Raw genomic sequence first — 281,634 nt, 5'->3', positions numbered from 1 at the left:
TGACAGTTGTGTGTGGGAACTGTAAAGCACCGGCCATCTATTGAACAAAAGAAGCTGTGCAAGTTGCTTCTTCTTGCTCTGCCCACCCTCCGATAACATCTCATAATTCGGGTTTTAGGCCCCCATGCTGCCCTGCCAATACATCTTAATTCCGTGCTGCCATTCTAGCCTCCCCTGAATCAATCATTCCAAAATAGGTAGTGGTTGCACCATGTACATGTATCCACTAGGGGCTTGATTGAGGCCATTGTCTTTATCCCCTTTAGACGTTATTTTAACCCAGCTTGGCTCTCTCATCAGAAAGGCTTCTGCACTGGCAGTTTTATCCTTGATTTCATTTTTGACTCTGCAAAAGATTACAGAGATAAAACCATAGTGAACTGAGACAGAAAGTCAGCTGTAGTCTGGGGTTTCCATTAATAGGATTGTGTGAAAGGTGAAATTGTTTCACCTTTCCATGTGGCTGTTCAGCAATTGGTCAAGGTGGCCTTTCTCTCTTAGAAATTCTAGTGATGGGCTAGGCATTTCCCCAACCTTGTCAGGCTATGGATGGAAGGGAGGCAACAGCCTGGAGAGTAGAATTGCAGAGTAATATAAAGCCATTAGATGATTCCAGGTGGAAGGCACAAGCCATTTCATCTTTAAAACTGGCTTGTGAAAGCTGCAATCATCTGATGGATAATTGAGTAGAGCATGCGTAGACAAGACCTCTCCGACTGAAATGATTCTTCAGCCCTTTGATTACCAGGGGGACAGGTGTGTGTTAAAGTTCCTTTGGAAACATAGCAACTGCCTTTAGATTTTTGGAACTGACAGCACATGAAATGTTTAATTGGTGCACTAAAACTCTGATTGTATCTTAGCAATGCCTTGGAGATTTGAAACACACTATGACATGGGCCAGAAATATTTTATAGTCACAACTCCTTGAAATTAGTGTGAGTCATTACTGGCTTGGAATATTTGTGAGATCCTAATGAGACACACTGGCTTCTGTACTCCGTGATTCTCCAAGACTCTACATCAGTATCCTAGGACAGTGGTTCCCAAATTTGTTCCGCCGCTTGTGCGGGGAAAGCCCCTGGCGGGCCGGGCCGGTTTGTTTACCTGCCACGTCCGCAGGTTCGGCCGATTGCGGCTCCCAGTGGCTGCGGTTCGCTGCTCCAGGCCAATGGGAGCTGCTGGAAGCGGTGGCCAGTACGTCCCTTGGCCCGCGCCGCTTCCAGCAGATCCCATTGGCCTGGAGCAGCGAACTGCGGCCACTGGGAGCCACGATCGGCCGAACCTGCGGACGCAGCAGGTAAACAAACTGGCCCAGCCCGCCAGGGGCTTTTCCCCGCACAAGCGGCGGAACAAGTTTGGGACCCACTGTCCTAGAGGTTCCACAAAATTCATGTGACACAATCCTGTCTTGGCTTCCCAAACCTCTCTACTGGAGTTTGGTGGTCTTCAAGGAGGTATATATATGGCCACCCCGAATGATGCTCTAACAGTGCAACATCTCAAATGGTCCATTGAAGCAAGTATCCCATGACAAAAACCTGGGGTCTTCCAAAGTCCAGCTAATAAGTTGTCCTCTGAACCTACTGATCCAAAGTGTTTAATTGGCCCTCGGACCAAGATTCTGATCCTCACCATATGAGCAGGGTCTTGTGGTTAAAGGACAGGACTAGGAGTCAAGCAATCTGCTTTCTAATCCAGTTCTGAGCTCCCTTCCCGCTCCTAGATGTGGTCTCTTTTGCTCAGGCTTGAAGCACATTGGCTGGACAGAGGGGAAACTTCCACTTCTGCTGGTTCCCATGATGCTGGTATATAGAAGACTTCATGCTATCATTACAGCACCCCTCACCAGCACTTCATTCAGTTAGTTTTAATTAACATTTAGCCTAGGGAAGATTATGAGATGTATTGAATGCATCAGGTCATTTGAACCAGCCAGTAAAAAAGCACAACCCCCGGAAAAACACAACCCACGTGCTATATGGCAGACCTTTAACCAGTATGCTCTTGGATAACGACCTCCTGCAACTGTCATTACTGCATGTTAATAGCGGTGAAGTCCGAGCTAGATGTTCATAGAATGGAGGAAAATCTATCAGGGAGTGGTGGCCCAGGTAGCAAAATGGCGGGTTGGCAGGGAAAAGAATAGGAAGACAAAGAACCTAGCTCTTCAAATATGTGATGAGTAAAGTTCTGTTCATAATCCTGTTTGAAATGTCTTGGGATGCTTGAGTGATAGTGATTGCTTGCATGGGTTACAGGCAGCACAGTGTGGAGTACTGGCAGGTGCAGTTATTTTGTACTTATATGAATTCATAATTCATACTAATGTACTTATAGATTTCAGTTCTCTCTTTCCTTAGTGGTTAATAGGTGAGGTGCTTCTACTACCCCTTGGAGCAGAGCCAGCCCTTACTACCCTCCCACAGGAAACCAATCTACTGCTACCACCCTCCCAGCTCCTTTGGAATGGGACTATCAGGCCTTTCCCTGGTAGTCACCAGGGACAATGTGTATTTGAGCTGGCATACTGAGGAAAATCTAAATGCTTTTGCTCACCGCTCCAGAGGTCATGCAGCTTCTCACCTGGGAGACAGACATCCGGAGTAGTTGGGAATCAAGCTACTGTCAGCCTCATCCAGAAGATGCCATCCAGGGAATCTAGCTGCTGTCTGCCTCTCCCCGACGATACTTGGTACTAGATAAATGTACACAAATAAATAAGTTACTAAACCATGAGCCTGTTGCCTTACAGCCATTCTAATGGCAGTGGAGCTGGTTACGCCAACCAGCCCTAAAAAGCATCTTCAGACCCTGTATTGCAACTCGTAATCCCAGTCTTGAGACCACTAGTGGTAGCTACAGTTGCAGGCAGGAAATGAAAGGATGTCATGGTTGAGACAGAGGAAGCATAGCGTAGGTACTGTTTAAAGCACTGAAGTAGGATCTGAGTGTCCAGCCTTGCCTCTGCCACAGACTCCTTGTGTGGTCCTCCAGCATCAGTGCCTCAGTTTACCTATGTCTAATGTAGGAATAATGAAACATTCCTCCAAAGGGGACTGTGAGGCTTTAATGAATTAATGTTTAATGTGCTTTGAGATCCTCAGATGGAAGGGACTGGAAAAGCTGCTCCTGTTGTCATAAATAAGATAATCCAATCAAATTAGGTTGTGTTGCAGCCCCCAAACCAGACTGCAGTTACCTTAACACACAGTTTATCCACTAATATTTTTGTTTTCATCCTGACCATGATGGGCCTTTTCCTCTGCTCACACCCAGTCCTGCCTTCAGTGTCGCAGAGCAAAGAGACTGCTATTCCCAGCCAGGCCGACTCTAGGATTATTTTAACAGTGGCAGTTGGCTAGTTCACATGTAAATTACCTTATCAGCTACTGGTTGATTTCTAGCTGCTCAAACAGGATGTGTAGCTAGAGTACAGCCATGTAATAACTAGTCAGAAAGGAAACATCCCTTAATCCCAATGTTCTTGGAACACTGAATACAATGCAATTGGTTTAGGGTACACATTGTAATCATTGGGCATATAGAAGAACCTTTCTGCCTATAGTCCGGACCAGAACCTCCTGGCCGTTAGACTTTCCAATAGAGCTGTCAAAACATTGTCCCGGTTTTTCATTGAAAAAGTTCAAAATTTGAGAATTTTTTTGAACATTCTCCCCTTTTTGGACCAGCTCCACTTTCCAATAATTCTAGGAAAGGCATCAACTATGTAGCCAGTTCACTTAAGATACTCAGCTCAGCAGCAGCTGGTCAGCTGAACAAGGTAAATTCTATCATCCATCTCTTGGCTCGGGCTTCGTCAGAACCCAGTGGGCTGAGCAAAGTGAGCTCCTACACTTAACTCAGTGGCATTTTTGGTTGTCTGCCCAGTATCCCCCACCCCAGTTCTAAGCCTCCATCAGCCAGCACTGAGCCCAAAAGCGCTCTCTCTCTAGACTTTTCTTAGGGTCTTGCTCAGCAGTGCTGCTTCCAGCTGTGGCTGGAGTTTCCTTGTTGCCTTCTCAGTAGTCTCTGCTTCTGTTTCCTGCTTATTCACATCATCTCCCCCCTCCCCCCCCCCCCACTACTACTACTATTACCACCAAAACAATACCTAGCCGCACCCCTCTCTTACATAGTTCACATTCCTGAGTGGTCTCACATGCCCCTTTGTTTTGGGCAGTGGCATGTGCTTGCTTCACTGGGGTGAAGAATGCTCTTGTTTCATAAAGGAGCTCCAGGATTCCTTACAGCTATCTTAAATGATGGGTGGTGGTTCCAGCTGTAATGATGTTTCACCCAACCCACAACCCCAACAATACTTGAAATGTGGTTGGAAAAGCGACCCTTCGAAAACTTGCCCCTTCTTTCTCCACAGATCTGGAACTTTCACCAAAGTGCTGGCAACCCCCTCCCCCATGCCCCAAAAAAAAAAAAAACAGTTTTTGCGGCTTTTAACGGCTCCGGTGCCCCCACCGTTCTGGCGCAATGAACTGGATGGAATCTGTGCTTGCCCATTGCATCAGCAAAGTGATTCGCTTAGTTCCAGTCGCAAGGCTAACTTCTACCCTCAAACCGGAGAGGGGAAACAGTGGTGCTTGCACAGGTGTATTGCTGAGCGAGGCCTACAGAAAGAACTGAACTCTCCTTACCCTGCCTACAAGAAGTATAAAACAGGTTGGCCTTAAAGGGAGGGAGACACTTGAACTGTTTGCCAGACGCTGGGAATAGGCGATGGGGTGGATCACTTGGTGATCACCTGTTCTGTTCATTCCCTCTGGCATTGGCCACTGTCAGAAGACAGGACATGGGGCTAGATGGACCTTTGGTCTGACCCAGTCTGGCGGGTCTAAGGAGGCCTTGGCAGTTTCCAGCAGCACTTGACTGGTTTCAGGGGATTGAGAAGAGGCGTTTTCTCAGCGGGGGAAATATGTGCCGCCCAAGGGCTCTTGCCCTGAAGAGACCGGGATGAGGGCTGGAGGTGGGAGAGGGGCTGAACACAACCTTACCCGGCCCCCCTCCTCCCTGCCCGATCTGCCAGGACGCATCCCCCGCCCCCCAGTTTGCTGTGGGCGTGTGTCCGAGACACCCCCCGGGAAAGCCACCAGCCGCTTCCATGCAGCCCCCGCGGAGCTAAGGGAAGAGGCAGCCCCAATGAGGGAGCAGAGCCCAGGGGTGAAGGGGGGAGCAGAGGGACCCTCCCCGCCGCTCCTGCCGCTGGCGAGGTGACTCAGGAAGGTGGTACCAGACAGGGATATGCAAATCGCCCTCGCCCCCCCTCTCCGGCTCGCCCGGCTGCTGCCTTCCTCAGGCTCGCGTGGTGCGGGAGCGGGTCCGGCTGCGGCTGCGGGGCTGGAGGCGGTGGCTGAGCGGCGGTAAGTTTCTCCTTCCCCAGCCCCCGGGCTGCCCTCCCCGGCCGTCCTGGGAACTTTCTCCGGCCAGATCCCTCCCGAAATCCCCGCTCCAGTCTCTGGCTCCTCCGGGCAGGGTAGGAGGGCGGGGGTGCAGCGCTCACACCCAGGAAATCAAGGCAGAGCCGGCTCCCAGCTTGGCCCCTCTGATGGGAGACGCTGTCACGGCCCCGGGGTTGGATTCTGTTCCAGAGCGCAGACCCGTCGGGGTCAGAGCCCGGGCGTCCAGCCTGTCTTTTCCGCGCAACGAGCTGGGCAGGCGGCATTTTCAACGCTGCGCTGGGCGCAGGCAGGGTGGCGGTAGCGGGTAGAGGAACTTGCCATTGGCTGCGCCTGGGAACGCGATTCCCTTGCTGCTCCGGAGCCCCCGGGGGCCTTTCCCCGCTGTCAGTCACCGCCACGTTGTTTGGGGTCCATTTGTCTCTCTCTACCGGACCAGGGCAATAAGCGTGTAAAAGTTTCAGGGGCTGACTAAATGCATTCCAGGCTGGGGCTGCCACCAGACAGGAGCTTTACAACAAAATCCAAACCCTCCAAGCCCCTTCCTGCTGGGGCTTGTAAAAACCTTGATGCAGGAAGATCTACATCCACCTGTCTTCTGCACGTCTGTTCCGCCCTGGCTACAGCAGCATTGTTCTGCAAGGGGGCTGGGGGCCCGATCAAGCCCCATTGTGCTAGGCGCTGTACAGACACAGATCAGTAGTTCTCAAACTTGTGTACTGGTGACCCCTTTCACATAGCAAGCCTCTGAGTGCGACCCCCCCCCATACATTAAAAACACTTTTTAATATATTTAACCCCATTATAAATGCTGGAGGCAAAGCGGGGTTTGGGGTGGAGGCTGACAGCTTGCGACCCCCCATGTCATAACCTCACGACCCCCTGAGGAGTCCCCACCCCCAGTTTGAGAACCCCTGCAATAGATGCTCACTGCCCCAAAGAGCTTCCAATCTAAGCACAGGGTAACAGACGGAGTGGGGCAGCTCGAGGTAACTGCGAGATTGTCTCTTGCCGTAGCGGGCACAGGCCCCTCTGCCTGTGAAACAGGAATTCCCGCACTATTCTGATATTTAGTCACATTCCTGTTAAGGTGGGTGAGGTCAGATCTTTGATTGGATCAGCTTCTGTTGGTGAAAGAGACGAGCTTCCAAGCCACAGGGAGTAAAGCTATTACCTCACCCGCCGGGTCTCTCTAATACCCTGGGACTGACATGGCTACAGCACTGCAAACGCTAGTGGGAAGGGGCATTTTGGCTACACGGGAAATGCGCAGCCACAGATTCTGATACACTTATTCGCCCTGAGTAGTGTCGCACTGAGCGCGTAGCTCCATTGATTTCAAAGGGCCTGAGGACCTACCTACCTAAGGCTGTGTCTATACGTGGGAGCCGACGTCACCATAACCCCCTTGCGTAGATGCAGCGTGTACCGACAGAAGCAGTATTTTGCCAGGGGGAGGGACGCATCCTGGGAAGAACTCTTTTGCCCACTTAGCTGCGTCTACACTGGGGGAGGGGGGTTGTTGGCATAGCGATGTCAGCTGGGGGCGGGGTTTGTTCACAGCCGTGTCCCCGATGTGGCTATCCTAGTGTAAGTCGGAAGTGTATAGAGCAGGGGTGGCCAAACTGCGGCTCACAAGCCACATGTGTCTCTTTTACGGTTAAAGTGCAGCTCGCCAAGCCCCCCACGCCCCTCCCATTCTCCACCTGCCAGACTGGGGACGGGGGAGCTCAGGGCTTCTGCCCCGTGGCAGGGTGCCGGGGCTCGGGGCTTCAGGAGGAGCAGGGCTGAAGCCACGAGCCCTGGCGGGCGCGCTTGGCTCTCTAACTTCTGAAGATTATCATATGCTGATAGGAGCCTGAGCTGGAGTCCCACTAGGATCAGAGAGGGGAGTGTGGCTGGCGGGCAGGCTCCATCGGGTCCCCAGACCTTTGGAACTCCCTTCCTCCTTAGGTCTGAACCAGCCCTTTAAAGAGGCAGCGTGGTCTAGTGGTTACAGAGCTTGGGTGGGACTCAGGAGACCCAGCTTCAATCTCTTGCTCTGAGGGCTTGTCTACACTTACAGCGCTGCAGCTGCACAGCCATAGCGCTTAGTAAAGACGCTACCGACATGTAGTGAATCCACGGCGAGGGGAGAAGCCCTCCCGCCGACCTAGCGCTGCCTACACTGGGCGTTCGGTCGGTCCACACCCCTAAGTGACGACATAAGTGTGGAGTGTAGACCGGGGCTAAGTCCTTTAGTCTCTCCATATCCCAGTTCCCCAGGTGTAAATTGTGGACAACAGCCCTGGCCTGCCTCCAGGCCTGATCCGGAGGTGCTCCGATGCTCTGGGGATGGGGGCTGTATAAATAAGTACCTTTAACTGCTTAGCCTGAGTTAACCTTCACAGCCGGCCTCTCCCCAATTGCCAGTGAGGAGATGGGTGATGGGCAGAGGTAGCCCGTCCTGCGGGATTGCATTACATCTTTTGCTGGGCTGTTTGATTTGATCTGGGGTAACCAGGGCTTAAATTCTCATAGAGTATTTCCCAGAGCCGCCCCTCATCCCATGCCCTCCCCCATTCGGGGCTCTGGACTTCAGCAGTGGGGCACCAGAGCTCGGGCCTTCAGCCCCGTGGGGTGGGGGGCGCCGGGGCTCGGGGCTCCTACCCTGTGGGTTTGAAAATATTTCCTGGAGCTCTGCTCCGGACAGCTGCGGCTGAATTTAAGTTCTGGAGGTAACAGAGAGATTGATTGATGTGTTTTTAAAAGAGAGTCAAGGGCAGGCAGAGTGCTGGATGGGGGTGTCTCTGTTGCAGAGGAGCAGAAATCCGGTGACACACATACGCAGTGTAAGTATCTGGCATTTGGGTAACCCAAAACGAACTGCACGCTTCCTCTGCTGAGGGAAGAAATGTTTCACTGGACGTGCCAGGGCAGAATCACAACTGACTCAGTACTTTCCAATCTCGCCGTATCCAGCCTCCAGTCTAGCACAGGTCTTGTTGCCAGACAGCTCTCTCCCAATTAGCAAGCCACAAACTGGTTTATCAGTGACGTGAATCCTAACAAGACTAGGACAACATGGGGCTTGGGTTGGCGGGATCTCTGGCTTTGAAAGGTTAGAGGGAACAAGCGATGCACAGTCTGTCCCAGCAGCTGGAGGGAGATGGAAGACAAGATGGTGTAAATGGGAATAACGCCACTGAGGTTACTTCCATTTACAACAGCTGAGGCTTTTGCCCCATCACTTCCAATCTTATCCTATGAGCCCTAAGACTTGGTCTCCACTTAAAACTGACACCGACACAGCTGTTTTAGTTAGGAGTGTGATTGCTTTTTATTGATATAGCTATGCCAGTACAAGCTCTAGTGTAGACACACTTATACCAGCATATGGGGGCTTTTCCCAGCATAGCTTATGTCCCTTGGGGAACAGGTATGAGCGGTGCCAACAGAAGCACTTTTATGCCTGTATAAACTGCGTCTCCACTGGGAGGGTTTGCAGGTGTAGCTATGCCAGCAAAACTTTTTGAGTGTAGACAAAATCAAAGAGAGCAGCAAATAAATATTTCAATAATATGCAGTTGGGAATACGCCTCGCAAATACAAAATGGAGTGTATTTCAACCTTGTGTTGGCATAAAGCAATACACTTCCTAGCATTTCTTGCCACCTTCTGTCCTAATTCGTTGTGTGGTGCTACTTTACACTGGGAAACAGCTGCCATATTCCCCCCAGAGCTGGCTGCATTTCAGTGTTGAACAATTTCTGTTTAAGTGCTTTGACAGCTCTTGTGATGAAAGGCATTATAGAAAAACATGAGACTTGTACTGTTAATGCATCATCCCATCACATAATGTCGATAAATACACAGACAAGCTGTTTAGAAGGGGCCAGTGCCATATCTTAGCAAGAACATCCGTCTCCTAGCAAGAAAAAAAATCCAGACTTGTTTAGCAAGATGTTACTGAAGGGTCACACATTTCATAGTTTCTGTAGGCTGAACGCATTGCACACACCAGGGGCTTCTTGTCTTCTTTAAACCCCCCCCCCCCCCCCCAGCAGCTTTCTCGCTCTCACATCCTCCTGTGTTTCAGGAACTCCCTGCAACCCTCCTACTGCCTTCCTCATTCCTGGCACTCTGGGTGCCCCTTTTCCCCACTGCCAAGGGCTCTGTGTTTCCCCTGCCACGCAGTCCTCACTCCACCACATGGCAGGGGCTCCGTGTGTCTCCCATTCCCCCTGCTCCTGTTTTAACCTACCTATGTCTAGAGGGTCACACACTTCATTGCTTCTGTTGGCCAAGCTTGAATCCCCCCATGTGTGCCCTGCCCAACGCACACACTTTGTAATTTAAGTTGTTTCTTTTCTGTCTGTCTCAGAGATGTCCAGGGGTCCCCATTTCAAGTGCCATTGGGAGGATGGGCAGAGCCTAGATGGGGATGTTGCCACACTGGAGGGTGTTAATAACTCCCATCAAAGAGGTCTTTGATCTATAGACAATTCCAGCTGATGGGTGTGCTAACCAGATGCCATAGGGCTCGGTGCGTCCCCTGCTCCCCACTTCCGCCTTTATGATTTTCCCCAAAATCAATAGAATTCTGCCCACTGATGCCTGGAACATTCCTGGACATTTTGAAATTGATCGGATGCGGCATTCAAAAGTTACCATTGGAGAAATGCCCTCACGTCGAGCGTAGCACTTGCTTCACTAAGGCCTGGTCTACACTTAAATTAAGTGTAACCACCTAGCTACATCCCTCGGGGCTGTGAAAATGTTTTGCCCTGAGCATTGTAGTTAGGTCGATCGAACCCTCAGTGAAGACACAGCTAGGAATTCTTCCACGGACCTGGATACCGCCTCTCGGAGAGGTGGATGAACTACATTGATGGATGGAACTGTCGATGTAGGAAGCGTCTACAATATGGTGCTACAGCAGCACGGGTGCAGCACCGTAGCTGTGCCACTAGCAGCGATAGCAAAGCAGGTTTGCGGGTATCGTTTTGTCTCGTGCTTGTCTGAGCAGTGAAGCACGTGGGTTTTGGTAAAGTATTAAAGAAGGGAAATCAATGGTGTCTCAGCGTGGAACACGAGAGCCGTCCATCATACCAGCTTTTCCATGTGTTCCATTAGCATTGCCTTGCGCAGGGTACACTCTACAGGTGCCTTCCAAGCTGTGCCATGGGCTAGCCAGAGTGCCACTTGGATTCTCTGAGGCAGGGCACACAGCCGCCACTTCTAAGGCCAGATAATCGGGCTGCATGTAAAGTGAAATTAATATTTTACTACCTGTTGTTACTGAATGGCAGCCCTGAGGTGCTGAGCAGAAGTTAATGATTAAATGCAACACTGTGTTAGCTGAATGTACAGTTAACACGGCTACTGACAAGGATTTCAGCAGAGCTACTCCTGATTTCCTGAGATCAGAATCAAGTTCCTTTGATATATATGATCATAGCCAACAGAGATGGAAAGTTGCTGCTAGGTCACTGAGTCAATGCAGTGCAAAGACAGGATGTCATCCCACGGTGGGGGATGGAGTGGATATTAGACTAGGTGGAGCAAGAGGGAGTTCCCACAGGAGTACAGCTGGAACAGGGAATGTTTATGCACAGAGAAATGAGCAGTGTGTCCAGAGTTCCCTGTGCTGCTAGTAAAGATATCTGTTTTTTGGCAAGCATTTTCCTCCCAGCCCAACCTCTTCTGCTGCCAGACACCAAAGCAGCCTGATTCTGATCCTGTAAATCAGGAGTAGCTCGGCTGAAGTCAGTGAACTTGAGCTGGTGTAAACCTGGTGCAGCTGAAATCAGAATCAGGCCAGGAGCTATTCTTCCAACTGCAGTCTCTCTCCTTCTCCCACCCTATGCTATATACCTCTTCCATGCTACACCCTATGCTCTAAACTACCTCCAACTCATTGGCCACAAGTGACGCCTCCAAGCCACTTCCTTTACCTCCCCCCTTAAAAATCATGCTTTGCTCATGCTGCCCGTGCTGGTCCCCCTGCCTCCCAGTACTACCCGCTCCCACACTCACACCTTAATTCTTTGCATTGTACCTGTCTATGGCCCCTTTCCTGCACTGAGCACTGGGCAAGCGGATCCATGCACTCTATGTAGAGCCCCATTGAAATTAATGGGGCTCCATGTCATTCTGGGGTGTACGAACAGGAGTATCGTATGTAAGACCCCAGAGATAATTGTTCAGCTCTACTCAGCATTGGGGAGGCCTCAGCTGGAGTCCTGTGTCCAGTTTTGGGCACTGCACTTTATGAAAGAGGTGGACAAATTGGAGAGAGTCCAGAGGAGAGTGACAAGAATAAGAGATTTAGAAAACATGAGCTATGGGGAAAGGTTGAAAGACCGGTGTATGTTTAGTCTAGAGAAGAGAAGGCGGGGAGGAGATCTGATAACAGTCTTAAAATATGTAAAAGGTTTTATAAAGAGGGTGGTGATCAATTGTTCTCCATGTTCACTGAGTGTAGGACAAGAAGTAATTGGATTAATTTGCAGCACGGGAGATTTAGGTGAAATCAGGAAAAACCTAACTCTAGTTTTTAAGGGTAGTTAAGCACTGGAACAGGCTTCCAAGGGAGGGTGTGGAATCCCCGTCACTGGAAGTTTTAAAGAACAGGTTAGACAAACTCCTGTCAGGAATGGTCCCGCCTCAGAACAGAGGGCAGGACTTGGTGACTTCTTTAGGTCCCTTCCAGTCCTAAATTTCTCTGATTCTTTGGGCACAAGGGTCTGCCCAGTTGAGCTCCAAATGAGAGGCTTGTGTTGCAATCAGTCAGTGGGAGGTATGCACCCATAACCTAGGGCAGAATGTGGTTCTTTAGACTGTGAACTCTGTGGGTGCAAAGTCTTCCTCTTGGAGAAGAGTCTGAACTAAAACCCCAGACCCAAACTTTGTAGCTGTGGGCCCGTCTTTATTTCCTGTGTGTCAGATTCCTCTGATTATAGTCTCATCATCTGTTTCTCTGGAAGCAATTGTGACCCCGTAATACAGTGCTGGACTCTGCCGGATCACATAACAGGAAGAGAGGAGTGGCGAAGTTCTCACTAACCATGATTCACTGGTGATACAAAAGCATATGTGCAAATTGATTCACACTCAAATAGCCTATGTTTGAAAGTTTCCCCAAGTTTAAATGTTCTTCTTTAAACTAAACAACAAAAATTGAGTCATCAAGTGCCATGACGTCAGTTAGTGGTTTTTCTGTCATGAATACCACTGTTTCCTGTTGTTTCCCAGTTCGACACTGTATATGTGTGTATATATATACACAGCTAGACAGAGCCACCTTAGAGAACCTTTCAAATGCAAAACAAGAGAAACCTACCAGTGCTGCTTCCTGTCTGGGTGCTTTCTGAAATGTTTGTCTCTTTGCAGCAGTCGTGAAGCAGAGGAGCAGATCCGGAGCGCTGTGCGTTTAATTTATGAGCCACTCCACGCTAAAAGGATGAAAACATGGGACTTAAGTTATCCTGCCTGAAAGGTAAGAATGCACTTCAGCCCTTGCATGTCTGTGTGGCCTGCAGCACGCTCACCACTTGCTGTGTTGGGCAGAGTCAGACTGCAATGTAACGTTCCTGGTTCCTCAAGGGTTTTTTCCACTGGGCTAGAAAAATCTCCAGCAACCTCAAAATATTTAGCAGGGTGTAATTTACCTGGGAGCCACTATGGCTCAGAATCCACAACTGGGAATGTTCTGGGGACATCCCCTTTAAGCTGGATAGGGCTGTTGGTAGCAATGTACAATTTGTAGCCATGCTGAGCATCTATTGCCCCTCTCAGGTTCCACAGCGTTACCTCTTCTCCAAGGCAGAACTCCCATGACACAGGAGCCGATCCTCCCTCTTTTCCATCTCTCCCTTCGGAGAGGAGGCGCGGTCTTGTGCTTAAGGCACTGAACTGAGAGGCAGGAGATGTGGGTTCTTTCCAGCTCTGCTACCGACTCAGCCAAGTCTCAGTTTCCCATCTGTAAAATCGGAATAATGCTCCTACTCTAGCCTATTTAGATTGTGAGTTCTTCGAGGCAGGGCCTGTCTCTTACTAAGTTCTAGTACAGCACCTAGCACAATGAGACACCAATCTCAGCCGGAGCTTCCAGGTGCTACTGAAACATCAATAATAACAATCAGCTCATGTCATCGTCCAAAGGGGGCAGGGCAGTTCTGTAGAGATAACAGGCCTTATGAAGAACAAGAAAACACTGCTAGTCTCTTTCCCCCAAGAAGATTGAATGCTGGGTACAGCTACATGCTGGCAAACATGGTCTCCATAATTCAGGGTCAGTTACAACCATCCCACGCAAAGAATCTCTGTGTGGATCTGATGTGTAGTTGCCCCATGCCTCAGTTTCCTGCCCAGCAAAATTGTATCCTAGCTCAATAGCCCCAAGCCTGCCTCCTTCACAGAGAGCCAGGCCACTCCTGGCTGCAAACTGAGCAGCAATGGGGTTCACCCAGAGCTGCCCACGGAGCCACTTCCCTCCAGAGCTGTATCTGCCTCTTTCTGTGGTGAGCAATGATTATTGTACTCAGCATTTTCCCCGTGTGAGGGAGGGCACCCTGTGAAGTGGGTGAGTGTTGCTCTCCTTTTAGAGGCAGGGGAAGCTGAGGCAGAGACTTTCACTACGTGCGTGGGGAGTCGATGGCCACGTGGGGATTAGAACCCAGAATTTCCTAGCACCCAGCCCTGTGTTCAGGTCACCCGGGCAGTGGTACGTCCCACACAGGGAAGACTGCCTGGGAGGGAAAGATACCAGACCTGAATAGTGTAGGAGGGCAATGCTGCCAGCTCTTGGGGTTTGATCATGAGTCTCGTGCTATTTGGTGTTTTTGCTAAGAGTCCTGTGATTAGGGAAGGGTCTCAACTTTCAATTTAGAAAAAATAGTAAGTTTGAGCTCTCTGGGGGCAAGGGAGTGTCCTTTTGTCTGTGTTTGTGCAGCGCCTGGTACAATGGGCACCCGGGCCATTACTAGGGCTCCTTGGAGGTACCGCAACACAAATAATAAATAACAATTTTCACCTTCCTGGCTTGAAAATGTGACCTGGGGATGTTCAAAGCCCAGTTCCCCTCCCCCTAGCCCCCCATCAGATTGGCTTAAAAATTATGAGATTTTAAAGTAATCTCGTGATTTCGGGGGGCGGAGGGGGAGGGCTGCCTCGTGATTTTTTGGCCACTCCGGGTTGGTGATGCAGGAATTGGCCAGCTGTGACTATGGGCAGAGGCATGGGCCCTCGCTCCAGCAGCAGATGCCTGGTGTTCCTATAGCTGGCACAACGGTGAGCTTTATGGCTGCAATAACTCGGGGGCGTTGGAGGCTGAAGGAAAGCTGGAGGCCGTCAGTGATTTATGTTTATGACTTGCTAAAACCACAGCTGGCAAGAGCCCGCAGTGCTTGTCGCATGTCCCGGGGAACTGGCAGCCAGGCTGAGAGGCCAGGGACTGATGCACAGACTGGCTCGGAGCCCCCCTTTGCCAGCCAACAGGACTGTGGGTTTAATGAGGAAGGGGATGTGGAGCTCCCGCGGCTGTGGTGGGATATATCTCTGGCAAGGCTGATGCACACACACTTCTGCTTTTGCAGACAAACCCACCCAGGAGGAGGAGCTCAGCCGGTGGCTGCAGACGGCCCCTCCCCATGGCTTCCAAGGAAAGGTGGTGACTCACTGCTCCCTGGGGGATGGAAAGGGCCAGTGAGATCAGCCCCGGCCAGCTCCACACTGCAGCTGGGGTGGGACTGTTCCCTACAGGAAAGGCAATTTGTTAGTCTCTAAGGTGCCACAAGTACTCCTGTTCTTTTTGCAGATACAGACTAACACGGCTGCTACTCTGAAACCTAATGTTGCCAAGTGATTCATGGATGGGGCTTCCACCCCTTCCCCTGGAACATTGTTCAGTGATCTCACTGCCAGGGCATCTGCCCACCTGGTCAATTTCCTGCTGATCCTCCTCGGACCCCCTGTGCAGCCCCTGCTCCAGCTGGGCGTCTGTACAAACGGGGGCTCTTTGTGAAGGGGCAATGCGCCTCGTCCAGAGTTTGAACTCAGGGCCTGTGGCACCCCCCAGCTGCGCCCCTCGACTGATGAGCTTTGTGACAAAACCGAGGGGAGGGGAGCCGACGCCCACACTTTGTCCACCAGGTGGCCGAGTCTGCCGGGGGCTCCTCTCGCCAGCTCCCAGTTCCCACATGGAACGGGGGGATGAGGGTTTGTTCAGACAGCTCCTCAGAGACGGCCACAGCAGCAATGAACCCCAGGCCAGCGGGAGGAAGCATCTCTCGGGAGCCCCAGAGAGGCAGGAAGCTCAGCTGCTAGGGGTGGGAGACGCGTACCTCTCAGGGGGTCTGTGCTGGCAACCCTTGGCAGTGAACGGCTCTCAACAGCGACCCCTTCTGGCCAGCGGTTGGAGCCGTGCTCATGGGCTCAGATGGAGCACCCGTCCAGCCCTTCTTGGGTCAGAGATGGTCACCAAGACGCAGGACCTGAGTTGGGGAGGCCTCTCTCCCCACTATCTCTGAATGAATAGCTGCATGGGGGCTGCTCTGGGGAAGCTTGTTTGCAAAGCAGCAGCGAGCGCTCTAATGCACTCCGCTGTCTCAGTGGGCGAGTGCTGAATATTGCATCACCCATTAGCTTTTACGGCTGCTTGGCCAAGGGACTAGCCCAGTGCCAGGGAATGCTGTCAGCGCTAATGCAGAGCCCGAGGGCTGAGCCCTGGAAAGCTGCTGCCTCGCGGTCCCAGGAGGGCTCCATGCACAGCTGGTGTGTGCCAGTCCCCTCGGGCAAAAGCTCTGGGGAATGTGGCTTGAAAACTATCTCCCAGGAAGAAGCGGGGAAAAGCTGCCCCATGCCACACTGAACATACGGGTGATTTATCTTGTCTTTGGAGCCAATGCAGGTAAACAAGGTGTTTTGTCAAGCTGCCGGGGAACAGCACAGCCGTACCATGTGATCCAGCTCCCTGCAGCCAGCCTCAAACCTGCCCCCATGCAACGTAACCCAGCATGTCCTCTGCCCCCAGAACAGCTAGTCCTCAATCCAGCGAATGTTTAACGTACAAATGGTGCCGAGCCACAAAGCCCAGATGCGGAGTCAGAGCCGAATCTAAACCTTCACAGAGTTTGAGGGGTTCCCATCTGGTTTTCTAGATCAGGCCGGTTATAAAGCTGGACCCCCGGGTCCCACAGCTTGGATCTGGAGTCAGACTTCCCCATTCTTCGGGGATGTTTGGGGCCTGCCTCTCTGGCTGTACGCCCAGTAGGAGGGAAGATTTAAAGTACAGTCACGTCTCAATCTAATTCTAGCCCAGAAACTCCATGAGGATTTTGAATCTGAACTGAGATCCAGAACCGGGCTATGCAACTGGCCTCTCGCTAAGGGGACATCTACACTGCAGTCCAGAGGCATGACTGCAGCATGTGTAGACACACCCACGCTAGCGTTAATCCAGCTACTCAGATACAACAGCAGTGAAACCGCAGCAGTGCGGGCTTCAGCATGGCCTGTACAAGCCATGGGACCCTGGGTAATAGGACCTGAAGTCCGTGCTGGTATCTTCATTATTACAGGTTCTTCAGTTAGCTAGATCAAAGCCAGCTTGGGTATGTCTACACATGCTGCCACCCCACCTCCGAGCAAAGCTTCTGCTCCAGGCTGTCCTCTCCACTTGGAGAGGTGGGAGCTGGATCCCACCTTGTGCCTTGGGACCATTCTTAGATTTTGGCAAGATAAAGACGGGAGTAGAGAAGGGTCCCTAAATGAAAGAGAGACATCACCATCACCATGCAGGGTGCTGCGGATACAGGCGGGCAGAGGGTGCCCAGCACAATAGTGAGCTAGTGACAGACCAAGCTTCTTTCAGAGGAGGCTGGGTGGGGAAGATGGAGACCCCCAGGGGGGATCAGGGAGAAGGAATCCATGTTGGGGCTGATGGAGGACGATCAAGGAACATAGGTAGGGCCCTACCAAATTCACAGCTGTGAAAAACGTGTTCTGGACTGTGAAAGCTGATCTCCCCTATGAAATCTGGCACACAGCCAGCGGCTCCTACCCTGTGCAGGGCTCTAGCTGCTAGTCCCGGCTGGGGAGCGAGAGGGACGAGACCTCCTCTTCCCCTGCAGGAGTTGCTCCCCGGGCAGGTCAGACCCCACCGCCGGGATCTCCCCTGGCTGCAGGAAGCTCAGCGGTTCCAGCTGTCACCTCCCCACATGGAGAGGCTGCGGCTCCAGCTGTCAGCCCCCCACTTGTGCGGGAGACAGCCAGGAAAACCAGACATATGGTAACCCTCCCCCCAGACCCTGCGACCCTCTCTTCTGTGCTGCTGGCTTTAGAGCTGGGTGCCGGCGTGCAGCCTTCCCCTCCGGCTGCCCAGCTCTGAAGGCAGCGCTCCTGCCAGCGGCAGGGCGGAAGTAAGGGTGGCAATCCCACGACCCCCCTACAATACCCTGGCGACCCTCTCCCCCACAACCGCATTTTGGGTCGGGACCCCCCCAGTTACAACACCCTGAAATTTCAGATGTAAACAGCTGGAAATGTGAAACTGACTAATTTTTAAAAGCCCCCTGGCCATGAAATTGACCAAAATGGACCCTGAATTTGGTAGGGTCCTAAACCTAGGGTGCACTGGGAATGAATCTTTGAGGGGCAAGTTTTGCTGGGGGGGGGGTATGTTTAGTTTCAATCTACCCCTGGCCCCATTGTGGGGGGCAGAGGAGAGGCCGGGATTTGAAGGTCAGAGAAAGCAGGTGATAAGTGAGGCTCCTGGGCTGGCTCCGGCAGCACACACGCTCCCACTGGCTTTAACTGGAGGTGAGCGTTCAGTGCTGCTCAGGATCAGGCCCTCAGTAAATAACACTAGGCGGACGGAAGGGAGAAGTTTCCCCCCTTTGCGGACTGGTCCCTGCTCAAGCGCTGGCAGTTGCTGGAGCTACGTTTGCGGCTTCCCCCCAGCCCTGGCCTGTCAGCGATTGATCCCGAGCAGCCCGCCAGTTGATCATTGTAATGAGACGAGCTGCTTTAAACGGAATGGGCTACAGAGCCTGTTCCACCTCAGCGCTGTCCAACGCAAAGCGGCAGGCCCTGGGCCAGAGGCACGTCCGCTTTGCTGGTGGGAAACCCTCTAATGTTTGCTCATGAGATGAGAACCCTGCGGAGACCCCCCACACACACAGCAGCAGCTCACCCACCACCACGGTAGCTCAGAGTCCCTAGGAAGGTGGGATCCAGGTCTGGAGTGGATCTTCGCAGTTGGGTCCCAGGGATGGGCCAAACCAGATACCCAGCTCCAACTGCCCCCAAGCCTAGGATATGTTCGGATTGATCAGTGATGGGGGGGCCATGAAAGATCCCAGTATCTGAGCACCTCACAATCTTTACAGCTGGGGAACCGAGGCACAGAGAGGCTCTGTGATTTGCCCAAGGTCATGCAGGAAGTATGTGGCACAGCCGGGACCTGAACCCAGGTCTCCCAAGAGCTGGCTCTCAACTCAGACGGTTCCTCTGGTTTAAATGGGCACATGGTGGTCTCTGATGAGCACAGTTCCCCCTTTGCTCTTCTAGTTTAGCTTTCACCTTGGGTGGCTTTTGGTTTGGGCTCGGCTGGAAGGTGCTGCCATGGCGACCCCGGAGGCAGACGCCCTCCTCTCCTTCACAGAGGCCCTGATCCAAAGCCCATGGAAAGACTCTCAAGGACTTCAGAAGGCTTCAGATCAGGCCTATGATGAGAACAGCGACCTATGAAGCTCCTCCATGCAACATTACACCACCCTGCCCTGAGGGGATGAGATCCAGGGGGTGGGACAGGAGCTCTCTGGCTCCCCCAGTTCTTGCTCTTTCTACTGAGACACCCAGTGAAATAGTCTGTTGTGCCCATGGCTTTTTCAGGGTGAACGCTTGCTCCATAAGCGCCTGGCCCGAGTCCACGAAAGCCAAAGAGCCAGCAGATGGTAGCTACTTCTGGTGTCCGCCGGACTGTACTGGAGTCCCAATGGCAGCCTTCCCTCACAGCCGACTCCGTGAGCCCCAGTGCCCCGCTGCTCGCCCCTCCCATTCTGTAATGTGAGCCCCGCAAGGTTTCGAAGCCCTGGGCCAGAGTCCTTTTAGCCCTAGGTCATCCTTGGAAAAGTGTCTTGGTTTTCCTCTGGCATCCAATGTGCATGTATAGGGAGCGGCATAAGGGGTCCTTTAAAAACAGTCCCCCTGTGCTACTGGTAGCACACTAAGCTGTGCATTAAAGCCCCTCCGACAGCTCATAGCTGGGCATCTCCCACACAGCCCGCGACACGGCTGGAGCCTCGTTTTTTACATCCATCGGGGCACATCCACTAAACCCAAAGGCTCAGGCTGGGGACTTAGTGTGGGCATCATGTGACCCGAGAAGGAGCATCGACGGCCCAGAGAGTACCCTGGTACAGCCACGCAGCCAGGCCCTGCGCAGCATCCTTGCCAGTGGGCCCTGCAGCCGGCCTGTGTGTGATGGCTAGCCCCTGGCTGCCCTTTTACAGCTGGGCAGACAGCTAGTGAAAGGGTGGATGTGCTTGGTGCACAGGTCCCTCTTTGCATGGGTTCCTTTAAGATCAGCCTGGGAAAAGCAGAAGTGAAACCAGCTCACTTCACTGAAAGGGAAGCTTCCTGTGGCTGCTGCTTCAGGCTAGCGTGTGAGCGGCTGGGCTAGAAGAACCCAGTGCACTTGCCAAGGCAGCGCAGCGGGTAGGGGCATTTGAATCTCAAAAGCCATTGGCTCAGGGTTTGGTGCTGGGCACCAGATTCTGGTCTCCTGGACACCACTGTCAATCCAGGGTAACTTCGCCAATGCTGGAGGGGCTCTGAGTTTACATGGGTGTAACTAGAATTGGAACCTGGTCCTTCAAGTTACAGGGGGATCTTGGGCAGAGAGGTGGTAGGGTGGGGCTCAGGGAGGTTGTTACTCTAGAAATAATGCCATCAGGAGTGAATGAACCCAGGAGTTGTTTAGAGTGATCCCAAAGGGTATTAGTTCCAATCTTGCAAGGGGCTGGGCTCCTAACCACCCACTGGCTTCCCTAGGAGTTGAGGATGCTCAGCAGTTCACAGGATTGGGGTCCCACATAGAAGCTATGGGATGAAACCAATTTAGGGGGAAGCCAGAAGAACACGTGCAACTAGCTGAGCTCGAAAAGGCCATGGGACAATCTCAGCCAGGGAGGGGTGGAAACCCCATTGCTTCGAGTAGTTTAAAGTGGGACTGGACATAGCACTGGAGAATGTTCTGTAGCTGGCAGGACCGACCCTCCCTGGGCAGGGCTGGGCATGGTGCCCAATAGATCTTCCATCTCTAGTCTGATCCCGCAGTGGCATCCATCTGTCTTCTGTGCAACCCTTTCAGACACTGGCTGTGGCCATTTGTGTTTCCTGGGTGTTTTGCAGCTCTGGGGCAGGGGCAGGGGCAGGGACAGGAAGTGTGTGCCCAGAGCCAGTCAACCCAATGCCACAGCCCGAGCAGTAAATAGCTTGAGCTGCAGGTCAGCACCTCAGAGACTGATGCTCAGCAAGATCTGCCTTTAATGCAGCTTCTCTCAGCTCAAGGGGGAAGGAGGGCGAGTAATTAAAGAGGGACAGCTGCTGCTTCAGGCTTTTCTCGTCTGAAAAGCCTGGGTGAAATCGCGATGGATCCAGAGCACGCACTCACTCCTTGATTCCCATCGGGAGCCACTCCCGGCAGAATTTCCACCTCCCTTTTGCAAACCCTGGGAGAAGCTGCCCCCACGTTCAGCGAACCATAGACACTGAAGACCCATTGGAACATCTAGCCCACCTCCTCCAGTTCAGCCCTGGCCCCAGTGAGTATCTTCTAGTGCATTGTCTGGTCTACACGGAAATGTCTCCACTGGTGGGACTTCCGCCATCTCCCTGGGAGGCTAACAGATCGCACGGTTAGTTGTTTTCCCAGACAGTCACACTGATATCTTTCGCCCGTCCCGCTGGGGGTAGCTTCTCCAGCTCCTCGTACAAGTGCTCTGCTCCGCCTTGCTAGTGGGGGGCAGGTTCTGATGTTGGTGCCAAAATGCCTGTTGACTTCAGCGGGAGCAGAATTGGGCCTTACTGCTTTTGGCAATTCTCCCAGCTTCCACGATTACAACTGTGTCTGCAGGCGCCCAGGTCGGAGACAAAACCGCCCATGTTCTCACTCACACACCTATAGGCAATCCGCTGAGGCAGCAAAGATTTCTCTCTCCTGATAACTGTGCTATCTGCGGTTACCTCCACCCACCACGCTCCAGTATCTCACTTTTGAGATAAACCCTGAGTAACAGAAAATGCCATGATGTGGGTAGAGAGACCTTAGCAGCTCTTCCCACGGATACCAGGGGGCTGTATGGTCTTCCTGTGTGAGTCCTGCTTTGCTGTGTTTATTGTGACTCAGGAAGTGAGGTGTTTGGTGCGTGCTGTGGAAAGGCTTGGGTTTGAACTCTTCTTTTCAGGGCCGCCCAGAGGATTCAGGGGGCCTGGGGCAAAGCAATTTCGGGGGCCCCTTCCATAAAAAAAGTTGCAAATTGCCACCCTTGCTCCCCCCCTCTGGGCGGCCCTGCTTTTTTTTATCCCTGCTAGGTCATTTACTGCAAGGAGTAGGGTGAGGGGAACCGTTTTGTGCTGCTAGAAAGACATGGGCATGACCTAGCTAACCTGTGCAGCAGGGCTGCCCAGAGGGGGGGGCAAGTGGGGCAATTTGCCCCAGGCCCTGGGCCCCACAGGGGCCCCCACGAGAATATAGTATTCTATAGTATTGCAACTTTTTTTTATGGAAGGGGCCCCTGAAATTGTTTTGCCCCAGGCCCCCTGAATCCTCTGGGCAGCCCTGCTGTGCAGTGATGCCATTGTAGATGAAAGGAGTATTTAGTAACTGCCAGGGTTGGGCCTTGAAAGCGCCATCGCTGGGCTGAGAATTCAACCATCCCCATCAATCTGGTGACCAGCAGCAGCAGCTGCTCCTTGCAGGGAGTAAACCCAAAAAAGCGAACATGCCTCTGAGCAGGCACCATCCCCCTGCATATGAGGACAAACTCCCACACACAACGACGTGCAAAACCACATGCGCAGACACACTTGAACGAAGTCCCAAACAGGCACACCAGGTACAAATGAATGAGCATGTACACAAACATGCAAACACATATCAGCACACATGTGATCTTCTTTGGTGGGGCGGCAGGCCACAAGCAGGGCTCACGGCCCAGGGTGCCAAGTGCTGTACATACATGACGACGTGCACCAGCACACTCCAAACACATACATGACTGCCCAGAAAACCCCTCATAGATACTGGAATAAAAATAACACGGGGTGTGGCTTTTCTTACTGAGGGTGCTGTGAGTATTTAGGAAAATGCTCTAAAAGTTGTGTTGCCAAATCCATCCCAGACCCGTAACCACAACTGTTCCGTTGACGAGCGCAGCCTGTGTGTTTAGCTAAGGGCAGCAGTAAATACCGGCTCATCAATTACCTGAAATACAGAGCGTAACTGCAGGGTTTTCAGCTACTTAGCAGGAAAGGTCCCTCTCTCTCTGGACACGGCTAATCTAAGAGCTTTCCTTGGTCCTTGGAGAAAAGTTTTCCAAAAATGTCTTTAATATTTATGACGGCAAAAGAGCTGCTTTCGCTGCTGCTGATTTAATAGCCCCTCAGTGTGCGCCTGCCTGAAGATTTATTTTCTGGTCCATTTAACCCTCTCTTGTGGGGCAGATGCTCCGCCCCCAGCTCCTCTGCATAGGTTTCCTCTGGCTTACTGCATGTAGCCTTTGTTGTGGATTTCACCCACTGTCTGTCTATTTATATAGCACAGTGGTATCTGAGCATACGTCTCACTATTGTTAGTAGTGGTGAATATTTATAGCCCATCATGGTGCTGGGTGCTGTACAGACTCGGAAAAGAGATGATCCCGGCCAATAAGGGTTCACCTTCCAAAGTCACAGGCAGGCATAGAGTAGGTGCTGTGAGGGGATAATATATAAGCAAATGAACCTGGTGAAGAACTGGCTCTGCACTGAGGGGTTTTAGCCACCCCACCCCCCTGCAAGGCAGGGAAGTGCTATCCCCATTGTACAACTGGGGAACTGGTTAGTCAGTGGCAGTGCTGAGAACTGTATTCAGACCTCCGAGGTCCCAGGCTACTGCCCTATCCACTAGACCATCCTCTCCTCTGCTGGCCCATGAGGCCAGCTCGGAGAGAGCCATTGGTCCCAGAAAACGTTAGCTGATCCTTTTCATGCTGTTAGCCACCTCGCTCCATAAGGACACCCTAGCCACATAAACCAATCCAGCAAGGGTCCCATGCCACCTCCGTAGCTGGAGTCACTGGGTTGATGCCATCCGACTTTATATCTCCTAGATGCCTTTCCTTAGTGTGCGCTCCTTCTGCCTGGAATAGCAGGTACTTGCTGTGGGGCCCTCACCAATGGACAGGCAGTGAGTGGAAGGCGCTCTAACGTTAACGACTCACCTTCCCCAAGCCCAGACACCGCTCCCTCCCTGGTTCCACGTAAGCCCAACAGCAAACAATATGACAGCTAGTAAACATAGCCCGCTCCCCTCCCACCCTCTCATTTTTCCTCAGACGAGCTTTCAGGCAAAACAAAATCCGTCTCTTGCGTAAGACAGGGCTTTAGCCTTAATTAAAAAGAGATTAAAAATATCAGTGTCTGCCTTCCTGCTTCAGGAAGGTTGAAATCGGTTTGTCTCGCTCTCACCCTCCCTCCCCGCCCCACTGGCAAAGCAGTGCTTTTCCCTTGATTAAAAAAAAAAAAAGATTAAGCATATCTGGACTCAGGGCAGGGGGCCTCTGGGTCTCGGATGTTACTGCCCCAGGGTGAGCTGGCCCTTTAAGAGGGTGAGGGCTGGGACTCACCTGTGCCAGGCTTGGCCCACCTCCACAGGTAAGGGGAAGGACAGCTGGGGATCATGTGACAGGGAGAAGCATGTGACTGGAAGGGTCTCTCCCTAACTCCCGGGCAAAGGGCCTGGGACATCAGTTCAGACAGCTGGTATTTGGGGCTGGAGCCTGCTGGGAAGAGGCTGGGTGAGAACTCTCCAGATCTCTCAAGCAGAGGCCTGGGAGAGGGACCTGCTATGTGGGAAGTCCTTATAAAGGACTGTGAGCCTGGAGGGAGGGATGCGAGGGGAAACTGAGGCAGCAGCCGGGCCCAAAGCCTGCTATGGTTACTATGATTTTGCTAACAGACTCTTCCCGCCGGGGGGTGAGGCAGCCACTCAAGGGGACGCAGGGAGGTGTTGCTCCCTCAGGATGCTTGTTAGCGAAAGGCCGTGTTGGAAGAGGGGGGATTCCAATGAGAGCAGGGCTAGGCCCACGCTATATGTCTCGAGTTTGCCTTCTTGCTAGATATAAAGAGCAAGGATTTGCTATGGCCTTGTCTGCGTTAGAAACCTGCCCCACTTAACTCCGCCTAGCCACAGTGGTGCACACTCCTAACACAGGCACTTAAACTAGTTTCAGTCACACTTACATATCTATGTCAGGGCTTTGCACACGTGTGATGAGTTTGGTTTTTAGTTGTACTGGGGCAGACTTTTACAGGACAGGCCTGCGTCTGCCTGCTTCCTGATACATCAGCTCTTCCCCACCCCCAGCTGGCCAACCTGTCTTCCCCCAACTTCTTTTCTCACAGCCTCTCCTAAGCAGCTGGGTTCGCTTTGAACGGCTGAAGCAAGGCTTCTCCAGGGGGGCTGAAGTGAGGTGAAGTGAGTCTGCTGCACCCTGCAATTCAATGCTCCTCTCTCCGGCCTCTTCCTGGTTCAGGGAGCCCACCTGGGGCTCATCTTCTCTCTCAGGCTTTGCTGGTAATTTTTAGCACCCCAAGGAGCTGCCAGCCCTCGGACCTCTAGAGACTTCCAAGCCCAGACGCCTGCGCAGTGTGACCATTCTGTTAAGTCAGGGGTAGGCAACCTGAAGGCGGCACGCAAGCTGATTTTCAGTGGCACTCACACTGCCCGGGTCCTGGCCACTGGTCTGGGGGGCTCTGCATTTTAATTTAATTTTAAATGAAGCTTCTTAAACACTTTAAAAACGTTATTTACTTTACATACAGCAATAGTTTAGTTATATATTATAGACTTATAGAAAGAGACCTTCTAAAAATGTTTAAATGTATTACTGGCACGCGAAACCTTAAATTAGAGTGAATAAATGAAGACTCAGCACACCACTTCTGAAAGGTTGCCAACCCCTGTGTTAGGTCTAATGATGCACTACAGACCAACTGCCTCATAACCCCAGTTTGTATCTAGCTCCTGCAGCCAATTGCTGGCTCTTTGCTGAAGCCACGTGCACCCTTAGTGACGAGTGGATCTCAAAGGATTTGGCCAGCTCGCTGTGGGAGGTCTGAGAGCTCTACCTTCATCCTGGGGTTTGTTCAACTGAACGGGGAGAATATCCAGCAGCCTTGCGAACACTTGAGACTTCTGCTGCTTTGGAATGAATGTCAAGCTCATGAAAGCAAAGACTGAAAGTGCTGGCTACAGGCAGCCATAACCCGGGCAGAGCCCCAGACCCAGCTTTGCTGATGCATTTCACTCCGGGCTTGCAGCACACCTGATATTCCAGACCTGGGCTCCTCCCAGTTCTGCCAGTGCCCTGCCGTCCTGAGCTGCAGAATCTCCTGCTGCCCAGTCTTGTGCACCTCCTGAAACACCACGGGGAGGTGAAGGGGGGAGACACCTCTCTGATGTGGGCAAATGTTCACTAGGGGTGAGACTGAGAGCATCCAACTTAGCTGCATTTGGGTCCCAAGCAAGACTTGAACCTAGGGCTCCAAAACTGAAAGGCTAATGGAAACCTTGGGACCACGGCAAACGTGTCTTGTGGGGTGAATACAGCCCACAGCCAGTGCTGCTAAACCCCGGCCTGGTTATTGCTGGGATGGAGGGGGGAGCCAGCTCAGCAACTAGACTGGTGAACAGACTTCTCACTGGGTCCCTCCACCTCTTTGCCTAATGTCCCCTGACATCACTCACTCTTGGTTCCCTCCCCAAACCCATGGGCCTTCTTTCCCAGGTCCTTCTGCCTTCCAGGTGCTCATCCCTGGACTAGCGCTCCCCTTCGGGCTGCCTTCCAAGTGCTCAGCCACCTCAAGTCAGAGGTGTCCTCTGTTAAAAACATCCCTAGGAACGAGGGCCATTCATTGATCAGATGCTTGTAGCGGAAAAAGGTATCGTCACATGTGTGTCTTCAAAAACTGCGCACTGCTTGCACAAGGAGAAAAAGAACTGGTTTGATGCTATAGCAGCTCCTTCTGCTGACTCCCCTCATAATGGCATATTACAAATGAAACCGCCACCGATCCTGGTGGCCTAGTGCAGGGTGAACAACGTTCTCTTTTCTCTAAACCACCCTGCTAGAGCCCAGGACTTATTGGCTGCTGTCCGTGCTGGAGCAGCCCGTGAGGGTCTTCTTTCCACAGCACCCTCTCTGGCCATGGAAGGAGCAACATGGATGGGCTCTGATAAGAACTCTGTCCAGTTGCCCTTTGGCTGGAATTTAGAATGATGCTAACTGAGCAAGGCAAAATCCCCTTTGCCTGTTGGGTAAGGATGAGTTAAAGTTTGGGGGGAGAGGGAAGTACTAGAAGGAGGAGCTTTAGTTACTGATCGTTCCCCTGCCCCCCACCCCAAAAGACAATTTACAATATACCATTTTTTAAATTGTTTCCATCGGATGCAGCCCCCTTTCCCAGCTCTCCAACTCCTGGGCCCCTGGCTTATTCTCAGCATCACTCCGACTTATTCTCCTTGATTGAACAGCCTGCAACACGCAGCTTTTTAATTACTCTGTGTAGGTCAGTCCAGCCATCAAACTGGTTAGGAAAAGCCTTAATTACACATCTCCTGATCATGAGCCTATGTAAACTGAATCACCATCCACCCACGCGGGGGTGTGTGCACAACCCACTTCTGCCCAGTAGAGGGAACTCTTGAGACGTCTTTGGCTGCAAATCTGGTTGTGCTGCAAACCGCTGACATGTCCTTTATAAATCACTTTGCTTCTGCTCCATCATCTCCGTGCCATGTTACCAGGAGCAGGGCTTTTTTCCGGGGTCGGAATCTGATCATAGGTCACTTTTATGGTGACAGAGTAGTTCAGCGTGGCATCGTGAGGAGCAGTTGGGCTGGGGATGGGTGCACAGCAGAGCCTGTGTGTCCATATGGCCCAATGGCTGAAGGACTCGAGCGGGGATCAATCTTATAGACAGCAGGCCTGCTGGCATCCTGGAGAGTGCAGCATGTGCTGCCTCACCTGTAGCGTGGGACAGACACAACGTGGTCCCTGGATACTTGGGGGACAGGCACAAGGGACTGATCCTCAACGCCGTCAGGAAACAACAGGTTCACTGCACTGCGCTCCACTGCTGGCCCAGAACAGGGCAATGAAAATTATCAGGGGCTTCCATATGAGAGAGGCTGAAAGACCAGGGGCTGCTTAGTTTGGGGAGGAGATGGATTAGCGGGGATATGATTGAGGTATCTAAAATATTGGCTAGTCCCGTCACAGTCAGTCGAGTGCTTCTATGTATCCTCCTGTCTAAGACAAGGACAAGGAGGGCAGCCAGATAAAGTAATACACAACCTGTGGAACTCACTGCTGCAGGATAACACTGAAGCCAAGAGTCCAAGGGGACTAATAAAGGATTGGGCATTTATTTCAACAATAAGATGATCAGAAGTGATTAGAGCCAGATTCCAGAAGACTTCCAGCTTTGGGAGGTCTGGCTGGCGTTTAGCTCCCGTCCGTGGGACTTCAACTCCCAGTGGCCAATTCTTAATGTTGTTCTGTGTTCTCACAGAGGACTAAATGATAATAAAAATACTTTGCACTTCCCTGGCACCTTTGGAGGATTTCAAAGGGCTTTTCAGACACTAATGAATAATGATTAGAGAAAAGGCCAGATAAGGTGACACCTGTGCAAACTCATTGATTTGTTAAGTGTTGCAGAGATGGGGTGGAGTGCAGCAGGGCTGTTGTGGGTAGGTTTGACCAAATTTAGAAGCCACATAGAAATGATGAGCTGTACACTGAAAACCGAACTCACCTTCCCCAGGGTCTTGTTCCATTATTTCCTGGCAAAATATGTCTGGGCTTCTGTAAGAGTTTTCCACTTGTGCCTTGGGTCACTTACAGTGGTTCTCACAACTGGACCTAAACAGAATAGAAACACAAATAAGGTGCTTTGCATGTTCTTGTCTTTTGTTGTTGTTGTTGTTTGTTTGTTTTGCTTTTTTGGTTGCATTTTTATTTATTTATTTCTAGACTTGCTAGCCAGTAAGTCTGCTAACGAGCTGGGAGGCACTGAAAAGTGATATTAACAAACATACACATATCACTTTTCACAGCTGACTTACTCAGCCCCAGCAAGCTGGGGGACAAATTAAGCCCTGGATGGGGAGGTGGGTGGGGAGGCGGCGGGGCCAGGGGCAATGGGGCAATGGACGGGGTGCCGGGGGAGGCGGCGGGGCCAGGGGCAATGGGGCAATGGACGGGGTGCCAGGGGCGGAGGCGGCGGGGCCAGGGGCAATGGGGGAATGGACGGGGTGCCGGGGGGGTAGGCGGCGGGGCCAGGGGCAATGGGGGAATGGACGGGGTGCCGGGGGAGGCGGCGGGGCAGGGACAATGGGGGAATGGACGGGGTGCCGGGGGAGGCGGCGGGGCCAGGGGCAATGGGGCAATGGATGGGGTGCCGGGGGAGGCGGCGGGGCCAGGGGCAATGGGGCAATGGATGGGGTGCCGGGGGAGGCGGCGGGGCCAGGGGCAATGGGGCAATGGATGGGGTGCTGGGGGAGGCGGCGGGGCCAGCGGTGATGTCGAGGGTAGTAAGCGTGGGGCCAGCACCTGAAGCTGGAGCCTACCCCCACGTGCCCAGAGCCCGCCGCCCCGCAGCTGGGGGCCCCAGCCCGCCACCCCAGGGCTGAAGCTGGAAGTCCGAGCCCCACTGTCCCCAGGAAGTTGGGGAACTCACACCAGCTGCCTGCTCCTCTGCCATTTGTGGCTCTACCAGGGGGCAGGGTCCAACCCCTGCTGGCAGCCCCTGGGGAGGAGCTGCTGCTTCCCACCCCCAATCACCACCCAGGAGCGTGTGGCCGCAAGAAAAGCCCCTGTTTTGAGAAATGCTGCTTTAGAAGCTAGTCATCTTAATCTAATGGGGAGTGCACTGGATTGGGAGTCAGGGGATCTGGATTCTATTCCCCGCTCTGTCCCTGCCTTGCTGGGTGACCTTGGGCCTCTGGGCCTCTGGTTCCTGTGCCACCCTTTGTCTCGTGGATGTGAGATGTTCAGGGCAGGGGCTCTGTGTGTGGGGTGAGGTGCTCAGCACAGTGGGGTCCTGCTGTCAGATGGGCCCTTGGTACTCCTGGGTTACAAATCAATTAGGGCAGGAATTACTCTCAAAGGAGAATCGGGGTGGTGAGCGGGGGGCGGGCTTGGCTTCCAACAGAGAGCGGCTGCTGGGCTTTGTTTTCAGAAACATCCCTGGCAAAACCGTCACTTGCATTCCGAGATGGGGAGGGAGAGTTTCCGCAAACTCCCCCCTGCCTCTGCTCCCTCCCCTTCCCCAGGAGTGGTCCCATCCCTAGCGCAAGGCTTAATTCAAGAAGAGGTGGGGGCACTAAAGCCTGGTCTACACATGGCTTTTGTACCAGTATAACTGTCTTGAGCAGGGGTGTGACTTTCTGTTCCCGAGCTGGTTAGACCAGCACAACCCCCTAGCGTGGACCCAGTTAGACCAGTACAAAGGTGCCTTCCCATGCAGGGATAGCTATACCACTTTATGCACCTCTGGCTGCGTTTGTACAGCCCCTAGCACAGCTGTGGGAGGGATCGTCTACGATGGAGGCCCCTATGTGTTACTGCAGTGCAAAGAAATCACGTTAATTGGATCTCCTGCGAGGAAGCGCCCTAGAAATGCGCAGAGGATCAGGAAATTATCCGTCGTCTCCTAGCCCTGCTCCTCCCCCCAGTTCATCTCCCAGCAAGCTGGGCTCCCCCAGATGGCCCTGACTCTCTCTCTTTCTCATCTCACTCTCTCAGGCTTTAAATCATGTGTGAGCAGCGGGAGCAGCCAGACGCCCGTGGTGGACAGCAAACACCTGAGAGTCCCGGCCATTATCATCACACCTCCTACCCCCACGGGCATGACGCTGTCCAGAGACGCCAGGCAGCCAGGTGAAGATCCGCCATGCAACAACTGCTGAGCCAGATGCTGTGAGACTAGGAGCAGCGCAGAGCGCAAGGCGAGGGCCGGAGAGCGCATGAAAGAACCGGCGCTGTTTCGCAGGCCCCGGGAACAGCTTGCACGGGAACCCATCTGTGCCGTGTGTTTCCCCCGTCCCTCCCCCTCCCTTTAACCGGGTTTATTAAAGATTTATTAATGGATCTGCATACACCTCACTACTGGGACTTTCACACTGTTCCGAACTCTAGCAAGCTGTGGCATGTTAAGTAATTAGCCAGGCAGCTCCTCTCTGGGAGCGATGGAGCAGATTGATGGCTGGGGCGGGGGAGACGGCTGCACTGCTGCGTCGCAGTGATTTGGAGGTGGCTTTTCCAGCGCAGGCCCGGACTGCAGCCTCCCCTTGGCCATTTAAATCACCATAAAAGGGCTTGGCTGGGGTCGAAGCTAAATCAGGCAGACGGAGCATTCTCTGCCCTGGTCACCGAGATCCTTTCCACGGCTCCGTAATAGACCAGGTTGTTCTCATGGAGCCTCCATGCCGTCAATGAGGCAGCGGGATATGTGTCGCGTCCCACCCCGATGGAAGCCGAGCAGCCCAAGTTTTGGCTGGGCTCGCCATCCCGCTGGCTGGCTGGCAGGGTGGAACCGTTCGGCTTCGAGTGCCAGATCGCAGCGGGGAAGACGCTGAACATTTTTAGCAGCAGGCGGCTGCTGTGCTGCAACCCATAGGCGAGGCTGGTGGCTCCCGATCTAGGAGAGGAGCACAAGCCAGGATGGAAGGGACAGATCACTGCCATCGGGTTGGAGAGGCCGGGTGCCAGCCCTCTCCTGGTGGCCGGGAGGTGAGCACTACAGTGCTTGACATGGCAACATCTCACCAGAGCTCCGTGTTCACGGGAAGGACCAGGAAAACCTGACCTCCGCCCCGCCCGTCACCTGAACGCGGGTTGTCACAGGCCTTCAGCTGCATGAGCCCAGAGATGACGGGAGCGTGACAATGTTTTCTGTACCAAGTTCATGCTCCGGCATTTCTGATGTACCAAACCCAGGTGGCCAAAGGTGGGGGAATCCCAGCTAGGTTCATGGTGGGGAGGGAGGTTTGGATCTATTTGAGGAGGGGCAGATGCAAGCCTCTGATGGGAATACAAGCCTGCCATCAGTTTCAGTGTGTGGCAACCTTGCTTCCTTGACCACTTCTTTCAGCATGACCTGAGCATGTGCCCTGCTGCTCTGTGGGGATAGGTACCAGTAGACCAAGGAAGAGCCCATCTGAGCTTCCCAGAGTGGGGGGAGGAGGGAGCTGTTTTGTGTAGAGGTTACCTAGAGGATTTGGGCTACTGGGACCTCTCCCCATCTGGATCTGCTGGCCCAGGCAGCACTTTCTTTGCTGCTGGAAGTGGCTAGATTGGGATGCTGCCGACTGCAGTTTGTGCCTGGAGTGATCTCCCACAAACCTCTGGCACGCCAGCCAGATCCAGGATCTCCGAGGGGCGGGGGCTTGGAATCCCTCCTCTCCCAGCAGAGAGAGCGAGGCATGGAGAGTCCCGGTGCAGCGGGGCAGCCCTTCGCGGCTGGCTTGGGCGCTGATGACGCGTGCGTATCCTTCGCCCTTTCCTCGCCAGCACATGGGCGTGCAGTGTGGGGAGGGGAGCAGACGCGCAGAACTGTGAGCTACCGTGGCAGAGTTGCTGTGAGATACAGCGGGGAGAACAACCTGAGAATGCCCCGTCCTGACAAAGGGACTGAATTCACCAAGGGGCAGAGTCTGCTGCATCTAGGGGTGGGGGCCATCTATCCCAGTCTATGCCACCAATGCAGGCTGGTCTCATGCACTTGTGGGATCCTAACCATGTCATGAGGGTGAATGGGCATGTTTTAAAGTGGACTGTCTTGGCAATATTTTAAAAAGGGCTGGGAGTGATTTATAAGGACTTGCTGTTTTGTTACAAATAAAGATCTCTTTGCCCCACGGCCTCTGTCGGATTGTCTGTGTGGAAGACCCCGGCACTTCCCCTTGCTCCGGCATGTTGTGTCTTGCCTCATCAAAGCAGCATCCCAGGCTCAGGTGTGGACCTGGTCCCAAATCTGAAACAATTACACCCAGTGACCAAAGACAGCTGTGGTATAAAATGGGTGCACAGCTCCAATCCCTCCCCTCAGCCTGGCTGACCGCAGGGCATGTGGTGATAGACTCATGGTTCAATGTGTCTCCTCTGAGCCTGATCCACAGCAGGGGGGAGTCTGTTACAGCGCTCAGCATGCCAGCCTGGCTCTTTAGCTCCAGCCCTGGCAACTCATGCTCTAGGGTCCTTTGTTCAATCCCTGGCATCAGCCAAAATGGCAGCCATCACAAAAGTGGCCCTGTCTTGTCTTCAGGTGGGAAGCTGAAAGTAATGTGGCTGATGACGAAAGGGACACTCGTTTTGTTTCTAAGGGTGGCCCAGGGCAGAGCTATAGAGACTCCAGAATGGAGCGAGGCCACGGAACTGTCTGCGCTGAGACAGAAAACATGAGAGACATGGGTATGCCACCAGGTCCTTCCCTTTTGTACAGGCTGGCACCTCCAAGGGCATTTAACCTCACCCTGGGGAACACTCCTCGCTTGGATCCTCACAATGGAGCTTGTCTTGGCTGTTCTGCTCTTCCTCTATGTGCCGAACTCTCCACTGGTGTCAGCTGGAAACGAGCCCATAGAGTGAGAGCCGAAGGTCAGAGTCAGGATCTGCCCTGGGAACAGAGAGTGGAGTTTACTGGCCTCCATGCGCACTGAACTCCTCAGAATCCAGCAGGCCCTTGCCAGCTAATTCGCCCTTCTGAAGACTTCCCATCCTTTAATGTCCACTCCCCCCAAACCTCCGTGGCAGCGTGGATTTGCTTTCGTGCTGTGCCGCTGCAGCCTCAGAACCCTATGGTGTACTCACGGGGCCGCTGGCAGGCAGTGCCATGCCAGGCACCGGCAGAATGCCCTGGGAAGAGGGCGGGATGGCAATCTCCACCAGCATCGGTGCCGACTTCCTCTCAACCCAGGGGGTGCTAGACCCCCCCCCCTCTGCCCCAGGCCCCATCCCCACTCCATCCCTTCCCTCAAGCTCCCACCCCACCTCTTCCCGCCCTCGCTCTACCCCTGCCCCCACTCCACCCCTTCCCCCAAGCTCCCAACCCTACCCCGCCTCTTCCCGCCCCGTCCCCTGAGCGCACCCTGTCCCCGCTCCCGCCCAGTGCCTCCTGCACACCGGGGAACAGCTGACCTACGGTGGGTGGGAGGGAGGGGGAGAAGTTGATCAGTGGCGCTGCCAGCAGGGAGGAGGCGTTCAGGGGGAAAGCTGGCACCTGCTAATTTTTTTCCGTGGGTGCTCCTATATTATAAAATAACAATCCCAGAGACCCAGTTACAGCGTGGTTGGGTTCTGCAGTGTAGATGGGCCCTAACCATGTTACCAAATTGTGCTACAGCCTTGCTTTGTCCAACTGTAGCATGGTTCGAGGAGACCATTGTGTCCCATCTATTCTACAATATACAACCAGGAAGCTGAGGGGCAACAAGGTTGTAAATGGAGCCCCTAATAGGTTTATTTTTACAGTGCAGCTGGGCCCTGAGATAGTACCAGAGCCTCATTGGTCCCTGTCAGAAGAAAAAGGTCAGCGCTGTACAAAGTTCTACAAGCTGAATGAACAAAGCCGCATGGGTGCAGCTGTGCCCATCATCACTAATGCGCGGGCACAATGGAACGTGCCAAGTCATTAGGCAAGGGAAGGAGCTCCACAATAGGCTTAGAGAGATGGAAGCTCCCACATTCCCTGACATACCCTTCTTGGGGCTCATCCCTGGAGTTCAGCTGTCACCTCAGCCAGGGGAAAGAAGTATCGGCTTTGTCAAACAATAAGGTCTTAATTGGGCTGGAGACCCGCGAAAGAGTAACAGTTAAAACGCCCATGCAAGGGATTGTGGGTGGCGTTATGTAAATGTCATAGAGGCTGAAACAACTGTGCCACAGTGGCAGAGATGAGGCACTTTAGAGGCTGGGAGAATGTGCAAGTGTCGGCGTTGCCTGCCTGGACATGAATCACGTCCAGACGCTGTGTTCAAACAACAGGACCCTGCTGTCTGTCAGGAACCCAGCGGTCACAGCGTGCAATTCTAACCCCACTGCTATTGGCTGGCAGCAATGCATTCGTTGGCTAGCCATAGTAACTGGGCCGCGGGCTGTTGCCTGGGTTCAACGCCAGGGAGTCCCATGTGGTCTGGTCAAGTCTTTGATTCAGGGAGGTTCTGGGAACCTGCAGCCGCTGCAGCTGGGCTTCAGTCAGAGAAGCACCTGTGACAAGCATCAGAATCAATCAAAAGGATGCTGTGCTGGCAGCGTAGCTGATCCAGTCTCTGTTTGATGGCCACTCACAGCATGAACCTGACTCAGAGTCCCTGAGGCTGCAACGCCTCTTGCTGTCAGCTACTGTGCTCATGTCTTCCTCTGATTTCCATTCACCTTTCCTCTCCCTGTTCTCTTCAAAGCTTTCAGTGCCCCTAGCAATGGCCAGTCATGAGCTATGTGTGAAATGAAGGGAGAAAGGAAAGGCCTGGGCTGCCCTCCCTCTGCCACCGTCTTAGGAGCCTTATAATGCCAGGCTTAAGACTGAGTCTTGGCACGAGGCCTGGAGGAAACAACCCTGCAGACTGACCTTCGCTTCCCAGGTGCATCCCTGGACATTTGCTGATGTTCCCAGTCTGAATCAATGGAATTTGCAGAGGCTTGGCAGCCCTGCCGATTCCTGTGCCCACCTCGGGCTGTGTTCTTGTCAGCTCTTGCAAGCTAAGTAAGGTGGCTGACTCAGTAATCCAAGAAGAGCAATGGGGTACCATGTTGGTGATTCAACAGATGGCACTCTTGCCTCTGAATTAGTGATGAACCAATGCCCCGGTGACGTCTTAGGAGATGCCATGCTGCCGGAGGTGCTGTCCTTTCGCAGACACACAAAACCAACCCCTGACGGGACAAATCCAATGGTACTTTTGGCAGGAGGGAGGGGTGTTAGTCCTGCAAGAGTTTTGCCATTCTGTTTCTCTAATTTCCCCTGCAGTTTCAATGTGATACATAATTCCATTTCACTTGCTGTCCAAACTTGTTGGCATAGTTTTACTGTGAGCTGTTAAACCACATGCATGTTCCACCCCAGTGATGGGTGCATTTCAGCAGTGGATGAAGTGATTCCTATGTATATACTTTAGAAGGTGTAACGGGTAAAGTGCTTTGAAATCCAAGCTACTCTAGAAGTACAAGATACTATGTATTCTGATCGAACCACTGGGCATTTCCCTTCTCCAACTTTTTATTATCAGGAATGCTTGCACGGGAACAAGAGCATTGTGTCTTAAATGTCTGATGGCTCCTGTTCATTCCTCATGTGATTTCATGACCCTTCATGGCATCATGAATGTGAGTACAGGTCTGCCTCATCTTACGCGGGGGTTCCGTTCCGCGGTTACCGCATAAAGCGAAAACCGCGTATAGCCAAAACCCCATTGAGTTCAATGGCGGGCGAAATCGCCCGCACTACAGGTATAGTATTAAAACTGTTGTTTTTCTCTTTTTTGTTTTTTTGTTTTTGCCGACCGCGTAAAGTTGAAATCGCGCATGTTAAATGCGCGTAAGATGCGACAGACCTGTATTGTGATGTTCCATAGGACCGTTGAGATTCCACTAGGGAATAAGCTGCAGTCACTTACAAATTCTGAAGGCACTAAGAACTGTTTTCCTGCACGTGTCATAGCTGTAAAGAACAAGGGGGAGAAACACAGAAAATAGACTCCTCTGTAGATACAAAGTTTATCCTTGTTTTCTTTGGCTTGTCAGCTGTCATGCACAAATCCATGGATACCCTGAATTTCAGGCTTCTACCCCACAATTGTGCTTATCTTAAGAAACCTACACAAAGTGGATGCTGCTAAGAGCTCTTCCAAAACAGCCTCCCTATATTGTCATTGTAGCACACCTAACAGTCTCCATGTCGGTTTACAGCTGCTTTATAATGAAACTCCTGGATTTTTACGTGGGGGCTCTTTGGAGCAGGGGCTGCTCTTGCTTAGCATCTATTCAGAGCCGGGCACAATGTAGGTGCTTCTAGAACCAAGTAGAGGAAGGGTGGTGCCGTGATCAGAACAGGAAGCTTGTGGGTTAGGAGACGGGGATTCAATTCCCTGCTCAGTCACAGACCATCTGGGTGACTTAGTCTCTTCGTGCCACAGCATTGCCGTGCCTCAGAGGGGTGTTGTAAGAATAAATCCATTCTAAATTGGGCAGTGCCCAGACCTGATGGCAATGGAGGCCATGTAAGCACCCTAGCTAGAAGTAATAAATAATTAATAATACTTGGAACCAGGTAGCATCATATAAACACTAACTAATCCCAGTTTCAACACAGTGTGGCTTTATTATCCCCATTTCACAGGTGGGTAAAACAGAGGCAGAGAAGTTAAGTGACTGGCTACAGAGGGAGGGTGGGAGTGGGATTAGAAGAGAGACATTCCTAGCTCTCAGACCACTACCCCACCCTACCTCTTTAAAATAAAAGCGGTGGCTTGCTTCTCTGACGCTTGCCTGTAACTCTTTAGTAATTCTTTGTTTCTTGTCTAGTTACAGGGCCGTGGATCTCTGAAGATCTGGCTGCTCCTGCTGGTGGGGGGAAATGTATAGGTGAGTGGTTCTTGCTTTAAAGGGGCAGTGGTAGCTAAAGGAACAGGTGCCTGCTGTGTTCTTAATCATTAGACCGGAATGACGTGCAACCCTGCCAAAGATGCTCTATCTCTCTACTTCATCCACTCTGCTTCTCTCAGGGAGTCCCCAGTTTAGTTCCCTCACTAAGGCAGGGTTAATCTGCTACTTCTGCTTGGTTGTCTTATTAAAAGGAGTTGTTGCTGTTATTATTTATTTGTATTGCAGTAGCATCTAAGAACCCCAATCATTGGCTAGTACTGCTGTATTATGTTATTATAGTTTGTTATCATATGAATATATATCATGCTTTATTTGTATTGTGGGCATGCCTAGAAGCTTGGGCCTCCAGTGCTAGGTACTATACAAACATATACCAAAAAGATGGCCCCTGCCCAGCACAGCTTACAATCAATGTTTCAGATGAAATAAGTGGATGTGACAAACTGATGTGTGTGGGTGGATATCACCAAACAACAATTCTAAAGGATAGAACACAAAGAACTCACAATAAGACCATTGTAGGTGTAAAATGCACTTACAGGGTCACTCCATATAAAAGTGAGTTAAAATTCCATATCTGTGTATTAATATCTTTGACTCTAAAACCTGAAAGAGTTTTAAAAAAATCTAGGGAGTTTCAACAGTGTTGATCAAACTCTGCTTCTGCTGCATCCCATGATAAAGCTCTCATTGACTTCAGTGGCAGCAGAGTTAGGCCAGTGTTGTACGCTCCTGAAAATCCCACCCCATTTCCTTTACCATTTATTTAGAACATGTTGGCAGTCCAACACAAAAGGCTCAGCCCGCTTCCCCAGCAAAAATTAATTCCACCTGTGATCACTCAGCTCAGAACCACTCCACACCCTTGTCACTCAACACCCCCTTAATCAAAGGCCTGCAAAAAGAAATGAGCCTTTTGCCCTGCACTTGTGCCCTATTTGACCAACCAAGAAATCAGATTCCAGAGTCACGGATCTTCTGCTGTCTCTGTTCACTTTTTATGCCTCCTTGTTCAAGCTGAAGGAAGCTAAGCTAGTTGGTTTCACGACCTGGTTCTAGTCAGTTTCATGTTCAGATTTTTACCCATGATCCCAGCGCTGCAGCAGCACAAGCAAACAAAATGCAAACCCTGCTTCCACCGACATTTAATAAAAAACATTCAGACGTTGGGTCTAAGCAGTTTTAGCGTGTCCCACTAATGTGCTTTGGGGAGGATATTGGTGGCATTATGTTTGTTTTTAATATGAAGAGCAAAATGAACTGATTCCAAATGGCACTAACAGGGAAACTAAGTAAGTGGCATGACAGAGATCATCCTGGGAACATTAACATCTTAAACATAATCACAGGCTGGGTCTTTCCACCTTGACCCTAGCATTACACATAAAGATCCTCCACGTCCCATGATGAGACATGGGGTCTTTGCTACCAAGAAACAGAATTAATCAGAAACCTACAGGAAAAGTGGGGGAAGAGTGTGAAAACAGATGGAAATTTAATTTTTTAATGACAGCAGCAGATGGCAAAAGACACAAAAGTGTATTCACACCATGTCAGAGCCATTTATAGACTGCCTGGCACCGCCATAATGCATTCCAATAGGGTTTAGATTATTGCTCCCCTGAGACATGCAGGCAATTGGCTTTCGAGTGGAATTGTATTATTTTTCTTGCTGCAAACTCTGAAAATAAAAGTTTCACTGTGGTTACAGTCACTGATAGGTAAGTCACTTAAAGTCACTGATAGGTAAGTGGCAGAGTAAATACATTGAATGAATTTGACTGTGCACTGCCTCCCAATGCCTAAGGAGAGAATATTCTGACCTCAGAGCTTCACTCTCTTCTCACAGTGGCTTTACACCATCAGAAGGCTATTGTCTTCAGTGGTGTTACCCTACAGCAGCCTAACTGGAGAATCAGGCCTGCAGTGATTTCAGTGAGAGATCTAAAGGCACAAAATGTGGGCTGTTTGAGATCTGAATCTTGATCTGCATTTTGCAAATTAATCCACCCAGATGTGGACACCCCTGAACGTTGAGGTGTTTGAAAGCCAAAGCAGGATTTTGGAGCTTATGTCCATCTCTTGTGTTAAAATCAAGTCAGAGCTGAGTTATGGAGATTGGATCTGGAAATGCATTGGAGTCTGAGCTTCTCCAAGTCTGGATTGCTGATTTCAAATGTAAAGCTGGGCTTCTTGCCTTTTCCCAGCCCATTTCCTCCTCCTGTTTCATCCTGCTATTGTGATCAGCACAGGCCTGTATGACTTTCTCATGGATGGAGCAGCAGAAGCTGCTGTGACTGCCAGAGGGAAGGGACCTTCAGAACAAAGAACTTCACTAAGGACGTCTCTATGTTTGGGATCTTTGCCTCTGTGTAGCTATCCCAATGTAGCTCCACCAATGCAACCTCTCAGGGTAGACACACTGCACTTGTTTAAATCAGGACTTGCAGTGGTGCAGCTTACCCTGATTAGAAGCTGGAAGCTCTTTGAGTCCCACATACACGCTATTTTGAGGGTTCTCTGCATCAGAGTGAATTTAGAGCTAATAGAACCCAGGGCAGTGCTTACCTAACACAATTTCTTTGTGAGTTACTCTTTTCACTGTTTCAGGTTTGCTCCAGTGTTAGAGTTGCTCTTTAAACCTGTGAAGATCAGAGCTGTCAGAAATCTGTTGATTACCATTGCTAAGGGTTGCATCGTGAGTCTTCTGTGTTTTGATTTCCGGGGGCTGGGGTTTGCACCTGAGTTTTGTTTTGAATGCGGGGGTTCAAACAAACTCAAAATGTCAAAAGGGACTGAAATCATGGCTGAGAGATGGAGACAAGCCAATGACAACCGTTTCCAAAACCAAACTCGCGTCTGGTTTTGGTGTTGCCAGCCAGCGCTCATGATATTTGGTGTTTTTCTTAAAGCCTCAGCTCCCGGAGACTGGTGGTTCCATCTTCCATGAGAATCTCTATGAAAGAACTCCCTTTAAAACAAGAAGTCATTTTTTAGCCCTGATTGTTGTGCAGGAGAGCTGAAAAAGGTGAGGTCTAAGGGCTCAGAAACCAGGAAGTGGATAAAAAGGACCGCACATGTATTAGTGTTAAAAATCTCATGATTTTCAAACCAATCTCACGTTTTGGGGCCTGACGCCTTTTTTTTTTAAATGCTTGGGGTTAGTGATATTGCAATTGGCACTATTTGGTCCCTCCTTGTTGGCAGGCACAGCAAGGAAGCCAAGGGTGATCGAGTGATGGAGACTAAGCTGCTTTCACACCCCCAACAGATGGTTCCCCCGGTCAGAAATGAGACACCTCGCCGGGGGCAGTAAACAGGGGCAGCTTGCCCTGCCATTGCCACTCCTGATGCTGTCCCTCTTCCACTGATAAAAAGAGGCCTGCGGAGCTGCCCGTCTGGCACTTTTCATACACACAAAACTCACTTAATTAAAAAAAAAGCCCTTAGGGAGTCATAAACTATCGATCGATAAAAATCAATCGATAGGAACCATTGGCAGCTGCTGCGAGCAAGATGGCGCTTCGATTTGTTTTTTATGGGAAGGGGGTGAGAGCAGAATGAAGGAAAATCAGACTCAGACATAACAAGGCCTTTGAGTGACAGCTGCAAAATGGGATTATTATCATCCTGCAACTATGGCGCTATCGTTTTTCATTTTTATTCATGCAATGTAGAGCGGCTCGGCTCTCAATGCTATAGATCCTGGTTTGGGTGAAGAAGAGAATAACGGAGTGGCTGATGAGGGGTAAGAAGAGGAAAAGTGGCTCCCTGGGAAAGACTTTTTGTGGGGAAACGCAGTATACCTGACACTGGGTCCTTTTTATTCTTCCCATTGCATCAAGGTTGCTGCTGTTGCTGGGACACGATGGAGGCAAGACAGAGAAATAGGTGGTGTTTTGAACAGGATCACAAGAACACACCATTAAATAGATCTGTCACTGCTAATGTTGTTTGAAGGCTTTCTGTTTCCATGACAACCTGACAACCTAACAGCCTGGCTGACAGTGCTCTAAATCACTCCGGGATAAAAGCCTTTTATTTTTTTCTTTCCCCTGCATAACTTTGGACATTAACATCTTCAATGTGTCTTGACAGTTTTATTTGTTGTTTTTTTCTTAGAATCATAGGGTTAGAAGGCACCACAAGGATCATCTAGTCTAACCCCCTGCCAAGATGCAGGATTTGTTGTGTCTGAACCATCCAAGACAGATGGCTATCCAGCCTCCTTTTGAAAACCTCCAGTGAAGAAGCTTCCACAACCTCCCTAGGCAGTCTGTTCCATTGTCCTACTGTTCTTACAGTTAGAAAGTTTTTCCTGAGATTTAATCTAAATCTGCTGAACTGTAATTTGAACCCATTGCCTCTTGTCCTGTCCTCTTTGGCAAAAGAGAACAACTTTTCTTCATCTTTTTTCATGGCAGCCTTTCAAGTATCTGAAGTCCACTGTCATATCCCCACTTAATCTCCTCTTTTCCAAACTAAAAGTACCCAGTTCCTTCAGTCTTTGTTCATATGGCTTGCATTCCATCCCTTTGATCATCTTTGTTGCTCGCCTCTGAATCCTTTCCAGTTTCTCTACATCCTTTCTATACATTGGAGACCAAAATTGGATACAGTACTTCATCTGAGGCCTAACCAGTGCCGAGTAGAGTGGTACTATCACCTCCCATGACTTTCATGCTATGCTTGTTAACGCAATCTAAAACTGCATTTACTTTTTTTGCAACAACATCGCATTGCTGACTCATGCTGAGGTTTTGATCCACCACAACTCCTAGATCCTTTTTAGCAGTGCTGCTGCCAAGGCAGTTTTCCCCCATTCTGTATTTGTGCATTTGGTTTTTCTTCCCTAAGTGTAGCAGCTTACATTTCATAGAATCATAGAATATCAGAGTTGGAAGGGACCTCAGGAGTTCATCTAGTCCAACCCCCTGCTCAAAGCAGGACCAATTCCCAACTAAATCATCCCAGCCAGGGCTTTGTCAAGCCTGACCTTAAAAACCTCTAAGGAAGGAGATTCCACCACCTCCCTAGGTAACCCATTCCAGTGCTTCACCACCCTCCTAGCGAAAAAGTTTTTCCTAATATCCAACCTAAACCTCCCTTGCTGCAACTTGAGACCATTACTCCTTGTTCTGTCATCAAGTACCACTGAGAACAGTCTAGATCCATCCTCTTGGGAACCACCTTTCAGGTAGTTGAAAGCAGCTATCAAATCCCCCCTCATTCTTCTCTTCTGCAGACTAAACAATCCCAGTTCCCTCAGCCTCTCCTCATAAGTCATGTGCTCCAGCCCCCTAATAATTTTTGTTGCCCTCCGTTGGACTCTTTCCAATTTTTCCACATCCTTCTTGTAGTGTGGGGCCCAAAACTGGACTCCAGATGAGGCCTCACCAATGTCGAATAGAGGGGAATGATCACGTCCCTCGATCTGCTGGCAATGCCCCTACTTATTATACAGCCCAAAATGCCGTTAGCCTTCTTGGCAACAAGGGCACACTGTTGACTCATATCCAGCTTCTCGTCCACTGTAACCCCATTTGTTTTTTTTGAATTTCATTTTGTTGTTTATAGCCCAGTTCTCCAATTTATCAAGATCCCTCTGAATTTTAGTTCTATCCTGCCAAGTATAGGGGCACCTGGCATTGGCCACTGTCAGAAGACAGGATATGGGGCTAGATAAATCTTTGGTCTGACCCAGTACGGCCATTCTTATGTTCTCTTAATAGTAGTTCTATCGAGCCCACATTTCTCCAGCTTACTTATCAAAGTATCAGGTCAACAGCCTTGCTGAAGTCCAGATATATTATGTTCACCGCATTCCTCCTAGCCACCAAATCAGTTACCCTGTCAAAGAAGGAAATCAAGCTGGTTTGGAATGATTTGTTTTTGGTAAATCCATGCTGTCTGCTAGTGATTATCCCTTCATCCTCCCTTCTTAAACACATCGATTGCTGGGTGTTTGGAGATGTTTTTTCTTTTTAATTACCAAGTGACGGGGAGAAGGATCAAGATCAGAGGTGAGGAATAGTTGAAAAATCCCTCCTTAAAATACTTCTCTGCTGTGATGCTCACAACATACCCAGCAATGATTGTGGGCAGGCAGGCAGCTGGTTTGCTGTTTTTCATGCTGATTAATGCCATCTCTTTATTTCCTTGGGCTCAGCCCGGTTGCCTATTGTATCCATCGGTTGGCCGTGATCTTACACTAGAGCATAAGCTCTTCAGGGCTGGGACTATCTGTTATACATTTGTACAGTGCCTAGTACAATAGGGCCTTGGCCTCTAGGTGCTATCTTATTATTAATATTAATGAATCAAGGTCCCTTCTCGGTCCAAGACACACCACTGTCAAGGATAGCGATGGGAAAACAAAGCAACAATTCCGTAAACCGGCGATTAAAGAAATACAGAGTGAAGAGTCAAATGCCTAAACCAAACTGGCAGAACAGATTACAGGCTGTGACTCGCTCAGATACTATGGTAATGGGGATTGGGGACCATATAAGAACAGTAGAGAGGTGAAAGGCAGCAGAGGATTGGGAACTCAGATGCTCCCGCTCTCACTGCTTTTGGCATCTACAGCGAGGTCAGGTGTTTACCTGCAGCGTAGCTGTACTTGTGCAAACCTTTGGCAGAGGTGTAAACCGTGCCCCGTGCCTAAAACCCCAGGGGAGGCCAGGGCTGAGACTCGGGCTCTTGGCTGAAGTCTCAGGCCTTGCTCAGCACGCTCAGGGTCGGTGCCAGGTGTGCCAAGGCCCAGTGGAGCACGGCTGCAAAGGTGATGCTGATTAGGAGGGAGGGGAGCAGAGCACAGGCCCCCAGGCTGCAAAGGAGAGAGATGGCTCTGGAGTCCTGCAGCCGGCTGGAAACATGGCGCAAGCTGCCCAGGAGGGGAGATTGGCCCCTAACCTAAAACATCTGGAGCAGGGGCAGCTCTGTTCCCCTGGGGGCTAGAGGGGCGGAGCAGGAGGCAAGGGACTGGGGGGGGGGCGCGGCTCCATCCCCATGGGGGCGGGACTCCAGGTCCTGAGGGGAATCCCCCACGGGAAGGCGCGGCGCGGGGTCTATGACACACGGCAGGGCGGACTCAGCCAGGCCCGAAGACTGCAGCGGGCCTGAGTCACTGCCCCTGCACAGGCCCGCGGCATCCCACGAAGAGCGCTGCTTGGCGGGGAACATCCTCCCTCAAGGGACCGTTCTCCCGCCCAGCCGGAGGACCTGCGCTCAAGAGCGTTCTGATTGGCTGGAAATAATGCTGGCCGCTCAGCCAATCGCGTAGCACGGTGTATGTGACTAAGCCAATCAGAGCCAATCAGAGCCTCTTATCTGCGAGCCTCTCGGCTAACCCGAGACCGGGAAAGCGCAGCCAGCTTCTCGCGCCGCTAAATACAGGCAGCGTCAGGCGAAGGTATGTGGTGGGGCGGGGTCTATCTTCCTCCCAGCCAATGGCAAAGGGTGTAGGCCGGCGCGCGCGTGCTGCGAGTTCCAGTTCCGGCGGGTTGGTGGCGGCGCCCCCTCAGGGCCATGGATCCCGCCGAGGCCGAGTTCCTGGCCGAGAAGGAGCTGGTGACCGTCATCCCCAACTTCAGCCTGGACCGGATCTACCTCATCGGGGTGCGGGGCTCTGGGGTTGAGGGGCCGGGCCGTGAGGGCGGGGTGCAGGCAAGTGGGCCTGGGTGGGGGCTGGGCTCTGGGGTGTCTTAGGCTGAGGGGCGGGAATGGCGCATGTTGGGGGGGCTCTCGGGTGTCACGGGGCCGGGGCCCCTGCCGTGGTCTAACATAGGGAAGCAGCGTGTGGCGATGGGCTGGCCCGGGGCTCGGCTGCGGGGAGGGGATTGGTGGGGAAGGCTGTGTGGCAGACGGCCTTGGCCCACTGGCAGGGGCCGGGGTCGGAGAGCCATTCGGGGCTGACCCGCTCCGCAGTGGGGCTACTGGCATCCCAGGGGGTCTGGGCGCCTGCCTGTAAAATCCATAGCGATAGTAAAGCCCCTAGTGGAGCAACAGCAAAGTGCCCCGTTGTGAACGTTGCATTCCCCCCCGGGCTCTTCCTAACCTCCACATCCCCTTTGGCTAACTGCCTGCTAGCCCAGATCCCCCCTGCAGCGTCAGTGGATACAAGAATCACCTGCACTTACTGCCCTGCACTAGCTGTTCTGCTATTAAAACCTCTCCCATAGTCCACCCACTGCCAAGTGGCTACATTTCAGTGATGGGAGAAGTAATTTTCATCTCCAGCTTATGAAAACCTTTAGGATAGAAAGTGCCATCAAAATGTAAGTAGTTACTGCTAAGGGAAGAGAGAACTGTGCTGGGATCTGGGACCAAGAGAAAGGGTGATATCAGTTGGCATGGGGTGGCTTCCCTAAATCTACAGGAAACTGTTGATCCTTTAGCAGTGTGTGAGGCTGATGAGGGAAAACTGGATTTTCAAAGAAGTGTCACAATTTTCCATGACCTGTTACTTACACTTCCCTTATTTTCATACTGAATTTCATTTTCCAGGGGGATTTGGGTCCCTTTAATCCTGGCTTGCCTGTGGAAGTGCCTCTTTGGCTAGCTGTTAACCTAAAACAGAGACAGAAGTGTCGGCTAATACCTCCTGAATGGATGGATGCTGGTAAGGAGAACAGTAGCCTACAGGTTAGGCATGGACTTAGCCAGGCTGCAGGGCTAGTGGGGAGTCCTGAAATACAGGAATTGGACCTTTGCACTTTTCCCAAGGGAAAGTTGCAGGGATAAATGGAATTGTGGGAGCAATCGTTGCCTAATGCAGTGCTGCTGAGATTTTCAAGACCTAGCATGATTTTAGACAGACAAGGTGGGTGAGGTAATGTCTTTTGTTGGATTGACTTCTGTTGCTCCAAGAGACAAACTTTCAAGCTTACACGGAGCTGTTCTTCGGGTCTTGTCTCTTTCACCAACAGAAGTTGGATCAGTAAAAAATATTACCTCATCCACCTGTCTCTCTAATATTCTGGGACCAACACGGCTATGACAACGCTGCAAACTAGCGTGATCTTAGCATATCATCATTGTAATTTTTAATCTGTGTAGTTAGAATATATTATTATTCTGATACATAAAATTGGTTTAAAATACAGCATCCCAGTTCTGCCACTGGTTTCAGTGTGATCTTCAGCTGGCCACTTCACTGTTCTTGGCTTTATTTGACCACTTGTAAAATGAGAATCATACTTGCCTACCTCAGTGGTGAGATTTGTTTGTAATAAAAATGCAGAGTATTGTTATAATCAAAGGGGGGGTCTGCTGCCTTTTAGCACCTCTCTTTTCTAGCTTTATCTCTAGGGAAGAGGGGCCTTTGGAGAGCATACAGAAGTTCTGATCTCCTCATTCTCCTTTGTCCCTTGAAGGCAGTCAGGAGTTGAAGAGATTTTTACCCCAATGTGATGTATGTTCCTCCCATTAGAAATAAAAATCCTAGGTTCCTCCATTCTGCCATCTTGAGGGAAATGTGTAGTTGAGGAGGGCAGGAAGCAGGTAATGATGGAATCTCAGGAAGAGTGAAGAGGCTTTTGTCTCTAAACATTCTCCCTCTTCCACATTTTCTTCAATCAGAGAATGCAAATCAGTGAGCCAAAATGTTACTTGGCAGAAAGGTTCCTTTTTTGGAGGAGCTTTCTCTCCAGGCATGTGACTCCTTCTCTCCTCATGTCCCAAGTGGTGAAGGATGAATCACCATCTAGCTATGTAGGACTGAATGTTGCTCCTCAGTTCCTGTCACCGCAATCCTGGGTTGGTGGTGGTCCCTTTCTCCCATATAAATTGAGGTCCACTTTTGCTTCTAGACATGAGATCAGAGCAACTTTTGGGCATTAGAATTGTTTCTCCTGCAGCCTCTGGTGTCTCCACCTAAGTGCTGATTCCACCTGATGTAAACACAAAACTGGCAGCTCATCCTGCAAGGTTGGTCGAGGGGACTTGACACCAGAGCAATGAAGCATCTAGTAAAGTATGACTCTTCCAATTGTGTTTCAGAAAAGCTGGAGGAAATCCGGGATCAGGAACGCAAAGAGGACACTTTCACTCCAATGCCCAGTCCCTACTACATGGAACTAACTAAGCTGCTGTTAAACTAGTAAGTAGGTCTCTTACTGTAACCAGTCAAAGACACTTTCCTCCCTGTCCAGTGGGGTTTGACATTGGTAAATATTCAGGAATGTGAGTCGTGACACAGGAAAGCTTTTAGGATTTCATTGGATTTAAATTTGGAGGCCTTTGGGAAAGTGTTAATAGGAGGCTTACTCCAAAGTACATCAAGATTTTGCTTGGGCACTTACCTAATGGTAGCCTTTGTATTTATTAACTTGATTCACTTGTTCTGTGGTGTGATAACTGGACTGCAACACTGCCTACAGAAGTAACTAAGTGTAGTGGCCCTGGATGTATTTAGCATATTTTTTAGCTTCATTTATACAGATTCATAGCTCTTTCAATCTACCTGAGAGGCCCAGCAGCCTAATCTTTCCAGACTTCTCTGCCCTCTGCTGCTGTTAGGGTACCCTTTAGGAGATTGGAAATTCTTCCCTTCTCAGCCTGCAGAGCAGGGATTGGGGATGTCCTGACCCTAAGCCAGGGGTCGGCAATGTTTGGCATGCGGCTCGCCAGGGTAAGCACCCTAGCGGGCCGGGACAGTTTATTTACCTGCTGACGCGGCAGGTTCGGCCGATCGCAGCCCCCACTGGCCGCGGTTCACTGTCCCGGGCCAATGGGGGCGGCGGGAAGCCGCGGCCAGCACATCCCTCGCCAGCGCAGCTTCCGGCCGCCCCCATTGGCCCGGGACGGTGAACCGCGGCCAGTGGGGGCTGCGATCGGCCGAACCTGCCGCGTCAGCAGGTAAATAAACTGGCCCAGCCCGCCAGGGTGCTTACCCTGGCGAGCCACGTGCCGAACATTGCTGACCCCTGCTCTAAGCTGTCATGTCTGCTAAAACATTTCATTACCATAAAATTAGCATTCTGGCTGGTATTTCTTCTAAGCCAGTGGCTCTCAACCTTTCCAGCCTATTGTACCCCCTTCAGGAGTCTGATTTGTCTTGCATACCTGAAGTTTCACCTCACTTTAAAACTGATTTTGTAAGCAAATAGACATAAAAATACAAAAGTGCCACAGCACACTATTATGAAAAATTGCTTACTTTCTCATTTTTGCCATATAAATCAATTGCAATATAAATACTATATTTACAGTTCAGTGTATAGTGTATATAGAGAAGTATAAACAAGTCATCTGTATGCAATTTTAGTTTGTACTGATTTTGCTGGTGCTTTTTATGCTGTTGTAAAGCTAGGCAAATATCTAGATGAGTTGAAGTACCCCTTGGAAGACCTCTGCATACCCCCAGGGGTACGCATACCCCTGGTTGAGAACTACTCTACTAAGCACATACCCTTCTGACTCGAAAAGCCCTTGATTACAGAGGACTGGCCATTTGAAGCCCAACTGTTTCTTCTGATGCTTATGACATCTTAGCATGCAGACTCTTTCCTTACACTAGAATAACCATGACACTTCTGTCCAGGTGAATTGATCTGATCTCTTGACGTCCTTGTGGAAGTATTTAATTGCCTAACCATTAGGATGTTACGTGGTACAACTTGTATGGTCCTTGTGATTGAGTGGTAAGCGTACTGGGCTGAACTTGAGCTCTAATAACAGTTGAGCCATTGAGTTGCTGTTGTGACTTCCTGGTATTCCAGACCAGCTGCGCAATTAAAGACCAGAAGGATTGTATTGAAAACTGAGCTTTCCTGGGTAAATAAAGTATCCAGAAAACCCCAGCTGCAGAAGCCGCAGCACTTTGGATTTCAGTGTTCGCTCTTTGTATAATGCAAACTACTCTGCTCATGCTTCAGAGATTCGAGAAGCTGCCAGTGTTACTCATTCCAGAGACTTAACTTATTAGCCCCTTGCAGCCTGTTCTGACCTACCTTCCTCCTCTTCTAGTGCCTCAGACAGCATCCCGAAAGCAGATGAAATCCGAACACTGGTTAAGGATACCTGGGATACGCGGATAGCTAAACTGCGGCTGTCTGCAGACAGCTTTGTCAGACAGCAGGAGGCCCATGCCAAGGTACAGTAAGGGAAATCTGGGGTGGGCTGATAAGTCTGCTAGTTTTGGCCTGGGAATGTTCAAGATGCTGTGTGATTATGTGGCTTGTGAATGATTAATACTGCTAGTAAACGTTCCAGTTGTAGCTCCGCCCCCTCCACCCCCCCAGTGATTTGGTTACTTCTCAGTTGAGAACTATAGCCATATGGAGTTTTTTACTCCACATGTATTATGTTGTGCTTCTTTCAACTCTAAGTGTCTACACTACAATGTAGCTCTTGACAGTGTAAGTCACCCAGTACACTGACCTTAAACTCCACCTCTGCAAGAGGTGTAGCTGCTTAGGTCGATGTAGTTCAGTCGACACAGTATCGCTATAGACACTGCATTTACTGTTCTGGCTGTCAGCCCCTAGTGGGCTCAGAGCCCCAGCTGTTAGCCCCAGTGGCTGGGCTCCGGGCTTTCAGTGTTCCACAGTGCCCCACACTGTCATTTAAATTGGTGGAAGTGCTCCTGTTGAGGACATGCACTGCCAACAGGAGGAGGGTAGTGTGGACGTGAAAAATTGATTTAATTACTGCAGTGGGTATATGTTGACGTAACTTATGTCGACTTGTCCATAGACTGACCTTCCTTTTGCCATTGTGAGAGATTGTAGTGCTGCTTCCCCAAATACTGCTGTAATGTCACCCTCCTTGTCTTTTAGCTGGATAATCTGACCTTGATGGAGATCAACACCACTGGGACTTTTCTTACTCAAGCCTTAGATCACATGTACAAACTACGCACAAACCTTCAGCCGGGTGAGAGTTCCCAGTCCCAGGATTTCTAAGATGCCTTCTGACAGTCTAAAACCCTCATGGGATGAGGCAATAATAGTAGGAGGACTCTGCCCTGTGGGCACTATTAATGAGTCCTAATGCAATTTGCCTTATGCTGTTTTTATGCCTTAAATACCCTGTATAGATCTCTGCTAAAAACCATACAGGTCTTACACATTTCCTGTCAATTGTATCGTGTGTGTGTGTGTGTGTGTGTGTGTGTGTGTGCGCAATAGAAAGAAGGCAGTCTTGTGGCTGCATATTAATAAGTTGAGGACTGCTAATGGCACAGAGGGCATTTCCTGCTCAGCTGCTATCGTGAACAGCTTCTGCTCTGCAATGAGCATCCTTGGCAAAACAAATGATTCTACCTGGCAGAACTCTCCCAGCCCCTGTGCAGCTGTCTTTGCAAGATGAATTGGTTGCAGCAGTTAGATGCTGTTGGGAGGTTTTTCTTGTTATTGCCTTATTGGATGGGGATTTAATATCTCTTAAATGATATGTAGCAGTAATAAATATGCTCTTAGTTTAGTGTCTTGCTCTTCTTCTCCTTCCTCTGGGTTGTCTAAAGCCTGGTTGAGGAAGATCACAGAATGGGACTGTTTTGAACACCTGGATGCACAGCAGTCCTGGGGCTTCCCTGGGCCACGGAGTGATATATGGATTTTAACCCAACTCTACTGCAGCGTAAGGCTTGTTTCTTCAACTGGGCCATCACAACAGTATATTCATCTCTGAGCAGAGCTGAGAGATGAGCTCACATGGCTGGCTTGCCAAGGCCACTTAAGTGCACAGTTCTCTCTCTGTGCACTTGTAGCTGTGTATTTTTCCCTCAGTGGGAGGATACAGCTTTAAAGAGAACACACACTACCTCATTTGGTTCAGGTACTGCTTCTAGCAGGCCCCTGAGCTATTCGGTGTGGATGCAGCTGTGGCAGGTGGTGGCTTACCAGCAGCATTTCTCTCTCATGTACACTTTAAAAAAAAAAAAAAAAAATTCCCTTTGTTGATTTTCCTGAATATGAATGTTATCATAACCTCTGCAATAGAGAGACTAGTAGGTGGTGTTCATAGAGCATGTTCCTGAATGCTGTGGGGGTAGGTGATCATTTGAAAGCAAGAGATTATGATGCATCTTAGCTCCCACTGCACTGAATCTAATCTCTGACAACATGCCAGTTGCTGTGCTAGGCTCTATGTGGACAGCAGTAAAGGGGAGAGCCTAGCCAAGCTGCTGGCTGTTTGGGAGACTAAGAAGTGGGTCCAAAATCCAGTTGGGGGAGCAGAACGAAATATTCTGGATGGTTGGAAGACATGTCACCGTGACGTATTGTACATTTGATCTTTTGACTGAAGTTACTATTTGTTTAAAAAAAAAAAAAAAAATCAGGCATAAAAAAGAGTGAACTGTCTGTCCGAAGAATAAGACTCCTTTTCCTTTACCGTACACTAATTGTGTGAAGATCAAGATGGTATTATGTGAAAACACCTCCTCTTCTCTTGCCCTTTGCAGCTGATGTGGGGGTCCCTGTCTATCTCAGAATCTATAAACTGGTCTTACTGTCAGTTTTAGGCTCAATTATAGCAGTCACATCTCTGTGAACACTGCAAGGAATCAAATGTAGCTGAATGTGTATGGGGGCTGCCCTTCGCTCAATGGAAAGCAAGTCTCTTGTCCATGGCTCTCATCAGGCAGCAGTATTTAATCACCATAACGTTCCCCATGTCTTCAGACAAATGTTTCCCTACTGCCTTTGCTCTCCAACAATTGAACTGTCTTCCAGGTATCTCCCACCATCTACTCCCTTCTGAGCTTCCCCTATGCTGTTTTTGCTATCCCACTGTCTCTTATGTAGTCCCTGGTTAACTTGTATGTATCTCATTATCGTCAAGTGGGTGTGAGTGAAGTGGCCTGTGTATCTGATGCTGTAATGAGGTAGGCTACTCTGCACTGACTTGATCCTTCTGAAATAACAAATCCCCTGACCTATGTGTAAGCTGCTCAGATGCGTCACCCCTGCCTTAAAACAGCTTGTAGAGCCTGTGCTGGGTACTGGCTAAATGCCATGATGTAGTGTCAACCACACAATGCCTTTTTGCTTGAATCTTGTAAATAATGGTAGTGCATTGTACATGTTGTCCTTCACGCTGGATCAGTGTAACTTTTCCATCCACTAGTGGGAGGGAAAAACAATCCTTTGCCATGATTTAGGACAATTTTATTTTTTGGATGTTGTCAGAAATTACAGCAATATATTCATAAATACCTAATTACTACATTCAACAAATAATATATTACATTACAATTAATTCAAACAAGTACACTTAGAACAGGTTTAATTTTTCTTTCACAGCATCTAAACTGCCCCCAGCAGGCCTGGGCGTCCTCCCCCCTCTGCCTCTCCCTCCCATGCTCTGTTTTTTACTGCTCTAGCAATTCTGCACAGGGTACATACAAATAAAACACAACCAGTCAACATGGCCCTTGGGGCAGGGGAGAGGGAAGGGAGTATTACTGAGACTTTTTAATTAAGCACTGGGTCAAGAAGTTGGTGATTAGCTCCTTTCTCTATTGGTATGTGAGGGATGGGGGTGGAATCGACACTCCAGTTCAGGAATTGTTGCTAAGCAAAGTTACATTTTCAAACAGGCTCCTAAACATTGCCATCTGGTGGTGTGCTTGTAAACTCCCACTTTCCAGTGTATTGAAATTGATGGATAACCTGACAATGAACTTTTTTATCATGGGCTGGGAGGGGAAACAGCGATTTAAACATCAAGTGTATTTTTCTGTGTTAAAATTATCATGAAGTTTGTGAATTGGCATGTAGTAGGCCAAAGGCTTGCTATGCAATCTGGTTTAAAGAACTGTCAGCCATAAGTGTATTTTGCTTCTTAAACAGGTAAGTTAAACGAAGAATTTGTGTGCCTTTTTTTTTTATGCACTTTTTGCACATGCAACAATAGACCTGAAACAGAAAACAGTGGTAACTTCCTTTTTTTTAAATGGAGCCCTATTCATTTTTAAAAGCCCCCAGTACTTAAATGCATTATGATTAGAAAAGTGACTAAAAACAGCATTATAGTGCTGCTTGGTGTATTCTGAGTCATAGCTGTCTCATCTTCTAATACCCACTTACATCTTTTTCTGCTGTCAGTCGTGTAGTATTTACAGGACTGAACACCAGAAGCTAAATTCTAGTTACCTCAGCAGCATTGCCAACTAAATTCTGATGCTAGAATCTTTGATTGCTGACAGTGTATGAAGCAGGAAGGCTATGGCTTTAGTTTCAGGTTAGCAGTAACCTGCCTTGGCATTAAAAATAGTCTCACTTTAAGTTGTAAAAATAGGCAAGTCTGATAGTTGATGCTTTTGTTAAAAGTAAATCTTTAAAAACCACATAGTATTCTAGTCACTTGCCTGCCCATAATGGCACTTTAAAAAAAATCTCTGCCCTCCGAGTGAAAGGAAAACTGCAGGCCTGTTGCTGTGAAGACATTGCTAGTCATGGAAGACAGAAGTTCCTTCATGTAAATACTTTGAAACCACAGTGGCATAAATCAGCTCTGAAGCCAACTGTGCTGTGTAATAGTTGCTGTTCTTCCTATTGTATATTATGTTGATGTTTTGTCTGCTCTTCAGTCTCCCAGATGGGCAATAGTGTCAGTCCACCAGAAAAGAAGAATCACACATGAGCAGTCATACAATTAATCATTTCAGCTTTTTGGGTAAAGCTAAATTGACACTAGTCAGTGACTGCTTTATTTTCTTCCATTTGCAAAATGGAACGGGCTCAAGATAGGTTAGAGATTTGCTGTTTGCACTGCCCTAAATACCAACACAAAAGGGGAAAAAATATAGAATTGCATGGCTTAAAATGGGTATTAGTTTCAGCTTTCCTTTCTGGTCCTTTTCCTTGTTCATGCTGCATTACAGCCTTAGATTTATTTAATCTGATTGTCTTGGGGATACTCCTGGGGGGGGAGGGGGGAAAAAAGAGCCTTCAATGTGGAAACTACCAGGGTTGCAATGGGGTGTTTGTAGGAGCTATGGCTAAAAGAAAATCATAGCCTCTACATCAGGGGTCGGCAACGTCTGGCACGCGGCTCGCCAGGGTAAGCACCCTGGCGGGCCGGGCCAGTTTATTTACCTGCTGACGCGGCAGGTTCGGTCAATCGTGGCCCCACTGGCCGCGGTTCGCCGTCCCGGGCCAATGGGGGCGGTGGGAAGCCGCGGCCAGCACATCCCTCGCCCGCGCCGCTTCCTGCCGCCCCCATTGGCCCGGGACGGCAAACCGCGGCCAGTGGGGGGCCGCGATCGGCCGAACCTGCCGCGTCAGCAGGTAAATAAACTGGCCCGGCCCACCAGGGTGCTTACCCCGGCGAGCCGCATGCCAAACGTTGCCGACCCCTGCTCTACATACTACATCTAACAATAGGTTGACGTTACTTAAACATTCGCACATGGATTTGCTTTTCCCTGTTCTGCCCTCATTGTTTCACTCTGGCTAGCCCCTCAATCATGAGCTATGCAAGAGGGTGAAGTAGCTGTCACTGCCATCTGACAACATATAGGTGCAAAATCTTCTAGGAATGCAATAAGCCAACCCTTGCCCTGCCTGAGATGTAGTGGGGGCAGCGTGAATGTTTCTTCGGAAGAACAGCAATAGACTCAGGCTTTGTCTACACTGGAAACTGAACGACAAAAGTTTTGTCGTTCAGAGGTGTGAAAAGAACATACACCCCCCCCCCCCCCCCCCAATGACAAAAGTTCTGCAGACAAAAAGCGGTGTGAACAGCACTTCATTGGCAGGAGAGCTCTTCCACCGACAAAGCTACTGCTGCTCATTCGGGGTGGAAGTTTTTTGTCAGTGGGAGAGCTCCCTCCTGCTGCTAAACAGTGGCTACACTGCGCTGCATGCCTTTTAGCGGTAGGGCTGTAGTGGCACAGCTGTGTTGCTAAAAGGTGTGTAGTGTAGACATAGCCTAAATGGCTTGCCTTCTAAGTGTCAACTGTTAGAAACCTAAAGCAAATAACATGGAGACAGAAGGCCATGAACCTTGTCTAGAGCATGTTGTGATTACTAAAGGCTGTTTTTCCACGCCAAGTGCTTCATGGTTCCAACAGAACAGGTGTCTCTGGCTGTCTCTGTCTTCCAAAATCTGCTGTTGAAGGAGACATCTCCAACCAAGTCTAGAGACAACAGTAGTATGTAGATTTTGATCAGAGATGTCTGTGATACTTTTGCCCTCATAAACTGTCTCACGACTCCCCCCCCAGCTACAGAACATTTACAGTAGCTGTTGAGTAGGGGAATGGGATATGTACATCTATAGCCCTTCCTGTCTAATTTACAGCTGAAAACGAAGAGCCTGTTAGTGCTGTTCCTCCTGCTGCCACTTCATCTTAATTTAAGATGAAATATTCCTGATAAACATGCACAGCAAATGCGATATGAGGAAACACCTAATGCAATATTACTGCCAGCTGCTAGGAAGTAGGGTGAAGCGTAAGCCTATTACCCACAGTATCCCTCACCCATCTAAGAAATTAATAAAAAACAAAATCAATTCCTGTGCACTGCTCAGAAAAGACTGAATTTTGCCAGCAGCTGCCCCTCGGCTGCTTACAAGGACTAGAGCTCAGCTAGGTTAGGGATAACCCAACTGTAAACTGAACTTCAAGCCAGCTCTTTGTGAAACAGGTCCTCCTACTTCACAGAAACGTTATTGAGGAATAACTACATGGAAGAGACAGAAAGGGCAAGCTGGGAGAATTTCTACTTCCTCCTCCCTATTCCCACTGGTGTTTCTCATGTGCGTGAACAACGGGAAATTCAGCTCAGTCTGCATTGCTTCCTCTCCTGTTGTTCTCTAACAACTCATTGCTAACACAAGCAGTCTCCCCCCCGCCCATTTAAAACATTTTCTAGATTACTCGTCAGAGTGCTGAAAGACATCAGTAACGCTGAATCATAGACCCAAACAGTTCATTTAGTTCCTGAACTTTTGTTCCCAACACAGACTTTTCCACTCCCTTCCCCATTTAGTAGCAGCTGGTCATATTTGTAATGTAACTTTTGAAGTGCTTGAAGGGGGAAAAAAAAAAAATCAGTGAAAGGGCAGTAAGGAATAATTAATTCCTGGCCTTTTAGTAACAGAATTTTCTGTACCAGTAACTGATGCTACACAAAGCAAAAAACAGAAGTGATAGCACATGCCCCAGTGGAAAGCTTTTTTTTTTTTTTTTTTTAAATTGTTTTAAAACACTTCAATATTTGTCATGTCCTGACCAGCAGCAGTACAAACACTAAAAGCAAGTTATTTTGCCAAAAAAAAAAGCAGAAACATATTAAAAATGGCAAGCTTTTTATAACAATAATTAAAGTAATAAAAACATACAAAACTTTTTAAATATATACACAGTACAAGGCTGAAGCACCTTTTTGACTTTGTTTTTTTTTTTTTAATTGCAAAATCGTTTGAGTTTGTATGAAAAGTTCACCCACTAGGGTATGTAATTTGTCTCTCTCTCTCTCTAGGTGTGTGTGTGTGTTGTTGTTCTGTACATTCCGCTCCCTACCCCCCAAAACAGTAATAAAAAGGTACCTTCGGTTTGTTTATTCACTTTATTTTTTTATAGCGAAGTGCATTTCCAGTGGAAAGCCTGTTGATTTAGGAAAAGGCTCAAGTTCTGAAGCTGTGTTGGCTCCTTCCAGGACTTGTTACTCTGCAGATCACTACCACAGCTTTCCGTATCGGAGATACACAGTTCATTTGCTTTCAAAAGTGTACCCAACTTCCTCTTAACACGAGACACACCATCTTCCCCGTGAAGAACAGGCAAACCCCATGGTACAGTAGTTGGACTAATATGGCAACAAAAGAATGATTTTGTGTGTGGACAGCACCCCCTCTACAGGGAGGTGGCTATTAGTGTTGTTGATGAAGTCTTATCAGATTTAAAAAATAATAATTAAAAAGTGGAGGGGAAGGAGGAAAAAAAGCACCCCTCATTAAAATTAAACAAAATCTAGCCTTCATGGGTGGGTTGCTTGCAGAATTACAAAGATTCAGTTGCATTGAAGTCAAGATAGAGGTGGGTATTTTTTCTGGATCCCATAATCCTTTGCTCCATGCATGGCACATTCTCCATTTATATTTTAGCTTCAAACCTCCCAGTGAAAAATATTAAATATTCAAGGTAATAAAATAGATTATTATTTCTATACTATATGTTCAGCCTAGTGCAAGGGAGCGTCACCTGGGATATCCCTTGAAATAACCCCTAGACCACTGCATTGCAGGCAACGCAAGGCACTTTCTCAAGTGATCTAGTTCGGCCTGAAGTCGCTCCCTTTCCGAGACAATCTTCTGCTTCTGGTTCCTTAGTTCCTGTAAGGGAATAGGATAAAACAAAGTGAAAAAGGGGACATTGACACCTCTCTCCCAGCGTGTGCATCTATGGGGGATATATTATGCTCTTCTGCAGGGGCAGGCCACTGAGTTTGTTGCAGTCAACATTTGGGTGGTTTGGTGGGCAGATGGAAATGACAGCAAAGTTGGATCAAACCAGAAGAGCTGATTTTCAATCATGCTGGGGTAGTCCCGTTGAGTTTCCCCTGAGTAAGTGAGCTCGGAATCAGACCCACATGTTTCCCTCAAACTTTGTGGCATCTGTATTTTTCTCAGCACTGTTCCTTCTTACATTTGTCCACCCTACTGCCTCAAAGCTCCTGCCCTAAGAATGGAGATCCTGACATCCAGCCTTGGCTGGAGCCAGCCCATGTCTTTTTCCTGTGGTGCAGAGGTGGGGAACCCTGCAGCCAGCTTTTCATTGGGCCAGACAGGAAACTAAAAGGGATGGCAAAACTTGTACTGCTGCATTTAAAAAATCCTACATGGCAAGTGTTATAATAAACCTACTGCCCTGCACATGCTGAATTCCCAGTGATGGTGGGGGCACTGAACAAGCACAGAGAATCACAGGGGAGCAGTTCTGCCCTACAAGTTGTTTATAGGTTTGCACAGACTCTGGATGGGTCTTCTTTCCTTGCTACCAGGGTCATGCTGCTTACAGTGACCCTGTCTGCATGATACTTGCTAGTGCATTTTTATTCCAGAAGATGCTGTATACAAATGGGCAGTAGGTCATCTGAGAAGCATGCTATTCTATACAGGTTTTTACACCACACTCATCACCATAGTGTCTGAGTGCCTTCCAATAGTGCAATAAGCAACACGACTACACGTGTCATGTGTTGGTTCTCTTGTCCTCACCGGCACATTCCCAAGGGCAGACTCCAATTTTCCTCTACTGGGGTTCCAGTAGGTTTGCCCCCCCTAACCCCCCCGAGAATATCAAAGTGTCTATCGCTCACCGCCATGCTGTGTGACAGCTGCTCTGCAGTCAGACTGAGACTGTAATGCTGGGCCTCCAGCCGTCGGCACTGTGTCTGCAACACTTGGCGTTCCAGGTTTTGTTCTGCAAGCAAATGAGAAACAATCAGCCTTGCATGGTATCATCAGACTATTTGGCTAATAGCATCTCTGGTCTGGCTAGTCTTTCCCACACCAGGCTCCTGAATTCTCACCCTTGATGTTGGCCTTCTGAAACCTCAGAAGGTCACTGCCAGAGGTAAGATGTCAGACATGCCAGTCTGCTCCAGCATGGACCTCTCAACCTTCATCCACCACTACTGAAATGTTCTCACCATATTATGTCATGGAGATTAAGGACACCATCACTGTTGCCAATGATCAACTGCGCAGCAAACTACATAACCTCATGGATGGAAGTGTCCTCCATATCTTGGCGTTTTTCCTAAAATTTGTGCACCATGCTGCAATGTTCCTAAGGTGTTCATTTGTGCATTCACCAGACATGACCGCTGGCATTCTTTAAACCAAGCACTGGCACACTGGACAGATCTGTAAAAAGTTAAGGCAGGATACTTCTTGCCAAATTCTCTCCTATTCCAGCAGGATTAACTCTGCCCTTCCCAAGTAGATTAAAATAAATTCCAGGCAGTCTACAGTGCCTCTAGAATGCAGCATGGTTCCAGACTTACCGCCTCTTCAGAATGTAGGCCCAGCTCCTAAAGGTGTTTAGGCTCCTATCTTCCATTGATTTCAAATGTGCTCAGTTTGCATAAAGGAAGGATTTTTTTTTAACTGCCAGTCATGCAAATACAGCCTAGGATCTGAGAGACAAGCTGGGTTCTTTATTGCTTGTGCATCATCAACTAGGTGCCTAAATACCATGGGAATGGAGAACAGGCTCTGCAGCTGGAACAAAGATTCTATTGATGGGTGAGCCAAAATATAGCATCCAGGTTCCTCTCCCACAGCTCTGTTGCCTCTGCAAGGCTAACAGGAGTAAAAGCTTATTATGGCATCAGACAGGAGTCCGAATATATACAGGGAGCAGAGCTGTTGAGAGAGGTCCATTTTCCCCCTGTCATTTTTCTGACTCCACACTTTAAACAGAGACTCTGCTCTGTGTGGAATTTAACCATCCAATACCACTTTTCCTAAGGCAGGACTGTACTCCTGTCCAAAACCCCTCCTTCCATGCGCAGCCTGCTTTGAGCCAGATGACTACCACCACCCATGGCAGAGGTAGCTACATTATAGTGGTGCTGTTGGTGAAATACTTTGGGATCCTCCAAGATGAAAGGCTCTCAGGAATGCAAACTAGTATAATCATGTTCTAAAGGAAAGTAAGAACTGATCTGCAAGACAGCCTGATGTCAAATAAAGGGTCCGCAGCTTATGGAAAAAACACTGCCGAAGCTCCTTTGAGAAAGCTAACAGCACCTTTCAGTTTTCTAAAAGACAATTTAAACTGTATTCATAAGGATCTGAGTACGTGAGATGTAATTAACTTCCAGGGTATCAGAAACATTATTGGGTCTTGCACACTAACAAAGGATTTATTGCCGTGATAAAACGAGAGGGGAACCTAAAGCAGCTGATCCACTGGAGGCTGTTCAATATTTCTATCGTCTTATCAAGAACACAAAGAATAATCAGAGCGCCGGAAAAGAAAACAGCATGTAGCAAAATTTGTGCAGCACTGAATGTGTGGAGCATTCATAGGTGTTCATAAGTTAGCCAGCTGTATTGACGCTGAAAGGTTGCTGTGTATTTTTGATAACCATCTAATCACGGAGGACTAATTGCAGTGGCATGAACAAACACCTGAGTCTTAAGAGCTGGAGAATCAGGTGGATACCACAGAGATGGGTGCTGTGGAAAACAGATTAAATTAGATTCACCAATAATGGTAAAAGATGCCCCAATCCTATTTCAGACTCTGAGTTGCAGCCTACACATGTATTTATAACTGCAATAAATTAGGGAAAGACTTGGTGATCAATCTGCATTTGTGTTTTCCTGAGACTTGGCTCCAGCTCGCCATTTGGTAATTAGCTGTGTTGTAATTCCTAAAGTGTCTCTCTCCACAGATGAGACTGACAGCCCTTAAGTGAAGTGTTGTTCAAAAGAAAATGACTCACAGCCCCTTGGGTGCAGTGCATGCCAGTGGCTGAGCTATCTGATTGTTTTGGGGCACAGTGGAGGGTGCGCCAGGTCACCGTTTGACACCTGTATGGCATCTCCATTGCCAGCTTGAGGCGGTGCATCAGCGGGGTTATTTTTAGACACATTTCAAGAATATAAAGCAGGAGACTAAGGAGAAAAACATCAAGGGGTTTTGCGCTCTTGAATCCAGACTCCATTTTGCTGTGCAGCCTTACAGACACTGCTCTAAGGTGCTGGGTCGTATTAATGAATTTTCATACACACCTGTCGCCTTTATGTCTATCCTCTGCTAATTAACAGCCTTATGCTTTTCCACAGCCCCTTCCCGTCGGAGGATCTTAAAGTGCTCGACAGATGTGAATAAATTTGCCTCACCTGTGAGACTGATCTGTTTTTAATCCCCATGGTACGGATCAGGAAACTAAAGCACAGAGTAACATGCCCAAGGTCCCAATGGGTCGATGGCAGAGCCAAGGCTCGAACCCAGTGCTCTTGGAAAGTAATAGGCACAGAGCAGTTCTTATCATTATCAGAGAGACAACCCTTCAGTACTGAGAGAGCACAGTCAAGCAAGCAACTGCAGCAACAGGGACAGCAGTAGCCCTGCTATTCCTTCTCCACTCCAGCTGAGGTTGAAGTTGGAAGTTTCACCAAAATTCCACCTTCTCCTCTTACATTACAGAAAATGTAGTGATGTGAGCACCCTCTGAGATGGTAGCAGAAATACCATACTGTCATTTATAGGACTGAGACCTCAAGGTGACAGGAGGGCTTGAAATCGCCTTGATGTCCCATTTGTAATCCTTTTCCCTTACCTTCTATATGTTCCTGATAAGCTTCGAAGATTGCCTCAATCCCCTGCCATTTAGGTCTAGGGTACTCCTCTTCCTCCTCCTCTTCCTCCTCCTCCTCCTCCCCCTCTGAGTCAGAGTCCTTGTCCTGTTCAGGTGGGATGAGCCCCTTTCGTGCCAGTGGGGTGTCTTGCTGCCCATTCTGTTGAGGCAGCTGGACCCTGCTTGAGGTCTGAAGCTCAGGAATGTTGTAATGGATAGAGGTGTCAATTTTGTGGTTCTGCTCTGCAGTAAGTGCTGCTGCACTTCCTGAAAGCAAGACAGGAACAGAAAACAATCAGAAAAGAAGACTTCTTATGTCCTCAGAAGACATTTCAAACTAAACAGGGCACATACTGGAAAACATCTCAAGGCCCGGGCCAGCGTGGATAGTCTACATGAGCTAATTCCACAGCTACCACCTGTGATCAGCCTAATTTCTGGGTGTCAAAGCATGTCCTGCAATGAAGTATATTAGGACTGATTTTCCAACCCTTGCCTCCATCCGTGTGCATGCACCTGCTCTGCACTAACACCTATGCACACAGGTGGACATGCACAAGTGGGGGCCAGGTGTTGAAGCTCCACTGACAATCAGATTCGTAGCAGTGTCTGGTTACTGTACCAGGCAGCCACAAAGGCTAAGAAGCTTGACTCCTCATTTGCTGGAGACAAGAGGAGTGTGGGAGTTGGGGTGTGGATCACCTGGCCACTAGTGTCTGATTAGAATTCTCTGTCTCCCTGCTTGCGAGGAACAGTCTGACCCTGACTGTCCGGGCAGCCCATGTGGAATCACACTGGTTGATAAATCTAAAAAGGTGAGTGACTGAACTCTATGCACTTGCATCAGTGTGAAGAGAATGCCAAATGCAAGGCTGCAAATTCCCTTTCACACCCTTTGTACCGGAAGGTGCAGTGAGTGCAAGAAAACGCTCTTCACAATCCTGCTCTAATCCTCACCCTCTCCCGATGGCACACACGCCTGGAAATAGGTTACTGCTTTTCTAAAATGCTACAACTATTTTGTGTATTACAGTAGCGCCTAGTGGCCCCTAAGCTCTTTAGGGTGAGATCCTAACTGGCAAGATAAGAGACAGGGCAGGAGGAACAACAGAGGTGCAGAGAAATGATGTGACTTGCCGTAGAATCATAGAATATCAGGGTTGGAAGGGACCTCAGGAGGTCATCTAGTCCAACCCCCTGCTCAAAGCAGGACCAATTCCCAACTAAATCATCCAGGGCTTTGTCAAGCCGGGCCTTAAAAACCTCCAAGGAAGGAGATTCCACCACCTCCCTAGGTAACCCATTCCAGTGCTTCACCACCCTCCTAGAGAAAAAGTTTTTCCTAGGTCATACAGCAGGTCAGTGGCAGAGCTGGGACTAGAGTGCCGGTCTCTTGCCTGTCAGTCAAGTGACCTAATCACTGAATGTGTGTCCTTAAAATAGGCTTCTTATTTAAAAACATTTTTGATCAGGTTGCATTAACAAATGTGCTGCCCTTGGGTTATTAATTTGTCTATAAGATTAACTTTTCTTCCTCAGTGTTGGAGATGTCTTCAGTAGATTTTAATGGCTCTCTGAGCCAGTCATTGCATACATTTATGGCCCCGTACTGTCTACATTTTTTGTATGCTGCTCCTCTCTGCTTTCTTAATACTTCTTTTTAATTTTCTGTTAACAGCTGCTCCCTACACACTGTAGTAACTTTACTTCTGCCCACTGAAATTAATGAGCTTTTCAGTGCGTGAGCCATATTTTCAGTGCCTCTCATGAAGTTCCCATATTTTTACCTCCTACTGTAATTGTTCAGGCTGTTTCAGTGATGGGAAAGCACAGATGTATTCATAATTTCCAGAAACAGGTTGTGCTTCATGCTTACATTGAGTACCCACATGGCTGGCAGTCAGATGTGCTTTTCTCCCTTCCCATAATGGTCATTTCTAAAACTTTTTTTCTAGAACAGGTAAGAGACAAAAGCATGGCTGGCTGGGGAATTACTGTCATTATATATGACCAACAGCCAGATTTTCTAAATTAACTCCCGCATTTTTACATGCACAAGTTTTGCATGCACTTTTATTTCAGGTCTAGGTTTTTGTGCACACAAACTCCCATGTATATGTGCAGATGTCCTTTGTGTACACAAACTGGAGGTTTTGATGTCTAAATACCTGACATTGTACAAGCAAATAAAATTTGGCCTCTACTCAGGATCTGCACGTGCTAAAACTCAGGTGAGGAAAAAAGTGTGCGTGCAGAATCTTACATGTGCAAAAGTGTGGACACTTGCTTTAGAGCTTAGATGGAAGCCTCATTGAGACTTCAGTACAGTGCTCTTATTTGTACACATATACTGTTGCTGTCTCCCCCTCCATTTCCCCTCTGGGTCTGTCCCATTACCTTTGTGCTTCTGCAATGCTTTCTGTGTGGACTGCAGCACTGACTCGTGAAACTGATGTGCAAATTCCTCAGCTATGAAGGGCTCCCATGGCTTATTCTTCCCATTCATGCTGTGAGAGAGTGGCACCGGGATGTCCTTAGGCAAAGGGCCCCTGACATAATTGAATATGCTCAGGCTCTTCTTCCCGGTGTGCCCATCGTTCAGCCTGGGCTTCTCAGCAGAGACCGGAGCTGGTTCCTTGGCCCTCTGGAGCTCGTGCGGTCTCAGCTGTTCTAATCGGCTGGGCTCTGATGTCTTTTGAGTGTCTGGCAAGGAGGCGGTGATACCAACAGGTTTATCTGAATCCACAGGAAATTGCTGCACCTGGAGCTCTTTGGGAAATAAAACATAACAGAGTTACTAGTGGTGCTTGGGACTGATTCGGAGGAGATGCTTGATTCGAATGTCCCTGCATTCCCTGAGGCGTTACTGAATGGCCGGACACATCATGGCTCTGGGGAAGGCTCTCACACTGCCCCTTTGGTTGATTTGCTGTTTTCTAGAAGAAGGTCCATTCACACAGCACGGGATAGATCTTCCTCCAGCTGGCTGGGGCTGGAAGAGAAATCCTGTGCCAACAGTCAGGTGGGCCTGTAATGCTAAAGGACCTCTAAAAAAAACCCAGCAGACGTTGCAGTTGCAGATCAGTTCACTGCACCTTGGACTGTCTGGCCCATGACTGTGCACAACTCTCCCCCAGGGCACCCCAACTAGGCTCTGCACATGCTGTAGAGGCCCTTTGAAAATCTGACCCAGGAAGTGTTTCAACACCAAGCCTGCAACAGGCCTGACCCTCCCCCCTCCATCACTTCAACAAACTCTGCATTAGCCAGTTACTGTGAAAGCCACCTGTCTGTCTTTGGAGGGGGCAATGGGCAGAATGACAGGTGAATGTTGCCCATTTTATCCAGTTCAGTTATGAAGAGGTTATTGGTTGGACCCAGCTCCCCTCTCGCTCATGCTGGGGTAATTTCACTGACATCAAAGTAAAACCAGTCAAAGTACGAGGATTATCAGGCCCACTAGGTGCGCACTCTTTAGTCCCTATGATCCAATTCTCAGGAGCACCATGGAGGTCTGTCCATCCGCTCCATCCCACTTTTCTCCCCCCCATCAGCTCCTCTGCCCTGCTACTTACCAGCTGGGGTGAGACTGGGACTGTCCCGCGGGGAGCTTTTCACCACTACTGCTGCCGTCACACTTTTCTGCTTCATGGCATGGAGCATTTCCACCAGTTTCTCTTTATCTGCAGGGTGGGAAGCTGAGATTTAGTGCAGCCTTTGCCCATTGGAGCAGAGATAAGTAGGAAGATGCCGCAAGCAGACAGCACAAGGGCAGCTTTTGGCTTTGCAAGTGCATACATGGGAAATTAGTCTCACTGGAGTTACAGCACACAGACATGAACATGGCACTTGGCCAGCACGGGGCACAAAGGCAGCAAAGGAACAGCAACTGATTTTGCAGTCGCTACAAATCAGAGCCTGCAATGGGCATTTTGCTGAACTAGTAGGAAGTCACTGCTTGTGCCCACTCAGCAGTATATGGCACTATCCATAATCCGGGTGGTGGTGGTGAGCACGGGGTTAAGGATGCTTCCTGTATCAGCTTAGCTGATCTATCCAAACCTGTTGAACAACAGGACACGAACGGCCCTGTGTGTTGGCTCCGGGGAGGGGGTGGCTACCTGGCCAGTGGAGCCATGCTACTCTCTTGCAGCACTGGGCAGATTCCCACCAGGCTGCTGACGGGTTGCATGCCAGGTCATGGGAGAGACGGCATTCATGTGTTTAGGCTCACAACTGGATTGTAAATTAAACCTTCCTTTGGATGCCCATTTTTATCACACTAGCTGGGGACGCCCCAGCACCAAAGGGTTTCATTCCTGGGCAGTGGAAAATGCCCTCATTTTGCTCACCACAACCAAAGCACAGATCAGGAACAGGGCGGGCTGGATCTACCGGAGAAGCAAAGCAGCTCTAACCAGCCTGCAGCAGAATGAAAACCTTGAACTCAAGAGTTAAGTGGGCATCTTCAACTCAGACTAGTGTCACTTGTCCCAGAGGTTCAGGACCTGCCTTGCAGAGGTGCTGAGAACCTGCAGCTCCCCCTGACTAATGGAACTGGGGGTGCTCAGCACTTCTGAAAATCAAACCCTAGGGGTGCTGTGTGTAGGGGTGGGGGTGGGGAGGGAAGTCACAGCACCATGAGGCAATGCGTCATCACAGGGCAAAAGCCCATCACCATGTTGTGACACACAAGTTCATGGAATTGAGACATTTCTCCTAGTGCTCCTCTAAAGCCCATGGCCACCAGCGTTGTGAGCTCCCTCTCCTTTCACTCATACCATAGTGACAGGGCTGTATATGTACCTAGAACCTCATCTGCAGAATCCAACACACCACATCCCTCCCCACTGGCCTGCACGGATCAAGCCATACCTTTCCTTTTCTCTGCGCTGATGTGAGTCAGGTTGAAGATGGTCAGGAACCTCTTCTTCTCCTCGAAGTTGGGGCTGTTGTTCATTTCATCGGGGCTGTAGCGCGTGGAGAGTGGGAGCCGCGGTGAGGGCGTCCGACGTTTGTTCTGGACTGTGGGAGGGGATGGACTCCTCTCCCTCAGCATCCTCCGCCTCTTCCTCCTCTTCTGAGTCAGCAGCTCCTCCTTCTGCTGCTGGGTGGTCAGGCCAAAAAGCTGCAGGAACTCCAATTTCTGGAGTTTGGCAATGGGAAGAGCCACATAAATGAGTAGTTTCAAAGCTCAGTGGGACTTTTCTTCAGCTGAACAGTGAAGAACCTGCTGCTGTCATGTTTCCCTGTCATATACTTCTCTCTATCTAGCTAGGTTCATGGGGGTATAATTCCATGTACACCACACTGCTTTCTGGGGACGCTTACGCAGTCTGGAAAGGAATCCATAATACTAAAATCAATGGCACGGGAAACCCAGCGTCTTTTAAACAGAGAATGAGCTGTTCAGTTCCTCCCAAACCACAGATGTATAAGCCATCCGGAAAGGGGACAGGATTGGTGGCCAACCCAAATGCTGAAGACAATTCAGCCTGTCAGCAGGGAGCATGGAAAGTGCACCACTGTGCTTGTTCAGATCAGAGAGCTACAGGCTAGCGGTCTAGACATGGGACTGGAAGGCAGACTTCCGAGCACTCCTCCTCCTGTTGTTGTTATTAAATATTTATAGTATGGTAGGACCAAGGCCCCCAGTCGGGATTGAGGCCATTGTGTTAGGTGCTGTATAGACACAGTAAAGAGACAACCCCTGCCCCGAAGGACTTGCAATTTGAAGACACAAACAGACTAAGGGTAAGGGAAGGTTATGGCTCGGACACTGTCTCTCTCTACGGCACCGAGCAAGTCACTTTACCTCCCTGCCTCAGTTTCTCCATCTGCCCGATGGGGTAATAAATCCTCATTCCCCTGTCTCACACAGTTTAGTTAATGTTGGTGAAATGCTGTGAAGCTGATTAGTGCAGTGGGCTACACATTAATAGAGGCCCTCTTCCAAAGGCTCGCAACGGGCTAAGCAAGCCATGGCTAAGCCTCGGGTATAGTGAGGCGGTGAGAGGAGGATGATCCTACAGCCCCTTTTCCGAGCTGAGAAAAGCTCAGTCTCTCCTCTGCATCAACCCTCTGAAACCCCCTCACTGTATCTTTCCACCTCGCCCAGTCACCTTCCTTGTCTGAAAACACCCCTTCCATCCTTTCACTGGGCCCCTTCGTTGTGGCTTGCCTCCTGCTGCTGCTACTTACTTATCTCTGCAGTGGGAAAGGTCTGAGAATCTATACAGAGCAAAGCCACAGTGTCCTCAATGGTACTCCTGGGCTAGAAACATACCATGGCTGTATCCTAGGCTGCTCTGCCCCATAATGCCCAGTGACCATATAGAGTCTGAGCTGGCTCAGGGCACCTCATCCATAGGACTGGCCACAAAGGCTCAAGAGTAACCTCAGCAGGATCAGACAGCTGGCATACCTCCGAGGAAGTATCCAGCTTCAGCGGGGGCTGCTCGGCAACGCACCGGAGATGGGCTCTCACTTCCTCCTCATCACTCTCGTCGTAGGAGTCATCCAGGTCATAGTAATAGCCTGTGCGTGAGAGACGCAAAGTGGGACGGTGAGGCCAAGAGGCGGGACAGACAGCTCCCTCCCCCCCCACCCCACTCGAGAGAACCCGTCAGAGCTCCATCAACTCAGACTTGGGTAGCTTGCGATGAATCCCAGCCAAGTGACACGCCGGGAGGGCTCAGCAAGCAGGCCTGGAAGAATTGCCCAGTTCTAAGGGCTTGTGACTGGACAAAGGGCTCCCTGCAGCAACTGTTTTCAGCCTGCTGTGTAATTCACAGAAGCGGCTGGCTGTACCCTCAGGGGGCTGAAGGCCATGCCATGCAATAGGCCTACAAGTGCATTTCAGTCCGTCTCCCTGGGCCCATTACACAGGGAAAAGAACAGTCCAGGGCATGTGTGCATGTACCTACGTCACTACCTGAACCACACGGGGTGCCGTGGTGACTGGCAGCAGTTTGGGTTGCATCTATGATGCGTGGGGAATATATTCTCTACGTGCCAAATGTCTCATAGAAAGCCTGCTTTTGAAATGTTTGAAAGAGGCTTTAAGCTATCACTGGTCCTTTATTCATAAGCCTCCACCTGGGAAGCGCAGCTGCTTTTAGTACCAGGAAGGCAAGTGGCCAGGATTTGGAGGCAAAAGTGGGGAATTATCACTAATAAACCTCTACAAGTTCACCACAAAATGGCTTTTCTCTCTGGAATAATAGCACATAAATGGCTGAAATCTTGGGACTGGTCACAGGCTAGCAGAATGTGCTGTGGGTCCCAATGGAAAGCTGGGAAGTCCCCTTCCCAATGGGATAAAGCTCCCATTTCTAGTCTTGATGAGTGGAGAATTGGTGAGTTCTCAGACCGCTATTGGCTCAGGGCTTGTCGATCCTGGGGCTTGGTCCTTTTGGGTTTGGAGTGGGAGGAGAAGAAGAAATAATTTCCCAGGTTGGTGATGGGTTTGTTTTTCATATAAATGCAGCTGTCTGAGGCAGCTCAGTAGTTTGACACATTACAAATAATCCCATGGGAGGGGGATTCGGGATTCATGATTAGAGACACAATTTATTACAGCCAACTGCATGTGCAACTACGATGATTGTGCACTGGTCATTTGGATGTACAGTCATGGTAACGGAATATGCAGAATAGGCATGTGTGTCTGTGTGCTTAGATAGGCTTGCGTGTGTGATCATATTAGCTGATCTTTCAAGATTATTCCCCGCCGATAGAGGAACTCAAACTAAACTGACACCCCCCACTTGAGCAATACACTGGGAGCTGATATTGATCTGCAGCTGAGATCAGAATCCCTGCATATAAGGAGGAGCTCCCCTGAAGCCAATGGCCTTCCCCAGTGTGCTCTGGAGCTGCCAGCTCCCCACTGTGGCCGATAGCCCATGCCCCTCCTGCAAGCATTCGGAGTCACGTGTCGAATTTGCGACACATTGGGTCTGCAGCATCAACCGTTGTTCAGATTAAACATCTGCAACCTTGCAGATCTGTAACTGCTCCCTGCCTGTCACAAGAAAGCAGCTTCTCGGATATGCCCAGCCAGGTCAGTGAGGAGTTCAGGTCCCGCTGAATAGCCTCAAATAAGGATGTCCTCCTGGGTACATGGAAGCCATGAACTACCAGGCAGCCTTCTGCAGGGAGGGGGTGGAGTGGTGTGTCTCATTTTTATGGCAGAAGCATCTGTGCACTGCAGGAGTGACCAGCGTGCCACCCTGGCATAGTACCCAACATTGCAGGAGACACGGCTCACATGCACGGCAGTGTAGCAGCCTATTGTGCCGTCAGCTGCTTCCACTAGCTCCAAAGAGTTAATGGGCAGAGGCAGGAGGTGGGCCAAGTGCAAAGCAGAAATAACAGAACGTTTGGTGCCAAAAGGGAACTGCAGCACGCCGGCGAGCCAAGAGCCAGCCATCTGAGACACAGCATGTGTCAGCAGCAGAGACAGCAGCAGCCCAGAGAATGACTGTGTAGCTCCCATGCCCCAAATCCCCCTCTCCCCACCGCAGAGCAGTCTCCTCCCTCTGTTCCTATCCCTGCTTGTACAGTCCTATTAATATTTAAAGCCATCTTATTAGCCTCAGTTCATCATTTATTAATTGGGCATGTCTGCAGCGGAGGATGTACAGAGCTGCTCTGATTTGGCTTTCAGCATGATTTGCATAGGCAGTGGGGACAGCAGTGTGGTCTGTCTGCTCGGCAGAGGTGTCAATTAGCTCCCTGGAAGACATACGACCCCACTACCAGGGCTTGTTCAGAATCAAAGGTGTTATTGTCCTTATTTAATTGTCTTGGACAACACACACACACACACTCTCCCCCCCATGGAAGAGACAATGCTGCTGCTGCTTTACTGTGTTTGGAGCAGGATTCACAGCCCTGAAAACTCCAGTCCTCTCTTCATCTCCAGAGCAGGGCCAATGGCAGTGCTGCCCGGCTAATGCATTTGACCCGTCTCAGAGGAACCCCCTCTAATGAACACGGCCCATTCAATCTTTGTCATTTACATGGACACAGACAGGGGTGCCAGTGAGAGCCAGCCATGGTGGTGGGTGAGTGAGAGAGACAAGAGACTTGTTCAACAGGAATTGGACTAAGATATCCCCATTCTGAATAATTTCATGCAGGCCACTGATCAGCCATCAGATGGTCACAACTTTCATCCCCTGCTGACCCCAGCTGGGTTTGAGCCTTTGCTCTAGAGGTTAAGGGCTCTTCAGCTCATTTCCAATCTTCTGATCTGTCCAGTTCCCCCTGCTCAAAGCTACAGCCCTTTAGCACTGCTTCAGTTTGTTTCTATTCTCAGAGCTTGTCTACATAGGACGTTACTGCGCGATGAGCCAGGGTTTGATCTACCGTCCAGGAGTGCGCTTTGGCTACTACTGTTTGTAAAGTGTAGCAAGTCAAAGCACTCTCCCAGCCTGTTTGTGCCCTGTAGCACAGGGTGTTATGGCACAGCAAGCTACTGTGCTGTAGATTCACACCCTGGCTCGCAGCGCAGTAGCATCCTGTGTAGACAAGCCCTCAGTGAGATGTCATGTTCAGCGCTACTGCGGCACTGCGACTGGAAGGGACTCCTCAATGCAGGCACTCACCTTTCTCCCTGGCTTCTCTCCGCCTCCGCTCCTCCAGGTCCAGTTTGCTGACTAGTTTACGGTGTTGCTGCAGGAACTCGTCGTAAACGTACATGGGGTCGTGGGCCCTAGGCAGCGGGTGCCGGTAAGGTGAGCTAGGCTTGCTGGGCAGGCTGACCTCAGCAAACTGCCCCGGCTGGGAGAGCGATGCCCTCTGTTGGTTAAGGATGGTCTGTGTGGACTTTTCCAGTTCTGCCAGGAAGGGCCCATGGGAGAACCCACCATGTTCCGACGCCCCAGGCTCCCTGGCAGGCTGATATTTGTCCAGTGTCTCTCTCTTTCTGGCCCCTTCGTCCAGCTTCTCGGGGCAGTATACTCGTTCCACCTTCACCAAGGGGATGGCTTGTCGGCTGGGCTCGTACTGGGCAGGGTGGGCATGGAGAGAGTGATTCTCCTGGATCCTGCGCGGCTCCATGTTGTTCTCCAGCAAGGACACAGGGTTCCAGAGCGAGGTGGGCACTGGATGATGCTGAGGTTTGGGAGAGATGAGCGGAGGGGGCCCTCCAAAGTGCTGTGGTTGGTCTCGGCCACTTGGCTCATGGCGGTTTGGTCCTGATCTGTGGAAACAAGGGACCCACAATAAGTTAGAGAGGTGTCAGCAGGATCATAGAAGCAACAATTTTGGTGCCACTGGGGGACACTTGAATAAGAGGAGTGCATAGCAGTCATGCCCTGCCACTGTCACCCAAAGCAGACCTCACAAAAGGAAGCTGCTCCCATGCTGCTCATCTGCATCCTTTCACATTGCTCCTGGGGGGAGAGAGGCTCCCATTCAGTAAAGGGTCTATGTGAGCAAGTGCATTTCAGGGCCCCCTGACACCAGCATTGGGAGCCCCTACGCAACACCAGCAACAGGGGAGCTTCACGCTCATTTCCTTCTGAACTTTACCAGAAACATTCAGCTTTCGTTTTGGTTTTAAGGGCCAGATCATCAAAAAAGATAGGTTCAAAAATGCATGTGCAATTCCTCACCTCCTCTACGCAAGCAACTGCCGCATCGGTACAGCCACACGGGGTGATTGCATTGCTGGCCTTTTTAATGCATCTGTCGGCATTGGTCACCCAGTTGGCACCCCCCCCCCCCCCCAGTGGGAACGATGGGCACATTTGCACACTCAGCTTTGATAAATGCAGCCTTAAGAGCTCTTTAGAGTGGTGTGATTTCTCCAGGTGAGGAAACCATACCACGTGACCTGTAAGGACTAAGGCTATGGCTACACTTGCAGATGTAGAGCGCGGGGAGTTAAACTAGCCCTCGGAGACCGCAACAGGGAAAGCGCTGCCGTGTGTTCACACTGTCAGCTGCAAGCGCAGCGGCGTGGCCACATTAGCAGCTCTTGCAACGCCACAGAGAGCAGTGCATTGTGGTAACTATCCCAGTGTGCAAGTGGCTGCAGCGTGCTTTTCAAATGGGGTCGGGGAGCGTGACAGGGAGTGTGTTATGTGTATGTGAGGGGAGAGACTGTGTTTTGGGGGGCAGAGAGCGTGTCAGCATGCTGTCTTGTAAGTTCAGACAGTGGCGAGGGAAGGGGGAAACCCTGACATCAGCCCCCACCCCCACCTCTCTCTCTCACACACGCACAAACGCCTGCCTCTGCAACAGCAGCATTCCACAGTAATGGTTTGCTTTGTCCCGGAGCAGATAAGCATGCCGGCTGTCAGAAACGGAGCTTTGAAAGGGGATAGTCACATGCCTACAGCCCAGTTCAAAACAATGACCAGAGTGGCCACTTGACTTCAGGACTTTACAGAGGCCAATCACAGCGCAGTAATGCAACACGTCGTCCACACTGACACCCCGGCGTTTCAGCCAGGGTGCAGCAAGGTGGAGGTGGATTACCAGGGGTGCTCCAGGCGCTCTAAGTGCCTTACCAGTGTGGACACCTCAGGAGTTAGGGTGCTCTAACTTGCAAGTGTAGCCAAGCCCTAGGACACATCTTGGGCCTCCCAGGGGAATAGCCAAGAGATGGCAGCAGGAAAAGAGGTATTCAGATTATGAAGGCATTTAACTCTGGGACAGAAGAAAAATTCCCTGCTAAACTGCACCTTCAAGGCTTGATAACCAGATAAAGGGCCTTCAGACTGCCACTGAATGCAACTGGCACGACATCTAGTGGTCATTTGGTTAACTGCAGTGGATAATACACAACTGTGGAAGGCATTCACATTATGCATAGACCTATTCCATTATCAGCTGTTGCAGGATGCGATTACAGAATTAAAGACTGCGTGGTAATGCATAAGTGAACCTGGGAAGAACTGAGATGGCACAGTTACCCTTAATGCCTACATAATTTGGGGAGTATTTAACACATAACCAGTTTGTCAGGAATCAAGTTACTCTCTTTCTGATGCATAAGCTTTAGTCTGAATTTTGCCCCCTTTTTGGGTTAATGAATCATTTGCAAACCGATCTGGAGTCTCCCTCAATGGCTTTGTTATTTAGAAGCATTTGATAAGCAACTGGCCTAAAAAACAAAGTTGTGACTCAAGGCTGTTTGCAAACAATTCATGGTTCGTTATTGGTCATCTAAGTCATATGATATGGTATTTTCTTGCCCAGATTGGACAGGCTTTCTGGCTCTTAAACACCTGGCTAAAAACTCTCAGATTCACAAACATTTCCCCAAATACCTGCTGGTCAAGCCCATGGATCTTAACCATCGAAGCTCGGCACTTTTAGTCATCAATTGCTTGTTTAGCTATTTGACCCACCCTAGTTGTCAATTCCCCTATAGATATCTTACTTCCAGCCCAAGGCTCTGATCATGCCTCTTGATTGTTGTGGGTGCACTGCTGTGCTCGCATGGAGCTCTGTTCAGTGGGGATCCGCACAGAAGCAGCAGTTTACCTGCGTGGGTCCCAACGCAGGACCCAAGGGGGTAAATCTACTTTTTAGCCATCTACAAACCACCAGATACAGCCTCTGCCCAGGTTCTGCTGAACAAAGGCGAGGAGATGGGGCATGGCACTCAGCGCTCTAGAAGCACAAAGGGAACGACACCGTGAAACCCTTCTTAAGTAACCGGCAAAGGAATAAAACTGTTAGCAGAATAAATATTTCATGCGCTGAAGCTGTGCATTTAACAGTTTTCCACTTCAGAGCCCCGGACCTCCGTGCACTGAAGCATCAAGTTCAGATCAGTGCTACAATTTATAGCGCAGCTGCCATGGAGCTGTGGAAAGCAGAGGTACAGACACCCACAGTGAGCAGGAGACGAGCCTCTTCCACTTCCTACCTAGAGTGCTTTCCCCCTGCCAGCATGCATGAGCTCTATAGGCCTGTCTAGTATAGATCGATCCTGTGCTAGCTACAGAGCTCTGGAGAAATTGGCCCATGTCACAGCAGCCTGCTTGTTTAATAGACCTTTAAGAAGGCAGGGAAGCAATGCGCATTCAATTCGACATGGCAAGGTAGCAGGGCTTCTTATTCAGTCATGATGGACGTTAACCGGCTCGACTGACATCTCAATTGTCAAGCATGAGTGAGTCCTCTTCGAGGGAGACGCAGCACCTCTGCTGAGCAAGGCAGATTAGCACCCACATGCTTCCTTGTGGCCGCTCCCAATGCAAGCCTCCCCACCCAGCCAGCCTGCACTTGGGGAGGGGTGGAGGGTGAAGAAGCCCCCAGCCCCCACGCACACACATTCTGGTCCATGTAGTGGAGGTGACCTTGAGCTACTTGCTTGGGTTTGGGGAGGGATGAGAACGTGGAAGTGGAGAGTGAAATGAGACTTTACCATTGTGCAGCCCTGCAATCCGCTCCCTATTATACCTGATTAGTTTAGCTAATCCCCTTGATACCCAAAAATGACAATGGAATCCAGTGGCAGAGATGACTGGATGAGCCAGCAGCGCTTAAGTGCTCAGCCACAGAGCAAGAAAGCCAGCATCAATCAGCCCCAAGGTGGCAGGGTTAGAGAGAGGGGCAGTCACATCAGGAGGCGTCGAAGGAGGCCGCGTGCTGCTCTTGCCCCACTGACCCCTTATAATTTGCTGACCTGCTCCCAACGCCGAGGGCTGAGGTGGCGCTGCAAGGTAAGAGAGGGGTGCTGCGCAGCAGGGCTAGGCTGGCATGCAGCTTGCAGGGGGCTGGCCGGGATTCCTGGCTGTTCAGGAAGGCAGGCTACCATACTGAACTCCCCACTGCACCCAGGGCTCAGCTGGTGCCTGACAGATGGAAGCGCTGATGGAGCACTCGGACCTGGAAAGAATCTGGACTCGTCCTCTCATCAAATAACAACGAGATTTTGCCCCTGTATTTACTGGGACTAAAGGTAGATGCTGGTGAATGGTGCCACACTGACAGCCCTGCAGCCCCAGAACAGGTCCGAGGCGGGGCAGCAGCGCACGCTGCTTCCTCCTGCCCTGCCAGGGTGCCTGACTCCTAATCTTGAAGGAGCTGCCCCTCGGGGGTGCTGTGGCTCGCTTCCCCTGCAGTCTGAGTGTTTTCATACTGCCAGCCAAGGTAGCAATTAGCAACATCTAGTCACTAGCAACTGGCCTGAGGTCACCAGACTTATCTCACGCAGGCCACTGAGCAGCTGTCAGGAGATATTAAATTGCTGTCACTGCCAGCACAGACCAGATTGGAACCAGTGACCTAAAGGGGAAAGACTCTTTAACCCATTGCCCACCCCTCTGAGCCAGCCCGTCCCTACGAGAAAGGGGCTCTGCCAGCCTTTTGTGGTAGCCCAGCTGCTCGGACACAGCACGGAGCCCTCTTCGGTGGACTCAAGCAAAGCCGAGCGCTTCCGGCCAAGGCAGCAGGTGCCTCCTGAATCACACAAGCCAGGCCTGGCTGCTCTACTCCTCCGATTCCAGAACTCCAGAGAGTCCCTGTCCATCCCAGCGCTGGAGTCAGCCCTTACCTGGGGTTCTCTGGCCGATGCTCAGCTTCCGGCTGGTTCGGCGGCCGCCCGATCTCCAGGTGCTGCTCCAGCACTTGCTGCCGGAACTCCGACACCTGGGACTGGCGGTCCTCCTTCTCCTGCCGCAGCCGACGCTGGCGCGCCAGCCACTTCTCCTCCTCGTTGGTGCGCTGGATGAGAAGAGCTGTGGCCGCGCTGCTCCCGGGGAGGGGGAAGACGCTGTGGCTGGAAATGAGGCTGGGCACGGGATGGTGGGAGGCGGGCGGCTGGTGCAAGGGGTGCTGGACGGGCTTAGGAGTTGGGATGGTCGTGTCCTTGGGTTTCTCTGCAGGAGGAAGAGGACGCACTGCAGTCAGGGAGAACTGTCGTCTACTCTCAGCCCAGCCAATCAGTTTGCAGATGATAGGTGGGCAACTAGGTGCAGTGTTCATTACATGAGGCAGAGCAATGGGAACGGTCCCCAGAACTCATCCCCGCTGGAAACCCAGCACCCCAGCACAGATACTAATGAGAGTCCGACTAACGTGCAATGACAGCCAAGACTGGCAGCTGCAAGATCTAGGCTTTAGCCTTGACCTCACCACAGGCTTCCCGTGGGATCTCGGTTAATACCCCTTCCTGCCTCACCTGGGGGTTGGGAGGCTAAATTCACCTGTCTGTGGCATTTCAAGGATGGAGGGGGGCTGGAGAAGGACAAAGCTTTGGTACGTCACTAGTGTCAGGAAGCTGCCGGGGGCAAGCCTACCCCATCCTGTAGTCAAGAGCAGCCCGTCTGCCCAGAAATGGCTCGGCAATCGGAAGGAACCGAGAGGAACCCAGTGGCAGTCATTTGGGTTGGGGCAAAATCCTGGAGCACGGCCTGGTTTGTGACTCCCTATTGGCTGGGCTGAGTCTTGCTGTGAGCTTCCAGGTGAACTCAATGCAAAATCCCAGGGCAGCGAGTCTCACAGAAGGCCCAGACAAAGGACAGGCCCCTGGGAAGTTACCAGTGGGGCCTGGCTCAGCTGTGCCTGGGAGAGCAGCCAGCCCGGAGTGCTCCACGCCAGGGCTCTGCGGCGCGTGGGGGGAATTACCTGGTCTGTTTGGCGTCAGCTGCTCGGCTGGTTTCACACGCTCCTCCGCCGGGTGGCTCCTCAGCCCGTGCAGCTCTGCCACTGGCAGAAATGGGGTCTCCATGGCTTTGGCCAGGTTCATCTCCTTCTCCCGGGCCCTTTCTCGTTGTCTCTCCAGCTCTCTCTCCCGCTCCCTCTCCTTCTCCCGCTCCAGCTCCTTCTCCCGCTCTCTCTCCCGCTCGCGCTCTTTCTCCCGCTCCCGGTCGGCTTCCCGCTCCCGCTCCTTCTCGCGCTCCCTCTCGCGTTCCCTCTCGCGCTGCCTCAGCTCCTCGTCCATCTGCAGCCTGGAATCACCAACAGAACAGCAAAGTTAGCATCTCCACGGGCCTCCCCATCCTCCCGCCCCAGGGGCTGTGCACGACCTGACACGGGACATGGAGCCCTTTACCTCTCCGCGGTCAGACTGGACATCCGCTCGGACTGAAGGGCAGAGAGCGACGAGTGGGGCAGCTCGGTGGGGTACCTCACTCCCGACAGATGGAGGTGCATGGCTGAAGGATGAAGAGGTGGGAGCGAACCAGGGGTTGGGATCGGGTAGAAGGGGGACCGCAGGGCCGAAAGGCAGTAGGAGTCATCCATCCTGGAGAGAGAGAACGGGCCAGGTTGAAAAGCTGCACAGCTCCCCTCTCCAGCTGGCAGCAGAGGCCAGGAGTGTGTGTCTACTGAAGGGAAAGCACCTGCTGTGGGAGAAGTGACTTCACGTGTATGGCAGACTCTTGTCAATCCCCCAGGGATGGGAGTCCCAGCCTGACTCTACCACTACAAACCGCCCGGCAGCTCCTCAGAGCCTCTCCCAGTTCGGGTTCAGGCCGGCTCCCATCACTGCCCCGCTCCCAACCTTCCACAAGCCTGCCTGTGGAGAGCCATGGCTCCATGCCAAAGGAACTGCACGGTACAAGCACCGGACGGGCCCTCGGGCTCTGGGGAGAAGCTAAGCCCAGCCAGCTTAGCAAGAGATTTCCCAGCATCCTTTGCCTGAAAGGGGGATCTGGGCTCTGTGCTGATCTTTCCTTTCTCTCTGGCGAGGGGATAATGAAAGGGGTTTCGGCACTGCTCCCAGCAGCGAAGCAGATACAAGCCTGCCATGAAGGGTTCACACTCAAGGAGCTAGTTATCAGCCCCGCCGCAGGAATCTCCGCGGCTGTGGTAAATGACCTCCCTGCAATGCCTTATTACCATTGTACTGAAGCACCCGGGGAACCATCAATTGTGGATAAAGTGTACTTATTTCTGTGTGGCTTCCAAAGCCGACGCTAGGGTAATTGATTGCACTGCTCTGCCTCAATCCACGGCCCCCGCAAGGTTTGGTGAGCAGCCGCTGTCGGCTGGACGCGTGGAGAAAAACAATCGCTGCCCAGCCCCGAGCAGTCCCTCTCTCCCCTGGCCTCTGATGCTTACCTGAAGGCTGGGTGAGGGAAGGGGTGGTGGGCCAGGTAGCCGGGGTGGTAGTAAGCGGCGGCGGTGGCCGGATCCAGGCTGATGGGCGGCAGGGAGGACATACGGAGTTCCTCAGCGGTGTGGTAGGGCCGGAAGCTCCGCAGGTAATCTTCAGTGACCGCGCTGGGAGGCACCACATGGTGTACAGGCCGCTGCAGGCTGCTGGCGGGGAGGGATGGAGGGAGTGTCAGTGACCTTCCCAGTCCAGGAGATTCGCAAGCCTCTGGATGGCCTCATTAGCTTGGATATGGGGAGGGGACTGTGCTCCCAATGCAGAGCCCGGAGAAGGGGCAACTCCTACTGATATGCTGGGGGCTGAGCATAGGAAGTCACTGCAAAGGCAGAGCCACAATCCACTCTGTGCCGGCCGTACCCTACCAGGCTCGCTACCTTCCAGCACCTGCGTCCCCCTGGCGGGGCACTTCACCTCCAGGGGCCTGGCCATCCCCAAGCCATGCTGCCCGAAGTTAACGCAGCACAATGCAACCCACCCAGTCACCCTCTGCTCAGTGAGAGTCGGCCACAGGCAGAGGGAGGAAGGCAGCTGCCTGGCCCTAGCATCTGCCTGGGAATGGTGGGGCAGTTTGAGTGGAATGCTGCCCCCCACTGGTGAGAGCTGTCAGCGCAGCACCTTTAGCTGGCAGAGGCCATTCCAGGGAGCAGCCACCATCCCCTCAGGGTTTAGATCTCCCCAGTGAAATGTAACCCAGCACATTTGCCATACAGTCCTTCAAGGCAGTGCATTAAAGTCTTAGGTCTGTGCTGCTGGAGATCTGGGTTGGGAAGGAGCACTGGTGACACACCCAGCATTGGTGTTTGGAATGCTGGTTTCCAAAGCAGTTTGTTTTAATTACACGTGGTCCTGCCCAAAACCGCAGAGCTGCCTCCCAGCTCCCCCAGTCCTTGGAGACACTTGGGGCCAGTCCTGGCCTTGAACTCTGCAGCTCAGGCCCACCTTTGGTTTGAATTTGTCGCCTGCTCCTGGGTTGGTTGGTTTGAGGTTTTGAAATGTACAGGGAGAAAGATGTATTCAGAGTTGTGGTTTGTGTTTGTGTTGGAAGAACCCCGGCTGGGACGGATGGGAGCGTCGCACAAAAACCACATGGCTCAAGGCAACGTCTGTGATGAGCTTCTAAGCCACAGAACACATGTCGTGGAACTTGGTGGGAGGGGAAAGGACGAGTATTACAATGGACCCTGTCCTAGGTGAGCCACTCCAGGGACCAGCAGAAACCAGGTGGAGCTAGCCTGCGGTTGCAGATCTCGCTGTGTTCCTCGGTTACTTCTATCTGCGCTATTTCAGGAGCTAAACAAACCAAACACCCACCTACAGGAAGGCCTGCTCTCCAGTGCTGTAGAATTCTTTGGGGAACCCCAGAGAAAACAGCCACAAAGGAACTCAGCCTGGAAAAGGGCAGGCAGACACCAGGCTCTGAGAAGCAATACCAGGCCACCCCACTGCGGGATGTCTCAGAGCTGGCAGCACACGAGTGAACCCGACGCGGCATCCTGCTCCCGGGGACGTGACTCACTTTAAAGGCGGGAAGCGGGAATCCTGGACGACGGAGGTGGGGGGGATCCCGAAGGAGTAAGGCGTCCCGAGGAGGTGAGAAGGGACAGCGGGGCCCCCGGCTTTCTCCTGTGGGAGCGGAGGCTCGGCGATCAGGCGCTCCCGGCTGCTGCTGCCTCTCGATCCTGCTTCTTGCTACAAGAAAACAAACGACCACCCTACCCTGAGTGTCAGGGAAAAACTGTCCTGGGGGGCAGGAAGCAGATGCATCTGGCCAGGAGCTAGCTCAGTGCTCCCTGCCCAACTGGGAGTCGCAGGGTCTCCCTGCTGAGGAACAGATCCCCAGCAACGGGCCTCCTGGAGGAGTCTGTCCCATCCTGCCCTGCAGTCAGACTCACTGGAGGCTCCCTGGGCTGTAGTCTAGGGAACTGCTCAGGCCAGACTCCCACTGACTGCCTTTATCTCGTCCTTTGGGAGCGGCAGCATGAGGGTGGAGGGAACTGCCAAGGCCGGGTCACTCTGGCTCTTTGCTAGGCGAGCCCAGCGATTTTTGATCTGAAGCGCCTAGATCTGGGGAGAAGTGCTTCAGCTCAATAAACCCACCCGTGGCCCTGATCTTCAGGAGGGCTGAGCGCATGCAGATCCCCCTGACTTACAAGTGACTCTGCGAGTGCCCATCACCTCGGAAAACCGGCGGGTGGAAAAGGAGATGGAAGTGCTTCAGGAGCTGACCCGATGGGAATGTTGCCAGAGGGCGAACAGAGGAAGGATTTCAGGACTGCACATGTGCACACACTTATATACACACACTCGCTTCCAAACCTTTCCAAAGTTTTAAATAATGTAAGAAAAATAAAATCAGGAGGGTTTGGAAACAGCTGGTGGTAACCACCATCCCTACTGGGCTGAGAACGCACAGACCCGTGGACACGCTGAAAAGACAATATGTCTGAGCTCCAGGGGAGGAGGGAGCGATCCGCACGGGGCCCTCCTTCACACGCACGCCAGCAGATCATTCCTGGAGTAAGGCTGGCATCAGCTGGGATGGCAGCTGCTCGCTTGCCATCCCAGCTATTCTGGCACCACTGACACAGAGAGAGAGAGAGAGAGAGAGAGAGAGACAGAGGACATTAGGAAGCTGGCGTTCCTGCCGGGATAGGGCAGGCTGGTCTGTAACCAGCAGTTCCCCTAAGCGGCCCTGATATCAGCTGCGAAGGCAGCTGCTTGCCTGTGCTGTCACAGCTATTCTGGCAGCACCGACGCACACGTGAAAATAAGGGAAGGAGGCACTGGGGCTGCTGTTGCCACCGCAGCCTTTCCTCCTTTCCCTGGTAGGGCTGCATGGCCCAGGGAGCGCCCACATGCTGCATGTTCTCCGCAATCTTTGAGGGCCTGGTGGGGGAGAAACCACTGGGAGGAAAATGGAGCTCTGTAAGGGCAGGTGGGCACTGAACCCACTTCTGTACCTGAGCTGTGGGGCTAACCCTGCCCCCCAGCCTCCATTGCTGCAGAACCCCTTGGGCAGGGGCCTCGGAATGGCACTGCTCCCAAGGCCGCAGCCCGGGCTGGCTCTCAGAAGAGCTAAGGAAAGAACCTGGGGAGAGGGAAGGGAAGCAGGAAGGAGAGGTGAAGGGAGGGAGAATACAGCCAGTGCGTTTGGAAGCTGCCAGATAGCACCTAGATCGACAGCAAACCCGGCGGGGGAATGTTTAAACCGAAATGAAGGGGGAAAGCTCCTTTCACTGAAATCATGCCAATAAGAAGCGGCTCTGCTGCGCTGGACACGGCACAAAACATCCTAACCCCCCTGGGGCAGGGAGCGTCTGTCTGTTCTGTGTTTGTACAGCACCTAGCACACTGAAGCCACGAGCCACAACTGGGGGTCCTAGCAGCTATAAAACCCTGCTGTGACGAGCCCATGCTCCAAACTGCCGAAGCGTGGAAGGAGAAAGCGAGGCACAAAGAGGGACCCGCCCAAGCAGCAGAGTTGGGAATTCAGCGCAGGTCTCCTGAGTGTCAGGCCATTGCCCTAACTACTGCACGCACTGGGCCCCCAGGCCAAAGGACGGAGCCTGTCCTCTTAACAAGCTTCCTGCCGGCAGGGTGGACAATGCAGGAAGCCCATGCACCCTATAACGCACCATCGGGTGATCAAATATTAACCACCTCATGGGCTTTTCTAGCTGACAGGCCTTGTTCGATGGGCTACTCCTTGTTTGGATTTGGAAGGAAATCCCATTCTGTGAACCGTTTCCCCTCCCGAGGGGCTGCCACGCTCCAACGCTGGCTCCCGGCCATCGAGCGCTGACCCAGCGCGGCTCCCGGCCGAGAACATGCAATATTAAATGTCAGCAATGTTATTTTTGCCGAGCCTGCATGTTGCTCAGGCCCGTTTAACGTGCGTTGCCCCTGGCGGGGAGCCAAGCAGCGCTCTCCGGCTCTCCCTGGCCCCTTGAAAGGGATAAAACCCTTCTAATGGCTCTGCGGGAGCGGACGCTCAGCGGTACCCTGGATGTGTGCTGAGGCGGAAAAGCAGTTCAGAGATGTCAAAAGAAGTCAAAATCAGAGTTCAAGCGCCTCCCTGGCCCCTCCCGGTGCTGGGTCTTCTGAGCATTTCCGGAGCCGCTTCATAAAGAAACACAGGCCAACCACCGTCCCCACCAGCCCTTTCACTGGGGGCTCAGACAACTGTACTGCTCCAGAAAGGAAACAGTTAACACCGCCATCAAAGCCTTAACCCTTTCCTTGCCGAGAGGCCCTGGGGAAACGCTGACACACTGAATTGCCAAGGGATCCCAAGACAAACTCAGCCTCTTCAGAGCACTCTGTTAAGTCAGTCATCCTGTTAACCCCTTCCTGTCCAGGACTAGACACCAGTCTGCTTTTGAAAACAAGGCGTACGGTTTTAACAGTGAGGGTAATTAACCAGGTTCCCAAGGGCCGTGGTGGAGTCCCCGTCACTGGCCATTTTAAAATCGAGATGGGATGTTTCTTCTAAAAGCTCGGCTCTAGGAATGATTTAGGGGCAGGTCTCTCACCTGTGCTGTGCAGGGGTGATCACAAGGGTCCCTCCTGGCCTTGCAATCTAGGACTCTAAGAGACAGTGAGCTCCTTCCCCTGCAGGACGAGACCTGGGAGTCCCCACCTACCTCTTTCCCTCCAGCTGCTCTAAGGATTTCTCACTGGGTGCAGGGAGACCATTCTGTTTGCAATGGCTTACTGCAGCTGTGGACAGTTTATAGCCCAATGGGCTACCAAGGACAATACAATGACTGTAGCCCACATGTATTATTGGGTAACGGGATTCTCAGCTGGACTCGAATTTTTTTTACACCATCAGGTGGGGTTGCCCTGCCATCTTTGGGACCCTATGATGTGGTCACAGCAGCACCCAACGTTGGTACTGGACTGCTAAGTACTTTGGTGGCCCTTTGGCCATCACGGTGTTCCTCTCCCTTGTCCTGCTTCACTTAAACAACCCTGCTGTTTTGGGGAGTCCTGCTCAGTCAGCCCTTTGTTGTGCTGCAGATTTCCCCCTCTCCAAACATGGCTCTCGCCCAGCTCTTACATGGGATGCCAACGAGACTCCATGCAAACCCCTTCGCTCGGGGCCTTCGGCTCCAACAGCACATCCTTCATGCACTGCAGGGAGCCGGTACCAAGGACCGGCAGCCAGATGGACAGTAGTCGGGGGCTTTCAGAGCTCCAGCAAACCTGCCTTGGAGACGGACGTGGGCTACTCATTTCCTAAACCGTGATTTTGAAAAAAAGGACGGTAACAGTCATGGAGGGGAAAAGAAAGAAACCGCATGGCAGAACAGAGTGAACGGTCTGTGAGAGAGAGGGCTATGGACTGGCTGTGGGGCGAGTGGAGGGTGCTAGTGGGGACAATTCCAGCCAATGCCACAGGTCCTGCAAGGTGAAGAGCGCCTCCTGCAGGCTGCTCTCAGCTCTTGGGGAAGTCAACAGGAACGGAGCTGAGTGCTACGTGGGTACCAGCTCCCCAACCATTCCCATGGGCTTGGTGCTGTGCAACATGGCGGCAGTCCATGTATCCAGCTGCCCACGGACCTTGCCTGTATGCTGGAGGTGCTCAGTCGCTCTCTAAGCTTCTCCTGCCCTCACTCCAGACGCACATCATCCTGCAGGAGAAGGCACTTTGATACAGGAGCCAGCCGTTCCTCCTGTCTGGAATTTATCTCCCAGGGAGACAGAGGGAGCATTGTTTTGCATAGTCTGCCCTTCTTACGGAGGCCCATCCATCTTCATATCCCCAGATAGTGACATCTTGGAACACACAGCGGATAAGATTTAAACAGCACTGGGCCAGGCTGTGCCGCACCATCGGGGGAACTGCCTTCATCAGTCAAGTGTATTTACTAAACACCACCACAGCACACACTCCGTGAGCAGCTGATGGCTCCTCAAGACTTCATAATCTCTTCAGAAGACACATCGGCCATAATTAATTGAAAGAGATGGGACCCGTTGATGGGAATTTTTAATGAGCAGGAACATCTGTTCACTCTCTGCGCCTTGTAGGCACCCAGACCCCCACGTTTGGCCTCTTTCGTGCCCAGTGGGCCACCTCTGACCTTCTCCAGAAGGCGCGTGCCTGGGATAATGATATGACTGGACGGGAGGGGTCAGGGCGACTCGACTGGAACAAAACACGTACGCCGCGGGGCTGGAGAGGACGGGCCATATGGAGCGGCCGCCCTTGCCTTTCGCAGGCAGGGGGCGAGGGCATCGGGGAGATGAACATGGGCCAAAGGGTGACCTCGGTGCAACGCCACCGACAACACCCCAGCAACTCTGGACCTCTCTGAGAAAGGCCCAGATCTGGATGAGCAGGAAGGGGCCCACAACGGGGTGTGTGTCTGTGTGTAGCTCCCTTCCCATCAAGCCCGGGGTTGAGATAAGGCAGGCGAGCGAGTGGGAGGGAGGAGAGCTAGCAGCAGGCCCACATTTCACCTGCCTTTAGATTTACAGGCAGCTTTGTTCTCCGGCACCATTAATCATCCAGGGAGGATACAGACGCCTATGGAGCTTGAAACAGCACAGCAAGTATAAATCCAGCAGGCCTTTGATAACGGCCATAAAACAAACAGGTTAGTCAGGCATTGCATGGAGGGGCCTAGGAAAGCAAGCCCTGCGGACAGGACACCATCGACACACCCCTCCCAGGCAGCAGGCGACCCCGGCTCATCCGTTTATAATGCAATGATGATTTTTGTTCCTAATACAGGAGTAAGGTCGCCATCTCCTTAGATCAAAAACCGGTCAGTGCATTGGGGAGTCTGAAGGAGAGGGCTAAGGTGGGGATCAGTGACAGCAGGGCAGGGCCAGAGAGGGAGGGAGAAGGGAAAACTCCCGCCCAGCCTATCGTGCCTGTCAGAACAAACCCGTCACTCCCCTCTCCGTGTCACCGGGCAGTACTGACCCGAGAGGAAGGACACAGATTGTACACCCGGCCTACCCTTAGCAATAATCCATTCAGAAACAAACATGGGCTCAACCAGGCAGAGAGCAAGGGGAAACAGTGGGTGCCCCAGGGGATAGGATCTGGGGTGCCAGCTGTCTTAGGAATAAGATAGATCGATAGATAGAGTTCTCAACCTGGGGACCCCCAAAGGAGACACAAACAGGTATCAGGGTGTTCTAACATCCCTGCCCTTCCTATATGGCAGAAAGGGAGCAGGGTCCTGGGTAGATTTGGGGTTGATGGGAGATGATGCCCTGTCCGGAAGGGGCTGACAGCTGCTGGGTTGGACGGATGGATGAGAGGAGTAACCAGGGCCTGAGCCCAGCGTGGGGCAGAGAGAAGAAAGCGAAGGCAAATGAGAATGTCCCTGGGTCACATGAGTCAGAGATATCCTGCCCTGGGGCAAACAGGGCGTCCCTTCCTCATTCCCCAGCTGGATTGGCGACACGCCCCCAAGCACAGCACTGCCACCAGGGCCACGGCACACCCATGGCAGCTTCCCAGGGCTCAGAGCGGCACCGGACGGCCTGCGTTTGATTTGCTGTCTCGGAGCGGCAGCTGTGATGATGAAAGGGGAGGAGAGGAGGAGAGACGGGGGGGAAAAGAAATCCGTCATTCCCTGGCGATTAGCGAGTGATCTCCGCCAGTGAGAATGCAGGACATGCCCTATTAGGTTTAAAATAGACTATTCTTCATTTAATCGGGCCTTTCAAAGGCTCCCCATTACCGGCGAAATCTCGGTAACCCTGGAGAAGCGGCTGCTGATGGATCGGCTGCTCAGCTCCCCATTTTGATTTCTGCATTGCTGATGCGAGTGACTCGCCCCTCTAACTTTATGAAGTTATTTCCCTCTGTCTCCCCCGCCCCCAAAGAGAGGATTAAACCCTCAATTGAGTCTTTGTGCAGGGACTGAAGGGCCATATATCATCTGTTAATCCAGTCCCGGCTCCCTCCCAGCTCTCCCCAGCAGCATTAGTGGTTCGTTAAGCGCTGCGGCGATGAATCGCTGGAGCGGATCTGTCCCGGCCCCATCTCGCGGGGCACTGGATGCTTTGCAAGCAGCCGGGGGGAGGCGTTAGTACTCACTCGGCTGTGAGGACATGGACAATAGGGTACTGGGGATGGCACAGGGGAATCCAACAGCCTGGACGAGCTCTGAGTCGGTGCAGGGAGGGGTCTAGGCGTGGCCCGGCCTCTCCCCCATTCCGTTTGGGGTGATGTGCAGAGAATGGGGGAAGTAGGGGCCTCCCGGGGTGTGGACCTCCCGAGGGGGAGAGGACATGCCCCCCTCCACCCTGCACCGCCACCCGGGGGCATGGAGATGCTGGCTCTCCCTCTAGAGACTGTGTCCTCTCCCCCTCGGGAGGCCCCGACCCTCTCTGAGCCTCTAGAATGGAGAAGGCAGGTTCCCGAGCGCTGCTGTCCCTGGGCTACGCTGTCGCTTCCCCCTAGCTTAGAGCAGGGGCAGACGGATCAGCGCAGCGCACTGACCGCTGGGTAATGGGACCCAGCGGGGAGAGTAACGCCAGCCCCCAGTGCTCTCACCCAGCACGGCTGTGCAGCTCACTGGGAATGGGGAGAGCCCCACCCACACCCACGGCTCTCGGCACAGGGTGTGGGTCACTGACCCAGTGGGATGTAGGTGTAGACAGGAATATCCCCCACAACGCCAAAGGGCCTTGCAGAGAGGAGAGACTCAGGATGGGGGCAGCGAGCCAAGATCCAAGGAGCTGGGGAGGTGAAGGGACACGGTGCCAAGGCGAGGCAGTATTCTTGGGGGTAGAGTCCAAGGTGATCTCTGGGGCAGGTCACAGCATGGGGGCTGGGTCCTGGCTATCTGCAGCAGGACCTTCATCTGCTCCCCCAGGATCCTCTTGCCCTGTAAAGAATGTGTCCCCTACGGCTCAGTCTGAAACCATCTCCCTTCGGGTCGGTTGCCCCGCAGCAGGGGCCAGAGGAGGGATCATGGCAGATGGGGGGGGGAAGGGTGTGAGGGGGTGGCATCGATTTCTGACTCATTGCATGACCCTGGAGAAAATCACTTCTCTGAGCCTCGGTTTCCCCATCTGTGAAATGGGCTTGAGGATACCTGCCTTCCCTTGTAAAGCGCGTTGAGGGCTACAGACGAGACATGCTACGTATCGCTATCACTCCTCTCGCCTAGCGGAGAGGAAGGGTGGCCCAATAGGTAGGGCGCCAGTCCCTGCTCCATCACAGATTGCCTGTGCGACCTGGGGCAAGTCACTCAGCCTCTCTGGCCCTCCGAATGGACAATGGGGACTTGCCCTGCCCTGCCTCTCCGGGGGGCTGTGAGGGTGACACAGCAGCTTCCAGCTCACGCTTTGCAACCATTAACTACCGCCCCTCTGCCAGTCCCCTGGGGGTCCCAATTACCACTGTGTTACAGCTACGGAAACTGAGGCATGCAGCCAGTAAGGGCCCAAGCTTCACACTGATCCGTGTGGACCTCCGGGCCCAGCACTGCTCCACCCAGGGGCTGCCCTGCGCAGACTGGCTTGCAGGGCCGCGGCCCTAAGGGATTTGCACACAGCTGTCCCCTCCAGCGAGTTGTGCAAAGGGCAGGGGTGGATCAGAAGGAGCAGGAATGGCCTCTTCTCTCCTTTACCATCCTAGCGCATTAAAGCCTGTTGTGCACGCGGCAATTAGCTCCTCGTCTTCAGGCGCCAGGCTGGGACGCAGCTACGCGAGACAATAAACCAGACCTGGTTAACCTATATTTTAAAAAGGTCACTTCTTACGAGGCAGCCAACTAGGGGGGGGAAAACAATCAAGTCAGCAGCCAGGAGGGGGAAGGCTGAGAGAGAGGTGCTGCGAGCGCCCTGCCACTCCCAAAGCGCTGGCAGAGGGGTCTGCTTTGTGGGATTAGAGCCTGCGTCCCTTGAAGCACCAAGAGTTTTGCTTTCCTTCCCCTCTCGTCTTTGTGTTTTAATTAGTATTTCCAAGTGGTGTAATCCCTCCGGGAACCCGCCGTAAAATACAGGCGAGGAGAACCGCTAACAATGATTCTTAATTAGCAAGCGCTTCCTACCCAGATTGCAGCATGGGCATGGGGCGGGGGGGAGAGACAGGAAGGGAAGCCTACGACAAACCAAGTCAGATTGGGGTGCCGGGAGCCACAGGGTGAGGGCCTGCTTGGTGGGTGTATATTTACTGCAGGCTGCATGGAGATTAGAGACAAAGGCTGCCCCGCTCCCACCACCTTTTATCACTCTTGGCACTGGAACCAAAAACATTTGGCTTGAGAGCAAAGTTCCCACCAGTCTCCTTCTGTGCCCGGTATCAGATACACGCACAAAGCAAACAGCGCTGTGCACACATGTGGCTTTGTCCTCTGAGCTTGCATACACAGCACACACCCCTGCGGAGAGTCAACACATTCTTGTGGCGCTGGATAAGGAACTGCTGCACCAGGTCAGATCTCTGGCCCATCGACTCTGGCATCCCGCGGGGCCAATTGCTTCGGAGGAAGGTGTAAGATCCCTGCACTGATGGGATAAACCAGCCTGCAGGGAGAATTCCCTCCTGACCCCAAAAGTTAGAAGCCAGTTTATGCCCTGAAGCAGGAGAGTGTCTGTCCCTCATAAGATTCAGGCGTGTGCGCGCGCGCACACACACACACACAAACACACAGAAACGTTACCTGTCTGCCTTCACTTCTCCAGACCCCATTCACCGTTTTCGTCGGGGCGATGGTCACCACGGGGGGCGTGCTAGGCACGCTGTGCCCCCCAGGGGGGACGATGATGGGGCCCATGGGTCCTCGCTTGGGCGTGCTGGCAGGGGAGCTGTGGTTGGTGGCTGGCGAGGAGACGGGGGAAGACTCGCTGCTTATCGAAGACCCTTTAAAGAAACCGAGAAAGGGGATCAGAAGGGAAACCTTTAACAAACCCTTAATAGTAGCACATCACCCATTAAACCTCATTGACAACAGCCCTGTCCCCGGATCGCCAGGCTGTGGATTTGGTGGCACCATTAACTGGGTCAGAGACCACAAACTGGGCTAGCAGATCACGTCCTGTGCAACCCCCCTTCAGAGCCACTGACCTCTCTGAACAGGAGCATCGAAGAGCACATCACCGAGGGCCCCATCCTACGTGGTGCTGAGGGATTCCTGTGAGCTACTTCGCACCCACAATGGCCACTGACTGCCATGGGTATGGAGGGATTGGGCCCGGAGTGTCGGGGCCACTAGGAAAGGTCCTCAGAGTCCCATGGAGGGCCACCATCTATCCTCAATGCCCCAACTAGTCCAGTGGCACGGCCACCACTGGAGCCCTGCCTGGTGGCCCATAGGATATAATCTGCAAAGCCAGATCTATGGCCGGGAAGGGAGAAGGGCCAGGAGGGGACCTCTCTCTTATCAAGCAGGCCTCTGAATGAAACGCTGGGTGAGTACCAGGGCTGATAGAACCCAGGCACCACAGCGACCAGCGCAAGACACCCCCACATCGCAATGCTGCTGTGTGGGTTAGACTCCCAGCAGGTGGCAGCTCCGCCCCGACAAGGCAGTGAATGCCCATGCCGGGCTGAGCGGATCTTTGCCATCCCCAAGGTGGGGGACAGGGGGAGATGGATGAAGATCCCGGAGGTGAGGGAAAGGAGGAGATGGATGAAGGCAACCTCAGGACATGTCTACCCAGGACAATTTCCCGGCATAATGATAATTACGCGCACACATACATCCCATGTCACTCTGGAAGCGGTACAAACACTAGTGGAATAAGAGTGCCTGCGGGAGGCAGTTATAGCAGCAAGGTGGGTACATTTCCCAGGGGGTTAAAGAAGGGATCCGTGCAGTGGATTTACTGTGTACGTCTGAGGACCTATTAACACCCCTCTTCCCCGACCCCACACCAGAAGATCCAGCAGCCAGAGAACGCAGCAGCCATGTTTGTTTTCAAACAGACTCTACTTTGCCTTGCTCAGGCGAATGACCCTTTGCTCTGGGCTGCCTGAATGGCTGTTGTGCTTCACCCCAGAAGTGGCTGCATTTCAGTGGCGGAGGCATTCCGCCACAGCCAGGGCGTAAAGTACATCATGGCAATGAGTCTTGATGTACAGTGCTATTAATAAGAGACCGTTACTCCTGCCCAGCCCCCCAAAGCTGGCTCCCTGCCCATGGCGAGAGAGGCTCCAGGGGGAGCAGGACGACCACGCAGGAGATGTGCTGCTGCTGAAAGGGGTCAGAGGCATCAAAAGCCATTAGTTGTTTATTTATAATTCAATACCCCTTTATTCAGCACGCGGCACTGTCTGTGAGCGTGTGTGCTGCAGTTCTCATTAGGGAGCATCCTCTTAGCGTTAAAAGGCTTTGCCACACGCTGTTCGAATGGCCCGGAATGGCTCCTCTCGTCAGTCCCGCCTGGCCCGGGCAGCACCACAGCCAGGAGAGGGCTTCCACACTCGAGGACAAGCTGGGCTGAAGTCACTCACCGAGGGTGTCTTTGTGCAAACGGGGCAGCTGCCCGGCTTTCAGTGGTGCCAGACGCTGGCAGAGGGCAGGGGTCGGTGCATGAGGATCCTGCCCCTTGTCCTCTCCCCCAGGGCCTGGCATATTTGGTCAGCAGGTCCGTTGCTGGGGGGATGGGAGGGCTGGAGTTCCTGACATACTGCCTCCAAAGGACCCTGGTTTTTCACCCCCAAGCCCCGATGCGGTGGAGGGATTTTCAAGGCCTTCTGCCCAACCGTGGGGGCTTGAGAGCACTTGGAAAAACCGTCTCTCAAACAGACAGCTCTGCTGAGCCTTAAGACAGGGGTCACCGGGGCTGCTCCATGATGCGGCTATGTCTGTGCAGCCTCACATCACAGATCTCCCCATCAGGCAGCCAGCGGCGCCAGCCCCCGGTAAGGAACAGCCAGCTGGGGTGGTGACAGCAGAGGGGAATATCTCCCCTAACAGCCTTTGCTCCCGACCGTGGTCTTATTCTCCAGAGCCCGTCCCCAAGCACCGCACTCACGGCAGTTCTCTTGCATGGCCAACAGGGAGGCTAAAATGTGCCTCACAGTTCTCCCCGCGGCCCCTCTGTGTCCTCTGGTGCCATGTCTAATCCGACACTGGGCAATGAGATCCCCTCTGCCAGCTGGAGGTCCTGGGGGCAGAGGACACGAGTGCTACTGTCACGAGCAGCTCACCAACTTACTCTTGTAGTTCAGAAGTCAAAGATGCTGCTTTCGGATAGGAAGATCCTTGGTTCAAATCTCAGCAAGGATAATTGAGCCGTCTTCCATGCCCTCCCCAGCGGAATGAGAAGAGTTTAGCAGCAGGCTGCAGTAACTTACAAATATGGTGGAGTAGTCATTTAAGATTTGGCTCTCCAGGTCAGCCCCTCAGTTCCCCTGTTGACCCTCTAGCAGGGGACTATGACTGTGGCATTAGAGGAGGACAAACCCCCTCACAACAAACCCAGCTAGCAGTGCCATACTAGGTAAACGAGGAAACACATTCCTTCCTGACCTTCATAGTGATCACCCCACGCCCTGAAGCATGGAGATTAGACTAACACACAGAACTACAAGCTTTATCGCTGCTCAGAAAATGTTCCAGTCCCTTTTAAAACCCTGCCATGCTATTTAACTCAATAACTCCCTGTGGCTGATAACACGCTGTATGAGTACGTGTGTCCTTCCCAGGGGCACCCAGTCTACAGTACGCCACCCTCCACACAGGCAAAGCTGGGGCAGCTCCAGACGCCTAATGGAAAGTCCTGATATTCCAGCTTTGAGCCAACATGAGAATTTTTCCAGCCCTCAGTTTGGCTGACTGAGCGGCATGGACATTCATCTCTGGCACTGGAGACGGGAAAGGGGCATCAGGGATGCCAAGCATGCGCAAAAGGGTGCCACTTGCGTGGCGCCAGCACCCGCTGCCAAGGACGCCCATCGCGGCACACAAGTGGGGGCACAGTGACCCGAGAGGGTGACCGCTTTCTTTCAAGTAAAATTAGCCAACACTTGCAGTCGAGGCTGCAAAAGTTACTCTTGAGTGAGCGCTGGCGCTCGCAGACGCAGGCATTGGGATAAATCGAGTCACTCTTTGTAACCCTGGGGCAAGGCTCTGGCATTATTTGCATAATACATCTGTATTTTAAATTATACCCACCCCGGGGATGCCGGTGATATTTGCAAGGGAAAAATAAAACCTCCGAAATGGAATTAAAGTACCGAGGGCAATGCATATAGAAGGGAAAGGCTGGGCCAGAAATACAAATGGGATGCTAACTAGGGCACGCAGAGCTCATCATGCGCTTCACTGCAAATTGCTAGCATGTAAAAATGAGCAAGGGCAGGCCAAGCTTCGGGATGTGTGAATTTTGTGCTCCTGAAAGATACCGCTGTATGGCCGTGGAGACAGAAGCAGGAGCAGCGTGGGCTGCAGTGACCCCAAGTCGCTCTGCCAATGCGCTTCAGCATTGACCACTTCCAGTGCCCGTTCAATCCTTGGCTCCTCTGCTCCGCCCGTCAACAAGGGGCCAAATTCTCTGCTGGTGGAAATGGGCAAAAGGCCAACAAAGTCAATGGCGCTGCATCCATTTACGGCACAGTTTGCTAATTAGCACGAATTCTGAGAGTGGACTTAGCGAGACGGCTGCTTCGCTGGCGGGAAGAGAACTGAGGCTGCTCTCAGCCATCAGGTGTCCCGACCGGCCTGGGCTCTGCAACTCGGTCCGACTCCCCCAGCACGTCGCTAATGGCGTCCCAGCTGAACGAGGCGCCTCTCAGCTATGAGGCTGGCACAGAGCTGGATTGAATCCCAGGGCTTGTAACTCAGAACTGGAGCCTGCAGACCTTGCGCCCACTTGGCAGGACAAAGGAAACGCCGTGTCATGAGTTCAGTGGGAGTTTGGCATGGATCTGGGCCTGGCAGACTCCATGACGTCACTAGCACTACTGTTTTCTGTGGAAGGTGCCAAGATGTCACGGTGACGGGCGGCAGGATAAAGCTCTAAGATAAGATGTTCCCCTAATTCACCTGTGGGCTCTCTTAACGCTATTGCTCCCCATGCTCCGGTGGCAACGCAGAGCCCAGCAACTCTCTCCGAGCCACCGAGAGAGCACGGAGCTTGGTGCCGAGCAGCAGGGGAGGAGCATGGGAAGTGGAGAAGCACCAGCTGTTTCACGTGGGCTCGGCATGGCTATCCGGGCAGGCTTGGGGATGGGGGAAACGAAGGGGCGAGTGGCGGAGGAATCCTACCAATGGCGGTGTGCGGAGAGGCGTTATTAGCTGCCGAGCCCTATTAATTATTCCTGAGTCTCTTCGGGGAGCGTCAGGGAGAGAAAGGCTGCCCATGACAAAGGAGGCGGCCGATACGGATTTGACACCCTCTGAGGTCTATCTTGTCAGCGCAAGGCCAACAACAATTAGCACCTAATCCCCTCTGAGCTGGGAAGCCATTACTCACCACGCGCTAGCGTTAACAATCAATACCGCCACAATGAGCCGGGCAATTAATGAAGCTAAAGTCTTACTTCAGAACCTTAATTCTCGCTGTGTGGCTTTAAACGGGAGGGTTTGTGATCGTTATAATTAACTGGTGCTATTCAGCCAGGAGTTAGTCAATGAAACTAATCTGGATTGGAGATGACAAGAGGCACAGTGTGATGGTGTCACCTTTGTTGTCTGACCTCCTGCTTTCCGCTCAGTGATAGCAGATTAGCAGGCGAGGCTGACAGGCAAATGTAATTAACAGCTGAGACCCTGCAGAAGAAGAAAAAAAACAGAGATCTGAACCAGTGAAGCCCACAATCGGCTGAGGAGCTTTGGGGATTTCTTTGTGCCTCCTTCCTCCCTCTTTGCTGCGCCTCCCTTTCGGAATAAATTTACTCCTTGATTAGGCAAGAAAAGGTGCAGATTTCTGTCCAGCCAAGAAAGGCGTCGGGGACCTTGCATCCCAGACACTGCAAAGGTCCGAGTTATGAATGACTCATCCGGCAAAGCAACCTCACAGGCCATCCACAGTGTCTCTCCCCTCTCCTCCCCTCCCTTCCCCTCCCCTCTAGCAAAGCCATCCACAGCTGGGAGGCATTCGCATTAAAGGCCAAACTAGTCACCATCTGCTGGCAAATAATGTGGCGCACTGAAGACACACTCTTTTTCCAGCTTCTTACTCCTGTCCGGTGGATAGAGCAAGGGACTGGGAATCAGGACGCCTGGGTTCATGCCCAGCTCGGTCGCCAGTCCCTGGCGCCACCTTGGGCAAGTCTTTAGCTTTCCCATGCTTCGGTTGAACTATGAGTAGAATATACCACTAGAGGTCTGGTCGGCACCCAGGTCTGAGCACTTGGTTAGCCTAGCCTGAGTGTGAGCAGCCCCCCTGCAAAGCCACACCCAAGTTACAGCGTCCTCACCGGTGCCGCGCTCACCTGCGCGTGTCGCTAGGGCTTCTGGGGGCGCATCGCTGAGCCGCTCAATGATCCTTTCCCAGTGAGCTGGGGGAGAACTCATCTCGCTGGCTGGGCACACGGGGGCTTCAGCACTCTCGAGTGCTGACAGCACTGGAGGGCTGTCAGCACTCGAGAGTGAGTTAGCCGGTGTCCTCTCTGCAAAGCGGGCGGGTTACCTGCCTGAGTGAAAGCAGCACCTGGGCTCTAGCCTATACCCCCAGCCAGGCCAGCTAGCCAAACCCCCAATCCCAGCCGAGGGGGGTGGGTTGGGGTAACACCCGGGGCTAACTCTGCAGTGAAGGGATGGCTTCGGGGGGTATCAGCTCCTAATGCAGCAGGGCTGACCCAGCTCTCCTGGAAAGGCAAAGTTCTCGACGCTTTGCTCTGGCCGGGCCTCTCCACCCGTACTGATGTTTGCCCGGCTTGGCCATGCATGAGGACCGTGGCGCTTTGGGGGCCCCGCTGTGTGCCGTGCCGGCTGCATCCTTGTGCCCCACGATCCTCACAAGGATGGAGACGCTGCAGGGGTCCTTGGGAACCTGCAGTCTAAAGGCGAGGGATCGCTGGGCCAACGTGGGGGTCGGCTTGCCCTGCCCCGTGGGAAGCCGTAGCGAGTTTGAGCCCGGGGAACACAAGGGGGCTGGGCAGGCAAAGCCTTATGGGGCACACTGGGATGACACTACCGTACCCCACACCTAACCAGCCGGAGTTACTCCGCGGGCCATTCCTTCCAGCTCAGACACACGGCAGCGCATGCGCTTGAGGATACGCCCCGCAGCCTCCCCGTTAAAAAATAGCCCTTCCCTTGAAATCCTTCCCCAGGACTAGATCGACGGGGCCTGCCCCTGCCAATTCGCAGCACGCGCCATGCTTCTTCAGCAAGCAGCCGTGGGTTCCAGGGAGGCGCGGGTACTCAGCACCTGCCAGGGTCTCAGCACCTGGCAGGGTCAGGCCCTAAAATGTGGCAGAAACAGCAACGGGCAAGCAGGAACCCAGCAGCATTTCACTGGGGCTGGGAGCGGCTGGAAACCAGCCCGGCCCGATGAGCACACTGGGCCAGATTCTGGCCGCAGCGACGCCCTGTAAAAGCAGCACAAGCCCCCAGCGGCCAGCGCAGCCCCTCTGGGTTCACAGCAGAGAGACTGAGATTGGAACCAGGCCCTCTCTTCAGCCAGTTCCATTTTGGTGAGCCTCCAGGAACCCGGCTCTGTACCCAGCCTCCCTGAGCACGGATCCCTGGACAGCTTTACTCTCGTAGAACGGGGCTGAGCCGGCAACGCAGCGAGGATGGACCTGGCAGTCTCTATCCTGGAGAACAGCAGCACCGTGGGGGCGGCTCTGCACAGCCCAGGCCCTGGGGCTCAGATATTATCTTGATCATCTGTGTTACAGTAACACCGAGAGGTTCCGGCTGAGATCCGGCCCCTGCTGCGCCAGGTGCTGCCCAAACACTGCCCATCCACCTTACAATCTAAGCAGAGGGGGAGGGCAAACAGAGGGAAATGGCTTGCCCAGGTGACCTGACAGGTCACCAGAACCCAGGGCTCCTGAGTCGCAGGCCAACGTCCAACCCGCTAGATCAGTGTAGCTGTCTGTCATGGACAAACACCGAGAGCAAAGGGCCCTGGCTGCTCTGAGATGGCCCTTGAGTTCACACGACAGACCCTTCCTTCCTGGAGGTTAATATCCCTTTAACAGATTCACGCAACACCAACAAGGGGGGGAAAAATGACTTTGAACTCTGCGCTGCATCTCCAAGCTCCCGGAACTCAATTAACATCCATTTGATATCAATAACGATGTTAAGCAGCTCCCTGTTTCTGGATGCGGCTGGCTCCCGGCGTGGCTGCTCACACACACAAGCCTTTCCCACAGCTGCTGAGCCTGCCTGGCCTCTTCCTTTGAGATGAGAGAGAAAGAAATTGCAAGAGAAACCATGTCGCTTTAATCCCCACCGGGCACAGCGCCCCTGGTTAGCTCTTGTTTTCCCCTTAAAGTCGTGTTTCAGCTTGAGCCGAGCCATTGACTAGGAGACACAAAATCCTACTCAAAAGGCTCCGGCAGCTTTTCCAGCGGAGTGGGGGGGGGGGGGGGAGAGGGGGGTTTGCTAGACCTGGCATACAGAGCTCTTTGTACTGGGACTGGGGGCGGCTTCCGGGGAAACTTGGTGGGTGAATTTGATGCTCATGAAAGAGGAACAAACAGCATTGGGTAGAGCCATGTGGCTGGAGTGCAAGAGACTCGCTCTCCCAATGCACCTCAGCCCTGCCCTGTAGCTCTCAAGCTTTCCCCTGAGAAGAAAATGACCACGGCTCAGAATCAGGAGGTGAATAAACATCTGTTAGGGGCCAGGGATGCCGGAACTGGGGTGGGGGGGAGGAGGAGGCCATGGCCCTCCCACTTTTTACCAACCATAAGGCTGAGTGACCCCGGGGGGGGGGGGAGGGAGGGGTGGTGGGGGCGGAGACAAGCAAGCGGGGGGGTGGGGTCTTGGGTGGAAGAGGAGCAGGGCCTTGGGGAAGGGTTGGTGCAAGGGTGGGAGGCCTCTGGAAGAAGGGGCGGTCGGTGTGAGGGTGGGGCCTCGCAGGAATGGGTGGCATGGGGGCGGGACCTCAGGGAGAAGGGGCGGCACAGGAGGCGGGGCCGCAATTCGGGCCCTGGTGTCCACCCGCCACTCCTGTTAGGGACTGAGCCTCTCGAATTCATTTCTCCAGTGATCTAACCGACATCTGAACCTAGCTCTCCAGAGATGAGAGATCAGTGCACCAACCTACCACAGCCTCTAGCATTACAGGAGAGAAACACACCAATTTGCGTCCACTTGTCAAAGGCCCACTGGCACTCAGTGCTCTTTTTACCCACAGCTTTTCCTAATGCCACATTCCTGTTCTACACAATCCCCTTCCTCTCCCCGCCAAAGCCTCCCGAGCTAGATAATCTCATATATTATACATCTAGGAGATGATCCATCTCACAAACCCAGGCAGGCGGGGAAATCTGAAGACGGGGAAGGATTCTGCAATCAAATTATACAGTAGTTAAATCTAAATCAACAGAGAAAATGTGTGGCTTTTTATTATGAACCAAATTTGCTGGAGCAGATCTCTGTATATCGCTGCAAAGGAAAATGACTGCATTGGTGAGGATGACTGGCGTGCGAGAGAAAAATTTAAGCATCAGGAAATCAATGTCAGAACCCACTAATGTCGCTTTTGATGGCTAAGCAGCGAGACGTGGCTGAGGAGAATGAGACAGAGGAGGAAAATGGGGCGGCAGAATCTATAGCATTTTACAAATTGATTCTCCACCTTGTGTGGGGGTGGGAGGATGCGGGGGTTGCTGACCCACAGACCAGCGCCCATTATGCCAGGTAGGATCCACGTGTGATTCATGTTCTCTTCCAGAAGGCTGGGCAATTTCCACCGTAATTATTAATGAATCCTCTGCCGTGGTGATCCTCCACATTTCAGAGGCCAATCAGCCGCTTGATGTAATCCTGCCACCCCACACCGGGCCCCCTCTCGCTCTGTGTTCGGGGGAGCGTCCCTTGGGAGATTTGCCTCTTGGCGCTGGCCGGCCAGTGGAAAATGTTACGGTGCATCAAGCAGAGATGAACGGCCGGGCACAGAGATCTCCCCTGTCACCAGCAGCCCACAGCTCCCTCCCTTCCCCCGTCGCAAGACACAGCCCCGAGCAGCCAGATTGAAGCTTGTCTCCATTTTTCACTCCCTTCCCCGTGAGAAATTCTGCTGGCAGCGCAAATGATGCGCAATTACTGAACTTCCCCCCCCCCCCAATAAAACAGATGGGCTGCCAAACAGGCGCTGTGCCGCCGAAGGAGGGGGCCTGGCGATTGACACACGCCATCCACGCGCTGCTGAGCGCTGGCGTGTTGCTCTTTAAAGGGGCCTGGCCAAGGCAGAGGAGCCCCGAACATGCTCCCCAACGAGCCGGGATTGCCGTGCGGTGCAACGGGCCAGCCCTTGGGCTCTGCCCATGCCCGTCTCCTCTCCAGACTAGGGCTGGCCCTGGCAGCACGTGGCCCAGAGGCATCTGGCACAAATGGAAGGGCAGCGACCAGCGCTACGCTCTAGCTCCATAACCTGGCTACGCTCATCCCAGATGAGCAGGCCAGGGACCTGGCTTCTCTGGTTCAGCTGCCCTGCGCACAGGCACTCCTGTGGCACCACCACCGTGCTAACGGCATTAGCAGATGGGACAGCTGAAGCGACTTCACGCTGCTGTGCCGGGGAGAGTCACAGAGCTCTAGTGGCTAGCGGTGATCCTGGTCCACAGCACAGCCACTTCCACAGGGGCCGGAGCTAACCCAGCAGGGGCCAACCTCTGTATGAAGGAGAGGGAGCTGGCTGGGGTGCAGGGGACAGGGGGGTCCCAAGGAAGAAAATGGTTGGGCTTGGAGAAGACTGCTGAGCCAATGGCTGTGCAGGGACCTTTCTGAACTGCAGTGAAAGCAGCCAGGAGGCAGGGCAGGGCAGCCTGTGGCCACAGGAGCAGCTTGAATCATAGAATCTCAGGGTTGGAAGGGACCTCAGGAGGTATCTAGTCCAACCCCCTGCTCAAAGCAGGACCAACCCCAGACAGATTTTTACCCCAGTTCCCTAAATGGCTCCCTCAAGGATTGAACTCACAACCCTGGGTTTAGCAGGCCAATGCTCAAACCACTGAGCTTGTTTGCTTTCTTCCTGATGTCCCCCCTTGGGCTCCAGGGCCCTGCAGCACTCCCAAGCTGGCTTCCCCGGGACAAGGCTCTCTGCAGCTCAGAGACGCTCCCTAAGGCCGACCCCTGCCGGCTGGCGCTGCGGGTGCTGGCTGCGCTCAAAGGGTGGGAGTCCATTTAGAGAGGGCGGGGCTGGCTGAGGCCACCAGCAAACCTCAAGCTACAGGTCTGTCCCGCTAACCCTGTCCATTAGCGCTGTGGGGAGATTCTGACTGGCAGGGGGCAGCTGGTTTGAAACCACTTCCCACCCCCCGGCGCTTGGAAGAGTTGATGAGAAAATGGCCGAGAGGGAGAAATCCCAATGAGAAAAGAGGGCGAAATATGGCCCAGAGCAGGAGAGAGGGAATCTGATGGAGGAAAGGCCCCAGCCTGCGTCCAGCGTACTCCCTGGGGCCAGCCGGGCACTGTGTGCATGTGTCCGTCTGTCCTGCTGCTCCTTGCTGGATGGGACAAGCCCTGCTGTGTGCGTGCGAGGGTGTGAGCGCCGTTTAACGCACCCCACGCTGGCTGCCCTTTAGCTAGAGGGTCACATTTTGCTTGTTGCCAGGTCTCCCTTTTAAGTCACACGGGTTTGAATGACAAAGTCCTTTAAATCCTCTGAGCTCCCCTGGCCACAGCAGCTTCCCGCCCAGATTAGAGGCTTTCAATGGAAACACGGGTCAGATTTCCAGGCGCTTGTCATGCAATCCACACTTCCCCGAGCGGTGCCACAGGGTGGCCACAGCCTCTGCGGGTGCCATTGCTGGGGGTACGAGGGCGAGACGTGCTGAGGTGATACCTTGTCCGCACTGTGCCAGCCCAACCCTGCCTGGCCAAATGACCTAGCAAGATGCAGGCCAGGCTTACGCGCATTGGGAGTATCCAAGAACAGCTGTCCCAGGTGGCATCCTCTAGCACCCCTCTCCCACCCCCGAACATGTGATGTAAGGAACGTGTGCCCACCACCGGTGCTTCCTGCACCCTCGTCTCTAGGGCTCCTGCCCAAAGAGTGAATTCCAAGCCTGCCTAGCCACACACGGCAGGATAATGCACAGCCAGCCGCAAGGGCCTGCGAAAGGAATGACCTTGCTGGAATGACGGAGTGACTGCCCGGGACGGCTCTGCCTCGGGGGATCAGGAACGGGATTCAGCTGGGCACCTCCAGGATGCCCCTCTCCCGGAATTGCACGTCTTGGCCTGGGCACGCTGGCGGGCGGGTGTGAAAGGAAAGGAAGCTGCACCGCATGCCCCATTGCAGCCACAGCAGAGAGGCCAGCACGCAGGGGAGTGCTGCAGAACCCTGCTGGCAAGGCAGGGAGTGGGGGCACCCGTGCTGCAGGGAGCTAAAGGTCTTTGCTTCCCCCAGACTGTGGTCCCAAACCTGGCACTGTTACATGAATGAGAATCCGGAGCATGGGGCCGGGAAGTCCTGCCACTCCCTGCTACCCCCCAGCCCTCCACTCTTCCTCTAATTCCTACCTGCGCTTCCTCCCGCCGGCGCCCGCGCGTTGCCTTTGGCCGGGCTCCTGTTAAATAGCCCATGAAAGAGAAATCCATTTCTCCAGGCCGGCACCCAGCAGTCGCCGGCTTCGTTATTAGCAGGGCAGTTTGGCTGGTGAGCGAACGCACGGAGGAGCCTTAGGCAAAATAAAACTTCACTGAAGCATGGCAGCCGAGGTGGGGGCAAGGCCGGCATCTCTCCTCCGCGTTCTCTCAGGGGACAGCAAATGAGATGGCCTGTGGATCACTCCATCTGAACCGAGTGTTTAAACTGCCCCCTCCAGACACGATGCCGAGGAAAGACATTAGCCTGGGAAGCAGTGGGGAGAGCAGGCAGTTGTCTAGCGAAAAACACGAGGGAGCTCGCCAAGACGGAGAGGAGTGAGACCGGGCCGCAGACCACGGCTTCGAAGGTGGTTAGAAAACCCAGGGCCAGGGGCGCGGTGCCGGGTCAGCTCTGTAGATAGGTCAGCAGGCAACTGGGCAATATGGGCTGCCACTCCATGCCAGGGCTCAGCTAGCACCGCAAAGAACTGGAGCAGCCGGAACCGCCAGGGAGAATCAAACCAGTGGCGTCGGGTTATCAGAATGAGACAAGGAAAACCGTGGCCGTGTAACTGGCCTGCAGTGATGGTGAGAGCATGTGTGCGTGCACGCCAGGCTCCCCCCGCCTCTGCCCCCAGTTGCTGTGACTGCGGCAGAGCCCACAAGCGGGTACGGGGTGGCTAGATCTCCCCTGACCCTGCCCACGTGCCCAGTGTGGGCAGCTGCGCACTCAGATCTGGGCCGACACAGACTGTTCTAGCAGCCGTGGGGGTCTGAGGCTCCCCCCATGCCCGCCTCCTGCCAACACTGCCCCTCCTGCAGCACTGCGCCTCCGACACGTCCCCCACAACCCTCCATTGGCTTCCATCCTGCCCCCTACTGCTGCCCCCTCCCTGCGACTGCCTCAGCTCCTTGGAGAGACTCTGCCCCAGCACCTCCCTCTTCCCCGGCTTGGCCTGGCTGCTCCTGCCCTCCAGCCTCCCTGGGCAGCCGGCTCCAGCAGCATCAGGGGACCGACCATCCCCGTTCACGGCGCTGGCAGGGCGGCTCCAATGGGCTGCGGCACATTTCCCAGGCCACAGTCCCCCGCAGGGATCGGCGCCAGCACAGACCCAGGAGCCGGCTGAAGTCCCACCGCGCAGGCAGAGCTCTGTCCGCAGGCACGGCGCTGGGCACCGCAGAGAAGAGGGGGGCAGCACAGGGAGGGGACAGTCTAAGGCCTGGCTGGGGGCCCGCTAAGGGCTCTCGCTAAAGGACTGAGAGGTCTGCCAGTGGGCACAGCAGCAGTCAGTGCGTGGGGCAGCAGGAGATCTCCCTAGTCCGTGCTGCCCAGGGTACTGCAAAATGGCACTACCCGCCTCTGCAGGGTCCTTCGCCTGCCAGCCCCGATTCTAGGCCATGGCTAAGACCACCAATAAGCCCGGCCTCTCCAGCTCCCTGGGAAGCAGCCGCCCATGGCCAGGCCACCCAGAGCGATCAGAGCCAGGGCAGGTCGCTCGGGGCGTTTGGCCTCCCGTGCAGGGGGTGCAGTCCGATGCAGACAGGCGGCTTTCCCCCGTACCCTCCCCGTCCCTAACCTGAGTTCCAAGCCGCTCGGTGCATGGAATGCGCGGGGAAGCCAGCACTAGATTTGCACCCGGGGGCCATGGATGGGCTGGGGTTTGGTGCCACCTGGACCTGGGACACACAAGGCATCATTGAGCTTTATTCCCAGGATCCTGACCCTGTCCCGTAGTGAGAGACCTGGCCCCAGCACCCCAACCCCAGCTACAGAAACTGCTCCCCCTTGGGACTCGCCCCCTGCCCCGTGCCCTACAACCAATCCAAACTCCCTACAGCCACAAAGGGCAGCGCGTTCCCCAGGTGATCCCGTACCCACCATCCACAGCAGGAGCATGGCTCTCAGGTGCACCCGCGTGCCAGCTCCCCAGGCCTCTCGCACACAGATTGGCCACAGGTGCAGACCAGGGCAGTAGTGGGCCAGTGCAACCCCCCAGCATTTGCATGTGTAAAGTGGGGACCGGTATCTACAGACGCACCTTGCAGGAGGGGGAGACAAGCAGATGCACCTGCAAATTGGGGAGCTCTTGGTAAGTTTGGCCTGCGGCTCCGTCCTATGGAGACCGACACTTTTTCAAAGCTGTTCCTCAGAGTCCCACAACCCCGAGCATCCGTGCCTGAGTTTTGTGTGTGTTGCTCCCCCCCCCGCTGTCCCCCTCAGCTGAGGATTAGCCGAAGGGATACAAGGAGCAGGACCGGGGTAGGGAGTTAGCAGTGGGCAAGTCTGCTCTGGGCATGCAGCATCCGGGCTATGGAGGCCCGGCCCAAAGAGACAGGGGAAGAGATGCAGCTCTTTGGGGAGTCCCGGGTTGATTCTGTGGAGGGGACCAATGGACGGTTCGTGCTAATTCTACCCATCACCAGCAAGAGAAAAACAGCCGCTGAGGATTTAAGGACGGTGAGATGGAAACGGCTCTGCTCCTGCCGCAGATCCGCTCCTCACTAGCCAGAGCGCCCGGCTCCCTGTCCTGCCCTTGCGGGTCGGTGCTGATCCCATGCCAGGCGCTTGGCACACAGGGATGTGGTCCCGGAGCCGACGGGCCTGCAATCTAGGCAGGCCCCAGGCAAACGCAGCAGAGGGAGCAGGGGAGGGCAGGGGAGGCCGAGAGCTTCTCGGAGGAGGGCTGGAGGGGAGGGCAGAGGCATGGGGAAGTGCCCCACAATCCACTCACACCCCGGGGGGGGTCACTGATCTCATTCTCCACAGTGCTATTCCCAAAGTCTGGGGACAGTCGCAGTGAATGTTACAAGGGTCTCTCCTGGGTCCCCACCCCTGGAGCCGCACTGAAGCTGACTGGGACCCCCAGACAGGCCAGGCCCAACCCCCTGGGTCCAAACACTCGCTGGTCAATCCGACCTGGTTCTGAAACCTGCAGCTGGGCCCCCTCGAGAATGGGCTGCACCGATGGCCGGACCCCAACGGGGCAACCGGAAGCAGCTTCTGACCCAAATGTAAGGCCCGTGGGTACTGTATGAAACATGCGGAGGAAGGCACAGCGCTATACCAGCCAGCCAGGGGGTGGCTGCCTAGCGGGGTACGGGGTGAGCCCCAGCCCTTGCCCAGAACTCCTGCCAGCGCGTCGCAGCGAGAGAACAGCCCCGAGGTGCCGTGGGAGCCTGTCCTGCCAACCACAGCCAGTCAGCGCCTGCTTAGCACCACCACTGGGAGGCTCAGCACCGCCCCCTGAGAGCGCCCGGGCGGCTCCTTCAGCGACAATTCAATGAGGTCAGGAAAAAAGCCAGCCGCTGCCAGCTCCCCCGCCCTGCCGAGCGAGAGGCGCCTGCCAGACAGTTGATGTGACAGGTTTAGGGCTGGCAGGATTTATGGAACGCTTGGGCTGCGGGAGAAACAGGCTGGCACAGAGACAAGCAAACAGGCCCCAGCCTCAGCCACCTTGGGCTGGGCTGGCGCGAGAGGCAGGCCCCAGGGCCCAGGAAGGGACGGCGGCAGAGGGACAGGGCGGCAGCTGGGGCTTGGCTGACATGGCCAAGTTAGCTCGGCGTCGCTGTCGGGAAGGAGTGCGGAAAAGCTGCCACCCCCCAGGGACAGAGCTGTGCTGGCCACGCCCCAGTGCAGAGCCGGGAGCCTGGCACAAAAGCCCATTTGCTGGTCTAGCTTATTGCGTTCAGGCAGGTAGGTTAAGCTCTGGCCAGTCTAAGCTGCATTTCCAGGGGGGCAAAGCTCTGCCAGCCAAGCCTTCAGTGCCGGCAAGGCAAGGCAGCCTCAGAGGCCCTGAGGGGGGGGGGGGAATGGGGCACAATGGGGCTGGCAAACGCAAATCCCGCATGACCACGACCTCCCGCAGTCCTTGAACAGCTTCCTGGCCTGACTACAGCCGTCAAACCCAGCCTGCGGGGTCGGTGCAGGGAGCGGGCAGGCCGGAGCCAGCCAGGCCAGGCGCAGCGCTGCTCCCCAGGTGGCGCTTGCACGGCTTGCCAGGGGCCCCCGTTCCACCCCCCAGGTGCTGGGCACTGCGCCGTGGCTAGGGAAAGCCGCACGGGGGCCCAGGCCTCATGTGTTCCCCGTGGCACAGCCAGAAGAGAGGGGGCGGGCGGCGGGGCCGGGGACAGCAGGAGGGATCTGGGTTAATATCGGGAAGGGGGTTTAAGTGGGGAGTGGGGACAGGTAACAGGGTGTCAGAGCAGGCCTTGGATTGGCTTTGAATGATGGGGACATGCCCAGAGGCTAGGGTGACGGGCAGTAACGCCTTTCTCTACAACTACATTGCTGGCCTTGCAGGATCTGGGGATCCCTTTGCTCAGAGCATTGTGCCCTTGCCCTGCCGTAGCCCTGAGGGGCGAGGGAGCACAGGGCCCCCTGTCCCAAAGACACAGAGACAGACACTGTGCTCAGACACAGGGCCTGATCCTGCAGCCTGCTGGGCTCCCGCTCCAAGGCAGTCACCCCACTGATCCGCACAGGCGTTGCCAAGCAGCCCATCCACACCTGTCTCACATAAAACCACGGTCCTGAGTCCCTGAGCGATCACAGCAGTGGGGCTGTTAACCCCGGCGTCCTGCCCGGTCTCCGGTAAGTAACACTCTGCCCATCCAGTATCCCCCTTCAGCTTCAGCGAGACAAACACTTCTTCCCTCCTTGCCCCAAACGACTGCACAGAGCATTGCTGTGTGCTGTTCCAGCTGCAGCAACCCACCCCCGAGGCGGCTGCATCTCAGCACTGGGTAGGTGATTCCTGCACAAACAGTTGCCAATCCCCACCCCAGAAGCGGCTGCATCTCAGCACTGTGTGGGTGATCCCTGGACAAACAGTTGCCAACCCACACCCCAGAGGCAGCTGCATCTCAGCACTGGGTGGGCAACCCTGTATAAAAAACTGCTGCATTTCATCCTAGAGGTGACTGCATGGGGGTGGGGGAATCCTTGTGCAACAGCAGCTGTGTTCCGCCCCAGAGGTGGCTGCACTTCAGTACCAGGTAAGTGACCCTTATATAAACAGCTGTTACATTCCACCCCAGAGAAGGCTGCATTTCAGCACAGGGTGACATGATCCCTGTATATCCCTTAACCTAGCCTCACTGGGGGGCACTGGGAGTCTTGATTCAGGTTTGTAAAGCACTTTGTGATCCGAGGGTGAAAGGTGCTCGAGAAGAGCGGAGTAACGCCATCACCGCACGCCATGTTCAATGCCCTCCCAAAGCGGCTGCTGGGCATGACCCCCTGCCTGACCCCCACTGTCAATCACTCGGCTTCGTCCTGAAGCCTGGGGCTCCTTGAAGGGAGCTGCTGGGAGTGCCTGGGGTCAGCTCCGGCCCTAGGCGAGTATCTCAGAGCGGGGCTGGGCGAGGGGTCTGTCTCAGGCACTCCCTCCCCCCCACCCCCCGACGTCATTCCAAGGGCCCCTCTCCCGGCTCCACTCTTACCTCTGGGTTCCTCTGCCTGTTTGGCCAGTTTGCGCAGGGCGGCAGCGAAGCTGGAGGAAGGCGCTGACTGGACTGACAAGGAGCTGTTGGCCGCTGGGCTGCCATTGGGCACAAGGGAGCCATTGAGAGGAGAAGGGGTCAGGGGGCTGACGGTGGCCGTGGTCCGGGTCGCGGTGGAGAGCATTCCTAGTGAAGGTGACTTTGGCTCATGGCTCATGCCTGAAACAACGAAAAGAACAATCCAGATCACCGGGAGAGAAGGTGCCCGAGTCACCCGAGAGTCGCTACTGCACGCAGGGACAGAGGCCGGGGCAGACGACAGCACTCGGCTCCTGGCACGGACAGAGGCAGCCCAGCAGCCATCCACCCCCGGCACCCACGCAGGGCTTTCCAGCCGCAGATCTCAAAGCGCTCTGCAAAGGCAGCGCCCCCGTTTACCGAGGGGGAGACGAGGGACAGGGACGGGGACATGACTGCCCTAAAGTTGCCCCCAGTTGAAGCCAAGTCTCCCAGCTCCCTGGTCACCAGTCACGGCTGCCCGATGCCCAGCAAGGCCAGCCCCGGGCGGTAGTGGGGGAACGGGTGCGTCTCTTAAGGGAGCTGCCCAGGCCCGCACCCAGCGGTTGCCCAGCAGGGCTGGGAGTCTCCTCTGCTTGCACCCCCAAACTTGGATCAGCCTAAGGGGGCAACCATGTACAATCACCATAGCTCACCATCCACCCAGACCAGCTGCCTCCCTGGTCTCTCTGGGTGCTACATGGAGCTCCCATTCCGGCATCTGAGCGTCTCCCACTTGAGGTACCCTCCCAACACCCCCCTCCAGAGGGGCACGCTGCCCCCATCTGACAGAGACCAAGGGCCCGGGTCCGGGCCCCAGAGCTCGTGAGGTTCCTAACTTCCCTGGGAACCTAAGGAAAGTGACTCAGCCAAGAACCTGTGGTGGGGCCAGGAATTGGACCCAAATCCCCATTCAGTGCTCCACCCACTGGACCATCCTTTCCACCCACACAGAACTGCATCAAAGACTCCGTACACCAACAGCGTTCCAGCTCCAAAAGGAGCCCGCCTGCCACATCAATACCGATACAAGCCCAGCTGACCCCGCGCGCTACGAGCGCCCGACCCTCCCCTCGCACTGCGGACTCCCAGGAGGAGACCGCCGTTACAAACGAGCCCATCTGGAGGAAGTCACGGGCAGCCGTGCGAGGGGAAGAGGCAGAAACTGATGCCAGGCAGGTTCCAAAGAAAGCAGGAGCAGACCTGCCCAAAGGGGAGAGGCAGCGGCGGGCAGACCATTGGGGCCAGATCCCAAACACAGACGTCTTGGAAGAAGGCCTGGGGTCAGGCTGCACCGGCCTAGGATCTGCTAGAACAGGAGCTGTTGGACTTTCAGTCCTTTTCCCGAAATCCAGTGGGAGGGGAGGGAATCAGAGACAACAAAAATAGTGAATCTAAGCTCTGATTTCACCATCCCACCGGGACTCACAAGATCGGACACTGAGCAAGCAACTGGGCTTCCCCCTTTGGCTCCGCGGGGAAGGGGGGGGGGGAGGAGAAATAGACGAGGATTTCAACCTGAAGGCAAGAAAGTCTTTGAAACCCTCCTGCCCGACGAGCCCAACCGCCCCCTGGCCTGTGGAGTCGCATGGCGCCGGGGGCACAAAGCATGGCCCCTTCTCCCATCCCCTCCTCCGAAACCCATCCCCAGAACAATGAATCAAACGCCCACCCGGTGCCCAGGTCAGCTGGGCCACTTCCCTGCAAAGGAGAGAGTAGAGAATCAAAGAGCTTACAGAGCGCAGGCCGGCAGGTGACTCCCGGCTTCCGTCAGCTGAGGGCTCGGGGGCTTTGGGTTTAATTTCTGTAGCCCGCGATGGATTATAAAAGAGAGCGGCGCTCAGGGAAACCCCATTCTTCCCAGCGAGCGCTCGGAGCTTATCTAACAAAGCAGCGGCACACAGACACTGCTCCCCACAGAAACCAGGCTGACACTCTCGGCCGAACAGCTGCCGCGAAGTCACATGGCCCCAGCTGATCTGTAATATCCAGGGCCGCTTTTAGATAACAGTGGTGTTTTGTCAGCGCATCGCCCAGCAGCAGGCCCTATTGAGCGCGTCTGAAGCAGCATTGATCCAGGCGTTTGACCCCGCCGTGTCCTCCGCTCTGGCGCTAAAGGCGGAAGAGGGAGAGAGAGGGAGAAAGCAGCCAGGAGCGGGCTGAGCCGCCGCACTCGCCCATGAGTCTGCGAGGGCTGAGCAAGAATTAGCACAAACTGCACCACTGATTGCTCAGCCAGACGCAGGGGCTGGGGGCCCTCAGCCGTGGCCTCGCAGCTGCCGCTCGGAGCAGTGCACGGGGAGAGGTTGCCCCAGGGGGCTGGCGGCAGCTCCTCCCGCAGTGCCGGGGGCTGGCTGTCCCCCCGCACTGACTCCCTGCTCTGGGCTTCTCGCTCAGCTGGGAATGAATGGACTCAAATACAGCTTAGGAAAGAGGAAGGGCCATGGCTGCCAGGCGGTTCTGCCAATGCCCCTCATTCCCGACCCGCAGCCCCTGCTAGTCATCCAGCCCTGGGCTCCCCCAGTACCCACAGAGCTCTACCAATGCCCCTCAATCCCGACCCGCAGCCCCTTTACCATCCCAGGTCTGGGCAGAAATTGCCGATCAGGCTTCACACGGTGTAAAGAATTGTTTTGTGGCAGAACAAACATCCACTAGCCCCTCACACTCATTGCCCCTGCGCCCTGAGCCAGGTGGGAATCCAGGGTTATGGGGTGAAGGGCCTGTCACCATTGCAGAGACGGGAACACCGACAGCCACGGGAGCTCTTCTGAAGTCCCGCCTCATTGGGCCCTTCCCAGCCCTGCACCCGCTGGGCAACACCAAACCGCCCCTTTCACTGAGCACCCCCCCACCCCATGCCGGGTCCCCCTGCACTTCAGCGCCAGCCGTGCATCCCCAGGAACGGGCGCTCCGGCCACAACCACCAGCACCTGCACTGCCTCTCCTTCCTGTATCCCCGTCACCTGCACCAATGGGGGGCTGGCCCCCCATCCCCCAGCCTCCCTCGCCTTCCCAAGGCACCGACCCCAAGCTGAAGGTGATGGCGGAGGGAGCAAGGGGGTCCGAAGACTTTCCTTAGACCATCCATCCAGGCTACTTCTCTTCTCACCCCTGCCCAACCGCGTGGCACAACCCACCCCTGCTGCAGAGCAGCCACTGGCCACCCCAGGTCCCAGAGACAGGATGGAGCCACACAACCCCTGCAGCCACCGTCGCCCGCCCTCCCTTCCCGCCAGGAGAACATTCCTAGCCTGTGGGGCCGCCCCTGCGCTGCAGTGTCACTGCGGACACTGGGGCCTTAGCACTCGCTATGGACGGGGCAGGGCTTGGCTCACCTGCCAGCAACAGGGCGCCAGGAAGAGTTGCAAGGGGAGGACAGCCGGGGTAACTGGGTGAGCTCAGAGCCAGGCAGGCTCTTGCCAGCTTGTGCCAGGCCCCATTTGCCCAGGAAAGGGCAGGCTGGGGCATAGATTCTGTGCCTCTGGCGGACAGGCTGGCAGGAGCTGCCCGGCGCCCAAGGAGTGATCCGTCAGAGCCATCCATGAACACTCTTCACTGCAGTCAGACCTACTCTGCCGGCTGCTCTCTCGGCTTGTAGCTCCAGCCGGAGCTCTGGGTTCAAACGGGGCCGTGGGGCGTTACCGCCGCACCTGACCGAACTGGTTTGTTGCAGGATGCCCTGGGGGGAAGTTCTCTGGCCCTCCTGGGGCTGGGCAGGGATCAGACTAGACAGTCAGAATGATATCCCTGACGGGAGGCCGGCCAGGGACTCCAAGTGCCGGGACAGCGCCTGCCACCTTCCTGCACTCAGAACAGGCTGCAGAGCACCGCAAAGCCCACATCAGCGCCGGGAGGCCAGGGCGTGTCGCCTCACAACAATCTCCTCTGGGCTCTCTGCCCCAGGCTGCCGTCCCTGCATCGGCGGCCCCCCGGCTCTCCTGGGCATGGAGGTGGCCAAGCAGGAGAGGGGACGAGGGGGCACACCAGGAAAATGCCGCTGGGTTCAGAGGGAACTTGGCACTGATGTGACCCCAGGGGGCAGGTCACAGCTTCCCCCAAATCACCTCAATCTACAAGCTCCCCCATTATCCCCCCCTGTCCTGGCACCTTCCAAGGGACTTCTCCAAACTGGGAATCTTCCACACATGGGGGGATCCCCCCGCCTGGCTCCCATCTGCTGTGGCCACTGGAGTCAGGACTTTCCCTCTCCCGGGCTGCCCAGAGGAGCTCTTCCCATCGGAGGCCCAGCCAGAGCTCTGCCGCAGAGCTGCTGGGCGCTAAGGGGGCCAGATGACAGTGAAGGCACAAAGGGTGGGTGGCTGCGCTTTGTCCCAGCTGCATGGCGCCGCCTCACCCCTCAGCCCAGCTCCGGGGTTGTCTCCATCTGAGGAAGGCCCCATCTAATCAAGCCTCTGGGGCACTAAGCGACCGGGCTCCGGGGGATACAGCCCAACCGACGGGACCAGGGAGCCCAGAGAACCAGGCTGGGAATGAGAGCTGGGCCCAGCCTCCTAGCACGTTCCACACGCAGTCTCGGTGAGGCCTGGCTCAAAGAACTTTCCCCACTCAACGCAATCCCCGGACGGCACCTCAGGAAGGGCTCGTCTTCACTACTGCCTGACTGAGGCCTGGTTCCATTTTGCAGCTGGGCCTGGGCCATCACCTGAGGCGCTAGCAGGTTCTGTAAAGGCGGCCCGTGAAACCCTGGAGCTTGTGCCATTCTGCCCTTCTCTGCGCCGGACAGCAGGCTAGTTCTTCACACAGGCCGTCTCGCCTCAGAAATCTCCGGCACGGCAAACCGGGCTGCCCTTGGCGAGCAGCCGGCGTGTCTCACAGCACGTGGGCTGAGGGGCAGGGAGCCATCTTTAGCCAAGACTTCCTTTCTCCAGCATGCTCACTGGCCACTGGAGTAAGATGTGTGTCAACAGCCAAGCACTCAGGCGCAGTGCTAAACCGACGGCCGCCCAGCTTTCCCTCTGGCTGTCACACGCTCTCCGGTCACCACAGACTCTCCCCAGCTGGACAGGAGGCGAATTTCTAATGTAAAAACCAAACAAAAACCCTTTCCAGCTTCCTTTCTTCCCCACCTCCCTGGCCTCTGCAGCTCCTCAGTGCCCCATGTGACAGAGCCCTACTGCAGTGAGACAACAACTGCACCGCCAGCAGGTCTCCAGGCACGGTGCCACACACAGGGGGCCTACGTGTGCATTGAACAGGGATGCTTGAGAAGGCAAGAACTAGCGCAGGAGCAGCTGCTGCACGTCTGTGGGGAGACGGGGAAGAGGCAGGGAGAAAGCCAAGCACTTGAGTGGCCCGATTCCTGGGGAAGATGGAAGGGGAGGGCGGTGGTTCTGGAGTGTCACTCAGCATTTATTAATCTTTGGCCCCGGTGGCCTCGAGAGACACCCAGCGAGCCCGAGCTCTCTGCCTCTCCCCTCGCCTCTGCCCTCATTATAGAGGCATTTATTAACTTCTGTGCTCTCAGCCATTGACTGGAGTCTTGTCTACATGATCAGCTCATGTAAATTCATTATCCTAACAGCTGGGAATAAAACCCTGCCTGAGCGGGAAGGGAGCTGACGGATGAGGGCTGTGGGGGCGGCGTGTGCCAGGCAAGGGATCTCCTGCCTTTTATGGCACCTGCTTGAGCCAGAGGGAGCGGGCGGCGGAGGGGGAAGAGGGGCTGCAGCCCTGAAATGTCTGTTCTAAACCAACATGCAGCATGTCAAACAGCAGCTCTTCGGCGCGCTGGGTCCATGAACCCTCCCAGTGCCGTCCCTTCCATAAAGCCGTCGCCCATCACCGCAGCCTTCGGGGGCTCCGCACAGAGCCAGGCACCAAGGCCCAGGTTTTCCAAAGCATTTAGACTCCTAACATCCATCGCGAGCGGCGGGGGCGCCCGGTGGCCTGTGCGGTACATGTTTGGTGGGTCCCATGCCACGGCAAACCCCCTAAGCGCATCTCAGCAGAGAAGCCCGGGCCAGCCTGGAAGCGATCCCCCTCTCTCGGGAGCAGAGAGTCGCTGCCCGGGCTGTCCCTGTCGCGTTTCTAATGAAGCTGCCTGTCTCCAGGGCTGGCAACTCACCCCGGCGAGGCCACGTTCATACACTCGCTGATGGGGGAGGCACCAATCAGGACTCCTGGGTCCTGGTGCTAACTCAGCCCTGTCTCCGTGTCTCCTCGGGCCCTGCAGAGCGAATGTCACGGACTCACCTCAGCAGGGCGCTTTGAGATCCCTAGGTGAGCATTACGGCTCCTGCTGCCACACCCCTTGGCGATAAGGAGCCCGGATGGGTTAATCAGTAACTCCCCCATTCACAGGGAGCTGGACCAGCTGTCCCAGGGCACCAGCCGATAGAAAGCAAGCCTCTTCTCCTCCATTAAGTATGGCATCTGTATCCCGCCGCACCCCCCTGCCCAATAAATGGTTCAAGAAGCATTACTAATCAGCACTCTGCCTGCCTCCTGCCGATTCCATAATTACTCCTTCCTTTCATCCCCGGCTCTGCGCAGACACCAGACCTCAGGCCTGCTGCCTCGCTGCTCTGTAATTACAAGCTAATAGCTTCAATGAATTTTCTGCTGGGGCCCAGTTCAAGCACCAATCCCGCCCCTTCCCCCTTGACGACCCCCCTTGGGGTAATTACACCCTGGAATGCCGGGCGCAGCAGGCCTCCGCATTTCCTCACAGGAGCTCACTGGCGGCCTGAATTACCTAATCACCCCACTCGGTAATTCTTCATTACCGGAGAAAGAAATGTTTGTGAACAAATAAAGGACGCCCCAGAGCTGGGTGCACTGGGCCTTCCCCGCCCCTGCAAGCGGAGCCTCCCTGTGCCCCCACCCACCCACATACGCCTCTCCCGGGGGGAGACACACACAGAGCAGGCATCATCCCCCTCCAGCAGGGGGCAGGAGAATGGACAGACACACAGAGCAAGGATCATCCCCCCCCGCTGCCCCCTCTGGCAGAGGACAGCAGGACAGACAAACTGACAGACACAGAGCAGGGCTCATCTCCTCCAGCTGGGGGCTGCTGGACAGACAGACAGACACAGGGCAGGGCTCACCCCTCCAGCTGGAGGCTGCAGGACACACATACAGCATGTGATGCTCAGCTGATCTCCGCGGCTGCATAATAAATTCCTTGTTGCCTTCGGCATGTTCCAAGCTCACTGGCACAGCAACAATTTCCCCAAAGAGCTGGGCAGGAAGGGATTCCCCCTGGAGGGGGAGGGAAGAGGGGCAGTCGAGCAGAGGGGGTTTAACGCCTAGGCTTTCATCCCACAAAGACCTTGGGGTCTGGAGAGGAGGAACGAGAGAATCCGGGGGCTGGAAGAGACCGATTTCCACAGGTCAATGTCTCGGAGGCCTTGCCCCGGCGGCCTGAGCCAGGTTACAGCAGGGCCAATTGCCACGACTGAGTGCAGTGCCGATGCAGCTCCCCGGGCGCGGTGACCTCCTGCACGCACGGCTCTAGGGGATTACCCTCCACCCCGGCAGCAAGGAGAATCCCGAGGCGCCAGTAAAACGGGGAAGATGCCAAGGCCATGCCTGGAAGCCAAGCGGTTCCGAAGAAGACGACAAGCTGCTCTTCCTATGTCAAGGCACACAGCGACGCACTCCTCAGCAGGACAGACACTGGCACGCCTGGCGGCACCGCAGTGCCCGGAGCAAGCCACATCTGTGTGCGCCTGGGGCTGGGTTCTTGGCTGCGTGTCCACGCGTGTGCCTGTGTACGTGTGTGCGTGTGCGCGCACGGGGGTCTGTTGCTGTCTATATGGGTCTGAGTTCACATGGATCTGTGTGGCCTTGGCTGTGCACACAGGGCACGTATGCATCACAAGTGCTGTGCAGAACACTGGGTTTTGCACACGTCCTGGCTGGCACATGCCAGTGGGCGGGGCTCGCACAGTCGCATGACATCCATCCCTGGTTCAGCTGGAGCCTCAGGCTTCTCCGAGCCCCTACCCTCAACCGAGTCGCAGGCTCCGGCCCTGGGGCCCTGAGTGTCATTCTGTGCGGGGTTGGACCCAGCCCATTTACTAAGAATTTCTAGGGAGATCCCAGTGCTGGGGCTGGAAATGCTTCAGATCCCAGCTCAGCAGCCCAAGCGCTAGCCAGCAATGTGGGCAGCACGCAGCCCCGCCTAACGGCTCGCGGGAGATCTTGGGATCCGCCAGCCACTCGCCAACTTGCATGGAGGGTGGCTGCAGCCCCTAACTACACAGCATGGCCGCGGCTTGCCAACACCGGGCGGGGGAAAGGGGCTGTCCGGAGGGGTTTTCTCTGCAAAGGACGCCCTGATACCTTTCAGGAGATGCCACGCAGAAGCCCTGCGCTCCCCCAAAGCATGCAACACATCCACTGAGGGGCTCCAGTCTGCAGAGAAACAGGGGGGGTTTGGAAAGCATTTTCTGCAAGGGGTCTGTGCCTCTGCCATTCATCTCCCCTGACCCCCGACTTGGTCTAACAGAGCCTCAATTTGTTACCTTCCCAAGCCCTCTCTATCAACCCAGGCTTTCCCGGAGGCACATGCATCTCTGAACCCCCGAGAAAGGGGCAGGAGATCTGCTGCGCAGCCAACATTTTCCTCCTCAGCCCTTCCCACTCAAAGCCCCGGCGCCCCACGTTCTGGTGCAAGAAGAGAGCCATGTCGCCAGCTCCACAGAGGTGCCTGCCCCTTTAAGGAAGAGCGGCCAGTGCACAGCATCAGTACAGGACAGACAGGTCAGGAGATCAATCCCTTTAATTGCCACCCACCAAGTCAGGGCTCCCTTTACAAGGAGGGAGGATGGCTGGAGCCTGTCTAAAGGTTTCCCTCCTTCCCCACCATGGCCAACCTCCCTCGCAATCACGAGAGCATATCATGGAGAGTCCTTTAGGCAGGAAAAGTTTCTCTCTGGGGTTTCCCCCCCTTAATTAACAACAGTTCTGCCCCCCCCCCCCCCAGGTGCAGCCTGAGCCACAAGCTGCTAAAAGCAGCATCAAATATTCAAGAGACAATTTGGTGTTAAGAACTCAGGGCGGAGCCGGCCTGGAGAGAAAGTTCCCACCTGACCCCAGGGGAGGGGAGAATTCCGCTCCGCTTAGCTCTCCCCTTCCCCCCTCCATTAACTCATCCGCAGAGATCGGCTGGGAGACAAGGCACAAGACCAGCACAGCTGAGCCCTCCCAGGATGGAGCGGGAGGGAATCCCACCTCTGAGCCTTGTGCAGGACCTGGGGCCGCATTGTTTCTCCGGTTGCCTGTGCTTGGGGGTGTCACCTGTTCCCTAGAGAACCTGTGCACACGCGCATGCACACACACTCCCCGGCCCCCTAGATATGGAGTGTAATTTCTGGGTGGCTGGTACTTAGCCCTAGTCTACACGTAAAAATTAGACTGACCAAGCAATGCCGCCTAGGGGTGTGAAAAAGTCACGCTCCGAGCGTCGGAGTTAAGCCGACCTAACACCCAGTGCAGACATGGCTAGGGCAACGGAAGCGTTCTTCCATCAGCCTAGTCACCGTCACTCAGGGAAGCTGATTACCTGCACTGGCGGAAAACCCCCCTCCGGTGGCGTAGGAAGTGGCTACGCTACCGTGCTACAGCGGCACAGCTGCAGACAGAGTCTCAGTCAAAACCAGGGCTCCAGCCGGTACGTTCGTGCCCAGTTTCTAAACAGGTCTAGATCCAGATTCCCAGGCCAGAAGGGATCACTGTGATCGTCTAGTCTGATCTCCTGCATAGCCGGGCCAGAGCACGGCCCTGAATTAATTCCTACCTCGATCCCAACAGGTCTTTTAGGAGAAAACATCCAGTCTTGATTTAAAAATTGCCAGCGTGGGAGAATCCGCCACAAGCCTCTGTCAGCTGTGCCAATGGGTAGTTACCCTCACTCTTACAAATTCGCACCTTGCTCCTAGTCTGAATTTGGCTAGTTTCAACTTTCAGCCCTGGATCTTGTTAGACCCAGAGCCCATTATCAAATATTTGTCGGTACCTACAGACTGTGATCAAGTCACTCCTTCACGGTCTCTTTGTTACGCCAAACAGGTTGAGTCTATCACTATCAGGCAGGTTTTCTAATCCTTTAATCATTTTCCTGGCTCTTCTCTGAGCCCTTTCCAATTCATCTGCATCTTCCCTGAACTGTGACCACCAGAGCTGGACACGGGATTCCAGCAGCGGCCGGACCAGTGCCAAACAGAGAATACCCTCTCCCCTCTTCTAGCTGAGATTCCCGTTCACACATCAAGGATCGGAACTGCGAGGCTACCTGATACAATCAGTGTTTTCAGCAATTTCGCTGGAACTGTGTTGCAACCAAGCTGTGAACCAGTTCTGCTACTTGGTCCCCAGCGGTGCAGACATAGTCTAAAGATCTCAAGGTCGGAGGTGTTCTGGCCTGACTCCAACTCAGGCAATGACGTCTGGCCTACCTAAATTCCTTCCCGGCAGTTTCAACCAGAGGCCATATCCTTCTGCTCCCGGTGCCCTGGACTGCTGTGTAACGTTGCTGTGCACTACGCTACAACTGCTGTTCCCCACACCAGAGGTGGCTGCCTTTCAGCGGTGAGGCAACTAGATCTGGGATGACAGGTGCTGAATACATCTACACTACGTTATTTGTACCAACTCTTGCTCCTGCGTTAGTCAGCTGCAAAACTCTGTGTGCACAGGTTTGGGGCTCTTCCTCAGATCAGACTTATCCTGAGCCCTCTGGGTGCAGAAATTGTGCAGCGGAGTGGAGCTGGCGTTCCCTCCCCAGGCAGGAGGTGATACGCTCTGAGGCGCCCCCAGGATCTCAGGGCGTAGACAATTTAGAGGTAGGGAATGCTCCAGGGTCGTGTACAGGTACAAAGTGGAAGCAACAGGATGAAATGAAGGAAAGGGAATTTAAGGTGAGTAACAGGAAAATCTTGACTGATGCCTCAGGCAGCATGAGAGAAGAGTTGGCAGGTCCAGTGCTTCAGACTTTTAAATCGACACTAAGAGCAGGGGAATCTGCTATAGGCAAATTCTGCACCAGGTGAACGACAAGGGACTAGTAATTCTCTTCCATCCCCACCTACTCATTTCTGTACCATTGTTACGGAGCTGGATTTCCCTGGGCTCAGTAAGATACACTGGGCTGGATTGTGATCTCCCACCGGCATCAATCTGGAGTAACTCTGGATTCACCGCCCTGCCAGCGAGACCAGAATCTGGCCCAGTAATTTTAACCAGGTTTTGCATCCTGATCTTCAGGATGATCATCAGCCTGCCTGCTCACCTGGTACCCACCTGTGCCACGTTACTCGGTGCTAGATGGCATTAGGAGCTCTTTGGCCCAATCCACTATTTCTGTGGTAAGAGAGGTGCCAGTGAGTGAAAGGTGCTGTTTGATCCCAGGGTTTACATGCAGCGGGAGAGATCTGGATAATGGCAGCTGCTGGGGATAAATGATCCTGAAAGAAATAGCATCAGGTAGCCAAAGGATCCCACACAGCAGCACCAGGGCTAGGCAGCAGCTCTGCTGGGAAGGCCCATCAGGAACTATATACATTAACACCTAGACTTGACAAGGCGTTGATCACCCCGGATCTCAAAGCACTTTACCAGGGAGGTCAACGGGGAACGGAGTCGCAAAGAGGTGAAGGCCCCGATTCCCAGAGGTATATAGACTCCGAACTCAGTGGGAAATCAATGGGAGCAAAGTACCTACAGAACTTTGAGGATCTGTCCAGCACAGCAAGTCAGATGCCAAGTTGAGAACAGACCCCAGGCCTCCCGAGTGCCAGTCCAGTGCCCTGCCCCCGGGACCACACCCCGTCAGGTGCTTTCCGGACGTATGTGTAGGCTGTGTACTGCCCTTTACCTCCCGTAGGGGGAGCTCTTCCTATGGGAACGAGCAGGGTCTGTACCCTATCCGCAGGGCCTGCGGTCAGTGGGGGCTGCGGGACTCACCCCGTGCCCCGTCAGGCCCTCACACTCTGTAGGTCTCCCTCTCACGGCGAGCCCGGGGCGTTCGGGATTGCAGCACGCACCAGGGCACCGCCGCTCAGCGAGGCGACAGAGACACGGATCGGCCCACGCGTACAATGGGACCAATCCTCATGGAGAACGGGTCCATCAATGGCTACTAGCCAAGACATCAGGGACGCAAGCCCATGCCTTGGGTGTCCCTACGCCTTGGAGTCTGGGCGACGGGATGTATCACTGGATAAATTTTGCCTTGTTCTGGTCATTCCCTCTGAAACATCTGGCATTGGGCACTGTCGGAAGACAGGCTACTGGGCTAGATGGACTTGGTCTGACCCAGTATGGCTGTTCTTATGGTCTTAACTCTGGGCCTAAACCTGGCCAGCCAACCCCTTCATCCCCAAGGAGTGGCTGATCCCCATCTGTTAGCCTGACAGCTGCCCGGGCCCTGGGCCCTGCTCTGTCTCACTGGCACACGCTGTGTTTGGACGCTGCCACGTGTGGCCCTGGGTTGGCCTCACAGGAGTCACATTTGCACAGGGGAGCACAAGCCCCCCCTGGATTCAGCCAGCTCTGTTTGTAGCAGTCTGGGCAGGGACGAGCAGGTGTTTCCATTTGTACAAACAGCCCCCCTCCCTCCTCAGCCACAGCCTCCGGTTGTAATCCCAGAGCTGCCTCCTCCTCGCCCACAGAGCGCCCGCAGCGCGCCAGACCAGAGCCAGCCCCGGGAGAGAGGCGCCGCGGCTAGGAGCCTCTCTAGACACAAGCCACCTGCAGCGGAAAGCCCGGGAGGGGTGTGAAGAGCTCGCTGCTGCTGCATGTGCTGAGCCCGGGGCTGCGTAACCCTCACCTGCAGGGCTGGAGGCAGCTGTGGGGAGCAGCTCGGTCAAGGTTCAGCCCAACTCCTGAGGCATCATTGGCCAAGATTTCATTCGCCTGCCACTGACACGCATCGGATCCACTCAGAGCGGCTGCTCCGAGAGCAGCAGCCTTAGCTCCCTCAGGGCAGGGCCCGGGAGCCAGGACTCCTGGGGCCTGACACCGATGCTCTCCGTGACCTCAGCCTGAAATAGCCCACAGGACCAGGGTCCGTGAGGCCAGGGGCTGGGTACTTCCTCTGCGGGGGCGCTCCCGTTGGGTCGCGTTACAGCACAGGGATGAGGGAGCGCGAGCCTCCATGCGTCGGTCAGCGGGGATCCTGGCTCTTTAGAAAGGGCCTAGACAGTGGACGGGTGTGCCCAGCGCAGCTGCTTGGTGACTGTCACGGGACAGTCACAAGCGGCCATCGGAACGGGCTTGCCCAGTGGCTTAGGGGAAAGGTCCTTTTAAGAGAAAGCAGCAGCAGAAAAGCCCTGGCAGGGTTTCAAATGCCAAGTCTGGGTTTGCAATCTCCAGCTGTCAACATGATCCGCCCCCAGACTTCCACCGAACTCATAAACAGCCGGGAGCAAATACAGGAGCGCGGCAGCATTCATCAAAGGGGGAAGCTCTCCCATAACCAGCCCAGCCCTTAACCCAAGGCAGCGCTTAGGGGGCACTGCTACCAGGAAGGAAAGGGAAAACCTGTCTCGTTCCCCCAGTATGGAAACAGGCAGCACCTCCGCCTGCCAGGAATCACTGAGCCCCAGCAAACATTACAGCAGCACCGGGAGTATCTGACTTGCTTGGGGACCTGAATGCTTATGACAGAGCAGGATGAGAGGGAGGCATAGGGAGGGGGGCTGATGATTGGTGGGATTGAAAGCTTTAATTTTTAATGCGCCCATCTCTGCTGTATCTGGGCGCGTGACATGCGTTAGCAATGCCACCAGGGCCAATCCATCTGAGGGGTAACTGCACCAGTTCTGGGGGGGAAGGTTATACCAGGCAGGAATCTGGCTTTTCATGTCCGTCTGTTTTTACTCCCAGTATGTCATGCGCCTCACAGAGACCCTAAAATGCAGCCTCCCACCCCAAGAGTTTTGCAGGGAGGAGACGGTCTGTCACTTTAGGCTCCCCCACCTTTGCTCTAGGGCAGCAGATGCAAAATCCATGTAGGCTGCCTACAGCAGGCAATCCAAACAGCCACACCACTTGTAAACCCCTTTCCCATCCCCCTCCACACACACCACAAAACAAACACCACAAGACTCAGCACAATCCAAATAGCCTCTTTGTTCGGGGCCTGGCTCGGTTTCTCCAAACTTCCAGAGAGCAGGATCCCTCGGCACCCAACCGTGTGGCTTCGACAATAACACTTGGCTTGGAGTAGCCCCCCCTCCCCCCCAGAGATCACCACCCCTGAGCTCGTCAGCAGCCAAACCTCACAGCCGTTCTTTAGAGCTACAAGGGTCTGAACCAAACCAGCCCAGATCCAAACCTTCCTGAAACGTAGGGAACATTTCAGACCCAGATCTGGAGCCAAACCTCTATGGGCCATGCCTGCCTCCAGTCAATCCTAAATCATGGCGCATGAAAGACTATAGGATAGATCCAATGCCATTGCTCAGGAATTACAGAGCTTTCCAACACTGTCACTAATGGAAGTGTAGATCTCTCTCTCTCTCACACACACACACACACACACACACACACACACACACACACACACACCCTTCTCCCAGGCTCCTGTCTTCCATCAGGTTTTGGATCCCTGCAAGATGTCCCCTGGGAACTAAGCACCCCCATCGAAGGCAGGACTAGAGAAAACTAGAGTTTTGCGCATTAAAGCCACCCTGTTTTGGCCAGCTGCCCCGGCACTCGCTAGGGTTTGCAGCGTAAGGAGAAGCCCTTGGTGCCCAAGGAAGGGGTACAGTGGGGCTAGCCGAACGGAGAGAGAAGCCCCCCGCTCACCTTTCATGGCAGGGCAGCGTCCCAGAGCTGGCCCGTTCTCCTGCCGTGGCCCCACTTATCTGCTCTGCAGCTCTTGGGAGATATCCCGCGTGGGGAGGTGGAGCTTCCTGTTTGGGGACACCTGCTGCAGCAGGACACACCCAGGCCAAATGGTTTCACTTCTCCCGCCCACTCCAGCCAGTGCCTGGGGTGCATTTTTCCCTGTGGGCTGGCCTGTGCTGCCGAACAGGGCAGGTTGGTTCTGATCCCAGCTACGCCCCTGGAAGCCGGAGTAATGCCCCTGACTCCTACGGCTTTGCCCAGCTGGAGGCGAGGCAGGACCGGCGCTGGAAAAAGGGGCGGGGGATTAAAATCACAGAAGCGTCAGGCTGGAAGGGACCTCGAGAAGTCACCAAGTCCAGCCCCCTGCACTGAGGCAGGACCAGTAAACCAGACCAATGCCCATCCGTGGGGAGGGACAACAGGGAAAGACACAGGATCCTGCTTATGATGCAGACAGGACTTTTGGGGGCAGACGCATCTTCCCCCGTAGTTCTCAAACTGGCCATGCAAGAGCAGGCTACTGATTCCGCTTGTCCAGCTATCCAGCCTCCAGCCAACGGCTAGCGGCCTCATGCCACTAAAAGGCCCCTCCCCAGCCTCGTAATGCACCTGGCTTTACCAAAACCCTGCATGGGGTGAGTGGGGACGGAGCGATTCCTTCCTGACCTCCAGTGCAATCAGCCCCTGCCCTGAAGCTTAAGGGTAGATCTCTTTTATCTGCCTCTCGCTATATTAGCTGAACACTTACAGCTTCAGAGGTGCAAGTACTCCTCCGCCTTGACAGCCCATCTCAGTTGCCTTGATAGGCAGCCATGAATCCAAGAGTGTTTGGGGGAGGGGATACAGCCTGGCTTAGTAGTTGGACTCAAGTCAAGACTCCTGGCATCTCTCTTTGCCTCTGGCCTCGTGGGAGGCCTAACGAGCATTGTCTGTCAGCGCGCAGAGACCCTCTGAGAAAGGGGTCACAGGGCAGCCAGCCCTTCCCAGGTGGGACCCTCGCTCAGGCCTGTTGCTACGATCCAGCATGGGAAGCCAGCGCCAGTCAGATGGCCACAGGGCTCCCTCAGTCCAGCAGGCAACCAGAGACGGGAGGCTGGATCTGACCTCCCCCCGCAGCGGTGGGGAAGTTCGGGTCCAGCCCGCTGAGCTGCTGCTTGGTCTGGCGCCCCACCTGGCTTCCCGGCCCTGGAGCGGCAGAACAGCAGGTGGGTCAGCGAGGGAAGGCGGGGATTTACACGCACAGGCGGGGGGGGGGGGGGGCGTGTGTGTACAATGCCCCCCCCTTCGGGAAGCGGCGGAGGATTTGGCAGCGACGCCGCTCCCTGCTGCCCTGGCACAGTGCTACGCGCCTGGCTCCTGGCACCGGAGAGCAAACAGGCTTGGCAAAGATAGCGCGGAGGCCGGTGAGTGATGAAAACCCAGTCCCTGTGCTAGGGATGAATACTGATGGGGGGAGCCCAGGAGGGTGGGGGGGAAGGGCGGCTGATTTACTCCTCCCTAGGCCCCCCTTGCCAGCTCCGCAGCATCCCACCCGTGGGATCCCCACCTTGCCTGGGACAGTGCTTGTAGAGCAATGCCTATTGGGCATCACTAAGGCGGGCGCCACGCTCCCTGCCTCCGTGGGATCCCCACCTTGCCTGGGACAGTGCTTGTAGAGCAATGCCTATTGGGCATCACTAAGGCGGGCGCCACGCTCCCTGCCTCCAGCTCTGACGTGGGGCTGGGAGCTGGGCACTTGCCATCCTCCCTCCATCTGTTGCTGATGATGCCGATGGATTTTTTGGCACGGGCAGCCTCCTCTGACAGCGAGAGCAGAACCAGCCTGTCTGCCTGGTGCGGCTAGAGACAAACAACATACCGGCAGCAGCCGCGGGGCAGGAGGGAGTGGGATCGGGGCTGGCACCGCAGGGTGACTGCAGGAGGCTGGAGCGGTGACGCGGGGAGGAGGGTGCTGGGGAGAGACTGGCATTGCAAGAGGCTGGCACGGATGGCGAGGTGCAAGATGGAGATCTTTGTCGGTTCACCCCAGAAATGCAGCTCAGGGCCCCGGTGCAGAAAGATCACACCCTGCTCCGGCCCGCCCCGACAGGGAGAAGCAAAACACTCCCTGGGCAAAGGAGAGGGGCCAAACTGAAGGGCTGTAGCTGGCCAAAATCTGGGATAAGCTGGTGGGGGCCTGATCCTGAGAGGCGCTGAGCACCCCCAACGCCCTGTGGCTGCTGCTGAGTGGACCAGGGAATCCTGACGTGCCATCGCTGGCGGGCGGACATGTGTGGCTGGCAGCAGGGCAGGGCCGGGGAGACCAGCAGAGGACAGGGCCCAGGGAGACGGGCACTGCACCGCACCTAGCAAACCCCTGCATAACCGCGTCCCAGCGGGCGGCGTCAGTTCCCCCTCAGAGCTCAGCACAGGACAGCTGCATGTCACAGGCCGGATACAGCCGCGGGGGCTGAGTCACACCAGGGCTAAGTTAGTCCCAGTACCCGCCAGGAAGCTTTGAGCCTAAGCCCCTGAAAGCCAGGCTGGGGGTGGGGGACTGAGCTCCCCCCAGCTGGAGAGCGGTGTCTCCGGACGCCAGGTGAGGCTGGGGGGCGGGGGCGCTGCTCAGGATGCACTGGTAATAGCGGGGGTCAGAGTCCAGGGGCCCAGCTCTGAATGCACCAGTGAGGTGCAGGAGAATGAATGGGTGGAGGGGTGGGAGGCCTGGCACGTACCCCAGCAGCCACCAGGAGGCAGCAGCCAGCCACCCCTCCCTTTGCTCAGGGGAGACGCTGGCTGGCTCTCGGCTCTGTCCGAGGAGAGCCTCGTAACACTCAAGGGAATCGGTCACCTGGCACCCACAGGCTGCTCTCCTGCCCAACAGGCCATGCCCGTGCCAGGCTCCCCCCTCCCGCCAGCGTCGGCATGACCCAACCCTCTACCACCACCGCAGCTGGGTCCCGGCGCCCCTGTGCAAGGCAGGGAGCTGGGTGTGAGTCTTGGGAATTTCCCTCCACCTAAGGTCCATCAGTCCCAGCTGGACATGGTAAAGCCCCCTGGCAATGAGGGGCCGCAGCTGTCGAGGGAAACGCTGAGCAGTTTGGGGAGCAAATAGCAACACACCCTGCCCATCGTTGTCCCTCACCATGTGCTCTTCCCTGGCGCGCCCCCAGCATCCCATTATAACGAAGCCACGAGAGCCCCGTGGACAGACCACAGGCCTGGGATCAGGGACTCCTGAGTTCTAGTCTCACTCTCTCCAGGGTCTCGAGTAGGGCATTGCCCCTCTTTGCCTCAGTATCCCTATCTGTCACGGGCTCACCATCGGACCCTGCCTCAAGGGGACCTGACCGCCCTGGAGCAGCATTTCACAGACACAACCCACTATGGGAGCCCTTCTCCGTACAGAGAGATGGCTGCCTCAGGCACTGCTGTGCGACGCCCCCTCTGCCGACTCCCCTACCCGCTTCACCCCAGGAATCAGATGGATTTCACCGGGGCGGAAGGACGGCCCTGGGCGCCTGTGAGCTAATGATGTCATGAATTAAAATTCTCCCGGCGGCCCCTCCATACATCACGGGAGCAGGGGACGCGGGGAAGTGGGAGCTGTCATCGTTAATGGCCCCGTCTCTCCCGGCGTACCTGACCATTAGCTACATTACGCATGCGTCCGTTTGCTTTAGGCATCATTAGTGTTTTCCTCCTTGTTGTGGCATGGACGAGGTGCCGGGGGGGAATAACAAGGGACTTTCACATGCTGGAGCCCCCATCACATGCCTGCTGCTTGCTCGCTCTTGGGGTGGGGGAGGGAAGGCCCCCCCCGTCACGCTCCGCTTAGCAGCTCCCATGTCTCATGAAATATGGAGCGAGGGGCTGGGGGAAGCGGATGCCTCTGAACGATACAGCAATTACTGGGAAGCTGCAGCAGGTGGCTCAGATTTATAGGCACTTGCAAGGAGCAGCGAGGTAAGTGCAAGGAGTGGGGGTGAGACATAAATCAGGCTGGGGCGGGGTGGGGTGGGGGGGACATTTGAAAGGGTGGCTTGTCCTCCCTGACACAGCCTGGCCTGCCGGCTGCCTCCCCAGGTTGGTGCTGGGATCTCAGCTGACACATGCTGATCTGCTCCAGCAGCCTGCCCGCGTCTTCGCAGGGAAATGGAGCGCTCTGGGCATAGCCCCTTCATTCCTCCCCCCCCCCCCCCCCCCCCCCCCCCCCCCCCCCCGGTACTGCACAGACACCTTGAAAGGCCGATAATGAGAGTGAAGTACCCTTCAGAGCAGATTGCCATTGAACTCAACCCGCGCCAGCCGCCTGCTTAAAAGCCGCTATTTTGAGCTCGTGGGAGCAGCAGCAGTGGAAGTAATAATTTATTACCAACTACGATCCGGCAATATCTCCAGCTCCTGGCAAATGGAGCAGAACCCCCCCCTTCCCCCAGTACGGCGAGAGCCTGGGCACTGCGACACAGAGGGCTAGCCACACAGACAGCGACCTTAGCCACACACCCACTTGCTCCGCTTTCACTAAACCGCTGTCGCTGACCCAGTGGAGGCCACCCGGCCTTTTGCAGACGAGCATCACTGTTCCACATCGATGCCAACGAAGCTGAAACCCACCTGGTGTAAACCAAAACGCACGTCCGTGCTGCCTTTGCAACCGGTTTGCTGTCACTCTTTCAGATGGCCCCTAGACAGGGCCTGGGCTGCCCCAGGAAGGGGAGCCCCAGAGCCTCCGAGATGGACAAACAGCTGCAGCAAAGTCCTGTGGGCAGGAGGTGAATGACCCGTAACTGACAGACGCAGACACAGCGGCAAAGAGAAGGAGTGGGGGGGAGATCCCATCATCTCAACAATGGCATTAGGTGACCTCCCGCCTTGTCGCCATCGAAGGGGGACCATGCTCGGCCCCCCCCCAACCAAACCCTGCTGGAAAGGAGCCTTCCCAAAGCAACCCAAGGCAGGCAGCTGGAGAAAAGCTGGGATCACACACGCACCCCCGTTCACGGACACCGTGCCCCGGAGAGAGACAGACGTGGGATATTGGCCAGGCCTGCAGCCAGGAGGCCTGGGACGGGGATAAGGCCTCCTCTGTCCCCTTTGGCTTTTGTTCCATTGCTTTGCCTCTTAACCCTGGGCTGCAGTGACACTTCCTCTGGTCTCCGGCTGGAGCCAGCGCACAGCTGCACTCCTTTGCAATCAGTTAACAGCTGGTTTGCATAGATTTTCAATTCTAATTGCCTGGCATTGTCAGAGCTGGAGCACTGGTGAATGAGGCAGCCGGAGCCTGGTGAAAGCATGTGTGAACGTGGAGGGGGGGAGTGCAGGCGGCACGCAGGGGGGCATGTGCATGCTTCCCTACTGAGGATCCACGCTTTCTCCTCCTGTTCTTTCCCTCCAGAGCCAGGGGACCCCCTGGATTTTCCAGACGGGAGTCTCAGCCCGAGGCCCTAGGAAGGAAAAGGAGGAGGGAAACGCCTGCCTCGGTTGCTTTGCCACTGCCGCATTTGCTGACTGTGCGGTGGGACCCAGCACTAGGGCGGATTGCTTGGCACATAGGGCTGTCTGCACAGAAATGAGACCAGTCTCACTGGTGCTTGGGAACTGGGAGACTAATTGGATGGGACAGCCGAGCACCAAGCCTAGAGAGAGCTGAGTTCTCCGCCGTGAGGGATCTCTGCCCCCCCGAGAGGGCCGGGTTCTCCGCCGGGAGGGATCTCTGCCCCCTGGAGAGGGCCGGGTTCTCCGCCGGGAGGGATCTCTGCCCCCCGGAGAGGGCCGGGTTCTCCGCCGGGAGGGATCTCCGCCCCCAGACAGGGCCGGGTTCTCCGCCGGGAGGGATCTCCGCCCCCCAGAGAGTGCCGGGTTCTCCGACGGGAGGGATCTCTGCCCCCCGGAGAGGGCCGGGTTATCCGCCGGGAGGGATATCTGCCCCCCGGAGAGGGCCGGGTTCTCCGCCGGGAGGGATATCTGCCCCCAGGAGAGGGCCGGGTTCTCCGCCTGGAGGGATCTCCACCCCCAGACAGGGCCGGGTTCTCCGCCGGGAGGGATATCCGCCCCCAGAGAGGGCCGGGTTCTCCACCGGGAGGGATCTCTGCTCCCCAGAGAGTGCTGGGTTCTCCGCCGGGAGGGATATCCGCCCCCAGAGAGGACCGGGTTCTCCGCCGGGAGGGATCTCTTCCCCCCAGAGAGTGCTGGGTTCTCCACCGGGAGGGATCTCCACCCCCCAGGGAGGGCCGGGTTCTCCGCCGGGAGGGATCTCCGCCCCCAGACAGGGCCGGGTTCTCCGCCGGGAGGGATCTCCGCCCCCAGACAGGGCCGGGTTCTCCGCCGGGAGGGATATCCGCCCCCAGAGAGGGCTGGGTTCTCCACCGGGAGGGATCTCCGCCCCCCAGGGAGGGCCGGGTTCTCCGCTGGGAGGGATATCTGCCCCCCGGAGAGGGCTGGGTTCTCCGCCGGGAGGGATCTCTGCCCCCCAGAGAGTGCTGGGTTCTCCGCCGGGAGGGATCTCTGCCCCTGGAGAGGGCCGGGTTCTCCGCCGGGAGGGATCTCCGCCCCCCAGGGAGGGCCGGGTTCTCCGCCGGGAGGGATCTCTGCCCCCCAGAGAGTACTGGGTTCTCCGCCGGGAGGGATCTCTGCCCCTGGAGAGGGCCGGGTTGTCCGCCGGGAGGGATCTCCGCCCCCCAGGGAGGGCCGGGTTCTCCGCTGGGAGGGATATCTGCCCCCCGGAGAGGGCCGGGTTCTCCGCCGGGAGGGATCTCCGCCCCCAGAGAGGGCCGGGTTCTCCGCCGGGAGGGATCTCTGCCCCCTGGAGAGTGCCGGGTTCTCCGCCGGGAGGGATATCCGCCCCCAGACAGGGCCGGGTTCTCCACCGGGAGGGATCTCCTCCCCCCAGGGAGGGCCGGGTTCTCCACCGGGAGGGATATCTGCCCTGGGGTCTGGGCACAGGGAAGGGGCTAGGGGCTGACAGGGGCAGTTTACACAGCAGAGCCAACCAGGGGCATTAGACACATGACTCTCCGGCTTTCCCACAATGGCAGGAGCTGTGCGTCTAACTCCCCTCTGTTAACCTCAACCCTGGCTCCCCAGCCCTGTGCTCATGGCCTCCATTTCAAAGAGGCGGCCTCCCTTGTGGGTACAATCTAACTGCAGCTCAAGTCCCAGTGGCCTCAGCTCTCTCTCCCCGGGTGGCAAGACGTGCAGTGGCTAAGAGCTGCGTCCGGCTTTCCCATGCAGGGGCATCAAAACCAAACCAAGGTCCTGCCTGCAGAAGTGGCGGGTGAATTTCACGCAGAGGGGAAAACGATTGCACAGTAGGAAAGGAGAAGACAGGCTTGCCCCAAGCTCCTAACCCCCAGGCTGCACTTGCTCACAAGCAAACAGAAGCTCCCGTTCCCTCCCTAGCGCCACAGATATGAGTCGCAAACACCTGTCGAATGAGCAAAGATGTCGCCTCAGCAAGCACAGGAGAAAGACCCTTGAGAGACCCCCCCCGCAGATAGTAAACCAGTAACCATCCCACCCCATCCACACACCATCAGCAAGGACAGAACCTCAGACCTTCAGAGCCAAAGCACAACCCTCTTCCACTGGAGCTAAAGGAGGGATAGCTGTAACTCCACTAACTTGTAGTAGGCTGTTATCCTCCACAGGGACCAGCCACTAGAGGAGGACAAAGCACAGCCAGCACATGCCCCTGTGAGATGGGCTAATGCCAACAGCCTGAGATCCCCAGGCCGCCCCTTCCTAACCACTCACCACCCCCAGGACTAGAACTAGAACCAGTGGCCTTTAGCATCGTGAGCCCAGGCCCCACCCACCCGTTCCCCCTCCTAGGCAAGGATTAACAGCAGTGGCACGTGACAGCGGATGCATTTCGGTGGCCTCCCTGGTACTGGCCGCCTGCGAGGAATACTAATTTTCTAACCCAACAGCTAGTCAGCGCTCGGTGCCCCTGCCAAGGGGGTGGGGGCCTGCCTCATTTCCGTGCGATTGTTAACGAGGATTGCTGCTGAGCTGTCACATATTCCCCGCCCCTCGTTAGCAGAGCTCCAGTGCACCTACAACCCGCTTCATTAATCCACTGACTGACGGGCGCCCGCGTTACACCTCCCCTGGCCGGGCTGCGGCATGCTCGCAAGGTTCGGAGCAGAGTCACAACCACTGGGTCCCCCGCCCAGCTGGCGGGCACGAGGGACGGGCAGCCGCTCTGCAACCTTGGAGAGGACATGGCACCGCTCCCTGGCTGCTTCCTGCCGGCTGCCCCTCGCCTCCACCTCCCACTCCATCAGCTGGGACGCTAGACCTCTCCGCTCTTCCCCAGTGGGAGATCTGGCCACACGGATAAAGGGGTTTTCACCACTGGGGGACCCTCGCCTTCCCCATGCCCAACACCAGTGTCAATGGGGATCCGGTCAGGAGGGTGCCATGGTCTTTAGAATTCAGGCCCAGCTGGGATCCTGCGGAATAGTGTCTTAAGTACTCATGCTCCTTAGGAGATCTGCCCCGCCAGAGTCCATGGCAGGACCTTTCCAGTGCCCCCAGCCGCGCAGCGCATGCAGTGGGAATGGACACCCAGGTGGTCCTTGGGGGTGAACGCAGCTAGATACGAACCACCCGGCCTGACTCCAGGATGGAGGGCGGGCATGGGATGAGGCAGAGACATCTGGAATGGGCCTGCAGGTCTGAGTTGGGACGTTGGGGAGCCTGTGAGGCTGCTGCTACCATCCAGCCCCCCGTCTCCTGGCCGTGGTGCGAAGGCAGAGGGAGGCAGGGACCACCCCCCAGGACGGGCTGGGGATTACCCCAGCACCGAGAACTGCTCCCTCAAGTTCCTCTTGTGTCTGGAGAAACTTTATCCCGGCCACAGAACAGGAAGGAAGAAAAACGACCCTGGAATTCCCATTTCAGTGAGACAGGCTCTCAGAGCTGCTTAACTGGGCCTTGGTGAGAACCCTCCTCTGCCCGGTTTAACCCAGTCCCTCAACCCGGCCATGTGCACCTCGGTGAGCCATCTCCCCACGCAGTCACGCCAGCTGCTGGGCGCCTCTTCCCCCACCCTCCTGCTGCCTGGAGAATTACCATGTGCCTGGTGGAAACTCCCACGGACTCCGCCCGGGCCCCCCTGCAATGCCACCTCTGAGCTAAGCTTAGCACCAAGCTTTCCTGCAACTCCCGTCAAAGTCACCGCGACCTTCCCGACGCGCGCAGGACAAGGCTGGGACTGGCTGGGCTTTCCAAGCATTTCCAGCCAGCGGGGGTGCTGCGCTGGAGCAGCGGAGTCTTCAGTTTCTAGCCACCACCAGGGTAACTGGGTAACAGCCAACACCAAGGGCCATGACATGGGTGATGGGTTCGAAAGACAAGCTCCCGTGGCCAGCAAAGGCAACTGAGGGGAAAGTGGGACTGCCCCCGGGTCTCCTCTGACTGACGAGAACATCCTCCGATGGGGGAGAAAGGAGCCATTTCAGCCAGGCTCTCCAGAAGTCTGTTGTGATGAGCATCTCCCCTCCGCATGCAGGAGCTGGAGAGGCTCAGTCCTGTGGCGGGGTTATAAGAACCTAGCGGAGCTATTGTCCCATCGCTGCATGTGCCTGGATTTCTTGCTACGGGCTCCTGAGCGTTACGCCCCCTCCCCGTGATCCTGAAACCCTCACTCAAGCAGTGGCACGAGGGTGAAGGCCTCCTGCGGAGCTGTGCCAGCGCCACCTGCACACACCGTGCCCTGGAGCTCCAGGCGGGGCGATGGAGGTGCGTGGCGCATCGGCATCACGCTGTCTAGTGATGGCTGCGGGACTCCAGCCAGGAGCTTCAAGAGAGACGCAGGAGGGGGAGAGCCAAAGAGCTCAGCAAATTGTCCGTGTGAGCCTCCCGGCTGGGAATAGCTGGGAGGTTTCGAATGCTGCTGAGGCAGTGGCTGCCCTATTAGCCCGTTCAGTTTTCATAGGCTCTTCCATCCATCACTCTGCCACGGATCATTGATCTGGCAAACGACAACAAGCCAACTAATCAGAGCTCATTTCGAGAGTGCAGGCACCGGAGAGAGGAGCCTGGCACCGGTGCCACTCGCGGGCATGTGATCACAGCAGCGGTCTGCTGCTGCGCGCCGTACTGCAGTGCCCCATGCACCACGGCTGCCGGGCGGGGCCTGCGACCGAGCGGGGATCCCCTGCGCTGCCGGGCGGGGCCTGTGACCGAGCGGGGATCCCCTGCGCTGCCGGGCGGGGCCTGCGACCGAGCGGGGATCCCCTGCGCTGCCGGGCGGGGCCTGCGACCGAGCGGGGATCCCCTGCACTGCCAGCTGCCCTTACAGAAAGCACAGCAGCATCCTACAGCAATGGCTTGGGATCCCTGGGCAGGGACAGAGAGCAGAATATGGCGTCCTCCCTACCCTTCTCTCCTTGCTGCGATAACTAGGGGGGCACTTTACAGAGCATTCGTTGTAGAGGCATTTGCTGGGGTTTCCAAGGGAGGATTAGCAGCCTCACAAAGCGGAGGTTGGTGGGGTTTTGTCGAGAGGATTAGGTGTACCTGCTCAGCCATTTGAATCCGGGTGCATTTAAGCCCATTGTAAATTACACTGGCAAGGCCTGAAAGACCAGAGGAGTGTTTTAATTGGAAGGATTTCTTGCCAGGCTGCAAAGCAGCACAACTGTGCGCGTCCTTTCGTGCGTGCACCTCAGGACAGTGCTCCCTGGAGCCCCTCAGGCCCTCCCGGCCCGGCCCAGGTGCAGAAGGATGATGCAGGAATACAAATCCAGGCCGCTGGGCAGAGGTTATCCACTGTAATGGCCTGGGAAGGAGCCCAGAGAGCAGCAGCAACCCGAACGGCCATCATGCCTGCAATTGCAAAGGGCTCGGGAATCATTTTCCTTGTCAGTTGCACACAAGGGGTGTGGAAAACAGGAGCTCACAGAGCAGCTGATGGCTGCCAGTGGGGAGGCCTTGTGGGGGGCAGTGGAGGAAACCCCCTCACTTAGATCATTTCCCCAGGCAAAGCACTGGGGAATACCCACTAGGGTTCCCCCCTGCACCGGCCAGAGGGGCTGGTCCGCATGGGACCTGGTCTGGCTCCTCGGACAGGGATTGAAAGCCACCTGCCGCTAGCTGGAGGGGAGAGGAGAGGAGAGGAGGGCACTCACTTTGCATCTCAAAGAACCTCTGAGACCCCCTTCCCCGAGCAAAGCTGACACTGAACATGCTCCTTGAAGACGATCCAGGCAGGGCTGACGCAGCGGGAGCAGACGGACTTGTCACCAAAGATCCTGGTTTTATGCAAGCATCTGCCGTAATCAAATTGAAAAGAAGACGGGGGGAAAACCCCGCAAGCCAGGGGAAGAGAAATCCAGGGAAATGGAAGTGTCTGCAGAGCCGCCACTTGCCGACGGTTACGTTGGGTCTTTATTAAAGGAGAGACAGGCAGGGGCGGCTCTATGGTTTTTGCCGCCCCAAGCACGGTGGTCCGCTGGTCACGCAGATTCAGCGGCATGCCTGCGGGAGGTCCGCCGGTGCCGCGCCTTCAGCGTCCCTGCCGCCGAATTACCGCCGAAGCCGCGGGACTGGCGGACCTCCCGCAGGCAAGCCGCCGAGGGCAGCCTGACGGCCGCCCTCACAGCAACCAGCAGGCCGCCCCCCACGGCTTGCCGCCCCAGGCACACGCTTGCTGCGCTGGTGCCTGGAGCCGCCCCTGGAGACAGGCTTGTCTCAGCCAGGGCCGTTCCAACTGCCAGTGATTCAGACGACCCGCTCGATGACTGCTTGTGCTGCACTCCCACTTCACTCCTCGAGTCGTCTGGAACTCACAGCTCCAAGCCGGTCCCTCCCCAGCGCCTTCGGTTGCGTGGTGCAGACAAAGAATACAGGGAAGTGAGAGCTATTCGAACCAGAACAGCCCGAGCGGTTACTCTCCTGCCTGAACTAAGAAAGGAGCATGTTCGAGCGGCCGTGCCGCCCCTCCCTAGACAATGCTGAGCAGATGGGCCCCGTGTCCTAGAACCAAGGAGCACGAGCTGGAAATAATCCTGCAGATGGAGGGCTCCAAGGACAGCGACTGGGCCTCTCGTGCCCGGAGCCAGGTGGAAATGCATCAACCCCCCGTGATTTGGGTTGAAATCCTGCCCTGGGGTTTGACCGGGCAGGGGACTCTGTCCGAACGGACAGCAGCGGGTTTCCCAAGGAGGAGAGAGAACCCCATCATCCTCAAGCTCACAGCAGGCCCGGGGACTGTTTGCCCCCCACCCCACCCCGAGAACGCAGCACGTACTGATTAGCAACACCTCTCCCTCGCACGCGCCGCTAGACTCCAGCACCTCGCCGGGGCACGACAGGGGAGACCCCCAACAGCAAAGGACCGATCAACAGCAGCTTCCATCTATGGGGGCTTGCAGACCCCTTTGCTCCGCACACCCCTGCATCATTGCAATGAGGAAACGTGACTGTCCCCGACGCCCAGGGGAACAAACCGCCCGGGACGCCCTGCACGGCCATGTCTTTTTCGTGTTCTCCCCCCACCGCTGCCACCAGCGCTCGGCCGTCCCATTGTGCCCTGCTCCCTGGCTTTGTTCCCCCCTCCGTGGCTTTGCTTTTCCCCTCTGGCACAGAGCTAATAAGCTAGCAGCCCAGGCGCTGCCTCCTCCACTCCTTCCCCCTCCAGCCTCGCCAACCCCTTTGTGTTCAAGGAGTCAGGTTTGCCATTCTGATGCATTAAGCAAGCCCAGTAATGAATGGCTAATGTGCCCACAAGAGAGGAGGGGGGGTGGAAATCGTGCAGTGCACAGAACTCCTGGGCAGGATTCCAGGTTTAGCCGCTGACCCCCCCACACACCCCTCCCCCTTACCCCTCTTCTCCATGCAGATCCCCCCACACAGGCCTCCCTCCCCGCAGATCAGCCAGGCAGCCGCATGCTCTGCCATCAGAAGTGCATTGTTCTAAGCCAAAGAAAAAACTTGCCCAGCAGATGGCAGGTATAACAAAGCAGCTTGCTGTGGCCAAGCCAATTATTTATCTAATTATGATTTACCACTTAACCACATGATCTTTCTGCAGAGTTGTGGGCAATTAAAACCAGGGTGATTATGTGGATTATGCAAATAGGCTGGAGCAGAGCGAATAAAATTGGAGATTAGACATTCACACAGGCTGGAGCTGGCACAGGGCAGGCCGTGGGGGGGGGGGGGGGGGGGGATGGGACACAGAGGGCAATGAGGCTAAGGGGGCACGGGGAGCAAAGTTGTGAGGAGATGGGGCCCGGATTCTGGGAGGAGGTGCTAGCAGCCAACTCCACCGGCCAGTCCCTCAGGTCAGCCCTGTGGGTGGGTCACACGTTAGGGCCTGATCCTGCGAGGTTCTGAGTACACAGGGCACTGGGAGGGCGCTCGGCAGCTCCCCTAATGGTATGCCGTGGGGGGGCGGGGTCGAGGGAAGGGGCTCAATGCACCAGATGGAGTGAGCTGGGCAGTAAGATTGTACTCCAGTAGCAGTTAGTGTTCCCTGCCCTCTGCTCCGGGTGGTCTCAGAGGGCTTTACGCCCCCCGATGAGCTGACCGTCTCACCCCGTCCCCACGAGGCGGGTGCTGGCACCCCACTCCCCAAGGGCTGCACGGGAGGGCTGCGGCGGAACAGGAAGCCGACCCCAGCACTCCTTCGCAGAGTCCCTGGGCCTGAGTCCCCAAACACACCCTTCCCAAAGGCACGGGCCAGCGAGCGGGGGATCTATCTCCTGTGCCGCACTGGCAGTGCCCAGGCCAGATGGCCAAAGGGTCTCCAGAAGCACAGTGCTTGGGTGTGCAAACCGCGTGTCTGGTGGGAGGGCCTGCCCTGGGAGGGGAAGAGACGCGGGTGCGAGCAGGACCACATTTCTCATGGAGGCTGGCAAGATCTTCTCATTCTCTCATCAGGGCTTTTATCGATACGCAGCTGCCCCGGCCGGCTGCCTTGCTAACCGCCCCAGCTTTGCTTGGTCTGGGGTAAGCCCTGGCTGTCGGGGACAGATCAGCCAGCGTGCCCCGGTCTCAAACCGCTGGCGAGGGGCGGGCAGCACACGTGTGCGGTGGCAGCCGTGCTAGGGAGATAACCCCGCACCCCCTCTTAAAGTTGACTCACCCGCCAGGCAGCTCAGAAGGGAGAGAATCGCCCGGGTTTGCGGCTGGCCACCGCTCGGTTCACTGGAGGTGGAATCCCGACGCCAGGCCACAGACGGGAGGCCCAGGCCTCATTCCCCAGGGGCAGGCACTAGCTGAGCCGCTGGGGACTTCACTGAAGAGCAGACGGAGCTGCTGGCCCCTGACATCTCCCCGAAGTGCCAGGTCTCCACTGACTAATGGGGTTTGAGAGGGGCACAAGCACCACCGCCTGCCTGAAGCCAGCTCCCTGCAGAGAGCTGTCCCCCTCCCCCACCAAACGTGTGCCACAGAAAGAAGGCGAGTGGTGATTTCCTCCTAGCCACGGACAGCTGAACGCTGCCCGCCCCTCGTCACACCACATCTCATGCAGCCCCAGCTTCCCCCTGGACCTTAACAGCCACCAGCGAGGGGGAGATTGCCAAAGGCCCGAAGAGGCTCCAAGCTCCCACGTGCCAGTGGCTTTTGGTGGGAGGCAGGTGCCCAGCTGGCCTGGCATTTGTGCCAACCACAGCCCCGCAAATAAACCCACAGGTAGGCACACAGCACTGCCCCGGGGAATTACAGGGGTCAGGGAAACAAGCCAGTGCAACGGGAAACTGCCCAGAGAGCCCCAGACAACCCTGCTGAAATCCATGGGGATACCTTGAACAGGGCCTGATTCGCTGATAAGCAGCCGCCCCCTGAGAACCAGGCTCCTTCAAGGTGCCTCCGCAGTTGGGCTCCCCAAATCACTAGTCACTTGGGAACATCTTGGCCCTAATGCCCCATTCCTGAACAGCGCCACCTTCAGGTGACACAGGGGATTCGCCCCCTACATCAGGCCAAGAAACATGCACAGTCTCTCTCCGCCCGGGCACGCAACACCCCCTGCCCTCCCCCACCTCACTGAGCCTCCTTTGCTAGGCTCCTATGGGGCTTTCACCCCCTGACCAGTGCCTGTCTCCTGCACTGAGAGCCCGCTGCCTATCTACCCGCGACCGGACTCGCCGCGATTCAGCCGAGCCACTCCAGTCCCCCTGCTCTCCAGTGGGAGCGCACGAATCTCAATCTGTACTTAGTCCTGCCCTGAGTGCAGGGGACTGGCCTAGATGACCTCTTCCAGTCCTATTAGTCTATGTACCTGGATACCAGATAGAGAGGACTCACCTGGTGTATCCCAGCACCCTGCAACCTAACCGAACAGCAGCAACCAAGATCTGCGCTAGTCCAAGCAAGCTTGTTTTCAAGGCGGTCCCTTCTGGCCTTGAAATCTGAGAAACCAACCAGTGCTGGCATGCCAGTAACGCCAATGGAAGAAGGAGGCCAAGCCCAGCTGGTGTCATGCCCCAGAGAGTCTGGTCCATAAAACATCTCTGCACGTGGTGGGGCGGGATCAGCTAACCCGTCCCCCCCCCCACCCGGAGATCAAAAGGACCTGATGCAACATCACAGCATTGCAACACAACCAGGATGCAGCAGCGGGACCAAGGGGGCTGCAGGTTCGTAGCACGTGCCCACGCCCAGAGACACAAAGGGACCCAGCAGAAGGGCGGCTGAGGCGCAGTAGCTGGGCGGTGCCAGCGCAGTTGGGCAGAAGGAGATCAGGATGCTGAGTGTGGTGCATCCTCTGGAAGAGCTGGCGATCCTGGCCTTTTGTTGGAGACAGTATAACAAAGAGCTTATGCGGCGAGGGCGGCGCGTATTAATAACACAGCCTGGCAGATTACTTTGCCTGCCTGAGTTGATATGAGATTTATGCATCGCCCGAACCCAGGAAATACAGAAGTATTAATGATAATACTTCTTGTCCTAGCAAAGGTCACCAGCAATCTCTATCAATCCAGCTGCAGAGAAGGTTCCTGTGTTCGCAGGCAGAGGGAAGGAACTGCCTTTTAATCGCCTCATTTGGTGAGGCAGCTGAGGTTGTATGTCATGAGAATTACAGATTCAGCAGTAATTGGCCAGATATGGGGGCTGTTCCAGCCCCCCGGGTGTCATAAAGTGAACTCCCACACTGGTGATTAGCCCACGAGCAGGGCGCTCCCCGGCCACTGGGAAGGTGAGGCAATGCCTGCAGGAGGAGGAGGAGAGTGAACTGTGCGTGCACCTGTCTGTGTGTGCATACATATGTGTACCGCTCTTACGTGTACCCGTGTGCATGTGACTGTGTGCAGTTTGCATGTCCATGGCTCTGAGCGTGCACGTGGTTTGCATCTGTGGCATGAACACGCCTGCGTTTGGGTTCACCTGTGTGCAGGTACGTGCCTCTGTGTGCGGGCACAGTTTGCATCTGCGGGCATGTACGCGGCATGTGTGTGTGCGCGCATACCAGTCTGTGCATACGTGCCCGTTCAAAGATCCCGGACACGAAAGCTCATCTGCTTCCCACTCATCCCCCCCCCCCCCTTGCCTTTCTGCGAAGCGGAGGGCCCCACATGCGTGCAGACACTCGATCAATTCTGCCGTAATGTATTTTATGAACATGCAGATGGCATGGCATGGGCCAGCGGGAAGGTTTTACCTTGGGATAAGAAATTAACACTGGCAAATAGCAAATTTACTGCATGTATTTTCATTTTCCTAATACCAGCACCATCTGCTAGCAATTGGTGCCCCACATCCCGGGTTTTTTCTCCTCCTCCTTTCTTTTTTATGCACATGCAGAGCAAGATGCTGCCGAGGCCTTGGCAAGATCTGTCTGAGACCTGGGATCCAGCTGCCAAGCAGCCCAACTTTCACCTGGCAGCAATTGGGTGAGAAGTGCTAGCCCCTGCCAAGGACGTGGGGGCTGGGATGGAGTTGGCTTTACAAACCCAAACCCATGGCTGGTTCGGGTCCAGATCACATTTCAAACAACGCCCGGACTCCACTGGACTGGGGAGGTGTCCAATAAATGGTTCTGGTGTGGGCACCTCTACCAGAAAACCCCGTTCCATTCCCCGGCTTGAGTCCAACACTTGGCTGGTGGAAATCTAGCTCCACTAGCGTCAGCGGGGTTAGCTGATTTGCACAAGCTGAGGATGTGGCTCGCTTGCCTTCCTCCTGCATCGATTTCTCCCTTCCCCCCCCGCCCCCAATTTCTGTCTTGCTCCTTCAAACCAGCCCCTGACACAGCCGTGAGCCCCACCGACAAAGCAGGAGGCGTTTCAGCCACCGGCAAAACCTGCTGTCACAAAACGTTAACTCCAAGCCACCCCAGTGCCGCCGCGAATGAGCCCCTTCTGCATCACTCCCAGCACAGCCCCGCGGGGGGAAAGCTGTGCCTGCCCAGTCTGCACCCGGCCTGGCAACAGGATCAGCCCCAGGCTCATGGCAGCAAATGAAACCAACCTGCCTTTGCAAGCCTCACGCTCCGGCTTGATGCACTCTGAGGCCAGATCCCCGGCTGGTGCAAATCACTGGGGCTCCAATTTACGCACCTGACAACCTGCCCCATTATTAGTCTCAGTCTGAAGCCTCCAGCTGGTGGGCCTGCCGCCTAGCAGCCGGGTATTGGCATCGGCCAAGCTACCCCCCATGATCAAGCCATGACTTGGGGGTTTATTTCCTTAGGGGTGGGGAAGGACGAGGGGTCGTGTCTGGGGGGAAGGCGGGTCTGCTTTACCTACTAAGCAAATGAGATCAGCACAAATGTTGAGCAGATCTAAGACCCAGGAACTAGGTGTTATCAGAAGGTGCACGTGTCTGCATGAGCACGCCTCCTGCTTTCAAAGCCCATGGCCATCTCTCAGAGCAGCTGGGACTCTTGGCCGGGGAGATCAGTGGCAGGGCAGCTGGCAGGCGCCCTTTCCTGGACAGCACCCAGCAAATATATTGAAGGGAAACCATTCTTCCAGGGCTATAAAAATCAAATGCTGGCTGTATGGCAGTTAACCTCGCAAGCACACAGAGGGCGAGGAGTGTATTACAAACCCAGGGAGATTACAGAGCAGCTCAGAGTCAGCTGTCGAACCAGCGCTCCCAACGGGAGAGCAAACACGCTGGGAGTGGGTGAGCGAGCGTGTGTTCGGCACAGCCGGCAGGGGCATGCTCCCAGCTGGCTGAAAGCACAGACGAGTTGTCAGCAGGCACTTCTCACCAGTGATCCCCCCCCACACCCCGGGGGAAGGAGTGCCAGATCCTCCCCTCGCAATGGAATGGCGGAGGGAAAAGGCTGCCCCAGGAGACACCTGTATCCAGGGAGCATAGTACGGACTCCCTCTAGCTTGGGGTCCAGACTGAGGCCGGTTTGGATTAAAAGAGCCAGCCGCCGGGCGGTGAACTTTACCTTGGGGGGGCCAGAGGGGACAGACTTCTGTTTCTTCTGCTGACGAGGCGCTCACGGCCTCTCCTGTCTCTCTAGAACAGAACTGATTACTGATGGGCAGATTTGTGATCTCGGCAGTTCTCCCAGCGCCAAGAGATGGCAAGGCTCCGGCACAGGCCCCCTTTGGAAGCCTGAATTGCCACTTACAAGGTAGCTGGCGGTACAGACTGGGATGGCTATGGCTCCAGTGCATTTATTACGGTGGCTGGTCACGCCAGCTCCCTCCGACAACAGCAGGTGGAGGCTAGCGCAGGTGTCAACAACAAACACCTGAGCGGTGTACCGTCGCGACTCCCTGTGCTATAAAATACGCCAGGGTGACTTTTCTTCAGAACAGTCAAAGCGCAAAAGCAAGTCTCATATCATTCGATTGTATGCTGGCGCCGCAAAACCTGCCCAGATAGCTGTCTGCCTCAGCCGAATTCCCCACCGCACAGGGCACTGATCTGTCCATCGGGAGGCGGACTTTTATACGGAAGACTGGTTGCCTGTTCCCCTTGCCAGCTTGGGCAGACGGAAGGCTCCATGGAAATGAACCAGAAAGCACCGCAGTGGTTGCCGAGACGACGCACGGGCATTGTAAGCTCTTTGGGGGCAGGCGTCTGTGTCCCTGCGTGGCTGGGAAGCCCCACGCGATATCGGATTCCCCCAGGAAAGGGGGAAGTTTGGATTCCTTATCGCTAGTCCCCAAAGTCCATTCCGCTCAGGGCTTTGGGGGAGGGGGGTGCTTTTAGCACAAGAGCGGGGACCTGGCTTTGATTTGGTCGGTTTTGATCGCTACGCACGGTGACGGTTTTAAATAGTAATGAGGCATTTAAAAAAAAAAAACCCAAAGGGTGGGAGGAGCAAAGGACAACAAAAAATAAAGATGGGCCCCGCGCACCAGGCTGGCAGGACGCTTGCCAAAGAGGCTGGAGTCTGAGCGGATGTGAGTTACAAAGAGAAAAGGCTGCGGGCGGATGTCTCACTGGTTGGGGTTTTTTGGGGGGAGAGGGTGGGGGGCGCGGCGGGGAAGGTTCCTGCTGCTTTACAGACCTTTTCAAAGCTGCCTCCTAAATCTCAAGCAGAGACAGGTAACACATTCATTATTGATGGATCAGTAGCTGAAGAGTGTAAATTACGGAAACAAACATGGAATAATTAGGGCATTCGAGAGAGCGTGGAGGGAGAACAGGGTTCGTGAGGCTTGGCGCTGGTTTTCATCTTTGCAGGTGCTCCCCCCGGTGGCAGCCAGCTACACGGCCAGTTTCCCATATGCCCCTCTCTGCCAGCCAGTTCTCAGCCGGGAGGCCTGCTGCAAAGCCCGCTCTTGCCCAAACGAAGCAGAGAGGGGAAGGAAATAGCATCTCTTTGGCAAGAGGATTGGCGTCGCCTCCAACCCGCACCCCCCCCCAAACCGTTTTTGTGTTTGAAAGAGGCCAGTGTGCGGGCAATACAGCTGGTGAGGTTGGTACCAGCCCATGCCACGGGGCCTTTCATGCACGCCTTGAGGATTTCGTGACAAGCACAGAACTGATCAGTCAGACTGCAGCGCCGTAATTAGGGCCAATTGAAAGAGAGAGTGAAATCTGCGAAGATCACAGTGGGAAGCGGCTGTGATGAACGCTGGCTTTGAAACAGCATTTTGTAGGCAGTGGACTACCCTCATCGTTACATGAAAGCTATCTTCCTATCGCCTTTGCCCAGATCAGGCGCACAATGTGCGCACACACACACACACACAAACACACCACACAGGTTTATATTCTCTCTTGCTTTTCTAGGTCAGGGCTGATTTCTGGAGGCAAAACAAAAGACTAGGTGTCAGCTGGTTATTTGTCATTCTGCGAGGGGGATCTTCCTCCAAACTGAAGGGTTCTGGAAACCGACGAGAAAAATCGTTGCTCTGTGCAACGTTTGTGGTTTCTGGTATTCAGCGAATGGAGAAAGCAGGAGAAAAAGCCAACAGCACTTCCCTACCTAGAGCGCAAGGCTATGGATTTTCATATGGCTTCTGGGCCAGATCCCTGACAAAGCACCGTCGATACGTTTGTTCACACCAGCTGGCTGGCTTCTGCAGTGCTGGCCTCCATCTCTAATGGGATGTTACATCCTACCATCCTAAACGGACACTGAGGATGGGCAACAATTTCATGGACTGACTGCTCCCAGGGTCACCTCTTTGGAGAGCGTTTCCATCGGGATAAACTCAGGCGGCCCCGGTGTCACGTCAGCATGTCCCGACGCCAAGGGCTTGCATTGCATCAACGGGGGAGGGGCGGCGCAATACTGCAGCGACTGGTGATTAGACAGAGAAATGCAACTGCGGCCTTTGACCTCATGCTGATTCCAGGTGTGTGGGTCTCCAGGCCACCTGCATACCTGGCCCTGTATAATGGCTGCTATACAGGTTATAACTGTCTGGGAACGGGGAGATAAGTGTAAAGTGCCTCCACCCCTGTGTATTTCACTTGTGATGCCAGCTGACGAGAACGCTGGTCCACGTGGGACTTCACAGTGTCTGAGAAACTAGCGAGGAGAGGCAAGGGGTAAGGCATTTAATGGTGGCTTGACTGTTATAGCCACATTACACCAGTGTTCCCGCGCCTCCCTGCAGCTCCTCCCTGGCCAATGCCGGGAATTAATTAGATTAATTATATTCGGCCAGCGATCCTGCATGTTTGTGCCAAAAATACTCTCTCGTGTGTGTGCCATTTCCTTCCCTCCCCCTACAGTAATCCTCAGCCTGTAGAGCAAATTATTAAAATTCACTTATATTTAATCTGCCTTCTGGAATTAATTGAATTTTTACGCTCGGCAAATGTCACTTTTCGCACTACCTCTGACTGCTGGCCGGGGGTCGGTTAAGTGACAGGCTTGAGGACCAGCGGCAGCTTCAGCAAATGGGATCAGCGTGCTGGGGCCGGCAGTGCCCAGTGCCGGGGAAGGAAGCAGCTCCTGAGCCAGCATGAGGCAAGCGCAGCGCGAAGAGCGTCCGGGCTCTCTGCATGCGGCGCTAGGACTGGGCAACAGATACACTGATGCCAGTTGTTCCAGACACCAAGGCTGGCTGGTCCGGAGAGCTGGCGACTCATTGGCACCGAACCAGCATACAACTGGGGCGCGTGCTACGCCGGGTGCCAGCCAATTGGCCAGGCGCTCATTTCACCCAGGATCCAGCGTCCCGGCTTTGCTCCAGCCAGGGGGCGCACGGGAGCGGAGTTCCTCTGGCTCATTCTGCCAACTGGGGCTAAGACAATATGGTGATACTGGGGGGTGGCACCCACTCACTAACTCCACCGCCACCCCGGCTAGCGTCCTGACAGCCGATTGCTCGTGCCTCTCCCAGAACCACGCGTCCTTCGAGCCCCTCCCCTGGACCCCTTTCCAACACACACGGGGAATATTTAACACAGGAAGAGCCCACTGGGCACTGCAGGTCACGATGGGACACTTAGAGGCCACTGAATCTCTTGGGTTTCATTCCCCATAGGACCTGATCCTACACCCAATGGGAAGCTTTCCATTGACTGCCATGGGAAGTGGATCTGGCCCTGTTTGAGATCAGCGGTTACTGCTATGTCCCCTTTGGGGTTCCGAAGCTTCACACACGTTCCCCATTCAGCCCTTCCAGCCAGTATCCTGGCAGCTAAAGGGGACTCGAAGAAGGTCCTAGATTGGTCAAAGAGTTCACTCCCTCCAAACATCCCCCAGATGGGGCCAGCTGACAAAAGCGCAGCAAGGCAGTGCTTTTCGGAGGGGCTCCGTAATCAGAGCTCTCGTTAAAGACAAGCCCTTAAGCTTCCCGCCTGTTCAGGTAACTGTCAGAATGTGTAACCGACACGGTGACGTCTGCCTGAGTCTGCAGGCAGCCTGAAACAACTACCGCCCTCTGGTTAAACATGGCCTTCAGTCTGAACCCCGGCGATCGCTCTGCAATCGTCACAGCTGATCGAAGCACTGCTGCTAAGCCGCCTCTCCCGCCGGCTGACGACATCACTAGGGCTGCAGCCAGCTCTGGTGAGGAGCCAGAGGGCCTGTCCAAACGCCTCTGGAGAAGGGCTGGATTTCTCAGTGGGAGCGGCACCTCCTGGAAGGCTGAAAGAGTTCAGCAGCAGCCTGGCTGCAGAGCCCTCCCATTTCCAAGGCGGGATGGAGACACATTAAACAGACACCCCAGGGCTAGTACCACCCTCTGAACTTGGCCCGGAAAAGCTCCAGCTGCTCCCTGACTCTTCAAGACCCACTCCAGCGATTGCAGGGCATAGGCTGGTTCTGCGCCGGAGCCTGCCATGACGTAAGCAGACTGAGCCTCAGCAAATGCAACCTGCTGGCTGTTTGCTGAAAGATAAAAGGCTTCCTCCCTCCTCCCCCCAACTTCTTGAAATTGCCCAAGTGTCTAATTTGCCTGCCTGGAAGGGAGAGAAAAAGAGCCTCAATTTTCCTGGGTAATAAGCCCTCCAGACAAAGGCAGGAGCAGGCATTCAGCAAGCGCTGGCGCTGAAGGGAGCACGGCGTGTTCCCTCCTGAAATGACAGGCTGGGTCCTGGGCCCAGGTATTGTTCCTCCACCTGGAATTTCAGAGGGAGAGGAGGGGGTGGAGGGATTAGCTGATGCCCCTGCTGTTGCTCCCTCCCGCCCGTGAAAACAACGTGCCAGTGAGAGACTGGTGCCAAGATGCCACTCCAGGCAGCAGGCGCTTTGCAGAGCTCAGGAAGCAGGCGATCTTCCCCAGAACTGGCGGAAGGGGGAACCGGACAGGGCGGGTCCTCCACTAGCCATTTAACCGAGCACAGAGCATCCCAGAACTACACCTCCTGCCTTGGAATTGCCAGAGACCAGCAAGCTGGCATTTGCCATATACAGGAGTCAGAGCATCCAGAGGGCAGAGCCGGGGGAGAATTCAGAGAGACCCCAGGGCAGTTTACACCTGGCCGCAGGAGTCCTGGGGACAGAAGGACCTGCTCCTTGGAGCGAGGGGTGCCGCTGGCGGCAGCATCTGGATCCCTGCAAGTGTGAAGAGCAGGAATTTTGGGCTAGGCCCAGGCAGCTTGGGACACTGGTGACTGTAAACCTTCCCCCACATCTCCCCGACTGCAGCCCCCCCTCATTCCCCATGCTTCTCCGGCTGCAACCCCCCAGTGCCTCCCCAACTGCACACCCCTCTCCCTGGGCCTCTCCAGCTGCTGGTTTAACTGGTGGCCCAAAACCAGCAATTCTGTTTCGTTGACAGCTCTGAGGTTTTGAGATGAGTTTTCATTCTGATGCAGAACATTGCACAAACAAAGTGTGTGTGTGTGCGCGTGTGCGAGAGAGAGAGAGAGAGAGAGAGAGAGAGAGAGAGAGAGAGAGAGAGCGAGCGCGCACCCAAGAGACAACAAGCCACTAATCAGGACGCTCAGCTGAGATGTGAGGGACCCAGGTTCGAATCACTGCCTTGTCCGGTTCGGACACGGACTTTTACTTGGGTCTCCTACATTGCAGACGACTGCCCTGCTTGCTGGACTAGTCTGGTCGGTCTCTTGCTCTGCTCCTGCCCCTCCTGAAATTCCACCCGGGACCTGAGAAACCTGCCCGGCCAATCGACCTCTTTCCAACGGAAAAAAGTTTTGTTTAAAGTTTTCTGACCAGCTCGAGTTCTGCCCCGTCCCACAGCACCAGGGAGCCCCCAGCCCCTAGCGGGTGGCTTACACGCTGGACTCCATCTCACTCGCCTGGGACCATCATACATGAAAACATCATTACCCCCTGGGAACGTATGGCACGAAGCTCCCGGCACTGACAAGTGCGTTTCACACAGATGGGAGAGATACAAACAGCGCAAAGGCCTGCTCTCCACTGACAGCGCCACAGCCAGCTTTCGCTTGGGGAGCTGCCCGCAAAGGCCCACAAGCAATCCAGCACTGGGTGGGTGCCCTCAGCCACGGGGGAGCTGCCTGGGCCCTGGCAGCTTGCCTTGACCCCAGCCATCCGCATGGCTGCATCATCAGGGCAAACAGGCACTTGCACAGCTCCCCCTGCTGGCCAATGGGGTTAGCTGTACCAGTGCAAATGTATCCTGTCTACACCAGGCAGCTTGTTCTGGTGCATTCGTTACGGATGCCTGAGAGCCCTGCTCCAGACAAGGACTGGGTGCCTCTGAAAATCCATGGTCTCGGAGCTACTGGCATTTGCCACGTCTCTTTAGATTTCATACACACACACGCACACAATTTATCTGCCTGCCAATCGACCTGGGATAAAATGGTCACACGCTTCTCGGAGGAAAAATCTACAGCTTACAGCAAATGCTAACAAAGGCCCCGGCCTGGCGCTGCCTGCCTGAGCGCTCGGGTCCAGTGGCATATGCTTCCGATGTTATCAGTGTCGCTGCGCCGCATTAAGGTGGAGAAATTGATTAGAAGGTTACTTATCCCCAAGCTCAGGCTGGGACTGTAAAACCTGGGGAGGGAGATGCAGCCAGCAGCTGTTCATGGGCAGGCTTTGCTTCCTGGGTGTCAAATGAACCCTGCCCGAGGCCATCCCTCCTGGCTGGCAGGAGTGGCTGTTGGAGCACTTTTGCAGCAGCCCCACCCCAACCCCCTCCCTCAGTCAGCAGTGCCCTGAAGAGTTGTATGGGGGGAGAGTGGTTCCAATCCAGACAGGGGGGGGTCTCCTCCTCCTGACCCCCCTCCATCTCCCAGGTCAGCATTGCACACAACACAGGCCCACCTGGAGAGAGCTTACCCGCTAGGAAGAGTCACATCCAGCCAGGCAAGCTGCCCTGTGGGGGGCTTGGCCTCTCCCCTTGCAATCCAGTCAGCCTCGCTGCTCCCATTTGTGGGCCTCCTCAGGGAGGATTCCGTGGGGAAGAGGGCGGCCCAGGGCATGCTGGGATGTAGAGAGGCTCTGTGAAGGGGAGGCGACAGGAGGGGAGGAGCTGCCCAAGGGAACTCAAGGGGGAGGGCATGCTTTAGCTCGGTTGGGTGGCTGGAGACCCCGTGCCCACAAGCCAGGAACCACGGCCATGTGAAGTCAGAGCTACGCTAGGAGATTGCTGCCAATGGCTGCTAGCAACGGGTCCCCTTGAACTGGCGCTGAAGAGAGTCCATGCGGCTAGCCGGGGCGTCCACCGGCACTGAGACCCGCAGTGCCAGGGACCGTGCTGAGAACAGGACGGGGAAACCAGCTGCTCCATGGCAGAGCCGTTCCAAGGCAGCGTCTTACTAACCAGCCTGTCCAGGAACTCGCCGAGACGGGGACTCTGTGACAGGCAGGGGAAAGGAGGCATCTGGGCCCCGGCGGCTGGACTGCGAAGGGGAGCCCCTGGAAGGAACAGTGAAAGCCCCCAGAGGCTCCTGGCTCTCCCTCACAGAGGCTGCGAGGTGGCAGGATGCCGCCTTTATTCCCTGTTCGAGCGAGACAGGCACGTTCGCTCCCACCGCTTTCATCTTGTCACACGGGGTGCCTCGGCGTGCAGCCACGCTGGGCTTTTCAGTCTGGGGACAGCAGCGCTTGACACTCGCCAACGGGCTCTGACTGCCTGGCTCTTCATCTCCGCCTTTCATCTCCCTTCCAAGGGGGACCAGCCGCCGCTCCACTGAAGTGGGTGCTTAGGAGAAGAAAGTGCTGAGCGGCGGCCAGCTGAGCTGGCGCCCGCTGCAAAGGGCTCAGGGAAGCTGGGGTGTCATTCGTTCCAAGGGAGAGCGGGACTGAAAAGGTGTCAAGCCCTTGGCTCCCCGCAGTCACTCCCTTTCTACCTCTGGGGTATCTCCAACTGGATCCTAGCCAGCCCCCCAACTAGGGGACCGGGCAGCTGAGCCAAACTTCACACGGCATCTCTACTATCTACTGCCCATCCCTTCCGCTCTCCCTGGCCCCCCACCTCTCTGATCTCCCGCCTTCCTTCCACCCTCGGCAGCTGCCCTCCCCCCTCGAAGGCCCCGGTCTACACCTGAGAAATTCACGCCAGTGTAACTCCCTCCATGCAGCGCCAGCAGCACGGACGCAAAGTGGGGCTTACCCCAGCCCAACCAATGTCAGCACCTCGCACTGGGGCAAGCCCCACGTCCCAGCCAAGCAGCGCACCCCCCACAGAAGCTGGGATGACAGCGGTGTCGTTACCTCCTGCAAATCTCTCAAAGGCAGACAGAGCCTGGGGAGAGGAAGAGGATGGGCTGCCATCCTCCTCCTCCCCCCTTAGACAGGCTGGCTGCAATTCCTCACTGCTTTGTGCCCTGTGTTGCCAGCTGGGAGCCTCCTACACCTGCCTTGCAGGGGCAGAAGTTGGAGCAGTGGCGGAGACTGACCCCGTCATGTGACAGCACTATTAACCATCGGTAAGCCATGACCCTTGCCAAGTGCCGGGGCCCTGGATGATGGAGCGTGACTTTATTACCTATGCACAGACAGGAGGGGCAGTGAAGAACCAGGTTCATTGCTTAGGAAGGATGCTCTAGAATTTTTATTTCTTTAAACCCCGTTAAATGGGCCATTCCTCCCCTTACCCAGACTTGTTATTATATGGGTCAAAGGTTTCAGGCAAAACCCGTGCGTGCCACGGGACCAGCACACATGGGGTTAAACAGATCTAAGGATGGAGTGATTCTCTATCTGGGTGTCCTCTCCTTCTCAGATCTCTGCATTAATACCAGTGGGTGCACCAGCGCTGACTGTCAGACACATACAGCTGTCACATGCATTAAAAAAATAATAATCAATGTAGCAAACAACAAAACAGAGCGAAAATTCAGGCGGCTAAAACAAATACAGCCATAAAAAGACGGGAATCCTAGCAAAGCTATCTGTGCAATTAAGCAGTTTTCTGCTGTATAGTGATAATCACCTAATTATACTATTAATGACAGTTCAACCTGCTTTGAAATAAAAGGACATTCTTCCAGAACAGGATGCCAGCTGTTTGTTACAGATGTCAAACATCTTTAAAGCATTATTATTAAAAAAAGGGGGGGGGGGACATAAAACTAACACAGCCTTATTTCCCTCCCTTGCCATGTAAAAATAACACAGCGGAGAAACGGTCGCTGGCTAAAAGAGTGAGCCAGGGCACAATTAAAACCTGAAACGGGAAGGAGTAGGGGGGGAGGCAGCATATTTTTATTTTAACTGCGTCTTTAATTCTTTCCAATTAAATAATTCATTGAGGAAGAGGAATGTTTATCCAGTATAATAGCTCTCCCAGTGACTCAGACTCAACTCCCCATGTAAACAGAAACTGTAAAATACGTTGTCATCCCAAGCAGTTAGCCAGAGCCAAATTTAGAGAGCTGCAGGCTATTTGTGGCAGCCCCAGCGTGCCATTCGCGCCTGCCCTGAACTCAGCAGACATATGCTCGGATTTTCATTCCCTGCCAGTATTTCTTCGGCGCATGTGTGCCTTTGACATTTGGTAGCACGAAGGTGTAATAAATATCCAACTTTGTCTTTTGACAAAAAGCAGCCGCATTTAATTAACTAGAGTGTGCAAAACGGGAGGGGGGTGGAAAGAAAGAAAGAAAGAAAGTCCTTTGAGAAATAGAATCAAGGGCAGAAGAGCACGGCAGGTTGTGGAGAACACTCCGTTCTCTAGGGGCGGCTCATGACGGTTCTGATGGTCCCCAGAAAGGTGCTGAGAGCACCCGGCACTCACACCCCTGCTTTCACATCCACAGCCCAGGATCGGGGTGACTCTGCCCTTTCCCAGTGGGGCTGAGCCCACCGCCAGGTGAGCAGACTTGCTCAGGCTGGACATGGCGCCGTCATTAGCCTGCAAGCTGCTTTCTCTGCATTTCTGGCCGACGCTGCAGACGGCGCCCCGCTAGCTTTGCCATCTGCACATGCCAGCGGAGCGGGGCAGCCCGCCCGAGTCCGGTGCCAGGGAGAAATGGGATCCAGCAGGTGCTCCAACCCAGAGCCAAGCGCAGCTCTGAGGCAGGGCACAGGGGAAGGTGGGGTTGTTTATTTCCCTTTCAAAGGTGAGATCTCCAGAAGCCAAATGGATCCATTTGGAAAGGCCGCAGGAGCGGAGCGCGCCAGATCCAAGCAAAGGCAGATGCAGGAGACACCGGCAGTTCACTTTTTAAGGTAACATCTGCTAAGTGCTAATCTGCTTGTTGGCCCTTCAGCAATTCATTCATAGGCCTCTCCACCCTGGTTACAGAGCAGGCCCTCCTGGCAAGGGGGAGATCAGATGTTGGTAATGGAATTAATGGTTTGTGGGACTTTCATGCAATGTCACAGGTACCCTTATCACCAAGGGGCTTTCGAGTGGGACGGGAGGGAAGATGGGGGGGAGGCTGGGCAGCCCGTAATCCGCCACCTCCCCGGATGAAGCAGCAGGAATTGCATGTGCTCTCTGCACCATGCCGCAATGTGGAATGACAGATCAGGGGCTCCTGCCAAAGCCCGAGGGGAACATTTGCTTTCCGAACAGCAGACCATGACAAAACCTGCCTTCCAGGCAACTCGACTGGCCCCTACCCCAGCCATTTGAGCTCCTTGACAGCCAACGACCGCAGGCAGCAGAGGGTTTTCAGCAGCGCTGCGCGTCTGCTGCAGTGCCACTCGGGGCTGCCTCCAACCCATGGGGCTCTCACGAGCGCTCCCAAGCTATGGTGTGTCACGCTTAGGGGCTGCTTGGCTGGGAGAGATCCCGGAGAAGGCCCAGTGCAGCATGAAATGCATGTGGGGATAGTCCGGGGGGGCTCTTCCAAACCAAGGCCAGGGGGGCGCTGGGCTGCCAAGGGGACCATCTTTCAGATCAGATTAGGTGAGGTTGTTAAAAATTCCTTAGCACTTTTGCAAGAGCTCGGGTGTTAGCCCCAGTGTCCTGGCCAAATTCCTGTCTGGATAATGACATTCTGTCTCCCGAAATCCTTCCCGGCACTTCCAAGGGAATACAACATTCTTCTAATCTGCTAAAGAACAGTGAGCAGCTGCTGCATTCCACCCCAGCGCTGGCTGCATCTCATTGATGGGTAAACTGATCCCTGTCTATCTAGGCTGCAAAGCACCTTGGGATCCTTTGGGACAAGAGGGGCATAGAAATGTCAGATGATATTACTGTTACACTGGGATTACAAGTGCGCACACACACAAACACACACGCTAGCAGTCATTACCACTATGTCCGATATGGCTAAGGGCAAATCTGTCTTTAAAACCATTGGAAACCAGGCTTAACCCAGGAATAAAGAGATTAAGGGGAAAGGGGGGGGGGGGAAAGGTTGGCTTAGTAATAACTTACTTCCCCCTCCCCGAGCCATTCACGTCCAAACCATGACTACAAGCAAAGCACACTGCCATACTCCCAGAGGAGCTGGCCATAGTGGGGATGTAGAAGGAAGTTGGATTAAGGTGAAGCAGGGAGAAAAGGCCACCCATACCAGGCCAGATAACACATATTCACCCAGATCATATGGCCTAGCGGCGCAGAGGACTAGTAGTCAGGAATCCACAGTGTGAGACCTTGGAGAAATCCAGCCCCTCCCCCCAGTGCCTCAGTTTCCACAGCCATGAACTGAGGCAAACGTTACTGAGCCTCCTTTGTAAAAAGCTTTGAGATCGTTGGCTGGCAGGAGCGCTCTGGCTGTGCCGAGTGTTGCCACCGCTACAGTTCTCTGCGGGGAAGAGTCCACCCCCGGCTGTAGGATCCCACTCTCAGAGGCCAAGCGGGTGGCTAACCTCCCCTCCAGCCCAGCAGAGCTATGAGGCAACACCCAGGTGCCAAAGCAACGTCCCATTGCCATCAACGCCTGTCAGCCAGCAGATCCACTGGCTGCTCCTCCCGTGCGAATCCGACAGGGGCTACCCATCATGGGGAGGGCGGAGAGGAGGAGTAACAGGCCTGGGGCCAGGGAGGAGACAGATCCATCCAGCAGGCCACGGCTGGGCCCGCTCCCATGCAGCACCCTCGCCTGAGCCTCATCATGGGAGCTAAAGGCTTCAGGCCAAGCCCTAGCCCCACCGAGTGAAGTCGGTGGCAGGTGCTTGCCCCATTGCCTGCAGCGGGCGCAGGGTGTGTCCGCCCCTTTCGGCAACGGGCAGGCCGTGGGTTACGGAGCAGGGCGATGACGCCCACCTTGGGTGCAGCTGGGCGCCGGAGGGGGACGCCCACCGAACAGGGAGCGGCTGTTGGAGTGGAGAGCATGGCCTTACCCAACCTGCCCATAAAGCTGGGTGCTGCACTGATTCCCAAACGGGCAGCGTTCTAACTGCACCCGCTCGGCTGTAATGAGCTCGCTCGCTCTCGACCGCCCTCCGGGCAGGTGCCGCCCCGGGTAGCAGGGCGGCAGCAGCAGAACACACAGGAAGGGGTTAAAATCTCTCTCTTGTGCCGGCTGCGATGCAGGGGTGTGAAAACGGCCCCCCTCCCTTTCCCCTTCCCCTTCCCCTGGAACTGGGGCCGGCTGGCTGAAAGCGCCTCTGCTAATCACCGCTCAAGCTCTTGACACTTGTTCTGGGCACCACGGTGCCAAGTAGGGGAACAAAAGGAGCCGGGCCCTCGGCATCCTCTCCTGCACACAAAGGAAAGCCAAGGTGACAAAAATCTTTGCCTTTCCAGCCGCCCGCTTCCCTCCCTCGCAATGTTATTGATTTCCACTGCCTGTTCCTCGGGTCACAGATCCCCTCCGCGCCAGCCATGAAAGCACCACTTAGCCCCTGCCCCCCCTCCTCCCCCCACAGCTGCCTCTGCAGTAATTAGTCCACGGACGCCCAGACATCAGGCCTTGTGCGGGGCGGTTTTTCTTTTTTTTTTGCTCCCTCCTTTTATATCCTCCCTCTTTCTTTTCTCTCCCACCCCCCCTTTCAAATAACCACAGGGAAACTAGCAAGTGGGTGACACTGTTGCCATGACGACCAAATTTAGGACTGGGGGGGGTCCTGGAACTAATCCCATGTGAATTACATTACAAGAGGGGGAGAGTGCTATCACCTCGGGGCTGAGCCACGCCGGGGAGCTGCAGGGAGACGGGCCGGGGAGGGGCACAGCGTCGCCAGGCGCCAAGCACCCGCACCGACTCCAACGGGAGAGGTGGGGGCTCAGCACGTCTGAAAAGGAGGCTGCAGGATTGTCCAAATGACTCTCATCTAGGGACCTAGGCAGAGCCCAACTTTTATAGATTCATTGATTTTAAGGCCAGGAAGGGCCATTAGATGATCCGGTCCCAGTTTCTCCACAACACCCGCTTACCCCTGTACTGAGACCAGTAACTGGTGTTTGACTAAAGCACATCTGACCTCTGGGGTGCGTTGCCAAATTCGGCTTGTTCGTAGGAAAACGGACAGGTGGGAAGGATTGTAAGCCCCGATCCCACCAGCTGCTCTTCATTTGCCAGGACTAGGGGGACACCCAGTGGGGTTTGAACTGTGGACAAGAGTCTGATCCGTGGCTGCGCATTGCTTTAAATCAATGGTGTTTGTGCAGCCGGCCTGACGGAGGAAACACATTCGAAACAGCCCTGAACACACAATGGGATTTGAACCAAGGAAGCCTTGTATCAGCCTGGTAAAACAATAAACCAACTCCAGCCAGGGGCCTTTCAAGACCAAGTGGCTTTGTGGACCAAGGTACGGCCAGGTAATAGTCTGGGCGTGGCTTTTAGCTGAAGCATTCTGATTGGCTGGTGACACTGACCCACCCGTCGTTGTTTGCAAGGTTCCTATTGGGGCTGGCAGGGAACTTGCCAAGGGGGAGGAAGGTGAATGGCTCCCAAGGCTCAGCCAGGGAAACGGGTTTGAGCTGGGGATGCTGATAGGGAGTGGGGCGCTAGTGATCAGGGCAGAGGGGTGAGAGGCTTTGCCACGGACTCACCCCACAGCCTGGGGAAAGTCGCATCAGCTCCCTGGGCCTTACTTGCTCCTCCATGGGGGCTAGCAGGCAAGAGGCGCTTTGTAAGCACCCTCCTGATGGGAGAAGGGATAAAAAGCCAGTCCCCCGCCTTCTCCATCATTCACAGGGCTCTCTGCTCCGGGGCTGCCAAGAGTACTTTTTCATTGCCAGCCACAGTGGTACCCCAGTGGAGCGTACAGCATTGCATTCGCTAGGCACTCATCTGCAATTTGCAGGGAGTGTGTGCACCCATGTGAGTGAGATGGGGGTGATGGGGAAGCAGGAAACTTCCCTCTCACAAGCCCCACTTCACAGGGCATTTCTCACTCTCCCACAGGAATGCCCTCATCTGTTCATCAGCTCTGGTTCTGCCAAGGCTTGCTAGGGTAGGAAGTGTGGCCTAGTGGATAGAGCACTGAACCGGGACCCTGGAGACTTGGGTTCTATTCCTGGCTTGGTCACTGGCCTGCTGGGTGGCCTTAGGCAACTCAATTCCCCTCCTGTTGCCTCAGTTTCCCTTTCTGTAAAATGGAGATAACGATCCTGCGCTCTGAGCTCTCCGGAGGAAAGGCACTACACACAAGAGCTTGGTATTATGATGATGTTCATCTATTTAAAACCAGGACAGGAGAGACGACAGGTGCCACTTTCAATGCGACGGAAGTATCGCCTCAGCGCAGTCCCCCATTAGTTACCACTTCCCTCCAGAACCCCTCATGGGGGAGCTCTGGAGGCAGATACGCACTGCGAGGTGTGTGATTCAGCGACCCATGGCCTTTTTGTATAGCAGGGCAGAATGCTCCTGGGCGCTTCTAACAGCACCTTTCATCTGAGGATACGAAAGCGCTTAGCAAACGATTAACCAAGCGTCACATCAACCCTGCCTCAGGTGTAGTAGGTCAGCGCGGCATCCATTTTACAGCTCGGGATGTCGAGCCACGTACGCCGGTCAGGCCCCTGCAGTCCCAACTTGCCGGCCCCCACTTTAACTACTAGCCCCCACCCCCTCTGAGTGGGAAACGGAGTCCAAGCCGCATGGTGTGTTTTCCCCAGCGAGGCACCTGGAGGCGGAATTATGGCCACGGCCCAGCAACGAGGCAACCTCAGAATTAACAGGACCTTTCCCATGTAGGTGCTAAGCCAGGTGCAGCTGCACAGAAGGGATGTGAACGTCCTCGCCGATGCTGGAGAACCCTGCCCACACACTTTCCCGAGGGGAAGGCTGCACTCTGAGAACAGAGCAGGACACCGGAGGAACACAGCTTGGGTGACTCATCCTTAACACAACGCAGGCAGGGCAGCATTTACACGGCAGACCCTAGATCCCACCATCTGCTCTGATCCGCTGGCTAATATTGCCACCCTGGGCTGAAATTAGGAACCAGTCACAGAGGCCCTGATTCTGCAGCTATCCCCATTCAGCAAAACACCTAAGCATGCCCTTAAGACTTTCCCAGAGCTTGAGTGTGTGCTGGAGTGGGGTCACCAAGAGAACCCCAATGGGATAAAAGCGAGGGTCTGACCCACAGTGACCCAGAGCCCAGGGAAGGGACTCCAGTGGGATTTGTGATAGGCCCACAGCTAGGTGGCTACATTGGAAGGCTGGGAGCAGCCAGAGAGCGTGCGAGGTCATCACAGCCTCCCACAGGATGCTGAAAGGGAAAGCAAATTCCGGCACGGCAAAGCCAAGTCTTCACGGTGAGCGTGGGGGCTGCTAACAGGCAGCCTCCCCAGCCCTGCTCAAAGAGCACCATCTCGTGGGACTGTTACGGGGCCCGATCCCAAAGCCAAGGGGGGGTTGCCACTGATGTGTGTGACTCCCCACCCCTACCACATCCATTCTGGCTCACAAGGGCAGCGGGCTTGGATGGAAATCGAGTTCCTTTCTGCCATGCATCAAGTTTGGAAATCAATTTCTCTGCCACAGGCAGTCCCACCCCCACTGCACACCCTCGAGGCTGGCGGCTGGACAGCTCAGAGGTCAGCCACTAAGGCCTGATGCAGCTGCACCCCCAGGAACACAGCTTCCCCTCGCATTCAGCACCCGTGTGCCGGGGGCTGAGTTGAGCTGATCTGACCAGGTGCTCCAGCCAGAGGCTGAGCAGGACAGCATGAATCAAACCAACCATCTCAGAGCCAGCAAAAGGCTTCACCACACTGGTCTTCAGTCCACATCCTTCACAAGTTCAAAACAATCCAGCCACGCAAAAAGAATCATCAATAAAGGGGCAACACCGATAATGGGTTACTCTGCAAGGACCAGAGCTCCGGGCTGTGAAGCCGGCAGCCTGGCGATGGTCCTTCCTGGGGAACAGAACCCACAACAGACAGCTCCATCCAGCTCACATGGAACGAGCTGCCTCCCACCCCCTTGACAGCACTGCAGACAGAGAGGAAGCGTCCCAGGAAAAAGCCTCCCAACCAGTTACTGGGATAAATGGCAGAGAAGGAATTTCAAGTTTTCCATTCCCCCCTGGTTCCTTGCCGGTCTTTAAAAGAAGTCTGGCTCCTTTGATGCGAGCCCACATGATGCTGTTAAAGCCGTCCTGCCCCACTGCAGCAGCAGCAGTGGATACTGTCTGGTTGCCATATCCCTTTACTAACGACTAGCTGAGCAGCCGTGCAAGGGAATGGGTCTGGTGCTATGAATGGCTCAGAACTGCACCCTTCACAAGAAGAGGTGCAGCAGGGAGAGTGAGAATGTCCACTCTGATGAGTCGGTTCCTCAGCCTGGACCACGCACCCATCTAGATGGAGTAATCAGACCCCCAAAGGGCCTCGTCTGTTGCAGTCCCACCTAGGCAGCCAGCCACAAGAAAGAGTTCTTGTCTACAAAAGGGGGGAGGATGAAGTAGGGTTTATAATGGCCAGCTTGGCCCTGTCTGCTCCCAGTTCGAAAGCAGCCATCGAAAGGTGAGCTGGGCTATGGTTTCAGCCTTCCTGGCCCTGGTCCGGTTCTGGGCAGACCAGGATTTGCTTTCTGAGGATCATTATTACAAGTGACATATGCTCAGCAGATTGGGAACGGGGTATGGAGCCTTCCACGACGGGGCCACCACTCCCCTGGCACCCCACCTTAGCAGTGACCATCTCGCTCATTCATTTCCTAACGCCTGTGTTATCACATAGCCTGGTGGACTGTGCGATGGGGAACCAAGCCCACCGCAGAACTGTGCTGAGATCCCCAACTCACTTCCACCTAACGGTCAGAGAGTTTTGCATAAGTGGTAAAGCGCAGGACTAGGAGCTCTGCATTCGAGCCCTGGCTCTGCCACTGCCTGGCTGGGTGGACTTGAGCAAGTCACTTCTCCCCGGCTTTGGTCTCCCAATCTGTAATGTGAGGCTGATGAGCAACCACTGCCTCACAGGGATGTTCTGAGGCACAACAGTCATAAAAATAAAGCACTCAGGGGGTCCTGGGTGCTAGAGAGGTGCAACATGTGGTTACTGGTCTATGGCCCACATGAACACCCCCCCACACACACATCCCCACTGGTGCTCTTGTAGGCAAGGTGTTGGAGAAAGTATTGCCTCCAGGAACCCAGACAGGTCCTAAAAGAACAGGTGGCCCCTGCACTGGCATGGGAGGAGCTTGCATTGTTGCTTTCCCTGCTGCTGCACCTGTTCCCACAGACAGAGGCCTTCAGGCCCCAGGGCAGTCAGTCTAGCACCTTTCTTCAGTGCTTTCCATTTCAAATAAAAGTCATCTAGGGTGTGAGGCGCCCACCTCCCTGTTCTCCTATCTCCTCGCCTCTGCCCACTCAGGTTACAATAAGCTGTTGGCCTGACATTACACACACAACTCCACCCCTTTGACCTGTGGGTTTATGCGGGTCACTGTGCATGACACCAGACAGCATGGGGACAGGTCCAGTGATGGAACAGAGACGGTTACAATGCTCCACAGGGCTTCTGCAGCTGAGTCACCGCCATGATCATAAAACCACTCTGTAAAACGCTTGAAAGCCTAACTTAGAAGGTTGAAATTTACATCTGCTCTGACCCTACCTGTACTATTAGCATTTCCTAATGCCTCTGGTAGCTGCGAAGGCCTGCGTGCAATGATTTCTCTGTTTGACAGCACCGTGAATAGTCCACACATAATTTCCCTTAATTGCTTTAAATCTCAAAAGCTGACACTTCAATGCACCTCTTCTTTCTGACGCTGGTTGGAAAGAAAATAGACCATCTGATGGATGCCCAGAGAAGGCAGAAATACAGTGGCCTGTGAAGGGGAACGGAATATCACTCTGCTGGCAATAGATCATACTTTTCTATCACTTCCTGGAACAAATCCTTTTCTCACATCTGCAGTGTATCTATTTCGATATTAAATGCCGACTGGTTTTACAGGGTGTAGGAATTAGTGAACTAGCAATTATAGTAAAACAGAGACGTTTCACGCAACGGGGGCACAGTAGGTAAATACCGCGGGATTGGAACATGTTAAAAAATAGTCTCGCTCCATCTGCTTAGAGACTTTTCAGGCATCCCCTGTTTGATTTTACAGGACAAAAAAAAAAAAAAAAAAAGTGGAGCATTTGTGCAGTTATTATTGATTTCCATTTTAAGCAGTGAAAAAAACCCAGAGCAAGCGAGAAATGGAAACCCATGAAGTCGCGTCTCTAAGGATCATCAAGACCTCATAAAAACACAAAAAACTGGGAGGGAGGTTAGGGATCTGCACCCAGAGCAAAAGAAAAAAAAAATTGGCACCGAATGCAAATAAAACAAAACTAATGAGCTCTGCCTCTCGGTTTTTATCTTTTGGGACACGTTTCCTGTTGGCAGCACGGGGCTATATAAATAATAACTGCGCCTGCCTCAGATTGTACAGCATCCCTCGCACCGGTTTCTTTTTTATAAACCCTCTGTGCTAAGTTGAAACAAGTCTCAAAAACAATAAGCACACTTCCCAGGGACTGCAGCCGCTGGGCTGAGAGATGCGGCGGAGCAAACAGCTACTATCACAAAAGGGACTGCCACAGGTAGCTGAGTATTTAGGATCTGTCTGGGTGACTGTAAGGCCCACACAGCTATAGGATCTGAAGGCCTCCAAGTATTAGTGATTTATCCTCTCTACCCCATTGTGAAGTCAGGGTCCTAAGGGTAACAGGCCCTGAAATAACTAAACTGGTTGCAATTCGCACCTTCAGTTCTTTTGGTGCAAATCTGTGTGTGGACACGCTGATTATCTCATAGACAAGTTACACCTGTGCAAATCCACTTTGGTGGCATGACTCCAGATTTACACCGGCACAACCATGATCAGAATACAGTCAATACAGTCTACCGTCAATAAGAAAGCAGCTGAGAAACTCAGGAAAACCCTTCAGAACACAGAATTGACCAAAACAATGATATTTAACAAGACAAAAGGTCAAACCGGTTGCTAGCATTCATACATTACCATTGTGGGGCAAACAGAATTCCCTTCTCCAAGTATCCAGCAGACTTTAAAGAGCACTGTAGCCAGTTTAAAACCAGGCTGTTATGAAAGACTCACTCACCAACAACCTTTTCAGTACAGGGAACTTCGCATCAGCTTAAAGACCTTTGGGGCTCTTTTTTTTTTTTTTAAATAACAGTTCATTCCTGTAACTAACTGCCACATGCAAAACCCATTTCCTGAAACAAATAACCATCACAAACAGGCACTGCTATGAAACCACCAAAGGAGTCACAACGGCAAAGGTAACTGGAGAGCTAGTCCTCCCACCAAAACCACATGCCTGGTGCACGCAAACAAGCGAGAGAGAACCCCCCCGCGCCCCCGCAAACTCGACAGCCCGAGCGCCGCCGTTTCATTTCGGCGAGGACTCTAATTTAATATTTTTTTTAAATACAGAGGGGGGGGGGACAACCAGCTTTTTCTAATCTGCTGTTAAATTATCCATCTCCTTAAAAGAATATGATCTTCTTAACGACAGGCAGATCTACAGGCAAAGCCGTCAACTCATTTTCCCCAAACTTGCACTGAAAATAAAAAGTTGACGTGCAAACTGTTGCTCCACTGTGAAGGGTTAATGAAGAGGAAACAAAACAGAGCATTATTCTTCCCCTGCCATAAATATCTCTGTATAGCTTACCTCCTCTCCCCGCCCCGAGCAGCAAAGAGTGTCAGGAAAGCACATGTCAGAGCAGTGACACACACCTCCTATCAGGGGAGAATAACCCCAGGGACTTGGGGCAGAAAGGGAAAGGGGAAAAAAGCGGGGGAGGGGGGGGAAGAGGAGAGACTTAGAGTCGCCACTTTGGTGCTGTCTGCTACATGATCGGAGCTCACTGAGCCATGAAACAATATTAGGCACCACTCGAAAGTAACTTCACACCACACTTCTTAATTCACCTTAGATTACTTAAGTGCTTCTGCCGTTTGCTGTTAAATAAAACAAGGCTCACCACTTAGGAAGCCGAGCAGGGCAGACAAGAGGAGCGAGATATGCTATACACCCCAAGGGCTGGGTGAAAACTACAGAGCTCACGTTGCACAAGGATTTCGGAGGGGAGGGAAGAGGGAAAGAAATACACAAGGGGGCCCGATTCTCCTTTCATTTACGCCTAACAGCCATGTAATTCTGGCGATTCCCCGTGCAGTTATTCCCCATTTACTCCACAGTACTACTATCCACTGCAGTGGGATTACTCCTGATTCACACCGACACAAATCCTCTGACTCCAGTGCAATTAATCCGGATCTACACCAACAGAATTCCATCATCTCCAGTGGAGATACTCCTGATCTGCAGGAGCGTGGTGTATCAGAGAATCAGCGCCCATCTGTTATTATCAGCTGTACAATGAAGGGGGGGGGGGGACACACACACACAATCAAACACATCGTGCATCTCCTTACCTGGTAAGTAATACAGAGGGGGTTTCAGTCCAAACATGATTTATGTTACAGTTCCATTGCGACCAGAAAAATCAAAGGTGAAAAGGATGAAGGGGGTTGTCGAAGAAAAAAAATAAACCACACAAAGGGGTTTTTAAAAAAGCAAACAAACCCCAAAGGCAAAAATAATCTAAATAATAATTATTTTTTTTAAAGCAGCAGGGATGGGGAAGGGGGGAGGTCTCTTGTCAGTTTCAGCAGCAGCCTGTCACCTGCAGATCCACACGGAGGTAATTGACTAACAACACAACAGCACTTTAAACAGCTGCCATGCCTTGATGCCTTCCCCTGTTTTTCCTGCCTTTTTAGACTAGAGATGCAAATTACACACACAAAAAAAAAGAGAGAGAGAGAAACTGAAGAGTGAGGGGAAGGAGGAGGAGAAAGAGGGATGGGGGGCAGAAAGGAGGGTCCCGGGCTGTAAAATCTCCTTTAGGGATTACTCATTTGGAGAGAGAGGAGGGGGGGAACAAGCCCCCAAAACCTGCGACTTGCACTCTTTTCTCCATTCAATCATTTGAATGTCAAGGGCGAGCGAAGGGGGGTGGGGGTCAGTGGATTTGCTTCCAACAGTGCTTCATGTTCAGAATCAAAAGGGGGGGGGGAGGAGAAAGAGGAAAGACAGATTGAGAGAAACAAGGAGTGGGGGGGGAGGAATCTCTCTCGTTACCAAGGCGAAATCGGCTTTGTTTTCTTTCCCCCTTAGCTACCGGTTTCCAAAAGGGAAAGGTGGGGGTTAGAAATTACTGCACAGAAGTGACGCTGAGGTTTCTCCTTTAGGGGGAGAGCCCGGAGATCAGAGCTGCTGCGGGTTCTTATCGCCTTCCCCTCGGTGTCCCGCCACTGACTCGGGAAGGAGCGAACGGGAGAAGGGGAGGAAGGAAGAAAAGAGACACAGAGAGAGAGAGAGAAACCCAAACCTCCCCGAGGCTACAGCCAGCCAGGCGGAGCGAGAAGAGAGCCTAGCATCAGAAAGCCCCCTCGATCAATTTTCATGCAAGAATCATTATCGGTAAATTGGAAATCTGGCTACTTGACAGCAGATTTGTCTCCTCTAATGAAAGAGAGAGGGTAGGAAACCATCAGGCATCTGTTCATCGCAGGCAGTCTCCAGCGCTTAATGCCGGGTTTGTTCCTCCGCTCCTGAGCATTCATCTTCTGCTTTCCCCATTGCTTTTATATATTTTTTTTCTTGGGGGGGGGAGGGAAACAGACGAATTTGTAGCAGTTTTCACTTCCGATCTTCCGGGGTGCAGGAAGCAAGGCGCCAAAGAAGCCGCTCCAGGAAAAACTGGGATGCAGAAGTCTCTTTTCCAGTCCACCCTCCCCCCAGATAACAGCTACCCCCCCCCTGTTCCTCCAGCATTCAGCCCCCCACTCTTCGCAGCCTTCCCCCGGAGGTGGGCTGTGTTTCCAAGCAGCTGCTGATCAAAACCAACCCGAACGATAAGCCATACAAAAGACCTCCCAGCCACTTAAAAAAAATTGCCTTCACCGCATGCCCTGAGCTTTTCTCTTCCCTCTCTCTGCCTTGCACATAAAAGGCTGACAGGAGCAGCGGGGGCCAGGAGTTAACTATCTTGACTGAGGAGCAGAGAGAGAAAAAACGAAAGAGGAGGAGGATCCAAAAACTCCTACCTGCCCCAGAGGCTGGCTGCCTGGCTGTTCACAACACACACACACACACCCCTTGCCAGGTTCAGACTACAAGCCATGTCCCTTCCCTTCCCCCCCCCCCTCCAATTCCCCCTTTCCTCCCCAGTCCGAAAATATCCCTGTTGTGACTGTAATCAAGTGCCTGATACAATCTCACACATTCCCTCTCCACCGCGGCATTATCGGATCCGGGAAGACATGCTCGCAGGCAAATCGGGCTAATAAATGCTATTACAGAGCTCTGGCTGCACCATAGTAACAAAGGCCCAGGTTTAATTTGCTTTAAGTAAACGATCAAGTGACACAATGTGCTGTGGGCCTTCGGTCCCTTTCCGCCACCCCCTCCTGAACTGCCGGCTGCTATCACCGCCAAAGTTCACCAAGGCAAAGGTGTGATATCTCCCTACTGCAAGAGAAAGCCACATCCTGTCTGATAACTGACCAGCCCATCCACCAGCTTCAAGATACAGTCACTGCACAATGGTGTGGCTTCCCCTTTGAAGTCAGAGTCACAAAGGAGCCCAACGGCATGGCTAGTTATACCCTTATTGCGCCTGGAAGTCCAGAAGCCACCAGCAGGTTGAAGGGTCATCATCTGCATTCCTGTCCATGCATAGAAGTGGGGTCCATACCTCAGCCCCCAAAGCCAGGCACACGTGTCAGGGGCACATGGCTCCTCCTCGCACAGCTACTCCCAGACAGGCAACTATAGCCTATTTTAAACCAGTCATGTATTTGCTATAACACACCATGGGCCTGATCCAAAGCCCACTGCTTTCAATGGGATCTGGATCAGGCCCAGTAGGACAGAGAAATACACAAAGGAAGAACTGTGCTACTTTCAGATGATGCCAGAGTCCCCCTGAAGCTAATTTGGTGAATAATATTTTGTGCAGGACAAACGGCTGTGGTTTTTTTCTGGTTTAAAACCACGTAAAAAACCCCAAAGCCTACATCTGCCAATACTGGAGCTGAAAGTATTTCTGGGAGAGCAAGCGGGGCCCTAAATTCAGGGCTCTCTCGCGTACCCAAGTATTTCAGAGGTCCTTTTTTAAGCTACTTTGCAGGAAAATACACTGGAGCCAAAGGGTGACCCCCTCCCCCCCACCGCGAACGAACACGCGCGCACACACACACGTACACATGGTTTTATTAAGCAAAAGTAAAAGCACTTACAAAGTGAAATGACTTTGCCTTGTCCTCGACCTGTCCCTAACGGTTCAGTGGGTGTAGACAGAGCACAGGCTCCTATCAGCCCAGCCAGTCTGGGCAGGAGATAAGCAATAGCTTAATCCTCCCCCTGTGCTGCTCCTGAGCGCTGGGGTGGCCGCAGAGCAGTCGGTGCTGTGTGTGCTTCCTCCCCACCCCTGAGCAGAGTGGGGGGAGGGGTTGACCCAGTGGAAATGATCTGTTCTGGGGCCATGACAACACAAACGCTGAGCATCTGGTCCTGCTTTTTTTTTTTTTGGGTCTAGGTGACCCCGGGCTCCCCTGTGGGCTCGTGTGCCCAGGAATCTCTCTGGCTCCAGGGCCCTATGCCGGACTGCCAGGGCACTGGCTAGCATCACCCACTCTACAAGGGCTTTCAATCCCCAGCCTGCCCTCAGCACCCCGCTTGCTCGGACTCTTCTCTCTCCAGCACCAAAGATCCCATTCCCATCCCCCCCAACTGTCCTCAATCCCCACAGCCCCTCTCTTTCCCTTGGGATTGCCCCCCGCCACCAGGCACCCACCTCCTTTCCCCTCCCACCACCCCCTCGCATCCCAAACAGCTAGCCGCACCCACACCTCTGACCCATCTTCACCCCCCACGTCCTGCCTTCCCCGGCTCTCCCCCCGCTTACACAGCAGTGCCAGCGGAGTCACTCCAGATCCACGCCTGGGAGCGAGCGCAGACACAGCCAGCCAGGTTAGGCCAGGCTCCCACCGAGCCAGTGGCTAAGGAATAATGGCCAATATAATCTCTAAGGTGATGCTTCCTCCCATCATGACCCCAACTCTCCTGCTAGTGCTGGGGTCCAGATGGTACGGCAGCCTCTGCCCCCACAACCCTGACAACAATTCCGCCCAGCCGGCAAGCTCTCCGTTTTCAGCGGCCAAGCCTTTACAGGCTTGTAATTTGCCAGGATGACACTAACGGCGGAGGTAATTAATACTCTCCCCCCCCCCAACTGTATATGCTAATGGCGTGAGCCATAAAAATTAATTTGCAAACATGTCATTACACAATAGAGGTACAGGCAATAAACCTGTAATTACAGGCCAATCACAGAGCGGGTACAGAGGGAGGGGTGCCTTGCCAATCCATTTATTATTTTAATAATATAAAGCTCTACAGAATGGTTTCACTCAGGTAAGTTGGACTCCGCTTCAAAAGCAAGCTGTGCCTCTGAGGCAGAGAGCACCTCTTGGCAGGCTTAAATAAATATCGATTAATAAATTAATACCAACTTGTGCTTTTCATCAGCACATCCTGAAGTGTTTTACAAAGCAAGTCAGTCTCATTAGCCCTATGGGGAAACTGAGGCATGGGACAGGGAAGTAACTTGGCCAAGGACACCCAGCAGGCCAGTGGCAGAGTGGAGAACAGAACCCAGGTCTCCTGCACCCCAGTTCAGTGCTCTCTACACTAGGCAAACCTGCCTCTAACCAGCAAGGGAGGAGGAGAGAAGCTAGGGAGAATGGACACATCAAAGGCAACTGCCTGAGCCTAGCAAGCAGGGGACAGAAGTGCTGAATCTGCTCAGCTGACAGCCAGATGTCAAATCCCCCCCACGTCCGGGGCTGTCTGGGCCCAGAATTTTGCTTTGGCCCAGCACAGACAGGGCCGTCTGGGAACTTCAAAGCCCGGCTGAGTTCGAAGGATCCCAAGGTCCCGACCTGCCGGTACTAAGGGAAATCTTTGAGCACAGGGCAGGCCCCCCTCCTGCAAGGAGCTCAGTGCACGTGGATCCTCGGGGCTCTGCCCCGCTGCAGAGGGTCTGTAAACGCATCTCAGCCAGGCCTGCCCCTTCCGATGTGTGGGTACCGCAGCCAGCACACAGGGATCCTGAACCAGAGCGGGGCCTCTGCACAGGACTGCGGTCTAGATGTGACAGAAGAGCAGCACCGGCAGCAGCGATGGGGAGGGGAAAGCTGACTGGATGGGAGCCTCCAAGTCATGCCGGGAGGGGGGAGGGGGGTACACACTGCGGTGCAGCATTGGGCTGCTGGATTGAGAAACGGGCCTGCCTGAAGAAGCGCTGCCCCTTGCAACATCTGAAACCCAACCGAACTAACTGACGCTCTGATTCCTCGCCCCCAGCCCCCCGCCAACCTCCCATGGCTCAGCGGGAGAAGGAAACGTCTGCGAGCCCGCTCACGTCTCCTGAGTTACACCGGTTCTTGCTTCACTTGAACAAGGTTTTTAAAGATGAGGCCAAGGGGGAAAGTTCCCAGTAGAAGGTTGGTCCAATTGCGAGGCCCTAGAGCGCACGGCATGCGTCTGGCGGCGTGAGCGTGGGTCTGAGAGCCACAGCTCAAATCCTGGCTACGTGGCCCAGGTAAATCGCTCCCCCCTCCGGGCCTCAGTTTCCAAATCTGTCATCTGAGGCTGCCAATCCTGACCCACTTCCCAATGGGGCGAGAGGATGAACTGGACAGAGCTCTAGGCACGGGCCGGGTGATATTAGCGAGGCTTGGGGGGCTAACTCGACTTGTTTGGCAGGAGCGGCTGGCCATGCATCATCTCCCTCCGACACACTTTCTGCCCCAGCTCAGAGCTCTGCTGCAGAAGCACAGTTCCCCCGCCAGTCTGTGCACTGCCCATTCACGCTCACCCTCCCCAGGCCAGGGCCTCCAGGGTTTGGCGATGGGAAGGGAAACGATGCCAGGCAGCGGGAATTGGCCACTTGGAAACGAGCCATCGTTTGCTTTTGTGTACTGAGCGCCAAAGGGTGGGGTGAATAATCCGGCTCAGGGAGTCCCTCCAGGGTTTGGTGTTTTCGATGGAATATTTCCCCTGCATCTGCCAAGTGCCCTTTAAACTCTTACAGAAGCGTGCTCAGCGTCCAATGACAATCCTGGGGTGTATTCATCTCCCAGGAGGGCCTAGAGGTAACAAACGCAAAACCACAGAGCAGCCAGCTGACAGCCAGGCCAGGCCGGAGAAAAGCAAAGCAAACCCGACTCCTCTCTCTTCATGGGACGCCAGGTCCTTTCCCCCTAAAGATCAGCTGTGAGCTAACTACTGCATCTGGATCTGTGCTGCAACAGAGGGGCCCTGCCTGCCCTCTAGCGGAGGAGACAACGCCATAGCAGAGAGACAGGCCAGGCAAGGAGTCCAAAGGGGGTAAAAACAGACCCTCTCCCCACTTTGTAAGGCGCCGAGAACGCTGAGGTTGTCAAGCCAGAGCTGCCGAGAGCTCCGGAAGCAGGATGACTCAGATCTCACCAGCACGCGGCAGCATCTGCCCGTCTCCTTTCCAAACCCTCCAGAGCAGCAAGGTCTGCTTTTAGCAGGAAGCCTCGGAGATAGCCGAACGCTAGCAGCGCTGCTTCCCATAGACCCTGCTATTCCCTCCCCATGGCCTGACCCATAACCCTGAACTCTGGGCTTGTGCCAGCCACAGCAAACAATGATCAGATACCTTGTCTGCCTGGGCGCTCCAGTGTCTGGTGAGGGTCTGTGTGAGCTTACGGCTGGATGTAGCAGCCGACACACAAAAGCGGGTGACTCACCCCGCGTCCTACAAACACACAGTGGGAGCAGGGTAAACTGTAGCACTTCGTACGTTTATAGCGCTGCGATCAGCCTGCCCCGTCCCTTCAGTTCTCCCATCACGTACCATTTGAGGCTCTCAAAGCTCATCGCAAACGTTATCAAACTGAGCCCTGTGAGGTAGGTCAGGCTAATCCCCATTTGACTGATTGGGAAACCGAGGCACAGAGCCCTTCAGACCAAGATCACTCAGCTGGTCTGTGGCAGAGCTCCTGAGGTCCTAGATGGGGGGTTTCAACTTTAAATCCTTGGGCAAGCTTCTGCCATAACCCCTGACAAACGGCTCCTGGTCTCCTGATCGTATTTATGACTTTGCAATGGACACAGCTTGTTCCTGACACCGAGTGCAAACAGGTAACATTTCCGCCTGCCAAACCCTGAGCTGTACGTGCTGGGATCCCGTCCTCGCTGCCTGCGTTCTGACAGGTGGGGAAACCTGTTCCCAGGGTTATCTCCCTCTGTTTTCTTTGTAACCCACAGTGCCAGGGCAGAGCGCCTGCCATTCTGACCTGCCACTTTCCCGCAAGTCCACTCCTTAGTAGGCTGTGCCAAGTGGACCATCAGAGAGCAGGCGTGGGGAAGGGAGGGAAAGCGGTGCCATGCTGAGAATGCGTCAGCTCCTTTCACTTTGACCCAGATCCCGCCTAGGTGGCATGTGCTAACCAAGCCCCTGCGCTGACCCAGTAGGGCAGGGTTGGAGCGCCTCGTTCCCACAGCCGCAGCAGAGCAAGCAGGGGGCGTAGCTGTGCATGCACGGAGCATTCAGATTAGATCTCAGCTCTGAGTTAAAGCGAAAGCCTCGGTGACAGGAGAAAAATAAGCCCTGTCTCTCCCATGAGTTATACAAGCTCTTATGAGCTACGTGCATGGGCCTAACCTATTTGGGTACGTAGAGTGATATACTGATGCTGAATGCTGCCCACATTCCCTCGGCGCCTATTCGCGCCCTGCCTCTCCCGCTGTGCTTGCCTGGGGCAAACCTCGTTACCAAGCAGCTAAGAGAACCAAACAGGCCAGTGAAACCTGCAACTGGTGTGCCCAGCTCTACCTTCCTCTCTCCGGATGGGCTGAAACCACCCGGGAATGTGCCCAGGAGTGACCCAGAGAGGAGCATGCGGCCCTGTGCTTGAAACAACCAGGCTTCCTGTGGGGAGGGGAAGAGGGGAGATCACACACAGCACGACTGGCTGAGGGGAAGCCAGGGCCCAACCTTTGCTGTAATTTGACGGGAACATTTTTTGACCTGGAAAGGCTCCAGGCAGAAAAACAGGTCCCATTCAAAGGAATGCAGCTCTTCCAAGCCAGCGAACCCTCAGAAGCTCAGGGTGGATTTTATGAGCGCTCTTCCAGGTCACACCAGGGACTGAGGTCTCTGAGGGGAGTAGGGACAGCAGGAGTTTACCAGCTCCTTGCTTTGCAAGCCATGGGATGGCACCAAGGAAGGGACACTCTGGCTCACAACAGGTCTCTGAAATGGGGGTGCAATCTCCCAAGGGAAGGGCTGGAAGGCCCAACCCACACAAGCCAGAACCAAAGGGAATGTGTACAAAGCCCCGGAGAAATGAAACCTGCCCGGGCCTGCCTATGTCCCTATACAATTATAACGTTGGGTGAAGCATCAGGTAGTACCTGAACTTCTGGATAGCTGGGCTCTATCCTGCCTCCGGCAGCCTGTGACAATGGGAAGAGGTGTGTCCCCTCTTCTGAACGCCATAAACTTCTGCCAGAACTGGACTGGGCTCCCCACTTTCTTCAAACCACTTTAAGCACAGAGTACGGGACAGGTGCAGTGGTACCGGAGGGCAGGAGCAAACCACAGGAAGGACTCCCCATTGGCTGCCTGGCACCAGTTGGACCCACAATCAGTGTGTGGTGAGTCAGAGGCACAATGGGCGCTAGAAACGTGTGTGTGTGTGTGTGTGTGTGTTAGTTATAGAGATAAAATAAGGATTGTTCCTCTGACACCGTCCCCCTAACTCATGAATAAAACATATGGCTGTGTAAAACCCGCTAGTCGCCGGGAAAAGAAATCAGCTTTTTAATCACCCAAGTTCCCTCTGCCTCCAACGTAAGTAGAATAGTATATTCCGGTCTCACACACATACCCCGTCTCCTTGGCAGACGGCCCCCTTTCCTGGCAGTCATTTTGGGTGGTATGTTCCAATGAGCCTAAGGGAATGATGCCCAAATCCCCCTGGAATCTAGGCTCCTTGGGAAATCCCAGTCCACACTCTCTGATGTGTCCCCGCCTTGGTGGCACTGGGAGGGGCTCTCCGAGGTCTTTGCACTGACCTATAAGCAGGGCAGGGCTCAACCCAACCTGTACCCGGCTCCTGCGGCCGCAACCGGGAACTGAGGGCTGACCTTGCTTGTGCTTGCTCTCTGCACAGGGGGGAATTTCCCCCAGAATGCACTGGGGGTTCTCTCTGGGGTGCACATTGCAAAGGCCTCGAGCGCCTCCCCAGAGCCTATTCCCCACCCTTCTGGCTCAGACTGAGCTCCCCTTTGCCCGCTTTCCGGCTCCACTCCCTCGGACAGCTCAGCACAGGCCTGACGCTCACTCACCCTGTTCGCCGCTTACCCCACAGGGTGCCTGGTAAAAGTGGAGGGCCAAATGCTGCTCTTGGGTACAGCAGCGGAAATCTGGAGTAATCCACTGCCTTCACAGATTTACAGCAGCCTAACCGGGAGCAGAGTTTAGACCATCAAATCCTCAGGCTCAGATTCTCAGGTGGTGTAAATCAGCCTCGCTTTATTGGTTTCAATAGCGCTATGCTGAGGATCTGGCCTCTCCCACTGATTTTTACAATGGTCCCATCCTGCTCTGAATGAGGAAAAACCATTTGCCAACACTTTGTCTAGGTCCTACACATAAACAAAGCCGCACAGCTGCCACGTCCATTGCTTGGAAGAGGGGGCGGGCAGGGAGAAATCAAGCCCCGTTACGCACGGTTCAAACGCTGGCAGGTTGCTCCCTAGACCTTCAATACGCCCGGTGCGGGGGGTGGGGAAGAACCTCAACACTTCCAGCCACTGCTGCACCCACCTCTCAGTCACCTTCTCTGGGCCGAGAGCAGCCTGCCTCTCGCTCAGCTCAGCAACTGCCAGGGAACATACAGAGTGAGCGGAGGCTTAAACGTTCAAACCACGTTGTGCTTTTCCCAGCAAGGCACCTCAGCCCTTCGCCTGCACACCAGCCACCCCGCTGCGACCCCCCGCTCGGCGTGAGATTGATCCCCCGCCAGCCCTGCAGCGGTCCGAGCTCAACCCGCTTACACAGCTTGGCCAAACAAGCTGGGAAGTCATCCCCAGGTATTTCAATGCTGTTCAGCCTCCAGGAGGGGCAGGAATTGCTCAGGATTTCCCCAACGTGGGTGTCACCGGGCATGATCAGATGAAAAACGGGCAGATGGACAGACAGACAGAAGGTGTGTATGGGGATGGACAGGCAGATGGGTATTTTTATCCCGTAGTGAGCTCTATTAGCCTGCCGGCCCAGGGAGTTGCTGGGGCCCTGTTCTTTCCAGCTGGATTGCTCAGCGTGCTGAGGATGTTCCGTAGGGCGCAATCTGCCCTGGCCGAGGAGGAGCACAGGGACTGGCTGACCTGGCCACCCTTTCTTGTCTAGCTCTAGCAGTGATGAGGCGGAAACACAGAGACTGGAGCGCACGCTGCGCCTTTGATCGATGACAGATGCTGGGTCCTCTCTCCTTTTATCTGCCATCAAGCTGCAGGCGAGGCAGGCGTGGGCAGAGGAGAGAGATGGCGCAAACCAGAGAGCGTGTGAAGCTGGCTCAGCAGCTCAGCAGGCCTGGGCTTGTCACAGGCTCCGTGCTCCCAAGAGCAGCATCTGAACCTTCAGCAGAGCGGTGAGCTGCCTGCTCCGGCTCCCCAGACAGTGCGTGGAGGAACCTTGGTGCTCCCAGCTGTGCACCATGCAACCAAGTATCCTAGGGGGCTGCACTTCCCCTTCAGAGAGACAGGCCCTGTCTGCTCAGGGCACATGGATGTGTCCCAGGAATACTGCCCGGCTGCCTGGGGTGCCAGCCTGTGCCCTGTCCTACAAGCACGGGATCTCTCTTTCCTGCAGGCTCATGCTGCCAGGCCTGGGTCTGTGTCCAACGGGGGCTGAGTCCTGGAATGGGGAAGCGGCTCTTGTAGGCCAGGCCTTTGTCCCACTCTCAGAAACATGTTCAAAGCAGGAGAGGTCCCTTTCCTCCTCTCTGGGCACAACTCCTGCCCGGTTACGTTGCACCCAGGCACCGAATGAGAGCAGACCACCCCCCACCCCCCAGCTTCGAGGAGAGGATGCTCCAGGCCAGCTCAGTCACCCCGAGATTCAGTGGCAGCCCTGGTGGAGGCAGGACCCCCAAGCTGTCTGTCCTGTGGGCCAAACAATCAAATGGGTGCTGGGGCAATGGATCCTCCTTGTGCCGACGGAGCAGCAAAGCCCAGGTTCCTGCGTGCAGTGCGATGGAGCGACCCTTGAGTGCAGGCACGCCTCTCCCACGGGAATGGTACCTGGGCGCGATGCCCTCCCAGACCTTCCCTGTCCCTGTCCCCATCGTTCTGGGTAGCTGCCCGGTGCGTTCTCTACCCAAACCGGAGTAGATGGCAGCAGCAGCAGCAACACACACACCAGCATGCCCGTGGAGACCCCCCCGCCCACCGTGAGGCCAGGTAGTACAGTTACCCCTGAGAGGTTCAGTGATCTGCCCAAGGCCAAGCCCTGTCTGCATTGCAGGGCACCTGGTGCCCAGTCCAGCATGGATCCACTAGGCCAAGCTGCCTGCTTCCCCGAGGGGCTGCAACGCAGGCGGCAGGAGGTGCTTCGGACAGTAGGAGCTCCTTGGAGCCGCCCTGCCCAGCGGGGGGCTGCATTACAAGCTGGGAGCTCGCCTGCGCTGGACCCCCCAGCTCACCTCGGCTGCATGTTCAGCCCTCACCGGAGCGTGAGAAGCGCCTGCAGTTTCAGACGCCGTCTCCAATTCACCCTGGAGCCGGGGAAGGGGGGCAGTTCTTGTTTCTGCGGCGTCACCCAAAGCCACATTCGAAAGAGCTTCCTCTTCCCAGCTACAGAGTCAGGCCGGCCAGGGCTTTTCCTCCTCCTCTCTCGACCTGACCTTTGCCCCTGTGCATCTTGGTTTAGAGGGGAGCGCACGGAAGCCTGGGCGCTGATTTCCACGCTGGAACCATCAGCATTTCCCGGCCGTTACCCTCATCACAAGCCAAGCCAGCCCCAGTCTTTAAAGCAAGCAGCATTTTCTGGGTGCCGACAAATGTTCCCAGCGCTGCCTACAGGGCTTTACTGTCAAGCTAATTAGTCTTAAAAATACACCCAGGCTGGCTGGGCTGAGCGCTGATTGCTGTCTGGAGGCGGCGGGGATGGGAAGGGAACTCAGAGGAATTGCAACTGGGATATGAAACCTTTCACATCTCTAGGTCACTGCTTTGAAACAGGCCCCGGTGCAGCTGGTGACCAAAGAGGCTCTAACCATTTCCTGACCTCTGTGCGATGACCTGCTGGTTCTCAGCCTGGCTCCCCGTGTCTAAGGTCGCTTCTAGGCCCGGCACAGAGGCCTCTGGGTGGGGCAGGGCAGCGGCACTGCCGGGGATGGAGAGAATTTTGCTACCAGCATGGGGGAAAGCGATTTCAAAGCAGGATCCTGTCCTGGGAGACGTGAGGCTTTGATCTAGCAGGGCAGAAAGCTGCAATTAGCCGCTTCTCTGCCGAGCCTCCGCTCCATGCAGGTTCGGGGATGGCATCGGACCCATAGCCCAGTCAGGGTCGCAGACAGAGGGGCTAACACAGTCTACCAGCCGCAGGGGAATATGCAAGTCAGGGGCAGTTTGGTGGGGTCTAGCAATCGGGCTCAGTGCCGGCCTGTAGGAATCCCAGCCTCTCGGCATCCATGAGGCCCCGCAGAGAGAGCGGGCTCAGCGTGGCTGGGGATGGGAGCCCGCTTTGCTTGTCAGCCTCGCTGAGCCTGGACGTCTCCCAAACACTAACCAGGCCTCCTCTCCGCCCGCTGGGGCAGGCGCTGCTGACCCCCCCTTTGAGTCCCGGGCCCAGAGCCACACAGAGTGGGTTGTAGCCCACGAAAGCTTATGCTCTAATAAATTTGTTAGTCTCTAAGGTGCCACAAGTACTCCTGTTATTTTTGTAGAGTGGGACCTGAGGTGCTCCCTGCGCCCAGTCCTGTGTTCAGAACACTAGGGAAAGCCTCTCCCATGGGCTCCAAAGGAAACCCCAGCCTGGCCGATGGGTGACATCCACCCCGGCCAGGGGGCCAGCAAACGGCCCAGGCACCACTGAAACCCCACCTATGCCCAGAGACTCTCAGGCCACCAATTCTGAAATGGTGCATTGGACCTGTGTGCAGGATGAACTACACCGGCTGAGCGGGGTGCATCACACTGGGGGGCTAGATGGGGATGGGTCTACGGGGAAGTGAAACAGACACAGGGAAGCTTTATTCACATGGCTCCAGCCTTTTCAGGCGATGGGTGTTTTTTGGAAGGAGCCATGACGCTCTGGAAAGGTATCACTTTGGAGGCTGTAATTGTTTCTTACACATTAGATCCATTAACGAGGACTCTGATCAGCCGACTGGCTGTTTGGCGAGGAGGCTTCAAGTACCAATTTTCCATTTGCCTTTCAAATTTGAATGACTGTTCCTGTCTAAGGCTGAGATGCGTTACGATAATCTGCGCTGCTCGGGTCAGCGGCGTAGCAAAGGCTGAGGCACGGGAGGGATTTGATTTCTTTAGGGAATAGTTATAAAACACAGTAATCGCAGGAGGCAGCACTCGTCTCCCATTGGCTGCGGGAGCCGGAAAGCTACAAATCAGAGGGTTATTATTTCTTTTGCCTGTCCCTAAAGGATCCTGTATCTTTGGCAGGAGAGGAAAGTTCAGCCCTGCTAAGATTGCATCACTGGGTAGGATACATTTGCTCACTGCTGCTGCTGCTTTTTTTTGTTCTCCGCGCACCTCCCTTTCCCCTTAGTCTTTCCTTTTTGTCAATAATTCATGTGTGCTCCTCTCCAGAGCAGCCAATGTGGCTTGAAGGCGAGCGCTCTTGGAGCTGTTCCAGCGGTCGATGGATGTCGTTCCTAGGCCAGCACAGAACGCAGCAGGTAGCCTAGCGCCTGGATCACAGTCGGAGGGCATTGCTGGGGGGGTGAGTCTGTCGCCCTCGCTCTCCTGGACTCAGTGACCACTTGGGGCAAGGCAGGGCCTTGCATTTCCCCTTCCCAGAGCTGACAAGGCCTGCTCTCCCCTCAGAGTCCCCACAGCCCGCCCAACGCCACGGGTCTGGGCTCTGATGGGCTCGTCCCTCGTGGCGGCTCACCAAGGGTCCCCGACAGAGCCTCAAGAGACAGCCAGTCGGTCCCCAAAGGATCCACAAGTGAAATCTCCCTGTTCTGGACAAAGCCCCCGATCCACCCCCTGGGTCTGAAAGAGACTCAGGATGGGCCTGAGTCCCGAATGAGTCCATGTGGGGTCCCCAGAGGGGTTTGAATGAGGGAGCTACAAGATCCGTGTAGGAGGCCAAGCGAGCTCGGTGGGCAGGCCGAGAACTGGAGTCCCATGTGCTTTCCCCTTGCTAGGATGGCCAGCGGTCAGGTGCGCCCACCCGCAGCAGCGTCGCCGTGGCTTGCTGCGAAATGGACGGGGAAGGTGTGGGGGTGGGGGAAGAAGATGCAGCCCCGAGAGCAGCTGGCACTCGCAGAGGCCGCGGGGCTCCACGGGCAGCCAGTGTGCGAAGGGGAAGGGAAGGAATCCTCCTGCATTCAGGCCAGTCTCCTCCTGTCTTCCCACGGCCCCGGCACGACGACGATAACGAGAGAATCGGAGCAGCGGACACGCTGTGAGGACGGCGCTCTCCCTCCGGCCCAGACTGGCACGTCCTAAGGGGTTTGTGAGCACGTGCCCAACTCCCGCTTCCCTCAATGACAGCTGGGCCAGGCCAGAGCAGGAGAGAACAGACCCCTGGCGCTTAGCCCTACCGCCAGGAGCTCTCCACACGCCTTCATTTCACACCCAGCCAGACCGGGAGCATCTCTCAGCTCCACTGCTGCACATTAACTGCATCAGAAGGGCACAATCCAGCAACGGAGGCTAGAGATGACAGGGCCCAGACCTGCATTGCCAGGTTGGGGAGTGGCGCCTTCTCCCAGCCTTTGCAGAGTGGAAGGTCAAAGCTGGGGTCCTTTGGTTCCCCAGTGGGGAGAGCCTTAACCTAAAGCCCAACAAGCTGAGCTGGCTGGTTCAGGCTCGCTCCCTCCTCTGAAGATGGCTGCTCGGCAGCCACTGGGAAATGAGCGGGTCACCTCCCTCCATTTCCAGCTGGCCCAGCGGCCCCAGGAGCGCCCACTGGCTGGCAGGCTCCATGGCGAAGCGGAGGAGAGGATGGATGTGGAAACTGTCTGCATCCTTTCTTACAGGACATGCTGAGCGCATTGGCAGGGAGTGGGTGGCGACCAAAGGCTGCCTGCTCTGTGCGCTGAATCACCAGCACCATTCTCCTGACATGAGACAACTCCCCTCACCTTCTCCCCAGCCTGGGGCCTTCGGCAGCACCCCCTGGCATCATCCCACACCCCCGTCCCTCCCCGCCCGGCCCAGCCCCTTCCATCCACTGTGCAAACAGCCCTGCCACCAGCGCAGGGAAATCCCTGCTCGAGAGCGAGGCCCGCAGAGGGGAAGTGACTCACCCGAGGTCAGTGCTAGAGCTGGGAACAGGCCGCGGGAGGCCCGATTCCCACCCCGAGCCTGAGCCCCCAGCCCGGGCAGCCGCTGCCTCCACCCGATGCTCTCGCTCCGCTGTGGTCTGTGCCCACGCCCCTCCCACCCCTTTCACAACGGCATCCCCCATAAATCACTTGGCCACTCAGCAGAGCACTGTCACGGGGCAGGTCCGCGTCCCCCCCCCAGTGCAGCTGGGGCTGCCTGCGCGAAGGTCGCACCGGAAGGTGAGATGGCTGCCAAGCCAGCGGCCATTTAAAGCAGCCGATTAATAATTCAGCACGTTTACCGGAGGCGGGGAGGAGAGGGGGGCACTGGAGCTGCTGGCTCCGCCATCCATCGATCTAACGCACCCACCTGGGTGCTAGAAGCGAGGAGGTCAAGGCTGAGAGCAGCCAGACAGATCCAGAAATCACTCCTAAGAGGACATGATTTTTATAACCCTGTTTTGGCACGTCCACCGTTAACTTAATTTACCATCCATGTTGCTGCTACTTAATTAAATAGATGAACTCATTTTACATTTGCAAGTCTTAATTCATCCTGAACAAAATTGGCCATGTTTAGTCCTTTCTACACCACCAGCTCCCCGGAAAAAATGATTGCCTTTTGGAGTTAACTGCTAGTACAGGTTAAAAGCTAATTACCAGCTCGGGTAGGGTGTTAACTTCTTTATTTATCACAAGGGGCCGTGCGATTTCTGAGGGAGCAGGGCCTAGCGCTCCCTGCCTCTGGCTGGCAGTACTCCAGTATGAATGGCAGTGCTGAGACTACCCGAGTACTACTGCCCAGGGTACTCACACCTCAGCACAAAGCGCGCCAGGCACGTGGCATTGCTGACAATACCCAGGTACTGCTGCTGGGCGTACCCGAGGAATACCCTGCCTGAATACGCTGAGAATACCCAGGTACCGCTGCTCGGGTACCATTACTCTCTCGGTATGGGGAGGAATAGAGGCGATGCCCCAGGAAGTGCTTTGCTATATCATTGCACCTTGATGCAACAGGCGCATGGTCTAGTGGTCACAAGTCTGGGAGCCAGGCAGTCCTGGGTTTTACTCCAGGTTCTGACCCTGACACCTGCTACAGCCTCGCTCCACCTCCCTCTTCTGAAGGGAACAGAGTCATGGAGCCCAAGGCCAGATGGGCCCACTGCGATCATCTCACCCCCAACCTCCTCCGTCACGGGCCATCGCTTCCCCGCGTTAATCCCTGCTGAGCTAGAGCAGGTCTCTCCCGAGCCACTTCTGGCAGACCCCGACCTGGTGACCCGGGGAAGGAGCTCCGGGAGGCAGGGAGACCACGTATGGCCCTCTGTGAATGCTGCTCAGAGGCCAGCCCCGCTGCCAAGGTGCGTCTGAGCCCAAAGGAGCCCCCATCAGGTGGAGCCTCCACGGCCTGCCCTTTGAACTTTCGCCTGCGGCCGCAATGGTAGCTTGGCGCCCTGTCCTGCCATGGGACCTGGGCGGACACGCCACCGAGCCACCCGATGACTCCCACCCGCCCGAGCTGGAGTCACATGGGGGACTAGAGGCAGAAGCTCGGTTATCCCATGACCAATCTGCAGAGCTCTGCAGTCCCCTTGCTAATTCAAAGAGAGACCCCTTAGCTTTCTCCTCAGCGCACAGATCCCTCCAGCCCCGGGATCCGGCCAGGAGACCCCTGCCCCGGGGCCCACGATCCATCCCAGCCATGGGGCAGTGCCCTGGTTCTGACCCTGGCATTCTCACAGCACAGCAGGAACAGGGCTCCAGGAAGCCTCATCTGCTTTGACTAACAAATTGCTAACTGCTTCCCCTGGGGCAGGTGGCGAAGGTGCGGAAAGGAAACAAAAGCTCCACTGATGTAAACAACCCTCCTCGCTCTCCCCCCATCCCCCCAGGACAATGTGGCTTCCCTGCACTGGGAGACTGCCCCCCCCCCCCCCCCGCAGACCCCAAGGGGAAGGCGTGCGGCTCAGACGGAAAAGCTCTTGTGAAAACCCCCATCTGCAAGTAGGGCATGTGGTGATGCAACCCCACTGGGCTGTGACCGAGACTGCGGCTCGGCTAGCGGATCAGAACCCCCTCGGGTGCTGCTAGGAAGGGCAGGGGAATTTGTTGTGAGGCACTTTCCCACCCACACGCTGAATCATTGCGAGCAGGAACCCCTGGCCCTCATGGTGTGATTCTCCACAGCCAGCTTCTTGCGGTGCATCAGCCATCATCATCCCTCTCCTTTCCGTGGGTGGGAGCCCGGCCTCCCTGCCAGAGCCCTGCCCTCCCTGCGGCCATCTCAGCCGCCCCCTGGAGAGGGGACTCCTTCCGGAGCCAGGCAGTGCAGTTCCTCATCTAACCACCGGCGGGTGGGCGGCTTCCTCCCAAACCAGAGCCCAGACCCGGCTGTCTCTGCAGCCATCCCAGTCTCGCCTCCGGGACAGCCCCAAGCAGGAGCAGCCAGTTGCTTTCATGGCCAGCGCTAGAAACACGTCCCCTTCACCTACCAACCAAACCCAGCCTGGCCCGTCTAGCAGTGGACCCACCAGCCTTCACTGTGGCCTTCAGAGAGGACAACGGTTCCAGGGGAAAAAAACAGGGCAAGGAGCACCCAACCATGTCAGTAAAAACACACGTGGGGTCTGCATGTGCAAATTCCCAGTCTCACCTCCCCCTAGCCATCTGCCGCGACTCCCCACAAGACTGCATGCCCCAATAGGGCACCTCTTTCCACACCCCCTGTGCTGACACCTGGCCCACAGCATTTCCTCCTAGAAACTCCCTGTTTCACGGCCGTCCCGGGCTAGTCCGGGGTTTCAAACAGCATCCTCGTTTATTTCAAGCCCAGACAGCGCCTCCTGGAGTTCTCTGGGCAGGCACACGAGCTCGCCATGCCAAGCGGCGCACAGATTGCCACCTCCTCACTCGCCCCGGCGACCCTACGGCAAAAGGGCCCCTTCCCATACCACGTCCCTGGCACATCAGCCTGCGGCTCATCCCTGCAGAGCTAATGGGGGAGCTTCTCCTCACTCGCACATCGACCAGAAAACTCAGCTACTGCCGGGCAGCCTGCTCTTTATCCCCAGCGACGGTGCTAGAGGCAGGAAGAACCCGGCTGGCTGTGCCCGTCACCGGGGGAACGGTCACGTAACAGGCGCCGAAGTGACCCAGTTGGGCTATCGTCCCCTGACGGGAACTGACCCTGCGTCGCCTGGGCCGGATGCTGCACCAGGAAGAGGACTGTGCCCCGAGATGGCCGCCCTCCACGGGGGCGAGGGGGAACGTACCCATCCCAACCAAACACGTGATTTGTACATCAGATGCATGAAGCAGTTGCACTGCTCCAAATCCGGCCTGGACACAACGGGGCCAAACTCTGCCCTGGGTCCACTGCGCAGCCAGCGTGAGATCAGTGCAAGCCCCAGGGCAGACACAGGGCACTGGTGTAACTCAGCGCAGTAACTTCCCAAGGCAAGTCCTGTCTTATCCCCATGCAGGGCACCTAGGGTTACCATACGTCCGGATTTTCTCGGACATGTCCGGCTTTTTGGGCCTCAAATCCCCGTCCGGGGGGAAATCCCAAAAAGCCGAACATGTCCGGGAAAATAGGGAGGGGCCGGCGCCGCTGGGTGCGGGGCCAGGCCCGGCGGTGCTGGGCCGGGGCCGCTGGGCGGGGGCCGGCGGTGCTGGGCCGGGGGCCGGGGCCGGCAGTGCTGGGCCGGGGCCCGGGCCGGGGGTGCTGGGCCGGGCCGGGCCGGGCCGGGGGCCGGCGGTGCTGGGCCGGGGGCCGGGGGTGCTGGGCCGGGGGCTGGGGGTGCTGGGCTGGGGCCCGGGCTGGGGCCGGAGGTGCTGGGCCGGGGGCCGGCAGTGCTGGCCCGGGGGTGCTCGGCCGGGGGCTGGCCCGGGGCCGGCACCCCAGGGCCTGAGCCGAGCCAGGCTGGAGACGCTGGGGCCGGGGCCGGCTGCCGGAGGGAGCCGCTCGGTTGGGGGGGCCAGACTGGGCCGCGCCTCCTCCCCCCACCCCCCCCAGCTTACCTGCTGCCTGCTTCAGGCTTCCCGCGAATCAAATGTTCGCGGGAAGCAGGGGAGGGGGCGGAGACTTTGGGGAAGGGGTGGAGTTGGGGCGTGGGCGGGGCTGGGGCCCTGTGGAGTGTCCTCTTTTTGGACACTCAAAATATGGTAACCCTAAGGGCACCACATGGGGGGAGGTTCCCCAGGGGAGGGAAAAACCCCACTCGCTGGAGAAGGCTTTAATCCCAGAGTCAGGAAAGCTGTGGCAGGTTCACCCAGTGTCACGCTGCAGTTGTAACACCGACAGACCCCGGTTGTTGGCGGGCGGGATCGAACCTGGGACCTCTGGAGCTTAGGGCATGAGCCTCTACTGCAGCTGGAAGGACAGACATGCCCATGCTAGTTTGTGTAGCTGCGGCAGCACGAGTGGCTGCTGCCTCATGGACCCGCCTCCGGGTTCCGATGGGATTGTACTGCAGCCGCTAGCCCCTCCTGCCACCGGCACCGCCGCGGCTATGCGGCTGTCGTTAGCGTGTGTTAGCCTGGGGACGTCCGCCCGAGCCGGACAGCCCGCCTCCAGCTCTGGAGCCGTCATTCCAGGGGTCGGCAACCTTTCAGAAGTGCTGTGCCGAGTTTTCATGTATTCACTCTGATTTAAGGTTTCGCGTGCCAGTCATACATTTGAACGTTTTTAGGTCTCTTTCTATAAGTCTATAATATATAAACAAACTATTGTTGTATGTAAAGTAAATAAGGTTTTTTTCAAATGTTTAAGAAGCTTCATTTAAAATTAAATGAAAATGCAGAGCCCCCCCGGACTGGTGGCCAGGACCCGGGCAGTGAGAGCGCCACTGAAAATCAGCTTGCGTGCCGCCTTCAGCACACGTGCCATAGGTTGCCTACCCCTGCGTCAGAGCTTCACGGCAGGATCTGCCCCGGCTGAGCTCGCTAGCTCCATTCTGGGGTAGGGACACAAAGGGATGTGACAGAACCAGCAGCTACGTAGCAGCAGGCCAGGTGGGACAAACCTCAGCCAGGCCCGCCCCCGGCTGGGGAGTGCAAAGGGGGCTGGTCCCAGCCCCGTCTGCAGGGAAAAGGTCACAGAGGTGCTGCTCTCTGGGGAGCATTGTCTGCACACTTATCTACACAATCTCTGCACAATGGGCCAGGCCTGCCTGCTACCTGTGCTGTTGTGTCACCTCGACCCAGGGCAGATAAGGATCTCTAACCCCAGTAAGACAATACAAGACTCTGAACTGGAACTCTCCTGTTACTCTGCATTGTCCCGAGAGCAAGCAATGTGGGTGCGCTCCAGCACCAGGTGCATGCTCCTTGGCCTGGGGCCAGCTTGAAGGCAGGCCAATTCTGCACACACACGAGAGCAATAACCTGCCAGTTCTTGCCAACATTTCCCCCCCACCGGTATTGCATCACCCTGATCTCTGCAGCACAGGCCTGGGAGAAGCAGCTGGGAGCAATCCTGGGCTATACCCCAGAGGAGCGGGGCTGCTCCTTAGTCAGGGCTGCACCCAAGGGGCATGCCCCCAGCCGCTCTTTCTGCCCCACGGATGGCTGGACCGGGACCGGCCCTCCCCAAGGCAGCCTCCCTCAGCACCCCCAGGCGAGTGCCAGATGAGACCCTGCAAAATGACACCCTCCGGTTCCCTCCTTCGGCTGCCCTGGGGAACATGGCATGTTTGGGACGCAGCCTGCACTCCTGGTCACGCGGATGGGAAAGGCTGGAGGGGTGGGGGGGTAGGGGAGAGAGGTGCTGGGTCTGGGTGAGGCGGGAAAGGAGAGGAGTGCAGGGGAAGGAATGCAGGGGTTGGGAGGGGAGGGAAGAGGAGGAAGGTGGGGGAAGGGAAGGGAGTGAAGGGAGAGGGGTGGGCAGAGGAGGGCAGGGGGAGGAGAGTGAAGGTGGAGGGCAGGGGGAAGAGCAGATGAGGGTGGGGAATGGGGAAGGAGAAGGGAGGGTAGTGCAGTGGGGAGGGCAGAGGAAGGGGCTGGGGGAGGGGAGTGCAGTGCAGTGGGGAGGGCAGAGGAGGGGGAAGAGAGGGCGGGGGGGGGGTCTCGTATTTCTCAGTTTGTAAATGGCACAGAGCAGCTGCCTCGTTTTCCAGCAGGCGCCAGCTGATTCCAGAGGCACGGGGCCCTCCCTGCGCCCAGCTGGCAGTTAGTGGGCAGGCCGTGGAGGGGGAGGAGGCTGGGGGGAGCTTCCAGCAACCCGGTGCCCTTGGCACAAGAGGACAGGGCGTCCCGGTGCCACCAGCCAAAGGCCACGCGAGCTCCCCTCCAGAGGCCCTCTCTCCGTGTCACTGCCCAGCCAGCCCCAGGACCGCAGTGGGCAGAGGTCACCTCCAGCAGAGGGGAGGTGGGAGGAGGAGGGATCCTTGCCATGCTGTCTCCTCCATGCACCAGGCCTGCTTTCTGCTCAGAAGAGGCCAGCCCAGCCCTTACGTCAGGGCTCAGCTTACCCCCAGCAACCAGAGCCACCCCGGGGAATATGACAAGCACTCAACTATTCCTGTGAGTGCAGGGCCTTCCTTCTTCCCTCCTGACCGTCCGAAACAGAAGCTGCAGGAAAGCTGCCCCAACCAGAGCGTGGCCTAGCTGGGCCCTGTGAATCTCCCTGTGCTGGACGGACGGACGGACTGACAGACGGACGGACGGACGGACACACACACACACACACACAGAGTAAGGCTAGCACTCAGATCCCAGCAACGGAGCTAAAAGAGACTCTCCCCGCGCACTACAAGCCCTCTGTCCCATGGCTGAGTGGTTCCGGTGCCTTCCAGCAGAGGGCAGTGGAGTACCAACGGGCTAGCCTGTACGCTACCAGCGAGGATTATTTATCCGGGGGCTGGGATCGTGCTGAAAAATAGCCACAGGGCAGTTGTGACCCACCGGGGACCTCCAGAGCGGCTGCAGCTTGAGCAAAGAGCCATAGCTCTGTAGCTGCAATAACCCTCATCCTCCGGGAATCAGCACCGAGCGGGACCCGAGACGCCCTCACCATGGGTTACACGGTTAGCGCTGTTCCCTAGAAGCCACTGGCGGGCGCCTTAGAATGGACAGCCAGAGCCCCCTTGCTCTGCAAAGCCAGCGTGCAATGACCGCCTTGCAGTTCCCGGATCTCTTCCCCACACACACGCTCTGCTCCTCCAGCACTGCTCAGAGGCAGCGCCAGCTCTGCCCCATCTCTCTGGAAGTCTCTTCTCCCGCTTTGAGCCCCAAGGAGCCACCTTTCCACAGGAGCTCAGACCCCCAGATGACAGGGCCACGTTTTCTAGGGTGCCCCCACAGCGCCTGCTGTTCTCGGCGGCAAGTGCTGAGCACGTGCGTCATTCTGGCCCTACCACTTCTAAGAAGCCACTTCGCTGGGTTCAAAGTCCTGAGCCAGATCCTCCGCTGGTGTAAATCAGCAGTGATACGAAAGGAGCCAGTTTCCACCCCCAAGGATCTGGCCCCCCAGATTAAAGGATGTAATTAATTCTCTCTCTCTCCGCTACAAGCAGCGCTTCCACACCGAAGGGACTTTAACCGCCTCCTCTCCCCGGTTCTCACTGCTGAGCTACCTTTTGCTCTGCTCTCAGATGGATGGTGAAAGGAGGCTGGTCACTTTCACATTAGAATCCAGTCAGTTTCACCCCCGCCTCTGCCCACCGTCCCCAGGCTCTGTTTGGATTGAAATCAAGGCACAGAGGTGGGGGATGTTGGTCACTTTTCCGTCTCTCTTCCCAGTCTGCCTCTGCGCCTTCCCTCCAATTGGTTCCCCTGTGAGCCGCTTGGTGTGGCTGCGTGTGCATTAAGGATGCACTGTAAAAGCTGGCTGCACCGTGGCATCAAGGCGCTTTCCCTTCTCAGGATGAGTGTGGTGAGCCCTAAGCCGGGGCTTCAAAGGCAGGGCCAGGAAACGGCACCGCTTAAAGCAAACTCACTTCGGCAGCCTGGCTTCAGCCCTTGGAGCAAGGACTCGGTCGTTCCAGCTCCAATTGTCCCACGCACCCTGGCATGAAGAACCGGCTCAGCTCAGGAGATGCCCTAGAGGCACAGGGCTGCCACATGGTCGAGATGGAGATGCCAAGGCTGAAGGGCACTGGGGCTGGTCTGGGGGAGGAACACACCTGGTCCATCACATCCCCACTCCACCTGGGCACTGTTACCTGAGTACCCCGCCCTGAGAGCAGCACTGCAAAGCAATGTAGTCAGAGCGACTTCAACACACAGGACCTGGCTCTCCCCTCCCAGTCACCGGTGTAAACCAGGAGTCAGTGCTGCTATGCCAGAGTCAGCCCGTCACGCGCCAGGGCAGGCCCAGAGAGCTAAACTAGTTAACCTCTTAGTACCGGACTAGTTTTGCTACCGTCACGCAAAATAGGATGGGCCGTGTATGTGGCTCTCAGGGGCTAGAGGGCTGGCTGCGAGCAGGGCCCTACATGTGCCCTGTGTTAGCGCAGCTTGTCTCGTTTGTGGCTGCTTGTTCCTTTTAGCACCTGCTTCTCCTGTTTCCTAAGTTCCAGCTCACGTCCCTGCAAGCGGCTGGTGAGATTCCAAAAAGCACACGGGGCTCTGATGGAAACGAAAGCTTCCCAGGCAAGCCCCCACTGCTCCCCCCACCCCCCGTACACTAATACTCAGTCGGGACCCTCCCCAAAATCACCAGGATCAGCAGAAGTAAATGACAGGGGCTGTAACAAGCGGGCGGGTAACATGATAACAGCTCTCTGCGCGGGAGAGATAAATAGCGCCAGCAGCGAGAAGATGTATTCGGCTAGAAGCTAATAGTGTCTGTCAGTGCGTTTTAGGCACGGAGCATCACTCCTGGTGCCTGAATAGGGGAATGCCAACAGGAAGTGACAGGGAAACTGAGCAGAAAGCGACAGGCAGCGTACAAAGAGCATGTCCTCTGTAAGTGGCGATAAACCTTGGAAAAAAGAAGAGCTAAATCAGTTGTTTAGCCGATGTACCACATGCTGACAGGGCAAATGTGAAGGCTTTTATGGCCACATGGGTTTTCATTTGCAGTTATTCATAGAGGAGCCGGGTGCTTCATCTCACTTACATTATGTACGACCACAAAGCAGACACTTGCACCGCAGCACTCGCTCCCCTAGAAAATATTAATATGTAAATGTCAGTCTCCGAAGGCCAGGAATGGAACGACGGGGGAGCAGCTCCGCGCAGGAGATAAGACAAACCCTGAAAGGGGGCAGAGAACTGAACGGCACCTGATGGACTCGGTAACTTTCCATCCGCTCCCAGCACCCACCTACGCCTGGACACTCAGAGAACCAGCAAGAGTGCAACCATGCACCCCCCCCACAAGCACTGGGGCAGGTGAGTGTGCACACATGCCCCCCCGCCCCACAGGCTGGGACAGGTGAGCGTGCAAACATGCACCCCCACACACGCACTGGGGCAGGTGAGCGTGCAAACATGCACCCCCACACACGCACTGGAGAAGGTGAGCGTGCACACATGCACCCCCACCCCACAGGCTGGGGCAGATGAGCGTGCACACATGCACCCCCCACACACGCATTGGGGCAGATGAGCGTGCACACATGCACCCCCACCCCACAGGCTGGGACAGGTGAGCATGCACACATGCACCCCCCCACACGCACTGGAGGAGGTAAGTGGGCACACACGCACCCCCACCCCACAGGCTGGGACAGGTGAGTGTGCACCCCCCCAACACACACACAGGCTGGGGTGGGTGAGTGTGCAAACATGCACCCCCCACACAAGGAGGGGCAGGTGAGTGTGCATACATGCACCCCCCCCACACACAGGCTGGGGCAGGTGTGCACGGGAGCACACACAGCCATGCAGACATACGTGTACAGATGAGGAATACACCTTCCCAGGAGCTGAGCACACACGACACAGCAGAATCGGTGAATCCACACTGGAGCTCGCTCGCACGCTCCCGCCGGCGTGCACACGGAGCCATGTGCACACTCAGACACAGCACACTTAGAATCAGCATAAGCACACGCTTCAAGGCAGACATCCAGGAGCTGGGCCCCCTCCCACGCAGCGTGCTGCTGGCTGTCCTGCTTCCCGCACCACCCCCCGCAGATGGCAACACCCTCAGATCCCCCTGCCTCCTCTGAGCTCCCTGCACCACCAGGATCCAGGTCTTTGCGCCCCAAGAGGGGCTGTGATGGGCAGCTCCCTTCCCTTGGGTTTGGAGAGCGCTGAGCTGCGGTGACACTGGCGAACTGGGGGCACGGCTTCCCGGGGGCAGCTGATGGGTGTGCACTGCAGGTGTCCAGAATCCAAGGGACTGGGCACCAGAGTGCCCCCAAGTGGGGTGTGTAGACTGCCAGGAGCAGAGCGCCTGCACTTCCAGGAGCCGATCCGGGATGTTTCCCAGTGTCTCGCGCTGTAAGCAGGTAGTGGTGATTCGCCCCGGCCTAACCCCGCGCTGTGTCACAGCAGGACCGTAGGATCGGGGTCCAGGGATAGCAGGGGGCCCCCATGGCAGCTGGACCAGCTGCTTGTCTCACTTTCCCCCATGCCCCCAGCTGGCGCCCTGCCCAAGGATGCTTAGACAGGTACAGCGCCGCGCCTTAGCCACTAGGCCCTGCTGCTTCTCAACCATGGACGCTGCCTCCGAGACCTATGAGAGCAGGGCAGTCAGAACAGGGACAGTGCAAGCAACAGTGGGGACCCCCGTTTCGTGGTGTTCTTACCAGCCCCAATGCTGCGGGAGGTGCCACGCTCTGACAACCCCGACAGCTGGTCCGGGAACATTCCCCACATGGGGAACCTCTCTGAAAAGACCAGGCCCAGGGGAGCAGCACAGAGCCCAGCCCCTGCGTGAATTCCTCCAGCGATGCTCTGGGCTGTGGGGACCCCAAGAGGACTGTGCGCCCCGGGACAGGGCGGCTGGTATAAGCCCCTGCCATGCCCGGCAGTGGATACTCACAGGGGTGGAGGGGTGCGTCGGGAGTTTGCGCAGAGGGCCGGGGCGGGAGTGGAGGACTATGTGGGAAGGCTAGGAGGGGCAGAGGTGTGGAGGGCAGTAGGGGGGAGGGGTAGATGGGGAATCGAACCCCCTAGGCGTGCCAAACAGCTCACCCCCCTCCCAGGCCCTGGGGAAGGGCTGCACTGGGCTGGCGGGGGGGAGCCTTGTGGTTCCCATTAGCTCCCAGACAGGTGGCCCAGCTGAGCAGGACTTGGCAATGAGCAAGGCTTGCGTCAGAGGTGAGCTCAGCGTCTAGCGGAGCGAGATCAGCGTGAAAGCCCGCGGCGGCCTCCTCTAAGCCCATGGGCTGGTTACCACGGCACGGCGCTGTACCTGTCTACACAACAAAGTGCCCAGAGCGCAGAGCCGATCACAGCCCTGGCGGAGTCAATGGAGCGAGGCCGGGGGGGACCCGTCCCCCGGGTACCTCGGGAAAAGGAAATATTCCCCGGCCATTTCTTTTTTGGCCGTTCCCTCCCTTCTCCGGGCCCCAACCGCTCCCGCGCGGAGATACAATTAAATCAGCGTTCTGCTAACAATCTCCCGGCTAATCAGACATCTCTCTCCTCCCCCGCCACTCCACCCCAATCCTTGTGTGATGGGAGCGCTTTGATATCAGAGTGGACCCTAATGGGTTCAGTGTAAGGGAGCCTTAATTTATTACGTGCCTGTAATTGATGTTTATATAAAGTAGCTCTTACAGCTCCTCAGAGCAGGAGATGAAAAGCAATCAGTCAGCCATTTGCCTCCAAAGGAAGAGGGAGAAAGAGAGAGGGAGAGAGACAACCCGACACATATCAAAAAGCTACTCCCTGCAAACCAGGAGGGAGGGTGTTGGATTAGCGCGCCGGGGGCTTTGAAGCTGAGCCATCCAGCCACACAGACAGGCTGCCGATTCCCACTGCGACAGGGACTAGAAAACACGGCGGCAGGCAATTTGCAGGCACACGGGAGCCGCGTCAGGAAGGGTCCCCTGCAGAGCGCAGATCTCTCGGCCTGCCAGCCCATTCCTCGCCTTTAATGCCCCACCCTCCAAGGTGCCGAGTGCCTCAGTTCCACGGATCAGGCCCGCTGCATGGTAACCGACCACGGCAGCTTCACCCGGCCATGGCCATCAGCAAGGAGCAAACCCGTGCACTTCAGCATTCAAAGTACAAGCCCTTACCACTGCAACTAACGGCGCACCTCCTTCAGGGAGGAGCAAGTAGTAGGCTGTTACCCCCACCACTAGAGGGAGCCACAGTCTCACACACGCAGAGGGCCTAGACCCCATGGTGACTGGTGGGTTAGAAATACACCACCTAGGCAGGTAGGTAGGTAGGTAAGTATCTAATGACAAGGAAATGTCCCTGGGAAACCATTTACCACTGGCTCTGGGTAGATAGTTAGGAACAGGACTGGTCAACGGAGAAGGAGCAGGAGCCCATTTCTGTCTGGGAAGGGAAAAGCGAAATCACAAGAGGTGGCATTGCCGGAAGCGGCATAAGCAGACCGCAGACCCCCTGGCTCCGGGGGGGGCACCCCGACAACAGTGCATGGGAGCCCTGGGACCCTGCAATGCTGACAGGAAGCCAGAGAAATAACCTAGCAACAGGCGTGTGAACACCTCCGCGAGAGCTGGTTTCCACAAGTGGCTAGCAAGCCTCAGGGAGGGAGTCTGCTTTTCCCAGGGCGGGAGCTCGGTGCTGTCCGAGAATCAGGCCCTGTAAGGGTGACCAGTTGGGCCCCCCAAAATTGAGGGATCCAAAATCATCAGTGACCTTGGAAAGGCGTCGCCAGGTGTGGCCAGAGAGAGGCCAAAGCCAGCCTGCTGTGCCAGTTTTACCAACCCCTGGGAACCAGGCCCTCCCATCCCGCTGGCATCTCTGCCTGGCAGGGACCAGTACCAAGGGAAGAGGCTTCTCTTCTCCTCTCCTCATGTATACCCCCTCAGGCCGCACCCTGGCACCCTCAGAACACGCCCCCAACCCGGCCAGCCTTAGCCCAAGACCTGTCGAACCTCCTCCTGGGGTCACCCCTAGAGCTGCCATGGAGAAGGTGCTAGCACCCGCAGGGGCAAGCAGTGGGACAAGAGAGAGGGGAAGGAGCAGGGAGGAGCGTGAGGCCGGCGTGGCTGGCTGGCGCCCATGGGATCGGGATTCTACAAACTCTGTATGTGCCTGGGTTGAGGCGGGGTGGCCAAGCCGCTGCCTCTGCTGCCTGTAATTGCAACTGGCATTAAGAATTCATCAGCCCAGAGGCGCGAGGTCTTGAGCAGAGATTCCCCCGGAGCCAAGGCCTGGAGGTGGAGAACTGGCTGCTGGGGAAGGAGACTGAAATTCAGACCTTGGAATGCAATGGGGCCCTCCGCTCTCAGCCACACCATCTGGGCCGCCAGGGATCGGGTGGGGCAGGCACAGCGCTGGTACCAGGAGGGGCGAGGTCCAGCAAAGTCCAGCAAAGCCGCGTAGCGGGCGCTGGCCCAGGAGGCGTGGTTCTAACACAGGCTCAGCACTCGGGAGTCACATTCTGCGCAGCTCCGGCTGGGGAGCCATACGTCACCAAACCCAGCAAAAAACTGGTGCTAAATTGAATCAATCCATCTTGGAAATGGCTCTTGTCAGCCTGTGTCAGGGAAAGCGGCTGCAGGAGAGAGAGGGATCAGGTGGGGGGGGGGGCAGTCGGGAGCGCTGCACAAACTGCATGCACAGCAGAGGGGAGGGGAACTGCACACGCTCAGCACCCCCGGAGTGCCTCTCTAACCGGGGCTGTCCATAGCCTGGGGCTGTGCACAGAGCCACCATCGCTGGGCGGGAGGGGTGGGTCTGACTGTCAGACATGGCCAGAACCGGACGGGAGGGGGAAGGGGTGTGTTAATCACGCAGAGACACAAAGACTCCCCCTTCTGTCTCATCCCTCCAGGCCCGCAGGAGCGAGAGCCGGTGCTGGGAGAGGACGATGGGCCTCATGCTTAGCGCACAAGGGGAGTCACTCTGTGCCTCAGTTTCCCCACCCGCTGCTGATAGGCGTGCAGGGAGAGACAGAGAGATACGGCTACGAATGCTCCCCATGTTGCACTCCCTCCCCTTGTTGGGCCCAGGCCGGCACCAGAGGAAGCCGAGGCCCGAGTCCATTCGCTCTGGCAGTTTGGCTGCTTCCAGAACACGACCCCAGTTCGACCCCAAACCTCCCCTCCCCTCTACCACAGACAGCCTCTCCCCGCCCGGAGAATCAGGCCCTTGCTCCCAAGTCTCATTTCCCATCCTGGAGCACCACGCCCGCACCTGCCCCACCAATGCCCTAGATCTCCAGGTGACACCGGCAGCTGTCCTACCACAGCCACACTCCCAGGGCCCCCCAGCTACGTGGGCTGGGCCTGGCCAGGGCTCGGCATGGAAGCCTCTTGGGAGAACGCAGGCTGGGAGATGCAGGCGGTGGACCCAGGGCTCAGAAGAGGATTATAGGGTGCTCTGTGCTGCTGGAAGGGACGTCAGCTGGAAGGCAGAGGAAAGATGGCCCAGTGGTTACGGCGCTGCCTCGGATACGGGAGACCCAGGGTCAACCCCTATTCGGCCCCCAATTCCCTTCTGAGTCACTCAGCCTCTGTCAAAGGGAGACTAGAGCACTGCCCTAGCTATTAGGATAACTACGGCAGATTGTGAGGGGTTCAGCTACTACAGGGAGCGGGGCCAGATACTAACACCTTGGCTAGAAGACAGGTCGTGTCCAAGTCCTGCCCCTTGTGGCCATCCCAGTGCCTCCCACAAAAAGAGATGGGGAAGCCCCAGACTCCCAGCCGCATGGGGATGGCTGCATTCTGCCTCCATACGCACCCCCTGCGGGGCCAGCCTGGCAAGTTACTGCTCACTCCCCCCCGAACCAGCGCTGCTGGCGGCAGCAGCCCACCCCAGAGGTGGCTGCATCGAGAGAAACAATCTCCGTATGCAGACGGAGAACGTGGGCTCCAGAGGGGGCTATGGAAACGAGAGGCAAAACGAAACCTCCCGGGGGCTCCTGGGGACGAGAAGCGGCAGGATCCTGCTACAGGAGGATTCGAGAAAAACCAGCGCTCACGGGAACCAGCCCTGTGCCAGCACTCTGCCCACGGCCCAGTTTCACCTAGCGAATACAGCGTCGCTGCACAGCTGCCCTGCCCAGAGGCAGTACCACATCTCCACATGAGGTCGCTCGAAGCGGTGTGAAGGGGTGGCCACCTGTGTGCGAGAGGCAGGCAGGGGACAAACCCCCGGGCCCCGCTCACTCCCGTAAAATGCCCCTTCCCCAGACATTAATTTCCCAAGTGGTGCCCCAGAACGGTGGCCGCTGAATACGGCTCTCTGGGGTGGGATCCATGCGGAAGACAAAGGCAATCCGGCCTGACACAAATAGAGATGGATGCTAGTGTACCGAACCTGCAGACTGGCCAATGAAAATGCAGCACAAAAGGGGGCGGCGGGCGTGGATAGAGCCTGGTGATTGATTTTCCATCCAGACCTTCACACCAACCAAATATGTCACCCAGACAGGCACTTTAAAAGCCGTGGCAGGCACAGATTTATCCCCTGCCTGGACCGGAGACCATCAATTGTTTCGCGCCGGTATCTGCGGGAAGGGGGATTTTAAATGTAGGATTCCAAGCACCTGGCTTCATGAAACTGACATGATACCTCCGGCCCCACCCTGTGATGGGAGGTGTGGGGCCAGGATGACTGACCAGAGCTGGCACCCTGGGCACGAGAGGATGGGCAGGTCTGTGTCAGGGTGGGCAGGGTGTCACAACCACCCCGTAGGGGGCCTTGGCACATGGCCGTGCTGCTGCAATGCAAACGACAGACTGACGGGCGGGCGCCAGCGTAGGGCGTGAGCGGGCACGCGCGTGCCAGGGTGCTCCCGCAGCCCCGGGGAGTACAGATGCATGCGTGCAATACGCAGTGGTTACGCACGCACGGCGTGGTGCAAAGACACGTGCGCACACATCTGTGCACTGCTCCACCGCCGGTGGCGCTGGCCAGGGCTGCTCTGACACCTATCAGCCGCTGACACACAATCGCACAGAGCCAGCCAGCAGGGGGGAAGGCGAGGGCTCCATGTAGCTGCGCCCGCAGAAGGAGAAGAGAGCTGGCAGCTCTGAGAAGGGGCAGCTCAGCGCCGGCACAGGGCAGGCGTGCGGGGCAATCCGGATACCACCCATCTGCCGCAGACAGCCACTCTCACTCTGCTCCTGCGGGGACAGGCCACGAGACGGGGGCATGGAAGGTCGGGGGCAGGGGCTGGCCTCCCCAGGGGTTATGGGTAAGCACCAAAGCCAGACACCCCCTAAGGTCAGGAGTGTGCAGCTGGGCCCCACCCCGTTCCAATGCCTCCCCCAACCTACATGGGGCGGATGAGGAAGAACTGTCCCCCCGTAGCCTGCTTAGCTTGGCTCCTGCCTTGCTCCATCTTGGCCTGGGATCAGGAGCTGCACCACCTGATAACAGCCCTGATCACATCCCCCCGCCCAGCAGCTGCTGTCAGCAGGGCCCCATCAATGTCCCTCTAAACAAGGCCTCGGGAGGCCCAGCAGGCGGGCAGGGCTGGAATCTGCTAGCTCAGCACTCTGCCCCTCAGCGCTTAGGTAGGACCCCGGAAACGTGGTTCTCAGGCAGGAAATTAGAAGGGTAAATCATCCATCTTTTGCACCGCTGGTCCTAATTAAGAGCCAGCCAATTCCCCTGCCTGCCGGCTTCCTCTCCCTAGCACAATACGTTATTTACCTGCAGCTAATAGGTTCAGTGCAGTAAGGACAGTCTTGTATCAAATGGCTGGATCGTGGCTTCTGACAGCTTGACAGACCCGTCGCCGGGACACGAGGGTTTCTAATGACAGGTTTTGTCGGCCGCGAGGTTCCAGCTGAACCCCACCGTTTTCCGCAGGTGACACGGCCGCCCAGATTTGAAACCCAGCCCCAGCCCAGACAGTTGAGGTGAAGAATATGGCACCGTGCGAGGCCAGGGAGCGCAGCCGGAGTCGCTGCCGTGTTTGGAGTGGAACAATCCAGGTGCCGTGTGCAGTAATTACAGGCAGGCTCTCCACTCTCGCCCTCGGTGGTTTCCGGCTGTGATCCGGGAGAGGCACTGACCTGCTCCGATCAGGTGGCGCCTGCTTTCGTTAAGGCAGGAGCATTTCATTAGGCTTGGAGCAGGGAGCCCGTTTGCCGGCAATCCAAAGTGCAACCAGGGAGAGTCGCCCTAGGGGCCGGGACCCTCCCTGCTGCATGTCCAGGGGTGTCTCACAGGGAACGGTTTCAGGGCTGGTTGGGGTGTGGGGGGCTCCCCGGATCCCTCCTAGGTTGTAACCAACTAACAGCCGCCACCTCCCAGCTCCTTGGGGCCATGCGCTCACGTTGGGACCCCAGGCCTGCTGCCGTGGGTTCCACGAGAGCACAGGGCACCGTGGGGGATGGGCAAAGCTGGGGATGCAGGATGGGGGCTTAGTTCCTCATGCCCTCCACAGCCCGTATTATGGCAGCCCATCCTTCCAGGCCAGGCAGGACACCGCTCCCGGGGGGAAGAGGAGACGGGGGACACACACGGGTGCTGACCTCGAGTCAGCTGATATGACGGGGAAATGTGCCCGGGGTGCCCAGGCCCACAGATCTGCCCCCTAGCGCCGCCGGACCGAAGGCACAGCCAGCAGTGCCAGCAGGGATGGGGAGGAGGGGAGCCGGCTTGTCAGCAATTTCACCTCTGAGCCAAAATCCCTGCCTGGGAAGATGCCCCTGCTCCGCTGCAGTTCAAACGGTGTCTGAGCCCCTAGCCCAAAAGCAGCCGCGGCAAGGGGGGGCCAGCCCTGAAGGGACAGCAAAGCTCCGAGGAGGAGGAGGAGGAGCAGCAGCGAGAGGAAGGGCGCGAGGGAGGGAAAAGCAAAACAAACGAGCCAACAGCTTGAGATGGCGTCATCGCCAAGGTCCTCCTGGCGGGCGCAGAGGGCAGCATTAATCACTGCCACGCAAGGCACGGCTTGTCCTTGCTGCCCCAGGGCCCGGTTCCCATGGTGCTACCCAGCCGCAGCGAGAGAGAGAGAGAGAGAGAGAGAGAGAGCAAGCTAGGGAACAAACCCCACTGGCATGTTTGTTCGGAAGCCCGGGCCCCTCGGCCTAGCGGCTCAGCCAGGCCTGCGTGGGAAGTGCCAAGTGATTTATTTTAGCCAATTACTGGTGCACTTTTCCCTTCCCGGGGACCACAGTTCATTGATTGAAACCTATTGAAAACAAATTAACCAGCTCTGGGATGCAAAGATCTGTTTATCGCTCCTCTGGAGGCTTGCGGGGAAGCCACGTGAACTGCGGCGCACGCTTCAGAGCCGCAGGTTTCCTCTCCAGTGTGTCTGGGATGCCAGGCGGGGCGCAGACACCCTGCCCTCCAGTCGGGCGTAGCAGGACATCCCCCCGTGCCCACCTGGGAGCGCTTCAGCCCCTCACAGCTTTACCTTGCCTACTGGATCCGCCTCTGGGCACGGCCACACAAGGCACAGGAGGTGTCATTTGAGGCCTCCCTTCCTCTTCCTTGGGGGGATGCCATGATCGCGAGCTGGATGCTGATCAGCCAGCGGGTGCTGAACCGGGAGAACAGGGCCCTTTCCACACAGCCTGCAGCAGAGCCAGAGGGGAGGGAGCAGGAGGGCTTGCCAGGGCCCAGCTGTTAAAGGCCTGTCCACACAGCACACGTTACCACGCATGGGGAACGTGTTATCACATGGATCAGCCGCGGCTGTGCCGACAGGACCAGACCGCCCGATAAAAATCTCTAGCAGCCGGGGCTGTCCAGGGCTCCCACGCAGCTCAGCGTCACGGCACCAACAGCTGCGCCGTGCACCCATCACAGACGAGAGTCTCCACGATCCTCCACACACCCCAGACAACACAGCGTTTATTGTGGTGATGGGCCCTAAATGGCTCCCAAGGGGTTGATCCTCTCGGCAGGAGGGACCAAGGAGACGGTGCATTCAGACAGGGATGCCCAGCCGTCCCCGCCTCCCAGGCTGTCACCAGCAGTCGGCACAGGCAACTGCAAATCTGTTCCCATCCTGTGCCCTGCCCTCCTCAGAAGGCGCCTTAACGACTGCGGTCTCCTTCCAGGCATGGCTTCCTTCGAACCACCGCAAAGCATTCTGGGGCCACGGGTGGGCGCGTGGCAGGACAAGGGGCCGAGTGACTCCCACACACACCCAGAGCCACGTGCTACAGACACGGCAGGGGTGGATGTGGCCTTCTGAGTCAATGGGCACACTTCACTCATGTGCCTCTCCAGCACAACCCTGCTCCCCCAGCTCTGTGCTTAGCCCTTTGCTGTCCACGCCAGGGAGAGTCTGGGGAAGAACCATGCCAGATACCGGCAGCAGCAGGGCCAGCAGGAATCAGGGGCCCCCACGCGAGTGCTGGATTGGGGCAGCCGCTGCATAAAGGTACGGGTGGCGAGCGGGAGAAGAGGGACGGTGTCTGTGGCATCGACATCCACGTCAGACCCGCCATTCCCAGCATCTCCCCAAATCCTCACCCAGCCCACTTAGCAACACCTTCCCTGCCCCACATATTCACTACTACGCACGGCGGTGCAGGGAGCATCGGGGGACTGCCCAGGAGAGCAAGGCGGGTCCTACCAGCGCCAGGCCTTGGCATTCCTGCTGCTGTGTGAGGCTCGAGGGAGGCGTGGTGCATGTTTGCCCCCAAGCAGGCGACTGCTCTCCAAGTTTTTCCTCCCTCCTCCCCCCCTCCGCTCCCCTTAATGGGATAGGACACAGCAGTCTAGATTGCCAGCGCTATAATTATAAATAATTGAGTGTGTGAAAGGAACGGAGGCCATATAGAGCAATTGGGTGGATGGAAAACGCAGCCAACTACCTGCCTGACCTACAAAAAGCCAGGCCCTGTGCCTTACGGCAGGCCAGCGCACCGCCTGCCCCACCAGAGCCTCCTCAGGACAGCATCCAGAGCTGGTGCTAGGAGCTGGCTGCAACGCCACCTCTGCCCTCCTCCGTCTCAGCCCAACAGCCTTGGGGGCGACACATGGGCAGAGCTGGGAGCTCCCCCCAAGCGGGGCAGCAGCCTGCGTGCCGCGTGGAGGAGCGTGACAGAGCTCTACACAGGGACACGGACAGGCAGTGGGGGTCTGTTCCAATCCAGCGCAAGGGGGCAGGCCTAGTCCCTGGGCTAGGCTGCTCACTTCCATAGGAGAGGCACAGGTAACAGTATTCACAGGTCATCACCTCAGGCTTTTCTCGCCAAGCAGTCAGGCATTACTGGGGTATAATCATAATTCTGTGCACCTCCTTGTCACCTCAAAGCACTTTAGGAAGCTGCATAAAGTATCCTAGTCCCCCATTTACAGATGGGGAAACTGAGGCACAGAGCAGGGTAGCAACTTGCCCACGGTCACCTGGCGGAGTCCGGAATAGATCCTAGGTCTGCTGACTGCTAGGCCAGTGCCCTCCCCACTGTCCCATGCTTCCTCTCTAGGAGCACACACGGGTGTGTTATGCCCGGGGACTCTGCCAAGCACTGGGGGACTCCAGGGGTCAGGCAGAACAAGAAGTCAAGTCCTATGGTGCCATACCCAGGCCCAGCCATGTGCCCGATGACTGAGCAGTGCCCGCTGCGGTGATGGGTCAGAGCGGGCAGAGACAGAACAGACCAGCCAGGCACGCTGTGAGCACCAAATACAGCCTCGGCCGCCAGACATCAAAGGGAGCCTCTGCTGGACTCAGCCCAAACCTGCAAAGGTGGAACATAGTCCCCTCCCTGCTGGGCAGCCCTCCCAGGCTGGGGGGCAGCTTCTGGGGGCTGGCACAGGTGGAGGAAGCTATGAAAGCTGCATGGGGCCATAGACCGGGGTGAGGTGGGGGGGAAGGCCATGGAGATGGCAGATCCCTGGGGATCCATAGGGGCAGGCCCCTTCCATCTTCCACTGAGGGGCAACTCCTGTTCCACAAATGGGAGGCTCTGGAGGAAGCCCAGCAAAGGGTCTCTCTGCCTATCCTAGTCCTGGAGGGCATGCTCAGTGCTCCGGGAAGGAAAGCACCCCATGGGAAGTCACTAGGAAGAGGGGCTGGACAGGGAGGGAGGAGCTAGAGAGCAGGACCGCCCCCGGAGCAGCACATCTCCGCACGGCGCTCTCTTTTGACATTAGCGCTTACCCAGAAGCTAATGATGGTGACCCCATTAAGTGAACCTGGCTGGCATTAATCTGACCATACACACACACACTAATCAGCTGTAACCGTGGCACCCGGCTCAATTCAAATTGATTTACCGAGGCCGGGAATGGATACAAATGTGATTAAAGGCTTTTTATTTGACAAAGGTTCTCTAGAAAATGATTTAAATCAATTGCCAGGTAAGCCTCGCGTTCTCTCTGTGCCAGGGCGCTGCGCCGGCTGGCCGAGACGCTGCTCGGGGCGAGAGCCGCCCAAGCGAAGGGCAGGACGTGCGTCCCACCCGCTAACGACTTGTTGTCCTTTGGCCAGAGTGTTCCTAGTGTCCAGGGGCCTGACTCACTGATGGAAAGGGTCCCATCGCCCCGCTGGGCGGTGTGGGAGTCAGGATCAGCGCTGCCCTTGGACAGGACACAGCTGGCACCAAGGAGCTTAACACGCCCACAGCAAGCGCCTGATCGCGCCGCTCCAGCTGTGGGGAGGGACGGGCTGGAGCGGGAACTGCCACGGCCTGGGCTCAGGACTCCACCCGCTCCAGTCTGATGCCTTCACGTGGTGCCCTCACGGGACCAGTTCAGCTGGGTTTGAGCCACATGCAAACCATGCAAAGACTGTCAGATCGCTGCAGTCCGCTGGCAAGAACCAGCTCCTCTGGGAGCAAGAGCCTCCCAAAGAATTCGCTTTTCCTTGGTCTCATCCCAATCCCTGGTGCTCAAAGCACTCACCCACCACACCACCTGGCATGACCAACAGGGACACCAGCAATAGCCAGGGGCGCTGCAGGTCAGGGCCGGGCCAGTCGGGGGCGCTGCGGGTCAGGGCCGGGGCAGCTGGGGGCGCTGAGGGTCAGGGCCGGGGTGCATGGCTGAGGTGGGTGGAAGGACTCTGTACTGGGCCAGCCGGGGGCGCTGCGAGTCAGGGCCAGGGTGAGTGGAAGGACGCTGGACTGGGTCAGCCGTGCATCAGGACTGGGATGCATGGCTGAGGTGGGTGGAAGGACTCTGGACTGGGCCAGCCGGAGGCGCTGCTCCTCCCCACGGCCATTCTGACAGGCCTCACGCATCCCCAGCCCCTGCTACAACCTCTAACCAGCGCACAGGGCTGGCGCCTGCCAGCACCACTCCTGGGTTGGGTGGGACGAGGAGGTGCTGCTGTGTGGGGTGTGGCACACCCTAGCCCCCAACAGAGCTACACTGGGAAGGGACATGCTCCTAGTGATCCTCAGGGCTGGGGGTTACAAGTGGGAGATCCCAGAATGCAGAGGGAGGCACTCAGAGGTGGGGGGGATTAGCCTTTGCCCCCCACCTTCACTTGCTCACTTGTCACCCACAGGCCCCATGGTTTTCACTGGCTGGAGCGAGGCCAGCGCGAAGACTGCCTTGGTAAACGGGCAGCTCTGCTCTCCACTGGCCCAGCCCTGCAGGAGCTGAGCCCCACTCCCCTACAGCCAAACATCCCCCCGACGAGGCGCCCGGGGCCTCTGCCATCAGCGCCTGCGAGTCCAAGAGCCACGCCCTGGCAACGGATCAAAGCCCATTCCGCCGAGTGCTGAGCCCTGACCATTGTTCTTCAATTATTCAAACAATAATTGCAGCCTTATTTAAAGTCTAGTCTTGCATCCGCAGTGTTGCAGGCTGCCAAGCCCCACGCTACGCTGGTAGATTTACACCAGACCACGCTCCTGCTCTCACATAGCCAATTAATTAAGTAAACACATTCATCAGCATGTTCTCAGGTGTGCAGCCAGAGAGGCAGCATGTCTCCTTCCCTACCACCTCGGCTCTGTCTCATTTCATCCCTGCCGGAGCCCGCCACACTCGCGTGAGCGGGGAAGTGAAAAGCGACCGGGCAGGGGCCATGCTGCTGCACGACCACTCTGCCATTGCCACACCCACACCTGGCACGTCAGTGTCCTCTATGCACAGAGGTCAGGGGAAGCCATCGAGAGCCAAACTCCACCTGGAGTCTTCCCATTCCCTTCCTGGCTCGGGCCCGCAGGCCCGTAGAATGCCAGCCATGAACTGCCCCAATGCACTCAGACAGGTTCAGCGTGACCTCTGTGTGCACAAACCTCTGCTAGAAATGGTGCTTGCAGACCCTGCCCTGGCTAATGCAGTGCCCCTCACCACCTGATTGTTCTGTGATCTGAGCAGTTAGTTAAAAAATTGTGCTACACACCACTGCAGGGAATAGTCTATGGCAGCATTCGGCTCCTGAGGCTCTCGGACAGACAGCCCTGTCAGGAGAACGGGCCAGGGAAACTGAGCTAGCACGTGGTTTAATCGTGGCTGATCAGGGGAGAAAAGGACCCATCAGAACCTATCCAGCACCAGTGCAGGATTAGTCCCCTGTCATATACCTCTCGGGCTTTGTCCAGCCCGTCCTGTTGCTGCTAGCACTGTTTCCCTTGCAATGAGAACAGGGCTTTAGATCAACAGCAATCTTGGTCTAGAGAAAGCAGCACGCCTTTGGTTGCCAGGAATTCCTAACTTCTTCTTCTGCTTCGGTCACCAACTCGCGCTTTGATCTAGGGCAAGTCCCTTCACCTCTCTGCCTCGACTTCCCCATCTGCACAGCAATATTTACTTCCCCATGTGCCAGGGACCTGGGGAGATTAGTTCGGTGAATGTTTGGGAAGCCCTGAAGAACTACAGAGCACTGTGTTAAAGGCTGAGTATTATTATGACAACCTCCCCCAGTTTTTCCATTAAAAAAACACCCCCAAGTCTAATAGGGCTCCCCTGGATACAGCTGCAAAATCTCCCCCTCAGGATACAGGCTGGCAGGCTGCCAGTGATCGACTGCTGTTGACTAACTTCATGTTACTGCTACCACAGTGTCATGTTGAGGACTGGCCCACTACACATTCCCAGTTTGCCACAGGGTCCCAAGACGCAGCAAGAGAGCAGGACCGGGGCAGGGCAGGGGAAGGAGAACTCCAGGGGGGACACACACAGGAAGGCAGTGCAGCCTGCTTCCCCCTCGGAGGCCCAGGCGAAGCACTCTGGTTTAGATCCTATTCCTCCTCGCAGGAGTTACAGCCCCGAGCTACAGGGCTGCTTACCTTTTATCAGCCCTAGGAGAGAGAGAAGCCTTGCCGCCCAAAGAGAGCGCACAGTCCCGGCGGGGCAACCACAGACTCTACCTGGGAAATGGGGCCACTTCATTTAGGTGCCTACATAGGGAACCAGGTCCCCCCCCGAAAACATTCGCTCAACTGACAAGTAAACAGACGTCATTTCCCCAACAGCCTGCGTCTCAAGTGCCCCCGTGCCAACCCTGAGCGCCTTCCCCGGGCTACCTGTGCCAGGGATCCTCGCCGCTGTGGTTATGGTAAGTGAACAGCAGTTGAATGTGGCTCATCTCTCAGAGCTCTAGTCCCAGCTAAGGCCTTGTCTGCAGCGGGCAGCTGTTCCAATCTAAGCAAGGGGTGGATTTCAACCAACCTCGCTATTCCAGTCGGCCAATATAACTACAGCGGGGTAACCGGCAAAACTTTCCCACGTGGCCAAGACCAGAAGCAGTGACCCCACCAACTCACAGGGGGCCCAACTCTGCTCTCATTCACACCCGGGCTAGCACACGGATTTCAATGGGGTCGCACCGAGAGCAGAATGCAGAGGCAGGACGAGATCTGTTGAGTGTTGGAGAGGATTGCTTTGTCCTGACTGCTGTTGCATTTTAATAGAACAACGGGCTGGACTTGATAGCAATAGCAGTTAATCATCACCCTTCACTTCAAACAGTTAATCAAACCCCCTTCACATCAACTGCTTCTGCGTCCAATACACACCCTCACACGCGCACACACAATGCGATATAAGCCTGCTGCTTCTGTATCCAATACACACCCTCACACGCGCGCACACAATGCGATATAAGCCTGCTGCTTCTGTATCCAATACACACCCTCACACGCGCGCACACAATGCGATATAAGCCTGCTGCTTCTGTATCCAATACACACCCTCACACGCGCGCACACAATGCGATATAAGCCTGCTGCTTCTGCGTCCAATACACACCCTCACACGCGCACACACAATGCGTGATACGCCTGCTGCTTCTGTATCCAATACACACCCTCACATGCACACACAATGAGATATAAACCTGCTGCTTCTGCGTCCAATACACACCCTCACACGCGCACACAGAATGCGTGATACACCTGCTGCTTCTGTATCCAATACACACCCTCACACACGCGCACACAATGCGATATAAGCCTGCTGCTTCTGCGTCCAATACACACCCTCTGTCAATATAAAACACACACAAAATCTATGTTAAAATAACATTATTAGGGTGGCAAAGTCAAGCACTCAAAAATTAGGAAATGCCCAAAGTAGGGCTGCCTGTGCAACATTAATTCGGCCACCTTGTATGTCTCCATTATAATACAGTCTTTCATGACATGGTCACATATTATTTTTTCCACTCTCAGATCTGGTGCCTGGCCCAAGCCAAGCCCGAATCAGCTTGGAGGCAGAGGTGACATGTGGAGGAAGGGGCATGTGGGGTCACGTGCCCCTCCCGCTCCCCAGAGTTGCTGCTTAGCTTGTACTGAGTATGCTCACCCAGATTGAGCATGCTCGGTAACACTGCTGAAGCCAGCTGCCCTCACTCTGCCCTCCCACTAAACTATCAGCAGGTATGGCTTCACCCCAGTTGCTCAAGGTTGGAGCATACTCAGTCTCTCAGCACTAGGAGCTGTGGGCGGTTGGAGCATGCTCAGTGAGGATGGACTCTTTGGAGTTTTTAGCAGCTAAAATCGAAGCAGTCACTACTGAGTAGGTGCAAACTGTGATTTTTCAAAGGCAAATCTGGATGGATTTTCACAGGGATGACAAAGGGCACCGCCCTAACAGTCAGGCCCCCACCCTGCCAAATTTCAAGCCCCTGCTCCATACCCTGGGGGCATGAGGGATGTTCAAAGAAAAGGTCGCCAGAATTTTTGTAACGTTGCGAAACAACATTTTGTTCTCTCGCCTCGCTCTCAGAAATAGCTTAACTGTTTTGGCTGAGCCAAAAATCATAACAATAATAATTCAGCCTGAGGCAGACACCCTGCATGGGACATTTCAGCCCAAACAGTTTAAGTTTGGTCAAGTTATAAGCAACTGAAAAGGGGTCTTATAATGGGATGTAATAACCATCATAACAGGCGGCGCAATAATAGGTGGAGTTACCAGCCCCGCCCATAATACTGTGGCTTCGAGCACTGAGCACACAGGACTGCCTGGGATCTAATCCCAACGCTGGCACTAATTTGGTGTGACCCTGCCCCAACTCACTTCCCATTTCTGGGTGTCAATTTCACCATTTGTAGTGCCGGGGTGGGCAGACTGCCTTTATCGCAAGGGTTAATTAGTGCTCATGCAGCTCTTTGGACATGCCAACTGTGTCACCAATGCTTGGTGTTATTCAGAACGCACGTGTGCACACACACCGACTCCTGTCCAGATACTGTACATGGGAATTGCACCTGATTAGCGGCATTTTTAGTAAAATGGTCGTGTGCCGTTGGTTTATCGCCTAGTAAAACTCCCTGGAATATCAGTGGCCATAGAAAGCCCATTAAAGGCTTGGGGGCACCATAAATTGAAAGCACTTTACACCTGTCTCTGTTTTTATGTGGATTTTTCCCGAGGGCTGATGGTGACAAGAGACCGGTTCTGACTGGAGAGCTGGGCTGAGCAAAGTTAATTCCCAAAGCAGCACGGCTGAGTGGAAAATTTGGGGAAAGAGGGTGGGAGGCGGTGGCAACGGGCTGGGGCTCCAGCTAATGACCACAGCTCATACAGCCTGGCCCCACCAGCTGATTCAGTCCATCAGCTAATCATTCCCCCACCTTTCCCTCCCCAAATGATAGGTTATAAGCAAGGGGAGGGAGAGACCTTGTGGGTTTGGCTTTACAAACCTCTCAACTGGGGTTCACCAAACCAGAGGAAATTCACAGGCTTCTTCTGTGATTACAATCGTCTGTCAGGGCGATTTGGTTTTAGAACAAACCTGTTATTCCAGCTTAGGTTTGATGGCTCGCCAAAGCAGGTCTGCAGGGCTGAGTCAGGCCAACCCGCACTTTAGACAGGACTAACCGTTGTATGTCTTCATGGAAAAGCCACCCGTCTGAATTTCCTCATCTTCCTCATGCTCCTATGGCTTCATCCAGAACTCACCGGGGTCAACAGGCGTCTTTCCATTGCTATCAGTGGGCTTTAGATGAGGCCTCTTAGGGGGATGATACCTTCTCCCCGCCCAGGAGAGCTCGATTTCTACCCTCCCGGGAATGGCGCAGTGGCTAGGATCCGGAACGGTGGCACGCTAGGGACACGACAAGCCCTAGGTAGCGGAGAGGGGATGGTTATTCATTCCCTGATGGTAATCACCCAGAGGACATGGGTGCCCGGTCAGCCCCAGCTCCCACCCCTCTTTGCCCCTAACAGCCTTCTCCTTCCCTGTGCGCGAGGGTCGAGCAGAACCGGCTGCCCTGTGAAGAGTGCAGAGCCCCTCCCAGCACGGCACACGGGGGTGGAGAGGACTCGGTTGTTATGACACAACTCAGGCGCTAACTGCAGCGTTCCCAAAGAGAGGAAGCGGCTGGAAGAACGGACTGTGTCTGGAAATGCTTTTGTGATTACTCGCCACTCTGGGAGGCTGCTCTGGACGAGCGCTCCAAAACTGACTCCAGATTAAGCAATACCCTTTCTCCACCTCCCTCCAAATGTCCCCGGCTCGGTCTCTTGCACACAAAGGGGGAAGAAGGGGGCAGAGGAAGGCTGGGAGCTGACGTGGATTCCATTTATTAGGGTCCGTCCGGGCAATCACCTAAAAGGGAGGAGGGTCAGGAGTGCCAGGCACAAAGAGGTCAATTAATTCAGCTGGAAATGTTATTACAAGTCAAAATTTATTGTCCCTGGGCCACATTAGCACTGGCAGAGAGGACATTAGGTTGCACCCCTACTGAATAAGCAGATAAATTAAAGACATCTGGAGAGCAGAATGAAGGGAGAGATTATTAATGCTGAAATTTAGAAGCCAAGGTCTAAGCCACGAATCCATCAGCGCCACTAGTTACGTCCAATAAATTAGGAGAGATAAGGATTGAAGGATGGTGTATTAAAGGCAACACTCATTTCTGAGCTGGCACATGGGCTTTAAGGCATTCTTCCCCTTAGGCGTTTAACCCTATCTCTTTACAAGCCACACTGAACCAGCCGGCGGGTTAGAGCTACAGCACTCAGGGCAAGGGAAGGCAGATGCTCGGGCAGATTTCCCAGTGGCTGCATGGATGGGAAATGCAGGCTGCCCTGTGGAGTGACACCAGACTATTATTCTCCAAAGCAGTTTGCAACACCCACTGCCAGTCCAGCCCTGACCCCTCAACGCACTTCAGTCCTGACCAGTGACCCCCCCTGGCTACACAAGATCTCACCCCTACCCCGCACCCTACGCTCTGTCGTCATCCCTCAAACCTCCCAGGAAGCCCTCCCCGCTAGTCCAGCCTGCAGCTCCTCATCACGCTCTGCCAATGCCCGGACCCTTCCAGCAGCCCCCATTATTCCAGTCCTGCACCCGCTCACAGTCCAGCCACTGCCAACCAAGCCTGACCCACAGAGTCCCTGCTATTGCACCGAAAGCCAGGCCTGGTAAACTGGGGGTGGGGTGGTGGGGGAGGGCATGCTGTGATGTACAAACATCAGCCAAGAACTAGCCGGTTACCACCAACCTTGCGCTCCCCTGTGATTTCGGCGGGATTTGAAAACAGGCTGGCAGATCTGAAAGGCTAATGCATTAAACATTATCACCAGCCACCCTGCAGACGGCACCTCAAGGAGGGGGAACAGTGTAATTCAGATGACCTAGTGCCCAGCAAAGATAGGGAGAACGTGCAGGGCCCCATTCCCCATCCCTCCCCATGGCCAGCCGTTCCAGAACCACAGCCCTGCTTGGGCCAGTGGGGCCAGCAAAGACAGTTACAATCAGCCGTGATATTGGGGCGCCATCCAGACATCCGACTTCCTGGCAGAGGCGCTCCGTCCTGGAGCCTGCTCCCTCCTGCAGCCAACCAGAGCCACCTTTTAGGATGTGCTGCAGGATACATCCCTGCAGCTGGGGAAAATTCAGCCCAGAGCGGGGGGAGTGACTTGCCAGAGGCTATGCAGCGAGTCAGTGGCAGAACTAGGAATAGAAGCCAGGGCTCCTGAATCCCAGTCCAACGCCCTCCTTGCTGGCACTGCTGCAGCCTGGATGTTTATTGCCAGTGGGGAGGGCCAGGCTGGCTCTCCTTGGTGGCCAGAAAGATATTGCTTCTGCAAAGGCTCCCAGCTAGTGTCAATGGGTCACGCCAAGCGAAGTCCGGCCGATGCCCACAAAACTGCTCTAAAGCCTGGACCCTCCTCACAGCAAGGCCCCCCCCGCCCCCCCCACTATGTGAAGTGCCACCATTATTCCAGCCGCCTGTCTATTCTCCCCAGTTAAGGCTGTGGACCAGTTCCTGGGCCTTTCAGACTGCCCGGGGACAGAGCGTCTGCGCCCCTCACTCCCACCCTCCCGATTCCAACCTCCTTAACTCATTACCGGCCTGGGGTCAAGTTGGCTGAGTAGGTCGTTCAGGGACTCATAAACATGCCATGGACATCCCTAATGATCAGCCTGGACAGAGCCCATCTGGGCCCTGACCTCTGTTCCCCTGCAGTCATGGCAACGTACAGGCCACGTAACAGGGGCTGGGGCTCCCGCGGCTGTCCCAAAAGGATTATTCACTTCTTCCTCGTCTGGGATTGGCTGAGGGGGGAGCTTTATTTGGAGACACGGGGTGGGGGGAGCCGTGTGCTAGGTCTTGCCCGCCCCACGTAGCTCTGCCGTCGCAGGTGCCAGCTCAATATTGATTTAACAGGAGTCAGGCGCTACAAAACCAGATTAGGAGCGCGGCAGGCAGGTGCTGATTGTCTAGCAGGCAGTGGGAGGAAGGCAGGTTGGAGCCCCTCAAGCCGTGGGGTGCCTGGGAGTCCCACCACCAGTCTGTGCCCACCAGACCACAGGTAAGGATGAGAGCAGGTAGTCTATAGGGAGGCCCTGGCAAAGAGGGTGGATTAGCTGAAACCCCCCAACATTCTGCCCCCACCCTCTGCATCACTTGCACTGAACAGCCCCCCCCCCCCCCCGACCTGCCGTACTGACCCAAATAGATTCCCTGCCCCTTCCCCCGTGCTAACCAGTGCTCCATGGGGCCGGGCGGCCCCTACAGCTGGGGTGCGGGATGGTTCATTTCCAGACGAGAGGGGTGCTGCTGGGAGCTGGGAATGAGCGACATCCCCTCCCCGTCGGCGCAGGAGCCAGAGGGCGGTATGCTACGTGGCAGGAGGCAATAGCTATTAAAAACTCACCGGGGTTCTTTCCTCCTCACCCCGCTGCTCGCTGTCGCTAATCCAGAGGGCTGGGTTCCCGAGGCTCCTTCACCCCATGAATGGTAACAGGGGATCGCTCGCACTCCCATCCGGGCAACAGCACAGCCCGGGGCGGTGGGTTGAGCCTGGGGCTCACGCAGGCGGCTGGGAGTCAGGGCCTTGGGCCAGCCTGGCAGAGCGTGACTTCCAGAGCCGCCAAGAGCTCCCAGCTCTAGCCAAAGTTAGCAGGAGCCAAGGACGCTCAGCAAGTCTGGGAGTTGGTCCCTTCAGCTCGCTCTGTGCCTCGGTTTCCCCATTTGTGAAATGGGGCTAATTATACTCAGCTACCTCGTGGAGGAGAGGCTAAACTGATCAATGTCTGGGATGTGCTTTGAACTGAGCTGGAAGGGCCAGGGAGAAAGCAGCTTGAAGCAGAAAGGGGAGTTCTTGCTGTACAGCCAGGGCAGTGAGGGAGCTGCCCAACTCTCCCTAGCTTGGGCTCCTGGAAGGGGCCAGAGACATGCAGAGAATTACTGTTCTAATGTGTCCTGACAGACGGACAGACAGACAATCCCCCCCCCCATCCTTCAGTCTCCTTAACAGTAAGAATGGGAGCGGACACCCCCTTAGTCGGGCCTTAGGGGAGCATTGCGTTTGCTCGTCACCCCCAGACCAAACTCAGCTCATCAGTGTCATGAGCTGCCAATTCTCACATTCTCTAAAGGACACTCAAAGGCCTGGGTCTTGGGGGAGGCAGTGGCAGGCATAATCCTGCGCAGAGGCTCAGGTACCTGCAGCACGGCCGTGCAGGGGGGTCTCTGGTACCAGCCGGCTTTGCCCTTGCTTAACCTCTGCCTCAGCAAAGTGAGTGAGACCACCCCGATATCCCCCTCTGGCCTCCACCAGCCAGCGGCCCTGGGGCCAGCCCAGAACAGGCCCGGAGGCAGAAGCACCAGGTGCATTTACAGCCCGGAAATCGCCACGCAGAGGGCGAAGACCGAGCGTGTCTGCTCCTCTCCTGAGCCGTGCTGGGGATCGGAGTAGGGAATGGAACCAGAGTGGGAGGGGAGGAGAGGGAGGGAGGGAGGGACTGGCACGCGGCCTGGCACAGGCTGGGGCGATGATGAGCCATTATTAAGCCCAGCTCCTCGCTCTGCCTGCTTCTGCAAATCGCCCCTGGATACCGAGCTGGGTGCTGCTTGGCTGGCTCCTAGGGGCTGGCTAACAACACGCTGGTGGTGTCTGGAGGGAGAGGAGAAGACTGCAGTATCTTGTGCCTCTAATGAAGATTCCCACCCCCAGGCGGCCCCCACTGATTTTAAAGCAACAGGGCTGGGGCTGGCGGGAACGAAAGCCAAACGAATGCACCAGGCCCCTGGGGAGATCCAAGCCCCCATGCCTGTCACTGGTAAGACACCCCTGCTTGGGGCAGCACACACGAGTCCCGTGGCTAGCACAGGGTTTGCTCCAGTGGCTGGGCATGCACTATCTGGGCATGCAGGATTCGAGGCTGGCTAGAAAATAAATATGGCCCTGGGAGTTTCAGCAGAGGCGAAACCCGGAGCTTTCTCTCTGTATTAAAGCACTCCAGGGCCGGCGCTCTTCTCCAGTAGGGAGGGACAGTCCGATTCCAAGGGGAGAGACCTTGAGGCCGAGGGGCAATGAGCATAAAGCCTGTGCAGGACCCTCCAGGGACAGCGGGGGCAAAGCTGGCATGGCTGTGCTGTGCCCCTTCTGGGTGTCAACAGAGGACCAAACATGCTCATATATGGCTTCCTAGGGCTAAGGCTACAAGCCCGTCCCCTAGATACAGCTCCCCAGCCGTCCGGGGACAGCCCTCCATTCCCCTGTATACGGCTCCCAGGGGCCTCCCCCCAATCCCTCGCCCTGCTGTCTGCCATTTCCATGCCCCTAGGATCCGACCCACCAAGGTGGATGCAAAGTTCCCCAAGCCCCAGCAGAGGAGGGAGCGGGTCTGGGCAGGACAAGACCCGAGCGGGCTCCAGACAGAACATCAGTCGCAGACGCTGCGGGACACCCAGTGAGCCTCTCGCTCGGGAAGTGTGCGACAGGGACAGCGCTGCTCACCCTGAGCTGGAACCGATCGGCACGGGCAGCAGGACAGACAGCCAGACCAGCTCCCTGCTCCCCTCTTTCCCAGCCCGACGCCTGCTCCCCTGGCCAGCTTCCACGGAGCCCTGGATCGCTGTCCACCCCGGCCTCAGCTCCCCGCTATCTGAACAGCCTGCTCCACGGCTCCATCTGCTGATCCGCTCCAGGAGAGGCAACATCGGAGCCAAAGGCGCTTAATCGGTGCCTCTAGCCTGCATTAGAGGGCAAAGGCTCCGCATGGCCTGCCGTGCCCTCTGCCTGGTAACCGATGGCAGCCAGAACAAGGAGGCAGCTACGCTCATTTCAGTTGTCACACAGCAATAATCGTGTTTCTGGTCATGGGGATGAGCGCGCATGGCTATTTCTTTCCCACTGGATTCCCCACTGCTGCTTGCTCTCCGCTCCTCTCCAATCTGACCGAGACACAGTTGCATGTACAGATGCAGCTGGCGTCTGGCCCGATCCCTCTCCTCCCCCGGCCCCTCTGTGCCCAGGGCAGAGAGAGCAGCACGACGATGGCGCGAGATCGGCTGCTCCCCCATTCTGACAGGGTTGCACTGACCCCTCAGCTCTGGCCAATGGAGCCGCATGGGGACCCGAACTCTCTGCCCCCGGGGCTAAGGGACACTACACTAGCAGCCAGGAGGACAGCTGGCAATCTCCCCCGGGAGACCCAATCCTCTGCCGCAGGCTACAAATTGCTCCCCTGGACTTACTGGGGGTTACTCAGCCTGTGTGATGGGTGAACAGGGCCCCTACACAGCTGACATAACCCCTCCTGTACAAGGCAACAACACGGCAACATGCCTGAGGCCACTAGAACAGGAATTGCCCCCATCGAGCTTTATCCCACACCCGCGGCGCAGGGCATGGACCCCGCAGCGGGGGCAGTGGGATGGGCGCACGTGTCACTGCCTGACGCAGTGAGAACCCAAACCCACTGGTGGCCCAGAGGTGACGCCCAATGGGGAAGCGCAGAACCAATGGCTCGCTCCATACTCCTGGGAGGAGGTGGAGCACGAGTGGAGATGGGAGGCCGTCCCCGTCCCCAGGCAGGGTGGGGAGCGGAGTTCGTTGCTCGCTCAGAGCTCTTTCAGGGGCTGGCCAGGAGTAGGTGTGCAGTCACACCAGGGGGCTGGCCCAGCCCCAGGGTTAAACAAGCATTGCTGCAGCCGGGCCTTGCCCGAAGCCGTACCTCCACCTGGAGCACCTCACTGCACATGGGGCCCCATGGTGGGCCAGGCCGCTGGGCCTCTCCTCCAGCAACCAGCTCCCTCCTCTCATCCAGCCAACCCGCTGAGACACAAACAACGGCTCCAAACACCAACAACCAGCAAATCAAAGCGACACCTTGGCGTTAGCCCAGGCAAGTCCCGCGAGTAGCTTAAAGAAAAACCAGTGGCTGCTTCCTCCAGGGGGACTGCTCAGAAATTACTCGTGCTCATGTTATTAACTAGCTACACGGGGGAAACGGCAGCCTGGAATCTGGGGGAGCCGGGCATGGGGGCAGCTCAGAGAGAGGGCAGGAGAGGGACCCCGGTTCCCCCCAGCACCATCTCCCTGCTCGCGGAGGAGTGTGTGTGGGACAGCCCGCTCAGCCGACTGCCAAGAGAGAAAGAGAAGGAAGCAGCGTCTCCTGGTCCCTCAGAGACACTAACCACAGCCTTTGACATCACCGCAGCTGGACAAGGGACGACGGATTTCCCTGCCACAAAGAGACACCGCTAGCCACAGCGCCAGGGTCCCACCCGCCGGCAGCGCCACACCTTATCTGAGCCTTTCCCACCAGGGCTCCCCAGACGGAAAGGCTGTGGGGCTTGGCACCCTTTTGGATGCCCTAGTCCCTGGCTTGCTTGCTCTGAACTGCCCTGGCGGTGACACACTGTACGGCAGCCTGGGCCTTTATGTGCCACCACCGCACTCTCGGGCTCCTGGGGAGTTGTGTGTGGGCTGGAGCAGGGCCATGCCAGGCACAGGCCGACTCTGCCATGGGGCGGCCAATAAACCCTTCCCTCCACTGTCGCGTCTAAGCCATTACAGCCTGCTGGCACTCCCGCGCCCGACCCTGACCACTGACGCTCCCCCCAGGTCACACAGGAGGGGCTGGGCCGGGGATCCTCAACGCTCAGCCTGAACGTAACCAAACGTGACCGAAGCTTCTCCTGAAGCAGCTGCAAAAGGCTGGGCTACGGGCACCGCGCAGCGTCCCCCAAGAGCTGCCGGCACACGGGGGGCGGGAGACCAAACCTGCCCATTCCTGAGAGCTCCTGCCTTGGCCGGCGGCTGCATTCGCTTTGCTTTCGCCAGGCCACACTGAGACATCTGGGCGCAAGCTCTGAGCCTCCGGCTGCCAGGAACCAGAGTGAAGGGCAACAAGGGGGCTGCATCTGACATGGGCAATCGGAGGTGGGTGGCCGGGGCTGAGAATCTGGGCCAGTCCAGGATAGCGCCTTGCCAAGGCCAGCACAGACCAGGACTCGGGTCCCACAACGATCGGGGGAGGGGGCAGCGGGAGACCTAACCTCGGCTTGTACAGTGCTGGGCCACCTTGTGGCACGACTTGCAAGCTGCTGCCCCCACGCCCCTGAAACGAGGAGCAATCTAGTTGCCCGAAGCTACCAGCAACTCTCCCATCCACCCCAGGCTTTGAAGAGCATGTGGCTTCCTGATTTATAATGACCATCAGTCACCGTGCGGCCACCAGGAGACACCGGCCCACGCTGGGCTGGGGGTGGAGGGCTCTCCTCCCCCTGTTCTAATGGGGCCCATGCCCCGCCACTCAGGGCTCTGGTAACACCATAATCTCCTTGGTGGCAAGCACCCTTCTGCCAAGCCATGTTGTGTCTGCCTCTGAGTCCCCCCTCGGCCCCGGGGCCATTGAGTTCCTGATCTGACATCTGATGGCTGATCTCGGGAGCGTCTCCTCCAGCTCCTGAGGAAGGGCAGTGGCAGCTGAGCGACCAATAGGACATCTTGCTTTCATTGTTATTGCGCGGGCATGGAGGACGGCGCAGGGAGGGAGAGAGAAACGACCCAGTCACTCCGGCAGGAGGAGAGCTTACAGGGCTGCACGCTGGGGATGTGCCTCCCGCCCAGGGCCGCCTCACAGCAAATTTTAAGCAGCCTAATCTGGCAGCTGACAGATTTAGGATTTGTTTAAGCGCTTTTCACCCGCTGGACTTTAATCATCACATTTCCGTGACCTCCGCAAAAGCGCCTCCCCCCGAGCTGTCCACAGTCAAACCGTATTCCTGCAGCAAGCCGGTTCGGGGACCTGACGGGAGCCCCTCCAAACAAGGACCCGAAACACCAGCCCCGCTTGCCATGTGGAGGGTCTGTCCTGCCGCTGACGGTGCAGTGGGGGGGGAGAGAGAGACACTGGGAAAACCCTCTCTCAGGTCTGGTACTCTAGTGTTCAAAAGCCAACACGCCCATGCGCAATCAAGCCAGGCTTTCTGCTCCATCGCTGCCCACAGAGCAAGGCCCAGCCTCCCGCCTGGGTGTAGCTGTCAAATCACTTTGCTCAGAAACCCTTTTTCAGAGGCCCATGGCGCCCGCCCAAACGCCTTGGCCCTGTTTTCACAGTACTCCCCCATCCTGCAGCACCCTCCACCCCCTGCACACTGCCGGGCGCTCTCTGGGGGGCACCGCTCTGCGCCACAATCCCATCGAATTACTTTCCGAGCAAGGTCCTAACACCAGCTTAACGGCACATCCCACGCCAGGGCTGTGACAGGCTTGCGGCCCGGGCTGAGGCTTCGCGGTGAGAGGGGAAGCAGATCTAGGCTGCACGCTCCATAGCCCTCTCACCTTCCCTCGCCCCCTCCCTCCCCCCCTCCCGGCACAGCCCGTCAGCACTGCCCCTGCATGTCGCTCCCCCTCCCGCCCCGGGGACAGGGGCTGGCTCCAGAAGAGAGAGCAGCTGCCTGGGTTGGATGCTCAAAGTTTTCCCGGGGGGCTTTTTCCACCCAGGATTCTCCCATCCTCCGCAGCATCTCCCAACACTCCCACTCCAGGGGCGGAGGAGGGACCGTGGCCAGGCGAGCCTGGGGGGAGGGCTCCTGGCTTCTCTGTCAGATCCAGTGCCTGGCCCCCCCGGCTGGCATAACAGAGCAAACCTGAGAGTCCCTGTGTGTGCAAGGGGGAGCGAGTGTGCTCCAGGGGGAGGGGGGAAAGGGGGTGAGTTGATTCAGCCATTCTGGGCCTTTTACTGCTCTCCAGTACACGGGTGTAAATCCAGGGTAACCCCGCTGGGCTCACAGGAGAGGCCTGGGCCGGGAGCCAGGGCATGTCTGACCTTGTGTTTCCAGCTCCTCCTGCCAGGCACTCAAGGGAAGTAAATATTTGCACTTACTCAGACTCTGGAGCAAGGATGACCAGGTCTTCATCTCCAGCATAGTGCCCCAGCCCTGGGCAGCAGGAACCCAGTGGGTCTAAGACGCAATCCTCAGCATGGCTAGTCCGGCTCCCCCCTTCACCCTCGCGAACAGGGCCACTCGCAGCGCCTACGTCCTCGCCTCCCGCTGGAGTTTAACGTCCCAGGCCCGGGGTCAGCGGAGCCGGGGAGCGGGGGTGGGCTCACGGTGCCTGCGTGAACTGGGAGCAGCTGCTCTCTTGTGCTGTGGGATCCGCGTGGCAGACGGCGCGCCAGCCGAGGGAGATAGCAACCATTTTATTCCCTTTTAACTCTGCCTGCCTTACTCCGTCTCTCCCTCTGTTCCAGGGCTCGTCCTGAGCTAAAGGAGCTTTCCTCCCCCCCCTCTCCTCCCACTCCCTTGCACTTGATAGCAGGCTTGTCAAGACTGCTGAGTTGCTGCTGACCTCTCACCCGCAGCTGCTAATTAAGGTTCCACAGTGACAGTTCAAGTGCCTTGCCTCAAGTTTGCAGCACCAAAGCGTCTAATTGGAGGCGCTTTTTATTTCTCAATAGCAGCCGCTCCGGGTTCCCCCCCCCGCCAGACCCGAGCAACAGTGCTTCTGGCTTTTGTGTTCACTACTAGGGAGGAAATGGGGAATAAGAGAGGGGCGGAAAGGCAGACCCTGCTCCTCCCCCCCAGCCGTCCCACCTAGCCTGCCAACTGCAGTCCTCCTCCTCTGCCCCCTATCCCATGGGACGGCTTGACCCCACGCTCCCGCCGCTTTCCGTGTGCCTAGGCCCCGCTGCTGCCCTCCGAGGCCGGGTGACGGGAGAGGCCCAGGGGCTGGTGCGACGGGGCCACCCCTCGCGCTGCGTCCTGCGGTTGGCAAGGAGCAGCAGCGTGACGGGCTGTGGCGCATGCTCTGCGCACCAGGAGGCAGGTCCCTACGGTCACACCTTCCCGGGGCAACGCCGCCACGTTATTTACACCCCATGTTGGGTGCCGGCTGGACGCCGGCAAGCCCCGTGGGAGGGCTGGTGTGGGAAAGCGTCAGGAGAGAGGAGGCAGAGAGGGGAGAGACGGGACAGAGACCGAGGGGAAATAAAAAGGAGGGATAAAGGGTAAGATTTAAAAATAAAGGGATGGAGAGAGACAGGCAGTGAGGGGTCATGGGCACTGGACAGCATCAGGTGTCCAGGCAGCGCCTGGCAGGATGGGGCCCACTCTGCTCTGCCGTAAGGCAGTAATCATCCCAGTGAGGGAGGAAGGGGAGTTCTTGGGTGCCCAGAGTCAGGGCAAAGGGCAAGTGTGCAATACACGCCCTGGGAATGCTTCAGCAAAGAATTAGAAGGTTTTTTCCAGTGGCAGATTCTCAAAGTCCGGTTCCCTCAGCCAGTCACATGCGCCTAAGCGATGGGTACAAATAAACCATCGGTGGACTCGCAAAGACCATGACCAGCCTCCCAGACGAACCCCAGACAGCCCCTTTGCACTGCTCGTCCGAGTCTACGTTTGAAAGTAAAATCCTTGCTGTGCAACACCCCACGTCATTAGTAACAGCTCAGCACCTTGGCTTTGTTCAAGTGTTTGCTGCGCAGCCTGACAGCTAAATCCTACAGGCTTTTCCTCTGCCTTCCGGAGCGGGACTGAGCGGGAGCCTGAAATGCCACACAACACTGGGGGACAGCGGGCTCAGGGGCGGGACGGCTCTTGGGGCCAGCAGTGGGATACGCAGCCTTTTCCCGCCACCTTCTCCAATCATCTGCTTCACGGCCATCCCCAAAGGAGGAGCAACTGGTGCTGGTTAGCACGTCTGCTGGCAAACGGGCAGGGAGGGCAGGCACTGAACAAAGCCATGTGCCAGGAGCAAGCTCCCACTGGCACAAAATGCAGCGACTCGGGTCTCCAGGAACACACAGCTCTGGTGCCCTGCACTGACTTCCCACTGGCCAGTTCAAGGGCTCTGCCGGTTATTCCAACCCTCCATGAGACCAGCACAGAGGGACAACTACTCATAGGAAAAACCGCCATCCGGGCTGGGGAGGAGGAGGAGAGTGATTGTTACACTCTGGAGGCACCTGGATACCACCTGGGTGGGTGGGTGGGTGGACAGACAGACAGGAGACCAGGCTGTGAAGACTGAATGCCCCCTCTCACTGCCCCTGTTCTGGCGGATCCATGGCCGGCTTCGGTCCCCGGGGCTGTCAGTCTGGTGCCTTTCACTAGCACTAAATTCTAACAAAGACAAATCTATCAGGGTTAATATCTGCGGGAACCTGCTTTGGCAAAACTCCTGCGGCCCATCGATCAGCCCTTTGGCGAAATCGGCAGCTCCTTCACTTCTAGGACTCAATACTGTTAATTTCCCAGACAGCAGGATCTGAGCCGAGCTGGATACGACATGTGAACAAAAATCATTGGAAGCTCTGAACAGATAACGCAGCAATTCATAAAAAGGCCGTCAAGTCAGCAGTAAAGAGCCCTTCCTATTAGCCAGGGTGATTAGGACAGGGAAGAGGAGCTGAATATTTCATCTTGCAGTGTCATTAACCAACTGGGAGGCAGTGTGTGGCTGGCCCTGGGTTCTAGGACTCTGAAGAAAAACCATGCCAATCTGGGCGTTACAAAAAGACACGACGAGAACACACCTCCCCATGTTGCAGGGTGGTCGGGGAGTCTCAGAACCATCTCCCTGGGAAGGTCTGTGCCATGGTCTAGCAGGCAGGACATTGAACTGGGAGCCAGGACACCTGGGTCCTACTCCCAGCTCTGCCTGTGACCTTGGGGAAGTCAATTCCCCTGTTACCTCTGCCCTCCTTTGTCTGCTCATCTCTTTAGACTGCAAGCTCTCCAGGGCAGTGATTGTCTCTCTCTGCGAATGGACAGACCTAGCAGCACGATTTCACCAGGGGCCTGCAGGTGTTACAACAACACAAACACATCACCACCACCGCAGGTCCTTCAGCTCGGACTAACCTACGTGAGAGTCCATCGATTCTCACAGAACCCACCCCATGTGGCTAAGGTAGAGGGATGGGCACTGTGCTCCCTGGGAGATGGCAGCCATACAGCCCCTGAGGGCAGATACACAGCAACGCAGGGAGCGGTAGTAGGACGTGGAGCCTTTCACCTCTAGATCAGGTCTCCTGTGGACTACAGCCTTTGCCATCTGCTGCCTGTCTGCGGGCCTGAGAGAGGCAAGTTGGCAGGGTCCATGCAGGGGACAGCTAGGACCCATGCTGCCAGCATCAACAAAACAACCCAGGTGGGAACAGGTGAGAGCAGGAAGTCCCCCCTCCCTGCTGGAGTGCGCCACATGGGTTTGACCCTACTCTACCGACAGGGTAAACTAAAGCGCCAATGCCATCCTGGGAGGTTGGGGGTCTAGTAGTCCCACCCCAGTTCTCACTGGGATCACGGCCCCTCCTTCCTTCAGAGGGAACTCATTCAGGATAATGCTGCACCCAGCCCTCTGTGTGAGTAAAGCCACCTGTCCCCACGCTGCCCATCTCTGCCACGGGTGCTTTATTCCCGGGGGTGGCTGAAGGATGGCCCAGAATGGCCCGAGACAGCCGCAGCTTCTGCCCTTGCTGCACCTCGAGGCGAGTTGCAGAGAGAAGGGCGGTTGGAGCGGAGGTGGAGTGGGAGATCTCCCCTGTCTGCCAGAGCCCCGAGGGGGACTGCTAGCATCCGCTACATCAGCGGGGCAAGAGGGGACGTGGCACTGCACGACTGAGCAGCCGGTTGATCTGAGCCCTGGGGAGGCCGGGCACCCAGCCCCCCTTTAGTGGGGCTGGTCTCCCAGGATGCACTGAGGAAAGGCATCTTGATCACCGCAGAGGCTGCAGGCTCCATGGCAATCTACGCACTGGGTTTGCACACGACGCCAGGCCGGCACATGGGGCTGCAATACGGAGCAGCCCGCACAAGAGGAGGGGCCAGGCCCGTAGCTAGAGAGAGGCTTAACCTAACGGTCTGAGCACAGACCCCAGGGGCAGGAACTCCTTGAGCAAATCATGGCCCTGCGTGCCTCAGTTTCCCCATTTGCAAAGCGAGGAGGATCCTGGGAAGGCGGTTCAGTGAGTGCCTGTTTGTCGGGTACTTTGAGATCCTTGGGCAGGAGGGGCTACAGAAGCGCTGAGTGCTGTGAACACTAAGGCAAAGGGTGTCGGTGTGAGTCTAGTCCCGGAAACCCCCACTCTTGGGGAGCACAGACTCCACCGGGGGGCGGGCGATGGACACAACCAGCTCTAACCTCGCTACAGCAGGAACGGGACAGACCCAGCCAGACTCTGCTAGTCACTGTGCCTCGGAGCCCCCCAGCTGGCGCAGGGGTAAGGGGAGCAGCCGGCGAGGCCGGAGACAGGGCCCCCGCTTTGTCCCCCTCCCCTCCCTTTGCTTGTGCCAGAAGCTTGACAGATCTATTGTGTTGTGAGCACTTGAGACGTTTTATCAGGGCGAGCGAGACAGGGAGAGCCGTTGTCCTGACCCCGTAATCAGTCTGAAGAGAAACAGAAGACGGCTTGTATCATCCTCCCAGGTCAGAGGCCAGGAGGAGTTAGCCATTACCCTCCAGCGCTGCCAAATTCCTGGGATTCACGGCTAGGCAGGCAGCTGCTGTCACAGGCCCGGCTGCGCCTCTTCCGCTCCCCTCTAGGTCTGTGGGAGACAATAGAGCAGGTGCTGAGCAGGGGGGCAGGGAGGCCGGACTCTGCCGAGGAGGGGACCAAGAGATGGCTGCACCGACAGCCTCCCCTGCAGGGTTAGATCGACCCAGTTTAGACTCTAGGTGGAGTTTTCGTTTTCGATCCTGTTCCAGCCCCTGCGAGAAGGCCTCTCCCGGCCCGCTGGGTGCGGGAATCTGGGGCAAAGGTCAGAGGGCGCCAGCAGCCCGCCCACTTCCGCATGGCTAGAAGGGACCCCCAGCTTGGCTGTGCTGATCCTGCAGCCTGGAACCTTTCCTCATTCCTCTGGCGACACACGGCCGGGGGCAAGGTGTGGGGTTGCAATGCCCCCACAGAGAACAGGCCGCGCTGATGCGCGCTCCTCTTCACCACCTTCCCGACAGACAAGGAAAGCCGCCTCCACGCCGTATCGATGTTTTTTCCACCTGAAATCAGCTGCGTACAATCTGACCCTGTCCAGGCAGTGCTCCCCATTCGCACCGCGACCGGAACACACACTGGCTAATCTCTAATCAGGCATCAATTCTTAATGTCCCTGACACACGAGAGAGAGAAAGGAGAATTCATTCCATTAGCAGGGCTGGAGACTCTACCCTCGCCTGGTACCTGAAAAGAGCCAGAACCAGGCACTAGCTGGAACCTCCTCACCCGAGACCCCCCCCAGGATCCAAAGTGGGGTTATGTCCCTCTGCCCTGAAGAGAAAATCCCAGGACCCTGATTCTCGCCAGGCAGGCAGGTTCCTCCTGGGTTTAGCTCCAGCTGAAATCCAAGAACTCCCTTTGCAAACGTGTGAATGGGGAAAAAGAGATGGCTCAGGTCTGGCCGAGCCAGCTGGTCAGGCCTCTGATCTGTGCGAGCCGACCCACAGCTGGGGAGGGCAATCTAGCAGTTACAGCGAGGGTCTGGGGCCGGGAGACCTGTGCTCTGTTCCCAGCTCAGCCCCGACTCGCTGCGTGACCTTTGGACAGTCGCTTAGCACCTGATTTTCCGGAGTCAGTGGGAGCTGTGGGGTGGCTCATCCCCTCTGGCAATCAGGCTGCTCCGTGCCTCAATTTCCCTCTCTGTAAAATGGGGCTAAGAATTCCCACCCACCCCAGGGGGGCGGTGTCGATAAGTCATGCTGGTGCCTGCGAAGTGCTTGGACACTCTCCGAAAGAAGAGCTAAGTAACCTCGGCGTTCACGGGGCAGATGCTGGTTAATAAGCGACGGACTCCCCTATTTCCCAGCGAGGGGTGGAGCGGCAGAGCTCAGAACAGCGCGGCTGCAGCTGCCTCATGCTGTTGGCTAAGAGAGTAGCTGGGGCGGCCTGGAATTGCTGAAAAAGAAACAAGGCATCTCTGAGTGCTGCAAAGCAGCCAACGACACACACAGCCCTGGCCTCGGGGTTCCTCCGGCCGCTGACCTCGATTTGGGAGAGCGTTCTGAAGCTGACGTCCCCCCTTCCCCCCAGATAACAGGCCCAGCCAACAGCCTTAACTGCTTCCCTCATACAAATTAATTGGTTTAAATGGCTTCCCTAGGCCCCCTGCTAATGTCCCCGCATCACTGCTCCCCCCCCCCCGCTACGGCACCGGCAGGCAGCGCAGGGGTGTTTTTCTTCTTTCCCTTAATAAGAAGGGCACCAGGATCCTGTCCGCGTTTGTGTCTCTCGCCGGAGGGATGAGGCCGAGCACTAATTCTGGCACTTAGCAACGCTTGGAGACATGGAACGCGAACGTTGCCTCTCCTCGGCCGCAGCCGGCGGGTCAGGAACCCTCCTCTCTGGCAGAGGCTCATTACCAGCTTCCTCTGAGGGGGATCGGAGTGGGCGTGGGAGCAGGCCCTAGGCATTGCACAGGAGCTGCTGCCCACATGCCTTCAGCCGCCATCCCAGCGGCCCAAAGTACACCCCAGTGGCAGCACCTGGCACAGACGCGGCGGGAGTGAATCAGCCCACAGGCACACGCGTGCGCACACCGGCACATGGCAGAGGATGGGTGGGACATCCGGGCCTCTGGAATCCCTGGAGACTTGGTGTCTTGTTGCTGGTGCCCTGATACCACAGTGATGGCCACATTAGAAAGCCAGAGACGGATCCAAATGCATCTCAGCTGGAGCTTCGCTGATCTCCGTGGAGTCCCCCCAGGGATGGAACTGGCCCCCACATCTCGCAAGGCCAGATTTCCAGTGGTGTGGAAGAACACTGGGATCCAGAGGAGAGGTGTGCGCTCAGCAGCTTTGGGAATCAGGCCATGAGCCCATCAGGGGATGATACGCGCACCCAGACACTCGCTCACGACCACCATAAACGTGTCAATGCTCCCAGGAAGCAGACACACGCATGCATGCTCGTGAACACGCACCCACACACACCCGAGGGGAGCAACCGCCGCTGCACAACCACCAAACCAAGGGCTGATGGCACTGAAGCCTGTGAGAATCCATCCAGCTCCTTACCGAGCCTGCTGGGGCCAAACCCCCACTGAACATGGCCCCAGAGGGCACTACGCATGCACCTCAAGGGGCGGAGAGGCTGATGGGGAGCAGACAGGAATATCAAGGGGAACAGCAGCATTTGGGGGAGCATGCAGGCATCGAGAGGAGAGGGGTGCTCTCATTTCCCGCCAGCCCCGCTGCAAAGCACCAGCTGAGAATGAACCGCCCTGGCTAACGCAGAGAGGTGACGTGTACCAAAGCAAGCCCAGGCTAGAGGTGCAGTGTAATTAATTCCCTTCATCCGCTTCCCCACTCCGCGCAGCCTCTGATCTGCTCCTGAGCGTTAATTATCCCGGCCTTTATTCCGCATCTTTCAGCACGTGAAAAAAGAAAGAAAGAAGGAAGGGGAGGCTATCAAGCATCATCAGATTATGTATGCGAGGAGTCAGACAGCTTGACTCTCAAGACATAATCGTTTTAATTGCAAACCCTCGTAAAGGCCAGAGTTGCAAACTGTTCCTGCTCCCCACTCGTCGTATTAAAATCCAATTATTCTCTTGCCATGGGTCACTTTACCAGGCACAAAGATGGCTCTTCCTCTGGAGCTAGGCCTGACTTCAAGAGACACATTAGCATCCAGCAGTGAAACACCTTTGTGCTAGCAAACTGCCCGGGTCTCTACAGGGGTGGCAATGGGACAATAGAGAGGCGCAGACAGGCCTGGACCAACCCCCCACAGCCAAAAGCTGCTCCAACCTTGGGCATGTCACTGCTGCTATAACAGGCCAAACCAAAGCCCCTGATGTGAACTGAATCCCAAGGCTTCAGGGCCGTTTGGATCTGGACTGGGCCCATCGCAGGTTTCAGGCGCCACTCACTCCCTCGACTCCGGCATTCCCCCACAGCGAGCGAGAGCCCCACGGTTCCACACTGATCTCCTCCGGCTCTACCCCGCTGTGAGTGAGGCTGGAATTCACCTGCGCTGGCCTGGAGATAGATTGCCCGCAGAGGCTTTGGTGATTTCACAACCGCAGTAACTTTTGGATTCAAGGGCCAGCGTTTTACTCAGCCCAAATACTTGTTTTATTACGCAGCTTTATTTGCTGTAAATAAAAGCGCCGTCTCAGCCAGAATCCCCCTGGCCATGCTTCCAGATATGAGAACCATGAGAGTCGAGGGGGAGAGGCTAAATTCTGCTCTCAGTTAACTCCACGCATGTTACTCAACGAACCGTGGGGCACAAAGAGGCCCCAGTCCTCCAGGCAAAGGTTCACCCTCCACCCATGTATCCCGGCTTTAGAGCAGCGTAACTGCTAGCGTCAACTACACCCGTGGGACTGAGTGCAAACCCACACCCTGCAGCCCAGGTATGACGGAAGAGCCAGGCATGCTCCGACAGCCTGGCTGGCAGCGTTTAACAAGGGAGTTAGTGTCAGGGAGGTGGACAGTCGTGCCAGATGCAACCCAGACTCCTGCCAGCTCTCAGTGTCTTCATTAAGAGCTCCCTGTAAGCAGGGATGCAGTCAGCCATTTTGGTTTCAGGCCGTGCGCAGTGACCTAAGCTGTGCCTAGAAAGCCGTTTCAGGTGGCACGGTAACGTTTCAGCCGCTCAGAATCGAGAGCACCACGGTAACGTGTTGTTAAAGGGACAGACCCACCCGGCTGTCCCTCTCACCTGCAGCCCATGGGGCGAATGTACCCAATGTTCGCACACTCCCACCAGCAGAGTATGGGCCCACTGGGATTGCACAGGCAGACCCCAGGGGAGGAGAGGGTAACCGTATCACCAAGCTAAGGTTTTACAGAGCTGATACAGATAATATTTAGCAGTTGTGTAGCACTTCTCCCATGCAAAGTGGCATACCGTTTCTCACAGCAGCCCAATAAGATAGGTGCTGTAAATCGGATTAATTAATTAGCCCCATTTCCCAAGTGGGGAAACTGAGGCACAGAGTGTAGGCATCTTGACCATGGCCCCAGCAGGAGTCGATGTCCAAGCTGGGATGAGATTCGATCCCCAGTCCTGTGTTTATGCCCCGGCTCCCCAGATACAGCTATCCCGGGCGTCCACACAACCTCTGCAATCTGTGCTGGGGCCAATGTGACCTGAAGGCCCTCAGCCCCATGTAGGACCGGGCCCGCACTCTACTGCACAGGTGTATTAGGATGCTGTAGTCAGGCACCGAGATGTTACGGAAAGGAATGCAGCCATTACCAGGGGAGTGCACAGAAGGGAAACCAAGAACTCCTCTTTCCAAGCAGCACTCGGCTAGGGTGGACAGCTACCCAGCTGCAGATCCTCCACACCCAAGTTCTCCCTCCCCCTCCTCTGCTCCTCACCTCAGCCAGCACCGAAACAGTCAGCATTGACTCAGGTTGCCTCATTCCATAAGCATGAAGGGGGAGGAGGAGGAGGAAGGGAGGAAAAATCCCAGCTACTGAATTTTCTACTCAATTGCTGTGAAAGGAGATGAGAAATTGCCTTCCTGACCCAAAACCGAAGTTCACAGCTGCACTTCATTACAGATTCCTCTATGAAGCCCAGAGAGAACGCCGCTCAGTAAGAGATCACCTGTTAGCAGCAACAGCCCCCCGCCTACCTGGAAATCGCTCTGTGCTTTTCCTGCCCCACGACCAGTGTCATGGCGGGATAATAGATAGAGATGGGGAGGGATGGCTCCTCCCTCGTCCTGGGGGCTCAGACTGAACTGCTGGGAGGGAGACAGGAAGAGCCAGCATCGGGGTTCATCCGCCTGGGAGCTCCAACCCCATTCACTGAACCCATCCTTCGGTGGAGAGCTTTCAAAAACCGCCGGACAAGGATTGGCCAGACGCGTCTGGTTTCAAGGCAGTGCTGCTCAATGCTGCAAGGGGATCCCCGCTCAGCATCTCACCCCTCCTGCCCCATCCTTCCCTGGCCTGCTGGGGTTCTTTAGAAGTGAAAGAGACTCAACTGCCGGTGGAAATTCCAGAGAGCTCAGGCCCAGATGTCCAGGCGCTGAGCACCCAATTTGGGCCAGATTTCCTGGAGAGCTCACCTCCCATTCAGATACCGAAATAAGGAGCAGATTTTCACAAGCGCTCAGCACCCACCGGGCACCCAGTGTGCGGAGCACGTTCCAAAACTCTGGCCCTAGGGACGCGGAAGGCCTCTTCAGTAACCATGTTTGGCCTGGCCCTCGCTGGCAATGCCAGATTGCTCCTAGCAGCGCGCTCTCCAGTGCCCGGGGCAAGCTTGTGGCTCCTGGGGGCAGGGCCGGCCTTTTTGTTCTGTGTTTGGAGAGTGCCTGGCACAGTGGGTCCTGCTGGGTCCTTTGAGCAGGGGGTGGGACTAGATGATCTCCTGAGGTCCCTCCCAACCCTGAGATTCTCTGATTCTGTGATAAAAATCATAATAAATGAGGCGACCGTGGGATGATCTCACCGAAAGGAAAAGCTTCCTAATCCTTGGCCCTGTGCTCAGCGTCACCCACACCATCTCTGTCCCCCACCTCAGTTGGGACTGAGCTTTTATTGCAGCCGCATCGAAGGGAACTGCAGGCAAACTCGCAGGGTGGAGCGAGCAGACGGCGGTTGGGTTCTAGCTACAGGAACAAGAGCCTCACCCAAGCGCTCACTGGTGCCCTCTCATGATGGCACGGTGCAAAGGCATCAGGTGGGCATGGAAAGATACAGGTGGCAGCAAAGCAGCGTGGTGGACAGATCCCTTGATCCTCCTAGAGCTTTGCCGACTCCAGGCCAGCATCATACACCAAAGCACCCCTACGTGGGTGGGACCAGCCAGCGGGGAGAGCAGTCGGTCCTTAGAGCGAGGTCCCCCTCAAACGAGGAGCCAGCAACGCGTCCCAGCGACTGAGCACACAGTGCGACACAGGGACACAAAGGTGGGGGCCAGAGCCAGCCGTCCTCCCTGTCCACAACGGGGGAGCTGATCCTGCTAGCCCTCAATGCACCATGCTGGCACCAAGGGGAGCACTGGGCACAGAGAGGCTCCATGATGGGGCCCTGGGAATTTTGCCTGAGCGAGGGCTGCGAGCTTGGGCTCTTGGGATCCAAAGTCAAGCCCCCGGGTAAGTGCCTAGCGACTCGGGGAGGTTCTGCGATTGGAACAGGGCTGCCCAGCCGCATGCTCCCCTCCCCGCCTCTGCCTCTCTCTGCGCTGCGTCTCAACAGGCGCCTGGGGGGCGAACACATTAAGGAGATACAAAGCAAATCAAACCCATTTCCGCCGCAATTTTCTCTATTCCATTATTGACAAGCTGTTTCTTGCAGGTGACGGCAGGGTCATCACGCCAACCCAGCGCTGCTGAAGCACTGGCTGAGATGGGGGCCTGTGCATCTCCGATCATCCCCAAGCAACACTCCCCACCTTGCCCCCCCAGTTCTCTGATACAGCAATGCCATCGGGGGAGGCGCGAGCATCTTCCCCGCTGCAGGCGCCACAGAGATGGCGTGATACAGCAGGGAGCATGCTGGGAAATGCATGCCCCCTGAACCGGAGGGGGCAAAAAGCGGGGTGGGCTGCGGTTTCATAAAAACAGACACCGGGCTCAGATCATCAAACCCAACAGCTAGGGTGGGAGGGTTTGTCCAGTTACATCTTCAGCACTTCCAAGAAGCAGGAAACAGACCAGATGGGGGGTCTGTGGGATGGGGCTGGGGTACCCCGGTTTATCCCCAGCAGCAGAGCTCTGGGTGATGAAAACCAGTAACCTTTGGGTGCCCAGCAGCTCCTTCCACTGGGGGATCTCAATGCAAAGTCACACACACTAATGGGTTTAGTGGCACAGCTGCCCCCCGCAGCAAGGCAGCGAAGTATCATCCTCTCCCCTGTACAGACAGGGAAACTGAGGCAAACCCGAGGTCTGCCATCTTGCACAAGACCCAGAGAAAGTCAGCATTAGAACCCAGCTCACAGCTCTGCACTTTAACCACCACACTGCACTCCCTCTCTCGCTAGGTAACGGAGGAGAAACAGCCCCCAGAGACAGCTTGTCCCCCCACAGCAAGCCCCTCCCCAGCCAGAATCAAAGTCACATGGCCACAGTCTGACAAAGGGGCCAAGGAACTGGGTCCTACGGCCAGCGAGGCGCCCGCAGAGTCTGTCGTTAGCACCACGCCAAACCCAAAGTGGCTGCTTCTAAACTGCAATCCAATAAAAGCGCGGCTTGTCTATTTATCATCCTCAGGGCTTTTTATCGCCGTGCAGATGGCTGCTACCTTTGGAAGGCACAGCAGTGTGCTGGCACACGCCTGCCTCGCAGAAGCCACGCTCAACAGAATCTGTGCCTGCACCTGTGCAGAGCAGCCGCTGCGGACTGCTTCATCTCCGCGTGTGATGAAACCCTAGAGGAGAGCTACCTGCTAAGCAATAATTCAAAGGGTTCAACAATACACGTTTATAGGCCAAGCCCCCAACCAGTCGGGGTTTTTTCTTCTGCTGCTGCTGAACACCGACCTGCTCTCTACGGCGTAAGCAAGTGATGAAACCCAGCTAGCAGCAACACTAACCCCCCCTCCACTGATGTGCCAGTAGCAGCAGCCGCAGCACCTGCCTCGTGGCCTGTAATTACCCCTTACGCAGGTTTCCTCTTCAGAGGAAACACACAGCAGCAAAACCTGCTGCCAGGCTGGGCAGAGGGGCAGTGGGTGGGATCCAGCGAGCGGGGATGGGGGGGGGGGGATGCGTGTGTGTGTGAGAGAGAGAGAGACAGTGATTAAAGCCATATTAAGTGTCTCTCTAAACGCTGTAGAACAACACACCTAATTATCCAGCCATAGTTAGATGCAGGGGAGGATCGGAAGAAGCACCCCAGATAGCGATCACATAATGAAGCATAATGTGCGGTGAGACCCGGTGCAGGGAGCACATCAAGGGCTTTAATTAAGAGATGGGAAAGCCAGAATTACAGCCGCAAATCCTGCCCGTCAGCCCAGCATAGTGAGGCAGGGGCAGGCAAAGGGTTCAAAGTAGCTCAGACTCACACATTAACACACCACACACACACAGCAGGGTGCACTCCACACGCACCCGGCACACGCTATGGACACACCCAGACATAGGGTATGTCACTGCACCACCTGCCCCGGCTACATCCCCTCTCCCCGGGCCCCTGCAGCACAGCACAACACACACAGAGAGAGACACAGAACAATCCACACTCACACCACACCAGAACAGACACATCCATTCATACCTCAGTACCACACCCATACTGCATGCACCCACACACACACCAAACACTCACATCAAGCCCCTCTCCAGACATCTACACAAGTGACCTCTGGCTGTGTGCACACCCACACCACCGCACCCTCCCACACCGGAGCACACAAACATGTACCACAGTGCTCGCAACACAATCCGGTCCAGAAACATTCCCACCAGCTGTATCTTCAAACACATGCTACAATAATCACTCATCCACTGACACCCACCAGAACACAGCCATACAGAAACACACACCAAACACCCACCACAACAGACAGCCCGCTCTCTCACATTTGCATACCACCTCGCCCATAAAAGCATACGACTATTGGGGGTTCAGGAGCCCAGAACCCCCAGTCCCTGGCAATGGATGCAATGGGGTCTCTCTCTCAGGGAAGGCCAGGGAGGGAGCGCTGAAATCTCATGGCTAGACCTACGTCTGGTGCTGAAGGTGGGCTACAAAAGGATCTAAGAGGTAGTCTTTAAAGGAACAGGCTGCCTTGCGGATGCTCAGGGTCAAATTAAATAAGCCATGAGCTGCATCAACAAAGGCCAAACAGCAGCGCTCGAAAGGAGGCCATCCCCGCCCATCGTAAAACAGCCAAGCTAGACCAGGCTAACATTTTGGACGGGTGTATCTGAGAGGACACGGGGCGCTCGAGTGACAGCAGCCTAGCCCCTGGGCGCTGTAGTGCTGCACAACTGCTCATCCATGTAGCCAGGTGCTGTCTCACCCTGGGACCTGGGCCCCTCTCTAGGATTTGAGCCCCTTATTCTCAACCAGCGGGAGCAGGGGCAACAATCAGCCTGAAAATCTGCCTCCCTCAGCCAGGCCCAGCTGATCGCTCGTGCTGCAGAGATGGCTCGGGTCACTGATTTGGGGTGTGGGGCAGGTCCCGTTTTTGCACTGTATTCACAGCGACCCAATGGCACGGCAATGCCAGGCAGCCTGTGACACTGCCACCGGGAGAGACCCAACCCCACTCTCTGCATGGAGAAAGACAGCCCCAGCACTAAGGATGCCGCCCGGCGACGGGCAGTGCAGCACTTCGTCACCTCCAGTGCCCCCAGATGTTCCTCGTTTAGTCACAGTTTGCCCAGTGTCTGTGTCTGTCCTGCATTTGTGCAGCGCCTAGCACAACAGGGCCTGCTCCATGACTGGGGCTCCTAAGCCCTATGACAACACAACTAATCAACAGTAAGTATCCCAAGCGAGGGCCTCCATCACCTCCCTGGCAGACGAGTCCCCAGCCAAACCCATCTCCCCGTCACAAGGGTTGGTTGTTCCTGCTACCAGCCTAAATCAGAGCGTTGGGGATTTCCATTTCTATTTTTTTAGATGTTCGACAGATACGATCAATGTTTATTTTTCAGCATGCATTTCAACTTGTATCAATTTCAACTCTTCTGGGAAACGCTGAGGGGGGGGTCAAACACTGGGGTGGGGGTCAGACAGTAATTATTTAATGACAGACTCGGAGATTCAAAAAGTTAAAGCTTAATAACCGTTAAAACACAAATTGTCAACCTCACACGTCAAAACACACAAAGCAATCTCCTTCAATTAAAGTTCTCAAGCAGCATTTTTCTGTCTTTGCCCATCTGTACATTTCAGCAATCATCACTGGAAAGAGTTTTCATCGGTTTGCCTGTGTTCGGCGAAATCGACGCACGTATTTGGCTCCTCCCTGCTCCCCCATCCAACTTGTCCATACTGTTCTCGCAAGGAGGAGCCCAGAGGTGAACGCAGCATTCGCCCCACAGCCCCTGAGAGAGAGAGAAACCATCTTCTGCCTCCCTGCGCCCAGGATTGACATGCTGGGCTATTACTGAAGGGACAAACCCTCTGCTCAGCTGTACTGACATCACTGGGGTTGGGCTGGTATGATCTGTATTGCAGTGGTGCCCCACTGGGCGAGGCACTGCCCCATGCCCACCCTGGGTTCCTGCCCCATAAGCTTACACTCCAATCACAGTCTGCGTAATTGTAAGAAAACTCCTCCCTGCTGTATTCTTGGCTGAGGCTGGCAGGGGGCGGCAGACAGTCTGGTAGGATGTCCCCACTAGACCAGTCTAGCCAGAACTTCTCCACCAGGAGTCCGTGTCCCCGGTGGCTGGGGGTACGATACAGGCCAGGCAAGCAATGACTGTACAGCACGGCCTCCCCTAACCGCAGCCCCCATGAGCAGAGCGTGCCTGCTCCAAGGGCCGAGCGAAGGCTGAAGCTAGGTGGGTTTGGGGCTCCCTTGCTATCCTTTGGCTTGGGCTCTACCTGGCGCATGCCTGGGGCGGGAACAAGCTGGTGGGCTTTGCCTGGCAAGGATGCACACCTCTGTCAGTCTCCCTACCCCACCAGGAGCCGCTGTCCAGCCACCTCCCATGGGTATGAGGGGAACACACCCGCAGCATTCTAGCTCAGCTCATTAGCATTCCTGGGGGAGGGGCACTGCAGTGGCCTCTTGGCACCACACACTGCTGGAGGATGCCATCCTCTCTGCCCCTTGGGGAGGCCTAGGTGAGCAGCGGGTCTCAGGGTCAACCCCATTTCTGGTGGCAGCTGGTTCCACAGCCCCCCACTGGCTCCCACGGCCCCGCCAGCACCAGCATCCCCAGGGAGAGGCAGCAGGGAGGCTGGGGAAGGGGATGCTGGGGTCCAAATGAGGATCCCGCTCCAAGCGCAGCTTCCTGTGGGGACCCCTCCCGCACAGCCCCCAGCCGCGAGGACCCGTCACCCAGGCCCACCAGCGAGAGGCCTCAGGCAGTCTTGCCCACCCTGGCACCTTTGAAACACACGGCAGGTGCCTGGCGGGAGGGGGCCGCGTTTGAAGTCCCGTTCTTGGCGCATTGACAACTCCAGGCTCCCGACTACAAAGCACAGCCGGAGGGGAGGGGCGGGGTGACCCTCCCTTCTTCGCACGCTGTCTTTTTTTTTTTTTTTTCCAAAGCTCTTCAGAACAAAGTACACCCTCTCCCTCTTCAAACCCGCCATCTGCTGCACGGCTGAGCACCGCAGACAGCCAGAGCAGCCCGGCCCCTCTCCCTGCCCAGGCAGATGGTGTCAGGGGAAGGCTAAGCCCCTGATTCTAATGCCCTCCAGCGAGGCAGGTCACTGGGGGTCTATCTTTCCTGACCCCCATCCTGCTAGTCACATTAATTATCCACCATGCCGAACAAACAGGCTTTCCTGGGTAATTGTCCAGGACCCCACCACAGCCTTTAACTTCTGAACCGCACTGACCCCTACCACCCCTGGCCTCTGACCTCCACCTCAAGTGGCTTTTCTGCAGCAGCCGCTCCCCTCCCCCCCACCCAAAAAGAGCAATAAATCAAACGGACATGACAGGACAAGGCTTGGGGGGAGGAAATTCCCTCCCTCTGTCTAGCCTCTGCCAGAACAGTTCCAATGCCTCCCCTCATGCTTAAGGGACTGCAGATGCAGAAGGACCCTGACGAGGGACCCTGCACGAGAATTTTCACACCTGCAATTTTGCACGTGCATTTCTCACGTCTAAATTTTTGCACACACAAAAATGTTTGCGGAGGGCAATTGTCTGAGCAAACACTCGGCTGGAGTTCTCACCACCCAATTCGGAGTACGCAAAACGTCCTGGCGTGTGCACAGCGGAGTTTTTGCCCGGCCAGAAACTCAGGTGTGGGGGGAGGGGGGAAGGAACCATGCTGCCAAATACTGCAAGGGCCACTGCCCCTGCACGTTTGGTCCATTGACCAACCCAGTCAGGTCAAAGCGAACAATATCTGCACTGCGGAGATATTGGCTGGGTTTGTGGTGGTGTTGCTTGGTTTAAAAAATAAAAACAAAAAACCACCAACAATACAGGAACAAACAATGAGAAAAACAACAATGCAAGTCAGAACATGAGCCACACAGCCATCCTGCATGGCTGTCCCCAGGGTGTGCCCGCACGTTCCATGTATTTACGGCTGTGTCTAAGATGCTGCAATGCACCGGGGGGGGCCTCTGGATCACGGTCACTCTCCTGCCATGGCTCTGTCCTGGTGGTGCACGCCTGACACAGCTTCCCTGCCCTGTTGGTTCCAGCCAGGAAGGGCTGACAGGGAATGGACACCCACCCAGACCACAGCACGGCTGCTGGGCTGGCCATGACACTGCAGTTCTCAGCCTAACTCAGGGTGGGGGCAGAGATGGTGGGATGCAGCCAGGCTGCAGGGACACCTCTGTGTTGCCCCAGCCACAGGCAGGGCCTGGTGGGTGAGATCACCCAGCCCCCCTCACGCGCCTGCCTGTACAGCTCCCCTCCGTGCCAGGGGTTCAGATCAGAGGGGAACCCCAGAACCGGCTGGGGATTGGGGATGCGAAGTGCGAGCCTGCCCTAGTGCTGCACGGGGCCAACACACCTACCAGCCCCCATCCATGCAGTGCTGAGCCCCCCGGACCTGCCTGGTAGCTAGCCTTAACTTCCTCCCTTCCCCTCCTGGGGCGACACAGCCACCCACTCTGACCCACCTGGCTCCCCGCACATCCGGGTGCCCTCGGAGTCGGGGGAAAGGCTGGGGCTGTACAAACAGGGCAATGACCGCTGCCCAGGCCTGGCTGTCGGGGGAAAGGGCAGGGCAGGGCAGGGGGGACAGATGGGCAGGGCAGGGCTTTATTGCCTTCATTGGTTCTGCAATGCCTGGGGACAGACTTGGCAGCAGCAGCATTTAACTCTAACTGCTCTTCTCCAGCTCTCCCTTTGGGGGCCGTGGGCTCTCGGCCTCTTACTGTTCCCCCAGTTGGATTTTTCCCTTTTGGAGACCTGTGGCCCAGGCAGCCCCCAGAGGACCCAGGGCACTCGGAAAGGGCCACCCAATGGGGCTGCGCAGCTCAGCTCAGACAGGGGCTGGGGGTGTGTGGGGAGTGATCGGTCATGGCCTGTTAATGGGAAATTTCATGGGTGTGGTAACACGTGAACCCAGCTGGATGAAGTGTGCCCCGGAGCCATCTGCTCACAGGCCAGAAGTCGCTGGAGACAGCCTGAGCCCAGGTTGCTGGAGGTTTCAGCTGCGCTGACCTCATCATTAAAAACAGTTTGCAAAAGCAGATGTCACGCCCTCGCTTTCTCCCCCCCCCCCACCGCGGAGCAGTCGGGTCGGTTTCCTCCCGCTACCAGCGTGCAGCTCAGCACAGGCTTTCAGCCCAACTGCCACGGCTAGGTCGCTGGAAAGGCAGGAGTCTGGTCAAAGGGGAAACGAGACCCCCAGGTCTCCCAGCTTAGCCAGCGTCTGGGACGTACGCCGCCTGGGCCTTCCAGCGGGCGGGTGAGGAGGCACAGGGGAGAGGAGGTGGGCTGAGTGCAGACTGGAAAGCATTCCCAGCAGGGAAGGGGAGGAGCAGCAGGCTTAGACCACTGCAACCAGATGCTGGAAATATACAAAGGGGGACTGCCTGGGGCATGGATGAGGTGAGCAGACCTTTCCTTCCCCAGCTCCGACTCAGAGGATCAAGCTGGGTCACTCTCTCTGCCTGGCTCCCAACGGGCTCCCCTTGTGACCAACAGGCCCGGGAGCGAGCCTCGAACAGCCCCTTCCTCTGCAAACCCCAGGACACACAGCAAGCAGGCTCCCGGACACGTGTGCCTGCTGTCCCTGGGCGCCCGACAGAGCTCCCCGGCAGAGCTATTGCTTTCACACAAGCCGAGGCAGTGGTATTTAGAGAGCTTAATGTGACTCAGACACAGCCCGCGGAGCTAATTCCCTGAAAACCAGCAGCACAGCAAGTGCTTTGCGCGCACACACACACACACACACACGCTGGAGGCAGAGATACACCCCCCACCCTTAGAACAATCCATCATACGCTGCCTCTTCTCCCACAAGGAAGAGCAGCGCCCTGGGGTCAGCGCAAGACCCTGCTGTGAAATGCCTTTGTGTTAGCGATATAAACACTCAGGTACCTCCCATCCCCATCTCCCAAAGCTCTTTACCCAGGAGTATCGTTACCCCCCCCCCCCCTTTACAGAGCGGGAGCGAAGGCACAGACACAGCGCCTGCTCCAAGAAGATTCTCTCCTGCTGACGACAGGTGGAGAACGTGGTTTAGTCGCAAGCATTGTTCAGAACAAAAGTGTGGTTAGTGGCTTCTGCTAAGGGTGCTGATCGGGCGTTGCCCTGGGCTGCACCCGCAGTTAAGCCCTATTCAGCATGCACCTCTTGTCAGCAATGGGCAGTTTTCCCAGAGTAGGCAAGAGTAGGGATGGGAAGAGACTTGCCCGAGGCGACAGAGGGTGTCAGTAGCAGAGCAGAGGCCAGACTCCAGGTCTGCATCTGACCATGGCTACGAAGTGTGATGAGTTACCATTCACATTCCTCCACACGTCCAGTTCTCCTCTGTGCTCCGCTCTCTGAATCCGCATAGCTCAGTGACTGCTCTATGCTTCCCCTCTGGCGTGCGCTGTTAAACAGCTACCGCCTTCTACCCCAGAGGGGACTGCCCTGCGGTGGTGGGTAGAGCCATCCTTCTCACATCCTTCTCAAAAAGGAAAGGCACTGTAGGAGCAGGGGACACTATTAATTCTACAGCTAACGAGGAAGCCAACCCGGAAACCCAGCCCCTGAGCTCTGGGAATGTTGGGCTCTGAAATTCGGAGCTGGCCCATCACCGTGAGGCGGGGCAGATCCGAAACCCTGGATCCACACCCCTCCCCTTTTGGACCACTCTGAACTGTGGCGTTTCTCTCTCTCCCACTGGAATCTGGATCTCAACAGCACAGCCTGGGCCTGTCTCTTTTCATAATACAGGACCTGGAAGAACCGATGCTAGAGTTGCCATGCCCGGAGGGCATGAATGTCCAGTGCTGGCCAGGAGGCTGGGATGCTGGTAGCAGAACCGCCTTGCCGGATGCTGCATTCAATGGATGCCGCTCACGTGGACCCCGAGCCCATCACTTCCATCTTAGGGCTCAAATCCACGGGCTTGCACAAGCGCCCAATGCCAGCGCAGCACAGCACGGTAACAGCAACCTCTGTCCTCACACGCCATAATAGCCTGGATCTGCTATTTCTGAACCAAGGGAGCGCCCGTGACTCTTCGGATTTAACAGCGCCTCGACTCCAGCCCGCTGTTCCCTAGGAACGCTACGCAGGGGACTGACCTATTCAGCTGGCCTGGACTTTAACACAGGCTAGAGCCTATTTTAATCTGGGCCTACAGAGTGGCTAATGACAGTGAATTTTGGACTCATTAAAATTCATTCTGCATGATTTAGGACCTAATCTCGGTGAAACTCCACAGTGCTTTATTAATAGCGCATTAGCAGATAATTCATGCATTGGGATGAAAAATCATCCTGTGTTATTTTATAGAGGGGGAGGGGGAGAGCAGCAGGCATGGGGGGGAGGGGAGACCTCGGCTCCCATTCCTTAGCTCTTGCCAAGCCTGCTGCACCTCCACTTCGCCGCGGCATCAAGGAAATGCAGCAGCCCTTCTGACAACTGCCACCACTCATTAATCTTGACGAGTTTTCTGCTGAATATTCTTCCACGGGCTTTCAAACCGTTCACTAATTGCAATTAATCACTTACCGAAACAGATGTCAGGAACAATGGAATTTGGAAGTCTGGAGGCTTGATAAAGCTGTCAGAGGAGAGCGCCTGTGTGGTTACTGGTGCCAAGAGGCGCCCGCAACACCTTCCCTGTTCCATTTGTTCAGGGGAGCGGCCTGACCCCTGCGCTGCCTGCGATAGCATCTGTCAAACTCCGCTCCGCCGCAGAGACAAGCAAAAACCAGGACAGCGTCGGAGTGACAGTCTGCGCCCTCCGAGCAGGGGCCGCACTCCAGCCCTCCCCAGGGCAAACGGGGCGAGAGCCCCATCGGGAAGCCTGTTCCCCCTCCTCCAGGCGGCAGAGGAAACTGATTTTAATCTGGTGCTTTGCCCCTTTGGGTGGCGAGGGGTCAGCTCTGCAGCAAAGAGCGATCTTACAGATGCTCCAATAGGGGGACAGGGCTTGGCCTCCCGCAGCCCGTCAACAGCTCTGTCTGACTATTGTTTGCCTCATGGTGGAGCCTAGGAGCCCTACTCACAGACCAGGCCCTGCCGTGCTAGGCGCTGTACGAACAGACAGCAACAAGGCACCCTTGCCCTGAAGAGCTTACAAGCCTAATAGATCCGCTCTGACCTTTCACTGTCACTCTCCAAGCCAAGGGAAATCTGCCCGGCTTCAGGTGCAGCCCAGGCCCTTCTGCTAGCTCATGAACAATGCACGGTGCTGGTGGCTGTCCGGCCCAGAGATGGGCCCCCTCCCAGATCCGACCTCCCCGCCGCCCCCCCCCAAAGCGTGGGGGTGATTGGAGCTAGGGCTCAGGGGCTGGCCCATATCAATACGGGAAGCCCTTCTGCACTCACACCTTGCATGGCTCTGAGCAAAGAACCCGTGAAAATTCCGCAGCTGTGACTGTGTCTGGCTTTGCGTTCTGGGGTTTGCTCAATGAGACATTCAAATCCCACACAACCACGCCGCAGGGTACCGCCACGCCCCAGCGCCAGCCCCTCACTTGTGCTGAACAGCTCAGTCCGGGGTGGATGCTGCCTCCCTTTCCCCCTCCTCCAGAAGGAGTCTGAGATGGCTTTTGTATCTCCCACGCAGGACGCTGGCTGGGAAAACGCCTTCTGTCCCAGCAATCCCTTCGCCAAGGGGCAGGGAGCGACACACCCTTCTGCTCTGCCCCCCGGCTGCCACGGGAGGCGACAGCGCCCCCTCCTCTGATCTTCAGGAGAGCGTGGTATCTCGTATTGATCAAGAAACCCACAACAGCTCCCCCAGGGGCACCGTGTACGCACGCCAGGCTCACACAGCAACCGCACACATTCCCCATGGCTGCCAGTCGCTGGATTAGCACCAGCAGGAATCCAGCACTCCTCTGGAGCGGTCTCTTCAACACTGTTTACCCATCGCAGATGAAAGGTGCTGGACTGACAGCTCTGGAGACTGAAGGCTTCTCTCTGCCTCCACAGCAGGTACAGCCTAGGCAGCAGCAGCACAAGCTCCCCCCGAGCCGCCCTCGGCCGGGGAGCAGCACCCCGACTGGGAAGACCCCACCACTCGGGGCGAGAAGGGAGTTCGGTGTCCAGGCTCCTGCCCCAGCAGCATGGGGCTCCAATTAGGGCCCGTCACGGGGTGGGTTTGGGGACCTCTACGGGGCAAAAATCCATCTGTCAGAATAACCTCCCAGCATCAGATTCTGATCTCTCCTGCCCCCAGCACAGGGGCCAGTGCAGAAACGTCTCTGATGTTCGGGTTGGGGTCATCGGGCTGGAAGGCAGCTGGTTCTGGTGAGCTGGGACGGGACGGCTGTGCGGCTTGTTTTCCATACCCAGGACTAATCTCAAGCCTTTCACCCAATGCTCCTCACTTTGCTGTGCTCGTTCACTCTAAAAGCCAGCGTCTGAACGTACCTGAGGTCCTGGCACCCAAGAAGGAAGGATTAAAAACAGGCCCCTATACATTCTTTAAGTCTATTGACTATGCTGCATTTGCACAGGACCTTGCAATAGTGCCAATGCACACGCAGACACTTGCTGGCTTACAAGGCCAGCAGATCGACTTTAGAGGGACTTTATAGGGAATTTGGAAGCAACCTTTGCTGGATCTGATCTCCTCTAGCTGCAGGGGCTCCAACCTGCCCCCTTTCTCCCCCCAGCCCCCAAAGCAGTGTTTCTTTGGGGCTGTTGCCCTTTTGCACCTCTCTCTCTCTCTCTCTCTGTGTTCCCGTTTCAGAATGGGCATTCACTCCCAGCAAACCTTCCTGGTGGTGACGAGCGCTCTCCCCAAACACATCTGCTTCCCCCATCGCCAGCGGGGCTCAAAGAGCAAAGGCAACTTTGGGGAGCAAGTATCCAACAGGATGTATTGTCTGCGAGACACCTGTGGCATGCAGTCTGCAGACAGAACTTATGAGTGCCACCGCCGCTGGACTGCTTCATGCACGTCAAAGGCTGTCTGTAGGCGCACCCAGGAACAGCCTACTAAACCCAGGAGCAATGTTTAGTAACACCAGGCCAAATCTGGGGAGCCATTGTAGTTAGGCACGGATTCTCAGGGCAATCGTTAGCAGGCTTCTTTCTACAGCTCTTGGTCCAAAGTTGACATCCCTCGGTCAGCAGCTTCATTCTGCTGCTAGCCAGGGGCTAACACACTATTAAGTTCTCAGCTTTTTCAGAAGGGTTAGATGGGTCACACACATCCTTTGGAAAAAGGTGAGCACGCATCAATTCTTACAGACCCTTTCACAAGCTTCAAAGCACCAACTCTAGGGAGATCCCTTTCCCCACCACCAAAACACAGCTAGCTTTGGGGTGAGAGGCTACAGCTATCTCAGACAGCTCAGGAAAGGAAGTAAAAGAATGCTGCCTCCAGTTAAAGGAACAGGGGATGCAATTAGCCAAACTGGAATCTGCCCAAGCTAGCTAGACTCTTGCAAGACGGATCTTTAATAATCACAAGTGATCAGTGCTTTGAGTTTTACATCTTATCTGAAAGTACCTACCCCCACCCCCACCAGCACGGAGTCCCCTGGCAAACAGACCTTCGGTGATGAAAGAGAATTTCCAGCCCTGCTGCACAGGGCCTAGGTTTGTGACCAGCGCTGCCAGGACACATGTTAAAATAAATATTCCGCAAATCTAATGTTCCATATGTATGATTTAGTGGGGTGATGATTTTTCTACTGATCACTGGAAGTGACAGCTGTGTGAAGAGCACGAGAAACAAAGACACCGACTGCTCTCCCCGTTACACTCTGCTAGAGAAATGATCGCCTGACATGGAATTGTAGCATCTGGTGGCTGTGGAACGCATGTGGAAGCAGAATGCCTGTTAGTGCTCAGGAAGAGAACATTAGAGATTCTGAGGGACATATGAAGCAGGTGTTCGCAAACAGCCTGTTCATAATAATTACTTTTAGATTGTTTTAAAGTATTTCGAGCAGGATCCTGCATGTGGTGGGGGAGAAAGGAAAATATAAAAATTAAGAGCTTGTCAATACGGTCCCGCCCTCGTTAAACAAGAGAGCGGGCAGCTGGCTCCAACCCCGGATTCTACTGCTCCAGTCCCCCCATCCCTACATCCAGATGGGATGACTGTTCTGGAGTCCAGCCTGGCACCGCTTGGCAGATTCGCACACATGGTAACCTGGATGTCAGATTGTTTCTCCAAAGCTGCCATCTACGCTGCCTTGCTGAATAATGCAGATTTGGGGGTGGGTTGGGGGGAACGGGGGTGATCAAAGGTATCAGCTCAACCATGAATTGTATTCATGCTGCTGATTGTGTTACATTCTGTGAGTGTGCCATTCAGCCACCCTGCCGCTTGCCTCTCCCTGCCGCTTTACTTCCACTGCCCCCACAGAAACCAGGCTTCTGGAGGCAGCGAGGCTTGTGGTTACAGTGGGGGGAACTGGGAGCCTGGAGAGTTGGCGTCTATTCCCATCTCTGACACTGACTTGCTGCGAGACCTTGGGTAAGTTACCTAAATACTCAGTGCCGTTTCCCCTGTCAAATAGAGAGAATGATACTGACCGACATTTGTACAGTAACTCAGAGATCTGGGGATGAAGAATGCTAGCGCAGTGCCAGATGCTGTTAATTATTAAGGTGGGGCATTTACAAACAGCAGGTATAGCAGGCAAGGGTTAAAAGACTCAGGTAAGGTTCACTTGGGGCAACCAAAGCACCTGGGGATTATGCACAGGCTTCTTGCGATTCTGTAGCTGCCTTGCACCGAGCATGCTCTGCAGGGACATGCCCGGGGACCTTTGCACAGACCTAGGGCAGCACCTGCTGGCTGACAGGGCAGGAGCCACAGTTCGGAGACCCAGATGGTGAGAGATCAGCCAAAGGGTTACTGAAAACCCCAGGCATGTTCAATATTTGCATTTGATTTGCAAGCCTTCCCTCCCCCAGATAAAGCCAGGGCTGCAGCGGACTGAAGGGAGCAGTGTTGGGTTCAGTTAATAATTAGCGAACATGCAAATTCCCCTCCATGAGATAACAATAAACACCCCGATTTCAGGGGCTTTCAATTGCCAGCAGCCTTTACTGGTGTAAAAAGAAGTGTCCCTTATTTATTTAGCTCCTTTGAGAAGCCACATCAGTCCCCAAACAGTCTTTTACTGTCAGGCTACAGTAGAAACCTTTATACACAGAGAAGATACTGACAGCTACCCCCAGCACAATCATCTTTTATTCATGCACATAATATAAACTGTATAGCCTCGGAAACAAAAGGATTTAACCCGTCGCTGGCTGGGACGGCCTAACGGGAGCGTCAGGCCAGCTCGGGCAAGAGGGCATGGGCAATCATGCAACCAGGCGCGGCCATCGGCGCTCGTGAGGGGTATGGATGTATGCTGGCCTCAGGCCGGTGCGGGAAACTCGCTGCGCACGCTCCCCCATTGGGTTCAACAGGGGTCGCACGTGTGACAGGCCGAGGGGGACGGGGCCTTTGCGGAGAGGGGGAAGCGTTCAAGACAAAAACCCAAGGCCCGGCCACTGGCAGGTTAGAGCAGACCCAGGCACTACCAGGCTCTACCATCCCCCACGCCAGACCTGGTGAATCACAGGGCCTAGCTCCGCGGGCCCCAAGCAGCTCAAACTGCCCCCGTGCACAGCATGCTGTGGCCAACGAGCAGCCCAGCAAACCACGAGCCACAAGGGAAGCCACATCGCTAAGTCCCAACCCAGCACACGGCCAGGCTCCGAGGCAGCCGAGTGACGGAAACAGCAGGGACAAAGGAGATACAGCAAGGAGCTCCAGGGTGCTGTCCGATTTCAAAGAGGCCCTGGGCACGAACAGTGCTACCAACAGCGTGACAGGCAGGCCCAAAGCAGAACCCCCATGCCAGCAGCCCGAGCACCACTTTGCAGTTGGCTCCGGCTTCTGCAATGGGTCGAACCAAAACCCCTAGATCCAAACGTCTCTCCCCAGAGTCTGGATCCAGTTCTGACCTGTGGGGATGTGGCAGGAACCTTGTGAGCGTTCCGGAATCATTTGCTGAAACAGGTGTCAGGGACAGCCACTCTAACCAGTCCCCATGTCTGCACCCATCACCGCAGCATCTGGGCCTTGCACAGACGGCTGGCGCCCACAAGAAAGTACTCTTCCAGCCCACAGCATGCCATGGCCTCGTCTACACCAGAAAGAAACCGACTCAGAGCATGCCACCACTATGAAGACTACAGCAGTGTAGCAAGGTCAGTTCAGCGACGCTGGCATAACGTGTAGACGCAGCCTACACCCGACCCCTAACCCGTCCTACATTTGCTGACCCCCTCAGAGTCCCACTAATGCTCCCCAGTCCTTGTATACCAGCCTGCCTGCTCCTCCCCTCCCCTCCCCAGCTCTGCCAAGCTACCCCAGGCCTAGCCTGCAGTTCTGGGCCACTAATGATTCCGGGTCATGGATGCCGGGGACTCGTTTTTAGTTGTGACTTTGGCCAGGATTTGAACTCAGCTCTCCGGGGGGAAAGGTTAGTGCATTACCCCAGCACGCCACCTGGAGCCCCGTGGCTTGCTCGGGCTGTGGCATCAGGAGACGCTGACACATCAGAGCAGGGGCAGGACAGCGTGGGGAAGGGGAAGCCGGGGAATGAGGAAGAATTCAGGGGGAGCACACGGATTCCAAAGGACGGGCAGAGTCTCCTGGAGACACAGGGGGGTTCAGACCGAGGTCTGGACGTTAATTGCCTGGTGGGAAACATGAACACAGACCATTTCCCCCCCCTCCCATCCCGGTGACTCAGTGCCCCCCTCCTTGGCAGCGGGTCTCCACTGCTCCCATGCGGGCCCAGTGAGGCTCCTCCAAGGCAAAGCCGGTGCTGCTGTGGTTACGGGCAACACGGCTCTGATGGGGGCCGACCCATTCTGGATGTCCACAAGCCACTTGGGCTCCAGTGCCAGCCCAGGAGAACTAGAGCATCCACAGTCCAGTCCCCCCATGCTGCAGCCTTTGCAAAGGTCTCGCCCCCGCTCAGCTTGGCGCTGGTATCTCGACGCTCCCATCCCCAGAGTCCTCCCCAGCCGTCCAGCACTTCTAAGGGCCACGGGCCGCCCGGCGGGGAGGCAAGCAGCTGCCGCCTCATTACTCTCCCGCGCTCTGTGCCATCAGTGACTGAGCACAAGTCAAATAAAACGGATAGTAATGGCTGAATCAGAGGCGTCATTATGTAACATTATCCTGGAGAGACGAGGCCGCGGCGCTGAGGAGCGGCAGGTGCACTCCCAGGCCAGCAGCTCATTTGCTGTTTCATTTCTTCCTCTCCTTTCCCCCCCTCCCTCCACCTCTGTAATCTAAAAGTCGCCACCATCACACGTCCAATTGCATACTAAGTGCAAACCCGACGCCCTCCGAGAACGTCTGCGGCGCCGCCGAGCCGGCAAGCGAATACTAATGAGGCCTTGATGCCGGCGGGCGCCTGGCTGCGGAAAGACAACATGATCTTGCCCCGGGCCCTGCCACCCAATCACCCCCCAGAGCAGGCCAGGCATAAGTGAAGAGGTAACGCCCAGCCTGGGTGCCTGGCTGCTGGCGAGACAGAACCAAGCAGGAGGGACGCTCAAGGGAGGAGCAGCCAGTCTCTGAAAGTTTCCAGCCTGACACCTTAAGAGCCTTTCATCCGGCCTCTTCCTGCCTCCCACCTTGATCACCTGCTGGGCCAACCCGGCCACGCTCCATCCCTGCATGAGTGACACTCTCCAGGGATGGGCCCCCAGGGTGAGAGGTCGTCTCCAAAGGTAGGAGGGCTCCCAAAGGCGGGAAGGGAACGGTGAAGGCACGTGGAGCGGCACAGAGGAGAAAACAAGGCCAACGAGAAGCCAGCGCCATGCAGCAGCCTCTCCGAGAGGAGGGAGAGCCCCAGCGGCACGCCCCGCATGGCGGGGGTCTAACCCTGCAGCAGTCTCTGTTCTCAGAGTGGGGTGGATCGGATTTGCTTTCCTCCCCAAACCAGGAATCAGGTCAGGTTCCCAGAAACGTGGCTTCGGGCTCTCCAAAGGCTCCCAGACCCAGTGCTAGGCTCAGGGTTGCAATCAGATGGGATCTCCTTCTGGCATCCCTCTGGAATGCCGAGGGACACACTTCATCTTGGAATAGCCCCGGCGTGGCGGAGAAGAACTTGGCCCTAAGAACACTGCTGCCTCCTCCAGCCTCTCGGTATATCTAGGTCTGATCCCAGCTACCCCAGGTGTGAGAGGGAGAGCCCCACTAGGAATCACAGAGCTCTGCTGTAGGAAGTGCTATGAGCCAGGTTACAAAGGGACTCTCTGATATTTAGGTTAATCAACCAAATGCATAATCTTGGCCTGCTCCCACAAGACGGGTTTGGGATGGGCGTGTGATTAAAATGCTGGATGAGACTCAGGAGGCCTGAGTTAAATTCTTGCCTCTGCGACAGATTTGCAGCCTTGTGCAAAATACAGATCTCTTGGGGGCCTCGGGCCCCCACCTGTAGCATGGGGATAATAATCTGTATCAGTAACGGGATTAGCTTGCTTGCCCCCTCCCACTCAGAGCTCCCTCGGGGGTGGTTTCTGACCCTCATCGAAGGGGAAAAGCCAGCCCTAACAATCTCTTCCTGTTTAGCTTGACCACAGCAGCTGCTAACCCTTGTCTAGCACGGCTGGTTTTCCATAGATTTCACGTCCTTATATGGCTAAACTGCTCTTTTTCTCCCTTGGCTTATCCCATATGCGAGATGCTTTGGATACAATAATTTTATGACAGCTGCATTTTACTATCGCTGCTCCACAGTCACCAATGAGGTGTGAATCCCACTGCCGCCGTTTCCAATGACACCGGAAGGATTTGTCAGGCAAATCGCCACTCAGCAGACTCAAGAATCCAAAACCCAGCCAAAGGCAAGAGCCATTCACGGGCCTCCGGGGTTCGCTCCCCTCCAGGCACAAGGTACCGCCAGGCCCTGATCCCAAAGGATCCCAGAGCACTTCACCACCTCTGCACATGCGGGCCTACCGAAACACAGCCACCTCTGGGCCAGGAGGGCAGACAGCACACAGCACACTGCGGATGGGGAGAGAGGGAACAGTAGCCAAGGACACAAAGCAAAGAGCCATGGGCCCATGCAGAGCCGAGCCAGCCACAGGGGGATTTCTATACTGCGGACACCTAGGCTGGGCTGAAATCATCTCACCCAAGCAGGTCTCACTTGGAGTCACCACCAACCTAACTCAGATTCAACCCAGCGACTTAGAAGTTAATATCCCACTGTGAATTCCAAGAGCCAGCCAGTGAGCCCCACGCGTAGCAGATGGCAGGTGGCTGGGCCCCTGCACAGGCCTTGCAGACAGCCACGGGTGCCCACAACTTACCACGGTCTCTGAAAGGGGACCATCATGGCTGCTTCCCCTTCTGAGACATGACTCCCTCTCCCTTCCCTGCCCCAGGGCAAAACTAAGGGGCAGACTGGAAACAGAAAATCCCAGGGCTTCTGATGCAAGATCTGCTCTGTCCCGTTCCCTCTAAACAGCCCTCCGCTCCCTCTCTGCAGACCCACTTTCTCCGTTTCCTTCAGGCGGCCTGCCGGTTAGTGCACAGACCCAAAGACTGCGCATGCCCACAGAATGGGGGACACGCCAGCTGTGGAGCTGGTGCGGGCAGTTGCATGCCACGCCCGTGACTCAGTCCCTCCTGTGGGGGGCTCTTGTCTCAGGGTGCGAATGGAAAGCTGCTCTCCACCTCACTGCTCTCCTGAAATGTCACTTTTGCAGCAGCGTTCCTTCCTCCGGGGTCTGCAAGAGCAGGTTAAGCTTCTACTTCTTACCACTACGATGAGCAACGTTTTTACCAGAGAGGGTAATTAACCAGTGGAGCAGCGTAACAAGGGCTGGGACGGATTCTCCGTCACTGGCAATCTTTACGTCAAGACGCTGTTCCAAGAGATCGGCTCTAGTTCAACCCCGGCCATTGGACGTGATGCAGAAATTCATTCAGGACAGTCTAATGGCCTGTGTTATGCAGGAGGTCAGACTAGATGATCCCAATGGTTCCTCCTGGCTTCCAAAATCTATGACTCTATTCATCTAAACCACGTTCCCCATTCCCAGATGGCTGGATAGCTGGCTAACACCATCTCCAGGCCACAAGGGGCACAAGAGACTAGGGACTTCCCTGCTGCCCATCCGTTTTTCCTGGACTGTGCAGACAGTGTGGTGATGGGCAGCAATACAAAACCCAAAGACAAGCAGAAAACAGAGCAGGGCTCACCACCCTGTACAAAGGAGACACCACCTCTGTCTCTACGCTCCATGCAACGCCAGCCCTTCCTCACTACTTATGCCACCCTGGGCACCAGGGAGCAGAGCGCATCGTACTATAGGCGGACAACGGCTTCCTTTAAAATTACACATGCCCACGGCACATCTGTGTTACGCTAGGCTCCAAGGGTGAAGGGCTCTCCTATCTGCCAGCGGGCACTGAGCCTGCATCCGGAGAAGGAAGGGAGGAAAATCATCCGCTCAACCTTGAGAGATTAGGCAAGCCCTCCCTGCTCCGTGGCTTTGGACGCTATCCTTCCCTCAAATCAGCAGGCAAAGCGGTGATTACAAGAGTGGTTCATATTTAATAATGCAATTTATATTCCACTCGCAGCATAAACTATTGTAAAGGCACACTAATGTAAAAATACATCTGGCTTGTCAATAGTTTATCTTCTGGATCTGCATCTAAATCCCTGGGCATTCTTGACTTATGGCTGCACCAATGTCTAATGAATAAAAAGGTGCAAATTATAGGCCTTGCTTTAATGCTCATCATAAAATTAGATGATAGTTGCAAAAGCTGCATTCTCCTGCCCACAGAGCAGCAATAGTAAGCTATAAATAAAGTGTATTTAATGTATCCCAGAGCTGTGCAAAGCCAGGAAACAGTATGTTATTGCACAGCTTTCAATGGATCCGCCACCAGTTCAATGAAGTGATAACTGATCCATCATGTGAATTTATGTTAACTGTCGGCTCACAAAGTCATGGCCTCCACACTGTAAATAGCCTACAATCCTTCTAGCCGGGTCTGCCTGCCAATAAAACTGTCACTGGCAGGCTTGTAGCAAGCACCTTCAGGACAGTGGAAACAAACCATTACGTTCTTGGGTTTCTCATCCCAGTGGTCTCCTAGCTTCTCTGCCATTTGCCAGCACAGTTAATCTGCAAGGGAAAACGCAAACACATCTTGCTTCGGGGCCCGGCAGATTCGTATGACAGGGATCAGCGGAAGCCCCTGTCACCCAGAAGTTGTGCTGACCACCGCGGGGCCACCGCACAAGGCTGGGAGGGGGCATTCAGAGAGCGATGTGGATGAACGGGCAGGGTCAGTCAGGCAACCAGCTCTGCAAAAGCTTCAGAGAACAAAACAGCAGCGGCACAGTCCTCAGCTGGCTCTAGACAACCTTGGGGGAGGAGAGGGAGAGCCTGTGAGCATCCAAATACCCACAATGCCTCACTGCAGGCCATTTATCACCCAGCACAATGCGGAACCTCTCAGAGAGGGGCTGACCCCTCACTTGGGAAATCCGACCCGCTCTGGTGACACAAAGGCAAAACAAAGAGCTTGGCTCCAGTACCAAGAATGGGCACAGGTCCTGGTGATGAGCCCCACTCCCCTGCAGCACTTCCCGTCCCCGAGGGGGGGCCAAGGATGTGGCAAGTTCGAATCCAGTTCAGGGTTAGGCTAAGAGGGTGGGGGTAGGAGGAGGGTTCGACTGCACCAAACCCCTCGCCAGTTGTTTCTCGGGAGATGTCGGCGCTGAATGGTGGAACTCCCACACGGCCAGTCAATCTCGCAAGACTTCCGCCATCTTGAGCAGTGGAAATCTCACGCAATGAGCTGTTCTCACACCATGGCTGCAGCCGGGGGCAGGCGACTTTCGCAAGAACCTCAGCAGCAGCTACACCAGCACCAGAAAGTGACCCCCTGGTTCTCCCAAATCTAAAGGCAGAGGGGGCGGCTCGATCCGGGGACTCAAATCCAATCCCCACCCTGCTCCGAATCTCAAGGAGTTCCGGCCCAAGCTTCCAGGGTGGCCCATCTTGCTTTCTGTAGCTCAGAAAGGGTTAGTCTGGCCATTCTGGAGAGAGGAACAAGAAGAGGACCCCTCTCTATCTATCCAGGCTCTTCTCCTGCCCTATCAGCATGGGATCAGAGCACCTCACCAACACTAGCGAATAGCCTCACAACATCCTGGAAGGCAGGGAAGGTTATGACCCCCATTCTGCACAGGGGGAACCAAGGCACAGAAAGACTAAGTGACTGGCCCAAGGTGACACAGTACATCTGTGGCAGAGCCAGGAACTGAGCCCAGTGCCTTCAACACACAATCATTCTTCCTCTAGGTTGCCACTTGGCTTTGGACAAGAGCGGAGCCTGATTTTTAGTTCTGTGATGAGCTCTGCTTCCCATCCCCCTGAGACCTGTCACGTCAGGGATTCCTTAAACACAGCTCCAAATCCAGTGTCCCAGGGCTGTGCTCACCCCAGGGGCTGGGAGCTCACAAGCTGAATAAGCCTGGGCCAGGCTAGCCCTCAGAGAGGAGGCCTGCACGGGGCTGCAGGCAACAGCGTTGGTGTTCCAAAAGGTCATGCTCGTCCAGCTGGGTCTGAACGGAACCAGCACCCCAGGGTTGTATTAACAGGCATTGCCGGTGGTGCATACGTTTGGAGTAAGTTGGAAAACCATTCAGAGTCGCTGATGATCACATGGCACATTTTGCAAGAGATGAGGTTAACTCCCGTGTCCCAGCCCAATCCCAGTTGCACTCCAGAGCCACGGCCCCATGTCCCAGCCCAAATCCATTTCCACCCCAGAGCCACGTCCCCATGCCCCGGCCCAATCCCAGTTCCACTCCAGAGCCACATCCCCATGCCTCGGCCCAATCCCAGTTCCACTCCAGAGCCACGTCCCCATGCCCCGGCCCAATCCCAGTTCCACTCCAGAGCCACGTCCCCATGCCCCGGCCCAATCCCAGTTCCACTCCAGAGCCACGTCCCCATGCCCCGGCCCAATCCCAGTTCTACTCCAGAGCCACGTCCCCATCGGCCCAATCCCAGTTCCACCCCAAAGCCACGTCCCCATGCCCCAGCCCAATCCCAGTTCCACTCCAGAGCCACGCCCCCCATGCCCCAACCCAATCCCAGTTCCACCCCAGAGCCACGTCCCCATGCCCCAGCCCAATCCCAGTTCCACCCCAGAGCCCTACCCCCATGTAGTGAGCCAATCCCAGTGAAATTCTAGATCCATGCCCCCATGCTCCAGCCCAATCCCAGTTACATCCCAAAGCCATGCCCATTCCCCGGTTTCAGTCAGATGCAGCATTCTTCTTTTCTCCATACCCAAAACTATACTTTGCTGTGCACTGTTAAACACCTATTGCCTTCTATGCCAGAGCCAGCTGCATTTCAGTGGTGGTATGCCTACATATATGTCTATAAATAGGGTCCTACTCTGCATCTTTTATCTAGGCAAAGCTCCCAGTGGTGCAGGATAGGGCCGTGGTTCATAAGTCAGTGTGGGATCATTCCAGGAGAGAGGTTACATGAAACCCCTTGGCTTTCTGGCCACTGGAGCAGCCAAATTCAGTCATGATGTAAGCAGGCTCCCACAGAAACTAGAGCCCAGCATTGACCTACTGAGTCATCCAGTTTCTGTTCTGCTTTCTCAGCTCTGTGCCTCTGGTCCCAGAGAACACCCCTTTCCCCGCAGCACGCAATCCAAGTGAAACCGCAACCCAGCCACACGGCCACATGGTACATGGAGAAAGAACCATTAATGCAGCTTATTATTTAAAGAGCATTAAGGGGGCTCCGAGGCACTGGAAAACTTCCCTGCCAGTGGGCTAACCACAAACAAAACAGCTCTTAGGCCCTCCAGAAACAACCTCTTCACAGAAGGGAAGGGGTGAGCGCCAACCTTCCTCCAAGGTCTCATAAAGGCCAACAGGCTAGATTCCTTGTTTTTTTCCTGCACCAACAGTCTTTTACATTCGGATAGGTATTTTCCTCTTAACAGGATCCCAAAGCACTTTGCAAACTACAATCCCACACACTAACAGATTGCTGGCACGTCAAATTAAAAAGGGCATAGAGGAATTTTTAAACTAAGGGCTGGGGGAAAGCCGACAGCTGCGGAGGTGCATGTGGTTCGGACAGAGACATCCCTTAGGGGAAGATTTATTAAAGGGGAGACTCTGTATCCTAGAAGACCCTTTGTTCATATGTTATGTGAAGGAGTAAATAACCTACGATTTAAATCAGCTTCTGTACCAGGTGACTGGAGGGATAGCTAATGTAAAGCTAATTTTTAAAAAAGACTGCAAAGGCAATCATACGCTGGTAAGCCTAACTTCTGTACCAGGCATGCTGGTTGAAACTACAATAAAGAACAGAATTATCAGACAGATTGATGAACATAACACGTTGGGGAAGAGTCAACATGGCTTTTGTAAAGGGAAATCATGCCTCACCAATCTATCAGAATTCTCTGAGGGGGTCAACAAACATGTGGACGAGGGTGATCCAGTGGATACAGGGTACTTGGACTTTCAGAAAGCCTTGACAAGGTCCCTCACCAAAGGCTCGTAAGCAAAGTAAGCAGTCCTGGGATAAGAGGGAAGGCTCTCTCATGGATAAGTAACCAGTTAAAAAATAGGAAACAAAGGGGAGGAATGAATGGTCAGTTTTCACAGTGACAAGAGATAAACAGCAGGATCCCCCAGGAGTCTATACGGGGACCAGTGCTATTCAACATATTCATAAATGATCTGGAAAAAGTGGCAAACAGTGAGGTGGCAAAGTTTGCAGATGATACAAAATTACTCAAGATAGTTAAGTCCAAAGCAGACTGCGAAGAGTTACAAAGAGATCTCACAAAAATGGGTGACGGGACAACAAAATGGCAGACGTAATACAATGCTGATAAATGCAAAGTAATGCACATTGGAAAATATAATCCCAACTATACATACAAAATGATGGGGCCTAAATTAGCTGTTACCACTCATGAAAGAGATTGTGGAGTCATTGTGGATAGTTCTCTGAAAACATCCGCTCAATGTGCAGCGGCAATCAAAAAAGTGAACAGTCGGTTAGGAACCATTAGGAAAGGGATACATTATAAGACAGAAAATGTCATAATGCCATAATATAAATCCATGGTACGTCCATACCTTGAATACTGTGTGCAGTTTTGGTTTTCCCATCTCAAAAAACATATTAGAATTGGAAAAAATACAGAGAATGGCCACAAAAACGATTAGGGGTATGGAACAGCTCCTGTATGAGGAGAGATTAAAAAGACTGGGACTGTTTAGCTTGGGAAAGAGACAACTTTGGGGGGATATGATAGAGATCTATAAAATCATAATGGATGTGGAGACAGTGAATTAAAGAAGTGTTATTTAATCCTTCACATAACACATGAACCAAGGGTCACCCAATAAAATTAATAGGCAGCAGGTTTAAAACAAACAAAAGGAAGTATTTCTTCACACAACCCACAGTCAACCTGTGGAACTCACTGCCAGGGGATGTTGTGAAGGCCTACTGATTCAAAAAGAATCAGATAAATTCATGGGTGATAGGTCTATCAATGGCTATTAGCCAAAATGGTCAGGAATGCAACCACATGCTCTTGGTGTCCTTAAACCTCTGACTTCCAGAAGCTGGGACTGGACGACAGGGATGGATCACTCAATAATTGCCCTGTTCTGTTCATTCCCTCTGAAACATCTGGCATTGGCCACTGTCGGAAGACAGGATACGGGCTAGATGGACTATTGGTTTGACTCAGAATGGCCATTCTTATGGTCTGATGTTCACTGAACGGGGACAGAATCTATAGTAATTAACACAGCACAGGTAAAAAGATCAGCAGGTCAGATCCGAAAGAGTGTGGTCATGTATGCACACCCTCATGCAGACACACACGTCTCACTCACCCAACCTCTGAAATGCAGCTACCTCTGGGCTGGAACATGACACTGCTTAGCAGAGCACAGCAACATTGCACAACACTTTAGGACAGGAAATGCAAACAGTATTCAACTGATTGGGCTCACATAGAGCCATATTTTCTGGAGCGTTTCCCCCCCACACCTCACAATGCTCCATCAACTCTCCCTCTGTCTGAGGGTGGCTGGCTGTAACTGCGCCCCTAACCCATCATTATCACTGAATGCGGGGGTCACCCAGGACACTCCCACCCTATCCATGCTACTCCTGCAGCACCCCCGGCCTATGCACTTTCACACCCACGCAGGGCAGCAGGCCCCTGGGCGGTAACTGATTCCACGCTTTCCCCTCCCTTCAGGAGCCATAGGCATCATTTTATTCTTCTGGACGATGTAACACAAACAACCACAACAGTGTCTGGGAGCAGTGCAGCCAATGAGAGATGGGATTCCCCAGCGCATCACCACAAACACCCCGGCAAGGCAAAACGTGAGGCTGGGCTTCCTTTCCCAGTAATGGGAGCATTCACCCCATAGCGATTTCCAAGCAGCTCAGTGTGCCCCCCCGCCCCGCAGCCCCTGTGTGTGCCAACTGGTGCCTAGAGGTGCGAGCAGATCAGAAAAAGCCAGGGGAGGGGGAGGCAGGAAGAGAGGGGGACAAAAACATGTTGTAAAAGAAAAAGGGGGGGAAATGAGGTTCAGAAACCCCTCTTAGAAGCCAGCTATTCCCACGGCTTGTCTCTCATTACCGCTGCGCTGATATCCCTATTAATAGTACCAGTAAATCCTCCTCCCCAATTCGGGTCCATTTCTATAAATAATGTAGAATCTTTTTATTTACTGACAGGTTGTAAAAGTATCAGGGAGAATAATGTGAAATCAGGGGTTGCTGAATAATTCATGCTACCAGCTTAACACTCTCCTCTCCCTCGGCCTGCCCGTTTACTGGAGAGCACCTTATGCCCAGGAATCTAATAAAATCAGGACTAACGACCTGGCACTAATTCTTTATCAATTGGGACTTTTATAGCTTAAAAAAAGGAGGAGGCAGAACGAGAGAGAGAAAGGCCCAGAACCATGGAAAGAATATGCACCCTATGAAAAATGCATGGTGTTTTTGCACAAGTGGGGACGTGGTGCATTCATCTCCGCCCAGCACCTTATCCTCATGGTGCAGAAGGGCCCATTCTGAGCCGGATGTACCAGTTCCTACACCTTAGATGGCTGATTCCCGATATCTCCGAGGCTTTCCAAGAATTAGTATTAATTATGGAGCCTGCATTTGCACAGGCAGACAGCAGGGCTGTCACAATAAAACTCCCTCCCTGGAGGTAATTCTCTGTCATGTGTGATTCTCTAGACCAGGTTTGTTCTCCCAGCAGGTGGCTTCCCTTAGCATACAGGGGAAGTTCAATTCCCCTTCGGCAGTGATGAAAGTGAAGCATGTAGCATCCCTGGTACATGTCATCAGCGCACCGGGCTTTGCGGGCCCGCTGCTGCCCTTACATGGGTGGGGGGGTGGGCACTGCCCAAGGGCAGTGAAGGGACTAGCAGTGCCAAGGATTGGGGATTAGAATACACCCTGTTCTCTGCCCGTTTTGAAGTGCTAAAGCAGCAGCAACCGCAGCATAAAGAAGTATCAGACACACACACACACACACACCTCTCAGCCAGGCGTGCAAGCAGACATGCAATCACATGCACTCGTACGTGCTCGCACACACAGTCAGAACACAAGCATGTGCACACGTGTGCACACAGCTGAAGGGAACCCATGCAGCATGGAGGCAGGTACAAACCCCCGGAACTCCTCTTTCCATGCAGCTCGAGGGTCGGCCTGGGGAACGGAATTAAATGACGCATGGCCCAGGCTTTAATGGTGGCTTCCCCTCGCTCTGCAGCTCAGAGGCAGGCGGGTTCCCCACTCGCTGACAGCTCCCAGAAATAGGGTGACCAGATGTCCCGATTTTATAGGGACAGTCCCGATTTTGGGGTCTTTTTCTTATATAGGCTCCTATTACCCCCCACCCCCGCCCCGATTTTTCACATTTGCTGTCTCGTCACCCTACCCAGAAACGAGGCCAGCGTGGGGTGGGAGCCCTGCCACACCAGGTGGCTTGTTCACTGGGCCCACTGCGCTCTCTCAGGTATTCCCAAGGGGGGCTCGCTCACCCTAGCTCTCTGCACCGGTGACTCCCAGAAGGAAAGAGGGCCTGGCCTTTGGCCTGACCGAGCTCGGACACATCACAGCTGGCGTCAGGAGGGCAGTTTGCTCCACGGGAGCCTCCCAGGGGCTGGTTCCCAGGGCGGCAGCAGCACCTCCTGGAAGCTGAGCACCGAGGCAGGACATGGAAAGGCCTTAGGGACCATCCCCAGCTCTCCACAGCCTTGCTGGGCCTTCCCTGAAACAATGACTCAACAGCACGGTACTGTCTGGGGCTTGGCACACAGCATCGCCAAAGATCCCTGGGCCCCAGGGGGGCTCCCCTTGCCCGCTACAGGGCCTGGAGGTCCCCCCGCCCCCGCATGCTGATCAGTAGGCACCACTCTCGTGTTGGAAATACCAGCGCGGTGTGAGGTCAAGCCCAGGGTAACGCTATCCTTTCTCTAAAGAGCCACGGGGAAATGGGCAATGTACAGCTGGGGGCGTCATGCAGTCCCTCTTCGCTCTGGCCTAAAGCCTTCCAGATGTGTTGGCCCTTCCACCCAGCAGCCGCTCCGAGTGAACTGTCAGGTGCCTGGAACAGCTGGGGTCAATTTGTTCAGCCCCCAGGGCCCTGGAAGAGGAAGAAAAGGTTCTGACCCACTGAACTGACATAGCATGGCCCTAAATCCCGCAGACGGGCTCCAGGCCTAAGACATCACCCAACAGTCAGCATGTACCGCATGGCGGCACTGGCAGGGAGCTTGTTCCACGTGGCTAGCAAGTCACTGGGGCTGGCTACCCCCTCTCCCCCCCCCCACACACACACCCCAATGCCCCCACTAGTCCTGCTCCCTTCGCAAGAGGAAATGCAGTCTTCCTCCTTCCTGGGCTTTTAAATGAAGCTCAGGAGGGCTTGGGTTTGTTTATGTGTACGACCTACACCAAGCGCTGTGTGTGTTTGGGGGGGGTGAATGATCGCTGTAAACCACCACCCAAGGGGAAGGCGGGACAGAGGAGCCAGTCGCCAGCTCTCCGAGGAAGCGAGAGAGTCAGGGCAGTCCCATGGGGTGGGGAAATGCAGGGAACTTCTCAGCCCAGCCCTCACATCACAAAAGCCACCAGCTCTACCTCACAGCAGGGCTGGGGACCTCAGCAGAGTGGCCAGGGACAGGGCAGGCCTCTGGAGCCCAGCCCTGGCGGGTGGGCCAAGCACCAGGACAGTGCTGCTGCCAGCTGTTCCACTCTCTGAAGCTTTAAGGTTCTATTTATGACAGTGTGGTAGCACCTAAGGGCCTCAGTGACACCCCAGGCCCCCACTGTGCTGGGTGCAGATACAAACTGTAGGTCCCTGCCTGAAAGAGTGGGCGCTACCATAGCACACATCAGTAACGAAGCAGATGCCTTCCATCTCCAGGGTTGTCAAGCCAGCCTCTCCCACCAGAATCACATTTACACAAGAGAGTGAGTGCACACGCACACCCTGGGCTCACTCAATCTTCAGCACAGGAGAATGTGTCTGCAACCTCGGGCACGCGCGCCCAGCCACACGTATCCAGAATCCCCTGCCTGCGCGCACCGAAGCAGACACGCACAGAACCACGCCCATGTCATCACAGAAGTGCGAGCTGGCCTGTGAGCTCCCCTAGCCCGTCCCGCTGTGCCTCGCCTGACCCCACCCCACCCCACCGAGGGGCTCCCCTATTTCCTGTGCTGGGCTCTCTGCAGCTCCCCAGCACAGTGTGGGGGCGTGTGTTTGCTTTAGCCAGAGCTCCCAGTTCCATTCCTGGCCTTGGCCTCTGCCTGCCCCCACCCGCCCCCTCCCAGAGGCTGGGAATGCTGCGGAGGCGACACAAGCCAGGGGAGAGGGAGTGACCCCGACAGCTGATTTAGGAGCAGCGGCAGCAGCACTGATGGATTGGGTCCTTGTGAAGAGGAGGCAGAGAGAGGCATGTCCCACGGTCCAAGCGAAGCCCATTGCCTCCCCCTCTCAGTGACTCAGAGATGACCTGGGCGTGATCTAGCTCCACGTCCAGGGGGCCCTGGATTAGGGGGTTTCTTCCACCCATTAAGCACCACAGTGTAATAGGCACTAGAGGAGGCTGGCACCCTGGGGCACAGGGCTGGGAGGAGACGGAGCCCTGGCCTTGCCCCCTTGCAGCAGGGGCACCTTCCCAAGGGTCCTCTGGGAGGCGCTGCGGCTCCCATCTGGGCCTACAGGAACTGGGGCTGGGCATGAAATTCAGCCCCACCATGCAGAGGATCCTGGAGCAGAGTGTGCTGTGGGCTTACGGTCTCCACTGCCAGGCTGCCAATCAGATGCCCTGCCCCCCCCCCCGAGTGCCCCAGGCCAGCGTCACACGGGCAGCCTCATGACAGGAACCTAGATGCTAGGGAGATGGGCATGGAGGCCAGACAGATTCAGTCCAAGGAGAAAGGAGGCCCTGCCTGAGGGCCATAGAGCAGCCTCTCTGATGGAAGGAGATGGGCAGAGAAAGCCGAGGACCCTGCCTGTATGAACCTTCGGGTAAGGGGCAGCAGGACAGCACAGCTGCGGCGCTCCATCCCCAGCCAGAGAAAAGCTCAGCCCCCAAGGGGTTAACCGCACCAAAGAGACCCAGATAAGCAGAGTGGCTAATCCCTGGGCCCTTTGACAACCTGATACCCAGCTCACAGACAGCATTATTGTCCCTGGCCCTGCTAAGGAAGGAAGCGGGGCGTGCTGGGGGGGCCAGCGGGCAGCTCCCCCTGCAGCCCACTCCCCCTTAGAACAATACCTGGCCTCTGCGGTTTTGATGTGCAGCACAAAGCCGAGAGAGCTTTCCATGTAACATGATAAAAGCAAGTCCCCAGCTAGCACAATTATTTGATAATTCTCCCTTAACACCCATCAAATTAAAGCAATGTCCAAGGGCTGCCTGAAGTGGCACTGATAGGTATTAAACTTTAATGAGATTTAATGGCTCTGGCCTACTTTTTAAGCGCTTGGGCCTACACTTATGAACATTTAATTTCGCAGGCCCTGACCTCTTTTCTTCTCTCTTGGTTTATCTTCCCGCTGTTGCCCCCCACCCCGTCTCTTGTCTCTTCACTGCTCCCTCCCTGCTTCCACACACAGCTGGTTTATGTTAGTGCTACCAGCCTTCTGCAGGCCAGGCCAGGCCACCGCATGTCACAGGCAATTGGGCGTGAGGCTCGGCAGGCGGGCTGATATTAATCTCCCTGCACTTAGTGACTGAATGTTGATTCTATCAGGGAGCTGGGGGCGGGGGGGGGGGGGGGGGGAAAGAGAAATACAAAAAATGTGATTCAATAGCAGCAAAAGCAGACGAATTTATGGAATAATTTAATTTGCTCCCAGAATGACATTACGCTGCAGGTTGGATCAGCGCAAGTCCCTGCAGCAAGAGCCTGGCCAGTCTGCCCTGCGGTTTGATTCCCTCTCAGGTCTCTTGTTTAATTTTAAGTTCTCCTTAACCTCCTCCCTCCACCCGCCCACCCCCGAACTTTCTTCCCCTGCCCTGCCCCCCCCCCCCCCCCCCCCCCGCTGCCTCACACACACTTCAGCCAGCAGAATTAAACAGCCACCCAGGTGCGACTCCAAAGCAAACATAGTCCCTGGGGCATCCTGGCTGCTGTGCCTCGGGTTAAACCTCCGGCCATTACTGGAAATGCCACCGGATCTGGCAAATTCAGAAGGTTAAATCCTAAATATCCCAGTGATTGAATGTAATTTAGTCTTGTCTGTGGGCTTGGTGCCGGCCAGCTAAGCTCACTGCTGCCCTCTAGTGTACAAAGGACAGGAGATCCCTTGTCTTAACCTGCCCCTGCAGATCTAGAAGGGACGATGAGAATTAAAATCTGCCACAGGGAACCGGCTGCAGCCACAGTTTCTGGGTGGAGGAGGCCGAGATCATCTGGCACAGAGCAGGGGTGAAGCTCAGCCTTTTGCCTAGCTTCTCTCAATGCAAGGGGTGATGATCTCAGGCAGGGCACCCTTCCCTCTCCAATTCACAGCCCTCCCGAGTGCCATAAGGATCCGGAACCGGACTGCCAAAATGGCACCGCTCTGCTCTTGTGACTCTGTCACAGCTACCCTGAGGGATCCTGGTGGTGAGTGCTGTGGAGATATCCCAGACAGACAGACCGACCGACCCACCTAAGACAGAATATCACAGGGTTTGTATTACTTCTGCACACACGGAGCCCCAGCACAGCTATGGAGCAAGGACTCAGGGGCTGCCTGCTCCACCCGCCCCCAGCAATGTTGTCCGTTGGGGGAAGCGTGATTTGAGAGCATCTGACAGTCCCACTATGCACAGCCTAAGTGATGATGCCGGGGGGCAAGGCCGAAGAGAAAGGGCGGTCTGATGGCTAAGGTGCACCCCTGGGAATTGGGGTGGCTGGGTCAGTGACTCTGCCACCAACCTGCTACATGACCTCTACCAAATCTCTTTGCCATTCTGTGCCTCAGTTTCCCCACCTGTCAATTGGGAATGACTGGGAGGCCTAATTCACTGGTGTTTGGCAAGTGCTTTGAGATCCTCAGATGGAAGGGGCTGCAAAGTGCCTATTATTGGTAGTTGGAAATGATTCTGCCGGAGAGTTTCACTGGATTGTCCCTCCCATCATTTATTTTTTATACTGGGGGGGGGGGCGGGAAAGAGTGTTGTTTGCACTAAAATCTGCTCCTTGGCTTCCTAGCGGAGGTCAGATGCTTCTGCAAAGTGACAGCATAGTCATCCCCAAAGCCCCCGAGCACAGGGTTTGCAGGAGCATGACAACTCCTCTAGGAGCAGAAGCTCCGTGTCCATACACTGGTCTCTAGCGATAAGGCCAGAGACATGCCGAGACAGGGCCACGTGCTCCTCTCTGTGGCACCAGTGCAGAGCCTGCAGAGTCCCTGGAGTGCCTTTCAAAGTTTCCCACAAGCCATCTGAATCGGTCTCCGAGGCCGAGCGCCTGCAGCAGGGTCACACGGCGGAACCGGGAGGTTCTATTATGCTCGAGACCACTTACCTTCAGCGGCCTGGGCCAATGCTACCACGTGTGCCGCACGCTACTGCACGGGGGGCACGAGCTGACCCAAATCAAGGCTATTCCGGTGCCAGCCCTATCCGCCTGGATTGCACCACGGCTCTCTCTAACCAGAGGGGCGGTAACGAACGCGCTCTCTCCTGTTGAGAGCTCCACATTCAAAGATCAACGGGGTTATTTGATAAAAACCCACAGCAGCCTTCCCGAAAGCACCTCTCCTGCCAAGGGCGGTGACCCTCTCCCTTGGAAGAGAAGGGGGCCAATGTCTTTGCCAGAACATTTCTAGAACCGATGGCATCGATAATACACAGCACTTACACGTCACGTTAACTCATTAATCCTCAGAGCACCATGGGAGGGGAGCAAGGTATTCACATCAGATGGGGGAAACTGAGGCACAGAGCAGGGCAATGACTTGCCCAAGGCTGGTCAGCGAGTCAATGGCAAAGCCAGAAACAGAAGCCACAGTCTGTAGATTTCTAGGCCTCTCTGTTCATCCTCCTTGGCCAAACCACGGCCTCTTCCCGAAACCCTTCCAGCGACCCCCACTCCGCAATGAACGCAGGAGAGGAGTTGCTGAGATGGTAATAAAGGGGAACGTTATCAATTCCCTGCAGAGCCAGGAGCCTGCGTTGAGCTGGGGAGGAGGAAGGCGGATGGGGGGGAGAGGGGGGGAAGTGGAGCTAACCCAACCTTAACCCAGAGATCACTTATCATTCAGGCTGCATCACGCATCTTGAAAGTGCAGACACAAAAATGTAATGTCATAACATTCGCAGTTCAATAACCTTTGCTTCACGAGCCGGCTTGAACTGTCAGAGGAGCTAGGAGGTAAATATTTCAACGCACAGACACTGAATGCAAAGGCATGGGGAGGGGGCCAATCCCATGGGGAGGAGGGAAGGAAGGCAGAAGAGGCCTCTGATTTTCTAGGCAGCCTCAACACATTAACATACCCCCACAGTAAATCCAGGCCAGAGCCATGGGGAGGCTGCCGTGCGGATAAAATACGAGCCGGTATAAAACCAGACACCTTTATTGTTCAGAAAAGTCTTCCAACAAGTTATGAATCCACAGCTTGACCCAACCCCATCATACTGTTATATGGCAGAAACAAAGCCAGCTCTTAGAATCAAGGCTCAGATGGGAGCGCCCTCCCCCGCTTCCCAGCCACAGCCTGGATGGTGCCATCCTTCTCAGCGGGTAAGCATCTCGCTGGTCTGGAGGCTATAAAGCGAGTAAGCCGCCCATGGATCCTAGACTTGCAGCCATTAACCCCGTCAGCGCTGCAAGGTCGGTCCCAACCTCCCAACGGCTAGAGGCCTGCTAGCTATTCAGTGACACTGCACCTACCGGCTCTGCGGGGGGATCAATGCCAGAGGCAAGTCACGCTCCTGGTGCCAGCTGTCACCACAAGCACATCCCCAGGCCAGGGGGTCTCTGTGCTTAACTCGTCACTTTCAAAGGCTCTGCACAGACCCCTGGGCATGTAGGACACAGATCCAACTGAAGCACTTCAAGGGTCAACCAAGCGGGTGGCTCAAAAGCAACACAAAAAATGCTTCCCGCCCCCTCCAGGAGCCAGCTGCCGATGTGCCCCAGGCCCGGGGGAGGGGAGAGGATCGGAGAGCCAGATTCACCCAGGGCCAGGATGCCAATCTGCAGGGCCTGTCTCTCCCTGATTGTAAAGATCCTAGGCTCCAGGCCCCACGGCACCAGGGCACAGAGGTGATGTCCCGTCAGGATGCAGCGCCGCGACACAGCCTGATGGGCGGGTTGCCCTGCCCTGCCGCTGGGGAACGCTACACTAGGAGGCAGCACCTCGGATCTCCAGGCCAGCCCACCCCAGGATGATAACGCCCTCCCCACCCCCGGTCCCTTCCCCAGCACAAGCTCCTACCCTAAGGATCTCAGAGACCCATGTGGAAGCAGGAGAGAATTCGGTTTTAATTCTTTACAAATCAGTTCTCTGTGGCGGTTGACTGGAAGCCCCCCTCCCCCCTCGGAGAGCAGCTGGAAGGAGGCACTGGCTTTATCTGATCCCCGCTATGCTTTTAGCTGCCTAGCAGCCACTGAAATAAACGCCTGTCAGCCCCCGGGAGACTCCGGGAGACGAAACTAGGTTAGCTCCTTCCAATTAGCCTTTCTGAGAGGTTACTGCGGCTGTGGCGTGTGAATCCCCCGCAGCAAGGGGTTAACAGATCCCAGACACCATAGAGCTATTACTGTCCCCGAGCCTGCGGCAAAGCACCTCTGGGTTAATGGAGGGGAGCCGGGTCTCTTCTCTGGCCAGGAAGAAAACCCTTGCGTGTCTATGAGCAGGAACGCTCGCAGTCACGGGACAGGCGGAGGGAAGACACGGGCTGCAGGTCAGCGCAAGCCAGCTGGGCCCAGCCTCAAACCAGCTGAGGCATCAGGCTCCCAAAGGGCCATCGGGTTCAGGCGCTTTCCCGACAGGCAGACTAAAAGGGGGGGGGGGAGCCTGCAGCTCCTGGGCGTGGAAGGCGTGGCCCCTCTGGATTGGAGCCAGCTGCCCAGCCCAGCCCAGCCGCACCGGGAACGCTGGGAGGCGCGTGGCCCTGAACTCGGCTCCAGGACATTAGTGCCCACGTGGGTGGGGGTGCTGCTTGGCTAATCCAAACCGGCGGTGCTTTGAGGGGCAGTCATGCTGCGTGTGAGACAGGGTGGGGGTGGAGAAGCAGCCTGTTCTCCAAACTCGCCTCCAGCAAGGATCTAGCAGGAGAGCGTGACCAAGAACAGGGCAGGTCTTACAGCCCAGAGGACAAGGGTGGGCTCCAGGGGCCCTCAAATGGAGGAGGGATGGGACAGTAAAGACAACAGGTGCTGGGGCAAGGGAAACAGCAGCCTCCTGCGCCAAACCACTTTGCCTGGTGGGGGCTCCAGGTGTTGCTAAGGGCTGGAAGCCCCAAGCTGCATGGGCCATGGGGAGAGCACAGAGACAAACCCACCCCCTCAGGACAGTCACATTCCCTTGTTCTATCATTTTCTGAGGCCTGATCCCCCCCCTCTCCCCAGCTCACACAGCTCCCCCCAGCCCTAAGCCCCCCAGGCTGCTCCTCCCGCTCCACACCACTCAGCGTCTCTGAGGTGCCAGCACTGTAGTATCCAGGGGCTCATCTCTGATCTCCCCAGTCACAAGGTCACCCTGGGGAGGGACCAACCCATGGGGCCACTGTCATCCCATGGATCTCTGAAGTCCCCAGCCGAGGGATGACTGACTCCAGCCACTTCCCGGGGGCAGGGGGAAATGCCACTGGACAGTGGGATTTACCAGGCTGTGGGCTCTCAGTTGAGTTCACCCGCCGTGGCAGCAATTCCTTGAACGGCCCAGTCTGGGTTTGGTACCGAGCCGGTCCTGGCCCCATTTGTCACCTACCAGAGTGCTCATGACATCTGCACCCATCTATAGCAGCTTCCACCGGAGGCTCTCGCAGCATGACTGGACTGCACCTGGGCGGTAGGCCAGGATCACTGTCCTCATTTCACAAGTGGGGAAACTGAGGCACAGAGAAGTGACAGGACTCGCCCAAGGCCACACATCGGGTCAGTGGCAGAGCTAGGGATGGACCACCACTACTTCCGACCGACATGATACAAATAATTCAGGGCTGCCCCAGGGGTCCTGGCTCCCAGCCTGTGCTCTCACTACTAGGCCCAGATGTCAAGCTGCACCCGGGAGCGTCCATGCCAACAAGACAGCCTAGGCTTCCCCCGAGGATGGGACCGGGGAACGGCGCCCGCCGACGCAAGAAACAGTTAAACGGCCTCCTCCCACGCCGGACGTGCAGCTACAGGCTTCGTCCCACCCTCCCCGAAACACCTGCTAAGGTCGCATTGCCATGGGGCAACTGTTCAAACCTGCGCAGGGGGAGGGATCCACAGAGGGCCCTGTGAGCAAGAGGCTGCATGTCGGCTGCTTGGCAGCACAACAGAGAGCAGCAGCCCAGAGCAGGTGACAGGCAAGCCGGAGTTTACTTTATTACAGGAAGCCAGTCTATAAGCATCTGACTCGGCTGTAACCAAAGAGGGAGCGAGGAGCTGGCCAGGATTAACCCCATCCTGCCTGCACTGGGTACACACTGTACACTGGCTAGCCGTGATGACTTGGGACACATGGTCCCTTTATCCAAGCGCTCAGCACCCCCACTGCTGCGCATTATCCCCAGTAAACCAGGGGGAGCTATCTTAGGCACCCCTGAAAGCCAGTCCCTTATGTGCAGCTGCTGGAGCCTCAGCACCCCGATAACACCCTAAGTCTGGCAGAAGCTAGCTGGGCCTCCGCTCCATAGGACGTAGTCGCTGCTGGGCCGGCAATGCCAGGAAGCCTGGGCTGGCGCGGTACCATGGCGCTGCTGCATACAAAGCATCTCCGAGCAACTCCATTCACCCAGCTTTATGACAGGCCAGGCCAGGCAGACATTACATTTTACTAACTCCATAAATATCACACAGGGCGCTCGTAAAGGGGCCCCCGGTCGCCGGCAACTGCGAGATAAGCGGCGTGCCGCTCTCGCCAGGCGTCCCATGAGGCTGCCCGGCTGCCAACCTGGAGCAGGGGGGGGGTCCCCGGGGGGAGCAAAGGCAGCTGCAGGTGGCTGATGCGGACACTCCTCAAGGAGACCATAGCATCTGCTCTCGTAGGTAACTCCCCCTTCCCGGGACCATCACACACCGGCCCGGGGTTAGACCAGCACAGGACGGCCCAGAATGCTCCCTGGGTTTGGTACCTCAAGGGGGCAGCTGGCCCCACTGGCACGACGACGTCACCGTGAGCTGCCTACAACCTGGCTCTGGTTCCGAGAGCTCCTTGCCTTCCGCGCCTTCCGCAATAACTGCCCACCCCGCTGTCTGGTTCCCAGAGCCCGACTAGAGGCAGGCTGCTATGCTCAGCCGGAAAGAGGACAGGGCTGGGATTCCTCCCCAGGCGCTGTCCTTGGAGGCTGCTCGAGGGCTCCATCTTGGATAAGCCCCCGGCTGGAGGGTATGAGACAGATTTAAAGTCCAACCCCCACCCGCTCTGGCTGCTGGAAGGGGGGAGTGTCTGCCTATCTGCATTCCCCACTCCCATTCCTCCTGACTGATGATGGGGGTCTCCATTATTCTCCCTCCACCCCTCACCACCTGGCACCCCTGAAAGCCAGGCCCTTATGTGGATCCTCGGAGCAGTCCTCCGCCAGGGATTGCTCCAGCACCTGCGGCTTCAGCTTACAGCATCCATGTAACTTGACATGGCTCTGGATCGTTTCCACTGCTGCCCACAGAGCTCGGAACAGCAGCTGCGATCCTGAGCAGCATCTTGTTAATTTCTGCCCCTGCTTGGGTGAAGCAAGGAGCAGCCAGGGAGGCACTGGAGCTGCCTGCAGACTCCTGTTTTGATCAAGGAAGCTTAAATTGTGTCGAGATCGAGGGCTCAGCTCCCCCGCTCAGAGCACGTGCCCACTCCCACGTGGTCTAGGAAGGCTTCCTTCTCACTCCTAGCAAGTGGATTCTTCAAGCCAGACACAAGTATTTAAAGGGCCAGATATTCAGTGGGCATAAATCAACCTCACTCCATTGCATTCAGTGGAGCTATGCCTATGCACACCAGCTGGGAGATCTGGTCCATAAACTCCCCCTCGACAACCCTGACTGAAACTAAACAGGATAAATAACACACCACCCTTCTCCAATCACTCTCTCTGCTTTAACACTGCATTCCCACCCCTCCCCCTCCCTCTATCTTTGGCCTGGGCTGATTGTAAACTCACTGGGGCAGTGAATGTAAAGCACGGAGCCAGCTACAGGGCTGTATGCAGCACAAGAGGCATTGATGCAAGACTCCGAACTGGAGACAGCACCCACTTCTTCATGGAGACAGAGCCATGCCTAGGAGATCTTGTCCATACGGCAATCCCTTGACGATACGCCTCCCCCCTCTCTCCTTTCCTTTCCTCAGGGTCAAGCAAATCTTACTGAAAAAATACAAACATTTCTCCTTGGCAAACACTCCCTGAGAAAACAAAACCAGCCGGCACTCCCTCCCCTGCCCCCGCTCACACACAGGCCCACTCTTCTGACACAGCAATTAGAGGCAGACATTAATATTTAAATATTGCCAGCTCCAGAGAAGGGAAATCAAATAAAAACGCAGGCGTGTCGGGAACGCTCTTCCACCCCTCGCAGCCCAATTAAATCTTCAAGCAGGAGTAGCCCATGCTGCAGATTTGCTACTTCTGCCAAGTGCTGCAGAATTGCACCTCTGTCACCCACCCCTGGGCCATGGGGGCTGGCTGGTCAGTCACTCGCACCCGGCACTCCGGGACTGCGTCTGGGGGTGGGGGCACCACGAGGTCCGGCTAACGCTGCTCCTTGGAGTAGCTGGGCAGAGCCGCTGAGGGGCTGAGAGGGGTCTGCAGAGGGGAAGGGAGGTGGGCGGAGGAGAGGTGAGCGGTGTGAATGTGTGCGCACACACGGACTGGGTTCCAGAGCAGGATAATGCAGCCAGGGTCACAAAGGCCAAGGGGCCACGGAGGGACAGAGCCCACAAGACACGCAGCACCCTCCCCTCTCCTCTCACGTAGGATCAGGCACATCTCCCAATGCCAGGGCAGCTTAAGTCAGCACAGGGGGCCCAGCCTAGGCTCTGAGTGGAGTCCAGCTTCAGCAGCCACACAGAGAGCAGCCACAGAGACCACGCAGGCCACTCGCTGCTTGCCTGCCTGCTAACTGGGCTGCCTGACTGGGAAGGGAAGATCCAGAGGCTGTATCCTAGAGAGCAGAGAAGGGGTGTATCTGGAGCTGCGGGGGGTGGTTCCGGGCTGTGAGGGAGGGACGGAGAGAGGGAGGCTGCCCACGGAGCCCAGAAGGTTTGTGGGACCCGAGTCCCGTTTAGCCTCAATACATTAAACAGGAAGGCCGCTGCTCACCTCGCTCTGCTGCATTTGGCTGGCCTCAGCCCCACCGATGCTGCCAGGGAGTCACCATGACCCAGCAGTGTCACATGGGAGGCCACAGCAGAGTAGTCAGGCATAGAGGACAGCTGGGCCAGAGGTTAGGGCTCTAGCCTAGGACTTGAAAAACCCAGGTTCAATTCCCTGCTCTGCCCAAGACCTCCAGGGTGACCCTGGACAAGTCTCTTCAGCCCAGAGCGCCTCAGTCCCCCATCCGTTCAGTGGGGATAACAGTACTGCCCTGCCTCCCGGGGCCTGTGGGGATCAATGCGCTATAGACTGTGACACTCAGACACTGCGCTAATGAGGCGTCTGTCTCACTAGACAGACAGAGCGGGGCTGAACTGGGACGGCCCTGAGTCAGCCCCAGCAGGAACTCAGCCCCTGGGGAATGACAGCGCACATAGGCATGAGAGAGAGACAGCCTGCTCCCCTCGCCTCCAGTCCAACCCCACACAGGAACTGCCTTATTCAAGCCAGGTTGGGGGAGGGGAGATTCTGCATCGCCTTCCCAGCAGGGAGGGACAGACTGGGCTAGCCTGGACCGCTGTGGCAGGGGAGGGCGATACTAATCCAGATGGGCCCACGGGCCTGCTGTGACGCAGGAGGCAGACAGTGCCCAGACCAGCTGACTGGTTGGCCTCCTAGGGCAATTCCCACCCCCAGCCTTGCTGTTGCTAGGCTGAATCACCAAGCAGGCGGTGCCTGTGCCCTGACTTGGCTCGTGGCTGCAGAGGGAAGATGGCACGGAGCCGGTGCGCCGTGCGGGCCTGGTGCCTCCACCCAGAGATCAGGCAGGGGAATTTCTGGACTTGAGAAGAAGGGGCCAGGGGGAGGGGTGGAAAGGCCCAGACTTGCTCTGCTCCTTGTCAAACCAGGCCAGAAAGAAAGGAGTAACCCAGCTCTCTGCCCCCTCCAGAGGGCAGGCGACTCCCCTTTTCACAGCCTGCAGCCACTACTGCACAGTCAGGGAGAATGAACAGGCGAGAGCGCCCACTGCAGGGACCCCCCCATCCCCAGGGAGCTGAGCAGCAGGCTCAGCCCTTGCCCCTTAGCTCCCTTAACACCAGGGAGATCTGTTTCCTTCCCCTGGGTAACAGGCACCTCCCGGCGGCATGAAAATCAGCCAGGCTACCGCCAACAACCACGGCGGCAAGGCAACAAAACCCCAGCAGATGTTCCCTCCTCTGGAGGCTGGCGCTACAGGGCAATCTGCTCCGGCGAGAGCCTGATCCTGCTCGGCTCAGCCACGCGTCACAAATCCCTGGGCGCTGGGAACGGGAAGCAGGAGGCTGCCACTGCGGGCACCTGACAGGCAGGAGCTAGAGACGCCGCTGCTCTAGGACCTGCACCATGATGCCCACAGCAAGCTCCCTTGGGCTCCCTCCCCCTCCAGAATAAAATAGGTGCATGTGCACACCCAGCTCGCCTGAGACACAGCCCAGCTCTGCTCACAGGGGCTAGGTTCAGCCCACCAGGGAGGGGAAAGCTCAGGTGGGCTCCCCTCCCAGCAATACTCAGCCACACCCTCAGGAACCACCCCAGCATCCCACACACCCCTTGCCCCACTCCCACCCATGACACTTTGGGCCACACGTCAGGAGCCAAGGCCATTGTGGTTCAACCCAAATCAGCAGGATGGGGGGCCTGGGGATATGTCCGGGGCCTGGATCTCCCACGTCCGGACACTGCTCTTCAACGGGAGCATGGGGAGAGAAACCCCCCAAATTGTGCACTCCCGCCCCCAGGTTCCCCTTGGAGGAACGCAGTGCCGTCAACACCCCCTGCCTCACCTTCCCCCTCCCCCGCTTTCCTGGGGCAGGACCCTCCTCTGGTGCTAAGAGGCTGTGTCAGAGCAGTAAAGAGGATTTACTGTTAAATGCAAGGGGCTTTAGAGGCAATAACTTTCCCTCCTCTTGACTTAAATGGATTTTAAACTTCAAAAAGGATAGAGAGGGCATGCTGCCAAGCGCCAGGAGCGCAGCTTGCTAACTGAATGTCGGGTCAGCGGCAATCTCCGAAGGGATGACCTCGCGGGATGGAAGCACTAAGCACTGCAAAGCAGGAAGGATTGTGGGTAACATGGAAAACAGCTAACGGCGCTGATCCTCCCAGGGGCCTAACGCAGTCATGGCAGAGCGGGGGGGGGGGGGGGGCTGATCTGGGGAAGGGCACGGCTGGGGCGCTGCAGGGCGCTGGCATTACTTAGGGCCAGGAGCTCAGGTGAATTCGGGAAAGAAGCCCCCACGACAGGGGTGGTAATGGTGCTAGAGTGAGCAAACAGGGGAGCTGGAAAGGCTCCCTAAGTGGGAGGGGGGGTTTATGAGGCTGGGAAAGTGGTGGGCGTGCCACCGCCTGGCACACTAACATGGTCAGAGCCCTGGAGAACAGGCCGCAGGGAACAATCCTGCACTGGTGCGTGGGGGGGGTGGGACTCCTCCACCTCTAGTTCTGTGAGGGATCAGAGTGGATCTGAGCCCTAAGAAAATGGTGCCCCTCACCCATCGCTTCGCCTAGTGGCGCCTGGACCATCCCTCACCCTCAGGGGTGCATGGGAGGGGCTGGCCAGATTCAGGGGATCGGCAGAACACCAGCCTTGTGATCCCAACTGCCTGGCCTGGCCGCCTCAGTTAGCCTGCCCACCCCCCAAGCTCGTGCCACCATCACATGCCCACGAGTTATAAACAGCTCCCAGAGTGAAGCTCCAGACACCGCTTTCCAGAGGAAACAAGCAATGGCTAAGGCAGATGATGGCAGCCAGATAAGGCCTGGCGGGAGCAGGGTACCCTGCCTCACTCTTCTCAGAAGTCCCCGAGATAAGGCAGCCGCTGTTATCAGCAACAAAGCAACGGGGCAGGTTTCCTCTTCACGCAATAGTGCAACCACCCACAAACAAACGGGACAGGGGTGGGGATGGGATGGGGGAGCAGCAGTATCCAGTAGTGCTTACGTCCCTCCCCAGCTCCCCCAGGCTGGGAGGCTGACAGGCAGCCCTATTCAGCAGGGCAAGGGAAGCCATGGCACAGGAAGTACTGCTTCAAGGACAATCCCCTTGGCAGCTGTCCCAGAGCTGGCTGGGGGGCCCACAAACACACTCAAGTGTACGACCCACAGACGCACATGCAAATGCTCACACAGACGCATGCAAAGATACCCATGCAAATACCTGCACGCACACGCTGCACGCCACGACAGAGCTACACAAACAAGAGGACACACGTGTGCACACACAAGCTTTGCTCGGGTGGTAACCAGCAGCACTGGCCTCCGGAGACGCTGCTGCCCCCCTGCAACATGACATGTAGATGCAGCATCTCTGCTCTTCTCCTTGGGGTTTCTACTCTGTCCCCCTCCTCGCCCCACTCCACCCTGTCACTAATCCTCCATCCCCTGCAGGCTCCATGCTGCGCTGCCCAGCGGGGGCTCCCATTCAAACCTCCTCAGAGGGGGCCACCTGTGGCTCAGTAAAAATGTCTGGCCCATTGAGTGATTAGAGCTCCTTCCCTTCCCCTCCCCTGTTTCTGGGCTACCATCCAGTTTCCTGGCCAGAAACAGAGAGCAGAGACAGCTCGCCTCCCACAGCTCCGAGAACAGATCTGGGGTTGTGTTCACGTGTCCCACCAGCGCAGACCACACGGCACAGTGAGGACAAGAGCTGCCGGCTTGCAGTCTGCGCCGGGACCTAGCATTAGGGCAGCCAGACCGCTGGCTCAGATCTGCAGGGGGGGGGGGGGGGACAAAAAACCAAAGACCCAAACAACTAAATCATAGCCCTGAAGTGACGGGGAGGAAGAGAGGGGCAGGGCCCTGACTGCTCGCCAAACCCAGCCGTTTAACCTGGGAAAGCAGCTGCTGCAGCCAAGTAAGGACACCCATGGCCTATTCCAAGCTACTGGGACACCGAGACCCTGAGATCCAAGCACACATGGTGAGACAGGCGTGCATCTTGCCACACGCGTGTGCAAGCAGGGCTCTGCTTCCACACAGATGCAACAGTGCACCAACTTCACAGCCCAGGAGCGGCCCTCAACCACTTTGGGTGATGGGGAGGATATTTACCGCCCCACCCCCAGGGCTGGCATGAGGCTTCATGAATGAATAATACCTAGCCTTTATGTAACACTTGCCATCCGCACAGAGGCTCCCCAGCTAGCCCTCCCAGCAGAAGCACGGGGCACGTTTGCAGGTGGAGAAACTGAGGCGCCGAGAGATGAAGTGATTGACCCGAGGCTGTGCAGCACGCTGGAACTGGGACCCAGGAGTTCTCACTCCAAGTCTCCTGCTTGGTCCACTCGACCAGGATGCCTGCCACAGAGCAGTCAGTGTCCGCGAGAGGCTGTGGAGATGGAAAGTGCTATCTAAGTGCTCAGCAGGATCACCCCCACATGGCCCAGCGATCAGAGCTCTGTCGCTACACTCCCATGCCAGAGGGCAAGGGTCAGCTAGTTGGTGTCTGGCTCCCCGGGCTGGTCAGGGAGAGAGACAGAGCTGCCGTCAGCTCAGGATTCCTATGACACTGCACCGCGACCTAGTTATTCTGTCCCAAACTCTCCTCTCCACCTGCCGAGGGACACCTGGCCCCATTCAATCCCATGTGCTTACTCCGCAGCTCTCAGGAGGAGACTGTATCCCCCCCACGGTGCAGAGATCAGAGCTGCACGGGGTCTTCCACTGGGAGAGCCAGGGCTCTGAGGCCCCAGAAAGGAGCAGAAAGAATTGAGATTAAAAATAGCCCCCGCCCGCACCCTCTTTCCTCCCCCTGAAACCTGCAGCAGCCCCGTCCGTGGCCCTAGCATGTCAGGAAGCGATAAAATGTTCTGCTTCTCTGGAGCAGCATGTCACATCCCAGCCTCCCTCACACCCCCACCAGAGACAGCAGGAATCCTGGCCTCCTGCCAAAGCCACTGTCTCCACTGTAATTCTCTTTGCCCTGGAGCCAACACACACACACTTAGATACAGACGCACACACACACACCCCGACAAAGACACTGGCACCACACAATCACACTTCCCCTGCACACCCCCCACAGATACAGGCACATGCACACACATACGTACACCTCGATACACACGGTCCCAGATACACAAAGAGCTCAATTCTGCACCAGGCTGAGCGCCTCCACCCCACGTGACCCCTCACAGGATCAGGCCCACAGAGTGCTGGCTGCTGGACAAGAGGAAGGGGAAAACGCTTCAGGAAACCCACTTGACTTGTCCGAAGGGACAGGGCCAAGAGACGCTCCGTGGGTGGGGCTGTGTGGAGAATCTCAGCTACATGGACCTGGCTCAGCCAGGCCGACCCCATCACCCCATTTACAGGCCTGTGATGGGAGAATCACACACGCAGTCCCCCCCCCGCCCTGCCCCCGCCCCCCCCACACACACGCCGACAGACCTATCCCCACACCCAGCCACACCCACTTCCAGAGTCAGCCAGGTAAACCCACACATGCCAAAACGCTCCGAGCGGCACCAGCACGGACACACACTCCCTCGCAGGAGCAGGTGCTGGATGGGCTAATTGGCTTTTCCATCCCTAGCTCCTATCACACCCATCAGGACACTCCCCTCCCATTCCTAGCCTCACAACTGTACACACTCCCAAACACGCACCGTGCACACCCATTCTCACGCACGCACCATGCCGGTGCATGCACACACGTGAGCTCTCACAGCTAGGTTGCCTCCCCGCAACACACACTAACATGCCCCAAGCCCTTCCCCATTTCAGCTGCCCCCCCCGCCCAGGATTCATTTTATGTCAAACTAAACCAACCACTGGACCCAAGCGGCCTCATGCTGCAGCTTCTGCCATGAGCTTGCCAGTGCTGAACCCTCCAACCTTCCCCACTGCAGCTGCCACCCATCACCCCAGCCCTGCCTCTGTCCCGTGCCTGCAGCCTCTAGGTGCTGCTCTGTGGCCCCAGGGCAGCGAGACTTAGAGAAGCCGGGGTGGAGGCAGGGGCAGAGGAGGAGGATGGACGGGTGCCAAAGCCAAGGACATTAAGTGTGTCCAGTTGACTCTCAGAGGGCACTTTCTAATGGGACAGAGAAACAGGAGCCCTGTGTTGGCACCAGCCTTAGCACAAACAAACGCTGGGGAGCGAGCAGAAGGGGGTGGGATTCAGGGTGCCCACCCCCAGCAGCCATTAAAGCATGCTGCAGCTGCCCTAAAAGGGCCAGTGACTCTTGAGCCCCCAGGGCGAGGGGCAAGGACAGCTGGAGAACGCCGGGGCGGGTGAGCAAGCCATGAGATGAGACATGTGGGAGCCGGGCAAGAAGCAGGACTTCCACCCCAGGGCAATGACCTTACAGCATGCGACATCAGGTTTCCTGTGTGAGACTGTAGAGGTCATGAAAATAATCCTCTGCCCCTCCTTCTAGCCTGGGTGTTTACAAATGGTTCACAACTCCCTCAAAATTAACACTGTACATGGGTAAACTGAGGCACGGGGATTTACCCAAGATCAACACAGTGTATCAACAGGAGAGCTGGGAACAGAAATCAGGAGTGTTGATTCACTGCCCCCTGCTCCTACCACCAGGCCCCATTCCCACCCAGATAATATCTAGTGCATTTCATCAGGAGATCAAAGCACTTTACAAAGCAGGTCAGAATCATTATCCACATTTCACAGATGGGGAAACTGAGGCACAGGGAGCCAAGTGACTTGCCCAACGTCATCCAGCAGGCCAGTGACAGAGCCAGGAACAGAACCCATGTCTCCCAAGTCCAAGTGCAGCCTCTCACTACCCCCGCCGTAGCCATTAGACTGCATCCCACCCCAGAGCCATGAGTCCGGACTCCCAGTACCACACCCCACCACCTGGATGGCACAGGCTGTAGATGGCAAGTCTTGGCCCCTTCAAGGACCCAGTTCAGAGGCAGACAAAAATGGAGACGGCGCACTTCAAAGCAGGTGCTGGTGACCAGAACCAAACCACAAGCAGAGAGTCAATCATTCAATGGCCACAGGTCCCGGGGGAGAGGGAGATAGGCAAAGGCACGGACAAAACCGCAGCGACCCCATGCTACCCCCAAAAGCCGAGATCACTGGCAGAGCAATGGCCAGCTGTGGCCCCCACACTATTCGCTCCAGTGACATTCTCTCCTGACCCTAGGTGGAAAGGAAAACCAGCTGTGGGCAACCCGCCATTCCCCACTGGCCCAACAGGGGGCAGCAAGAGCAGTTTCCCATTCCAGGTAACATAAAGCTTCCCCACTTACTCCCCTCCTTACTCACATTGTGTGTTTGGGGGGGAATGATGCAAGCCAGGTCAGTGCAGTAGGGGCTGGGGACTCTGCAGTAGGAGCAAAGGGGTGCATGGCACAGCGGGAGAGGGGACCTCCAACCATATCAGTTCAGTGGCCCCTCTCTGACACTAGGCAGCATCAGCTGCTTCAGATGAAGGTGCAAGAAATCCTGCAGTAGATGGGGTTATGGGGCAGCCTGCCCCCAGGGGAAGTTAATGGCTGACTTATGCCCTGAAACAGGAGAGCTCATAGGGCTTACACCCCTTCTCCTGTTTAAAGTACCCACAGATGTTCTCATTACCCCCAACAAATGTCCAGTCCTGCTAAGCTCTTGTCTTCAGGGACATCTTGGGGGAGAGAGTTCCACAGGTTAACCAGCATACTAAGTATGCAGGGGTAAGAAGCTGTGCAGCAGGGTTGGGGGGAGCATAGGGACCCTGGATGGGTAGAGTAGGCGCAGAGAGGGTGTCGCGGGGGACAAGATGCCAAGGCAGAGGGGGTCAGGCTGCCTTATCAGTGTGCCCCCATCCCTTCCCATGTGCCCTACACACACAACCCCTTACAGTAACCCCGAGCGTCTGGCCAAGTCCCTACGCGGCCAGGGGCCAGCGAGAGTCTTTGGGAACCCCCCCCCCTTTGCCCTGCAGCCCCCGCCCGGGCCCGACGCCACGGGGATGGGGGCCGCAGGCAGGAGTCTCCCCCAACCCCGCTGCCCCGCGCAGGCACTCACCGAGCGGGCGCACTTTCCAGCGGGGGCTTTTCTCTTCCATGGGGAGGGCTCCGAGCCGGCGCCGGCGGCGACTGCGAGCGGGGACCAGAGGGAAACTTTCCCCCGCCGCCTCCAGGCGGGGTCTGCGCGTCCCGGCGGGCGCGGGGGTCCCAGCCGGCCGGGGGCCCTGCCCGGCGCTCCCGGAGCAGCAGGAGCAACGCGCGGGCGGCTTCCCCGCCACTTCCTGCTTCGCTCCGCGCCTGCCCCGGCCGCCGCTCCGGCTCGGCGTGACTCACCGGCCCGCGGCCCCCCGCCGGCTCCCGGCCGCTGCAGGGGGCGGGGAGGGGACGCGCTGCCGGGGGAGGGAGGCCGCACACCCAGGGGGGGCAGTGGGGGGAGGTCAGGTCACGCCATGGGAGGGGGAGGGTTGCACTGGCGGGGGGAGCGGCAGGGGGGGTCATGCTCGGAAGAGAAACACGTGGTGTTGTCACACAACTGGGGGTACCCAGGGGAGCAGTGGGGGCCGCATTGCTGGGGGGAGCAGAAATGGGGGCGCACCCCCCGCGGAGCAGGGGGCGGAGGTGGGGCGCACACCCAGGGGGAGCAATGGCGGGATGGGGGCGCACATACCCCACAGAGCAGTGGGGGGATGGGGGCGCACCTCCGGCGGAGGAGGGCCGCACACATCCCACAGAGCAGTGTAGGGAGCGCACCACCGCAGAGAAGTGGGGGGGGGTGGGGGCGGAGGTGGGGGACGCACACCCCACAGAGCAGTGGGGGGATGGGGGCTCACCCCCCGCGGAGCAGGGGCGGAGGAGGGGCGCACACCCCACAGAGCAGTGGGGGGATTGGGGCGCACTCCCCGCGGAGCAGGGGGACGCACACCCAGGCGTGTGGGGGGCGCACCACCGCAGAGAAGTGGGGGGATGGGGGCGGAGGTGGGGGGCGCACACCCAGGAAGCAGTGAGGGGGAGGGGGAATCACATGCTCATGGAGAGCAGCAGCCAGTGAGAGAGGTCATGTGCTTGGCAGAGAAGATCCCCGGGGTGTCAGCAGCCAGCCAGCCTGGGTGCGGGGCAGGATTGCTGCAGAAGCTGCGCTGCAGAAGTGGGTCAGGATTCAGGAGCGTGGGGGCAGTCATTCGGGGAGGGAGGTACTGGGGGAGGAGCTGGCTGGTTCTTGACAAAGGGGGGAGGGGGCTTTTTAGCAGAAGTATTCCTGCCACTAGGCATCCCCCATCTTAGAGACCTCCCCAAACAGCCAGATCCCCCAGTGACCTGCCAGATACCCCGAACACCCAGAGATACCCCTCAAACTCTGCCAGAGAACCCCCAGCCTCACTAGAGAGCCCCCCAAACCCAGCAGCCAGACTCCCGTGAACCCCTCACACCCTCACAGATCCCTGACACTTCTCAGCCAGCTCTCAAAACACAAACTGCCTCCAAAGATCCCTGCCAGACACCCCCCTCTCCCAACTGGGCCAGGCCCTGGCAGACTCCAGGATGGGCCTTTCAGAACAAGGGTGGGAGGAACCTCCTGCTGCTTCCCCGAGCCGACGAGCCATCTCCCCAGGAGCCTGGTGGGCACCCAGTGAGGGGGCACTCAGAGGTGCCAGCCTGCCCTGTTGCAGGCTGAGGGCCTGGCGCCTCCAGGAGCTGTGCTGCACTGCCTGGGTTGCCATGAGCCTGTGCCCTGCTGAGATAAGGGTATCTGGGGCGTTGTTTGCTGCCCACAGGGAGCAGAGGTGGGCGGCTGTGTGGGATGATTTCTCACGCCACCTGCTGGACAAATGGAAGATGACAGCATGGGCCCTGAGCACCTTCCCAACACTGCAAGGCAGCTGGGTGCTGTGGTGCCAGCCCCCCCTCCCCGAGGTCGGGAATGGCGGATGAATGCCACATGGAACATATCCAAAGGAGGCTGGAGAATCCAAGGGGTATACCCCTCTGGGGTATTGTTCTGAACCCAGCAGTAACCAAAAGTCACTCATACTTAGCATGTTGCCTTTTGCGCAGCTACCGCCGCCGGGCGCCTCCCAAACATCTACTGAGCAATATAACCAACCAGTTTGGGGACCGTGGTAGGTCGCAATCCAGTCCTTAAAAGGACAAGGGTGCTGCCAGGGCTGATGAGAAGGGAAAAGGGGGGATAATCGGAGGTCAGGGGAGTGACCATCTGTAATGGCTGTGTAAATAAAGTGACATGGGAGGGAGCGTGACCCCTTAAAGATGATGTACCAGGGCCCCAGATTTCTCTCGCCAGACCTGGGTTCCGATCACTAAACCAGCCATCACCTGCCAATTCTAATCTCAATGCTGCCCCCTGCAAAGTTGCAAGAGGGACTGGGAAGAGGTGCGAGGACATGCCCCCTGGGCTGAGCTTGCAGCAGGCTGGGCTGCCCCATGCATCGTGAAATGGGGGCAGCCCAAGGCACCCTGTACTACTGGGATCCTGCCTTATCAATCCAGTGGCTTCCACTCTGCTGGGGATGAGTGACTGACTGACAGGCTTGGACAAGCCCCTCCCCTGGACAGGTCTGGCACAGGTGGCAACAGGGCGAGTTGAATGCCACAGAGAACGTACCCAAAGAGGGCTGGAGAATCCCAGGGGGTAGGATTTTTGCCATTCAGCTGCCTGACACCCCCCACCCAAATGGAGGGGTCTCCCTTACTCCTGTCACTCTGCCAGCTAGGTCCTTTCCCCTATCTCATGCTGGAAATGAGCTGCCACTCAGCATCAGCCCAGCATGATCCTGCATCAGAGGCAGCTATCTGCTGATGGCCAGAGGTGAGGATAACTATGCAGCTCAGCTTGGGATCAGGGGACCAGGAGGCAGCCGCTCGTCTTTGACTAGCCCCAAGGGGGCCCCTCTCCTAGAGCCTCCGTCCCCATTAATAGTTCTCAAAGCCCTGTCAGTGGAATTACTGCAAAGGACTCGGGCACCATGTTCTACTGATCCATCCCCACTGATTCCAGAGAAATGGACAACTATTGTAAGAGCAAATGGATGAATCCTCTGGGCAAAGCTCACCAGTGTTCGGAAATCTGGAGCACCACCCAGTCTGAGCTCCACATAACTTCACCTGCCTTGGTCGGGACGGCCACCAGTCTGCCTCACGTCATAAGGGAGATGAGCCTGGTGGGTTCTCAGCCCAGGCCCAAGGGAAGATTTGTTCAGCATCAGCAAACCACTGCACTATTCTATCCAACAGCTGTGTCTGGGGTGACAGAGATGCTACAGGACAGGAGGGGAGGGGACGGGAGGATATTGTAAACTTGCCAAGACACTGGCTGCAAAAACGACAGTGCCCAGATATTCCACTATCCCACTATGCACCAGCAATAGGTGCAGTAGAAATGAGCTATGCTAGATATTCTCCTTCAAACCCCACACCCCTTCCCCAGGAGCCCCTGTCCAGCACTCTCACTTCAAACCCTTTCTCCCCCTTAGCTTCCACTGACTTTTCTTCCCCACCCTTCCCCAGTTCCTCTTCCTCCCATGAGCTGGGCTGCCTTGTGCCTGCCACCCCAGGTGTCCTCCACACTCCTTAGCGCTGGTTGCGCCAGCACTCTCCTTCACCCAACTCCCTCTTTCTTTTCTATTTTAAATTTTTATTGCCTTTTTTTTTTTTTTTTTTTTTTTTTAAGAATACAGAGGAACAAATGCCCTTATCAGCAATTCTCACAAGGTATAAAGAGATGCTTTTATCTCACTGCCTTTACTCAGCTCTTGCGAGCCAATGCCTGTTAATTTTTTAATTTTCCTAGTGAATGCATGTGTGGCTTCGTCAGCATATATTATACGTGCACACTCACAGGGAGTCACAGAGTACGTACACACCCCTAATATAGGCAGATCTGCCAGTGACACCCACAGTTACGGTTGCTCAACCTTTCCCCTTACAAGACCATGTTTCCAGTTGCTTAGAACTTTATCAGACTTTAACCATTCGGGTGAAATTTTCCATGCAAGGTGGCTGCCGCAGACAATTTAAAAAACAAAAAACTTTCAGCTAAAAGAGTCCAGCTGTTTCTGAGAATGAGATGAGGGAAAAATCATTGTTAGAAAAATCTTCACAGCTGTTTCATGGAGAAGTGCTAGCACTCCAGTACTTAGGAGCAAGGACTTGATATTTGTCCTTTACTCTACCCAGGAAAATCCACCCACATTTGGCTGAACTATGACCCTCTGAAAATTGCCATTGCACATGCTCCGTTAGAGTCTGCCAGCTAAATTCTCCAAAGATGTGGTCAACACTGAGCATGCTCCATCCTAGGGCTGCAGAAGCTGAGCAGCCCTTTTCCTGCAATTGATTCCTCAAGGTGGTGCCAGGCACCAGAACTGAGAGAGGGAGACTTTACTGTGCTCTGCATGCGCCTTCTGCTGGCAGTCTGGAGGAAAAAGGAGGGAGCAGCTTGACTCAAATGCAGATGGATGAAGACAGGAGCAAAGTAGGACAGGGACAAGCTTGGGGGGAGGGGGCAAGAAATACAGTGGGGACAGGATAAGAAAGGTCTGTAACTACTAGAACACACTCCCCTCCATAACCTAGAATAGAATCCAGGATTCCTCAGTCCCCAAATTCCTCTGCTGTCAACAAACAGCTGAGTGTCCCGCTGGCAAAATGCGTCTCTCTTCCCAGTCTAGTGACTGGCTGACCTAGAGGATAACAGCCTACTTCCACTACCAGTTACTCAATTAGCTCAAGTGGTATAGAGGTCTATGCTGTAGATCTAAAGATCCCAACCCTGCTGATGACGCACGTTTTGGGTCAGCGTGGTTCTACACGAAAGTACTCCTGATTTCTCAGTGGTTTTTTAATGTAGGAAATCACAACTAAAAACTACATTCAAAGAACATTACCGTTGCAAAGTCAAGCACTCAAAAGTAGGAAAATGCCAGAATTAAAGGTGCCCGTGGAACCCTAATTCGGCCCCCTTTGTTCAATACACAGTATGATTACAGACTTCAATTCCATGATCACATATTTGTTTCCACAGGATCCCTGCCTATTTCAGTGCACCGTCTGGACCTGGTCTGGGGAGGAATCAGGATGGTGGAGTGAATGAGACAAGGACATGCAGGAAGAGAAAGGACAGCCTTGTAGTGGAGTCAGCTGAATGCATCCCTGGAGAACTGGAGTCTATCCTTGCCTCTGCTACAGCGTTCCCATGTGACACTGGGCAAGTCACTATGGCAATAAGCGCCATAGAAAAGTCTATGAGGAAATTAATACCCCTGTATTTCATTTAATGCGAGGTTCGGATGGCGCATGGGAAATAAGGCCTGGGACCACATGCTGAATGAGGAGGATGAAAAGAAATAATGAATAGCTGCCCATTTCATCCAGTGCACTGTGTGAGGCAGTAGTCCTATGCAATCATGTAATTAAAGACTGGCATAAAGCACACTCCCTACTATATACCCAGCATGAGTTACTCTGGGGTGTTTCCAGCCTGAGACGCATCAGGGTGGGGCACGAAGCTGCAGTGAAGCAGCTGCAGAGACCAGTGACGGCAGGCCCTGGGGGCCAGTGCAGCATGTGTCTCCATGTCTTTGCAAAGCCAGCCAGCTTGCAGGGAGGTGAGGCCATGGGCCTTTGGGTGGGTAGCACCTCTAGGCACTCAAAAGGGCGGAGGGGGGAGGTAAGCCCCAGGATTCCAAATGCCCCCTGTGCAGATCCCCATGGCATGCTGGAGGAGAGACAGGCCTCTGCTGTAAGAAATGCAAATAGGGATTCTCGCTGAGGCTTCTGAATGCCGGCAGACCCCATGATTCTCTCTGGCACCCAGACTGACTAGCACAGCTAGAGTCACCACGCAGGGCCCTCCCTGGGTCCTGGCCTGGACTCAGCAGGTGTGTACAGGGCCACTGTTCCCAAAGTGCCTCGCCATATTAACAGCGTGGGTGGTTGCAGGTGTAGCTCTGTCTTCCTGTCGGTACACCCTTCCCCGCAAGGAGAAGGAGCATCTCTGCCACTCAGCAGCTCAGAGGCGAGGCGTGGATTCCCCCGGGCTGTGGCTCTTCTTGGAAGCAGCCAGCCCATTTGCAGCTATCCAGCAGCTCCTTCTCCTACCATGGCAAGTCCCTCATTGCACATACGGCCTCGCTAGTCGCCCCCACCTGCCTGCAGAGTGACTCCTGGGGGGCACAACCCAATATTAAACCCCTCCCCACTCGCCCCGTCTCCCGTGGAGCCCGCTGGCACCGGGAGGCTCGATACACTCTGTGCCCTCGGCATGACAATCAATCGCGGCACCTCTAGCTGCCAAGGCTTAATCATCCTCACAGCTAGGCTGTTCCAGCTAGGACTGCTGCCCGGGAGGCTGCAGACACAGAGCCCATGAGAATCTGCGTGCCAAACAGGGGAGCAACACAGACAAGAAGCAGCGCATGCGCATGCAGACATACGCAGCACCAAAGAGGGCATCAGCTAAATGGCCTGCGACATCGAGGGGTCTCGTGGACAGGACTCTGGGGGTGGCGGATAAGAAGCCTTTCCCCGGAGGTCACAGATTCAAAGCCAGGTTGCTCAGCGACCATGTGTCACTGCCATCAGATGGCACAAACTTGTGGGCAGAGGCCTTGATGGCTTTCCCTCATCCTTCATCCTGCAGCGCAAGTGCCCCTCCCCACTCATCGGTGGTGTGGGGAAGGGGCAGGAGATCCCCATGCACCGGGATCTGGAGTGGGAATGTGAGCGCCCTGGGACAGGGGCTGCAAATGAAATGTGGCAGGCGTCTAATGAGCCATTAGTCAATGTCACCTATGCCCGGCAGCCGATGGCAAGGCAATAAAAGCGGGGTTGGCTCTTCCAGGGCACAGCTCCCATCTCGCTTGGCTGGGAACAGCTTGCAAATGGTGAGGGCCCCAGCCCGGAGCGATCACCGAGGAAGCACTGGGGGGCTCCAGGAGGGGTAGTGAGAGCTCTGCAGCACTCACACTAGCTGTGAGTGAAAGGATAACGCAGCTCTCTTGGGCAGGGCCTATCAGAGCCACCCTCCACGTGGGCCTGCGGAGGTGGGCTAGGAATCGGGGCAGACAAGCTTTCCTTGGGGTAATTCAGTGGTTCTGCTTCCAGCCAGAACAAGAGTGAGTAGCGGCAGCGGCACCCTCAATGGATGATGGTGTCTAGGCTCGATTCGAGATGGGGTGAAGGGTCAGGGGCGGGGGGGGGGGGGGTCTGGGACCATCCAAGCCAGCTGGCCCATGCCTAGTCAGCCCCCAGTCATATCACCAGCTGCAGTCATACAGAATACTGGGCTGAGTCCCACGGGCCCGATTCAGGCCTTGCTCAGGCGGCGCGGTCCAATCTCACAGTGCCCTGGCACAGCCAGGCCTGGGGAAAGCCAGGGACTTGCCCAAGGCTGCTTGGCCGGTCAGTGGAAGAGCCAAGAACAGGACCCAGATCCGCCAGCCCCTCAGCTTGACCACCCTCCCAACAGAGAGGAGCTCCCTGCACCCAGGCAGCTACAGGCGTTGGCATGGAAACGGGCCCACGCAGGGCTCCCTTCACTCCCTGCCTGGTGCGCTCCACTGCCTGCTGCACCTGCGGTTCCCCTGCACGCCGGTGCCTCTCTCTGCTGTTCCCCTCTGCCAAGAGCTGGAGCAGGCGGCAGTCTCCACATCAAAGCAGCCAGAGCACCAGGAGCCTTCCAGGGCCACCGGGAAGGCTGCTAACAAACAAGCCCAGCCTGGGAGGGGGTGTGACACCTCCCCCAGGAATGCTGCTGCTCCTGCCTGACAAGGCTCTAAACTCCCAGGAGATGAGGCCCAACCCAGCCCCAGCTCCCTGGCGTCCCAGATCGCAGGCACAGCTGGCATTGCCCCGCAGCTGTCCTTGGTGCCCAGCAGAGTGAGGCACCAGTGTACCACTGGGGCAGCAGGGCCTGGCCTCGGGACTGGCCACAGGAGAAAGAGCCTTTCACATCCAGGTCACCCTGGGGATCCGGCCTCGGGTCACAAGCCGCGGGGTGGCCGACACACAGGGAGTTGGTGGCTTTCACTCTGACTCCCAGCAGGCTTGTGGCCCCCTTCCCCAGCCCTGGTTGGCCGTCTTGGCAGAGGGGCCACGGATTAAATGGGCCAAGGAGACAGCACATCCACGCAGGCCAGGGGAGGCACAGGAGTGGGAGACTGAGGGCTTGGTAGAGAGACCTCTGCCACCAGGTCACCCCTGCCCCTCACCCTGGCACCAGACCCTGGGCACTACCTCCTGTTTGCTGGGCACTACCTAGCCGTGAGTTTCACCTACACTCTGTCCTCTCCCTCGGCCCTCAGACCCAGTCCATAGACACAAAAAGGCCAATGGGAAATCTGATCAGCAGGCGTTCGGCCCAGAGCATCCAACAAGCTACAACGCGTACCCACGGCTGCCCCCTTGGCCAGACAAAGCTCTGCTGGCTAATGACAGGACATCCACATTTCCAATCGCCCCCTGCCCCGCACACACTCCTCCCTGCATCCCGACTCTCAGACTGCAGCTGCCTGGGGCTCGCCCGGGAAGGTGGAGGGCAAGGCACCAGCACTGGAGCACACTGCCCACCAAGCAGCTGCACTGGGGGCAGGGGGGTAATCCCGTCCGCCGAGTGCATAGATTGCAGCCCAGCACACAAACCGTGAGGGCCCAGTCCCACAGTCCTCCCACAGGCAGTTTCCAGCAAAGTCCATTGGAGTTCTGCCTGTGCAAGAATGGCAGGATCGGGTCCCAAGGCCCGAAAGCTGCCTCCTTCGCGAGAGGAGCCGAGCCACAGTGAAGAGGCTGGTCCCGAGCTGCCTTGGCTTGGTCCAACGCGCTGCTGTCACTTCCTGGGACGCCCCGGGTATCCCCTTCTCTGAGTAAAGCAGCAGGGCCCAGCTGTGCCTAGCGCACACGCCGCGGCACACCAGGGGATTGGCCGGCCCAAGTCTCACAAGCAACACTGCAGCACACAGTCAGAACAACACGGAGATGGGGGGTCCCTGGGGTCACACCCCAGAGCTCCAACCTCTGCTACTTCAGGCTCCCCCCATGCCCAGACAGCAAATCTAGCACCTACTTGTAGCTCCCAGGTCTGCGCCTTCCACATCCACGCTCTGCTGGCCGCGGTCAGAGCCAATCTCCTGGGCAGCTCCGTTCCTTGCACCTGGGCTCTCCCCAGTGCCCGCCAGTCGCTGTCTGGGCTCGCTGGCGGAAGGCTTCACAGCAGGTGTCTCCAGAGAAGAGGACAATGCCTGGAACAAAAGCAGAAGAACAGGGACTCAGAACCTTTCCCTGCATGGATATTCAATAGCTGACAGCCAGCATCAGCTTCAGCACTAGGCAGCAGACCTCCCGGCTCCCTCTCCCAAGCCCTGATGCTCCCTACCAGCCTAGAGAAAGCAGGGTCTTCCTGCCGGAATGTGTCCCGCTAGCCTGGGGGGCCTCGGGGTGGAGAGACACAAGATGCTTTTGTTTTCTTTCAGGCAGATTGCACATGGCTGGGGAGGGGAGCTGTCTGCTGCTCACCAGCCAGCCAGCTCCATGTCTCACGGGGGCTACAGCTGGATCTGAGTGAGCAGTCCAAGCGCTTCCAGTCAGGACCAGACAAGAAAGGCTTTGGGGAGGTGGGGGAGGGCAGGAATCAAAGCAACATCCCTCTCCCTGCCAGTGGCTGCCGGCTGATTATTCTGCTGCTGATTACTCAATGGGCCGGTATACAACTTCCCTCCCCTCCGCTAAGACAGTGCGGTCACAGTACATGAGACTCCTGCTAAAGGGACACAGGGAGGGTAAGCGTTCTAGAGCCAAAGAGGATTTTGAGGCTAGAAGGGATTGTTACGATTATCTAGTCTGACCACCTAGGCCAGAGATTCTCACCCAGCGATTCCTGCATCAGGCCCAGTATCCTACGCTCAGCCTAGAGCATCTTTTTTAGAAAGATGTCCAGAGCCCAGATCCTCAGCTGGTGTAAATCAGTGTAGCCTAATAGACCTATCTGGGTCTCTTCCCCTTTACACCAGTGAAGGAGCAGGCTCCCAATCTCAATTTAAAGACTCCAGGTGATACAGACACCATCACACCTCTAGGTAATCTGATTCAATGGTCAATTATCCATTCCCTTAAAAATGTAGGTCTTATTTTCAGTTTGAACTTGGCTGACTTAATGCTCCAGCCACTGGATCGCGTTATACCTTTGTCTGCCAAGTTAAAGAGCCCTCTAGTAACAAACTTCTTCTCCCTCCATAGGTACCTCTAGACTGTGATCAAGTCGCCTCTGAATCTGATTACTGAGAGTGAATGGCCTTCAAAACTCTAATTTACTTTACACAGCTGCTGCTGTTGGTTTACATTTTGCACTTCAGAGGGCGTGAAGAAGGAAACGACATTGGTCTGCTCCTAGTCACTTTCACTGTCT

The 281,634-nt window shown here is 55.6% G+C and overlaps 2 protein-coding genes across 2 annotated transcripts; one reads left to right on the top strand and one right to left on the bottom strand.

Annotated features, from left to right (window-relative positions):
* Window positions 1-44,800: 44,800 nt before the first annotated feature.
* On the top strand, window positions 44,801-50,750 carry GINS2 (GINS complex subunit 2). The gene is made up of 5 exons (XM_065416535.1): window positions 44,801-44,944; window positions 45,833-45,947; window positions 47,327-47,426; window positions 49,295-49,421; window positions 50,107-50,750. The coding sequence occupies exons 1-5, from the start codon at window positions 44,855-44,857 to the stop codon at window positions 50,230-50,232; spliced, it is 558 nt and encodes a 185-aa protein (XP_065272607.1). The 5' UTR covers window positions 44,801-44,854; the 3' UTR covers window positions 50,233-50,750.
* Window positions 50,751-55,787: 5,037 nt separating this feature from the next.
* GSE1 (Gse1 coiled-coil protein) lies at window positions 55,788-271,342 on the bottom strand. The gene is made up of 16 exons (XM_065416371.1): window positions 271,279-271,342; window positions 106,774-106,992; window positions 89,329-89,528; window positions 80,205-80,377; window positions 78,634-78,831; window positions 77,624-77,815; window positions 77,197-77,519; window positions 76,124-76,448; window positions 71,214-71,809; window positions 68,024-68,136; window positions 66,475-66,745; window positions 65,175-65,282; window positions 63,997-64,368; window positions 61,582-61,866; window positions 58,603-58,706; window positions 55,788-57,616 (listed from the first exon to the last, which is right to left on the bottom strand). Exons 1-16 carry the CDS (start codon window positions 271,316-271,318, stop codon window positions 57,482-57,484), a joined length of 3,654 nt encoding a protein of 1,217 aa, XP_065272443.1. The 5' UTR covers window positions 271,319-271,342; the 3' UTR covers window positions 55,788-57,481.
* Between the last annotated feature and the right edge of the window lie 10,292 nt (window positions 271,343-281,634).

This window comes from Emys orbicularis, chromosome 14, assembly GCF_028017835.1.
Source record: "Emys orbicularis isolate rEmyOrb1 chromosome 14, rEmyOrb1.hap1, whole genome shotgun sequence".
Taxonomy (NCBI): domain Eukaryota; kingdom Metazoa; phylum Chordata; order Testudines; family Emydidae; genus Emys; species Emys orbicularis.
This window is presented reverse-complemented; position numbering and strand designations above follow the sequence as displayed.

Excerpts from the sequence above, each read along its gene's own strand:
- GINS2 (XM_065416535.1), top strand. The coding sequence starts at position 44,855 with ATGGATCCCGCCGAGGCCGAGTTCCTGGCCGAGAAGGAGCTGGTGACC. Across the intron at positions 45,948-47,326 it reads TCCTGAATGGATGGATGCTG|AAAAGCTGGAGGAAATCCGG; the intron begins GTAAGGAGAACA and ends ATTGTGTTTCAG. Across the intron at positions 47,427-49,294 it reads ACTAAGCTGCTGTTAAACTA|TGCCTCAGACAGCATCCCGA; the intron begins GTAAGTAGGTCT and ends CTCCTCTTCTAG.
- GSE1 (XM_065416371.1), bottom strand. The coding sequence starts at position 271,318 with ATGGAAGAGAAAAGCCCCCGCTGGAAAGTGCGCCCGCTCG. Across the intron at positions 77,816-78,633 it reads TTCCCTCACCCAGCCTTCAG|GATGGATGACTCCTACTGCC; the intron begins GTAAGCATCAGA and ends CTCTCTCTCCAG. Across the intron at positions 68,137-71,213 it reads GAGAGAAGCCAGGGAGAAAG|GCTATTACTATGACCTGGAT; the intron begins GTGAGTGCCTGC and ends TCTCACGCACAG.